This window comes from Lichenostomus cassidix, chromosome 2 (assembly GCF_008360975.1).
Source record: "Lichenostomus cassidix isolate B80296 chromosome 2, HeHo_3.0, whole genome shotgun sequence".
Taxonomy (NCBI): Eukaryota; Metazoa; Chordata; class Aves; order Passeriformes; family Meliphagidae; genus Lichenostomus; species Lichenostomus cassidix.
The window spans coordinates 126,409,054-126,697,411 of record NC_139482.1 but is presented as its reverse complement, the minus strand read 5'-3'; the positions used below and the strand labels follow the sequence as shown (position 1 = coordinate 126,697,411).

Below are 288,358 nucleotides of genomic sequence, written 5' to 3'. Positions count from 1 at the left end.
ACCATATGTGAGACCAATTCAGATACATTATAAAACCAAACTGGGAGAGAGGGCATAAATTGTTGGAAGCAAACATTTATCTGAAGATAAACAAAAGGCAAAATGGCACTGAATGGAAAACATTACCATTTGATTTCTCTTGGAAAATGAAGGAGCTATGCTTTTCTGGCCTGGGTGATCACCAGTATCTTCAGCTTTCTGAGTATCAACAGGAAGACAGTTTTTATGAAAACTCAGTGTATTTGTCTCACGTCTGTAATGCCAACTTCCATCATGCAATTACTTGATTATCAGATGTTCTTTTGTGTGTTCCCCATGCTGCATTTCACACCTGTGAAGGTTCTCCATGAGCATCCCAAAAGCTTGAACATGAGAGGGTCAAGCAGTTTGCCTGACTGACATGAGAGAAGTGACCTTGGCATCCTCTTCACTTTGTTGCAAGAAATGCCTGAATGGATAAATTGTTATTTTCTGCAGATAAGCAGGTCTTTTTGTTGTCTGGCTGTAAGCACAGGTTTTTAATAGATGGCCAATATTATCATCCTCCTTCCAACTTGATCAGATGAAATATAAAGCTATTGTGATCCTGACATCATTCCCTCCCTCCTTCTCCACTAAGAAAGGGCTGATGTCCCACTGTTACTTATGAACCCACAGAGGCACCCGCTGGGCTGGGAGCCCTTGGCTCACTGGGCTGTTTGGAGACTCTCTGTAGGCCTCTGCCAGGTAAAATGTTTCTTTTTTAGTTTGCTATATATAGTCTGATAAACTGTGCAGAAATGTCAGATGCCAGCATGTGCACATGCCTCCTGACACTTTTTCAACATATTGAAAAAGTCCTTTAGTGAAAATGTCAACACACCTTATGTGAAGGAACAGGAGGGATTTTTTTTTCTTTTCTTTCGGTAAAGTTTGAAAAAAGATTTTACAAAAGTGGAAATTAGTGGTGTGGGACAATATCAAAGTAAAACAAATTACAAAAGCATTTATAAAATATTTGAGTCAATGGGAAGTGGGGCCTAATTTGGATTTGAAAGTGGAAAATGCAATAGGAAAACAGTCTGTCTGCTTTGCAATATCTAAATAATCTATCACATGTCTTCAGACAATTGGATGTCCTAACATACTAGTTGAGAGTTACATGGCAAACAAAATGTCATTGGGTCAGAGCATGTAAAAGTAGTTAATGAACTTGTTAACACAGATAAATCAAAATCAAGTCTCTCATTGAAAAATGAGTTTGATAACTAAAAAGATGTGTTACTCACTTTACAGCTGGGAACTATTTAGAGCTCTTCATCAAGAAGATGGTGTGGGCTAAGAAATGGCTATTAAGTAAGAGATATTTTGCCCCAAAAATACTACCCTAGCCTAAAATGAAGATCAATTCTTTGCTTTGGGAGGTGTGAAATACATGAGCAGGAAGGCAGAGCAAGGGCTGCTAAGGCAATTGCCCCTCAGCCACCCTTCCTACCACACCCCTGAAACTACAAGGGAGTCCTGAGCTTTTGTGCTTACTTGAAGGGAGAGACAGCCTCTTCATAATAGTGGGAATAAGGGTATACTTGGGGCTAATCCTGATGTCATTGCCAGGAAAGCTGACCATGCTCCTCTGCAGCAGGAGTGGATGCCAACCAAGCCTTCCTCATGTGAGACAATCCTTGAAATATTTGTGCAAACTAACTTGTGGGATAAAACAGATTTCATCTTCGTACCTTTCCTTTGTGGAACAGTTCTTGTAGTGTTTCTCAAAATAAGAGGGATTGCACATAACAGGAAGCCTTGCAGAAATTTCTTAGCCCCAGACACTGTGAAAAATAACAATCCATCTCAATAAATTTCTTATTTTTTTAATTATAAATTATTCTCAGAAATTGCTGATTATCTAGAAATGCTTGTAGTGCTTTTATTTATTTAATAGATTCTCTGGATTTTTGGTCATATCATTATGTATTGCTTGTCATCAGAATACTTTAAATGAAGGCAATGTTAGTTCTTAAAAATATGGTTCTAGAGTCCAACAAAAGTGTTCCTTGCCCTGATGCACTGCTTAATCATACTTGCATAAAAAGCTTAGATGGAAATTAAAGAATGCAAGTGCTTTCTGAGTGGGATGTTGACTAACAATACAAGAACCTCAACCTTTCCAGGTCACTGACATCCTCGATTTAGGGGACTGTCACTATAAATTCCTTAATTGTGTCAGGTCCACTAAATGAGTGAGGAGATGAGATTTTGCTATATTAACTCCTTTGGACAAGGACTTACACTACACCTACACTTTGCCTAAATTTGGCACAATTTAAGAAACTCTGAAAGGCTAGGGAGCAGGGAACGTTCCTCTTTCACAGCAGAACGTGACTCACAAGAGTCCTGAAAGTCTCTAGGCACCTCTAAAGTCATCCCAGATTCATCTCAGTCCCTGGTACCTTAGGTACTTCCCATATGTTTTAGAAGCTCCTTGGAAGCTTGAAGATCTATAAATTTTCTTCTTCCTAAGCATCATTGAAAGTCAAAGGTTATTCAGAGAGATGATTACATTTAATGCAGTAAAAATTATTTAAGCATACTTAAATTTTTCTGATACGGTTATTTAAAGATTTACAAGAGCAGGCCCAATATATCTTTTACCAGGTTTCCAAATGGCTAGAATACTTGTCTTAGCCTGAAGAAATACAGTTTGTGTTTTCCCTGGCTGAGGCATTTATTTGAATCCAAAGCATCCACATGACCACAGTCACTGCAAGAGGCACCTTCTGTAGTATTCCTTGAAGCTGAACCACTGCACAGCTAGGAAAATTGGAGAAACTAAGTGTGGCTGTGTTATCTAGTGAGGAAGTATTCATCCAAGATGATACAGTCCAAAGATCTCTTCCTCCTGGATTTTTCTGTATACATTGTACTAGATAATCACTGGATTAAATTGTAGTAGCAGTATATGAAACATTTTACATTGTTATCTGACACTGCTTTGCTGAAATCTCACTATCTTGATCATTAGTTTCTGCTGCAAGGTAAGCTGTATGAAATGACATATTTTAAGAGGTGTTCATATTTGCTTCCATCATGTTAAATTGTTGCTTGTCCTCTTCTTCCAGTGTATTTGAGTGCTCAGTCTCTGTCCCAGCATCTCACAGGGAGCCCACAGGGATATATGCATGATGCTTGATAGCCCTGGTCAGGATGTACAAGAAAACTTTGTAATCTGCTGCAACAATGAGGGAACTTAATAAATTTTTCATGTAGAGTTAAATCTTATGCTAAACTGAGTGATGCTTAATTCAAAAGAAAATACCCCAGGCTCTCTAGCCTTCTAGTCTGGGGGAAGGCAGAACAAATGCTCTCTTTAATATTTAGACATTCATAAAAAAAGGGAAATATTTCAAAACCAAAACCACTGGGATCTGTGACACGTACATGAAGATTAAGAACCATATCTGGAAGCGGACAATAAAAATATAACAATATTTTCAGTTCAGGTGTAGAAATTTATGAACACCTGTCAAGGAGATTAAATTGTGATTCTAGTGAAACCCCCATCCTAGTTCTTCTGATGAAGTGAAGTTCTGAGAAGCTAATTCTGCCTGTATAGTTTATTGTGAAGACCTGACCCCTAATTAAGCAGCTTCAGTAACAAGACACACAGAATTACACAAGTGGTCAGATGTGCTCTTTTAACAGACACACCATAGGAGGTAAAAGACTGAAAGGAAGGGCAGCCATGAGCATCCCAGTCCAATTAGCAGGATGAGAACTGAAATGTTATTATTAATCATGTTGTCATCTTAAGACTGAAAACAAATAATTGAGCAAGGCACACTCAGGGTGCTTACCTAATCTCAGCAGCATTGTATCAAGATGTGCCAAGAGCTTCTCAGCATTTTCTATTTAAACACAAGGATAATTCAGACACCAAGATACCACAAATAGGAATAGGGGATCTACTGGAGGTCATTGGAGAGTTGGGCCAATGTCCAGCATTAAGAAACCTGGCAATGAAGTGAATCAATGAAACTAGGTAAGGGACATTTGTCTACCTGTATATATACAACGAGAAAAGATTTATAGGAACATTAAAAGTTAAATACATATTGAGGAACATCTACCTAAGAGGTTGGGAGAAGTCAGAAAGGCTTTTAAAAATAACACACAGAGACATTTTAACTATCATAAAAGCTTACAGGTAAATAAGAAGATAAAATTGATGGCAACCTGGATGCTGATATTTAAAGACAGCAGTTTGATAAATTGTCAAGCATTAAAGGCTTGGTCAAACCAGATATTGGTAAAACGAAGTCTAGATGTCATCAGTGGAATAAATATGAAGAGAAAAATATCTGAATGTGTAGTGGATATTAGAAACGATAAACAGCATAATTAGATGTTGAACAGCTGGTGGTTTAAGTCTGTTACAAAATTAGTAGGCTCTGCAAAGATAGGAGATGAAGTAGGTAGACTTTAATTACCCATTTGCTATAGAATCCAATGAATACATGAAAATATATTAAAAAACAATTGGATAAAAGAATTGCCAAATAATCTGAAGGATGAATAATGCGGTGATAAATGGCAGCTGACTAGCAGGAGAAATACTTGCTTTGCTTAAGACTACTATCAACAACTTGACCCCTTCTTTTGAGAAGAGCTTGTGAGGAAAAGCCTCTATTTCAGGATTACTCCAAAATCAGATGACATAGACTAAAGGTGATTCTGTGCCACATGTAAGTAGTCTGAAATATAAGTTGCAATATGAATGGATCAGTGTTCAGTGCAGATTGATGAAAGCAAGTCTGTGCTCATTCATGGGCAGCAAAGTGCTTCATTTGCTGTGCCAGTAGACAGCACATCATTCACTGACACAGCAGTCTGCACAGACTGATTATGATCCAGATTTGGCATAACAGAGAAGTGATGGCTAAGAAGATCAGCAGAGGCAGAGAATAATGAGAATAGCAATCCAGGTGACTGGCAAACTTATTACACTGAAAGCAAGTCAAAAGTGCATGAAATGGATTAAGAATTTATTAGGAGATCCATAAAAATGCTGCTCTGCACAGGATTTAGGTGTGCTGCACAATGTGAACACTTCTGAGTAGAGGTATATAAAGTCTACCATAAGGTTCCTAGGGGAACAAGCCTGAAAGTATCCTTGAAAATTTACTGTCTGGTTGGGGTTCCTTCACTGTGGCTTTCGAGAGAAATATCTCCACAGGGTTCCATGCTTTGGTTTTTCTTGTTTTCCCTCTTCATATTTTCATGATCTTATGCAAATTTAGCCGCTCTGTCCATTGACATAATTTATAGATCCAATGCTTTAATGTCCATCAGTTGAAAAATTCACCTATGTCTCTGGCATGTCTTTCATGGTATCACGAGGTCTTGTCACAGCTAGAAATGCTGCAAGAGACCTTTGATTTTCCTTTCCCCATTTTATTTTTCCTATTTTCTTGTAGGATCCCTACAGACACCACCACTCACCTGTTTCTTACATACCAGTAAGAAATTTCCATGGCCCTGGCTTAACTCTCCTGTTTAGCCTGTACCCAAAGTTCTTTCTCCATAGCTTTCAGTCTTAGCTCAGCATCTTTTTCTCTCTTGCTACACTGGCAGAGGAAATCCCAGGGTGCTCACAGCTGCTGCCTGTGACCACCATCCTAGCCTGATGCTTTGACTGTAACTTTCTTCTGCAGAAGAACACTGTTGTTGCTCTGCAGCTCCATTTCCTGATCCTCACACATCAGCAATCAACTTACAAAAAAGGCAGAGTGTGATCTTGTCAAGTCTCCCTCTCATGGTACCCATAAATAAATTGGATTAACTTAATTTTCCTCATTCTTATGTCTCTTGTAAGTTCTTCTTTGAATTGATTTTTCCAAAGAAAACAAAGTGCTTGACAAGAATGAAGATTTTTGCCTCTTATTCTGTCAAATACTCTCGCTATTCCCATATACTTCCCTGTGTGTACTCTTAATGTAAAAATTACCTATTGTGTAATTTCTGAGTTGCAGTCTCTTTTGGGGATATGTGGTTTTTGTAGCACTTTTCACAAGGAGCTCTCCCCACTTGTTTCTAAATTCCGCAGGGGAAAACCTACCCAGTGGGAACTGATCCAGCAGGACAGCAGATAGCAGTCTGTATTTCTGGAACAACCACATGCACCACAATACAAAATAGCATTAAATTTCTCAGTCTGTCGGTCTAGGGTTTTGATCTCCCCTCTTCACCACAAAAATAAAAAATGTGTACCTATTGTACATGCCAGCAGCTCCTGAAGACACTGTATGACAACAGTCAGTGAGACCCACAGGACAGTAGCAGTCCTAAAATATGGCTTGAACATGTTTCTCTTTACTATGTGAGAAATAACTTTGATGGCTGCTGTCAAAGTTATAGACATACCATCAGACTTAATTTTTTCCTTTCAGTAATTGACCATCAGGGTGCTCCCTAATTAAATTTCCCGTCCTGCAACTATATGTAAAAGGCATACATTAACCATTTTCTCAGGAATGCCTGCACCACACTGTGTTTGCATTTGCTCTTGGTTTTCTTTTCAGAAGAAAACAAATAGAACTGCTCTAAAACCAGGATGGAACTCTTTATCATTTGTGTATGTAAAATCTACAGTCCAAGCTTGAAAGGGATAATTGTAAAGCAGTAATTCTCACTGATGCTACTGAGAATGTACTTTCCCTGGCACATAATTTTAAAAGGTTGCCCTAGTGCATGTCTATTTTAAACACAGATATGCAAATAAATCATCCTTGTTTTCCCCCTAATACCTGAACAACAAAAGCTGATTTTCTGACATGCAAACCTACTGCAGCTGTCTGATCTTTTAATCTCTTACATATGCTTCGTCTGATGCTCTCCCTGTAGGAGAGCACAAAACTGTTGTAGACATCATTACACTTCTTGATCTGCAAATTCAAGACCTGTGCCCTTTTATGCTCCCAAAGTGCGTGAGGGATCTTAGTCAAAGCTGCTTAGTCACTGGAGGATTTAGAAAATATACTGTGCACGCTCCCCTGGCCACTGAGCTGTAGGATTTTGGAAGCAGCTCTCTCTTTCTCCACTTATCATTTTAATCAATTAAAAGGGTTGTCCATACTGTTCTAATCTCCCTTCAACTCTTACTAGATCAAAAGACTCCAGCTGATTATTGTTGCAGATTAACAGGATATCAGACAAATGTTAATTTAGATGTTACAAAGTCAGTGTCAGCATTCACTGAACATCTCTAAGGTCTGCCAAGCAGAGATGAATATGATTAAGAAAGGAAAAGGAAGAAAGTTTTACATATGGCTATTTTTGTCTTCTCCAAATTCCAGAAAGACATGAAAGACTGTCCCAGCAGCTCTGCTCAATAACAGAGATTGGAAAAAAGTGTTTACATTTTACTTGTTTAGATCCTGACAACACAAGAAAACACAATCCAACCCCTTTTTTTTTTCTCTTTTCCTATCACACATAATCTAGGAGTCAAAAAATACCTCTGATACCTACAACCTAGTAGGTGAAAGGTTAGACAAGAGGATAGAGCAGGAGCAAGTCTGGGTGATCTTGTAGAGTGCCTCACAGCCTAGTTAGAGAACATATTATTTGCATAAATTCAGAACATATGTTTTAGGGAAAGAAGCCCCCAGCATGGTTCCACAGAGAGTGGGAATAAAAAATTCTCCTGTCATGCCAAACTACATAGTGGCTTGGGGGTGCAGGTGTTCACCTGAGCATTGGTAGCTGATGGGTACAACAGAAAAACTGAACTCAAATGATACAATCTAATCTTGAAAATACTTAATAAGCAATAATGTCAGCTTGCCATTAGCCCTGTTTCCATTCCCACCTGTACAGCTTTAGCTCTGCCTGATTATGATGTTTGTGGACACCACTTGAACATGAGCTCCCCATGCAAGTCTTGAGTTAAGAAAAACTTGACTTTACCAGCAGGAAAATCTCTTAGAAGACTGTGGGGATGATTTCTTGTTTGTGCAATGCAAGTGACCAGAAAAACACTGATGTGGTGTCCACTTGTGTGGACCCTAAATTGTCAAGATCGTAATGAAAATTGAAAGTGTTTAAAAAAGAGTTGCAGAATTATTTCCCATGTGGCACTCATGCTTGAGAGATGGAGAGACTTGTAATGTTTTTTCAGGAGAAATTAATTACTTGCTTGCTGTCTGCAGATATTTATCTGGGGAATAGATCTTTGGTAGTAAACAGGTCTTCTGTTTAGAAAAATAAAGCACAGTGAGATTCAGTGATCAAAAGTAAAATAAAAATGAAGGAAGTCCAGAAACAAAGTATTTATTTTTCTACCTATGATGACAACCAACAGATGGTGTGTTCTCCATCCCTGAAAGGCTTAATTCAGGATTAAGTTATGCCATGGTTCTTTCAATAACTCACTATGAGTTTGATGCTGAGATTTGTGCACTGTTATGGGATATGGATTTTTAACAAGTATTAAGATGCTTCACATCAAAAATATGTCCTTGCTTTAAACCTGTTATTCAAATGTAAGATCTAGAGGGTATATAGCTGCTTACCATAATGTACTTATGTTTGCATTGAGAATTTCTAGCCCATGACTTGTGTACAATATATAAATACACCATGCTTTTGATAACTAAATATAATCATATTTGTTTCTTTCTCACTAGATGTTACACAGCTCAAAGCCGAATTTTGATGAAATATTGTTTTATTCCTCCCAAAGCACTAAAGCAATGCAGGCTGCACAAGGATCCTTGTTCTGATCATTGTCCACAAGAACCATGTTGATACTATGGCAGAAAATATGCCATACAAAAAAGAGAATCTTAATACTGGAGACAATAATATATAAATTATCTTGAGAATACTTTGAGTGTTTCTTTTTTACCCATCTCTTTGCAATATCCAAGGCACGACTTTTTTGCAGAATTTAACATTTTAGCACTATTTTTGCACATCAGCAGAATATGTAAGGTAGAGTGATCCTCAGCCAGGCACAAGATCTAGAAAGACCAGATTTTTGCATCTGACAGCAGCCACTACTGTGGAGTTTACTTTTCAGTGTTCAAAACATCAAAGGGGGTATGTATGAGGAAACCTGAATCCTTGGCTCTCATCTTACCTAACTTGTGACAAGCTTTGTTGTAGACAAGTATGTGTACAAAGACATTTTGTAGTATATGTTATACATTCTATAATGTGTATATATGTATATATGTATATATATATGTATACTCTATAATATATAACAGACCATTCTATAAAGTTTATAGTTTATACATATGTTTATATTATTATTGATAACATTTATGCATATATATACACACACACATATATATATTCCCTATATATTTTAAACATGCTCTTCTTGCAACTTAATGAAGTGTCTTTGAGATCTTCATGCAATGAGACAGGAATGAAAGAATTTTCTACTCTTCTCCCTAAGCTATTCATTATGCACATAAAGTTGTAACATTAGGGTGCAAGGTTTGAAATAGGAAAAAGCTCTCTGCAATTCCACCATGAGCACATTCTTTCAACAGATGTCAGATCAGTGCAAAAAGAGATAATCAATAGACATATCAGCTGACATGTCTTTATCTCTATTTATCTAATGAGCTCTGAAAATTCTTTATTTTGTACTGGCTTGCAATGAAGGCGTTGCCAACAAGTACACAGTCCTCAAAAAGTGATCAGGGGTAGTGGGCATCGTACTGTCCTACTGTTTGGTGAACTTTTTAATTCCTTTAATGATGGATTATGAAAGTCAGGGTCATCTGCCTTTCTTGAAACAAATTCTAGTTTTCCCATGTGGTGACATGACTTCAGTTGGTACAGAAACAGGGCCCATGTATTTGTGCAATTCCCAAGCACACCTTTGTAACACAAAGAATGTTTCTCTCAGAAGTGCATGCCCATTTGAGTGCAGATGGTTCAGTGAAGTGACTGACAGAAATACTTAGATCTTTTTGGAAACAGCAGCAGATGCAGTCCTGTGCTGCTCAGATCCTGTAACCCTGACAAACCTCTATCAAATGCTGGGGCAGAGAGACTGTCCCCTAGCCCTGATACACCAGAATGCATTGTGTATCTTAAAACGGCACCAAACTTTCTGTGATCAGGCTAGAAATGAAGATATCTTACAAGAATATGTGAAGATGTGAGAGACAGCTGTCCTGGCAGGAGGATGTTGCCTTGCCCATCTGTGGCACACATGAAGGGCAGCAGTGTCCCAGCAGTGCATTTCGTGCTCATCCTGCCTGTGGGGCCACACACATCTCTCCCTATTCTGTTTTGTCTGAATTTCCAGCCCATAGGGAGTAAGGAGGATGATTTGGAGAGTTCAGGGCATGTCCAGGTTTACTTCTACACAGTGCCAAGACATGGCTGGGGGAAAAAATGAGGCAGGATGAGATCTTCCTGAGTCCTTCAGGTTAGGCATACCTTGAAAAGCAGGAAATGAAAATTTAGATCTCCTTTCCACCAGGCCCAGGTGGCTTCTAGGATTTTTTGGCTGAAGTTATCAATGTTTGTTCTAATCCCATTTTTGCTATTGTGCTAAGGCCTTTAATACTTTAATTATCCAGCTGTGATTTTCCCTTTCACAATCCCTGGAAGAGACTGACCTAGACTGAAAAGACTAACGCTATGGTAAGAGAGATGAGCTTTAAGGCTTGCTAAGCTATGTCAAAGCTTCAGAGCATTTAAGTCTGCATTAAAACCAAATCGCTTACCAAGTGAGCTGTCAAGCCAAAGAATGATTCAATTTCATTTTTCATTTATAGCACAACAGATTCTCCAACCTGAAATGCATACTGCTCCTACATATCTAATTGCTAATAATGTTAATTTTTCTGCAAAAGTCAAAATGCTTGTCTTGGATTGATGTTATGATAATCCTTTATCCCCTATCGTTGGCTTATATGCCCAAGAAAGAAAAAATGTGTAAAAATGTGTGGTCCTGTCTCTTTAACTGCACCCAGCCGCAGAGAGAAACGCGGGTTGTTTTGAAAACATTTTCTCCAAGCCTTGCTCCGGGGGAGGATTCGTCGCCCGGCAGAGACTGCGTGCTGGACGGGGGTCGGAGTGAGCTCTGTTCCCGTTTTTTCCCCATTTTTTCTTTTTCCTCGTTTGGACTCCTTCTCTTCGATCTGCTTTGCCACCCGGAGACCCAGGAGGGCCAGAGGACAGCAGAGCTCTCCAGGGAGCTCCACCCGGCCCCGGGTGGGCGAGGAGGAGAGGGACTGCGTCTGAGAAAAGGACTTTTTAATCAGGTTGAATAACTCCTTTTCACCTTGGTTTTCCCCTTCCCCTGTGCCTTGCAGGGCACTCTGCGTGGTTTTGTCAAATAAATAGTTTTTTCTTCACTTCCATCTAAGAGGCTCTGTTGCGGGTGGGGGAGGGGGTGTCGGGGCCCTTCGCTCTCGGAGGAGGGAGAGTTTTATCATTAACCCGGGACAATGCTAAAAATTCAAAACTAAGCTAACAAAGCATCTCCTTATATAAATTCAGTCACAAGATACTATTTGACATACATTCTTGAGAGATACTGATTTTCTGTAAACTCACAAATATCTATCAATCAACACCTGTTGATAACAATACATCATCGGGTGAAACACTTACTGTCCTTCCTCTTTATTCCTTCCAAAAGAAACAGGTTCCAAGAGACTACAGTCACAGCCTTCTCTGTACATTGAGGCCATCATTCTCATTAAAGTTCTGACAAAATTTCTCAGCCCAAATGATGAGCTGGAGCAGGCTTGGCACTGCCTCTTTTCTGAGACCACATATCCATATACCCCTGGAGACAGGTGCCTTGTAGCAGCACACTTGCAAATATTTTCTTTTTCATTTTTCTTCTTCCTCATTTCACCTCTTTTTCTCCATGACAGGAGTCTGGTTCTTTCAGTAAGCCCACCAAGTGACTTGGGATGTAACCAGGAGAGATGTCACTAAAATCTTTAACTGAAATAGAAGTTTTCCTTCTTCTGTGTTTCTTTTTGCTTGAATTTGTTGAATTTGTGTTAACTCTAGCAGAGGAGGGACAGTCTCTTCACATGCATTTCAGAAATGTAGGCATTCACCTGGAAGTGAGTAATGTGTTATCTCAAGGTTAAAGATATTGAGGCTGCTGCAATTCAACAGAAGCTTCCAAACACACAGCAGTCATGTAACTTATCATGACCTCCTTTAACACAGATGAGGGGCTGCAAATTCTAGTACCTTCTTTTGACTGCTCTGGGGAAAAATTTTCTTAGTCTGACACCAGAAACAGAAATAATTCCAAAATCAACTTCTTTCAGAAGCCAAGATTCACAAACTGTCTGCTTCTGAATTCAAACAGGCCTCCTTATGTTTTTCAATAATTTTTCCCTACATCTTTTACTACCTAAATCAGCAGTTAAGCAGAAGAAGTACACCACCTATAATTGTACACTACACTGCTCAGCATTTACTGTTATTTGAAAACTATAATAGAATTACAGTTAACATCTATAGTGAATCATTCAGTAGAGTTTCATTTTGTGAAAAGTCACCAAAACACACAAGCAGGAGTGTAATTATTACTTACACGTGGTGGGTTTTGCTCTTCTGGTAAGTGATGCAGGAGTTCAGGCTGGGGAACAGGAGAGGACCTAGTGGCTTAGAATAAAGTACTTTAATGCAGCAGGGACAGCTGTGATAATCTCAGTGAGCTTCTGTATCACAGGCCACAGATTTCCCCACACTGATTCCAAGGCAGTGCTTCCTCCCAGCCAGCAAGGATTTGGAGTGAGAAAAGGCAGTGAGGTGCAGTGGGAGCAGCTGTGCTGTGGCAATGTGTGCTTCCCAGAGCAGCAGGACACTGGTGTCCCAGACTGTGGACACCATGGTGTGTGCCTGCATGCAAGTGCCCTGCACAGGCTGGCCCTAATGCAGCTCACTTCTTCATTTCAGAATATCAGCTTTTCCATTCCAAACTCCCCTGCATCCTCTGTAAGTTCTTCATAACAGTACAAACCAGGGATTTGAAAACATTGCCAGTCTGCTCTTTGCCTGTGGTGTCCTAGGCAATCCTCACATCCACTGAGGCCTGGAATGGTGTTGGGGCAGCATGTCATCAGTTCCAAGCAGTAAAGTAAAGGGGTAGCTGTGGTTGCTTCTGTCTGCTGCAAGAACTGGTGGAGATTTTTAGCACTAAGTACCTAATCCATCATTAGGCTGCTTAGTAACTGACTGATTTTAGCATGTCTAATATTCTGGGAAGAGTCATCCAGAATTGTTATGACAGAGGAGAGATTTGTGATTCCTCAAGGCTAAGGTGATATGTTGCAAACATGATAAACTGGCAGGAGCTCCTGTCCAGCACAAGCCAGAGACCTTGTTGAAGTGCAGAACAACAGAGAGTGAACACCCAAGTGCCTCTGCAAACCACTGTGTGATGTCTGCTCCTGGCCAGTAGCTTCCCGTGGAGTCACAGCATCTATGAAGGACTTCCTATCCAAGTGTGATGCATTTGAACATGATAGCAAACCCAAGACCCACCTCAGTCAGCTGTTCCAGTGTTTAAATTACTTTCCTTAATAGCATGCTCCTTATTTTCTGGTCTGAATGCTTCAATCCACCAAGTCTGCATTTTTTTCTGCTTTCTTATTTCAGTTTGTTTCCTGGATCTGACATAGGCTTTCCTAAATAATCTTGAGCTACTCACTTAGTCTCTTCTTGCATTAATTCATTGTTGTAAGGGGGAGTTTACAACATTTCCCTTCTCTAACCTCTCTTTCATGTCAAGATCAAAGACTCCCTAGGGCATTGATCTTTTCTGCATCTTGACACACTTTCTCAAGTGAAAGAACCATTATTTCTGCTATGGCTTGTACAGTCGTGCTACACTAGATCCTAACAAAAGTTGCTTTTTGCATTAAACATGTCAGCATTTTCGCAGATTTCATGTTATTTATATTGCAAGTTAAGAAACAGGGTAGGTAGCTGCACAAAGTCTTGATTATTGAAATAACTTTCCTTTCCCCAGCACACACCACAGCACTCACCCAGCTGCCTAAAGAAGCTTCACATCCTGAAAAATTAATATGTTACCATCTTCCTCCACATCATGTCTGTGCAGCTGCTTGGATTTGAGTCTTGAAGAAAACCATCCTTTCCAGGAGAGGCAATGGAGCAACTTAAAGGGCTGTACCCTCCCAGTTAATCTCATCTGGTGTTGGGTTCCTGCTTTCTGCTGTGATCAAAGGACCAGAAAACCCATCATTTCACCTCACAAGGCAGCAGGATCCTATCGCAAATACTGAAATAACTTTTGAGGAAGTCAAGTACATAAACAGTCAGATTATCTCTGTTGACTGTCTGGGACCTTTGCCATCACTTAGTTCCTGAATGTCCCCACTAGATCTTATTTTATTGTTTTTCTACATGTATGGCCAGTAACACAAACTTCTACCAAAATCCCCTTGGGCTTTTTTGATCTATCAGATGTGTTAATCAAAGCACAGTTTTATTACAGAGACAGGATTGAAAAGGAAAAAAAAGCAAATTACGAGTAGCAAACAATGCCATCATTAATTATGCCACTAAAGAACTACAGAGTTCTTTACAGGACTTCACAGAGGTTTTGTCAGGCTGTTGGGACTAAGTGGTATTTTATGTCTTTTTAGGCCATCCTACAGAGCTGGAAACCAGATCGGCTTTTGGGGACACAAGCCATGATGTGTTTTATCCTACATCCGCTGTGGGTCTGGTCACTTTAGGTTGAGTAGTGCCGAAGTAGTTTACCCCTAGATGGCACTGCCTGGCAGCCTGGCTCCAGCTCCATCCTTTTCTTGGCTTCACAGCCAAGGTTTCGACTTCACTCAAGGTTGGGTGGAGAATAGGACAATGAGATGAGGGAATTAAATTTCTGCCACTCTCGGCTGAAGCTGAAAATATTCCCTTGTCTCATACTTGCAAGTAAAAGAGGAAATAAGTTTTCAATCAAAGTATTATAAGGCATTTGAACAGCATCTATTTTCTTTGTGCATGAAGCAGATATTTATTCTGACAGGGCTTCCTGCTGTTAAAACTAATGTTCCAGAGGCATCAAGATGGGAAGGTGCATTGTTATAAACTTCTGATGTATTTGATTCTACTGCAATCTTAGGGAATAATGGTTGATGTGACACATTTTTCCAAATTACCCACCTTTCCCTTATTAACATCATGCAGCTTGCAATTTGCTTTTGTGTGCTTTAAATTATTTATCAATATTTTAGAGCATTTTACACAAGATCAGAAATTCCTTTTGAAACCTGACAGCAAAGTGATATCTGAATATTTAGGCTGTTTGGATTTGTTAACTGTATGGATTTCTCATGAGATGATCACAGTTCTTCAAGCCCACATGAGTAGGTGGATCAAGTTTTGAAGTCTAACAATAATTCTAAGCAATTTTCTATTTTTAATTTTCTGTAATTATTTCAGCTTTAATTTGTTTGCTTGTGCATTTACAGAAAAAAATACAGCAAAAGAGGAAAATATATTTTTTTGAGGGCTAACACCAGATATTGCCCAGCCACCAGTAATATTTGCTATTATCCTTTCCCAGCCTATCCTGAGGTTTCCTTTCTAGCCCACAGAATACATTTGGGAGAGTACATGTAGGCAGGTGTGATTGCATCCTTTGCACCTTGCAGGAGGTAGTCAGTCATTCCTCCTCATGGTTACAAATAGTAGCAGAAGGTCCACCATGATCACATTTTTTAAAAATAATAATAAAAAACGCTGTGATTTTTCTTAGAAAATGCATCAGTCTGGGCTGATTGGCTGGCTTAGAGGTAGTGCTGAGTTAGCTCACTGTGCCAGCAATTTAACTTTCTCTAGTAGCTCAGCCTGTGACAATCCACTCTAAAGTACTGAGCCCACACCAATAATTCAGTTACAGGAATGGTCTTTGGGGGTGTTAAAGGACTTCTATTGTCATTTTTTTGCTACCAAAAGGGTAGTAGATTGCATGTAAATTGTGGGATAGACTTCCACCCTTTTCCAGCTCCTCTCACACAAGTTTTGATCACTGAACACAGGCAAAAGGGCACCCAGGAGCCCCCTGAGCCCAATCAATGAACTACTGAAGAGTCCACAGAGCCCCATGTGTCTATGCCAGTCAAGGTAATTATTAATGAATGAATAAGAATAGATTATTAAAAGAGTCCTATTATCAAATTGTGAAAATCCAAATCTGCCTTTAAAACATTTGGGCAGCAATCTTTGATTTTAATTCAGTTCAGACAGCTCAGACATAGCATGATAGGAAAGAGCTAGGAAAGTGTCTGTGTTGATACTGATAAATGCACAGATTCTCACATCTTCCAAAATGCAGCTCTACTCCTTGTATATCGACCTACTTGGTAATCTTTCACACTTGGCAATCTTTTTCAACCTTCATTATAGAAGTTCAATGTGATACCAAATATAGACTTGTAACACTTGGATATGGGCTGGAGTTCTTCCATAATCTTCTTTGGCAATGAAAGGCAAGTTAAAAGATTATAAGGCTTAGTAAATAAAGCAGCAGTCTTTCACCTGCCAGACAGATTTCTGTCTTAGTTTAACCTTGATTTATGAGATGACTTTGGTTTTAGTATGTTTTTAAGCAGATATGAATTTGTGTAACCTGAAACTCTTGTACTACATCCTGGATAAAGGGAGAAGCTTGGTTCTGGAGCCTGAGAATTCAGGCCAAGATTTAAAACATACATTCCTAAAGACTAGATCTATACATGTAGGACTGGGTTCACGCAGGCACTGAGGTGCATGTCAGATACATCTTCTAAGGAAGCTATGCTATTTGTATATATCAAAAATGAATTTGAAGTATTAAGTTCAGGAAATGTTTTTAAGCTCTGAATACCACTTTCTCAGAAATTCCTTGCCCAGTGTTGCACTGAGATACTTGAGTACCTCCCTATCATACCTCAGGGATGGCATCCACTACTCAGTGCTGCCATCCCAGTCTTAGGATCACACAACCTCTCAGTTACAGGGGTCTAAGCACCTATGAATTTGTTTATGAATCTTAGTCTTAGTGTCTTCAACTGCTTCTGGATTGAATGATACAACTTTGAGGTCATGATGTTTGCCCACAGGACCATTCATATGCTGAATTTCTCTTGATTCTGTGACGTGGAGGACTTGATGACTGCTGCCAGGTGGGTTTCTAACCTAAGGAATGAGCATCACACAACCAGCATTGTACCAGAGCATACTCACCTTTTTATTGTTTGGTTGGTTTAATTCAGTGTGCATTAAAAAGTATTAAAAATAGTGGAGTAGTTCTGAGATTTCTAATTAAAAGTATAAAAAGGTGCTACTGATTGAAATTCTCATGTCTATTAATGAGTGTAGTTTGTTATGGTAACTCTTCAGGCACTCTCCTTTTACCTGGCCAGTAAATACCCCACAGCAGTACTTGAGAACAGCAACAGTACTGGGATCCTGGGACATGAAACTGCCTTTCTGTGACAAGGACAGAGCTACACTTCTCATGCTAAACACCTGTGGACAAACCTGTCATGTGAGAAACTTTCCAGCATTGCCTGGGGAGGGCAGTGAAGCCTCCCAGCTGCAGCACTGGTACCCACCCTGTCTGGTGCTACTGGAGACAGACCTTACATTCAGAAATAACTGGCTTATTTTGTCTTCAGCACACCAATTTCAGCCAGTGCCATAGCATCCCTGAAGGAGAATTAACCTGAATATTACTTTGGCCAGCCTCTCCCATTTTACCTTCAAAATTAAATCTACTTGCTGAATAAGACAGAATGTAAAGTTGTTTAGTGCTGTTCAGTATCAGAGAGGGACTTTTTTCATGTGAATTTGGTGGAGCTTTACAACATAATTTTGCAACATATGTACTTAATATTTTGGTGGTTAGAGGACACAATATATAAATTTCTGGCAATGTATATTTCAACAATTTGAATATTTTTAGAGCTTGTGTTTAATAACACCTTGCTAACCACAGGCCCACTGTTTGAGAGAAAAAAATTAATTAAGTATTTTTTAAGTCCTCTTCCTGTTCCACAGGCATCTCCAGGCCTCCTAAAGTAATCTGAGGTACATCTAGAAGTGAAATGCAAGAGTTCAGTCAGTGAGCACTCAGATGCACTTCAGCTTACGGAGCTGAGCTGGGTGGCAGTGCCATCCCCCCAGCTGCTCTGTGCCAAGCTCCTCCTGCTGAGCCCACCTGCACTGCCTGCTGCCAACTGTGGCACTTTCTTCTGCTGCAAAGTCTAATCCAACTGTGTCTGAGGCCTCTGCAAGCAGCTTGACCTCTGCTCTGAAGCTTTAAATAAAGCTGGAATACTTCCCTTTAAGAGGAGAAAGGAAACAGAAGAAAATAGAATTGAATGGAGTTTTTAAGAAATTATGGGAATGCAGTAAAAAGTAACTTCGAAAGTATGATGCTGTTAAGAGGCACGTAAGATGGCACTTATGGATTACTTTGTGTCTAGTTATCCATCAGACTTGCAGTAAGTCCAGTATAAAGAATCTGACAGAACTATACTTTAATGGCTGATATTTAATAGCTCATTTCTATCTGGCATCTGCAGAATGCTTATGGGGATAATAGCTATTTAATAGAACTGATGACAGTAGTCAAAAATAAAATAAAGGCAGGCAGAGTACCAGAGGCAGAGAAAATATTTCTATAGTTTTGCGTCGCCTTTTTAAGAACACAAAATTGCAGAAATATCTTCATGTTTTCTCTTAGGACTGGTCCTGTCCTGATGCCAAATCCAGGCTGAGGAGGTGTTCCAGAAAGTGCTGGTTGGCCCAGACCAAAGTCATGCTGACGGCCAGGGCAAATATTAGTGGCCTCAGAGCACTTCCACTGCTAGTTAATTCATTAATATAGACACAGCCTTCGTGCCAGTTCTCTTCTCTAGTCAAAACAACATCAGGGAAAGACCTGATGCTGGGTTTACCATAATACGATTAAAGAAAGCTCCTCTCAGAGACAGTGCAACAGAAAAAGCTTCTGTATCAGCTTCTAGTTCCCTGATGTTACTACCTTGATTTGCAGCCCTCTTCTAATATTTGGAAATTTTTAGTTGTCATGAGGCAGCAGTTTCTGTCAGGAGCTCAGTCAAGAGGCAGCCCTGCTTCAGCTTCTCTTACAGCCTCATTTTGTTCCTCCATTCCAGGTGCTAATTTGCTTAAACTTTCCATGGAACCCATGATGGGAGAAATGTCCTTACATCCTCCATAGATGTCTTGGTCTCCAAAGTCCCCTTCAATACCTCCACCACCTCCTTCTCCCCACATTTGCATCCCTACCTGTCACAGAAAAAGCTTGCTAATTTACTTACAGGAACAGAGGCTGCACAAAGGAGCACCAGCAGAGGACATATAATGGAAAAATATCAACCTCCATCACATAAATGCCTAGGACCAGCTTAACACTGGGCATTCAAGAAATTGTTACAATGGCAATTATTCTCTCTTTTTTTATTTTTTATAATTCCAGATATAATTCATCCAGAATCTAGATCTTCAAAATATTTTGTCCCAGAAATTAGAATTCTGCAAAAGTATTGTTCCTGCTTAAAACTAACACCTTGTGAAATATCAAGAGCACTAAACCAATTTGTGAATTTTCTTTTTTAAATTGTTTGAACGTTCAGTGTTTAGCTTTAAAATCTTTGAAATTCTTATTTAAGACTTGCAAGGTCTCTGGTAGATCAACCTCTAACAAACAATCAAAAGCAAAGGAAGTTTATCAGTATTTCTCTGAACACTTTTGTGGAAACCTTTGTTGTTTATAACTCATAGTTCAAGCTATGTGAGCATCTGGGGACTACCTCTTCCACGGCTCTTTTGAATGGTCAGGGGAATACTCAGGGCTTGGGGATGTGTGGAAGGGTCACAGCTCAAACCATTTATCCCTGCAGGAACTCTGTGAGTCTGCCTTCAAGTCTTAGAGTCTGTCAGATGCCTGACACAGGCAGCACAGCAGCTGACTCTGACCTTCGGTGTGCCTGTCTGTGAGTATTTTCAGGTATTAATTCTTAAGACCTATGGGATTAGAAGGACAGTTTTCACATTTTCTCTGAGAAAGATATAAGGGGATGTTAGCAGCATCCAGGGTTTCATTTTAAATTATTTTGCTTGTAAAGAGGCAAAGTACCTTGCTGAGAGAGGTACAGCTCAATGCAGAATTTTTTTGTTTTCAATACAAAATTATCTGCCTATAAGCTCAACATAAGCGTTGTATGTATCATACATATCAGATTTGAAATGTATTTCATACAACAGTTTATATGCATGTACAGAATGCCTATAAATACTCACATGCCAAATGTATTCAATAAATATGCAAGAATACAGGCCAAGTCTTTAGAAAAATTCTTATTCATCTCTCATGAAAGAGGGACTTGGTTTTTTATAAATATCTAAAATACTTTTTAATGTTCTCATGGCAAGAGGCAGAGAATCAGTAATTTGCTGGTGACAATTTTGCAAGTCTATTTGTTCATGGCTATTTATACACTTCTACTAAACAGAGCTATAGGGAGCTAAGCAACCAAAAGTTACACCACTGTGTTACGCTGCGGTCTTTCAGACAGCCAGAGTCAAATTCTAGTTCACATCATAAAAATAGTGCCAGCAAGGGTTGCATAACCCTGTAATCTGCAGCCACAATACCAACCTGTGCTGGCACCTGTGCAGTGGAGCTTTACCTGCTTCAGACATAATCCGGAAACACACACTAGGTGGAGATTTGCAGTGCCAGGTCACTGACGGATCTCTTGCTTTTCCTGCCTTGGAAAGTCATCAGCCTAATGCGTAACTGCACCTGCTCTTCTCATCACTGTTCCCCAAGGAAGATGTGTGGCAGCGGCTGCAGCAACTATTGGAATTTGGTGGTCACCAAAATGCTCCCCCAGAAAAACATGAACCCCACAGAACCTTCTTTTTCAACTGGTTTGTGTATCCCAAATAACTATGGATTAATATCAATTTAGCTGAAGTCTCAGGGTAAGTAATGTTTGTGAGAAAAGCCAGAAGGGACACTATTCTTCAAAGAGAGCTGGAGAAACAGATCCTCACCCCACCTGCCAGTGTCTCAGAGGTCCCAGCACTCCCAGGGCACAGCAGAAGGGTACAAGGTTTGATTCCTTCCCATCATTTGTCACCTCACAATATGTACCCTGGGTGGGAGGCATGACACTGGAAGCCAGAGTGCTGCTCTTGTTGGTCCCTTATGCAACTGCTCTGCACAGTGCAGGTAGTCACACATTCTGAAGAATAAAGGCCATCAAGTCAGTAACCTGTATCAAGGGAGGCGTTGCACCTAGCAGGGAAATCGATGGCTCTTAGGCAGCTGGAGGGAAGCATGAACATTGGGCAGGCACTGAAACCAGGCTAGAGCCCAATATGGTTTTATTCCTGAATGTTTTTGAAAGACCAGAGCTACATACACATGCAGATGTTTTATAATTTTAGTTGTTAAAAATAAATATGCTACTTTATAAAATTAAACTAAATAAAATAATTTTTAATGGTTGAAAAAGAGCAGAAGATAATGTTCTTTGTGAAAGCATATGGCATGACTCTACTGCTTACATTTGCAAAGCCAGTGTATTTATAGAAGCCTAAGACGAAATAGAAAGTTAAGTCCAGGACTGATTCCTTGATCTGAACTTTGAAACTGAGGTCAGAAAATTGCAGTGTCAGTCATGGGGGATGTCTGCAGGTGACCAGCAGCAGCACTCACACAGCTCCCCTCTTCAGGGGTGAGCTGTTTTCGGTCCTCAAGATCTCACAGACTGCTGAGCTCTCTCATCACCAAACTTTTAATTGAAAATGTGATAAGCTACTCCCACTCTTTAGGAAGCTACAGCACTTAGATCACCTGGGTAGAGCACCTGTCTCTGGGGATTGCTGTGCACTGTATGAGGCTTTCCTTGAGTGAGAGCCACAGTTAATGCTAGAGCCCCTCTTCCTGCAAACAGCAAACGCCTGCAGATGAGGATAAAAGAATGAATCATCTGTGGCCTGGGAGAAGTTAACTACTCAATCTCAGGATAAAAACTGAGGCCAGTGTAATGAGGAGAATAAAAATAAATTTTTGCAATAACTTCCATGTTGCAGTCTGTGGCTGAGACTTTCTGATCCATCAAGATTTTTAATCATCATACAGGATGTTGACGTTTATAGATCTGAAAAAAATGTCCATGGCTGAGCAAAGAAGTAAACTGATTATGGTCCAGGATTAATTTCGGGCTGGGAATTTTTATGAATATATAAAGTGGGTATTCAGAAGGCTTGACATAATTCTTTTTCTTTTGAAAAATCAGTGATTTTAGCAGGAGTTTTAGAACACTAACAGAAATAAGTCATGATAAGTCTTCTACAGAAACATTTTTAAAAAAAGACAGGAAGGTTTAGTGGCAAGTGGTCCTCAATCTTCATATTTAATGAGGAGCAGGAGTGTCAAGAAGCAAATATTAGCATGAAGGGATAAGGGCAGCAGCTGTTTAAATACAATGGTGAATATAGTCAAAATAGTGACGCGCTATTAACCAAATGCTGCTATGTTTCTAGGAAGAATAATCTGCACAAGGGTGTGTTATTGCTTGTGTGTAAAACCACCTTTAAATAACTTTTCACTGAACACCTGGAATAACAGCATGTGAAGTCACTTGCCATCCAGTCAGTGCTAGACCCACTGATTATCCTGATCCCAGAAATGTTGCATGGATTTTTACCATTTTTCATTATAAAAACCTTGCCACAACCTTTTCTCAGATGCGTCCTCTACAGTTTGGTTCTCTGCACGCACCTTAAAACATGAGAATACTTGATCTGGGTTCAGACAAGGAGTGTATACCTGGGTTCTAAGTACAGGTTATTTACTGAGTATAAGAAGAAGAGAAGCAATATTTCTTTAGTTGTCTGCTCTGCTCACAAAGAGCTTTAGAGCAGAGAATTCCTGAGCAAGACAATGGCACCTGCAGCTTTGGAGCTTTACTGGACACTTTTTTCTATTTTCATTGAATCTGCTGTCAAACTTATTTGTACTTTTGTATCTAAGATATTTTTTGGCAATAAGTTTATTTGATGTACAGTTGGCAAAGCTCGACATGTTTGTTTTAAACCTGTTGCAAACTAACTACATTTAGTGTGCTCTGGTTTAAGTTCATCTTGCTTGAAAGACACACCTTACCTCTGATCATTCTCCTTGCTCATCTGTGTCTGTATCTTGGAGGTGAGATAAACGAAACCCAGAATGCAGCAATATGATCAAGTTTATTTGCTAAAACAATGACATTTAAGAGCTAGATCTCTATTCCTTGTCTGATAGTATTTAACCTTGTGTTTTCATTTTAAATTATAGGGAGTACTGAGATGACATTTTCATAAAACAACCCACAATAAATCTAAGATCCATCTTTTGACTGAGTAATAGTTAATGTCAGATATTTTTTGTAAGTGCATTTCTTTGCAGCTGTCAACAGTTATTCAGTTCAATATAATCTGCAGCTCTTTGTGATCAGTTTTATTTTAAACCATTCTAAATAATTTTATAAAGTCATAAAACTTACACATATTATGTTTTGAGATCAATTTATGTAACCCCTTTTCTGGCTTATGTATGAAAGGATATCCATCAGTAGAAGTCCCAACACAACACTTTTGAAACCCATCATTTCTTCCTGTCCTCTTTCCTATCTTCTAGGTTGCTATTACTCTTGCAGAGGGCCTTCCCTTTTACCCCACAGCCACCTAATTTCCCTAAAATCTTTTTGGATAGGTATATAATCAAAAGTCTTTCTGAAATCCAAGCCTGGTAAATAAACCACCTCAATATTGATAAGCAATAGTTTAATGAGTTCTCCAGGTACTGAAACAAGCTTGAGACCCATTACCTCTTCCTGCAAAACCTATGCTAATTCTGCACTTTAAATCATGTTAATTAATGTATACTGCTAGTAATGTTATTTCTTATAGTTTCTACTAATCTCCCTGGTTCAAAAGTACAACTTCCTAGTCCACAATTACTAAGATTCCCCAGGAGTTCTTATTAAAAACTAGCCTTGTATGCGCTATCTTCCTTTCCTTTTGCACTGAGGCCAATTTAAGTGACAGGTTATCCACCACAACTGAGAGCATGAACATTTCAAATCTGAATTATCTAAGACTCATTGGGCAAATGCTATCAGCTCTGGCAGTTCTCTATTGATTTTTTAAAAATTGTCCTGAAACATCTTTTGCTGACAATTCTGACTGAGATGGTTTCCCTGCTCTTTCTCCTGTAAAGAAAGACTGTGGGAGTAAGACCAGACTCAGACCTTGACAAACTGACTGCTGATGGAAATATTGCACTTTTCTGCTTTTCTGCTGCTTCTTTGTCTTCCTGGAGCAATCCTTTTACAATTCAGTTATCTTTGGGTCCTGCAAGTTTTCTAAAAGACATGCCATTTCTGATATGGCTGTAAATGTTTGTTATTAACATTCATATAACAAAACAAGCAATTGGCTGTTCGTTGAACTTGTTTTGAATTGTCTTGAAGTATTTTTACATTCAGCATGCCAGAATATCTGATTTTTCAAGTCTTCTAGTTTGAAGATTGTTTCCAGATCCCTGAAAAGACAGAAATGTCTTTTTTTCTGCTATATGACCACAGTCTCTCATGACTGTTTAAACTTTGTTTGGATAGGAGTGTATATGTGAGCTTCTAATCTAATGCTTTTATGTAATGTCCCTGCCACACATAATGGTTTCATTCTCTTACCAGGACTTTTTCATTTCCTTTTATGAAACTGTATCATCTTCATGCAGTTTCCAGTTTTGAAGCTAAGAGATACCAGGGTGTGGGGCTAGGAGTTTTTTCCTGTCTTTTGGGAGTTTCCTTCAGTTCTACATGGCTTCTGGGTATAAGTATATTGAAGTCATCATTACAAGAGTGTTGTTTAATAATGCTTCAGACTAGGACCTGTAAGATGATCCCATGAGGACTACATCAAATCATGTTTCTCTGCTTATGAGTTTTCTAACCAGCTACTCTGAAAGATAGTAACTTTAAAATACCTACTATGTCCAAAAATGTAGCTCCTTTATAATGCCCCATCAGGGACAGTGATGCCAGAGGAAGTGGGGTGAAATGAGCTTTGTCTTTATTAACATGTTTTCTGATTTTTGGATTCTCTATTAACTCCCTCAGCAGTCACAATCCAGATGGTCTCTGCCCTGGGTGATTATAGGACATTTTCATACTGTCGGTCTAAATTTGCAGTTGCTGGGGATCCTTTGCAGTTGCCATGAATACACTGACAAATAATGTTGTGCATTGATCAAACTCACTCATTTTCTTCCATAATTTTCTTAATGTATAGCTTCTCATCCCTGCTGGAACAATCCGTTTTTAAATTCCTATTCTCTCCTATGTAATTTATACACTGTTATCTAAATTCTCCAAGATTATCTTTCTTCTATGGGGTTTCTGCAGTGTCCATGTAATAATAGCCAAACATCCTTGATATCTCTTTGAGTTATATACCCCCTCTTTGAGGGGTCTATTGATCCCCTTTGTACACAGATTTGTTTATGCACTTCAACAAGCTTGGGTCTGCTCAGTGGACCACAGTGCTGTTTGGAGCTGGGATATGCCAGCAGCAGGTCTTAATTGTTTCTCCCACAAGACAGTTCAGTGCCAGTGGTGTTCCCCACTGCATATGCAGAAATGCCTGCTCAACTATACAGACAATAGCTTTCCTTTTAATGAAAAAACACACCCTTGTGTACTCAGCATGTACCCAGTTCCAAAAGGTTCTATCCTGTGGGACAAAGGATAGTCTACTGCCTCAGCTTCTAACCTGTGTCATTCCTCTCCTCTATACCACTGTGTCTTTTAAAATGGTTTCAAGAAAATCAATTTTAGTCAAAACATTCAGGGGAGAAGGTGGCACTACTGCATCCCAACAAAACCAAACAAACAGGAAACACATCACAGGAAGCAGGAAGTGGGCCTTTGAATTCAAGGGAGAAAGATTTCTCAGTGAGTTAGAAACTGAGTTGTTGGCATAAGAGATATTAATATTGTCTTGATAGGTGTGAGATGGATGGACAAGTAAAGGTGAGAGAAGAAAGTGAGAGCTAATTGAGGTGTAGAAATGTCACCCCAGAATGCTGAAGGATGAGGAACTGCAGAAGGTCTCAGAAGTAGCATGAGGAATACCAGTACTACTTAAAGAGCAAAGGAGTTCAAAAGATTTTGTTTTAGAAAGGAAGAGGTAGATAGCCCAGAAACAGCTAAAGTAAATATTTGCATCTGTCTTCTATTTTTTATTAGCAACATCCACTAGAAAGCATGGCATGAGAAACACAGCTTTCACGTTAGAAGGTACTCAACTACCCCATGAAAACCAGAATGACTAAAGCACATAGGAAAGGTTGTTTCACAGAGATCATATGAAAGATACTGGCTATTTGGTGGAGGAGTAGCTTCCAGTAGGAGGCATAAAAGAGAAGGATCATGGAACAAGGAAGGTGCAGTCTCTGCTGTTTTGAAGATGGCAAGAAAATATGAGAAGAGTTGTACACAGATGTGAAATTAAAGGGTGGACTTTCAAGTATGACAAGTCAGATTTGAACCTGATGGGGAAAGTGAGAAGACATTAGCAGAGATAGGTCAGAAGGAAAATAGTTTAGTCTGAGTGGATACAAGGTGGTGTTTTGTAGCGTTTGGAAGGAAGCTATGCTCAGCTGCTAGCTAGAAAGCAGAGCTATGCTCATGATGATGAGCAACCTTTTTGGGGAGTGGCTGCAACCACGGGTATGGGCATACTGAAAATGTAGGAGGAAAAGAAGTGCCTATGTTTTCTGATGGAATACAATATATATCCATACATCCCTTTGCACATGCTTCTGTGTTGCAACTCCAGTAGCAACCTGGATCTCCAGGTTACCAGCAAAAGGCTTGGTGGTGATAGAGGGGGAGCTCTTCTCATGGCCACCTTTCAGCATGCACAGCAGTGCCTCAAAGGGAGGCTCTCACCCCGTTTCTTTCACTACCACAGCTTTCCAGAGATCTTCTGGATCAGCTGCTGGGCTGACATGAACTCAGTGGCTTGCTGGGGGCCAGCAGTGCCTCCCCTGTCACCAGCCCCTGCTCAGGTGGAGCAAGGGGAGCTGTCAGACTGACTCTGTTACAAATTGCCAATCGAGAAAGGAACAAGCTCTCATTCCGATGAGTGGAGGTGAGAAATCAGCCAGGGGAAATACAAAATTAATGTACTAGTTTTTGCTCTGTGGTGTCCAAAAGCAAGAAAATGGTCCAAAACTGCACCCTGCAACGGATGCTGTCTATTATTTAAGGGACGTATAAAACTCTGTTATGTACATCACAAAGGAAGATTAAGACTTTTTTTTTCCTCAGAAGTAATTATTTTCCAGCTTGTCATTTTTTTTAATCTATATATTACTAGTTCTATGAATGTTGTACATTCAGCAGTATGTCAGTACATGTCAGATATGTCAGTATCTTTTTGCATATTACTGACGCTCTAATTTTGAGTGGATAAAACAAAGGTAATGCTTGGAAGTGTCTTAAGTAATGCATGTTTATTTTTAGGTTTATGTTTATCTATTTAAGGCAGAAAATACTTGTTTTGCAAACATTCACTTAAGAATCTCAACAGGCTGCTTCTAAAGGCTTGATAAAAATGATGAAACCTATTAGTCTAACTCAGTCATACTTTCTAATATGCCAAAACTGTTGCTTTCTGACAGATTTCATGCCAGAATTTAAGAATTTTTTAATATCACAACTTTCACTGGAGGGCACTGGCCACTCCAGAATCCCACCAACTATGACAGGGTGCACCTTCCAGGAGAACCTTGGTGCCAATGTGCAAAAGGAAGGCTGATCCTGATGGAAAGGGACAATTCAAGGCAGAATTCTGCAGCTAGACAAAACAAGACCAGAAAAACAAAACCTCAAAAAAACAAGCAAGAAACCCACCACTAACAAAATCTCCTGAAAATAGATGACTAGCTGCTGGATTATGAAATCTGAAGTTAGAGAAAAAATTACTTGTCTCATATTCCAGCAAAAAGATTAGCTGGCCTATCAGCACTGAGGAAAGAAAACACAATAAAACCCTCTTATCTTACTCATTTCCACTGAGAGCTGTCTGGTTAGGGGTGACAAATAGGCAGCAGAGTTTGTCTAACACTGTTGTTAGGAATTAGAAGTAGGAAGGTGCCCCCTAATGCCATCAATTTATTTCATAATATAAAGATGGAGGCTGGAAGGAAGAATGTTTTTGTCAAAAAAAAACCAGCTCATATAATGCCTACCATGGTTATAGTTGTTGTCTGCTCTTAAGTCAGAGGGAGCCTGTTACATGCCTTTACACAATTTCTGCTTCCATGCAACCATTTTCAGAAGAAGACCTGATGTTGTAGATTTTAGCTAGCAAAGGCAGTGGAAACTTGACATAATAAAAGTCTAGTTGTAATTTTCCACTGTACCCATAGCTAGTGCTCACTGGATTTGAATGTGCTAGTTCTCTTTCACTGAAAGCAGCTCAGAATATTTCATTTCAGTTTCTCCAGTCTGAAATCTATCTAATGGAAAGGATTTATTTCTGAATCAATACTTTGTTTAGTCTTTTTTTGCAAGCATAGAATATATGCTAATAAGAAAAGAGAAACTTTGAATGTTACATCAAATAGTCTGGATATAAAAAGTAAATATCACCAACATTCTGTTTTGACTTTCGAATTCAGAATGAATTATTATATTGTTAAAAAAGTTCTGTCTGCAAAGCAGGCTCATCTGAGGCATGTCCTCAGTGAGCCATGGTGACATACATCATCAATGACAGCAGAGGAGAAAGGGAAAGTTTTTGTCCAGCCAGCCCTACATAAGATCTTTTTCTGTGAAGGACATAATCACCATCAGGTGAGGAGAAGAACCATGAGCAAGGACTGCAGGGAAGTCTCTGGGAAGTGGGATCAGTGGTTTCCTCTACTGCAGCTACTAATATGGGTACCCCTTGACAAATTACTTACCTTCTCTTGGCTCTGGCTTCCTCCACTAAAAAATAAAGATAATAACCTTTCCATATTTCACAGGAATGTTTTGAAGTTTAGAATACAATAGGCCATGTATACATGCTGAGTGCATAAGATAGATGCTACAGCAATCAATATTTTCAGCCCTGTGAGTTACCATCATTGTGCTGACAATAAAACAACTGACCTCCTCAACAGCAGGAGAGACAGTGCTATCAGTACATCTGTTGTTTTCCTGCTGAAATAAGAATATAAATCTCTCAAATCAGAGTATGTTCAGGCTGGGTTTGAAACTGAAACAGCAGATAGCAGCATCTAGGGTGAAATGCAGGAGGTTCCCCGTTGAGCATCAAGAAGCACTTTTTTACTGTGAGGGTAACTGAGCACTGGAACAGGTTGTTCAGGGAGCCTGTGGAGTCTCCATCCTTGGAGTTGTAAAAAAATTGTCTGGACATGCTACTGCACAAACAGCTTTGGATGGCCCTGCTTGAGCAGTGGTGTTGGGCCAGATGACCTACTGATGTCCCTCCCAATCTCAGCCATTTTGGAATTCTGTGGGATTTCTGTAGCAGATGTCAGATCCAGAAAAGACAGCAGCAGGTTTCCAGCACTCTTCAGTTAATGAATTTAACTAATGGAAAAAATTGTATGTAGCTTTTCTTCAGGCAAAAATCATTTGGGGAGATGTGGTGTGGTATTGGCAGGAGAATCCTAGGAATTCTGATATCAGAAGTGGGATTTTAAAAGGTTGTTCTACATTTACTAAGAAAGAATTGTAAACTTAACTGGGATATACAGATTTAGGAGGTTTTATGACTCTTCTGCAATCACTGTACTCTAAAAGCAGGTGAACATTTCATACCCTTAGGAACTGTACTACTGGTCTCATTATCGTTGCAAAGCTAATCACCATTCCCATTTATCTGAACAGAAATCTTTTCTAGGAAAAAAATATAATATTTTCTGATCTGAATTATTTAGAATTCTGAGAAAAGGCTTTGCTTGGATTTGTTTTGTTTGAAAACTTTCTGTTATCATTGCAAGTTTCAGAATGCATTGCTTGTAGGTGTAAATAATTGAAGAGTTATATGCCCATATGGAAAGGAGAGCTTTTTCTGCTCCTGAGTGTCACACTTTTATATAAACATGGCCTTTTTAAAAGCAAAAAATAAAATTATGCAAAGCCTAAATTTAATCTTTGCTTAGTGATTGAAAATAATATGATATTGACACTTAACAATAAGCTAGGTATCCTATGTAATGGATAAATGGGATTAAAATGTTGGTAGTACTGAACAAATCCCACAGAAAAAAAAATGGAAAAATACAGACAATAAAACATCCACCTGACTAATTATTCTAGATTTAACAGTGAAAAAAAATACAAGAGCCAAAAAATAAGTCTGTGATTTACCAGCAGAAATGCTATTCCCTCACTGTATGAGAAGTCAAATAGGATACAGTACTTTCTGGGAAAGCACTTATTAGCTTGTCCTAGATTTTGGGGTAATTTTACAATACTTAGTTGAGGAATTTTTTTTGTTTGTTTGTTTGTTTGTTTGTTTTAGTACTTTCCATTGTCTGGCATGTCCATGAGGACACATTACTTTTTTTTGCAAAAAACCTATTTTATGGTGCAGCATGCACATTGCATTATTGCAGTGTGGCAATCCAGAGCTGAGGCTGCCAGAGCCCCTGATTGTCCACACTCACTGGACATGAGTTCCCTCCCTGGCTTTCTTTTGGAGAGAGCAAAGTATGGGGGCAGCTGAGGTGTGGTGCACCCTGTAGTTGTGCTTTGCCCCACAATATATGTCCATCTCACTCCAGAGCACACCAGATATATCATGGAAGACACAGCACAGTGCAAAGCCCAGCTACTTATTTCAAAGACCAATGAAATATCTCCATTGAACTGATTTCTTGGAACCCTTGTATTATTAAAAATTACACAGGTGACTGGAGGCAGCTAGGGAAGCCATGGCAGGACACACAGTGCACCATGAGTCTGGCACATCTGCTGTTGGATGATGAGCAGATGTGTCCTGTGCACCACATCCCAAGAAAGAGGAAAGGGGGCCTCCCCACATGCAGGTAATGTTTCCAAATACACCTCATGGAGATGTGCAGAGCAGCTTAAAAGAGAGGAAGGGACTTTATTATTTCCAGGTGTGTAGGAAGGGATTTCTCCACTTAGTGGGGAAGGTGTTTTGTGTCCTGTAGCATGAGAAAAGCTGTGGCACTGTGTCCTGGCATGGATAGCCTCACCAAAAACTGTGCAAGAGAACTCTTTGAGGAGAGGTCTGATGTGAGAGCTCGGGCTCACCAAAACTGCCTCAAAGTTTAGTGGCTTAGGATACTGAGGCCTACTGAAAGTCAATATACTTGAGCTCTTAAGATGACTGTGTTCTATTGCCCTGCTCTGCAGAGAGCAGATTGCTCAGTACAATCTTCTGAAGTTAGTTCTGCTTACTAGCACACATTGCAACCTCACATCATAACTAAAGAGTCTATTTTTATTGTTAAAAGACACTTGAAAATAATCAGTGCCAGATCAGATGCAAGGACTTCCCGGACTGTAAACAGACAGCAATACCCTACTTTGACTCTGGTTTTTTTAATCTTAGCACTTCATAGAGAATAGGTTGCTCTTACATTTGGTGACTGTCCAGGGGCCAGGCTATCTATATATATAACACACCTAATTCATAACCATGCAGCTAATATGTACTTGTTATCTAGGGGATTGAATTTATGCACCTCTTTGTAACTCTAATTGCTCTGTTGTAGGTTGCAAGGTAGGTCCTCTGTGCATAGGGGAGAAAAAAGCTTTCTCACTACCCGAAAATGTCGAACACAAGATTAAATTTATGCAGAGAAAAACACTTTCTTGATCATATAGGGCTAAAATATAACTTCAAGGCTCAGTTTGAAGAGAGGGTAATGCAGAGCAATATGTCCCAGAGGAAGCACTGTGAGGCATTCTGCTTCTTGGAAATTCTTGGAAGCATTTCAATGCCTGCAACTCTCACTATACAAGGAGTATACCTGCATATAGAAGGCAGACAGCCTGTGTCTTAGTACCTAAAATCTTTGTTTGGTAACCTGGAAAATGTGATTAAAGAGAGCCTGTGTCCCCTCAGGCCATACTGACATCTTGGCGAATTTCACCCATAGGGTGTTATGGGACAGAACAGGAATGGTATCTTTCTTCAACCTCAGTTTCTTGGGTCAAAGGTTCACTTTTGCAAAGCCCTCAGAAACAGAGAGAAGGTAGTCTCTCCCATTGCATCCTCATATTTCCCATCCTTTCCTCTCCACCTCTGCATCCCCATGTAAGAATCAGGAAGACTTCAGCTTACAGGGATTTCTCATGTAGTCACTGACTTCTTAAACAGGAGCAATAAAAGAAGTGGCCCCTAACACAGCAAAATCAGAGTAATGGAGTTGACAGAAATTAGAACATAACCCACATTTCACTTGGACCATTTTGGGACCCTTGGTTTCTTTGTTTCTTTCACATCACATCCACTCTCTTTTTAGAGAGAGAAAAACGGACAGTAAATAACAGAGGCACTCTTTCTTCCTTCATTCCTTTTAATTTCATACTGTGCTACATTGACTCAGAACTAAAGCCAAAATCCTAATTTTTAATTTTGATTTTAGGATGCAAAAATATAGATATACTTAATGAATATAATTTTTTGCAGGAAGTTAGAAAAGAAGAACGTTTTGAGACAATTCAACATCCACTGCTTCATGTAAGGAGTTACTGCAAGTCAATTAAAAGAATCAGTTAAAAATAGCTTTCCCTTGATAAAGGAGAAATTTGTCTCATTAGGACACCACATTGCTACGTTCTATAACCTTACAGGGAAACAGCATTATCAGCTAAACTGCCCCGGTTTACTTTCTTTTGTCTAATTCTGTAACACCCACGTGCCTTACACAGGAATCAGTTATGGTAGGTGTGGTGGAGTGTTTTACCAGTATTTGTCCTGGGACCTGATGTAGATGAAAATAAAGAAAATGTATCCAAACTCAGGGGAAATGAGCAAATTATCTGTTTAGAAAAAAACGCTTATACAGTTCTAGGACAAAAATCAAAAGAGTTTAATTTTGCAGAAGGAGGGAGAGAGACCATGCAAAGCAGCAGAATTTGGAGAAAGTTACCTGTATATACCAATATAGTTACATGGAAACTTGGAGAGCAATGGCCCTCGAGAATGATCCTTGGGCTACATCCCTAGAGAGGCATCCTGAAGGCTTCTGAAGAACAGGAGCCCTGCATTGAGAATGTCTCCAGGATGCATGGATGACACAGGGATATAGGCACAGAGCCCTTGCATTATCAGATCCACTTACCTGCTCCTGCAGACTAGCAGGTTGTACCACTCTCTCCATCAGTTAATAAAATCCATTTTACAGCTAATCAAGCTGCTGGATCCTGCTACTGGGTCTGAGATTTGTGTGCAGAAATGCTGCACAGAGCAATGGCCAGGTGTGGTACCTGCTGCTCTGCAGGTACCTCTACCCTGTGCCTTCGTACAGCTGCTGAGAACTCTCTCCCATTGGGCTGCAGATGGAGAAGATACTCCTGCTCACAGAGTTTGGGCTCAGTAATCAGGATACCTGAAGCTGTAATGTATTTTTTGTAACAGTAAAATCTGCTAGTGAACTAATTTATTTTCCAGTAAAAATGCAAATAGAATGGCAGGTTTTGCCGGTGTTCAGGTATTTCTGTCTAAAACTGAAATCTAAGATTTCATTCATAACATTTTGGTTTAGCAGGTAATGTAGAAGCCATCTTCATAGTAGCTTTGCTGCTGCTTCTGCAGCAGAAAGAGAAGTCTGAAATGTGCAACACTCAAGAAGAGCTGCAACACTCATAGGCTTTCTGATAGAGCTTTGAGTCCTGTGGGGGCTTGACATCTTTTTCTTACAATCTCAGAACAAGCAAGTACATTGAAATGAGCACCCGTGAGAAGCCCAGGGAAGATGCTTTTGATGCCATGCTGCAATCACCTGTACCTGCTCCATCTGCAGAGCCTTGCTCCACCCAGCTCCATCACAAAATTTTTAGCTATAGGGTCTCAGTGGTTTCTCAGCCAAGCCCATCCTCCCTCTTAACTGGTGCAGGGCACACACAGTTATCACTGCTGGTGTGAGAGGATGTAGCAAATGCAAAACCAAGATTTAAGTTTGCCATTTACAGAGCATCTCAGCTCAAGCTGAAAAATCCCAGTACCATTCTGGTAACATTTAGCACTGAGTTATTTATTCCTCAGGCTACCCAGGCAGAGCTTGCAGGTGGACAGATGCTCCAAGATGGGTATGCAGAAGGAGCTCTCCCGTGCTCTGCTGCAGATCCTCCCAAGCTGTCCCCCTGTCCAGACTCTCTACAGACTGTGGGATCTACTCTTCCTGCACTATGCACACTGGAATTGCCTTTAGGAAAGGAGTGGGGAAGCATGATCATCAACCAGCAGAAGGGACTGGACTAGGAGCAGACCATGGACCCCATCTGCACACATTCTGCACACATTCTTGCCCATGGCTGGCAGAGAATTTCAGCTGTGTCACATAAACAAGATGCCTCTTTGACCCACACAGATTTTCTGTCTTGTTCTGCATGCATGGAGACTTTGCTGTAGAGAACATGAAAAAGCATTGTACTTCTACCCATAAAGCAACCAAGAGCCAACAACTGCCTTTCCTCTTGTTACAGAATATTGCCACGGTTTCATGAAAGAAAACAAATATATATTTCATTGTCTGAAAAATATAATGATTTTACGTTTCCCCAGTTTCTCCTTATACAGTTCTTGTCAGACACTTGAGCACACTTATTTATTTCCCGTCTGTGTTTACAAAGTCTTGCAAAGAGTCACATAAGATTTTTGTCACCTAGAATTATGATTCCAGGGCCAGGATATTTTTCCCTGCTCCAGCAACACACAGCACCTGTAAAACTGCCTTCATTACCCTGCTCTTGGGGATTTCTCTTACACGAACTCACAGTTTGATAATTGTTGTGGATAGTAAAGCATGCTGATTCCCAAAGAACCAGTTCTTGCAGCCTCACTCCAAAAGTGTGCCATATCATTTAATTATGTTTCCCATAGTTTCCAGTGCTGAATATTGCAGCAGCTTTGTACCAGAATTTAGGTTTTGGAGAATATCTGCAACTAACTGAATTCTCCTTCCAACAGCAGAAGATGTCAGCTTGCATAGTAGTTCACTGAGCAAACTATAATAAATTATTTCCAGGGCAATCCTTTTGGGTCAGCAGTTTGCAAACAAATTTTCAGACACAATTAAAATGTTTTATTTCACAGGTGTGAGGATAATAAATTTAAGAACTCCTGTACTCAGTATGTCTCTCCTTAAGAAATTCTCCATATTCCTTGGGATCTGGTCTAAGATATTTTCTTTAAAGTTTAGTATGGACATTTTGCTTTTAAATGTTTTAAAGAACCATTTAGTTCATGCACTCATTAAGTTAGATGAAATTTGGTCTTAGAAAGGTAGGGATTATGCCTGACAGAAAATCCACGAATGAATAAATTCTTGCAAAGAATACAAGTTCAGATGCTGTTTCTGTAAATAAGGGAGCAAGGTCCAGTTTTTTGAGGTTATTTGAACTAAGACTGAGCTCAAGGAAATTAAGACCCCTGATGCTAAAAGCCATTTAAATAGAGGCCTTTTGAGGAAACAGCTACAATGACTATTGTCTGTTTCCCACAATGTTCTGGTAACAGCAGATCTGCTAAAATGCCTTTAAACTTTAAAGAGTAAGGTATTAAAATGAATAAAACACCACAGAATCCCAGGTGCCCAGCTAAGACTCCATGCAGCAGAAAAAGACCCAAACAGAGCTGATGTTTTTGTACCTTTGATGTGAGAAAAGGCATAATGAGCTCAACAGTATTAGTTTCTGAGGAGAGACATGCAGAAATTAGCTGCATTTTGCTTAATAAACTGTTAAACAAAAGTGGTTTTGATGTTACACTTGGTGAAGATGAGATTTTAAATCTTTTTATTCTTCTGCTCTCTGGGATGTTCTTAGTTGTACAAAATAAAAATCATCTCTCTAAATTAATCTGACTCTTCATTTCAGGATCTTACTTTGTAAAGTGTGTATTAGATCTAGTCAACATCTGTTAAATTAAAATGGCTATTAAATTACAATTAAAATTTTTCGAGCAATTTTTCATTTTGGTCAGTGTTATAGTCTGGTGCAGACAAGTAGATAAAGTGACTAAGAGAAATTCATGCTATCTTCATATAAAATGTCATTTTCTGGATCTTGTTAAAACTTTGGATTTGGGGAGTTCGTTAGCAATATTTTCACAGTGAACCTTACCCTTTTTAAACAAATCTTTGTGGGTTTTGGCATCATTTTATCATGTAGAATCTAAATCTTTGGAAAGCTAAAAAAAGAAAGAAATCAAGTGGCATTTAAGCAGCTTAAATACTTACTGCTCCAAACTTAAAAAGTGAAGGAGGTATTTCTGCACTCAGACTTTTTTTCAAGAATAGAAAACTGGAGCCACTTCCATGGTGAAGACAATCCTGCACAGCAGATGCCCACTCTTTCCTGCAGGATGTGCAGGGCATCAAGGCCAGGGGCGGTGATGAGTCTCTCCTTGGGACACAGGGTCGCCCATCATCCCCATTCCCAATGGCAAAGAATGGCACTCTGTCCACAGACCTGCTTTTAGCACTGTCCTTTAGCCACAGTGAGGGGATTTAATGAAGAACAGCTCAGGTGTCTCAGCACAACACTGACATGGCAGTGTTGGCACACTCTGCATCCTTCCAGAAATTTCTGCAGCATTTTGAAGTACCTAAAGTTCAAGTAACTAACACAGCAATTGTCAAGGCCAGCTGTACATGATGTATAGTTATAGTAACTGGATATTCAGTTGTAAAGGTTAGTTTCCCTAGTGTGTTCCATTTCTAATGCCTGTTTAGTCATCAGGGTACATTGATTATTTGCTGACATGTTAAATATTCATTTCTGTGAGAAAATAGGTTCATTTAGGACATATCCACACTTGCATGCCTTTCCATAGATGCATGCTAACTATATACTTACCATTGAACTAAACACTGAGGGGGTGCAAAGGAACCTGTACTCTGGTATGATGCATTAAGAATTTTTAGGTTCTATTCCTCATGTATCTGTATCTTTGGTGTGTAGTTCTAGGCGTCATAAAGTGCTAAAAACCTCTGTTCCCCGCGTTTTAGACAAAACATTGCTCTCAATCAGAAAAACCAAGGACACTTCACTGCCTCAGAGCCCCAAAATATGTTAACAACAGTGAACTGGGGGGAGCAAGCTTGGGGTGGTTGACATCATCACCTGAAGGTGTAATTGGAGAATTAAGGCCTGATATGTTAATAAGACAGAACTTATAAAAGGTGAAGATCTCATGACCCAGTGTCCATTTTGGGTGTAGCCTCACGAGTAGGCTCTGTCTCCCCTGAATGTACTTAAAGGCCTTTAATAAATTGTCCACTTTTTATTCTCCTAACTCTGTCTGGTCTCTGTTTCAGCTAAGCCCAGTTAAAGCATCAGTTCCAGCAATAACTTCTGCATGGAGCTGCCCAGAGAAATTTGCCCTGAATCCCTGGGGGTGTTAAGCACACCAGGCAGCCTGTGGTAGAGCTGTAACACAGCAAAGAATTTTCACAGACACCAAACCACATCTGGCATTGCAGCTGGTATCTTGCTGATAGGGCCTGATGCTTTACTCAGCATTTACCCCTTTCTGGAGCTGGAGGAAATGCTAAAAGCAGAGATCTTAAACTCATCAACCAAAGTTTCAAACAGCAGATATCTCCAAGGTTTCTTCAGTTCCTTCTGAAATATGTAATTCTAAGTCTAATGCCACTGTCATTCTCATTTTTCTTCAAAAATAAATAAATAAATAAACAAACAACCTTTAGACCCACGCAATAACAAGTGATATCTTTTCTTTTAATGACTACATTTTTCCAACTCAGTGGAAGAAAATTTGCTGTGTTCTAGTCTCTCTGGCTCATTAACTCCAGAAATCTGATAACGGTTTTAATGTAAAAGAATAATGTTAGGTTTTAAATGGGAACAAAATAAAACATGCACAGGAATATATTAACCTGTTACATCCCCCAAATGATTACTTGCACTGACCTGGAATTTGCATAGACAGGTGCCTTACAGACAAGTACACAAACTCATGGTTCAACTCTGAATATTGAAAATTAATGGGAAATTCTCTCCCTACACATAGACCCTATGTCAGGTGTCTCCTGACCTTGTTCTTTGTCATAGTGTCCCCAGATACAGAACAGTGCACAGCAGGAACAACAGGGTAGAATAAGGCTCAGCAAAGCACAAAAGCACATCTGTTTCTCAGAGCAACAATGCAAAAGCAAGCAGCATTAAGGCTTTTCTTAAATCAGAACAGTCTCAGATGTTATTTCCATTCCAACTACTGGTCACTATTAGTCAAGAAATCTCGCATTCTAACATGTGCTTAGGGCTCCAGTTTGGGTGTAAACATGTGTTAGAAGAACAATCTCTTGGTTGAAAGCTGGTAGTCCTTAAATGTGATGGAAGTTGAGAACTGCCAAATTTTTATCTTCAGAATTAGCTTCGAAGAAGCTTCAGCCACAAGGAGAGTGGATTAAGGAGAGCCATGGAAGATTACATGAAGTTTTTCAGAAACCAAGACCAAAACCACTCTGGGCATCATGTAAGGAACTTGACAGTTTGAACTGCAGAAGTAAAGAGGTGATGGGCACAAACTGAAACACAGGACCTTCCCTCTGAGCATCAGAAAGCACTTTTTCACTGGCAGGATGACTGAGCATTGGCACAGGTTGCCCAGACAGACTGTGGAGACTTCACCCTTGAAAATGTTCAGAGGTTTATGTACTGGTCCTGGGCAAGTGGCTCTAGGTGGCCCTGCTTGAGCAGGGGGGTTAAACAAGATGACCTCCAGGAGTTCCTTCCAACCTCAACCGTTGTGTGGTTCTGAGAGATCAGAGGAACTAGAAAGGAGCTAATGTAATGATTACTAGGTAACACTACCTAATAGGTATGCATTTGCAATGCACATGAGGAATTTTCCCACTGACCTTCAAGGGTAACCTCAGCCAGAGGATAACTATAGGTCAGCAGCAGAACCTCAAAATCAGAAAGTTACAAGTTATGTGGAAAAAGGGGGAATTTAAGAGAAACTGTCTACCGAGAAAACAACTGGAAACAGATCTGCTGGACCCTCAGGAAAAACCCCCAGAAATCATTAGCCAATTAAGGTTTTATTCAAAACACAGTTCTTACTGAAGACTGGGGAAACAAATTTATTTCCACTGCTCAAACTTGGTAAAACTGTCAGCTCTGCATGAAGAGCATGGCTGTCCAAATACCTTCAAAACATTTCTGTTAGAAACTTTCAGTCATAATGAGCAAGAGAAAGAAATTATGAATGAAAATTTGTATTTGAGAGAAGAGTAATTCTCTGAAAGTCTGAGCAAGGCTCAAACAAAGCAGTTAATCTGTTCATCTACGCTCCATCTTTGGCAAAGTCTAAGCATACTTCACAGGGCAATGTGTTCCTGCAGGATATATGGGCAGCAGCAGAATATTTTCCACTCCTAGGGAAAGGAACAATGCTACTGTAGTTATTTGTTTTCCTCAGGATACTACTGACAACTTCAGAGGACATTTCACCAGAAATATTTCAGAAGAAAGAAAAAGGCAGTTGGAGGGGTGGGGTTTTTTGTTTGGCTTTTTTTTGTTTTGTTTTTTTTCCCCAGGTGGAAGTATATGACATACTCCATTACGCTGAAGGCACTGTTTGGCAGTGGAAGGAGGAATTATTCTGTAAATCTGGTCTGAAAAAGAGTGCATGTGTTGATGAGGTCCACGTAGTGGAAACTTGCTGTGGAGTAGGACCTCTGCAGGCACCAGGGAACCAGCCAAAATCACAGGCTGGGTTCAAATGAGCCTAAGGAACAGGGAGGAAGACAGCAGCTGTTGAGCTGTTGAGCAAATGTTGAGTTTGCCAGCTGGAATCTTAGGCACGTAGGTGGGATACACATCTGTGTTTCTGAATGCCTATCATCATCACATGCTTTGTCCTGAAAGATTTCCAGTTGTTCCAAAGTGTTCCAGAGAATGAGTAATCTCCAACCCAAGTTCCCAAGTCTGCAGTGAGCAACTTTATGCCTCTCTTTCCTTAAAGGAAGCAAGCAGGACTAGCTTTAGAGACTGGGTCCACCCCTTCCTGCTGGTGTAATGGGATCTTTAGCCTATATCTGAGGCACCCATCACTGCAATGTAATCCCTTGGGATATGTAAATCCTTATACAGGGAAACACTTCTCATTTTAGGAGTATCCTAGTCCACCAGGCTCATTCTCTGCCTTCACAGGGGTGGGAATTCCAAGTCCATCCCCTGAAGAAACACCCTGTTCTGAAGCAGGACACTGATGTGGTGACAAAGCATAAGGCAACTGTGAAAAGGCAACACGATGCCATGACATGTGATGCCTGTATCCCCTATCTGCAAGAACAGGAACACCATCACTTGCAGAGGTGTCAGATTCTTCATCAGTTAGAAGTGCAGGGTTTTAAATATGCTGCTAGTTCTGTGTCAACAGACCAGCTTTTGGAATTGAGACGTGCACATCCCTGGTATGGGCTAAATCAGGTTTCCTGTTGGTCTAGCAGCTAAGCAGTGCCTGTCTCGGCTCTTTTCAGAAGTGTATCAATGACTTTTGGGGAATCTGAATTTAAAAGAAACAAATCCATGTCCTGTCTATCATGCAACTGCCCAACACAGGCTTGGTTTGAAGGAACAGCACTTCTGAAGATAACACCTGTGGATAATTCAGAGGTTAGTATGTCCTAGAGACCACTCCTAATTAATAATACACCCCTTTCAGCTTAGTGGGAGATTTTGCCAACACACATATTATTTCCTGGAAAGGCACAGCTTGACTCCAAGCTGTGGAAAATATCCTTGGTTCTTGATTCAGGTGGGCAGATGCTTCTTAAACAACAATCAAATTCCTCTAGCTTACCATACCACAGTAAATACCACAGCCCCTCAGGGAAATCCTGCTGGCAGCAAAAGTTATATAAGGCTTGTTAAAACCCTGACTAAGAAACCTTCCCCCTTTCCTTTTCAGATCAGGTGGTGATGTCTTCCACTCATGAAAAGTGGTCTATGGGTAACTAATTCCTCTACCTTTTCAGCAAAGAAGTCAGTTGTATATTGGATTTATAATTCTTTAATTCCTTAGTGTGGCCATGGGCAGAGAGAGCTGCACAGCCAGGAGAGGACAGTCTGTATCCTAAACATAGATTCTGCCCTTTCTCTACCTTGCTGTTGGTTCAGAAACCAGCTGAGTGTTTGGACCCATCATAGCAGGAAGCCACAAACCACAAGGACAAGGCATAGCTCCTTTGGCATGCACTCAAACTTTGTAGAAGAGGAAAAGCTAGATCTAGAATCATGTCCAGTATGGTTCCTTCCAAGTGTTGGAGGCTTCAGAGGATACACAGAGCAGAGGTACTACCTTCAAATCTGGCTCTTTCTAGTTACCCAAAATAGAAGGTACTGCTGAACCAACCTGCATGAGACATAACTGCGCAGGGCCACATACCCATCCTAGCTCGGAAATTTAACTCAGGCTCTGCCTGGAGAGCTTTCTGTCTTACTGTGACCCTGGCCAATACTGAGAAGTAATACTTCTCACCTGTCTTCAGAAATATTCAACACCCACTTATAAGTCATGATGTTAAAAGTAAACCCAAGATTATTAAAAGTGGTTACTGACACTGTTCATGTGTTTTTGAGCAACTATCCTAAGGTGACTGAAAGAATTTTATTTCTTTAGAAAAAGAGGAACAAAACCAAAAGTTTGTTAGTTTGTTTGTCTGTTTGTTTTAATGCACAGAAATAACAATTAGAAAACTAAGCTTTAAGATTGCTAAAGATTTTCAATTAAGTAAAACAAAAGAAAAAAGAACAAACAAACTTCTTTTTGGGAATATATATTTTCTTAAGCATTTGGGTAAATAAAAAAAGGGAAGAGGTCCTTTCAGCCAGGTCACTGAAAGGAGCTAACTCATACAAACAGAGATATCCTCCTGCTGCTGGTTTATTTTTCTGCTAAAAGAGGCATACAGAGAAGGATAGGATGACAAAAACCTGCTTCATCACTCTACAAAAAAAAAACCAACAAACCACTTGCTGTGTTCTGGAAAGTGGGATGGGTCAGTGGTGAACGAAGGACAAAGGGGACTTCTGAAAGCCTCATTTTCCCAGTCAGCATGTGGCAGACCTTCCTGGAGGCTTCTCTTCTCAGTTTACCATGGCAAAGGAAAGAATATTTCAGCAGCTTCTGAATGCTCTGGCAAAGCAGGCAAGTGTAGTGACCAAAGGTGGAGGGAATTGTGAGTTATTTATGAGACAGTTCTGTACAAACCTCTATTTTACTAGCACATGATATCCCAAATTAGACGTATCCTAGAGGTAGCCAGGCACTAAATTAGAAAGAGGATCAATTTTGTACAATGCACCTTGTTCAAGTTGTATGGCAGTAGCCATAGTAGTAGGCAATCAGTAGCTCCCTGGAAAGGTGCCTCCTTTTTTACAGAGAATGGGTATGAGATACTTTTTTTAAAAATTGCTTCAGGTTTTCAGAAAATTGTGGTGTTATCAAGCAGCATGCTGAAGAATCAAAGAAGTTGTCTTTCACATGGGGTATAGTTCAAAGGTGGAATTCAGCCACAGAGCGTTTGGAAGACAAAAATATCAGTACATTCACCAACTCAACAGATTCCTGGAGAATTTATATACCATAATACAGATGCAACTTTCTACCCCACAGATCTCTAAATAGCTTTCTTTTCTTTTCTTTTCTTTTCTTTTCTTTTCTTTTCTTTTCTTTTCTTTTCTTTCCTTTCCTTTCCTTTCCTTTCCTTTCCTTTCCTTTCCTTTCCTTTCCTTTTCTTTTTTCTCTTCTCTTCTCTTCTCTTCTCTTCTCTTCTCTTCTCTTCTCTTCTCTTCTCTTCTCTTCTCTTCTCTTTTCTCTTCTTTTCTCTTTTCTCTTTTCTCTTTTCTCTTTTCTCTTTTCTCTTTTCTCTTTTCTCTTTTCTCTTTTTTCTCTTTTCTCTTTTCTCTTTTCTCTTTTCTCTTGTTTTCTTTCTTTTTTCTTCTTTTCTTTTTTTTCTTTTTTTTTTTTTCTTGCCAGTCGACAAATTACGATAGACAGAATAAACTAAGGAGCAATATCCAGGAAGACATACAAAAAGAAGTATCAGCCAATCATATCTGGTTTTAACACATCATCTTCAAGCTTTGCATTACTGGATGCTGCTGGAGACACAGATCTCCGGATAGTTTTTTCATTTTTTTTCATTCATCCTTCACTTTATTTATTTTTATTGTGACAAATATTACTATTAGATACTTATGTGAATATAAGATACCACCTATGCTGATTGTTTCCTAAGGCTCAGCCACCAATGGCTCAGCTCACTTCCAACCAGAGGCAAGAGCAAGAAGGAGAACATCATAGACATCACTACTAGGGCAATGTTGATAGCCAGACGTGAAGACCACATTTCCACTATTAAAGGCCCCTATCTATAAAGTAAGCAAGTTTACCCTTCATTTCTGCAGTCTCTTGAGGTTTACATAGCTTCATGAAGTTTAGACTTGGTGAGAGGGCATTTTAGGTACTTGTTATTATAGTCATGAGGTTTCCTAGCAAAATTCCAGGATTAAGTTTATCAAAGTTCCACAGCTACCTCGTTAGGTTTTGATATTACTTGGCTCAAGAAATGAGAAGATTTACTGAATCATTCAAGGCCTTCATATTGAAATCATTCCCCCACCAAAAAAAAAATCCCCAGAGAAGGTGAAATTGCATACAGCAAGTCAGCAGGTTTGCTGTTTGTGTTTGTGCTTTCTTAATTGAAGCTAACAGCTCTGCCTGAAAAAAGTCAGCTGACAGAGATCCAGTTCTGCACAATTCACAGTTTGTGGACGTACAGATTAGAGCTGACTGCAGAGTATGCACAAGCATTATTTTTTGTGAAACCATTTGCCTGACAGCTGCCTTCTCAAGAGGAACAAGATACAAGCTCGTTCCGGTTTACAATTGATGGAGGAAACAAGAAATCCTTTCTGGTGTTTGGGTGGAAGCCAGGCATGAATGAATGAAAATGTAGATCTACATTTTTCTTACACTGACAAAGGATGTATGCCTTTTTCTCTACTTTGGTGCAGGGAACAGCATGTCGTCAGCTCTTTGAAAATCAAAACAGATTTTTGAAGGAAGCTTACCAATTATTGATTTAAGAAGTGCACTAAAATCCTACCATCTGTACAAGAGTTGAGGAATCTTCCCTCAAAAATCTTCTGAAAATTTAAGAAAAGAACCTGGGAAACAGATGAACCATTCCCCTAATGAATGATTGTTCAAATTACAGTGAAATAAGAGTTAGTGGGCAAATAAATAAAGCCATTCCCACCATTTCAGAACTCCCATTTTGCTAATTATGGATGTTTCAGCTTCTGTACTAAATTTAGGAGCTCTGCATGAAATCTTGGCTCTATTGAAGTTAATGGGAGTTTCTGTCATTTTGAGGAGGTTCTAAATTTAGCGAAATGAATTTTCTCCTCAGTAGTTCAGTGCCTTCTCATGGTTTTGCTGACACTAGCCAAACTTACACGTCCTTGCATTGAATACTAACAGCAAGTGTTTTGTTATTTCACATTAAATGCTTGTTTGAGCCAATATTTAGTTATTGTTTCCCACACTCTACTTTGTTTCCATATATCTGACAGATGCCTTCACAGTCTGAAAACTCTGAATATGTTCCCACAAAACTGAGTGAAGATAGTCAGTGTTGAATGCATAAAAGTCTCAGTCATAAAAGAGTTTAGAGCCTCACAAAGTACAGTGATCTGTAAATTATAAAACTGTGTAGTTTTGACTGTCCTATAGTAAGATAATCTGTCTACTGGTAGTCTGAATAGTCTTTCAAAGTCTCCTAATCAGTTTTTATGCATGTTAGACCCTTCTATTCTTGTGACATGGGAGATCTTCAGAGATGGAAGAAGTTTGGCAATTGGCTTATTTTGCATTTCCTTCTGAATTAGGCTTGATGAAAATTGTAAGTTGAGTCACAAGCTGCTATGTGTAAAAAAATCCTTCCCTGATCCTTAGAATTTCCACTGGTGGAGTTGGGTCTAAATCAGGTAACAGAAAGCAAAGACTCGGGGATGTCCCCAAGTAACCTGCACAAAAATAGATAAGTAAGACACAGCGGTAATGACCAAACTGTAATATTTTATTATGCAGAGGTAAAGAACCAGACATAGTGTGGACAGCCTCAAGTGAATTTTGTTCATCTTTATAATGTATTATTTCTCCAACAGGAAAAGGCAGTACAAACAGTCAACATTTTAATACCTAGACAGCTAGCATTGATGAAGCACATGTCCAGGACAACTTGTGAGAAAATGAAAATGCAAGAGGGATTTCCTGTTTTTTTTTTAAAGCTTCAGAGAATCATGAGGTTTCTCGGCATGATACAAGGAATAATTGTGCAGAATATCTCAAATCATCTCTAAATGAGATAGCAAAAGAGTCTAAGTCCTTTAGGAGGTAAATCAATTAATGACACAAATGCATCTGTAATGCTGCTGGGATTCAATCTGGTACCTTTTTAATTTGGCTTTAGATTTAGGATTTCCATTCTTTCCCTGCCTGTCACTGAAACAGCTGTGTGCCCTTCTGGTGGTATTCTCTCTCCCCATAGCACTACAGGTATAAAAGGTTATATCAACTTCTGTCCTTTGCAGACAGTACGTTTAGGATGACGCACTTAGGAACTCAGTTTTTAGTGATATTTCTAAATTTGTGTGTTAATGGCTGCCCCAGGAAAACATGGAAAACTGATTGAAGTATTGAAAACCTGTCTTGCTGTGCAGCCAGAAGACACCAATGGACTCCAACATCCCAACAGGCCCCATATTCCCAAACACATGCCCTGCACTCAGGCAGGCTGTCTTCAAGGCAGCTCCATGTATGGGTGTGCGGGAGGCAGGTCACTGTCTCTGTCTGGTACCATGGACAGAGCCGTTTGCTTCAATGGGAGTTGTATGGGTCGGTGCTTTTGAATTATTTCCCTCTGAGAATGACCTGCAGGCTGTTCCTGATGCCTAGTAAAAAGACAGAAGCAGGCTCCAAAATTTAGGCTCTATTTTCATACAAGATAGGCTTATGGATCATAAAAGAGGAACCCACTGGAAGTACTTAAATAACTTGGTTCAGGAAGTACTTGAGTCTCAAATTTCAGAAATGAAGAAATCGTAGAGGACATGATACTCCTGTCCCTTCTATATACTTCTCCCAATGTTGGTTATCATCAGGGAGGGATGATAGGCCACATAGATCTGCAATGTGACTCAGATCCTGGTATTGTCTGCAGATTTCTTGACCAAATACAAGACGGAGGAGCACAGAGCCTGGTGGTGATCAAATCTGGGCTTTGGCAGCATTATCCAAACTGGCATTTGGAGAGGAGTCAGTAATAATATAATCTGTATGTCTTTTACAGATGGGCAGCAAAGGTGAGGGTGGTTCCTAAAGTAGCTGCATAGGAGAAGTTTGGTAAATACAAAATACAGAGGTGCAGTTAAGGAACTTGAATTAATCTAAGATTGATGATTATTGATCCAAGCTCACTACTGTGCAGGGCTATCATTACTGGATGTCCTGCACCTTCCATTAAGGGATCTAGTTGTCAAAACACACTGATCTAAAGTGAGTGTCCCACCATCTTGTCTTGAAAGACTTCATAAGAGTCAGAGTCTGTCAGCTTGGAGAGTGAAATTGATTGTTCCTCATTCTCTGTAACTAGAATTAAGTCCTATCAGTTTTCTAGTTAGCAGTTTTACCCAAAAATATTTTATTTATCTTGGCAGTCAAATTCCACACAATCACAGAATGAACTAGGTTGGAAAAGACCTCTGAGATCATCAAGTCCAACCTATGACCTAACGCCACCTTGTCAACTAGACCATGGCCCTGAGTGCTACATCCAATCTTTTTTAAAACACATCCAGGGATAGTGACTGCACCACCTCCCTGGGCAGACAATTCCATTGCCCAAACACTCTTTAAATAAAGATTTTTTTTTTGTGATGTCTAACCTAAATTTCCCCTGGGACAGCTTAAGACTGTGTCCTCTTGTTCTGTCAGTGGTTGCCTGGCAGAAGAGACCAACCCCCACCCGGCTACAACTTCCTTTCAGGCTGTTGTAGAGAGTGATAAGGTCTCCCCTGAGCCTCCTTTCTTTCCAGGCTAAACAACCCCAGCTCCCTCAGCCAGTCTTCACAGGGCTTGTGTTCCAGGCCCTTCTCCAGACTTGTTGCCCTCCTCTGGACTCATTTGAGCATCTGAATATCCTTCCTAAATTGAGGAGCCCAGAACTGGACACAGTACTTGAGGTGTGGCTTCACCAGTGCCAAGTACAGGGGAAGAATGACTTCTCTGGTCCTGCTGGCCAAACTATTCCTGATACAAGCCAAGATGCCATTGGCCTTTTTGGCCACTTGGACACACATTCTCTTTCCCTACTGACCCATCATGCAAGGAGCAAATCTTGACATCCTACCTTATCTTAAATGTCTTTATCACATATACGTCATATCAGAGAAAATGTAAGGGCTAGAGTGAGTGAAGGCTAAAGGCATTTAAGTACTTAGAGTCTCTTTGAGGAGACATTGATCTTTTTATACATTGAGTCTCTTGCAAATTCAGTTTATTGACTTATCAACTGATGCAATATGCAATAGGGATTTTCCTGCTACAAGTTTTATTTAGAACTGGCAGATCCCAGCAAAACCAATTTTGGCTTAATTCTGTTCATACAGATGTAACATTGAAAATCTGTTGAGATGCTCAATTGAGCTTCATGTTCAGCAACAGCTTCATTTCACAGTGGAGTTTGATGGTACTAACACCAAGCCTCATCCAATAAGAACCTTTAAAGACACAAGGTGTGGGTTTGCATTCAAACCTTAGGTCTTGGCCTATCACTCATTAAAAAATACTGGATATTACTTAAAAACTCACTGTGGTGAATGTGTTAGACCTGATAATACAGAGCTAGCTGAACTTTTTAGGTGAACAATTTATTCACTCAAATACACAGGATTTTCTGGCTTGAATTCCTAAAGAATTTTTTAAAAATTATATATAGATATAGATATAGATTATATATATATATAGAGATAGATAGACAGATATAGATATAGGTATAGATGCTAAATTTAAAAGGAAAAATAAAAGCTAAATTTATAAAGGAAATTTAAAGCCTGTTTGTCAATGAACCCTCCCAACACAAAGACTGGGTAGATCATTCTGAAACCACTTAAATTTTGGAAATTCATACCAAAATTTATGTATTTTTAACTTTATTTCAATATGTCAGAAAATATAAAACAGATCCTGAATAAATTTAAATTATTCTACTGTTTTGCCATGGAAACAAAAGGGATTATTGTGTATCATTAATGAAATTTGATTCTTTGTTGTAAACATAATAATTCCATCTGAAATTATTACTGTTTATAAAACTGAAATCAGCTTTCTAAGCACAATCTGGAAAAGCTATAAAAACTCCTGGTGGGAAACAGCTTCACTAGAGCAGATATAATCTTAGCTGTTGGAGCATACTGTAAAAGGCCTAGGTCTTTGTGGCTAGCACAGGTCTTTCTCGTGAGAACATTCTGCTGTGTTTTATAAACAAAGATAAAGTTTGGGTGTTTTTCAAACAGTGTCTCGAGATTTGGACAGTTCAGGCCTGGCCAATCAGGCCTAAGGAGAGGTTTCTGGCTGACCAATATGGGCGAACTCTGAAAAGTCTATATATATATGGAAATCAAAATAATAAACACTCTTTCTTGCCACACTGAGAACTTGGGTCCTTTTCTCTGCTAGCGGCTCAACAGCGACAGGTCTTAGGTCCCCATACATCTGAAAAGAGACTTTTAAACTTGTGTTTGGCCTTTCTACTCTATATTTTATCTTGTTGTTGTCATAGGCAGGGACCATTGTGAACATCACTGAAAAGACTGAACTGTAAGAGCCTCTGCCCCTCTGCTGAGAAACATTTTCAACCTTGCAAGGCTGGGATGTAAACAGACTCACACTTTTTCTTATTGAAGCTTTAACTGGACATGGAAGACAAGATTTCAGCATAGAACTGAGGTGTGGTTTTTTATAGCGTGTCTGTGTTAAATACAGAACCCCAAACCAAACTTACTGCATTAAAACAAGCATCCATGACATTAAATACAGTTGTTAAAGACTCGTCTTAAGTTGGGAGTGAAAGGCTTCAGCTGGATCTCATGCAAAGAAAAGAGATTTTCTGCATATCCTGTTGAATCTCTTTAATAGGATCGAAGTTGAAGACACACTGAATTTCCAAAAATTGCACAGATTTTGGTAAGTGTTGTGAATGCTCAATATACTCCTTGATGAGCCCTGAGCTATGATGGTTGAAATAATGCAAAAAACAGAGAGCAAAAACACCAAACAGAAAAAATCAGTATTGCTATTGTGCCTGTTTATTGTTTGGAGCAAGAATTTGAAAAGTTAATCTTATTCCTTTTAACTGTGAATGACTCACTTTTTGTCAAAGAACAGCAGTTTTGAGCCATTTTAAACAGCTGATGTCATCTTTATCTTGATAAATCCGGAAGCATGAAAAGAGATAAAAATCAAGCTCTCCAGAGAGAGATATTAGGCAAAGAATGACACCCACTCCCCTGAATTTGTCATACTCCACAGTCATACACAAACATGGGCAATAACACTGTTTGCGTATGGACTGAAAGAGATGGATTTTAGGATGCTCTAAGGGAAATGCTTTCATTCCTGACTTCTATTAACGTCACGTATACTGAAATTGCAAAGACAAAGCAACAGACTTGGACCCTGTAAAAATGGGATTAACAATGAATTGGATTAATAACTTCCTAGGAACAGAGACCATTTTCTCTAAGCAATTTAGGGCTGCCCAACATTCAGTGTTATATCACTTAGATGTAGTTTCCTGACCTGGCAGATTTATTCAGAACCCAGGGTTGACAAACTTCATGATGATGGTCAAAAGGCTGAAGTTATAAACTAAGTTAAACTTATACTGAACGATGAGGTGATCTTCAGTAAACACCCTTTTCATTGAGGTGGATGCACAGCAGTCATTTCTTCTCTGGTAAGAGTCACTTGAAGCCAAGCACAGCAGCAACAAGGACCTGAATCAGAGTGTCTCAACTGCTGGCAAAGAGGCAAACTCCATTTCAGGGTGATGTGACTATGTGACACCCAGCTTGGCAGTCTGTACTGTCAGAAACAACACAATTACTTTATTTTGATCACCCTGATCACTGTCATGACTGCCTAGGGAGCCCCATGACTCCGTAGGGAGCTCTGTTGCTGCAAGGCAGTGGTAAGCTCTCCATATCATGCTAAACACTTATATTACATAGCTGTAGAGGGCAGCCTGAATCCAGCTCCCATTTCTCTTCATTGCATAAAGAAATCAGGTCTGCTAGTCATGACTGTCAGGTGTGCTTCCCTTGAATACAAGACACTGCCTGGACACCTAAATCTTCATCTGAGCAAAAACCCTAATTTGCCTCATCTGGAAAGCCCTGGGCTAACCACAGATCCAATAAATAAGCAGATCACTGCTGCTAAGAATCTGGTCTCTAATTCTTTCTGATTTGGGTCTTTCAATGTTGAAGCTGTCAACAAAAGAACTAATAATAATGTCAGATATTTTTGTGCCGAGACACTCTGTGTCAGGAAGGAAATAAAGAGTATTTAACATTCTTCTGTAGACAACTTCTAGAAGATAGAAATATCTGATTGTGGCCAGTCTGGATCACATTTTATTTACTTGCTTTAAAAGAAAAGCATTCAGAGTCCTAATTTCAAGACACAGCCTGCATGGAAGCCAGGTCCATATGACACTAGCAGGTTTGTCTGGAGCATTGCAAAAGTGCAAACAAAGGTGAAAGGTTTGAAAATCAAAGTAACAGTAGAGATCACATGTACAAAGAAAGACAAGAGAGACATTGGATAAAATAAATAAAATTAAAATATCCAAAATCAAAACAAACCAGAATTCTGTTTAATTTTTCCTATTTTAAATACCTCTTATTTATTGATTAAAACTGAAAGGGCATTGAAAAAAAATTAAAGAAAAAGAAAGGACTTTTCATTCTAAATGAGAAATAGAGGCAATCCTGATTATCTCCTGTTCTTGTACCTTCCAGAAAAATATTGGCTTTACCATAATGTGTGATATCTGCTCTTGTTTATAAAAGGGCTTCACGCTGTGCATATCAACATAATATCAGGGTCAACCAGGGCAGGAGCCAATTTGATTTGCAAACTCTGCTCCTGCTAAGCTAGGACTTAGAGCAAGTGGGCTTTGTCCTGCAGGTTCAAGAGCAGAGTCCTTGTCTCCCATAAGCTTCAGCTTACCGTAAATCTTATCAGTTCAGCTGTGCAGCAGTTTTGTGAGATCCCATACAGACCTGGAAAACTATACATATAATCTCAGGATTCAGGCTGGAAGACTTGAAGTAACCTAAATGAGAAAGACAGAGGAAGTCTTTTGCTTTAACCCCCACCCAAAAGTTTTCACCATACTCTAGACAAATTTCTTCATCCTTTTTGGCAAGGAAGCAGGCAAGAAAGAAAGACCCACAGATTTGGTATCCAAAAAACTCCTTGAAGAAGTTGCATTATTTTAGTAAAGAACAGGAGCTCAAGTTAATTGCCTCCTTTGCACTCCTACTTTGGGGAAAAAATACTTAAAATCCCACACGGCACTTGGAGATTATAATCAAAGATTTTCATAATTAAAAAAAAAAAAGAACTGGACTAATTAACTAGGAAAAGAAACAATATAGCTTTGGCTGCTGACCAAAATGCCTTCTTGTGTTGCACTACCTTGCATATGTAATGCCTCTCCCCTACTCTTTTCACATCCCATGACTCTGATGATGGTGCTAACCTAAACTTTGGATATAATGCTATGCCTGCAGTCTCTGTAACTTCTCTGTTAATACTGCAGCTGGTTTTTCCCCCTCAAAAGAGACATCAGGGTGGGGAGACAAAGTGCAAACACATCAGTTTCCTGTACATAAACCTTGAAAACTTTTTTAGCAGTGCAGCATGAAACTTTGTGTTAGAAGGTGAGATGGAAATCAGGCTTAGCTGCGAAGATTAAAAGCAATCAGGGAGTTATCTCTTCCAACAGCTGTTGGACTCCCAAAATCTTATATCAAGAAGGGGCATAAATAACTTGGTACTCAGCTTTCCTATATCATTGTGCTGATTTACTTTCAGGATGTAACAATTATTTTACGCTGAGTGAATGTGTGCAGATTGTGGAAGTATTTCACTCACAAATCCCTTAATAAGACATTGCATTCCCCAGCGCATTGCCTCACCCTGCATCCTATCCTGACTGCACGTGTTTCAGCTTGAGAACAAAGCTGGAGCCAAAAAAGGGAGCTCAAGCTTGTATTTTTCTCATTGATACTGTGTTTAAAACAGTCATCCCTTTCAGTGTGAAACTTCTGCTGAAAAGAGACTAATGAGAGGGTAAGGAACAGAGATCTAGTTACTGGCTGGATGCATAAATTCATGTTCTTTGCTCTAGACACATTTCATTTGTTGATTCAGCTCCTATTCTATTATTCCAAAGTGATGTCAGTCACCTTATGATTTATTACTTAATATGAATTTAGGAAGTCATGTATCATTTACACCCTGTGTAAGATTCTACATAAGATTCTAAACATTCTAAGCAAGGGCCTAGCTGTGTTCCTTAATGCCTTGCAAGTGTTTTGCTGCCCAGGATCAAGGTCTGCCTGTGTTAACATCAGTGTGGAAAACTCCTGATTAGAAGGGTAGCCTCCCATGCACTCCTTGGTCCCTGTGGGTCACACAGATGACATGGCTGATGAGCTAATCACAAGTCCTATTGTACTTGCTATTTCAGCAAAGCCAGATGTCCCTGTACTTTCAACCACTTTCTGGCCTCCTGCTTACCCTCTCTGGTATCAGCCTTCATCTTTTTTCCTGAAGGAATTCTTCCAACTTTATCCTATATGTTTGGGATAACAGTCTCCATTTCTCATCCGCACATATCCTCTGGACAGCTGAATTTTAACACCCATAAAGTGCTCCACAAAACTGCTCCCAGTGACAAACTCAGAACTTCAACTTCTCTTCCCAAAATCAAACCACTGCTTCTTCAGAAACAGGAACACAATTTTTATTACACCAGGAACAGAGCACATCTTATTTAAAGTTTTACTACTCATCTTCCTATAGAGACTGAGGGATGCATTGCTCTACAGCCAGCTGGGTTTACACTAGAGTTATGCCATTTCTCCATCACCAAACAGACTGTAGCCATGGTGTTAAACTTAGCAACCAAGACAAACTGTGTATGAGCAATAGTCCCTAGCTTGCACTGGCCCTCAGATTTCTTGGAAATTGTGTGGAAGAGCATCAGCTAGCCTGGACTGCAATGGGGACAGTTTTAACAGTCTAGCATAGCATATAGTAAGAATTTACTGTCCAGTGAGGTTCCCTGACACCATTTGACAGAACAGAGAGTGCAGGGAGCTCTATTAGCTGCTGGCCAGTGGAGGAACCCTTCTCTAGAGGTCCATGGAGAGCATGTGTGACTTCAGTGTGTCAGTGTTCCAGCTATAAAGCTGGGGATTCTTCCTTTCATGGTGAAATTCTTCCTGTTTTCCTCTCTCTTTCCTTCAAGAGACTGTGTGGAGAGACAATCTGGATTTAAACAACTAGGCTTGGAAATCATTCAACCCTATACATCCATTAGAACAAGAGGAATAATTGTCTTGTACCTTCATCCCTGCTGCTAAGGAATCCTTCTCCATGGTCTCATAAGGTATTCATGAATGTATGAATGAAGAACGAAAGATAGTACTTGAAGGAAGCCAGCTGCAATTTACTCAGGCAAGGTGTGTGTTTCCCTACTAAATGTTCCCATGGAACTGGGCCATGTCAGATTTGCACAATGAATATGAAAAAGGTGTACATTTAAGATCATGAGTTCTCTGCCTTGCAAGAAGTTTGATAAAAAGCCCCATGTGCTGCTCCCTCCCACCACACACTTGTGGGGGTCTTATACCTGTAAAAATCTGTTTCTATTAACCTGTTACATATGGCACTTCCTCACACCATCCCACAGACAGGCAGCAGAAAATTCTGCAGAGCTGAGGATACAAGACAGTTGGTCCTCTAAGAGACTTTTCAGAATTTCAAGGAAATTTAACACACATAGGGAAATGGTAGAGATGACCAGCATCTTGAACTTAACCTCTGAATATTAATTTCATGGTCAGTGCCCATATAGGCAGACCCACCAGTTCCCATAAACCCTGATGCAGAAAGAGCCACCTCTGAGCTAAAAGATTTGGTTACAGCTCTGGACTTCAGCTGAGACTGGCAGATTTGGGGCCAGCTATGGTCATGGAATTTGTAATGTCATTCTCCATCCACATGGAAGGGAACATCTCACAGAAGTAAAAATCCAAGCATTATCTTGTGCCAGTACTGCTAGCAAGAACTAGATGTGAACCAGTTATTAAGGGACAAAGGGTTAGTTATATACATATCTATATGTTTAAAGGGGAAGAAAAACATTGGTTGATTCTGCTTATCTGATTTCCACCCGACTTCCTTGAATTTTTCACATGGTGGTGTTGAAGCAAGAATTTGCTGTCAATCCTCATTGGGAGGCTGCACCAGCTAGTACATGGAAGGCAAATAGTTGTCTGTAGTACACTCACTCTTGCTCCTTCTCTGCAACCAGATTGCTAATGAACTTACTGCTTATTCAGTTACAGAGCTCCTCACGGAAAGCTGGGAGGTGTTTATGGCTCCAAAGGCTCATAAATGAGAATGGTAAAATTATTCCTGCTGACTGCGCAGCAGAGCACTGAGAATACAACTAGCTCTAATAATACTGCCCAGACACCTCACGCTTCCAAGTTAAAGAGCAAACTACCTAATTGCAGCAATACACATGCCCAAGATAAAGCATAATATCCCTTAAAAAGGATTTTTCAGCAACTTGCGTCCTCAGCAAGAAGTAATTTACATGCACTCATATTTCTACTGTGCTGCCTTTTTTTAAAGCAGATCACTGCTTTTTTATTAGCTCTTGTTCTGCTTGATGATGGCATCTCTACTGTCCCAATTCTACTTTTTGGGAGTGAAGTGGAGGGATCTTTGGCTCTTTAAATGTCTAACTTTTCTGAAACAGGATGCCTAATGAATCAAGATTGAGACATGAATTTCTGAATGTCACTTCCTTGACTGAGGGTTTTGCAGATACACTGCAGATACAGAGTTAACTGCAGTTTTGCTTTAAAATTTAAGAGCCCAATTTTCATGTAGAGCAGTGTTCTGGACTTACACTATGTTTTCTTAAAGGAAGACAAATACAGTGGTAGAGCACAAATGAAAACTACTCTCACTATTCACTTGAAGAGACTGAAGACCATTAATTAAAAATCATGCAGAACTGATTAATGTTTCACACCACTGAAGCTGCTGCAATGTAAAAAATATTACCGTATTTTTCAAACCTTTCTGGAGCTAAACAAGATCAATTACATTATGAGGCAGCAAAATGTATTTAAAGCTCTGAAGTGCCTTAAACTTACTTGTAATACCTCAAGGGGGTAATAAACAGAATTGGCTGCCCAGAAGTCTTTGAATCATAGATTCATCAAATACTTTGGATTGGACAGGGCTGGCCAACCTTATCTTGAATGTTTCCAGTGACTGGGCATCTACCACCCATCTGGGCAATCTTTTTTAGTGGCTCACCACCCTCATTGTAAAAAAATACTTCTTTATCCAGTTTAAATATACCCTCTTTTAGATTAAACCCATTACTCCTTGTCCTATATCAACAGGTCCTACTAAAATGTTTGTCCCCATCTTTCTTATAGGCTCCCTTTAAATATCTGACAGACACAATACAGTTTCCCCAATGCCTTCCCTTTCCAGGCTGTACAGTCCTGACTCTCTCGCAGGAAAGGTGCTTCCCTCTGATCTACTTCATGGCCCTCCTCTGCTCTCACTCCATTAAGTCTGTGACTTTCCTGTGCTGAGGATCACCAGGCTGGACACAGTAATCCAAGTGGGCACAAGGGCAGAGTAGAGGCAGAATCATGGCCCTCAACCTGCAGCCCACCCTTATTTTGATGCAGCCCAGGACATGATTGGCTTTCTGGGCTGTGAGTGCACACTGCCAACTCATATCCAGCTTTCCCTTAATCAGTATACCCAAGTTCTTCTTGAAATTCCTTCATCCCCCAGCCTGTATTATACCAAAGGTTGCCCTTACCCAGGTGCAGAACCTTGCAATTTGCCTTGTTAAACCTCATGAGTTTCACAAGAGCCTTGTTCTCAACCTTGCCCAGATCCCTCAGGATGGTACCCTGTCTTTCAGGTGTGTTGACCACAACACTCAGGTTGGTGTCATCTGCAAACTTGCTGAAGGTGAACACAATCCCACTGTGTGTGCCATTGATGAAGATAGATATTAAATTGTCCTGGTCTGGTCCCAGTAAAAAGCCCTGAGGTATGTAAGATGTCACTGATGTTCATCTGGACACCGAGTCATTGGCCACTAGTGGCTGGTGACCATCTAACCAGTTCTTAATCCAACAAACAGTCCACCAAAAAAATCCATCTCTCTTCATTTAAGAGAGAAGGATGTTGTAAGGACAATATAAAATGCCTTGCAAAAGTCCAGATAGATGATATCTGTAGTTCTTCCCTTGTCCACTGATGTAATCACTCCATTATTGAAGGCCACTAGGTTGCTCAGGCAGGATTTATCCTTGGTGAAGCCATGCTTTGGCTAGCATTTTGTTCATAATCTGTTCTTTGTAATTAAGAAGATCCTGTTGCTATAGAGAAGGTAAAAAATATTGTTCTGTCAATCTGTTACTCATCTTCCAACTGCAGTCCTTTAAACTATTTCTCATGGAAGAGGTGACTCTGTACAGCATTTTACCTCTCTTTAGTCTACTGATTAACCAGATGTTTGCTAGAAGCATAGAGTGAGTCTGTTGGGGAGGGAGTGAACAGAGCTGGTTATAATTCTCATTAAATTATTTTTGGTTTGTATATGTATATATATATATACAGTAGTTTTGCAACTGGCACTGGGATCTTCCACTTTGATGTTGCATTAGTCATTAGACAAGGTCATGCTGACATTGAGTTCAGCGGCTGGAGAGGATATATATTTTTGTGACTACCTTCATTGAAGTAGTGTGACTTACAAACTGTAATGTACAGGTACATTATACATTGTAAGGGGCATTGTGGTTTTCCCATCCTTGGGAATGTTCAAGGCCAGGTTGGGTGGGGCAGTGAGCAACCTAGTCTGGTGGAAGGTGTCCTTGCCCATGGCAGGGAGGTTGGAACTGGATGATTTTTAAGTCCCTTCCAACCAAGCTTTTTTATGATTCAATGTATATGTATGATTTAAAAATCACTCCTGTTGCACAGGGCATCTGGAATAGAGCACAGGTCCAGAATTCAGCAAGCTGATGGAATAGATCCTCATCCAGAATATGGAGGTTACACACATAAAACCTTATTAAAAGACCCATTTATACAATATTAGCCACCAAAAGAGGAGATTTGGAAAACAGTTTTTGCATTACTGAAAGCCTTTTTAAGAGTGTTAGAAACTCTGGACTTCATTTTTCCAAACAACTTGGGCAAAACCTCCAAATCCTGCATTCCAAGCCACACAACAGCACCTCAAGGACTTCCCTCAGCATGGCTTTTCCTTGTATCAAAGTGTCCCATTCATCAGCAATATGCCTCAAAATTATTGCTTTCAGGTATTTTTTTTTAATAGCTTCAGGGTGTCTAAAAGTTTTGGGTTTTTTCTTATGTCACAGTAGGATGTTTGGATATGGTAAATTAACTTCTGCTTCTCGTCCTCTGTTGCCCCTCTCTTGTGCCTAAAATATGCAATGTATGCTGCTGGTGCTTGACTGCTGTTGTAGATCATTCAGTTGTTTTCCTTCTTCACTTCAAGTTACTTGTAAAGGATGAACCAAACCCAGCTGTTACTGAATACCTTGCAACTAAAAGAGGAAATCTGTGAGAGAGTGACTGACACAATGGCTGACATACAGGCTGGGGTATGTTCTGGAACCTTCTTACCTGTGTTTTGGATGTCATCCATTGAGGTGATCCTCTAAATCCAGCAAAGAATAATGCAAAAACAACACAGGGCTGAAAAAGATCTCCTGGACACTGAATCCTTCCCCTTTTAATTTCAGGCATGGTGCCACATGAACTCTTTACTGCCCTACAAAGACTTGCACCTGCTCTATTGCACCATGGTCAGATGTCAGGCAGTATCTCATAGAGCCACCATTTCTCCCTTGCAATACAGTAAATGCCAAGTTTGAAGTTCATAGGGATGGGAAGATAATTTCTCAGCAAACTAAAAAATTACAAAGGCATTGTGTTGCTTTTGTGACTCAAAGAGTTCACCAGGCTAATAAAGAAACCTAGTGCATTAACTTCCCCTCAAAATAAAAGTAGCAAACTGAAGGAAGAAATAAGTGTATTAATGAGGCCAGCAACAGCTTGATACCCAGAGCAGAAAAAATCCGAGGGAGGCAGTAGCACTGCTGAAGAAGAGGATTGAATTTCCACCACCTAAGATGGTGTATTCCGTGGGTGCCTGCTTGCTGGAGAAATGCAGATACCTCTGTGCTGGATCTGCTGTCACTTGGGACAGCCTTGGCCAGGGAGGATCTGAAAGAGCTCTTCCACCTGACTTCTGCTAAGTGTCCTACAGCAGATGTGCAGTCAAAACACACATGGGCTCCAACCACTGCTGCTAGACAATTAAAAACTGACTCTCCATTCAAATTTATTTGAGGATCTGCTCAGCCAGATGTATCAAAATCTTCTGAGGTTTCTATTAATTAGCATTATGAATAGAAAAACACCTGCAAATGTTTGCAGACACAGAGTCAAAGTGTGGTCTTTCACACAGCTCCCAGCAAATCAGGGTCTGCTCAGCGCTGGGGACATCAGGCACTGCCCACAGGAGTGGCAGGGCAGGCCAGGCAGCCCTCAACCATCCCAGTGCCCCAGCCAGGGAGCTGAGCAGCTGGGGCAGCCCCACACCCAGACACCAGACACCTCCCTGGGCATGGGCACAGCCTAACATGTCCTCCAGCAACATTTGGGAAGTCACCACAAAAACAAAGGGGTCTGTGGGCTCTGACTTCACCTTCCCTTTTCCTCCGTTCCTTTCCAAACGGCCAGGCCAAGCCCTGACTGAAGCTTCCCGGGCTGGCAAACCCTCTGAGAGGAAACACGCAGGAAACCAGTCGGCTGAGAGAAGGTGGGATGGAAAGCATCACTCAGTGGATTCTACCTTCAAGTCCTCCTTTCTCAGCCTCTTCATGCAGCTGAATCGCTGTGGAGCAGCAGCTCACAGCTGGATTGAGAAACCTCCCTGAGGACCCGAGACAGGCAAAGAGACCTTCACAAAGCTGCTCTTTGCAGAGCTAAACTGGGGAGAGGGTGGGGTCGATGTCTAAAGTGGAGTGATAAGAGACACTCATTGGTGAAGAGGAAAGATGCTAAATTGCTTATTTACAACATCATTTCCTCTTGACTTGCAGATGCTATCAATATTTGTGCATGTGTGATATGCTTCTCCTTTTCCCTCCAATTATGTCCATTTTCCATGCCTTAATAAACAGATTTCCTACAATTAGAGAGAGTTAGCAGGAGGATGATCTGCCTGCACAGGACACTGTTCTCTGATTTGGGACTGAACATTTCTCAATCCCTTGTAAAGAGCAGCCCTAGATATACTGAACCTGGCCCTTTTAGCTGCTATTAGTTACCTGGCAGAGAATTTAGAGCTGTCCTGGTATATTTGTCCTGACCAAGTGTGGTTCTGGACACCCCTGTGAACTCTGGTAATCTAGTATTCAAAAGAGTATCGAAGACAGTAATTGATTCTGCTATGGAGCTGCCCCAATCCTTTTTTTCTGCTCTTAGACCAGCAGTAGTAAAAGCAAGATTTGCTGCAGGGATAATAGGAATTTTAGCAAGCAATCTTACTGAATCTTTTAAGGAAAGACAAAGTAGCAGAACACGATGGAATGGCCTAATTAACCTCAGCATAATATCTTCTATTGGCAATATAAAAAGCAAATGCTGGAAGATCCTCATCCAAGATCATTCAATCTTCTGTCATGATTACTTATATTTTACAGATGACCGGAGCTGAGATGCAGTATAGATACTATTTTATGGAGGCTTTTTTTCTGGCAAAATAACAGTGGCAGAAAAAAATGCAATTTAAAACTAGCCCTCAGTCTAGGAGAAATTCAACTTTTGGATATAAATAGCAGCAACACCTGCCTAACCTAAATGCTCATTTTACTTTAAACTAGTTTAATTTAAGCAATAGAAGTTACACTTACTTTTAATGGGCAGCAGCTGTTCATTAAATTTATAATGACATTTGGGTACCCTGGTGGTAGACATTCAGAAATATCATATACGTAGAGACAGAAATTCATTAGTAGCACTACTGAGATGGCTTGGAAGTGAAATTAACTTGAAAAGAGACACTTGTTTCACTCCATCTGCAGTTTGAAAACCTAGACTGTTATCTAAGGCATATAAATGCATCACAGAGTGGTATTAGCCTAAGCCCATCCTATAAAATGTCTGAAGAATTTTCATTGTGAAGACATACACACACTTAGGATTTTGCTAAAAAAATATCATGGTACTACTACCAGTGAAATATACAATGGTTTCACTTTATATACAGAGGTATACACATCTAACATTGAGATTTATATTATTACCACCAAGGCAGAGGTGAGTGCATTAGAGTTCATGCATGTGATGGTATTTGCACATCAGGGAACTGCTCATTTCTCATGGTCCTTCTGATGCCAGGTGAATTATTTTTAACAGGTTCAGTAGACAAAAGGGTTGACCCACACATTATGAACTAACACAGAAAATAATTACAGAACTCTAGTAACCAAACAGCTTTAGTCTTTTACGAATGCTGTCTCTTGGTCCATTGGTACATTAAAATCAATCTCCAGTCTTAGCTTGGGCCTCCTCATGTCAACTTCATTACTCCTCTCTAAAATCAGTACTGCTAGGTTCTTCCTGTACCATCTTACCTATACATATAAGGTACATGCTTTGCAGTCTGGAGAACTCAGCAGGGGATCAGGACTAAAAATATTCCTACTTGCATGTCACCAGCATTGATAAGGTAGCTGATTGTAAGGACTCTATGGCATTTCAAATAGCCTGCAATGACACCTTTGAAACCTTTTTTACTTCAATGGGATAGCCAAATGTTATCCTTTGCATTTCATTACTCAAGTCTGTTCATTAAACATAGGAATGGTTTAGAGCATAACTGGATTAGAAGAAAAGGTGTAAAGTGACACACAAAACCAAACAGCAGCTTTGTTAGTTTGGTTCAGTGAGAACAGAAGAACACATCATCATTCCCTTTAGTAGATATAGCCTTGTTGATACAACCTCCATCTCTTTTATCTAGTTGTGTAGATCAGTAGGAGCAGATTTATAAAGGGAGAACCAACATCCACACAGCACCTGTCACAGGGGTTTGTTTTGCATTTTTCTCCGGAGCAGCTCTAGTCCAGTCCCACAGAACTGTTTGGGGTTGCAATGCATTAGCTACACTACCAGTGAGCATTTTCTCCTCTAGTTTCATGGAAAAGGAATCCAGTTCATATCTTAAAAACTGTTCCACAACAGGAACCAAAGCATGGTAGTCATGAATAGACACATTTGGTTCAAAACACACTTCTGATCCAAAATAGTGTATCAAAGTAGATAAAAAGCATATAAAGCAGATTCTTTTATGTATAGAAGAGACAGCTTGGACTGGAGCTGCTCTGAGGACTGCATTTGAATAGCTCTGATAATTTATAAGCATTATACCCTCACATAATTCTCTCTGTGCATCTCTCAGTTTTTCTGTTGAATAAGTCCTCAGGTGGCAGGAAACTCATTAGCAAATTCTTCACTGAAAGTAATGCTTATATAAATTGAAGACAAGCACATTATCAGAAGAATGTTTTGATTAATTTTCTGTTCATTACATGATACACCTCTTTGGCTGTAGAGTAAGTTTTCCTTTGAAGACAACTATAAAAATTATACACAGCTGAATTTTTTGAGAATCTAGTGTTCTGAGAACATTTAATCACTTCTAACAAACGTTTTATATTTGTTTATTTCAGGTCCTCATTTAAACTCTGTAGCACACAGTTGCAGCAGGACTGGCAATCTGAGGTCCCAGAGGGCTTCTTCCAAGAAAGCTATAATTGCAGAGCCATAAAAAGTTTTCCTGGTGTTAAAAGGTGACCGAGTTTATATGCCCTGTCACCCATGAATCAGAGGTAGAGCACATATATCAGCTTTTCCATGGGAAACTTATGGGAACTTTTCCAGCAGGTCAACTTGGACGCTTGCTAAGATGTATCTTAATCTGGATCATGCTTGCTTTGCATCCAATGTCATTGCAAATCCAAAACTTTGACCTTATTTCCTTAACTGATATGCATTGTTTGGTGAGCTTTGTTAGAGTACCCAGCTTATGTGATTGCTACACAGGAAAAATCTTTCTTTTATCATATTAACAATTAGTATTTATTGTGATGAAAAACCAAAAATTGAGTAGCTTTGCAATTTTTTTCCTGGGAAAAGAAAGAGTTTAAGTGAGGGCTTTATTTCTGCACTGCATCTGTGCACTTCTCCATTTTAAGGGGTATTGTGGTGATGAAGACATCATCAGTGTTTTGACAACATATACTTGCTACAGGTGTTATATCACTCTCAGTAAAAATAGCTGCCCTAGTAACAACACTATGCCAAGGTGGTACTAGGTAGATATATTTGGCCAACAGAACCTGCTACTAGATGGGGTGTTCTTCACTGCGGTGCTACCATGTGTGGTAATAGAAAAGCCTCCTTCATTCACCCATGGTTTCTAGGGGTGAAACGAAACAGTCCTCATACACTGCATGAATTTCTAGGTTTCTAAAGAGCTTTATGATACTTAGGATGAGAACATGTCTATAAATATAAGTAAGTATATTCTCATTTTCTCCACAGTGTGTCATCTGCTTAGTTTTTTTCTGTAGGTTTGCCCAGAACATTATTTTCCTATCACTTGGTTTCATCTAAGCCTGGTCTGCTCAAAAAGCTGCTCACAAGTTTCACTCAGCTGCTGAGCAAAGATTGGCTGGAGTGACTTACCGGTTAATAATTGATTAAAAGAAAATGGCTCTTCCTCCCAGACTTCTTCTCACTTTGCCAGCCTGTAACATCAGACAAGTGGGAGTTGCAGTGGTCTGCTGCCACTGCTTCTGTTCCTGTTTCTGCTGGAGCAAAGAGAGCAGAGAGTACTGACCAACAAAAAGATATCAGAAACACAGCATGGTATTAACAGCTCTTGATCATTAAGGAGAACAAAGGACCATATTTCAGGCTAACCGCACAACATCTGCCAAAAATCTGCACAGAGCAGTTATAAACACAAATGAGTACTTTGTGAGTATGCTTCAACCAAATAACTTGAGTGAGTAGGTAGTTTTCCAAACACCTTCCTAGCTTTAATCCCAAGGCAGAATGCTGTGTACAAATCAAGCAGCTCAATAGCATTACCCTATGGAAATGTGTCCCCAGAGTCCAATGTTCTCTCTTCCTTATCTAGTACCCCCAAAATGACTCCTGTTAAAACTAGAAATTGTTGCAGAGATAAAAAGAGCTTGAGGATTTTTGTCCTTACATTTTCACCAAATAAGAGGGAAGAAATTTAAAAGCATGATGCACCGAGAAAGTCAATAGGAACATCATGGAGCTCTGTAAAGCATTCCTTCCTGCCCTGCTGTTAAATCAAGTCAAATATTTGTTTCATTTCTTTCTCTATAGACAGAAAATATTTGAATGCCTTCAGTTTTGAACTATTGTTATTAATACTAAAAAAGGGTTAGATACACAAGGGATCTTAGACTGCTGTCCTCTAGCCCTACGAGGTATGGCCCTGGGAGGGAACCTGCCTGGCTTACACAGGCTGGAAATAAAGCAGCATTTCTAGAGAGATAGGCAAGACTGGTAACCCAGGGGAAAACCAGTCAGCAAAACAGAAAAGCCCCAGAAAGGTGTCTTAAAATCCTCCCTTTTTGCAACTCTTAGCTCAAAATCTCTTCCCATACAGATAAGCACTGAGGTCCTCAGGGAACTGGAGGTGGCCTGTCAGGAATGAGTGTCATACCAGGCAATCTTCTTCTGACTGTAGAGTTACCCTGGGTGCTGGTTAATGCTGAACTGGTACCACAGTACTTGTGAATGTTGCTCGAAGTTTGTTTCTTTTCTAAACTGATCATGACAGAACCGTTTCATTCAAACCTTTGATGGGGATCTGCTTCCCCTGTTGGTGTCTGCAGCTATCTGAGATGCAGAGACCTGCATTTAGCTTCTGCTTTTGTCCTAACAAGGTTGAACTCTGAGCATGAGTGCTCTTTCTGAGCAACTATCACCATGCTTCTTTGTGGGTTGCAAAAGAGGCATCTCCTCCCTGCCATAAAAGCCATTCATTTCTGCACAGAAGAGAGGAAAAACCATTTTCTCTGTCAAACGGTTGAGGATGTTTATACAAGAAATAAGACACCTAAGAGCTACTATGGGGTTTCTATCAAGTAATTTTCAAGAAAAGATTACCACAGATAATCTGAGGAGTTCATTTTTATAGCTGTTCAGGAACTAAAATGGGTTGCTTAAAATGTTTCACCTTTGGTAGCTACTGCAAATAGAACCATTTTGCCTCACCAGGGCCATGCCAGCACTTCACACTAGCTGCCACAGCTTTCCCAACTTCTGTGGTCCCGGCTGGAGCCACAGGAATTGTTCAGGCTTCTCTGTATGGCACTGAACTGTGTGGCATTGAACTGTCCATTACTTCTGTGTAAAAGGGACTTGTTCAGGCTGGTTTTGTTTCCCACCTGAGCCATCTCACTGACTCCAATAAAGTCCTGAGAGTTGGCATCCCCTGTCCTTGCAATGAAAAGCAGGTATGCTTCAGCAGGAGTGGGACCCAAATTCAGAGTATTTTTCTTCTGAGCAAATATTACAGAAATAGTCATGAGTCTTTTTGACTCTGCAGCCTGCAGTCAGACAAGTTCATTACCTTAAATACATATCATAATTTCCAGAAGAATGCAGTGCAATTTTCCAGAGGTCTCAAGAATTATTAGGGACTGTGCAGTTTTGAAACAGACTTTGTGCTTTCAAATAAGGTTTCTTAGAGCCTTCCATATTACAGATCTAGCTTATCATGTAATGGAAAAACAAGATGGGCTTTAACAAAAAGGCCTTGTCAGCCCTTCCAGTTTTCCCACTACATTTCTTTATTCCATTCAGAAGAGACTGACCTTTTTTCTTTTGTATTGGTCTTCTATTCTCACCATATTGCACAACTGAAAATCTGACATCCTTAGCTTCTCAGGTATTCATTTTCACCATACTACTCTAAGAAAGAAAATTCATGAATGGGAAATTGAAGCACCAGAGATCCAAAGAGCTCCCAGAGCCATTCAGAGAGTCAGTTCAGGGAGCACTGAGTCCAGACCTCCTAAGTCTAACAGCAGGACCTCAGCTATTCAATCATCCTTCCTTTCAATTGCACCATTTACCTGGCCAGAGATCACTTTCACATGATAAGTCTTTTTAATTTAAAAAATACTTATATTTTCAATGTCTGTTGATTCACAACAAGAAAACCATAATATTTTTACTGTTATTTCATTGTCTACCAGTTATTTATGAATACCAGCACTGTCTCTCCTTATCCAATAAAACAGGTATGTATTAATTTAAATTAATGCAAATAAGGATCATTGATTCCTCTGACCCCTTTAATTCATTAGCCAGGCTGATTAGTTTTTTAGATAAAGTTGAAGGGAAAAAATATACCCAAGGTGAATTTTGAAACAACTGTGTCAAACTGAAACTGATCCTGGGGTGATCCTTATCTGCAAACTACAGGATATTTGTTCCACTGAACGTCAGAAGGATAAAATCTGTCTAAAGTCTCATGTTAGCAATGGACAGCCACTTAAGAGCCCTGCACCTGAGAACAGGCTTTACTTTATTGACCATAAAAGTAAGCAATGTGTCTTATCATGCTCCTACTTAGGCAGCAAAATACTCTGAGGAGGCAAATTTCTAAGATTTCCATGCTGTAAATATACAGTTTTTAATGGGCCAGTGGTTTATTGAAGGAGAGTCCTCAGCACAGACCTTGTAAAACCCAGCCATTGTACCAGTAAATATTCTGGCCACGTATTCTGATCTTTGCCTCAAGAGCTGGGAGCTGGACGAAGGCAGAGACGAAGATTCTTACAAACCAAGTGGAAATTTCCAAAGTGCTCAGTCTGGTAGGGGCCACCCCAGCCCCAAGGGTATTACTGACAGCCTCTAAATGCTGGCTGTACGATGTGTTAATGCGGCATTTTAAAGCATTTCTCATCGGAATAGGTATGTCTCCTTTTACAATATAAAGAACACTTAAAAATGGGGCAGCCACAAAACTGACTTTTTCAAATAAGCCCGAAAAGTTTGTAAAGGATTATTGTAACACAACGCAGGCCAGGCAGTGACTTCAGCAAAAGGGAAGCTTCCACACCCCAGTCTTTAACCAATGAAACTGAGCAAAGTGTTCAGGGGGTCTGGGGGATGGGATTACACCCTCCTGCTCTGCCCATAAGAACTTGAACTCATGGTGCCTTACACTTTTCAGGGGAGGAAAACTCTCACATTTAGGTTATCACATATTCTTGTAGGTAAGGAGGAGGAAAAATTCCCATTTGCAATTTTTCCTGTTGGAGCTGCTCATTTTATAGAAGATGATTAAATATCAATTGGCCAGAAGATAAGCATTACTCTCTCTAGATGTTTCTTTGGGCAAGGGGATGTTCATAATTCTATCCTGCCTTCTGTTAAAGCCTGCATAGAGACAGGAAAGCAGGTGTCTCTCCTCCTTTAGCTCAGGAGAGTGCCCAGCGGCTGGGATGGTGCTCCTTCTCTTGGGACAAAGGAACATTCAGCCACACCATTCAGTGTCAAACAGCAGCAAGGGGAGGATGGGAGAGAACCCCAGCCTGAGGTACCACACCATGTGCTGACTCACAGCCAAAAAGGAGAGGGCAAACCTGATTTTTGGACTTTCAGAGATGCAGGAAAAAACAAAAAAGGAGAGGCTCAAATCCTGAAGAAACATAGATACTCCACCAGGGTCCACAAAAATTGGGGTCTGCTGAAATCCAGAGCAACTCTGGTTCTGTGAATGATTCTCCTCTCCTCAGCATAAGATAGCCCTCACCAAAGAAAGAGGGATTTGAGTGAGACAGAAATAAAAAAAGGTGACATCTAGGGCTGCACTAGCAGGTGTCATGAGCCTGGGACAAGCAGCACTAGGGCCTGAGATCTGGAATGCAAGAGAAAACCTGACAGCCTCTGAAGAAAGAGTCTTGAGGCAGAGGACCCATGTGCCCCAGCTTGATGGTTGCCTTATGGTCGACTCCACATATCAGTAAAGGCACTGCTTGTATTCCCTGCTTATTTAGACCTGAATCACCCATGAAAATGGGGAAATACTCCTTGAAAAATGAATCTGTGCTCTTTATATACTTATTTTCAAATGTGAGTCACAGACTCAAGTGTCTTCCAGATTCTTAGGCTATGCTGAAGAAATGAAAGACAGGAGATTCCTGTGGATGAAGAGAATTTGTCACATCTATGCCATACCAACAAGCCCTGGTAAAACGGTTATGAGCAAGTAAAACCAGCATGGAAAGAGTTCTGTGTCCTTCATCAGATGCAGATCACCAACCAGAAGTTCACTTATACAAGAAAAATTTAATTCAAACCTGTATTAAACAAACTGGAACTTTTCGTATTTACTATGTAAATAATGAACTTTATGTCAATTATCTTAGAAGAGAAGACTGATTAATCCTTTCTTGTATTTCTTATTACCCAAGTGAACTAGAAATGAAAAAGTGTCTTGGATGGCTTTAAGAGATACCTTTAGAAACACTGGGACTAATCTGCACACCACTCCTTTCAATACAAATTCATTTCAGGCTTCACTCAAATCCCTCTGGAGAAAATATGAATCTTTCCTTCCTGGTCTGACTCTTGCTCTGAAGGCAACAGTTGTAGTGACACCTTGTAAAATAAAGTATTTCTAAGCTTTGCCTACATACAAATGAAGAAAAGTAGAATACATCAATTTTGGAGGCATATTTACCACAGGTGCAAAAATCTTGAATACTGACCCTACAGGTCTTGAATCTGTAAATGTCAAGAAAATACAAATAATAACAACTAACACAGAAGTTATTCCCACTTATCTCTATTTCTGAATTCCCTTCCTTTATTAGATAATTATCTCTATTCCTCAAGAGTTGTTTTTCCCTTCCAGAACCACTTTTTTTAAGCACAAGAGGGAACAAGAAATTACCAGACTCATTTACAAGGGTAGTCACTAACCCAACAGCAAATATGGACTACCATGGAATAAAAATATTTAGGTTTCAATGCATTAACACAACTATATAAGATTAACACAGAGACCTGTGGCACCTGCTCATCACTTTAATGAGGAGGCACTTAGTTGGTTTTTTGTGCCCCCTGACCTGGTGTTCACCCTCTTCCTAGCCCCCCCTACAAGTCCTGGCCTGGTCATAGAGAGGCTGAAGAATTTCTCTAATTACTGAGAGTCATTTTCTCACCTACCCCAGCCACCTTGGGACACAGAGGTGCCATGGCAGTTGTCAAACTGATTTTCTCAGTCCCAAGGGTCTCCCAAGCTGGGGATCATCTAGAGGCCACTTAATCTGGTGCTAGGGCTGCTTTGTGTGGATGATACAAAGCTGAGCTGGGGAAGTGTTTTGGGTAAGAGTATTTGGGACTCCTTCCAGTGGCATGAGTTTTCTTGGGCATGGTGACCTGGTACTGATAACAACACACCTTACTGAGCCAAGATTGCAGGAGATGGTAAAACAAGGGTATTTCCTGCTAAAAGCTTAAAGGACCTCTCTCCTTACCTCCTCCTAAATTAAACTCTGAGGAAAAAAAGAAATTAAAAAAGGAGCAACTAGTTTTCTTGTTTTCAAACACCACAGAAACACATTTAAAAATTTTTGTTGGCATTTTTTCTTTTTGCCACAAACAAACAAAATAAAAAAGACTACAGAGTATTCTGAATAATACACAAATGCAAAAATGTTTGCTTAGAAAAGAATTCAAGGCCAAAGGGAGATGGGAAAAAAATTAAAAAACCCCAAACCAGAAAAGCTGGTAGTGGAGAGTGAAGCCAAGGTACATCTCCCAGACTAGCACTCCCTGACAGCTAACAGCATTTGCATAAGAAGTTATTTAAATCATATTTTTATAAATGTCACATGCTTAAAGTCATTAGAAAGACTTCAACATCTTCAAGGAGACCTATTAAAACAATTGCACCAAATTCCCTTTGATGGTTCCAAATACTTTTATTTGTCAAAGTAAAATGTTTACAAGTGACCACTTGATAGCTGCTTTTTCTCTGCTTTAAAGAAATTGACTGTGTAAAAACCATACATACAACTAAGAGAAGGAATGAGAAATTTTACCTGGTAAGGGTAACACCTTCTAACAAAAATAGAAACCTATATTTAGGTTCTGTTACTTCATGCCTGGTTAATCTGGAGAGTATGTCCGGGAGAGCAACTGGTGTTAACCAGTCTGATAGTGTGATGCCTGCAGCGATACAAACTTGTTAATCTTAAGTTTAAAATAGATCTTCACAAGCAATTCAAGTTAACTATATCTGATCCAACTAGTTTTATCTTAGACTAGTCACTTAACTTCATCTCCTCTCTTTTGGTGCTGGAAAAATTTTATATATCTTCATCATTATGTAGCCTGCATTAAATGGTAAATACAGGAAATTTGTGGACTTTCCAAACTTAGAGCTGGAGCTCCCTGGAGTTAAATGAAACATCAGACACCTAAATATGAAGACCATTCAGTCACAGTTATGTGTGTTTCAGTGGTCCTCGCAGTTGTAATCATAAATCAGCTATGGTCCTGATAAAATAAAATATTTTATTCCATTTAGGAAGTTTAGGAAGAAATTTACTTGCTTTCACCTTGAGCTACAGTACACACCACAAAAGGTCCTAAAAGTGATGAGGATTATAATCTTTTCTGCCTTCAGGAAAAAAACTTCATGAAATGAGGGTGAATATCTGCTGCTTCCACTGCTTTAATAAGACCTGTGTGCATTTGAGTTTTGGAAAGTCATACAGTGTGCTCACAGGCGCCTAGATATAGAATTTGGAGCCAGACATAAATCTCTAAACTGTATTGCCTTTATCAGGCAATCTGACTAAACAATACATATTATCCTTTTGCCAAACTTTCCTCCTCTTAGGAGAAAGATCCGCTTGAAAAACTGAGCTGCGAAGTGTTACATTTTTACTTGTTTTCTAGCATTTGTTAACAATTCTGGTTCAAAGAACAGGAAATTACATTGGGCGTTCACTTAGCTCCGTGCAAAAATCCTGCTTGAACTCAGGCTGCTCCATGGGGGTCACATCTGGTGGGATTTCCTGGGCCATGTCTTCAATATGCAAGTTCCAGATGCTTTCTGTTTGCCACTAGTTTAGGAGCACTCTATTGCTGCTTGCTCATGCCTTATTGTCTTTCAGTGATGTGGAGAAAGGAGATCATGGATCGCAATTACCGGTGTCCTCCCCATGAAGTGACCATGAAGAAAGCTTCCGCCGCCTTTGTCTCCTAAAGAATCCAGCCTGCCCACCATGCCTCCTGTGAAATCAAAGCCTCCTCCCACTTTCTTGAATTGTATCTGCTTTGGACATTAGTTTTTGGAACAGACGACCTTGAAGCTGTATGTGTAGCAAGAGTGAAGAATATGTGTCCAGTGTAAGAAACTGGAGAAGTGTTAGGGCTTTTATATCAACATGCAAAGCATCAACAAGCCAGATGTACACATGTGCATTGTGAGCTAAAAATGTCCTGCCCTGGCATCCAGGGAAGACATGCAGCTTGCAGCATTTAAAAGTACATCTTCAGGTTACTTGAAACATTAATTATAAAGATTAAAGATTATTATCACTCTATGGACTTGGCTTGTCAATGGAAAATATCTGGTGAAAGAGATTGGTCTAAGACTTTAGAAACAGTACTGGAAAGGCTCACTGATGTTAGCAAACTTCTCAAAGATGAAGGCTCTATGTGTTTCAGAATCTGAAGAGCAGCCATGCAAAACACTCCTAATTCCTCCACTTATTTGTACCCCAGAGAATATCACAGAGAGAAAGAAAAGTGTCAGCCCAAAAGGCATAAAGGATACTCAGGAAATAATGGGAACAATCGAGTTTTGAACAGAAAATCAGAATCAGTCTGCTCTAAATTATGTGAGGTACCCACCGTGCAAGATTTTGGTCAGTCTAGCAAAAGCTCCATAGGGTAAATGCAGGACTTGAAAAGAGCTCAGCACCAGAATAAATATTTACTTTCTGGTGCATCTGTCCTTTAGTCATCAGAACGACTTCAAGAGAAGCTATTGGAGCTGTCTGAACCAGAGCAGGAATATTCATTTTCGTACATATGGCTGGATAAAGTCACCCCCCATACAGGAGGAGGAGGAAGAATAATTCCTCCTTTGGTCCTCTTTTGGGTCTAACTCAGGCTCTGTCAGGCTGCAGTGATACTGGTGTTCAAGCACACAAGTTTCACTACTTCTCAGTTGGTTTATTCAGTTTTTTGTGGCTTTCTGGGATATTTTCCTCTGTCCATTCTGGCCACAGGTTCATATATTGCTTCAGGTTGCAGAGGATCTCATTTTGAGAGCACAGCTTTCATCTGTCACTTTTGCTTTTCCACGGCACAGAGCCAAGGACTTCCTTACCTTCCTCCAGGCTGTGGGAAGAGTAGGGATGTGGTGAAAAGCAGAGGCAAAGTCATTTCAAAAGAGTCATTCTGAAACTGAGTGACTGATACAACCATCTAGAAGTTGCTGAAAAACTGTGGGAAATCTCTGACTATTATTCTCATTTCCAGCAAGTCCGGGGTAGATTCACTGCAGACAAACTGCCATCCAAGACCTAGCCCAAGCACCTGAATATGTGGGATTCCCATGCTTCAGGGGAAGAGCCCTACCACAACTAATGATGGATCACAAAGAAAACCTGTGTAAAAATCCTGCTGGGTTTTTTCCTCTAACAGATGTGGGACTAGAAACCTGCAGCTGAGGTCAGTCTTGTGTTGCAATTGGTGAGACCAAGCTAAAAACAGCTGGGCAAGTAAGTTTGTGCCCTGAAGGTACAGAGACCATTTGCAGTATGAATAACACATTTTTCCTGTATGGCTGAGAGCAAAGCCTAATCAGTTGGTATGTCCATAACAAGTATTTTTTCATATCATTGTTTTGCTTAGTTCAGAGCTATTCAAATATAGGATGAACTTTTCCTGATTTATGTTGCTTCCACTTAGTCAAACTGGCAGCCCTGTTGGTGGCCACAGCGAGTCCTTAGTTGAGAAGAGAAAGCAAGCTCCTCAAAATCTTTTCATGGCAGGTACTCAATATGCAGCAGGTTGGTTTGCACAGCCCTTACCCTTCTGCTGGCTCCCACACCAGCAGTGCCGCACGAGGCACGATGGGAATGGCCGTGCAATCCAGGTCGATCTCAATCAGAAAGTAACAAAGATCTTTGTGAGTTTGGAAAGAGGACTGTGAGGCTGAAGTTGTAAACTGATAACAGGTTGGACACACTGCACTGTTGTGTTGTGAAAGCCTAACGTTTAGCTTCTGTTTGCTTTAACTTGCTAACATTTTCCATTCTCTGGCTGTTGTAAATGTCATTTCTTTCCACAGTCATGAGGTGAGGCCCTGATCTTTGCTCAGAAAAGGGTCCAGCTTTTATATCAAACTTTCTAATCATAATTTTACTGGAAACACTGGACAATTTTGATAAGTGGTTATGTTATGAATTGTTGGAAGGAAAGCTGTTAATCTTGAACTTGAGTGCAGGCATGTAGAATGGATCAAATTTTGAAATAAAACAAAATAAATGCTTTTTAATGTGTCATTTACAAGGTTCCAAGAAGCCGCTGTGCTTATCAGATGCTGCAATCATTTCCAGGAGCTACTTAGAAGAAGCTGTCAATTCTCTTCAGAAGTAATGTGCCTAAGAGAATTTTTAAAAAGACTCCTTACTAAATGTCTCTTTTCTAATCTTGAACTCATCAACAAAGCAAATTATGTAAATTTCTGAGGAACATCAATTTATTTTTTTTAATAGATCAGGAGGATGGAAAACTGTTCTAAAGTCTTTCACAGTGAAAGGTTCTATATTCTTGATAAGTCATGCATATATTTTAATCAGTGGAAAAGAAGGAAGATAAGACAGTGGAAATATAAAAAGTAGAAAAAAATTAAAAATAGAAAAATGCAACAGTTTATGTAAAAAGAGCTCATATAATTTGGGAGATAAACAGCATATAGAAGAGTTATTTTCCCTTTGATATGCAGGATTACCAACCACTGATCTTCACTGAGAGCTGTGCATAAGAATGGACATTACAGCTGAGCTACAGTTCTGGTATTTGCTTGGAAAAAGTAAACAGAGTTACATGCCTGCTTCTGTAGACTTCTAGTTGCAGTAATAATTGATCTCACAGATTTTTTCCATACCAAGAACTCGTAATGCTGTGCAGCAGCATACAGTGACTGAAATTTTTATTACAATGGCACTTACGTCATTTTTGCTGAGCTAGTTTTGAGTTCAGCGCAGTTGGAAGATGAACCTGTTCACCTTATAATATTGTTTGCTTTATTTATTGTTTTTTCCATATTACCCTTTGAGACTCTCACCGTGTAATTTTACGACTTTGAAGTTGTGTGGGTTGACCTATAACTGTAATAAAAGAATTTGGAATGAGATAACACAGGTTTTTCCATTACTTACAAAAGGTTGAAGCTACTTATTAAACAACTTCATATTCCCTAACTTTGCTAAAATGAATACTTTTCCAAGCAACTGTTATATTGTGGTAGACCCTTGCAACACACAGATTGAATAGGATAGGCCTGTGCTGTGAACCTAAACAAGAAAAAACTGTGGTTTAAGTTTTTAATTCAACTTTTATGAAGAATACTGCATTTCCTAGTTACAAATTAACAGTATGTGATCATCCTACATTACTCTGTCCTTTGGGACACAGGTTATGTTTCTCATGATTCATGCTCTTCTTAAAGAGCACTGAGTTCAGTTAAGAGGGTGCAAAGAAAACAGAGAAGAGGATTTGTCTCTCATTCTGTTTACAGGGGATTGACCCAACAAACCACTTAACATGGATTTCATCACATCTAACATACCGCTGAGATGCACCCCCAAGTTTTGGTCACACAATCAGCTTTTCCTCCAAGTAGAATAGTGCCCTATGGATGTGCCTGGACTGCAGAGCAGGTGTGCCCCAGGGTGCACCCCACAGCCCTGCTCCCCCACTCTCCAGGACAGTGGGACCTGTGGGCGTGCTATTTTTCCTTTCAGCTGTCAGCTCAAGTTCCTTTGCAAAAAAAAGAAGTCAGTGCTCAGGAAGTGAGGACTCTGGGAACTGGGACCACTGACACACACCCAGCTCTCCTCCCATTGTGGAGCTAGTGCTTGGCCAAAGCATGCATACTGCCCTGTAAACCAGACACAGTCTGAGTTCCCCTGGATGTAAAGTGAAAGTCTCCTAAATACTCAAAAGGAGCTCTAAAATCCTCCAAAGAGACAGGCAAACCTTCTAAATTAGCATCCTAAATTTTCAGCTGTCTTCCAGTAAAATGTCTTATAAGGCTGGTCTCTGAAAGCTTTAGTAAGTACTACCACTATTAGTAACACTAACATCCCAGATAAGTACTTGTTAGACAATAAAACTCTGCTGAATTTTCTTGGAATTGCATGCAAATATACATTATCCAAACAGTGGAACAGGAGGAAAATACAAACAGAAAGAAAACAAAAATCCAATCTGTCATATAGCAATATAAGCCTCTAAAATGCCACTGAAACTCACTGAAGATCAAGGATGAGCACTGATGTTAGTAAACCCTGGATCAGGCTCTCAGAGGTAGCTCCGGGTCCAGTGATCTGTAGCCCATCCCCAGCCAGTCTGTGCCATGGGGAGAGCTCAAGGCAACAGCTGAAGGTCTCCTTGTGTCAGGGTAGCTTTGACTGTAGCAGTAACTGCACAGCACTTCACATGGCACCACTGTGAAGCTGTTATGGGATTGCAGCAGGTGGGCAAGAGGAGCTGCTTTTCCTGGCAGGAGTTAGGTCATCCCCAAGCTGCTTTCTACTAGTATGAGTTAGGTCATCACAAAGGCTCTTTAAAATCTCATAGTTAGGCAGGTATTTGCCAGTAAAATATAAGAGAATACACAGTTAGGCATTATCTTGGGAAATCTGGAGCTAAATACAAAAATGCTACATGATTTTGCTTGTTTTCATCTTGCCTATAGTTGCTCTATAATATCAAACAGATCATAAAACAGATCCCATCCACATTAGGTGCTATTTCTGGTGGTACTTATACACTGACAACCCAGCACAACCTTTCGTGCACATGTAGCATGAACATGGTGGTGTATTCCTTCAAACAAAAAAGCTGTTTCCCCATGTCTGGAGCTGTCATGTTCCCAGCCCTCGGGAATGGCTGGGTTGGAGTCTGGCCAGTGCCACTCCTGAGGTCTATGCTAGGCATCCATTTAGTTTTTGAAGGTTGGGAGCTGCAAAGTAAAGAATGAAATATTCTGATTGCTCTGAGGATCTTACAGGGTGGGAAGAAGGCAAAGCATAGTTGTATAGATTATGGGCCTTCTAATGCTAACAAAACGGTTGGTGAGCATTGCCTTGTCATTATGCTGCTTCTTGGAAAGCAACAGATGAGACTGTAAATGCATAAAGTAGATTAGAAAGGGATGAATTAGGCCCTAGCTTCACCTCTCAGAAGGCTAAGGCTTGGATTATGCTGCAATCTGCATTCACAAGTGACTCATCAATTTGCAGTTTCTATTAAAATATATTTTAAGTCCTCAAAATTATTTTGAACAATTCTGTCTTGTGCATGAAATCTATATTTCTGTATGATACTGTCTGTGAAAAACAGTAAAGGCTCATGTACATCACTATTTACATAATATATTTCCTGTGCCAATAGTGGTTTACCATAATTACTGTATAATCCAAGGGCAGCTTAAGATAGAGAGTGCATTTCAATGTTGCATTTTCTTTTTTGATTTTTAAAGAATACAACTACTGATTGAAATGTAGATAAAGAAAAGGTAAGCAATAAATTATTCTGCACTATTAGCTAAATATCCTGAAAGACATGTTCTTCCACCCACAAGCAGCCATAGTTGGTGGCAGTTGCACACATCTTCCATGTGCATTCTAGAGCCCAACACTACTGCAAATTCTGCCACAGCCCAAACAGGTACCAACACTCTTTCAGCTTCACTGCCTGGTTTATGTGTGCAGAGTAAGCTTGGAGAGCACCTGGATCAAAGATTAAAACCAAAAATGTCTTCCTAAGGTTTTGGGTTCCTAGGATCAATTTATAAAGCACTAGCCCTTCCCTATTATCTGGCTTGTACATCTGTCACCACCAAGACTAAAAATAGCAGGATATACTCTACTATACTCTACTTTACTCTACTCTACTCTACTCTACTATACTATGCTATACTGTACTATACTATGCTATACTATACTATACTATACTATACTATGCTATGCTATACTATACTATAATATACTATGCTATACTATGCTATGCTATACTCTGTATAGGTACAGCTGTTTGCCCTTATTAACATAATCATCACACTTTTTCTCTTATGAAAGACTTCCAGTTATGATACTTTTCAGATATGTATTTAAATGTAAGAGTGTAGAAGAGTAAGAGAGATGTTCTCTATATCATGAAAAGATTATAACTACAATTGAGGGAGTCACTTTCTTCAAAAATTCTTCTTACTCTTGTGATTACCTGTAGAAAAGTAGAAGCATACTACTTTTGGTTCAGCCAGCCAAAGACCAAAATTTCCTTCCACATCTTTCAGGAATGACTGTGCTGCTAATAATCACTAAGGATCTGATAGGAAAGAAGAAATCCATAAGGCAAATCCAGTCACACCTCTGTATCACACAAGAATTTGGTCTTTCAGAAGAGAGGTGACACAACGATCTCTGCCTTTGACATAACTTCTGACGTTGGACTGCGAATAGCTAAATAAACAACTTCTATGGTCCTTGTGGAGCTTTTGCGCCATTTGTGTAGGACATGTTCATTTGGAAGTTCTTACATTTGTGTCTCTTTTGATCTCTGCTCAAAAAATCAAATTTGTGATACTTCACATGACGCTTAAATATTTGTGTTTTCTGACTGTGAATTACTTGCCCTGTTATTTATCTGGGGGCTATTCCAGGTTATAATTGGCATGTTTGATTTCCACACATCTTGAGAAACCCTTGGAAACCCTATTACCATTAGGTGATTTCCTGAGAGTGAAGACAGAAGTCGTGGTAGTCAGAGCTAAGGAGTATCAGAAAAAAACCACTAAAAAACCAAACCAAACCAAACGAAACAAAAAAACCACAAAACCCAAAAAACCCAAAACTAACCAAAAAACATTTGAACAACAAATGTTTTCAAAGAAAATCATTGTCATTTAGATACTGGCTAAAATTCCCAGCTGGATTCACCATAGCTTTTCTGATTTCTGCCAGATATGGATCTGGTTCATGTAGCTCTCGTTAAAATGAATGACAAGGCTTAGGCTTCTCAATAAAGTAATTCATTCATCAATGTGTATATATGCTTATCATCATACATATAATTTCTGAAAATAGGAAGAATTTTGTCCTTGCATAAAGCCCTTAAAATCACTGGGAAGGTTTGCATGGACTTCATTGGGTTATGGATCACATCCTGTATATATCTACATTTTTAAATCTTTGCCAGTGCTTCCTCTTTCAATGGAAATTAATAGCTTCTTGAATTGAAATGACCAGTTTCCGATTTAGTTTTGCATAAGCAGAGTCCAGTGGGATTAAATATGAATGCTGGCTTGGTTATTCATTAATCATAAAAATATGGTGTGCAGTTAGTTACATAAGTGATTATTTTTGCACAGAAATGTCTGCTACTTTTATGCCTGTGCAGAAGGATCATGTCAAGTGCAGCAGTGAGAACTCAGAAACCCACTCACCTTGATCTACTGTTTTAGAAAGAACACACAAAGATGCATAAATGCTCTGTAGCCAATACTGATTTTGTAGATGTTAGCATAGTGAGAGGTCAACATGTCAAATCGTCTGCATTCAGTTATACAATTATGGGGAGAAGCAGCAAAAGTTCATGTGAGACTTCTTTTAAATCCTCCTGGCCACATATGACCTATGTAAAATATTTTATTCTGAGAACTTTTGAAAATGCAAACACTGCAGCTCCTGTTCGTTTAAAAGTCTGAACAATCAGATGAACAACGTTGATCTGGCCCCAAAACACGTAAATTCTTCGCTCCTATTCAGATCCAGTCTTCTGGGTCAGGGAAGAGGAACAAGAACAAGATGTGATGTGCCATTGGAAAATGGTAAGCAGCAAGGAGCAAATCAACATCAGATGCAAGTCAGAGGTCTGTTGAAACAGGTTCATTACTTGGTTTCTTTTCCTGCAGGCTTGCTGGAAGCTGAAATTCTGCACTGGACAGGGTAATTCAATACGCTTGGCGTGTAAGAAGTTGCCTCACTGGCACAGACATCTTCTATCTAAAAATGAAGGAAATGCTAGTTCCACCTTTGTCTCCTTCCAGTGTCCTTGCGTCACTGGCACCCCATTGTTTTTTCCAAGTACAAAGAATAATCCCAGGCTCAATTCACTGTGCTTCCATTTGTCAAGGCCAGAGCTGTTCCATGTCCTTGCTCCTTGTAAAAATAAGCCTCCTGAATTTTCTCTTTTTTGGTCATTATTGTTACTTTATGGAAATGTCTTAGGTTCAGATTTTTGTTTTCAAGACAAGATGTAGGCAGATTACAAAAATTTCAGGATATGGCTCCCACTGAAGTCTCCTTCTCTGAGAAAGCCATGCCTGCAAAATGGTTTCTAGATGGGAAATTGGCCCAGTCATGATTTTTTGCTTCTTTTTCACATGGTGAAACACAGAGCTTGATTGTAAGGAAATATTAAAATTTCTTCAGTCCTTTTGCAAGCATATAGGTATTTGTGGCAGCAAAGCTATTCTAAACATTTTTCACTAATAAAAATATTTTGAACTGAAGAGATTAATTATCAGATTCTTGTGTCTTTTCTCTTAGCTGCTGCTTTGCTCAGCAGCTAAAAAAACACAAGCCAACCTGGTGCATCTCTTGAAGAACTCACAGCCAAACAGCAGCGGCAGAAGGAGAGATGGCTGCACATAACAGGTGGAGAAACAAGAGAATGGAAAGATGGATGGAATCAAGTATAAGGTCTCATGATTACTTAATCACTATGCCCACATCTTGTTCCATAATGCATACAAGATTTCAGCCACCCAATCTCCTGAAATCCCTCTCACAACATGTCAGCCTTTAACTAAACATCCCCCTCTCGTCGTGTTGGGTTATCCATCCCCACTGGCATTTTGCTGTCTTCTGCATTATCCCATTATTTTTTATGCTCACGCTATGGGAGGCCTAACATACTATTGTCCTACTGGTACTCATGCCGATCACATAACACATGGAGATTCCTGGGTTTCCCAGCTGTTTACATCTCTCATCCTTACCATACTACCTACTGTATTTGGCAATGTCGTGTCAGCCAGCTTGACCATGAAACCATCGTAATTTACTGTAGTATCTGAGGAATGCTGCTGGAAGGCAGTTTCAGTGCTTCAGAGTACCAAGGTAGCCCTAATGACTAAAATGAGTCATCCCAGAAGGGACTTAGTCAGCATTACCAGTAGAGAACCCACTACAGAAGGAAGATTTTTGTAAGCTTCTCTGTCCCCTCCCTCCAACTCTCTGCCATAGGGGGGCAAGTCTCCAAAGCTGTTCCACCAAAATAAAGCTCTTGCTCAGTCAGAGCAGACTGTGGTACTATCCCTCATGCCTCTGCACTGTTTCTATACTGTCTCAATATGGATGTCTCAATATCCCATCGTATCTCAGAGGGAATATCAGGTTAAAGGGTTGCAGAGCTCTTCAGAGTTCAGCTCTGTGCAAAACCGTCTGCAGGTTTGGATTGGGGACGGAGCAGTGACAAACGAGTTCCTTGCACCTCACATGGTGCCCCAAGTGTTTATTTTCTTGTACCGGGACATCCTGAGCTGCTACAAGTCACGCTCTAAAACTCAGGACCTCTACCACATGGAAACCCCACGGCTAAACAGGGAGGCTGTGCTCGCCATCCATCGCCGCTCTCACGGGCACGCTCACGGCGGAAAGCGATGCGCAGTAACTCCCGGGTCGCTCAGCGCTGCTCTCTGCTCGGGGCTCCCCGCCCGGCACCCACACACCCTCCCCATCCCTCGCTGCCTCCCACGTCGAGGGGTGTCTGTTCCCGAGGGCTCCGCCGCCGGGCTGGCCGCAGCCGCCGTGCCGCCGTCGGGAGACCCCTGCCCCCCCGCGCAGGGCGGGGAGGGCGCGAAGGGCCCGCGGAGAGGGAGGGCAGCGCCGGGGGGAGTGGCCCGGCCGGGACGGCCTCATAAATAGCCCTCGGCGGGGCGGCGGCGGGAGGAGCCGTCGGAGCCGCCGCCGTTGTCGCCGCGCCGGCCGCGGTCAGAGTCAAGTCAGGACCGCGGACAGCGCCCTCCCCCCGCCGCCTCCCGCGCCCACCATGACGGCGGAGACCCACCTGCAGGGCGTGGAGATCTCGGCCGCCCAGTTCTTCGAGATCTGGCACCACTACGACTCCGACGGTGACTCCTTTCCCTCGGGGCGGCGGGGCGCGGGGGGCGAGGGGGGCGAGCCTTGGGAGGCTGGGGGGACCGCGCCGCTCCCCGCCCGGCCCGGCCCGGCCCGTCCCGTCCCCACCCGCAGCCCCGGGCAAAGCCCCGGAGCCGTCAGGGCTGGGGTCGGTGCAGGGAGAGGCGCGGGGAGCCGCTCGCCGGGAGGGAGCAGCCGGGGCGGAGACCCTCCTGCCGGCGCTGGAGAGCGGAGAGAGTCAGGAGGGAGCGATGACGGCGAGCGTAACTCTTTCTGTTGTAGGCAATGGGTTCATGGACGGGAAGGAGCTACAAAACTTCATCCAGGAGCTGCAGCAGGCACGGAAGAAGGCAGGCTTGGTAGGTTAATGTTTTGCCCCACTTTTCCATCTTCTCCGGGAAAGAAGAGTTCTCTTGAGCAAACTCCAGTGCCCCCCTTCCTTCTATTCTCTCTTGCCATCACGCTGTTCATACACCTGCCACAGCGGGAAAAGGGAAGTTGCTTGGTTAGAAATGAGCAGATTGTAAATCAGATAAATCATCCGCTTTGGAAAGGTGAAACCAGAGTCCTCCTCCCTGCAGAGCAGGTCCCGTTCATACCTCGCCAGGCTACAGGCTGATACTTCTGACAGTACTTAAAAAGAAAAGAAATGTGTGGATGCTGTCTTTTCCTCTTGGATGGGACCTTACCCCATTGCAATTAATCTTATCTGATCCAGATATGCACTCTTACAAAAACTGGAGGGAAAAAAAAAGAAAAGAGGAAAAAAAAAAAGAGGAAAAGAAAAAAGATGAAAAAAAAAAAGAGGAAAAGAAAAAACCCAACACCTCAGGGTAGTTGGACTCTGTTTTTATTTCGCACCTAATGGGCAGCACGGGCTGAAATGCGTTTCTGCCCCTTGGTGGTCACTAAATAGATCTGCAGACGACTCCTAAACCCTTTTTGCTCTTCATTGGGAGTATGAGTACCAAATCCTGGCTGTTTCAATGGCTCAGAGAGACAGCAAAGTTTTTGAAAGTGTTTTCAAATGCTTCTGTGTGTGAGTTATCGAAACATTAATTATTAATTTCCTCCAAACTATTCTTATGTGGGGAGACTAAAAGGGGGAGAAAGGAAGGAATTAAAGATTCCTCACAAAGACATAGCCACTTTTAGCATCAAACCCCAATATATGACTAAATGGAATCTGTCTAAATGAATAATTGCTAAAAGACTCCTGAAGAAACAGAAAAAAATTATAATTTAACTGTAAGTTATGTGCATGGAGGAAATAGATTTATGCCTCATAATAACAATGCCTGCAAACTGAGAAATAGCTTTTCAATATTTAACTTTAAAAGTTCTTGTATATTTTAGAACTAAATGCAGAAAAAAACAATTGTTATGAATCTTAATTTTTTTCGGTGGAAAAATGTATCTTGTTAATTGTATGAGTACAAGCTTTACACACATGAAAATCTGTCTCCCAGCAATGCCTCTAACGTTATTGCAGTCTAGGTACCAGTTAATTCTTGTTAGAGAGAGTGGTGTAGGCTCTCATTGTCATGAGTTTAAGTTCAAACTAAAATTAAAAAAAAAATAAAGCAAAACTAGAGTTAAAAACCAAAACAAAACAGAAAATTGGGAAAGAAATGTGGGTTTTTTAGAGGGAAAAAGTCTACTTCTTTCACAGAAAAGATTAAACACAACTCCAATACATTTCAAGTACTGCAACAGAACAAATCTCTCTTCTATACTAAAACTTCAGTATGCCCAGTAAAAAGAATATATTAAAGCCTCTTTATATTTAGTATGAATGACATTGTTGGTAGAAATGCTAATATATTATTCAGTAGTTAAAAAATTAATTAAAACCTCAAGGACAAAAATATTTATCATTTTAAGGTCAGGATCTTTCCTCTCTCAAAGCAAGCGTGCATTTCTTAAAAACATAGCCTACTCAAAACGACACATAAAGCCTTGCAGGATTAATCTTATCTGCTACAAATTTTATAATATATGTGGGGGTTTTTAAATAGCCCTGCCATTATCTCACAGTGCATTTTAAAAATGCTCAGGTGTTTAAGTTTTTTCATCCCATTTCTCTGATTCAAACCTAGCTTTGGAATGTTCTGCTGAAAAGAGCAATCTACAGCAGCAACACCAAATTCAGCACTTGGTCTGTGGGCTCTGGAGTACTGCTATATGTCACCTTAGGTTTCAAATCTAGCCTGATTCTTGCATTTAAAGGCTCATTTACTGAACAAGCATCTCATTAGTTCATTTCTTTTCTCACGGCATATTAATACAGTACCTTTGAATGTCTATTCTTTTGCCAGAAGGGACACATTGAGAAACTAGAGTGGGTTATATGTCTTTTCCTTGTCTGTCCTTCTTTTAACACCCCAAAGCTTCTTTGTCATCATTAACTTCTGCATTTCAGGTCACTCTCCAGCTCACTATTTTTGAAATATTCAATTATGCATTCTTTGTAGCAGGATTTTACATCAGTCATGCCATATGCATTAAAGAATCACATTGATTCTGTCATCAAATAGGATGGTTTAATGTTTCCCAGTATTCTTCCCAACTACAGAAATGTTATAATTATGTTCTAATGCTAATCCTTGTATTAATCCACTCAATAAGCCTGTACTTTCACAGCTGCTTTTTCTCAGACAGAGCGGTAGCATGCAACTTGATTCAGGCTAGCCCACCTGAAAGGGGAAAAAGTCTACTCAGAAGTTTTAGCACTTGGGCTTTGGTAACAATTAGGCCTTTTTGCTTCATGCAGTATGGTAGATTGTGAATTGATCTGGTGTAATTGCAGCCATGTTAAAAGAACTGCCTCTTTTCTAAAGGTAAAAGCTAGAAAAGTATATAAACACTATATATAAACTTCCATTTATTGTGACCTCTGTTTATGCAGTGTATTCTCTATTTGGGTGTACCAATTGCCAAAAGAAACTCTGGGGTATAAGTGACTAATGCCAAGGTTGATAAAGTGTCAATATGTGGATCTTGGCTGAGCCATTCCACATCTGTTTCTCATTTTCCCTGCATGTATAGATAATGACAATATTTCTCCACAGAGATATGTGATTTAGCTTACAGTCATATAAGCGTTTCTTTAGTGTCAACTATCCTTATATTTTCAAATCATATAAAAAAACCCTATTTTTTTCCACTTGTTGGACAAATGTCTTTTCTGAGGTGTCTGGCTGAGGTGTGAGGGGACAGTTTCTTCATTTCAAAAACTGAGTACTGGATCTGTATCAGGCTTAGGACTAGACTTGGTTAAATTTAGGCAAGCTTTTTTGACCAAAAATATTTATTTGAATAACATAACTCAAATAACTCCTCAAGCATCTCATGACCAGGTGAAGTCATGAGAAGACCAAAAACTTGCCATCACTTCTGAATTATTAACTAGAAGACAAGTTTCCTGTTTTGTTTAACCTGTAATCAACTGTGCCTCCTTCAATGGCTGGACACTGTCTGGCACTGCAGAGCTGCTATTAGAAAGATTAGTAAAATATTTAACCAGGACTAATTAAAATCCAAGCGTCTAATTCTCCATTCTATCTGCTAAGCAAACTTGTCCCCACTTTGGGATCATTAGATGAAAGGTGACTTTGAAGTCCATTATATTAATAACCACATCTCTAATTAAAGCCATGGCAAATTACTAACCTGCCATGGATGACTTTCACAGAAATAGGATACTAGGCCGTGACTGTATCAGCTACAAGGAACTGACATTTTAGTTAGCTTTGGCAGGTGAAATTTGGGACAAGCTACAACAGACTTTGTAGAGCTGAGATTCCCTGTGTCTCCAGTGAGAAAATCACTTAGGTCCTATATAATCAGATCTATTATAACAACCAAACCTTTAATTTCCAAAGTCTGATGTATTTTCTTCTATAACTGTGGAATTGTCCATTGTTTTAATATAACCATAACCCTATTCTTGCTGCATGATTTCATTCACTTCCACCTATAAGAGATACAATGAAAATTAAAAGTGTAATTAGTATTGAAGATTAATTGCAACTCATATCAATGCAAGGCAGGTCAAGTTGAAGTATGAAAACAAATATTTAGATATTTATTCCAAGGCTGGCACCTTTTACCACAGTGTAGAATAAGGATAGTCTTTAGAGAACAGATGTATAGCAAGGACCACAATTTATAGGAATAAGAATGATGGCTTTATTCTGTCAGATTTAAGGTACTGCTTAAAGTTTTGTCTCTCCTAAATCTCCCTCTACATTTAAACTGTGACATTTTGACTCTGTTTCCATGATAACCAAATACTAAACAGTGAAAAACATGATATTGTGATGAGTTCTTTTAAGACTAAAATAGCATCCATTGTTCAGGAAAAATCCACTCAAAGACATGAAAAGACTATTTTGGTGTTCAGATGTATTATATTGATTTTTTTCCTTATTTTGAAAGATTCCTCACTGCCTTCAAGTTACTAATTTAAAAATGAAAACTGAGAAAATGGACTAATAATTGCTTATGAACTTCACTGTCACCCTCTTAAAAAAAGGAGCTGTTAGACACATCTTCCAACACATCTGTCTTTATAATTTTTTCTCTCTGTAAACCAAAATAGAGTTCCAAGTATTTAGATCCAAATCATTCACACTGGCTATAATACCCTAGGAAGTAAAATTTATCACGATGACATTACTTATAAAAAAAACCAATGCTCGTTTTCATTAAACTTCACTGCAATGTGTGAGTGTTGATTCATTAAATATAGTATATTATTTTGCAACTAATTGATTATTCAAGTAAGTTTGCATATGTTGTTTGTATTTTAAAGTAATGATTCTATCATTGTAACTTTGTAGGATTTAACACCTGAAATGAAAGCTTTTGTGGACCAATACGGGAAATCTACTGATGGAAAAATAGGAATAGTCGAGGTAAGACAGTTACTTTGTAACTTTACTTGAAGAAAATATGTTTAGCACAGAACAATGAGAGCATATGTCAACACCTTGGATTTTTAGATACACAGAATATTTTTTCCTGTCTCTTAAGATCTTTTTTTTTTCACTAAAGGAGTTCTTTCATTAACAAAAAGTAATGTATTCCTTACTGCTCTTCAGACATTTCACCACAAGTAAATTAACTTCTCTCTCTTTATTCAGTACAAATAAGCATCAACAGTAATTTAGTTTTCTACAAAGCAGGTAAGAGTTCTATTTTAGGAAGTTAAATTGCAAAAAGTAACATGATGTAGTGCTACCTGTGATTTTGAACTAGTAATCTGTCACCATTCCTAATAGTGATGGTAACATTCGAGTGAACTCAATTGTGCAGTCACTGTATGTAGCCTATCCTAATAAAACCCATATATGGTAAGTCAGCATTTTAATCATGTTAGATGTAAACAAAATTTTAATAGTAATTGTGATCCAAAGGAAGATTAGAATTTCTTAAGATTTCCTTGCTGGTACTTTGAAACAATCCCAGGCAGAAAATTCTCACATTCCTTACTCCCACTTTCTGAAGAGGCTGAAGATAACCAACATCTCCTTGTACAACTGCTCAACAGCTGTATAATTTAGACAATTTTGCTAGGAAGGGGGAAACCATTGTGTTTGCTCTCACTTTCACTCTTCAGCACTGCAAGTGAAAAAGGAGAGTTTGGGGGGTTGTGGGGTTACAGTTTGAGAAGTCGTTTCTCTGAGCTTAAATCATCATCTCATTTATGTCACTCTGAGTGCAGTGAGACTGCAGTTTTATTACCAAATTATATTTTTTCCTGATAATAAGAAATCTGACCTAGAGAGCTAATTAAGAAACAGCTGGAAACAAGCCAGGCCTGCAAAATTTCTACAGTGACCAGCTTTGGGTCAGTATCTAATTTAAAAATAGAGGACTGAATAGAATCTGTAAAAGTCAATAGAAAGTATCACCTCTGATACAATAGATCAAGATACCTTTTTTCCTTTGTCATATGTCTGAATTTTATATACTTGTTTAAAGGCATATGCAATTATGACTAAGCTATCATAGAAATATGAGCAGTTTGTTTCACTTGCAGCTACAACTGGTTTTTAAAAGTGCATCTTTTGACAATACTTAGCATTGATCAAATAGCTTTGCATCTAGAAAGAAGTAGTGTCTATTTGGTATAACAAATTGTTTGGTTTTGGACTAAAAAATGCTTATTTATTTGTTATTGAAGAATTCCATTTAATATAGTATTTTTGAATGTGTGTATAGCAAGCACTGGATGCAAGTAGAATGTGTGAACAGTGTCTGAAAAAGACTGCTTCTTCACTTAGAAAAAAGAACTGGAAATTTTACCTATCGAATTCTAAATCTGATTCTGATATTGCCTTAATGAGTAAAGATGAGCAAATCCAATAGGGTCTGATATGGCTCACCACCCCCAGTGAAGTGCCAAGCATGCTCAGCATCCACGGAAGCAATTGAATAGTGATAGTACGGAGTCCAGTGACTGAAGGGACTTTCTCCCTTAATATAGCAGTTTCCAAACTCAATAGCTATATTTTATTTCACCTACATCAGCATGAAGCTTGATTTGGAAACTGCTGATGGGACTCATGAAATGTGTTGTACGTGCAGAGCCGTGTGATATTAAAGATGGTATTTGGACTTGATTCTCCTTCCTTATTAAAAAAAAAAAAAATTTATCCAGTAATTCCAGATTGCTCCCATTTACATAGCACGTCAATATTTTTTCTGAAAATTGTGTGAATGCTGTTTAAAATAACTTATGTAAAGCCATTCAGACTCCCAGCCCTCATAATGAACACCCAGCATCTGACGAAGAATGTGCTAGAGAATAATGAGTTTTCAGGAAAGGTCTGTTGACTGAGATAAAGAGGACGCTTGGGTGGCTTCACAGAGGAGGGAGTGGATTTTCAGCTCAGATTAAGTGTTGATTCTGTCTTTGCAAGCACTCTGCAGTTAGTTCACTGGCTATTATCCAGTGTCCTCCAGCTAAAGGCAGAGCCTGACCTGCCCACTTTCGTTCCATTGTGTAAGAGACCTTTAATTCACCTTTTGTACTCATTCAGACCAATGCTTTCACTAAAACGTGGCTGTGAAACCCAAGGCTTCAAAACTCAGAGCTGCGGTAATTCCACATTCAAATAATTTGAAGATTACTGCTGCCATAAAAATGACTACTTATTAGCCTAAAATATTCTTTGTACTCCCATGCTCTATTACAGGATTTTAAAGAGCAAATTCACTGTATTAGGTGAAAGGAATTTTAAACAGCATTAAATATCAACTGAATTTACTTAGAGAAAGATGTCTAGAAAATAGTCCTGATACTGTTTTAGGTACTGAGAGTATTTTTTCTGCTAGGTAATGTATAAAGACACACCTCAGCCTGCAGCTGAGCAAAGAGGAGTCAAACCAGTCTCAGGCTTTGCAGTTGTCCCCTATTATTTGTGATCCACAGATAACAAACCTTCTCCATAAAAGCAACGAAGCTCACTAAATTACTATTGCTGCCACACACGGATTCACAGTGGTCTGCACTCTTACTCAAACATGCTAACAAAGGCCCCCTATGCCTATCCCCACAAGGAAGTCATCACTTAAATTAGCACCAGGTTTCCATCTTTCTTCTTGGTAGTGGTATAAAACTGGGACTGTGATGTTGAACCAGTTTCCATACAATCTCCTCATCCCCTAATACTGCAGAGTTTTCCACAAAAAGCAATTTAATACTTTCCCCTGAGACTTACAAAGGGTGAGAGGTATAGCTTAAAATAAGGTAATTTTCTTCCAGAGGTAATATATGCTGTATCTCAAATACAGTTTGGTACTGTTAATAAGCTGCTAATGATCCTTTGGACAGTTACTATTTTACAGTGCCCTTGCAAAATCCACGGGAGTTAGCCATGTCATTGAATGACATCTTATTTATATTTTCCACACAAGCAAACCCTTTGCCATGGTCATAATTAGTCCCTTCTCCCAAGCTCTGCTTTTTATTCTAAACAGTTCTTCCATTCAACGTTTGCTGTTTAATAGGAATGTACCCTAAAAATCAACGCTCTTCTGTCATGAGAGAAATAAAGACTTTTTCATAAAACAGGACTAAGTTACACACATTTAGCTATTGTGTACACATAAATATACACTTACCCACATGTCTATAAGCTATTTATAATGGAGTAGGTTTTGAAAGCTGCTGACAAAAATGCATTTCTTGAGTTGATTTTGGTTTCGTGTTCAGCCACTTAGCAAAAGCACTCAGAAGGCTCTGATGGGCCTGACAGCCTGTCATCAGCTGAGCCATTTCTGTAAGGAGAGTGCTCTGATGTATCTTTTCAGCTGTACCAACACTAAAAGAATTTAACTGATTCCTTGCATATATAATTTTAGACAAACAAGAGATATGTCTCCATAACTTTGTTGTGTCTGTGGGGTGAGAGCTGAACTCACGGCTCTGCTGGATCGCAATAAAAAAGCCTCAGCAATTAGGCAACAGCACTGAAATATGCAGAACAAAAGATTTGAGGGTGTGAAATGGAAGCAGAAAAACAAAAATTTGAATCAAAATTTTAAGATGGGACTCCAGAAAGTCTGCAGATGTCATTTTACATAAAAGAGTGCAGCTAAGAAAACTGTCTTTCTCCATTTTCTTTTCCTAGTAAGCACAGCTGGTCTTTTCTTCAAGCAAAAAGTTTTTTTTTTTTAATCAAAACACATTTTGTACATTTTGAGGACAGAAAAAAATATTGGGTCTTTGTTAAAAACAAATCATGATTTTACATTAAATTATACAGCATACTCTCCATCTTCTATATTTGTCACATGCCAAAATTGAGTTATAGTAAATGAACATTTTTAATAATCAGTACAATAATGTCTGATTTTAAAAAAGCCTTTTGTAGAGAAGAGGCATTGGAAGAACCATCCCCGGTTTTGCAGGGCTAAAAGCCCTCTTGATTTCTTTCTGGTATTTATAGCTCTTTTTGAACACATCTCTGTGACTGACAAATGAGAACAGTCATCCCTTACCCTCCCTGTTTTCTTTTTTTTCTCCTGACTTTTCCTTATATTTAACCATTTACATTACACACACATTCCTCATGTCAGTGCTCCTCTCTTTCTTCCTCTTCCTTGGTATCTTAATATTTCTCACTTTCTTAATTTGTTGTCCTGTGCACTTATCCTCCATAAATACTTGTGTTATACTTTCCCTTCTTGCTGATTCAATGGATTGTAATACAGATTCTAATTCTGCATGGGTGACTTTTTCCCCTTTCCCCAGCTACCCTTTTGGTAAAGTGCTGCCTCATTCCCTTCTCTCAGGCCTCAGTTCTGTTTGACCTTGATGAATATGGCAAAGCTGCAAGCCAGAAGCCTTTCAGAGGCATCTTCCAAACACTTCAGCTAGCAGGATGAAGCTTCCAAGGGGACCACAATATGGCATTATGAGCACAAACAATTTAATACTGTTTTAAAAAAGCTTCATGTTCTATTACAAGCTCAGCTGGCCTAAAGAAGACCCAAAATTTAATCTTTCTTAAATCCTGTTACAGCTTGCTCAGGTATTGCCAACGGAAGAGAATTTCCTGTTGTTCTTCAGATGCCAGCAGCTAAAGTCAAGTGAAGATTTCATGCAGGTGCAGTATGAAAAGTGCCTGTTGTAAAACCATCCAAGATCTGCTTGCCATAAACATGCCATTAAAGCATTCACATTCTGATTGCAGACATGGAGGAAATATGACAGCGACCACAGTGGCTTCATTGATTCAGAGGAACTTAAGGTAAACCAGTATCTATGAGCATGAATGACATGAGAACAGGTGTTGGATTGCAGTCTGTGCTGCTATCTCTTTCTTCAGATATCCACTTGTGCATGTTTTTGCATTTCAAGCACAACAAAAAATGCAATACAATTAGCTGATGTTTTTATTGCCAGTAAATTATTTAAAGTGAAACTCTGATCTGATCAATGTTTTTTTAAACCATGTTTTAATTCAGATCCATGTTGGTCTCAAGTGTCTCAGGGTACAGGTAGCTTAAAAGTAAGAAAGATTAAGAAAGCAAGATGAGCCTCGGACAGCCACGCTGGTTATTTTTTGGTCTCTTAGGGAGAAGAGCTATTTTGTTGTGTTTTTTCTTAAGAGCATTACTACTATTAATCACTGTGCTGTTGGAATTATTATGCTGTCTCAAGTACCATGTGACCCTACAATTTCCACTGTAATACTGTTAGACTAACACAAGTGGAATTGTGCTGCCTCTGCTTGGTTAACCTAGTAGGATTTTGGTATCAGCTTTAATATGCACAAATAAGGGCAGAATCAAGATTATACCATTAGCCATCTCAGCCTTGCACATTTAAGAAATCTTAAAACTGGAGTGATTTTATTTCTCTAGTCACACAACCAACATTTGGCAATTTGTCAACGCTGAGTTAGTCTCACAGAAACACAGAGTGGTTGTTAGGACCACTGGAGGTCATATGGTCCAACCCCTCTGCTCGAGCAAGACCACCCAGAGCCAGTTGCCCAGGATCTTGTTCAGATGGCTTTTGAATGTCTCCAAGAAAGAAGACCACGCAGCCTCCATGGGCAACCTGTGCCAGTGCTGTGTCATCCTTGCAGTGAAAATGTGTTTCCTGATGCTCAGAGGGAACATTTTGTGTTTCACTTTTGTGTGACCATTGCCTCCGGTCCTGTCCATAGCCTAGCTCCATCCTCTTTGCATCCTCCCTTGAAGTATTTATATACTTTGATGATGTTCTACTGAAGCTCCTCATCTCCAAGCTGAAGTGTCCCAATTTTCTCCACCTTTCTTCATAGGAGAGATGCTCATATACAAGAGCTTTCTGAGTAGAAAGGTGCAATTTTCCACAGTTCTATTGCATTTGATTCATTGTTGTAGCTTTATATTCAAAGGAATCAAAGCAATTCATAGCAAGAGAATGACCTAGCAGTGTTTTTCCATCTAATTTGGACTATTTTGCCCATACGTGGTATAAAGAAGAATTATGTAAGCTTTAAATAAAGCATCAGGAGATCAAACTGTCCAAAATCTTTACAACTCTTCTGTTCAGAAAATGAATTCATGACAAAAAATTCACATTTTTTTCCTTTTCACTTTCTCTTTTGAGTTTGGTCTCTGTGTGACATTTGCTAAGGATTTAACCTTAGGTTAACCCTCAAGCAGATGAGCCCATTCTTCTCCTGAGTGGTTGCACCAGGTTGGTGTATTTGAAGCTGGTAGGATCAGGAAGAGTTAGATCTTGAGAACTCTCCAGCTGTTAGACGATGCCTGCTGACTGCTGTATTTTAAAATAGATTTTAAAAGGCAGGGCTGATTGAGGGCCAGCTGAAGAAGACATTTTAACTGAATCTCTAATGGTTCATCTCTCTTGTGCTGTGAGGTTTCATTTGCCTCAGAGAAAGAGGCCGTTTTAACACTGAAAATAAGACATAAATTCGAGTTTTATTTTTAGATCACTATTTCTTGGCAAGCCCAAACATTTTAAAGGATTTGCTATGGGAGGAGTACACCCACTTACAACTTTGTAAGTGAAATTTAAGCTGGAAATCAGGAAAACTTTCTAACAATAGTAATGGCAGTAGAATATGTAGTCTAAGGGGGAGGCAGACTCTTCATCACTGCCTGTATTTAGGAAAGGTTTGGAAATAGCTCAGATCCTTTCTTGAGACATGGACTGAATAGACTTTTAATTTCCCTTCCAGTTCTATTTTCCTTTGAAGCACATGAGATTAAACATGCTTCTGTAACACCCATTCACGACATTTCAGTTGTGTTCCTCATTATACAAGCTACCAGGAAGGGCCTCCAGCATGGAGGGGAACAGACCAAAAGAACTATAGTTGGTGTTAGTCATATGACTATTGATGTGGCTGCATTCAGGTTCAGGAGTACAAGTATATTTTCTTAAAAGCTCCCCCATTTTCTATCTTGAAATGTGGCTAAAAATTCCACAAAGATAATGACACTCCAACTGATGACAGGAATTAGGTGCTTCACCAGGTCTTGTAATGCCCTTGCTATAAAATTTGGTATCTTTCCTTTTTTAATGTCACAGATCTAGCACAGGACTTAAAACACTGAATGGGTGGAAACCATTTTATTCCTTAAAGTAAAAATGGCTGATGTTTCAAGTCATGTGACATCAAATTCTATTAAAATGCAATGAAATTGGCTGCACACATTTAAAATACAAGGTAGGAAGAAGCAGTGTTCACTTCTAGCATCAGGTACTGCCATAGGCAAGGACAAAACTTGATTAATCATTGATCCTTTCTGTAAAATTGTTCCTATGTTGCAAAAAGTGATTAGGCATCCAAGTTTTCAAGGAGACCCAAGGTTAATTAGTTGAGTTTACTGACAGAGATAATTAAGAAGCAGTATACTTGAAAGCCAAACATTTTCCAAATTTGCAAAACAACAAATGACATATAATGCAGGAAGTTTTATTAATTACTTTTTCCAAATAAAATACAATATACTTGAACTTATCGAAAGAAGCATATATTCCTAGCTGTTAATAACTATTGTTTCCTACTTATTTGGAACTTCTGTAGTAAATACTAAAGCGGAAGTAAAATATTGTTCCCCATTACTTTAATCTGAAGCTAGCAAGTCAAACATTTTATACTGTGGAAAAATATTCACTTATTACTCTATTTATTTTAACAGAGCTTCTTGAAAGATTTATTACAGAAAGCAAATAAGCAGATTGAAGACTCAAAGCTATCGGAATACACAGAAATAATGGTAAGGTTATATACAAACGTAGTGGGTTAATCCAAACTCTGTTGATCTTTAGCCACTGAAAGGCTCCAAATGACTTGGAGACCCAGCAGGTCCCAGTCAGACTATGACACTGCAAGAGAGACACAACTGTGGCATCCAGCACTGCAAGCACTTCTGCAGCTACAGAGCTTTAATGGGAAGTTTTCAGTACTGCTTAAAAAGACCAGGAATTTTTAACCTTCTTAGTATTTATATAATATCACACCATGCCGTAGTATTTTCTCTGTTTTGCTTCTCTGTGCCACTAGTTGTAAACCCAAAGTCTTCACAGCTCACAGGAGAAAATTTTGTAACAATTATATTATTATATTTAGATCACATTAATTTGGCATTACTTTCTATGTTTTGCCTTCTTACAGTGCTGTGGTGTCTGTCTCTTGTCTTAAATGCCACCACTGTATGGTGGCTTCTTTAGATTTACAAACATCTCACACATTCCTTCTCCCCTTGCTTCAAGAAAGACAAATTGATGTTTTAGATAAATGCTGTAGGAAAACTCTTGCTTCCCAGGTCTTAAATCAGCCTATCCTTGGGACAATCTGTCCATCCTATCACTATGGTACTCCATGGTAAAGACCAGTACTGGCTTCTGCATGGGCTTTTCAAGAAAAAAAAAGACAGAATTCAGGTCTTCAGGAAATGTGTAACACTACATTTTTTGTTTTACCTGCTTGTTTTTGTCCTTAAATACTTCTAAAAATCAGAACTGTGCTAGGTAGATGTACTAGCCCTCCAACTGGCTTGAGAATGGCTGAACAAAACTTGTGTTTCTCCTGGAAAAGGTCTGCTGGTTCATTCTACCAGTATAAACCATTTACACAGAATTGTCACTGTTCATTCACTGGTGAAGATAACATTTTCATTCATGAAGCTTTTTGACCTTCATCCTAAAGAGAACTGTAAATTCCAGCCTCTGCAGAGACACACAGTGACCAAGAATTTAGTTTTTAAGAAAAAAATATAAGCCCAGCTCTCCAATAATCTCCTCAGAAAACAGAAGGGTAATACAAAGCACACAGTCCTGAGCAGCTGCTGGCAGGCACAGCCAGCCACTAACAACCCATCAAAATACAAAATAAGTTCACTTCACGCTGCCCCTGCTTACCTCCCCCAAATGCAAATCTGCATTCATGGGAAATGCATGCAAGGCAAATGCTTTTATGCAAAGGATGGAAGTGTTAAAAGGAATCAAGGTGTTGTGTAGAAATAAACATTTTGTAGAATTGGTCACTTTTTTCTGGTATCCTTTGTCATTTGTTGTGTATTAACAAAGTGAAATTAGGTATTTTTTTCATTGCATTGCATTAGTTTTCTCTTTAAAAAGATATAGATTTATGTATATGTGACAGTAGAGGATGTTGCTTTTCCTCTTATCCATAAATTACATCTAAAACTACTGTGATTTCAGGTGATGGGATGGAGTGTGGATAGTGGTGCTTTCAATACAATGTTTTGTAGTCTGCTGCTTTTATGACTTTTTTATACAGCAAGAGCAATATGATGTTTGGAAGTAGAAAAATGGGACTATACCGACATAAATAATGAGAAAGTCCTCTCATAATAAAGAGAAAGTCCTATGCAGGAGCACCACTCCATCTACTTCCAATAGCTATTATAAGCTGGTTTTGCCTCTCAAGTACCAGGAGTTCTTCCTTTCAAGGCCTCAAAGGAAAACACTTTAATAGTAGAGTTATTGAAAAATATTAGAAAGAGTAATCACCTATTTTGTGGAATTATATTAACATAATTATTCCTATAATTTAATTATGCTTATTTGGAGAGATTTATTTTCCCATTTTCATACCATCAAGAAAATATGATCATCTGCAACATCTATTTTTTTTTTTAATATTTTACAGTAAGAGAACATTGTCTTTACTTAAATACTTAGACCTAGTCAATTGAATGAAATGTCTATTATTTTCTGTCTAGGGAATTGAATGCCTTGGTTTCTATTGCACTTTACCCAACAGTTTTTTCATCTTTATGAATAGAGAACAATGATTCTTTTATCCCACCATGACATGAAATCAAAAGGAAAATGTTATCACATCAACACTCCTCTTATTTATAAATAATTACATGGACATTTCTCATACAGGACATTCATCAGTGTAGGCAGGTTAAGACCTACCTCACCATAGGTTAATCAGAATTGTTCATCTGGTTTCTTATCAACCTTTTGCAGTAGAACTAGTTACTATAAATTACTTAGTCACTACTTACAATAGGTTTTTCACTGCGTACATGACCTGGGGACATAATTTCAGGATAAAGTTAATTGAATTTAAGTTTTCCAAATAAATATTTTCTTCATTAGGTTGATTAATTTTGATTAACAATGTAAAATTATATATTCTTTCAGCTCAGGATGTTTGATGCAAACAATGATGGAAAGTTGGAGCTTACTGAACTGGCCAGGTATGTCTTCTGTTTCTTTTCACAACAAATATCATGTAACAAGTGCCATAATGGGAACAGTTAAATATTTTGATCTTTGTGTTTTTTCTCTCCAAAGACTACTCCCTGTACAGGAAAATTTTCTTATTAAATTTCAGGTATGAATATTCACATTCTTCAGGTAACCTGTCACCATCATATATAACTGGTGTTATTAATGGATTTGTTTTCCTTTTGGCATTTAGGGTGTCAAAATGTGTGCAAAAGAATTCAATAATGCCTTTGAGATGTATGATCAAGTAAGTATTAAAAAAATGCTTTTATTAACTGCGTAGTTTGATGGCACTTATTTTCTGAATTTGTGGAAAACTAGCCATAACCTCTGGAATTAAAAATAAATGTTTAAAATTATCTTTAATGGTATTTTTCAGGATGGCAATGGCTACATAGATGAAAATGAACTCGATGCCCTACTGAAGGATCTCTGTGAAAAGAACAAAAAGGTAATCCTAGAGGGCTGCTTTCCCCTTAGAGATTAGATTTAATTTGGATTTTAAGGACACTTTAATCCACCCTAATAAGATAAATATAGAGCTTCTAAGTCATAATTCCTGAAGTCAAAGTACAACTAAAAATTGTGGTGGAAATAATAGCAGTGCAAATCCTGAACTGGGGGGTTGTGATCACACAGTGACACTGTCAAGAGCTTGCTTGCTTCTGAGACACCAGCTAGCAGCAAGCTGACACGTGGCTATCATATGGATAAAAAGCTAATATATAAAAACATTTTAGTGTTAGTGTTGCACAGGCTGAGAATACCTGGGTTTTTTCTCATTTCCTGCCATTGGAAGTAAACTTGTTCATGCTGATAATTAAACAGGATTATAAAGCATTATCTGTTCTTTAAATAGGAATTAGACATTACCAACCTCGCAACGTACAAGAAAAGCATCATGGCCTTGTCTGATGGAGGAAAGCTTTACCGAGCAGAATTGGCTCTTATTCTCTGTGCTGAGGAAAACTAGAGCTCTTCTATCATGTCCACTTAACTAGTGATGTACTCTACACAATAACTGTGCACTATAAGGGAGTAGGCTGTATTTTTAAACTGCATATAGAAAATTAGCCAGGATGTGTGGCACATTCCTTTCAGTTTGTTTCTATACTGTTTGTAATGTACAGTTTTTGTAACAATAAGATTGATAAAGAGAATGTTTGGGCCAGTCTGTATATTCAAAAAGAAACTAAATATGTCAGGGTTGGTTTTGGTTGGGTTTTTGCTTTCATAAACATGGCTGGAGAAAAATTAAACCTGCTGACATTGCTGTGGTCATCATATCCTTTGACACTTGCAACATTTCTTGTTGAACAACATAACAAAAAATCTACACATATCTTTCCCATGACAAATAAATGTGGGGTTTTTAAATATAAAACATTAATTCAGATTAAACATTATCTAGGTCTGAAATAGGAAAGATACAGTGGTATGTCTGATTTCAAAAATTTAATAAGGCACTAAGAAATATTTTCAGTTGTCAAACCACCCACTTACAGGTCTGTACTCTCTGAAGTCTTACAATTACTCTTCTCATTATGAATTCATAGCATATAGACAAAGCATTTATCTGGAATAGATCTCCATGCAGTAGTTGATAAAAATATAGTGTTTTCAATCTAGCTGTTTTACTGAATTTAAACATAGGCACTTCAGAAATAAATGCCTTTAATCTGTCTTGAAATCCTGGCTAAATGACAGGTAGTATAGTTAACACACAGATTAACATATGATATTATAAGTGTACCTTTCATGACTATTGCTGTGTCAGAGAATATGACAATCCATTTTCTAAACTATTTTCACATTTTGCAGGTTATAATTATTCTAGTAAATTGCTGTTTTTACATCATATTCTGTGTAATCTATAATTAAATTTAATATCCTAAGATTATTGGTGTCTAGTTTGTGTATCTCCTGGATTCTTATTTCTGTACCATGTAGAGGACAAACTGGCTATTTTAAAAAAAAATGTGCCTCCTTGAATCTCACAGTGAATTACTAGTCTGTATCACTAGCATTAAAATTTGACACTAAATGAAGAAAAAATAATAGTGCAGATTTTATAACAATTTAGTAACTCAGTTTACATGGTGGGCTCAGCTTTTTATTATATTAGAGATGTATTTTTAAAATGAAAACTATACTATGAAGCAGTCCTAGCTTCTTGCTTCTTTTTTTTGGCCTGGCTCCCTTTTTACTTTACACCAATTTTATGCCAGACAATTTCATGAATGTCCAGGCCATTGCTCCCAGTAGGTACAGGAGAGGGAAGGAAATTGGGTTTTGTCCTAAAGCAAATAAACCACTGCTGCCTCCGTGAACAACTGCTTTGGAAGCAATTCTAGGTTAGCAGATTAGCTATATACAACTTCTCAGATGCATTTCTGTGTTTAACAAATGGAAGCAAATGTATTTTATTTGCAATATGCCTCAAACCATGAGGTTCAATCCTTCAAGGTTATAGTCAATTAACTCCCACTGAAAGAATCCTTGAATTCCTCAGATGAACTCAAGCAAATAAATGCCATTTCAGGAATGGCCTAATGGCCTTGGGCTCTTTCCAGGCTGAGCCTTGGAAAGTTAAGGAGTAGGTGGCTCTGGATGGGGTCTTGCTGGGAAAAAAACCCACACAAACTAAAATAAGGTTAAGCTAGCTCATTCTCACTGTTTTACTCCCACTCCATGCACAGTGATTTAACTTCTCACCTGCTTGTCTCCTCTTTTCTCTATGCAATGTGAAATACAATTGTGTACATTAAGTGAAGGAACAGTGAATCTGCCTATCAATACAATAAATGATTGATATTGTTCTTATTGTGCACTTGAAACCCTGGATTTTGCCTTATTTTAACACTTTAAAACACCCAAACCTTGTGTGTGAAAATATGATGTTTGTCAAATCATTACAGTGAAAGATAAAGCATTTAAAGTGTTTTGACAGTCACCACAGAAACTGAAATCCGTCTTCCTGAACATAAGTAAACTGTCACAGATCTCTTCTGAAGTCACCCTTCTGCCACTGCTGCTCCCTACCAGCTGGCTCTGCTGCAGGGCACAGAGGTCTCAGTCACCCACAGGCAGGATGTTTCCTGCAGTTATTTCTCTTAAATAAAGCTTGGGTTAAAAGAGAGCAATTCAAAATCCCATTTCTAGCAAAGGTGCCTACTGCCAGTGCAAAGCAAATTGTGACAAGTATACATAAGTCAAAACTGCTGTAAAACCTCCAGGTTTTCAACTCTCTAAATCACTCCTGGGCTGACTGATTTTAAAATGTCAGGGCTGGGGCAGAACGAGGCATAGAATAATAAAAGAGGTGATGATAGAGAAGACTTCTTTCTTCTGGTAGACATCTGGTGACCAAAGAAAGGTAAAATCATAGCATGCACAAAGATTAATTACACAATATAGTACAGGTATGCCATATTCCAGCTAAACACAGAAACTGAGACAGAATTACTTGGGATCCCCTCTACTGAAACTATTAACCATTTTGCTGCATATAAATAAATAATTTATTAAAATAAACATGCAAAGAAGCACTCAAGCTAACAAATACTGAAACCCACTGTCCTACAAATTACAGTATGCTATAAAATATTTTAGCCCATTCTACTTTAATTCTGTACAGATACAAACTTAACATGGCACTAGGTATTCAAATCAAAGAAGGTGATCTTCTAGTAATTTTAAAGCCCAAACCAGCAAACGGAAAGAATAATAACAATAATAACTATTAGGCCCTTCATAAACCGTTGGCTATATAAATGCAGTTTGCTGAGACAAGTAAACCAGGTCAGGCAGAGTGCTCACTTCCAGCTGGGCCCACACCACCGTCCATCAGGGCACCTCAGGGGCCACTAACACTGCCCAGCTGACCATTATGGAGAACATCATGTGAATTTCCACCAATGACTTAATCAGGATTGAACACAGCCCTTGAAGCAAGCAATTTGGCTTTCGTTTGTTCACTGCTGCACTGTTCTATCTTCAACAGTTCATGCACAGTATCATAGCACTGATCTAATCCTCCCTGTTGACAACTTAGTTATCCATCTTTGAAAAGATTATCCATACAAGCTGATAAATTTCTAAACACCATATTCCATGGGCAAGTGTCAAATACAGCCCAGGGTGCTGACAGCCAGCAGTGCTTTTATGCAAAATGAACTTCATAAATGAACAAAATACACACACTGCTGCTAAACTCCACTTAAACCTCACTTAAGGCTTTGTTTCATTACACAAGGTTTGCTTTTTCTGATTTATACTAAGCCCTCATCATAATCATAGTTATAGCCACTGGTTATGGAGAGAAACTGAAATCCAGTACTACTTGCTGTGTCTGTGAGATACAGAACACATATTTAGGCACCCAAATATACATGGCCTGATTTTCTGAAGTGCTGAGCACCTTCAATTCCCTCTGAAATCAACTGGAGTTGTTCTACAGCAACTAAAAGCAGGTCAGTGCACTCAAATCCCAAAGACTATTTAATTTGCTTGCATATTAAATGATCACATTACAGACCGTGGGGTTACCTTGGTTCAAGTGGGTTTACTTTTATTTAGCAGTTATAATACAAGAGGCTTAATGGAGTTAGACAAAGGTACAAACTTTCTTGCAATTCAGTGTCTTTAGTTACACATTGTCAGTATGGGAAAAAAAGTAAATATAAATGAGCAGTTCAGTGCCAATGAAGTAGTAAGCCAGTATGGACAGGTAGGAAGTCACAGTTCCCTCAAATAGTGTCATCTTCTGTTTGTAAAGCAAATTCTCAATCTGGGAAATATAAGCAATATTCCCAGCAGTAATTAAAATATTCAAGAGGAGAGAATTCCCAGAAGTAGGAGATCTAATGACTGACAGCAGTTCTAGTATCAAAGTGAAGAGGTAACACAACAGATCTCTCTCATTTGCAACCTTAAATGATTTTCATAACTTGTTGATAAGTCCCTCCTACAGCACAATACCACTTCTGCAGCACTGAATTAATCTAATAAATTTTAACAGGTTCAGAGACAGAAAATCACCAGCAGAAATAAAAAAGGGAATTTCAAGATTTAATTAAGCAGACAAGATGTGCTTTTCAGTTGAAAACAGAAAATCAATCTCCTTTGTGGGTGTCTCCAAGCTGAGTTCGTGAAAGTGATAACACCTTTGACTGATGGGTCACGCAATAGTTATTTTTAAAAAAGGTACTTGGATTTTAGGGAAGTTTCCTTGTATTTCGTGAAAATTAAACTGCCTCTGCAACCCAACTGACTCCTGTTGCAATCTCCAATGTACACCATCACCTTTTCTGACTCATTCCTCCACCCTCCTGTCCCTCCAACTTCATAAAATTATTTTGCTACAAAGCAGTACTATTTTCATCCTTCCCTTTACATTGTGGCTCACTGGCAATCTCAGATAGGGTGAGGAATGTAATAATCTCAGGGCAAATATGCCAGCCTAAGACAATTAGGACACTATCTCCTGCCAGTTTAGTTATGTTTGGAATGAAGTAGCTGTGATGACTGCTTTATGTCAGTCTGTGTGTAATACAATGCTGTGGAGCATGCTTATGGATTGGACACCTCTTGGTTTTAGCAATATTTTATGATTTTTTCAGGACAGTCTAATCATCATCAGCATTTATGAACAGCTTCTTTTGGAATTTCCAAACCAGACGCTGCCCGGGTTTGGTAGCAGTTACAAAGCTTCTCTTATTCTTTTCCTGAGTTCAGATATCATGTGTTGCTACTTCAGTAACAATTACATTGTAGTTAAAATATAAACTTTATTAAAAAATAAACTTGAGATGTTTAGGATTCATGCCTTCATAGTAATGTTCCTTTCCTGTTCCTACCAAGTCTAACAACTCTTATTACAGGAAGATGTCCCAGTCAGACTACTCCATGCTCCTGCAGCAGTGGATGACAAGATCAGTTATGTTTTTTGCTATATATTAGCAAATATTTTGTAAATTAAGAAACATATAACCCTTAAAACATTATATGCCATTTCTAAAGCCTGCATCAACATATTGCATATATCTTATCAAGACAAAATGTTCAGCACCTAAAAGCAACTAACGTGTAGTTTGAAATGGATGTCACTGGCATAGGCAAGATAGTATTCTTACTATGGATGCTCATTAAAACTTAAAATGTGCTTTCTGGTTCCATCACTGAATAACATATGCTTTAAAAATGGGGGCTGTTTGTAACCTTACAATTTATAATTAATTTAGCTATGAACAGTAAACAGGTAGATGATACTTCAGAAGCAGTACCCATTTCTGCAAATGACAAACATTCTGTTATTAAATAAATCCCCAGTATGTCTTTACAAGACAGTCTTTAAGAAGCCTCCCTTCAGTATTTTGACGTTATCAGATGAAGCAAAATCTGCCATCCTATGTTACTACTCTTTTATACACAGGAAAGAGAGCTATATGACAGGCAGAAGTACTTCCTAGCCCCCAAAACCAAGTATAAACTAGATCCCAACTTCATGTTGAGACTTGGAATATGCCTCTTTTATCTTTTCCACCTGCGCCCCATACAGGATCTAGGTTTTGTGAGCTAAAAGGAACATACCAGTCTTCTTGCTTCAGATGACCAGCTCCTGAGAGATTGCTGCAAGGTGCACCTGTCCTGGTCACAGGCAACACAAATGACTTCAGGTCACACGAAGTCTCTGACAATTTCAGAGACTGGGCACAGACATCTCCCATCTCAGTCCAGCACTTCAACCACATGGCACACTTACCTATAGTATATCACAGAAACCCACAGATGCAAGAGACTGATAGGAACTTATTTTTATTGACAGTCTGTCTCCAGAGGATAACCTACTAAACACTGCAGAAAAATACTTGATGTTACCAAGTCACAAACACATATTTGAATACTTTTTCTGAATCACTTTTTTTTTTCCAAGGGTCAGCAACTGTGTCCCATACAAAGAGAGACTACAAACGTATGTGAAGGATGACAAGCAAAAACCAGTATATATGGGCCTAACTTCTCAATTAAATCACTTTTTGGGGGAAAGACATGGTTATGATGCCAGATTTTATCTTGACGACAGGCGTGCCAAACCCAAGTTACCATGTAAAAGCTTTACATTATGCTCAAACAACTTGAAGGCTGCTATGATAAACGCAGTTACTTCGTTTTATCTTCAGTGGCTATTCAATCCTGCACAGGACCATCACTCACAGGAGAAAGGCACGTGGAAGCCTTTGCTAATACATTCCACACTTTCAGCAGAACATATCTTAGTTTGCCTCAGATTTGTAATAAGGCAATCAAGTGACTTCATAGTCAAATGTTGGCATTAGTTAAATATGCCCGATTGTGTGAAAAAATACGACTGTCACCAGCACCTGAAGGAAGACATCTTTGAATTAATTCTATTATCCTGACTCCTAAATCACTGTACCAGTCTCAAAGCACATAAAACTATGTACGTGCTTGAATGTGGGAACAGACTGGATCTCTGGTTAAACACCAAAGTAAAAAAAAAAAGGTATTGATTTCAGGCTCTAAAGGTCAGAGTCTGATAATTTATTTGAAGAATTCCAGCCATTGTCTGAGGCAAGACAGACAAAAACTACCAACTCTCTAAATTTGGATGAAAGCAATTTTTTTTATCACCTGCTTATTTGGGATGGATAAACTGACTAGATTCAGAGGTAGTACCATCTTAAAGTTTTGTTAGCACTAGCCTGTGAATGCAAATGAAACCTAGGGATTTTTTTAAATCTAACCAAATGAGGTTTCAACACTTTCAGTCCCAATTTACCAACATCGTTTAACAGCTTTATATAAACTACCTTTCATGGAGAGGGTCCCATAGTCACACATATGTTAATAACAAATGATTTTCAGTTTCTCATTTTCAAGAACATTAACTTCATCACGACAAAGAGCAAGCTCCTTAGAACGGCACTGCAGTCCGTAAATGCCATTTTTAAAGTTCAGAATAAGATAATTAACAGACTGCAAATGTCACAGAAGATGAGACCAAGATGGTTTTGCAATTCAAGATTTCCCAAGTAACCACAGGAGTTACACCCTTTCTCAGTGTATGCAGTCTAGCTAATAACTTGAAACTGTATTTGCAAGTTTAGAACTTTTTATTGGAGTGTGAAGATTAGGACTTAATATTTTGTTTCTCTCTTCAGATCAATGATTACATTCAGTTATGCTAGCACTGAAATGCTATTGGAATTACAATATTATGAGACAGTTGCATATATCTGAGGAGAAAAAAAAACCCTCAGAAAGATTAGGAAAAAAAAAAAAAGCGCTGATTGTAGACCATGGCATGGCTCTGTTAAGACAATGTAAACAATAAAATTCTAGTGACCAACTATTGTCCCCTATTGGCAACAGAATAGATTTTAGACTGGAAAAATATACCAACTGTATTTAAAATACAACAAGTTCAAAGTATTTTATTGAAATTAGCATACAAAAGATTGTGAAGGCTATTTCTCAATTCGTTATTTCTAAATATTAATGAAAAAGTAGTGATTCATTTCCAAGAATCTCCACCATAAAGTTTTGTACTTTAGGAGCCTTTTGTTTTTCTAATCATTGCTTCCATCATATCCCACTGCTCTTTGGTAACCTAACAGAAGAAAAGAGAATTTTATTGGAATTTCATATAATAATTACACATCAAAGTGTCTGAATGTAAAATAGCAAGCAAGGAAATTAATACCTTTTTCAAGTCATTGAATTCTCCTGCCATAGAAACATATTCTCCACCATCCATTCTAATAACCTAGAAAAAGCATAAACAGTGTATTTAGTAATAGTGGGATTTCTGTAGTATTCCCTTGTTAGGAACTGTGAAAGCAATTTTTACTGATTTGGGTGAGAAATGCCTATACTCAAAATAATGCAATTCAATCACTTCTAAAAGCTCTTTTTAAAGATGCTAACAACCATGCACTACACTTGAAAGGTGAATAATACTTGTAAGGAATTTTAAGGTGAAATGTTTTGTTTCATTTCTCAAACCTGGGCTTTAAAAAAGTATCAGCAATACTCACACCATCATTAGGTTAATTGTATAAACAAGATCAACCAAAACTCACTGCTCCATTAACCCAGCTTGCATAGTCACTGCAGAAATAGGCAGCAAGATTTGCAATTTCTTCTACAGTTCCCAGACGACCACAGGGAATCCTCTCAATCATCATCTTCTCAAATGCGCCTGTTGGGTCAAGGCGGCTAAAAGCACCCTGAGAATTTAAAGAAACAAAAAAAAGTTATAACTACATCAGAAAATAAAATCCAACAGGATTTGACTCCACACACACAATATGGAAGTTAGTATTTGTGAGTAAGCTGTCTACACCCTCACTATCATGAAAAAGAAGGAAGTAGAAAAGAAAAAATATTTTATCCCTGTTGCACTGATATGCATCTACTGATAAGTTGGAATTTAACACATTGGGGATAGTCACCCACCATCTATCTGTGAAACACAAAAGGGGTTAATTATCTTTTTTCCTCAAACACCCTTGATAAACATTTGAGGAAATAATGAAGACTCAAAATTGCTGCATGGGCAAAAGAGAGGAACAAGGGGAGAAGAGGAACAGGTAAGTGACAAAAAATAAATTATACATGACAGAGTAAATAAAATGGAAAAGAAAAAAAAAATCAAGTTTAGTTAAATTGCAGCAACTGCTAAAGCTAAAGGAAGCCACTGGAAGCTTAAGTACTTGAATAGCATAAAATTGTCTAGGAAATAAAGGGCGTTTTTGCTCCCTGGCTCCTCCACAAGGAAATAATCTCACTCAAAATCATATATGTATCAGTTACATTTATGTTAAGTTACTGAAATAACGACTTAAAGCATTATACTTCATGTAATCATAGCTGTAATCATGCCATTTACATCTTCTACTGATATGTTTTTAATTGCTAGTTTATAAGCCTAACGGCGCTGTACTTGTATGCCTTTTTATTCTCCCATCCTGATTTACAACAGTATGTTTTAAAGACATGGATATTGCCCCTAGGGCAGAAAACCTTGATTTTGCTGTCTGCCTTTTTATTCTTTCAGGGAAATTTTAAGTTGGAACCACACACCAAATGTACCATTAGAGAACACACAGTATCTCCATCCACTATTAGTGCAAAATAGGAACATTAACGGAAGGTAGCAATATTGACATTTAAATCCCTTCATTTGCCAAATGTTTTTCTTCTATTCTTACTTTAAAATACACAAGATACAAACCCTGGAGAACTTTTGGTCTGATCCCCTAATGCTATTTCAACATTCTTATAATCCTGCCACTTACTTTTCTTTACAGTGGAAAGAGTTAAAACTAAGTTTTCCAGTGTAGCATCTAAAACTGACAAAAGGGAAAAAGGAAATAAATAGTAAGCTAACAAACAAAAAAAGTAAAAAAGAAACAACACTTGCAATCCTGTTCCCAAAACAACAGCAAAAACAACTGTGAAATATTTTACAGGAAGAAGTAATACCATTATTAGTTGTTAGTGCTCATAATCATAATAATTTGGTTCAATGGGAAATGGATACTCCTTTCTCTTCTTGCAGGAATGTTTTCTTTATTCTTCCTGTTCCAGCTGCTCTGGATTACTTCCTTCAAACCCTCCAGTGCTCCTTCTCACTCACTTCCAAGCTTCTCATTTCCTTGCCAACTTAGTTTTTCTCTTTCTAGTTTTGAGATTTTCAACAAAACTAGTGAGATTCTGTTCTCATATACCTAAAAGAGATTCTAAGATTTTGGAACTGATGAGATGTTTTGTTTAAAAATTAGGGGTACAGGCAGAAACAAGTGTTAGAAACTTACTCCAACAAGTGTAAGAATTCACTCACAAGTGTAAGAATGTTTGACAAACTAGCTACACAGAGATAAGAATCAGCATTTAAGCACTTTGATATATCAATTCTTTGAAACACTAAAACAAGGTTCAGTTTATATCAAGTGTAGTAGAGAGGACAGTGACAGGTCTCAGAAGTTCAAGAAAACCTATTTTGCAAAAAGACTAAGAAGGAAGTGTGTTCAATATTCCAGCACAGTCTTGCCTACCAAATAAATCATACTAGAATTTAAAGCTCCAGAAAGGTTAGACTGTTGTAAAGGTAAGTGTACTACAAAGCATATTCAAGGCTGTGTTTCACTTCATGCCATGTACCTTTGTTTTTATTGGACCTGGTTGAATCACATTGAATCTCATGCCATATCTACCCCATTCAGCCGCAAGCGACCTAAAAATTCATTAACAGAATGCATCAATATTTTAAATACAGTATTTTAATCCTATTCAGAAAAAAAAAATTAAATTTAATCAAATGTATAAATACTAGAACATTCCTGAAGCAGATGTTTCTACTTAAGGGGTTCTTTTGTACTTATCAAAATAATTTCAGGGAAGCAAAAAAAATCTTCACAAACAGAGGAATATTGATTTAATAGATGAATCTAGATAAAGCAGCAGGAAGGAACAATTCTTTCGGCCCTGCAAATCATGGATGGTGTTGGCACTTGAATTCCTTAACAAACAACTGTTAGGCCATCATGTCTCTCTGGAAACATAACTCTCACATTACACGTTTTAAAATAACAAAAACCAGAGGGTACATTCTAAAATGGGACCACTGGAATAATTTTGTTTTATGGCATTTTCTCTGCGTAATGAGTACTTTGGATCTGCTAGGGTGAATGAATTAGCTGAGTCACAAAGTCTCTGAAAAGCACACATTTCTGTAGAAATCAAGACCATTACTCAGTCCCTCATTTTTCTGTGGATACAGAATTCTAGCTACTAAAAGGCTGCCAAACTATTCAATTCTTTCTGCAGAAGTGCAGAGGAAGATTTATGTGCTACAAAGGACTAGCCTGAAGTTAAAAATGAGAGATAGCCTTTTGATTGCTGAGTGACATGGGTACATCAACACGGCACTGCTCTGACCTGAGTAGAACTGCAGACCTTAATTTTAAATAGTGATAGGAAACAGAACTGAAGCCACAGTATACTGCACCCAAATAACATGCACATCTTTTCCTCAAACAGAAGAATGTGGATGTTGCTAAAGATCTCTAACAGTTCCCCTAATAACTGTCTTTACGTGCTGGTTCACCTATGATAATGCCAGAGAATCTGATCATCAGAACTCTTTGAATGAACTTTAGGACTTGCAATTGCCAAAATAGTTCTGCTTATTCTTATCTTGGTCTTGTGATAAAAACAGTAACAGTTAATAATTCCCTCTGTAAGAAGCTTTCAGCATACTATTTTCCTGCCAGGATACTGCAGCCTGGATCAAACTCTTATGGTAGGGTGGAATAGGTGGACTGTACCAACTAGCTCCATTTTTATAGACCAATTACCCCATTTTAAGGATGTGAAAACCAAAGCACACATTTTGCTGTATTACTCACTTGCTCATCGCTTCTACACCAGCTTTGGCAGATGCACTTGGTAACACAAATCCTGAACCACTCTCTGCATAAATTGTTGTAATAGCCAGGAATGCTGCTCCTAGAAGTTGCAAAAACATTTAAAAAACAAACCACACCAAACAAACAAAAAAACCATGCAGATCAAACTCTGAACTTAAGGTAAAAGCAAGCTAAATGGTACAGAAGTTTGCAGCTCACGTTTTAGGGATGGCATTTCACTCTGTGTAGTGAGAAGGCATTTTAAAAATATAGTCTTTGACACTTTCTTTTCAAGCTTTTCTATTTCAGTTCCCTCTTTTGCATGACTGTTAAGAGTTGTTCCAGGTAAGTGCAAATAGCTATTTGATTAGGTTCCGAAGGTCTAAGCCCTCAGACTTCTACTAATAATGAACTCAATGCATAAATCAGTCTAACTGGAGTGAAGGCCAAAGATCTTCCAGTGTTTTTCAGAAGCTGCCCTAGTCTAGTTGTCACTAACCACATATTTCGCCCTAAATCCATCAATTCCTGAGGGGCGGGGGGGTGGGGGGGGGGAAACAAGTTAAAAAATCAGCTTTAACAGTTAGGTTTGGCATAATCTGAAAATAACACTTGAGGGCTAGAGTTAAAGTTTACGCAGAAAAATAAAGATTTTTAAGAAATTTTCAGAAGCTTTTTTTGCGATAGAGCCTATTACAGAGTTAACCGGCTTAACTTTTTCAATTATTATCACAACAAACGATTATAAAAGAACTACTTTCTTTTATATTCTATATTTTATAACAGATTTAGCAAAAAACATTCTGGAAAATAATAGAAACCACAACTGCTCATTTAATCTTTCTTTAATAGAATCCTGCAAATTCTAACTGTCTGATCAATGACTGGCATGAGCTTACTGTAGCTGGGAAATGAAGGACAAGGGATGACAGGTCACTGCTTATGTCATAGTAACCAAAATAACTGTTCTACTTACTGTATTTTAAAAAGAATTTAATTAGAATAGCTGCCATGGGGATATTTCTAAAACTATATACATTACCAGTAGATTGTATGTAAGCAGAAATTTAGGTAAAAAATGACAGTAATATTACACACGAGAAACCAAAGAGAACCATAAACAAACACTAATTGAAATGCCAGCAAATATCCAGAAAACATGGGCCCTGTTTATAAAAAAGGACTCTACACTGAGAGACTTTGAAAGGAAAAATCAACACACAGAACAACTCTGAAGTTATCTAGAGATGGTTCTTAATTATACATTTTGTAGAATTAAAACACTCATTTTTTAAAAATACAGGTTAAATAGAGGCAAGCTAGGTGAACAGAACACAGAAGCAACAAAATTTACAGCTCTGGTATTTAAAGTACGCTTCAGCTCATACACAACTTTTATTTCTAAAGCCTATATTCATAAAATGGACAATAACTGACCAATTAACTCCTCGCACTTTGTAAAAATAAGTAACACGCTAGCAGATAACAAATTCCTTTTAAATACCCAACACAAACTTGCAGTCTAAAAGCAGAGAACTTTTATTATTTACATTAGACTTAATGTAGGTCATGCTGCAGACCTAAAGGATGTCCCAGTGTTCTAGAAACTGTCAGATTTGTAGTATCCTCATAGACTGCTCTAAAACATTTGCACTAGGTAGCATCACTTTAGAAACTAAGGTATCTGCTCAAACTAAAAAAAACAATCAAGTAAAAAGAAAATGAATGTGAGACAACAAACAGTTACACTTGACTTGCAAGAACATGTCTTGAAGAAAGCCTTAAATAAAAAGTCTTACTTACAGGTGGAATCCTCTAGAAAGAAGACATGCAAGTAATAGCAAAAGAAATTCACATGTTTGGGAAGCTTAGAAGTGAAAGGAAGAGAGACAACGTGAAGGTGAATGACTTCTGGATTTTACCAAATTTAAGGATGGATGTAAGGAAAGTAGCTTTTCATTCAACAACAACAAAAACAAAAGCATGCTTGAATTCGTATCTCACATTACTATATGAGCACACTACATGCACCTGGAAGACCATAAGGCAAACTATTTCAATGGTCTGCTGTAATGATATAGTAAGTAATAGTGGGATGAGTTTTTAATGTGGGAATATCAGCACTAGAATGGTGGAAATTATTTTTTCATGTGCTGCTAAAACATGGAGGACAATACCTGTACACTAACAAAAACTGTTACAGGCCTACTGAAACAACTTTAACTTTATATTGTTATAATTAAACAGTATAAGATCATGGAGTACTTTTTGGAGAGGAGATTTGAAGAAATTCAGCTAAGTCAGAGATTAGAGAAATACAGTGCAAATACAAAAGTATTATTTCAACACAGTGGCCATACCTAGAAAACAGGATTCAGAAGTGAGGGCACACGGAAAACCAAATTATATCTCCCTACTTTTAAAGGAATTTGACACTATATCATTCTGATCAAAAAATAAACTCATTGTTTTTGAATTTACAACTGGAATGTAAAATAAAAGCAGCTCCTTGTATATAATCTATGATATAACATAGAAGGGCAAGTCTTTACTTTTGAAACAATAATCTGGCTAAATAAATCTTTGGCTAAATAGTATATAAAAGAATCGTCCTATTTTTAAGGTAAAGCTGTGATATTGGATTAAACTTCTAGGTAGTCTAGAACTAAGAATTAAACCTGGGACAATAAAATCTAATACTGATTTAAATTTCAAAATTATTTTTCAAATTATCTCAAAGGTAATATTCTCTAGTACTATTTGTCAAATAGCACAGCTGTAAATTTTATTTTACTGTAGGAGGAAAATTCACGGATATCCTGAGTTGTTGTTCATTTAAATAAATATCTCTTGTTTAGTTCAATGAAATTAACATACACAGAGAATACACAGAACAAAAACCAGCTTTTTTCTTTTTTTAACACGAGGCCTTATTTTTTTGATTTTAAAAATGTTTTACAACTAGAACTCTGCAATCAGATTTTTATATTAAACCTCAGTTGGACTCTGGGTCCAATTCTAAGGCCTAATGCCACAATGAAGTAATTGTTAGCCAGATCTACAAGTACAGCTTTCAACGAAAAATTAATTCACTGAAAAATTCTTTAAAAATGTTACAAATTGTATTTCTCTTCAAACTTTTAAAACTGGCTATAATAATAGTAAGGCAAGGAAAGCAAGTAATAGTATTTCACAATGCTTTAGATACCTTTTTGTACTTTAATGAGCTCCTTTCCAATTTCCAGAGTTACAAAAGCAGTACCATTAAGTACAATATCAGTTATTGTTTTCCAGGCATTAGCAGAAAGTCGTTCAGAAGGGGAAATAAAGTTTCCAGCTGCGTTGTTAATCACAACCTGGAACACATGAAGGAAAAGAGTTCACTAAAAATAACTTTTCCTGAGGCAAAAGTAAAGAATTTACAAGGAACTTTCTAGTGTTTCCAGGGACAAAAGTAAAAATAGACTCATCAAATGAGGTACGGGGGTAGGAGAAGACAGAGAATAATCCTTCAGAAATTTTAACATCTGTAGCACAGATACAGTATCAGTAACAAAAAATAAGCTGTGTCTCCAAACTACTGTAGGTCCTATTCTAGTACTGAGGAACTGTTAAATGCAGAGGGTGAATAAGTCACTGTTTTCCATAGTGTCTCACGTACATCCTTACATGAAAAGTTTGTCCCTATCGAACTCCAACATCATATGTATTTAATACAATGGATGCATGGGAACAAAAGCAAAAGAAGTTCAGGCAACCTGATAACTAAAGCCTGGATGAAGTGACTGTTGCATAACAGGAAGTCAAATCAGTCATGATGAGAATATTATGATACAGTGTGCTGCAAACAACTACTACAAAACTTCTGTTGAACAGATGTACATCCATCACTTCCCACGAACAATAATCAGGCAGAGGATACTTTATCATTTGCTTAGCCCTTCAAGCCAGTAAATTAGACACATTTTCTTAAGGGGACTAAGCATCACATAAGCAGTATTTGAACCAAAAACTATGTAGCCAGATCTAGGGTATTTAATAATATAATGTGCTGAAGCAATAAAATGGTGTTCTGTTTATGGAATGGCACCTCGATTTACGTAGGTTTGTACGTACTCTTTGTCCTGAAGAACTTCTGGTCTAAATTCTAATGAAGATATTAGAATTTTCAATAACAAAACAGGGGACATTACATATTACATGAATGTAAAACTAATAATATACTACCGGCGTAAGTTATACATAGGGACAGCAAATTCAATTTAAAGGCCTCCCTGAAATCTGAAGGAAAAAAAAAACCAAAAACCTTGAGATAACGAGGAGGTTACTTGAATTACTGAATAAATACAGGAAAGACACAATAATAAAAATAGTGAACTGAAGACTGCACAATATGATCTTTGAGGTTATGTAGGACTACCGAAAGAATCCATGACAAAAGAATGATTGCTTTCTAACTGGGAGTAACCCTCTTGGGAACTGAATGAACAAAACAAAGCCTGAAGGACTTTCAAGTCACTGCCATTAACTTCTATATTTGAGATCTTCACCACAGATGCAGGGTGGCAGTGAGTGATACCCAGGATTCACAAGCTTCTCATGTCTGCACCTAAGAGAAAAACTGGACAAACAGACTGAGCATTCAATTTACTCTGCAGTCTATCTTAAATACACAGAATATGTGAAATTAAAGAGAAGGTAAATGCTTGTAAAGAACAAGTTATGGGAAGCATTTATTCAGAAAATTACTGGTGTTCTAAAAAAAACTACACAGGAAAAAATCTCCTCCCCCTCTGCACACACTTAAAACGTGAAGATCGTGATTTTGACTTTGGCTAAAAACTGCATGAACTAATAGTCAAAATAATACCCAGAGAATCTTGTCTACAGATCAGGACAGTGAGTTGCCTTATTTCTAGCACTGCTATAGCATACAGCTATACAGCTACATAGCATACAATTTCTCCACTTTTTACGGTATTTAAAATTCAGTAGGTTCTCCACCATATCTGTAGGAAGCTCCTGGTAAGTGCAAATTGTCTACAATACAACAGTTTTAAATTTACAGTAAACAGTTTTAAATCTGACTGTCCTTTACCACAATGCTACATCATCACATCTTCTATCAGCTAGCAAAATCCAAGTTGTTATCGCACAATCAAATCAGAATTTGGTGACTATCATCCTTCAGACTCAACCAGATCACCCTCCTCAAATTCTGATGTAAAGAGCTCTGTTGTTTTGTGCCAAACTATTAAAAACCAAATGCTTGGCTTGACTGAAGACCTTTTTCTTGATTTTATGAGAATTTAATCTTCAATTTGGAACCTTCTTTGTGTATATTAATAAGCTAAGCAAGCACCAAAGAAGATATTTATGATTACTTCCATTCCTAATTTGTGAGGCACAGTGTTAATGAGCAAGAGATGTAAATCAGCAAACACAAGTAGGTCCCCTTTCCAGGAAGATTTAAGGGCAATATCCACCCCTTTAAGTCAAAGAATCCCTCCAGAATTGTCCCACAATTTAAAAGAAGATGTTAGTCCTCAGAGTAAGGATAAAAATGTTTTGTCTACTTGGCCACTATTTTAAGAACCACAGGAACAGAGTAACCAGTCTAACTATGAGTGTTAGCATTACCTTGAAGTACTGCCACTCTTCTGTATAGTGCCTTTTTACATTCCATTAACTTTTTATCTTAGTAACTTCCTTCATACATATTGTGCAAAGTATTTTCAGTAAGAAACAGTGAGTTCTTTCCTTTCCCTAGAAGACTTACATCAGGATGTCCTGCCACTTGGATTGTTTCAGCAACAGCATTCTTAACTGAAACTGGATCTCTCACATCACACTGGATGGCATGAACCTAAATAATAATGGAAAGACAGTTGTAAGACTTAAAAACTATATCACTCATAAATTAAATAAGCCCACAGAAGCACATAAATACAAAATAAAATCCAATATAGAGAATAACATGTAATATGTTCACGATTGGGCAAAAATTTACCTTATTCCCTGTTTTAGAAGAAATTTCATCTGCTGTTCCTTTCAAAACATCCAGCTTCCTAGAAATAAGTATTAACATCCCTTATGTCAGTTAAACGCAATTACAATTCAGATTACTAAAATGTCTTTTTTCTGAGCAAATATGAACTAAAACTTAAAGCATGTGCATGTACACATGCATGTTGCTGATCTTCATGAAAACTGAGCTTTAAGATTAAAATTATGTTTAACCACTAACTTTCTGAAAGAAAACTTTTAAGTGATGCCTGATGGGTTTTTTGTCCTTTTTTCATTATACTTTTACACTTTTTTTATATATCTTTTTACCCTTCCCCATTCCTGTACTTTTTAATCCCTGTATCTCAACCCTGCATGTTTATAACCCTTGTAGCCTTGCCCTGCCCAGAATTCTTTGGGGAAGACGAAACATCCCCACAATCTCAAGAGCATGAGGCACCAACCTTGAACAGATCCCCATCACTGAGATGTGTTTTTTTAAACTGAGTTGTAACCTTTTTGGGGGGAGGTAATTTTAATAAGGGGGCAATTACTTCATTTGTTAGACTTCTCATTGGAGACTTCTAGATAAGTATGCTAATCTAGGGGGTCCATAAATTGTATACGGGGGATATCGCTGGGGCTCGAGTCGTTGTGGTGCACCTGGAATCCTGTTAAACCAAGGTAATACCCTTTTCCTATACTGTGTGTCTGTGTCTCAAATTTTTATCAGCACTTGAGGCATCATAAGTAATTTATGGTTAATGTTACTTTAAAGCAACTCAGAAGTGACTATGGAAGAAGACTGTGAAGATAAATCATATGTGATAAGCCAGAAAAAAAGCACATGATCATAACAAAATTAGTTTTAAATTCTACTTTACTAGCATTAATAAGAGACACACACATTCACATTTAAAATTAAAAAACCAAATTATGGTTTGGATGAATGTCACACTTCTGTTTATTTTGATTTAAAATGAGATTGTTTTTCTTTTGACTTTCTAGTATTGTTTTTGAAGTGCTTCTAGACTCTACTGTAACGGTTAAGACAGCTATAGAAAGGTCATTATTAAGGGAAAATCAGAGCTTTTGTTATTCAGAATTCATATATAAATAGAATATAAAAATTCAGAATAGGAATGGATTTAACTATTTACTGAAATTCAAATGTGTGCAAAGAACACCTGTAATAACATATTAATAATGTTCAATGAACACTGCAAGTTTTTTCCTCTTTAAGGTTTTTGTTGAATTTATGCGTACTATCTGAAGTCATTTATTTTGCTGCCACATTTCATGAAAATGTGCTTAGTTTATTTCTTCCTACTGGTTTTTATACCACTAAACATTTCCAGATAAATCTGCAGGTTTCTAGAATCCACAATATGACATATTAATTTAAAAGTGTACAGCAACCGAATAAACAGAATAAATTTTTCAGATTTATAAAGAAGAAAACAGATCTATTCAGCAGTCAGTACTAAATGAAAGTTCTAAAACATCTCTATTAATATTTACCGGCTTGCTATAACACACTTGGCACCTAAACTGGACAAAGCTGTTGTCATCCCTTTGCCAAGCCCAGTACCTCCACCAGTTATAAAGGCCACTTTCCCTTGGAAGCTATTTGGTGGCAGCATCACTTTTTGAAGAGGTGAGAAGAACGCAGCTTGTGGTGCACTGCTCTCTTGATGCAGCACATTCGGCCCACGGCTGAAAAACTGAATGAAAGAAACCAGAAAAGTTAGGGTTTTTTCTCCTTTCTGTATGCAGGGCTGTTATGCAAGATCAGATTTTCCTGACAGTAGAGGTAACAATCATAACTACCTTACTATAATATATATAAGAATGACTAGATTGCATTACAGCAACACATGGGCCTTTACTTAAATGCTAACAGTAGACTAGGAAAGCACTTGAGTTATATTCAGATATTCTATTGCAACTAGAGAACTACCGAAAAAATATTTTAGTAATGATTCTTGGTACTTTGTGAATTTTTTCTATCACTTTTACTAAAGCATGGGGAAAACCATTACCAACTAATCACAGCAGGACTTGGGCTTCAGAGTCATATATGCACTGTATTTTATGCATAAACAAATCTATGGGATTTTAAGGTTACATATGTATTTACAAGTTTAAAACCTTCAGTAATAGAGTCAAGATTTTGATCCTTTACTACTGCATCCAACCAAACCTTCTTTACTGGAGAGCAGGACAGAATCAAACCTCATAAGACCTGCCCTAATGGCTACTGGAGCTGCTAAGGAAGCCAATCCATTTCCCAGACAAAACTGGGAAAGGTTAGGTTATCAGCATCACACCCTGTCCCAGCAGAAATACCATCTACAGCAAACTAGCCTCTGAAGGATTGGTCCCTGCAAAAAGACACACAGTTGGAACGTGTTTAAAAACACACATGAACAAAGAAGAAAATTCAGTATTACATCTAGCAAACTATGCTAATAAGAAAACATCCCACTAATGTAATGTGAAATTTGTGATGTCACCAAGAAAGCTGCAGCAAAAATAGCCAAGAGGATATTTCTAGCATCCTAATACACTAAACTAATTCAAGACCTAATCTAAATAGTGAATTAAATGGCTTGGGACAGCAGCATTACAGTAATAATTCAGAAATTCCCTTACAATTTAAAACAGAAAAATGACCTTAACCCAAAGCTGCAAATGTTTCCAAGTATGACAAAACAAAATTTGCTGTATTTTTGACGTGAAAAAAAAAAATAGAAAATGCTAAGTTATACTTATTTTCTCTGATTTGAACTTGTACTTCAGCCTTCAATGTGTTTAATAAAAAAAAATCTAATACAATTTTGTGAAAGAATACTGAATGGTTACTCTTGTATGATGCTGTTAATAAAACCCTGCAATTGTTCAATAGACTGACATGAAGAAGAAAGGTAGTTTTAAAATAGCAAAAATACTACCACTTATTGTTCTGTTTATTAATTCACATTTTGAACACTAAAATTAAGATACAACATTTTTGTCATAGATGATCAATCTGCACATCCCATGGTTACAATGCATTGGGGGTTTCACAGAGCCTAAAGTTGGCCTGCAGAGGTGAGCAGGTGAATCTTTCTGTGTGGTAATACACTTGCATAAGTAATTCAGGTGAAAGAAGAGAGAACAATCCTAGAATTACACTGACAACGTAATACAGCTTAAAGCATGGTGCTAATACCACCAGAGTCACAGGCTCAATCCCTGCATGGGGAATTCACTTAGGAGCTGGACTTGATAATCCCTGTAGGTCCCCTCCAACTCAGCGTTCTGTGAAACACTAGAAGTGAAGAAGAGGTGTGGGCACTGCATAGAACAAAATTCAGAGAGAAAAGCTTGAACTAAAGCTAGAATTATCACAAAAATAAAGCAGCACAGCAAGTCCTACAGAATTTATATCAAATGTGCACTTTAGGGATTCCTTCTGGAATTTGGACTCTTCAGCAATGTGCAAGAGCTTCTCACAAAAAAAAAACCCCAAAAAAAAATTAGACACTAAAGGTGGTTCTAAGGAACGCAAGCTGACCAAACAGAAAATCTGAGGAACATCACATTTTTTTCTGAAACAATACAATTCTTAAGATTGGATCCGTCTTTAAACACTTGCAAAACACTGGTGTTCATTAATTCTCCCTGTGAAAATAAAATTTGCATACTTTCAGAGTACCAGAATACTACTAAGCCTCCATGAAATGGGACTGCGAAGGTTTTCTTCTGGGACTTTCTTAGTAGTACCCTACTCATCTCTCTTCAGGAGGTAAGCTCTCTCTGGAGAATTTCAGCTGACAGCACAGACTGTAAATCAAGACTGCACTTGGACTCCCCCTTCCTTCAGGATATGGAGATTACCCCTATGAGTACTGAGACTCCCTGATCAGGTGCTCTGTTTAGTGACAGACACAGCCCAGTCTTGCTCTCCACGAAAGATACATTGCAAACAGCTTTCCTTCTGTTCGAGGGGGGAAGATTAGGACATGCCATAGCAGAGAAAAGCAGAAGGCTGCACCAAGACTAATAAAGTACTGTAATGATATCCAGCCCGTGAAGTTGTTATAATTGAGCAATCTTTTAGTCAGACTGCTATTGTCTCCTTAATGGCTTGCACAAGAGTCTTCTATGGCAGCATCCATGCAATTTAATCATTCCACTGCTTAAGGCTGGGGTTTTTAATTAAATCTCAGGTGTAAGCACGCACAGATATAAAGAAGCCAGTAAACAGCTTAGAAAAAAAACCCAATCAAACAACAAACACCCAAATCACTGACAAACCAAAAACAAGCCTCACCCAGGGGATGGAAGTAATTGTGAAATCACTGGAGAAAGCCGTCTCAGAAACACACAAGTCAGTCACCGGCAAGAAGCACCGTGCTCGGGGAAAACTCACTAGAAATGGCCTCCAGCAACACCCACACAGTCACAGAATCATAGAGTAATTTGGATTGGAAAGCATCTTAAAGATCATCTCGTTCCAAACCCCCTGCCATGGCCAGGAACACCTTCCACTAGAACAGGCTGCCCAGAGCGCCATCCAACCTGGCCTTGATCACCTCCAGGGACGGGGCATCAACAGCTTCTTCGGGCAACATGTCCATACCTAATCTAAACCTACTCTCAGTCTGAACTCTTTCCCCCTTGGCCTGTCACTACACGCCCTTGCAAAAAGTTCATCTCTGGCTTTCTTGTAGGCTCCCTTCAGGTACTGGAAGGCTGCAGTAAGATTAACTCGGTCACAAGTCAGCTACGCCACTGCTTGGGCAGCAACATTCCAGCCATGTACCTAAATGGCCTTGCACAGCTGCGCTATCGGGGCCAAAGGGCGACACCGCTCCGGTGGGAGGCACGGCAGCGCCCGGCGATGGGAGGGAGGCCTGTCCCGGGAGCTCAGCCCGCACCTCTGCGGGGCTCCTCGGCCGACAGCGCCGGGAGCAGAGGAGAGCCGAGCGTGTCCCCTTCCTGGCTGTTTCCCCAAGGCCGGCAGCCGGAGCGCTGGACACCCACCGTGCTCTCCCTCTGACGGGACAACGGCGCCCGGGCAGAGCCGGGGCGGTGGGGCAGGAGGTGGCGGAGCAGTCCCGCGGCACTGTCCGTCCGCCCTCAGCCCCGGCAGCGCAGAGAGCGCCTTACCCGCCCGGCGCCGGACACACAGGGGCCGCGCACCCCGCGCCACCACAGCCGCACCGCCGCCGCCATCTTCCCCCGCCGGGCTCTGCGCCTGCTCCGCGGGGGAGGCGCTGCGGCCGCCGGACGGCACCGGGCGGGCTCCGGCACTGGGCGGGGCTCCGGCACCGCCCCGGCACCGCCCCGGCACCGCCCCCTGCACCGGCAACGCCCCGGCACCGCCCCGGCACCGCCCCCTGCACCGGCACCGCGCCGGCACCGACCCCTGCCCCGCCACCGCCCCCTGCCCCGCCACCGCCCCCTGCCCCGCCACCGCCCCCTGCCCCGCCACAGCTCCGGCACCGCCCCGCCCCGCCACCGCCCCCTGCCCCGCCACCGCCCCCTGCCCCGCCACAGCCCCGGCACCGCCCAGGCACCGCACCGCCCCGGCACCGCCCCCTGCCCCGGCACCGCCCCGGCACCGCCCCCTGCACCGGCACCGCCCAGGCACCGCACCGCCCCGGCACCGCCCCCTGCCCCGGCACCGCCCCGGCACCGCCCCCTGCACCGGCACCGCCCAGGCACCGCACCGCCCCGGCACCGCCCCGCCCCGCTGCAGCCGCGGGGATCGGGGAACCGGCCAGACCGTTGCAAAGTGTAGACTATGCGAATATTTAGAAAGGACGTTCTTTGAAAATTTATCTTTGTATACTTTCAAGCCTAATCAACAAGAAAGGAGCAGATATGCTCTACGCCATGTCCAGGTGAGAGAGGAATTATTTGTCGGTGGAATTGCTTTGTTAAGGTTTAGGGCTTGACATGTTTGAATGGTCTCAGACCTAGAGGGAGATTAACGAAACTTGGGAAGGATGAACCACCGACAGTGGACACAAAGAATGCAGAATTTACGGGCCACAAGGGCATTTAGCAGAATCCCCAAGACAAGGAAAAAGCTAATAAAGACAACTCAGCAACTTTGCTCAAGTCAGCTCTGACTGGGTAAAAGTTAATTCTGCTGGGGCAGATTGCCCACAGACCCAAAAAAAGAGAAAGACTGAGCATATGGATTAAACAGCATAAGTGAGAGCATCATTAACCAACAGAAGATAGAATACTAATTAATAAGAGAACTAGGTGACTGGTAGCCAATGGACATGAATGTCGTTTTTTGCTAAAGTGTTTAAATAGTGAAAAGCTTTGGTAGTCCTTGTGCTGGCTTTGTGGATTTGTCACCCAACATGCCTTTCTGCACAAAACCGTAAATGAATCAAATGTGGATTGGCCTCTTGCACACCAAGCGAAATAACCTCTTTTGGGACAACACAGGGGCACCTTCTTGGCCACTGCCACCACCCTGGTACCTCCAGTTCCAGCTGTGAGGGTTGGAGCACACTTGGTTCAGTCTATCTACTTCACTGGGCTGGAATTCTATTATTGCAAATGATTTGCTCAGTGCTATTTAAAGGACACTAAATATCTTCTTTGGTGGAGTTGGCTTTTTTGTTTGTTTGCTTGCTTGCTTTCCTTGTGGTACCTAAACCCAGGAATTGCCGTGCCCTTTACCCATAGCAAGGCGGCCAGTTCTTAGCACTTGTTTTGGGGGGAGAGGAGTTGTTTGTTTAAGAAATATGAGAAAAGGAGTGGCTGAGAAAAATTAGCTGTCTACTAATTAGGAGTTCAAATGGAGTGGGTAACGCAGGGCCTGATTTGAGGTGAAATTGTGTATTCACAGATCATTTCTCGGCAGCAGACAGAGGCTCCATGGTGGCTGCACCATACACACCAACACTGTCTGACTGCAGTGAAATGAGGTTCATCAGAAAGATCAAGAGTCCTCATTTCAAATTCAGCACTGTCGATGGAGTTCAGAAATGGCCTGACCTGAGCATCAGACCATATTCACCTGCAAGGGATTATGTTGAGATAACAAGATACTTGATTTATCTGTGTTGGGCACAGAGACTGGCTGATGGCAAAGGTAATGACTGATTGATACCCACCCATTTGCACAGCCTTGGTAATAAGGCAAAGAAACCTGCACAGTCATATCTGCTCATATGGGAGAGGGTAAGGGAGTCGGGGAGTAGCATGGTAGCTGTAAGAACTTACAGATTTAATAAAGCTGCAGGTTTTGAGGCGAGGACATCACACTTGAATCTATACAGTTACAAAATAGCATGAAATGCAAAAAATCTATCTGAGTCTATACTAATCAATTTTTGAATTAAGAATTCTAGGCAAACTGACTACACACCACTGTAGGAGTTCAGAGGAAGCAGAAATAAAATCCTATGGCTTAGTCATCATTGCCTTGTATAAAAGATGTCCAAACAGCCATTTTCTCTAAATATTCAACATTTAGGAAAAAAAAAAAGTTGATACTCTGTTGGTACCGTAAGCTTTTGAGTAGGTAAAATCTTTGTATGTTCTGCACACTTTCTGGCAGGCACTGAAGTAATAGAGCCACACTGCTGGGCATTAGTTGCCACATTTGTCATTAAAGCAGCATGTGGAATATCTGGTAGGTATTAAAGAGTTGCTCTAAAATTTACATAGTGACATTCCATTACAATCAGTTAATTCAAACACACTGAGTCTCAAGAGATATGTAATCAGTGAACAGAAAAACAAAACAACCCACAACAACAACAAACAAACAAAAAAACCCGAAATAAACCACCAAAAACAAAAAAAAAGAAAGTTGGAGAAACATAGTGTATATATTTTAAGAAAAGCTTTTAAATTGCCAAATGCTACAGAATTTAGAAAGCTTCACTGGAACAATGCCAACATGAGGAAACAAACTACAAACTACACGTTGGAAAATACAAATGTGCCAAACAGCTACCTCTAAAATAATCACTGTATTTCCATGGTGAAAGTGAACAAGATTATATGACTGGACTAAATTTCAGAAAATGTTTTCCAGCAGCTTTCACTTATGAGGTGCCATTCCCATCTCACACTTCTTATTTTTTAGTAATATGAAAAAAGTGGTCTCCAAGACTAGAAGGTGGACAAATTTTTAAAACTGCAATAACACTTTAACGCCATACAATCTAAAAATATTATTAAAGGCAGACACATTTTACCCTTCTTTTACAAGGAAAATAAATTGGCTTAATAGGCTATTACTCCACTTTATAAAATTCTACTTCAGTTTGGGTGATGCATATTTACAAGCTTAGGGGGAGTTTAAAAGCAGCCTAACTGAAATATTGAAGCACCCAATCTCTAGTTCAAGGTATGTCAGGAGGTTTAAAGTGCAGAAAATATCTGGTTTTTTTTTTTTTAATCTTTCAGGATAGCATGAGAAATTATAAGACTGTAAATGTGATATCTGCGGAGGAAAAAGTAATTAAAAAATGAAACACGTAGAAAAGGTGAAAAGATATGAAAATGTCTGTCTAGAGCTACTCTTCTGTGAAGGTAATGATGTCTTAATTATCTCTTACAGCAATGCCTAAGAGATAATAACTATATAAGAGCTGCCAGGTATGATTTTACTTTCAAGGACTTAGTGGGGTGGTATAGCATAGAGCTCAACCTGAGTCTTCATCATAAACTTGCATGCCAATGCTGTTTGATGCCAATGCTGCTGATGATAAAGTTTAAAAACAATTCAGGAGAGTTTTGATACAAAAGAATATTAAGACAAAAATATCCTAGGTCGGGAATAAAATATGGACATAATGCACACATAAATTTCTGTTAAGAGGAAAAGTTTAATGATGGAACACCTTGATATTCTGTTTAGATACTGTTCTGACAGTCTCTTTCAGACTCTGATGAACCATTTATTTCTGAACTGAAAAAAAGAACAAGTAGAAAACCAACAAATATTAAAGGACAGACAGCTGGGTCAGTCAGGATCAGAGAGACAGCAAGTACTCACAAAGTCTAGAAGGTAGATAAACGCAAAACCACGATAACAGAAAAATAAAATAAAATTTGATAAATGCAAGAAAATTTACAATATAAACATTATAAAGAGGTTTTTATGATTTATACAGTTTCTTATGATTATGATTTGTCATCTGAGTTGATCACACATGTCAAGCCAGCAGGATAAATAAGACAGAATAGTGACAACAATTCAGAGAATATTTAAGTACAGGCATATAAAGCAGAGAAGTAGTCTCATTTAAGGTAAGCTGTATATTTCTGGTCACCTTAGCTCAAAATTGAAATGACAGAACTATGAGGGACTAAAAAAAACAAGCAAAGAAGATGGATAATTCTTTTCAGAAGAAAAGAGATTAAGGAGACTGTGACCAGTTATCTTAGAAGCATAGGAATGAAAATATAGAAAGGTATCTAATTGAAAAGTTAAGGAAGTCATAACACATGGAGATGAAACAGATTATGATCCTACAGAAAGAACATTTCTGACAGCTCATATTTAAATTTCTGTATGTTTTAGATTGTTATTTTCTATTGGAAAAATATTAACCTGAGTTTTCCCAGCCCATTTCAACTCCACACGTTTTCTGATGCTAACACTTTTTAACTGTGGACATAACTCCAAAAGATTTCACTATTCACTATTTTGCAAAGTTAAGGGGCAAACAATTACCAGTATTCATTACTTGAGAAGTAAGCTGACTGCATGGTAGGAAGAAGTTTGCTGTCCAGCTGCAGATGATGTGATCACCGACATAAGGAATCTGACCCCCTGCTTCCTGTGGGCTGCCTAGCACAAAGAGAAATGGGTGTTTTGAGCCATACCTCAGATGTGTGTGAATGCAGCCACGCACGTATGGCATCCCCATACCTGTCCTCTGCTGTTCCTTTCCAGAACACTCAGCGTAAGACAAGTCTCTGGCAAGCTGCCGAATGGCCTCCGAACTCCCAGGTGTTTATTCTTTTATTTAAAATCCTATTTATTTCTTCTTTTTATCCAAAAGTTGCTTTCAGTAAAGAGATGAACGTCTAGAGCATTTCCTGTTCCTGCAATGCATTTTGTTAGGGATGTTAGCGCACTGAGAAGGGCAAAACAGAGGGACACAACTTATCTGGAGCCCGCAGCTGCCCCCGGGGCGGGAGATGCCTGCCCCGACCCACGCTAACACGGCCTGGAGGTAACCGGCTGGGACAGGGCCGGAGGGGCGAGCCGCGGGAGCGCCCCACCTCGGCCCTTCCCGGCCCCGCCTCGGCCCTTCCCGGCCCCGCCTCGTTCCCTCCCGGCCCCGCTCCGTTCCCTCCCGGCCCCGCCCCTTTCCCCCCCGGCCCCGCCCCTTTCCCCCCCGGCCCCGCCCCGGCCCCGCCTCTGCCCTTCCGTGTCTCTGCGCCCCTCCTGCGCACGCGTCCCGCTCCTCCCCTGCAGAGGCAGCGCGAGGCCAGTAGGGGGTGCCCACCATCGCGTCCCTCCCCTCAGCCCGGCCCGGCGCGCGGGATCGCGGCGGCAGTGGGGGCGGTGGCTCCTCCCGGGGTTTTCTCTCCCCGGTTCGGCCTCGTCCCCGCTCGCCGGGGGCTGCCTGGCGGAGCTCCAGGATGTGGAAGTTGGTGCCCGCCTCGGGAAAAGGTGAGGGAGGGCCAGACGCCGCCGTCGCTCCGGCGGGCTGGGCCCGGGCACCGCGGGCTCCCTCCCCGCCCCGAACGGCGCCTGCGCGGGTCCCGGGGCGGCGTGAGGCTGGAGCCCGCCGGCCCGGGCGGTGTCCTCGGCTGCCGGTTGTGCTGGCTTGTTGGCTTCCACAGGGCCGGCTCCAGCCGGGCTTGCGTGCCCATGCTTCTCGGGCCGAGCTGCCTCGAGCCAGTGATGATCCAAGGGCTCGTTGCTGAGGGCCCTTGACCACGTTTTTGCCTGAATCACTGCAGACCACAGCTACTGTTAAATGTAACAGGGCTTCTTTTCGAACCTGTGCGGAATGTCTTTGGGTGCTGCAGGTTACAGTGTCCTGCTTTGAAGTACCTGGAGTGGAGTTGAGGTCTGAGGCAGCAGTCAACCTCAGGTGTCTCTCAAAAACGATGTTTAACTATTGATGTTTCAAGGACCAAGTGTTGAATTTTATGCTGTTTCGTGGATTCAGAGTTTTGAACCTGAATCGCCTCTATACTTTTCTTCACTTTGTCCATAGGAACTTTAGTAATAGGTATCATAAAATACATACATTTTGTCCTAAGTGTTTATAAGGAACAGACCTAACACAACTAACTTCATGTTTCTATTTCCTGGTTCACTGGGAGGAAACTTTGGATATTTGATTTATTTCCTAGAGGCAATAGCACCTGATCCTGTTGAAGTGAGCTGATTTACCTCTTACTCTCAGAGAGCTGTTGAGTGAATCAAAACACTCCTCATTCTATTCAGAATGATAATTTCTGCACAGTTCGTATTTGGAAAGTTATTTGCCCAGGGTTGATAACTAGAATTTAATGTGTACTTAACTCTTTTCATCAAGAAACATTTCTGTTTCTCTTGACCACGTTTGAGATGGAGTCAAGCCATTCACTGGGAAGCCACTGTGGGGTCTAGGTGACAGGTACAAAGCATAAGCTAAAGCGTAAGCATTGGTCAGAGGCTGAACTTACTAAGTATCAATTTGATTTACACTGCAGATCTCTTTACATTCATTAGGAGGACATTTTTCTCTGAACCTTGTAATCAGTTGTGTGAATAAATAATATAACTTCAAAAAATTACATACTTCTATAAAGTACGTAATTAGTGTTTTAGAAAACCCACCTTATGTTGTGATTTTTTTTTCTTCTAAATATTACACCTAATCTTTAAGAAAGTATTGATAAAAGTATATCATTCTTGAAAAAACTGTGCTATCACTTTTGAAACTGCTTAGTTTATTGTAAAATGTGTCCTTTTGTAATGAACAGAGCAAGGGAGCAAGAAAGAAAGAGGTCAAACTTCTCAATGTCTCTCCTGTGTGCTTCAGGTATTTTGGTGGTTTTTGTAAATTGATATTTTTCTGTCTATTGTTTATTTACAGGAGAGCCACATCGGCTTTTAAGCGGTATAGAATATGTTGTTGGACGCAAAAACTGCACAATTTTAATTCAGGATGATCAGTCCATCAGTCGAAGTCATGCAGTTCTGACCGTAAATCAGCCTGAAACAAGCTCTGTAAGTAGCTGGCATTTTACTGCATTATCAGTACAGTGTGGGCATAATTCAGTCTGCCATGAGCATGCATAGTCTCATTTTGGTCTCACCAGTTTTATGCTTAGAGTAGATCTTGAGTTAGAGTGGAATTGATCACCTGTCCTTTTTTATTAATCTTGAATTTTTTTTCTTTAGGTTTGTTTGCCTCTGTTGAGGAATCTAGTGGCACAGTTTTAGTGGTCCAAGCTTCCTTTTATCCCAGAGCAGCATCACTAGGAATTTGTATTAAAATAATCATAGCAGGAAAATGGTACAATTAAGTTCCATTATGTAGACAAACTTTAGGTTCTGGGAAGTGCTTCAGTTGTTTTATTGTGGACTTAGTTTCTATTTCATTTCCTATCATTAATCCTGTATTTGCTTCGAGCACGGAAAAGAAAAATGTAGCAGGGAGAATTAGCCATCAGGAATTTACTATAACTAAGGGTTGTGACTTTTATGGATGTTTTGAAGCCAGTTGGCAGGAATTACATTTATGTAACCTTATGTAACCTTTTTGTGTTTAAAATTAAATACATGAAGTATATTTGTCCTTTTAATGCTGCAAATATTGAGTGAGTCCAGTGGAGGGCAATGAAGATGATGAGGGGACTGGATCACCTTAGTTGTGAGGAAAGACTGAGGGATCTGGGCCTGTTCAGCCTCGAGAAGAGACAGCTGAGAGAGGACCTCATCAGTCTGCAAGGAGGGTGTCAAGAGGTTGGAGTCAGGCTCTTGGTGGTGCCAAACAGTGGGACAAGAGGCAATGATGGAAACTGGAACACAGGAAGTTCCACCTGAACATGAAGGAGAGCTTCACTGTGAGGGTGACTCAGCACTGGAAAAGATTGCCCAGAGAGGTTGTGGAGTCTCTATCACTTTCTCTTATTTGTTCACAGTGAAAAGCAGAAGATGAATAATTACACATACCAAGCCTCATTGCCCAAAGTCTTTACTTAAGGTGGTATTTTGTGGGCTGCTTCGTATTTATCTGTTGCATTGATCCACAATGATAGTAACTTGTTTCTGATAAAGCTATCTCATTCTGATAAACTGCAATGTTTAATAAACTTAGTTATGTTTATTTTCAGAGTCAGTCTTTCTCAATCCCTGTATTAACAGTAAGAGATACATCTAAGTATGGTACCTTTGTTAATGGAGCAAACCTCAACGGTACTTCAGTGTCTTTGCAGTCTGGTGACAGAATCAATTTCGGAGTCTTTGAGAGCAAGTTTAGGTAAGTGTTTTGATTATAAAATATCAAGTAAAAAAATCAGTTTTTGAGAAGAGTATTTTCACATCATACAACTTTGGAAGTGATACAGCAATTACAAATTTTTAGAAAGAAACATAATACAGGAATCATACCATGAGACCATGACTGTTGTACTAGAAAGTCTGCAAAGTAGAAAGAAGATTAAATAACTTAAAAATGAAATAATGAAATTTGATATGTTTTTAATTTGATATGGAAGATCTAAAATATATATGAAGGCTGATGGTCAGGAATAATGGCAATGTTAGGAGAATGCTACTTGAAATTGCATTCTATATGACACTTGTATTTTTTAAGTACTAATGTGTTGGTGAGCTGTCCTGTTGAGTAGCCTTTTGCTTTTGGAGACACAAACTAAAATTTCTTTTGATATTCCCAGACCTTGCACTATTCTTGAAGCACTAATTCTGTGTGATGTCTGTGAAAGACTCACAAGTCCATAGGAACATTTCAAACATCAGGTCAAATTGTCATTAATTTTTCTGAATTAAAATTAGTATTTAATTCCTTCAGGAATTTTTAAATCAGGAAGATTTTACTTTGATCTAGGTAAGAGTATGGGTCTTTTAATTTTTTTCCTTCAGATTTCCCTGCAGTACAAACATGATAGTTAAGTCAGCTCTGTTCATCATAATGATTGGCTATATTAACTCAAGCAATTCTCTTTTACCTGTTCTTTGCAGAGTGGAGTATGAACCTTTGGTTGTCTGCTCCTCGTGTTTAGATGCAGCTCAAAAAACTGATTTAAATAGAGCCATCCAGCAGCTTGGAGGCCTTGTAGTGAATGAATGGACTAAAGATTGTACCCACCTTGTAATGGTATCAGTAAAAGTTACTGTTAAGGTATGTTGAGCTCTTGCCTGTTGATAACATTGCTCTGCAGTCTTCCCACAAATGCTAATTAAATTCTAGGTATGTTCAAGATTTTTCTCTACAGAACTGTAGTCAACTCTTCTTTTTCCAAGTTTAGAAGATGTGTATGTCAAGAAGAGGTTGAAGGGAAAGAAAACAAAAAAAGCCAGTTTTGGAGACCTACTGATTTTCATCAGTTGCCTTCTACATTTTCATAACTATAGTCAAAACATCATTTAGAGTGTTCCAGGCTATTATAAGCAAAATTATCCCAGAAGCAAAATCAGTATTGTTTTATTATTGTTTGGGTGAGATTTTCCACATATTAGATCTTAAAAAGCTAACGTCAGTTGAACTGTGTTTTATATAAATTTTTTCCATGCAGTAAATTTATATTTTCTGACTTTTCAGACTATATGTGCTTTGATTTGTGCTCGACCAATTATAAAACCAGCGTTTTTTTCTGAATTAATCAGAGCTATTCAGTCCAGGCAGCAGCTGCCAAATCATGAAAGGTAAGTTGCCAAATCACCATGTTTACTGTGTTGCAGAATGGAATTCATAGGAGTTAGATTATCAAATAACTAGACATTTATCTGATAATTTTTGACATAATACATGATTCATTGTAATTGTATTTGTGGAATAATGCTTAATACAATTAACATTTTAATGTTCCAGCAATTTTCTTGTTCTCATCCCTAGAGTTATAAAATGAGCTCTTGGAATTGGCTGTATGCTTAGACATGTTACTGTCTCTAACTTATTTTGTTGGTATTGAATGTTGCTTCAAACAATTCTGAGAATTAATACATAAAAATAAAGAAATTATACTTTATAAAAGAAATTGCATCAAGTTTATTTTGTTATGTAGACATATTTTCCCAGTGTGCTGTTAGTTACTGAATTTACTGTAAACTTTGGTCAGAACAGTTATCCTGACCATTGAATTCCCTGAAATAGCAGAGGTTTTTAATTATCTGTTAAGAGATGAAGTGAGACTAATGTGCTTTGGCCTTCACTAAATGAGAATAAAATACTCATTGTTTTCATGGTTGAATTAACTTCAAAAGGGAATTCTTAATTTGGAATAAGTAAATACCGCAGAATAGCTTTTCTGGTTATTTTCTCGATGTGAGAAAGTGTAAAATTGTCCTAATATTGTATGTGACAATTTCATCCGAGCTCATATTGCTTCTTATTTTACCTTGAAAAAGGAGACAGTTGTGTTTGGTTTGGGGGTTGTGGTTGTTGGTTTTCTATTGTATGAACGCATGAAATTCGTGAGAAACTTCCACTCTGTATATACATTCATATGTTCATAAATAGGCATATATGTTAGGAAATGGTAATTTATTTACTTTAGTGGTGTCTTGGTTTGAAAGACAGGTGTCTGCTAAGAGAGATTGAACCCTCTCTTGGGTCAGAGAATGTGATTTCCCCTCCCTCTGAATTATTTTAATTTTGAAATCAAAGGCTTTCAGGCAAAGGTATGGGAAAAGGAATATCAGTTCTTTACTAGTATCTATAAACAAGCAGTAACAATAATAGCAACCACAACTAGAACCAGAAAACCAATAGCAGATGACGTTTCAGCTGCCGAGCCTTTTCCCCTGTGGTGTAATCACGGTCGCAAGCAGCAGGGGCGCTGTTGAGCTCCTGGCCGGGCAGGGCAGGTGCGATGACTGCCGAGCGGCTGCAGGTGGCGCTGTTGAGCTCCTGGCCGGGCAGGGCAGGTGCGATGACTGCCGAGCGGCTGCAGGTGGTGCTGTGGCACAGGGTCAGGTCAGCCTCAGGCAGCTGGTGATGGTGGAAAAGGCTGAGAAGCAGGCAGGCAGGCAGGCAGCTCAGAGCGACAAGCAGGGCGGCAGGGGGCAAGGGCTGGCTTTCCCCGGCTAGCCAGCGAGGTTGCAAGGATTCCGCAGTCACAGCAGACGCCGTGGTCTCGTGTGGCAAAGTGGGGAGGGTGGCAGGGACAGCCGGACTCCCCGCCAGCTGCTGCGAGAAACACAGCCGGGGAAAATGTGCACTCCCAATGGGAAAGAGGTTAAATCAAAGCTCACCCAGCCAAGAGGAGAAAGGCAGAGCACAGTTGGATTTCCTGCGGTCGCAGCCAGAAGCAAAGAGCAGCCTCTCCTCCCAGTGTCCGACAACGAGAGAATGCCAGTCTCCAAAGGCCAGCTCTTTCCTTCCCCTGCCCCTCCTAGCATACCCTTTTGTCTCTTATGAAGGAGTTGATGGCGCTAATCACCCACCTATTTGTGGCTTAGTAACAGGGATGGAGAAAAAATTCCAAAACCCCCCAAACCTCCAACAAGTGGGTATGATGCTAGCCATTGGTAGAAAAGATTGGGGACTGAGGCTGGGGAGATGCCAAACAAACTTCTGCTGCACACATGGAAATAGAAACAAAACTGGAGAGGATTTATAATAAGCTGTGCTTGGTATGTAGTAAAATACATTTCAAAGAACATGGTAATACTTTGGTAGAGCAGTACAGATGCCAATCTGGAGCACTTGATAGGACATACTCTTTAGTTTCTAGATGCTGGCTTGCTTTTGCAGGGTTTATGTATTATCACAAATCAGTCATCTGTGAGTGGTTTAAAGCTCATTTGTTCTTCAGTTTCAGAAGAAATGGAGAATCTGAATGAATTGTCACTTTCCTTTCTACATAAACTTGTGCATTGTTTCCTAAGGATGTAAGAAAATTAAACAAACTATTTAGTACTCTCTGAAATAATTTTCTGGCAGTTTTTTTTTTCTTTTGTAGCACAGGTCATACAAGCCATCAAAAGTTAGTGATTGGTTGTGCAACCTGAAACTTGTTTGGTCCAATATTACCTAGTTGTGATGCTGCCATTCCTGTCTCTTACAGGAACAAGTAAACCATGTCTTTGTCTTCTGAAACCAGGGGGTGTGTCCATTTAATACTGAAGTGACAGTATAATTGAGTTTTTAAGTGCTCCCTAAAAAAGAAGCAGATGGTTATGTTTACCTTTCTGAAGTATTTTTGCTAACCTTTGAGACCCTGAGAGGAACTGAACAGGCTAAAAGTTAGTGACACTAGCAGTATATACCTAATGTAGCTTTAAAAGAGAGTTCTGCATCAAGCTAAATGGAGCAGCTGATGTAATACACAGATCTATGTTTAAAATAGTGCTGTATTTTAAATAGGTAATATTTGTGAGAAGTTGCTTGTGGGAAGATACTGAAAATTTACTTAGCAGCTGTTTTCATTAAGTTTCTAAAAGTACTCCTGACTTTGACAGGGAATCTCTACATTGTGCATTGTAGGTAGAGCTGACCTGAGCTGGTATATATCCACAGGACACCAGACAGCTTGGGGCAGTACTAGCTGGGTGTGAAATGGGAAAAATATATTGAGATGGCAATACCAGCTGACAATGTTAATTGAATCTTTACTATTATTATAGAGCTGGTCTCTCCCAAGAAATATAGGGAAACATTATCTTAGAGTTAAATAAAATAAGTATTAAAGCATCTTTTTGTTTATATTAAGACTTCATGTAATTGCAAACCTGCAGTTCCCATATGAATATGGGGTTTCTTACTTGAGGTTTTTTATGGTGTTACCCCAGTCCTCTGGTACTCTCTGACAACCTATGCAAGGAAGAACAATAACTGAAGATTTCACAAATGACTGCATAAGTGCAGCCTTGCAGGAAAGAATGTATTTTATTACTTCAGTACAGTGTCAATAGTGCAGGGCTTTGAAAAAGAAGGAAAGTAACAGAGTTTTTAACAGAAACTCACCAAGAATCAAAATCTATTTATTGAGAGATTCAAGGTTGTAGAGGATCTTTTCTGGATAATGGTGTTACTGTTTAAAGCTTATTGAGGTCAGAGTAAGAGGAGCACTTCAGAATCCTGACTGAAAAAGACTGTTGTCTTTTGAGCTTAGATCAGGGTAAGAGTGTACAAGGAAAATCAAAGGTTGGGTTTTTGTGGGTTGATTTTTTTTGTTTGTTTTTTGGTGGGTTTTTTGGTTTTTGGTTTTGTGGGGGTTTTTTTTGTTTGATTTTGGGGTTTTTTTTTGGTTTTGGTTTGGTTTGGTTTTGGAGACAATCATCAGTTTAAGCTGTTTGTTGAAATTTAAAAAAGGAGATTTTAATATATATTTATAAAGAAACTATAGTCCAGCTTCAAACTAGTGAAAACTGCTGTTTTCCCATTTTTACTCATCCTCTCATCTTTAAAGATGACTTTGTCCCTTGTATTTATTTTAGGTTAATAACTGTCTCTATGGGACCTGGTATTTAAGTCTTCTGGCTTAATAACGAAAGTCTGAATTGGCCTATTTCTACCTTAAATTATTAGTCTTTATCATATCTATTCAATTTCAGTGCAACAATATTTTTGTAAACTGACTTGAATAGGCTGCTGAAACTGATCAAATACTCATCTTTCAAAATCTGGTGGATTTAGGTTGCTTAATTTTCATTGTGTGCATAAAGCTTCCAGTATTGATTTTCAAGAACACATAAGAATGTAGGTTATTTAAAAGCACATATAGCTATATAGCACATTTTAGCCTATCCTAATTGAACTGTGTATTTGGATGAAGTATATGTTCAAAATTTATGTTCTAATTCTTGTGTTCATCTTGAAGTATATGAATGTTCATAGTGTTTGAGGAATGTTTTTCTGTTTACAGTTGCTCGATTTTTTTCAGAAACTTCAATATTTCAGCATTTCATGGAATATGTTTCTTGCTTAGAATCTGCCAATCTTTGCTGCTAAAAACAGAGTTTTGTTGATGTGTTTCAGCATCTTTTTTTTTCCTGCATAGTAGTATGAGAAGGAGGCATAATCAGCGGTCAGAACAAAGATAAGTAGTTCTGTGATCAGCCAAACTATGTACATAAACACCTATTTGGGTACAGATATGGTATACTTTAGTTCAAATTGACCTATAGTTTCCCTTCTTTCTGATATGTGCCTTCATCTTGCTCTGTCAGAACTGCTGTAGTAGGGAATATGTGGCTCAAAGATCCTGAAATACCCTGAAATTATCAATTAGATGCATGTCCTAATTCTAGAGGCTTTTTGTGCTGTGGGCATGCCATCATCAACTGGAGCTCAGGTCACCGGCTGTGGCAAAATTCAGTTTCAGGATAGAATTTTATTTTTGTGTAATATGTTTCCCAGCTAAACTCCTGGTCACTGTGCCTGTATTGGACAAAAACAAGACAGAATCTGCAGGGTGAATTCCTTCAGTTCTCTATCCCACCAGCAAGAAAAGTGTACTTGTTTGCTGTCATGCTATAGGCTGTTCTGGAGTTTGGTGGTTTTGATGTCAATTTCTTGACACAGTAGAAGAGGATGAGGGGTAGTTGTCCCACGTGGAAGGTAGAGGAAACAAGATGACTTATTTTGTGTGAAGTTTTACTATTACCCAGAGTAAGTGCAGAATGAAGTTGCAGTCTTATTTGTCAGTATTGTTAGTAAATGTGGATTGGTTGAAGGCATTCCTAAAAGTGTTGTTTTCTTAGTTACTGAAGTAGAAAGTCTTGGTCTTATTTTTGATGTTGAGAAATTAGGGGTTCTGCTTCTTCTTCACAATCTCTTGAAAACTATTCATGTAAGTAGTTTTAACAGAGAAATGCAGTATTGTAACTTCAGAACTTTAAAATGGAAAGGACTATGAGTCAATATTGATAAGCGATTCTGAATTTTGTAACTTTCATTTTCTGTTCTTGCAGCTTTTATCCTCCAGTTGATGAGCCTTCCATTGGCACTGAAAAACTGGATTTATCTGAGCATCATGAAAGGAAAAAAATATTCAGTGGAAAAACTTTTGTATTTCTTACTGACAAGCAGGTAATCAGGCTTTACATTGCAAAAATCCTGCAGGAGTAGCTCAGCATGGATTTGTTCTCTCTGAAATCACACTCATTCTGGGTTCATCAGGAAAGAAGGATTTCTATGTATTTATCCTGCAGTGTATTTATCACTACAGTGGCCTAAGGAAGATAAAATATAGAAGAGAAACAGAACACATTACATCTGCAGTAGTGCATCATTGAGAAGCACTGCACTGATAGTTCTGTATTCTGATATCTCTAAACTGACTGCATTCTAAGATTTTTTTTTTTATTTGCATTCTCTGTTTAGCACAAGAAACTGGGTCCAGCAATTGTTCTTGGAGGAGGGGAAGTAAAGTTGATGACAGAAGGAAGAAAAGAAATGCCTTCACTACTTTCTCCTGAAGTTTGTGTAGTTGATGTGGGTTTGACAGACTCTCAGATCTCAGGATCTGACTCTATGAGAAACAGGACTGATTCCATTCTGACTGTCTTGGAAAGGTGCAGCATTGTTCTCTTGTACAGCGGTGGGGTAATTTCAGAACTTCTGCAGAGACTTGGTCATGGTGTTTGCATACATATTTAAGCAGGAGGTTGCTTATAAAGGGGTCTTTTTTTCATTGTTTTAAGTATTTAGCAAAGTAACTAAAACTTCTTGAAGCACGAAAGAAAGGATTTAGTAGTTCCATGAGGATTTGATGGAATTTATTTTTCTTTTTATTTTCTTTTTATTATTTTTTGTACAAAAATTTTTCTACAAAAATTCATTGTAATGAAGCTGCCTTAAGATTACAGACAAGTAGTTTCTCTTCTACTATTTAAAAGAAATTAAAATTAATGTGTTCTAAGCATGAAAAATAAATAATTCATGTTATTTCATTAAATACATGTATTTAATCAAAAAGAGATGAGATGGCACCTTGAGGTCATGTGGTTCATTGTTGGGTATTTATTTGTATACAGTGTTTTTGGAGAACAGCTTCTGTTTAATGAAAATCAGTTTTTGTTTTGGTGGTAGGTTTTGTTTGAGAGGGCAGACTGCATATATTATAGATGTTAGGATTGTTATTATGCCATTTTATTAAAACAATGAAACAAAATCTCAATCCTTAGCACATAAACTTAGTTCCTCTAAATATTCCTGTTAGGTAGAGAAGACAGCACTCAATCTCTACTCATGGCTGGAGTACAGAAGAAGGGGGGGTGTGTGTGCCTGACTTGTAAGATGTGGTCAGATCTTTCAAGTCTCTTTTCACAGATTTTCGAATGAGAGGTAGAGCATAATTGGTTAAATGCCCCAAAATCAGGGAAGGAGAGGTGTATTGGTCAGATTACTGGAGTTGGACAGTGGCTACGGCAGCGGGAAATATGGGTGTTCATACATATAGGACATGGCTATAATGAAGGATAATTGTGCTGACTTACTGTATTGGGAAAAACTGTAGTGTTGGCTTATGGTTTTTTGGAGGAGGAGTGGAACATTTTGTGCTTTGCCACAGCTGTGCTCATTTGCCCATTTGTCTTTAAATCTGTACTGAAAAACTTTTTATTGTTTTTATTTGTATATTAACAGCAAGAATCTTAGGGCTATTCCAGAGGCAGAAATTGGATTGGCAGTTCTCTTCATGTCTACAGAAAAATACTGCAATCCTCAAAAGCAGCCTGCTTCCAAAGGTAGTAAGTTAACAGCCTTAAAGAGGCATTATTTCTTTTTATTTAGGGGCATTAATTACTGGTGTTCAAGTTGTTTTGTTTTGCAAGACCACTAAAAAGGAGTGACACTCAATGAAAAAATGTTTACGATTCCAAAGAGATAATTGGTTTCTAATGGTCTCACAGTAAATTGGAATGAAAATTATGTGGCTCTTAGATGTAAATAATAAAGTAGATCTAAAAGTAGCCTAAAATGCAGACACATGGAACAGTGATCTTGAAAGGAAAGGTCGTTTGAAAACATCTTCTGAAGTTCTTATTTTTAGTGACTGCTGAATTCATATGTATGTGGTAGTTTGAATTCCATGCTATTCTGTCTTTTCATAAAAGACTGGGCTAATAGTAAATTAAAAGATAGATGTTAGAAAGTGAGAGAATAAGAACGGAATTAATTTGTTAAGGCTTGATTTTTTTTATCCTTTGCACAAAATGGAATTTGCTTTAGGAAAATACAGTCACCTCCCACACAGTTCAAGACTAAAAATAATCTTTCTGTTAGAAGTTAAAACAATGAGACATGATTACCACATTTGCTAAAATAGTAGTTTGGAGGTGAACTTTCCAAGTCTTGGCTTGAAGCTTGTATTTGCTAATGCAGTAGTAATAAAAGTCTTTGAGAGACAGAAAGAGGTTTTGTTTGTCTAACTCTGTTTTCGTGTCTATTCATGTTAGTCTATATTTTGTTGCTACAAAATTTTCAGAATTATGTTTTATAGATTCTGTTTTGTTCTACAAAGTATTGTATCAGGTAGAAAACCCTACCGTTATTTTAAAAATTTAAAAATAAAAAAATAAGTATTTTGAATAGAGAAAGACATACATGCAGTACTGACAGAGCTCTGAAAAATATTTTGGTTGACTGATATCCTTGTATGAATAACTTGTGTATGATCTATTGTCTGTCCAGCTAGTTTAGAAAATATCACAATATTAAGTCTCAGATTCAGTTTTAAGGTCTGGTAGTAATGTGTGATAACATGCAAAGAGATACAGATTTGATATTAACCTTCTAATTCTTCTCTTGTGTTGGTCTTGCAGCTGTATCTGAAAGTTCTCCTGCATCAGCTGTCGTAGGCCGAGCCATTTCCCAGAGTTTGGCTGTGGAGGAAACCATAATGCCAACTGCTGCAGATAGCAGCACATTTTACATAGCTGATACAGAAGAGCAGACATGGTAAAGTATTTCTGGACATTTCTAATCTAATACTTTCAAATAAAGTAATCTTTTTTGGCAGAGGAACTGTGTCATTGCCATGGGCAAAGATATACAGTGTTAGATATGGCATTTACTTAAATCGCTGTCAGTTGTCTGTGGTGAGATAATTTCTGCTTTTGAGTGCTAGATTACAGAAACCATCCCATAGGGTTTGGATGACTCTTTCAGATGCAAATGGAGGTACTGCGTGTCTCTCTTGACTGTCTGAACTATTACAAATTTTCAAGCCATTTCACAATTAGAAGAATAGACTGATCATGGCAGATTCTACAGTTTGTTTTTAGCACATTGTTTATAAGTTGATTCAATGTAGAGGTATAGCTTTTTAAAAAGTGGTATTTTCAGTGTTTCTCTGGTAACTTCCCTTGTGTCATTTAGTATTTTTTTTCTCTCTAATCTAGTATGGAGATAGAACATACTGCCCAGATGCATAGACAAGGGAAAATGGCTTTCCGGGATACAGCTGCCGTAAAGAAAACCATTAGCACAAGTGACAGTGTAAATGCAGGAACATCAGTACCTAGAGGGAACAGAATGTCTGGGTTAAGTCAAAGAAGTCAGCCTGTTTCACCACCTAAACTTTCAGAAGCTGGCAAACCTCGTGAGAGTGCTTCACGTCACCAGTCAAACTCAATTACAAATTACTTCCAGGTAGCTAGAAAGAGGTATGTTGAAATGGTCTTGACATTACTTCCCTTATTGATATGTTGGTGCTGTTTCTCAAAAATTTTAACTCAAGCAATGTACTTTTGACACATACTTAAAAAGGTAATTTTTAGATCAAATTCTTAGAATGGAAAGCTTTTCCTCAAGGGTGCTTTAAATTTCACAATGCAGTCAGTAAAACCCCAGAGGCTGTTATGTTGTGGGTACAGCTAATCATACTTAAAAATACTTTCGTAATTTATTTCTGGCTAAGGGAAAGAGCTGAAGAAGAAGATGAAACATCTGTACCCAAACTAGCAAAACTGGAAGAACGACCATTGCCTCTTTCCAAGTGCACTGAATCCACAACTTCACTGATCTGCAACAGTGAAGCAAAACAGCATCAAAAGAAAAATAACATTCTGGACCCAAACCCAAATTTTGCAGTAGAAGACATGGATATAAAGCTTATGAGGGAAAGTGTCAAGCTAACAAGTGATAGAACAGACACTAAAAGCACTTCTAGTGAAAATCATGCACCAAAAAAGAGAAAGGAATTAGATGATTTATCTGAAGATGCAGAAGCACTAGAAATTGTGTTTGGAAGTGGAGACTGGGAAGATCACATGGCAGATCATGACCAGGAAGCTCAAGGAAACACACGAAAAAAACAATGTTTGGAAGCCAAAGAAAGCAGGATTCAAGAAGTAAAAGTAAATCAGAGAGAGGAGAATAAAGTAAGTTTTATATTCTTTTCATGTGCCTAATTTTGAAATTTGCATCTCTATTACAAGGGTGCAGTTAACTCCTTTAAGGAGGAAGCTTGCCTGCATACAGAAAATGGCTTTGTAAAATTTGTTTGCTTAAATCTCATACATCAATTTTTAGTTCAGCATGTTACATGTGAACATCTGTTACATTTGAACATTTCAGTTTTACCCTACCTAGATGTTTTTTCATTCTTCTGCGCATTTTTTCTTTGTAAATTGAAAGCTCTGTGTATTCTGAAAGTGCTCTTCTTTTTTTTTACTTTATATACTGTAAACAGAACAGCAGAATGTATCCCTGGTCCAAGAAAAACTCATACTGCTTGTTGCTGTGTTACTTAAAATGTTGTTATACTAAGATAGTACTCAATTATTTGCATGTAATTAATTTTCTAGAGAAACTTCTAGTTGAGCTCTTCTGTTGAATACCACAGTAGTGTCTTTTAAGTCAGAATGTTTTGATATTGTGTGAAAGAGTATTAAAATTCCTGTATTAGAATTTTTTAGACAAAACCAACAAAAACAACAGCAAAACCAAAACGCAGCTTGTGTTTTCATGAGTATTTTTCTGGTTTTGTTTTTTACACTAAGAGAGTTTTCTAAGACATATATACCTTGAGCGGTCACTTCGTTGAAAAAAAAAGCAGGTTTGTAAAAGAAAACAATGTTGAGAGGTCTAGACTATTAATAAATGCAATAGGAATAAGAGAACAAGTTTATTTAAAATGCATATATTAAAGCTTACTGTCCAGTCCATTTATAGTGTAGGCAGCGTTTAGGTGTTTAAAAGTTTGAATGCATGATTAACTGGAATTTGCAAGATTCCTTGGACCACATAAGAGCTAGTAATTGTCTGTGCATCGTTAGCTCTGACCAGCTTGACACTGTTGATACTTCACTGGAGCTTGCTTATGGAAAAGTGTGAACTTTCACTTCATTATAATGCTCCATTTTTGTGTGTGTTACTAACAGGCAAATTTTAAAAGACAAGTCCTATAATTTAGAGAATTTTGTGTCTTGCTTTTTATACTATCAGAGAGTAGGTACTTTAAATTAGGTGTGGCCATACAGACTAAAATTGGTGCTTGGAATTATCTATTGAATTTTGTTGAGGCTTGGAACATTTTTCTATTCTAACTTCTTGTCAGGATTCTGAAGGAAAAAAAAAAGTCTTACGTGCAGCTAAACTGGTACGTTAGCAGATACGCACGTGAAGATTAAAAGACTTCAGATCTGCTGAAGTCTTTTAATAGTTCAGTAATGACCTACTTTATTAATGTAAAATATATTTCCAGTGCACTATGAAGGAGATTTCATGATAAAGCTCCACAGGCAAATTTGATAACTGTTTTCTCTAAGTACAGATGTACATTGTGTATTTGGCAAGACAAAGAATGTGAGTAATTGACTCAAAACCTACAGGGTGCGTAAAGCTGATTTGGTATTTTATCAGCCATTGAAAATAATTTATGTAATGCAAATCTGGTTTTAAACCATAGGACATAATCAACCTGCAGAATACTTTCTTGTTCTAGTAATGAAATGTCCTTTCTGCACATATGTAAACTTCAAATATCAAATAGAAAATGCTACCCTTTATATTCAAAAGCTTTTACAATTTTCCAGAATCTGTCAGGACTTTGAAGATTGTACAGATGGACAAAACTTCCTAGTGTATAAGAAAGAAAGGAAAAAAAAGTGAGCAAATAACAATGATTTTTTAATAGAGAAAATCTCTAATAATTGTTACAGTGGACATAAAATCATTAAAAAATTAAAGTACAGGCAGTTTCTCTTGTTTTAATATTTACATTGATTTGAATATGTTTTTCTACTGTAAAGAGCAGAAAACAATTCTGTGTAATTAAATTTCAATTTCATTTCAGTTTTATATTTAAAATAATTTTTACTCAAATAGAAAGAAGAGGAACTTGGATCAGTTCTCACTTCAGAAATGAAAAGTAGTATCAAGCAAGAGTCACCAGTCTTGGTAAGGAGCCAGCTAATTGTAAGTTTGAACAGCAAATTTTAAGAGGCATTACAATAACACATCAAAATTTTGCTTTTAAGAACATAGTATTTTTGGATCCTATTTCAGGATAAAGGAGATTTGGAAGATTGTACTCCTTAACGTAATCATATGTAAATTTGAATAGTGCAGTCCAGCTTATAGACTGTGAAAAAAAGAGCACCTGTAGTTCATCTGTGTGCTTCTGTAATGGCATTTGGGTGGATACTTGAGGTGACTGCAACTACATATAATTGTATTAAGCCTTCAATGTGGGTAATACTCATACTGATGTTTTTCTTAGATTACCACTTAAAGACGTGCCAAGGATGTAATCTTGTCTACTCTAAGGAGATCACAACTAGAATAGAAAAGATGGACTGTTGAGCAAATGGGTGTAATATATAGTGATTAATAGTAGATAGCATGCTAACTTGTAGGTGAGATGAAGGAAGGAAGGAGCAGAGAATTGCTTGAAGTGGCAGTGAAGCAGAGGAAGAGGAGACTAGGCTGAATGAAACTGAAATTAAAAAAATTTGAAGAGATAGAGTATAGCCAGTCAACAAGGGGCAGAATGATCTTTTCACCTACATGTGAAAAACAGCCCAAGAAGAGGGAATACTGAGCAGGTGTACTAAAGTGCAGGATCAGCTCAGATTAAAGGACTTTTAGTTACATTTTTGTGTTAGTTTGAAAACAAACCAGTGGGAGATTGCAAGTCAGGATTATAAATTTAATAGGAAAATTTAAAAAAAGTGCAATTATACAAGAAAAATAAACCACTGACAGAGTCGATACAACCTGACACCCTGTTAGTCAGGATGGTGGTAGCAGTGCAAGTGAAATAGGTTGAAGCAGTGATCCTGTGAAGGTCTGGTCTCCACCTGAAGGTTCAGTGGTAGCTCTTGTCCTTTGGGAATCCAGTAGACAGTGCTGCCTTGGGCATTTCCAAGGCCAGGTTATATCCAGGTGGGAATGCTTGGCTCCTCCCTCCTGGGTGGAGCATCTCACAATAGGATGAGATAATTCCATGAGTCCTGCTGTGGGGTCTTGACAGTCCATTGATTGTTATCAGGGGTGAGTCATAGCAGAAGATAACAGCCAGTGCCCCCCACAGCTTGTGGTAATAGAATACTAAATACATCTGTATTGTAACCTAGGACAACTTTGCTGTAAAACAACTGTGCTGTATCTAGGCTGGAGTTGTCCTTGAACACAGTTTAATGTTACTTCTTGTTCTGCACCCAGACTTCCTTTTGAATCCAGATAGATGTAGCCCCAGGCAGCAAAGTGTGCATGCAAACTTGCTGGCATATGAGCATTCTCATGTACAAGAAAATTTGTTTCATTGATCAAAATCAGCACCCAGCCCTAGAGCTGGCCAAAAATCTATAGGCTAGAATTGAGCTGAAGGTGTTAAAATTTGTCTTCCTTGGAGTATTTAAATATGTAGCTAAATACAAGAGAAACACATTTACTCTACTTATGGTATAAAAGGAGTCTGAGAAGTTCATACATCTTCTTAACTTCTGGTACTGCTGCTGCTTCCCCTCACTGTATTGTAATTCTAATTTTGCTCAGCTCTGCTCATGATAATTTCTCTACAGTTTACATTGTTAGATATGTTGTATGTCTGTTCACACACTTGAATGCTTCTTCCTTTTTCTTCCCACATAAGAACCACAGCAAACTGCAAGATGACTCCAGCAATCTTCCTAGCAGGCTTCTGTTGACTGAATTTAGATCGCTGGTTGTCAGCTGTCCAAGACAGAACAGTCGTCTTACTGCAAATACCAGCTATGGAGGAAAGAAAAATTTCAAAATGTTCAAAAAGGTTAGTGTGTATTTTAAATGGCCACAAGATGGCACTATTTAAAAATACTAAAAAGTGTTGCCTTCAGATTGTAGAAATAGAAACTGAAGATTTTTATAAAATGATAATAACTAAAGAAAGAAACAATTTAACTACCATATTATAGTGTGAACAGATGTTTTTTTAATTGACTGAAGAAGAGCCAGGCTGACAAAGGCTAACCTCGTGCTAGATTATTTAGATACTTGTACTCACTATTCCAAGCTGTTACTTGGAATAGTGTAACAAAGTCATCAAGTGATGGCTACCATAACTCCTGGTTGTGTCTCCAAAAGCTAGCAATTCCACTTCTCTAAACACCTTTCTATACAACATAGGCTGATTCAGAATCTTCCATTTAAATTAATTAATCTTGAATTTCTATATAGAGCTAAATAAAAAAGTAAGATAATTGCTTGCTTGGGTCCTGAAGGTCATTTCAAAATGATTCTTCATGTTCAGTGTAAAAGTACCACTTCAGCTTATATTAAAAATAAAAATGAAAATCATATCATATAAGATGACTAGAAATGCAAATGTGTATACAATGTGATCACATACTGCTACTTCCTAGGAGTATGCTCTCATATTTAGATAATGTTTTAATTTTCTGATAATATTTTCTTTTCCACCATTTTGTAACAGGTGCTTATGCAGTCTGACAATAAGATATAAACTGATTTTTATTGATATTTTAAACTCCATTTAATGCACTATCAAATTTATTTGGCATATTTAACTTATCAGATGTATTTTTGTTTATTTCTTTTGGTAAAAGGAGGGAGTTAACAGCTTTCTGCAAATGTATTTTTAACTTCAGTCACTTTTAAATATAATCTTTGAATGTTATTCAAAGAAAGACTGGCTGACTTTCTTCTGTGATATCTGAATAGACTTTCTAAATTTGTTAAAATAGATCTTTTACTTGCACTATGTTTGCCTTGCAGTGTTAAGTATTTGTTGTCCAACAGGTAGCTTACCCGGGAGCAGGACAACTTCCACACATTATTGGAGGATCAGATTTGATTGCTCACCATGCTAAAAAGAATTCAGAGCTAGAAGACTGGTTAAGGCAAGAAATGGAGGTAAGATATTATTTTTTAAAAATGGTCAAATAAAAACTTGACTCATGTAAGTGGTCATACCAGCCTGTGATCATTACTGAAATACTTCAGGATTTTACTTCTTAAATAAAATCTCAGCCAGTTAGTTGTCTGCACATGCTCATAGGAGCATGTACCGTAGTAAAGTTACTGAAAGTCAGAGGTGATACTCATCTTTTAATGATTATTTGAATTCATTTTGCATGCAACACTCATATTAATCAGAAATATTTATATTAAGCAAAATCAATAACCTAAAAGAAAATGATCTTTGATGAGTAAAATAAGCACGTGTGACTTGTAAAAATGTCACAGTGAGCTGAAAGAATTTCTGTATGGTTAACTGTGTTCAAATAGTTCTACAGTACAGTTAATATTATACTCTTGAACGGAACAGAAAAAAATGAGTAAAATTCTGTTGGAATATACTGAGAAGATGTAGCAAGAATAATATTTTTTCTATTGTGCAAATCTTCACCTGTGTTTATGAAAGTCCTAAAAAAATCATTTATCATGGTAGTTCTCTTGCACTTTCATTGTTCAAGTTTCCTTAAAAATACTTGCTGATGAGTCATATTGTTTCCACAGCCTGATTGAGATCCAGTTGCATCAACAGTCCTTATCTCATTTTTTTTCAAACCCTGAGTATAGATAATGCTAATTAAAATGTCCTTTATACATGAATAATCAGTTAAAAATTCCTCTATTTCTTTAATCGTGCTTAAAAACCAAAAAAACCTATTCCTGACCAAAATGTACATCTTTCACAAACTATTCCATTTCATTAGTTGGTAGCAGTAGCTAAATTAGAGTAGTGAAATAACTTATCTAATGTGAATATGCACTAAGTGGAGTACTTAGAGAAAACTTACTTCTTGGGGGAAAACTGTGTCAGTGCAGCAATACCGTTTTTCTAGATTGTTCATTAGCATTATCCTTGCCAATCAAATACTAAGTAAACTTACTCTTTCAGGAACAGAACCGATATGCAAGAGAAGAATCACTTGCTGATGATCTCTTTAGGTAAGAGTTTTGTGTTTGTACTTAGAAAAATGTGTATTTTTTGCATCACATCTTTTTTTTGACAAATACTGATTTTGGAAAAGACTACTTTTACTATTCTTTTCAAAATTTCATGTATTCCCATATAGTATATAGTCAAACAATTGATTCAACAATTTCTCTGGAAAACAAACACCATCCAGGCTTCATTTAACATGGAAAATGGGGGGAGGTGAGGTGGAGGAGATAACATGCAAAGATGTTAATGACTGTCTATGTCAGCATCTCTGTAGCCAGTCACAGACAGGGTTGAAGCTGCTATTGTTTTGATGTGAGATTTCCATCATGTGTTATCCCCTACTCCTATCTATAGCTTGTCTCTCCACTCCTCCCCTGCACCCTCTTCCATAGAATTTGCTGTCCAGGACACACTTAAACATTAGAACAAATGTGTTACAATGCTATAACAATAAAATCAAATCAATGTTTTGAGAGTTTAATATAAGGACCTCATTTTGTTTAGCAAAAAATTCATTACTTTCTATGTTTTTTATGTGAAGAAACAAGTGACCAGGGTTTGAATTCTCACCTGTCATTAATTTGACTATCACTACAAATTGTGCGTTTAGGTAGAAAAATGTATACAGAGAAGAAGGATTTTTTTTTTCCCAAAACACTATCGAACAAACATGATATTACATACCAGTAGATGTAAGAGCCATTCAGAAAAATCTTGCTGCATTAACAACTTGCTCTGGTAATTAACAGTTAGTAATGGAACATTTCTTTCAAAGGGTATACATTTCATTTTTGAAGCCTGAGTTGTATAGTAATTACAGTGCTTGAGGTCTGAGTTGTATAGCAACAACAGTGACTTCTAATACCTTTTTAGCTACATGGTGATGTAATTTGGCTCACAAGTTGTCATATTTTCCTGTCTAAGCAAAAAGTCTTGATGAATGAGAGCAGAATTAGTGGAAGTAAAACTGCCTGATCATTCAGTGTGTCCGTAAGTTATTCATACAAGAATACAAGAAACATAAGAATTTTAAAGAAGTCACAGGCTTTTGGGAGATGAAGCACAGATGGAGAAGGCCAAGGGATTGCAGTGCAAGTAGAGTCAAATTATTAAGTGTATTGCAGTAAGTCAAGCAACTATTTAGGATATCCAGAAAGTAGCTCTAAATTTCTAACAGTCTATCAGAGGCTGTATAAAAGGGAAGGTAGGGCAAGGATCTGCTTTATGTATCAGTAGAAAGCAGCAGAAATGAGTTGTGGACAAATGTACATCGATATAAATATGCAGGATCCCTTTCCCCTCCCTCCTCTTTAGATTTTTTTTTTGTGTCCTTTTCCACTAAGGAACTTAGTGTTGGGACATTAAAGGCTTGGAGTAGCTTGTCCATGCATCAGATTTGAAGGTTGCAAGTAATTAGGAAATCTGAAAATTTTATTAAAGGTTGTCTCTGATTTGTATATAGATTCTACCTTCAGTCAAATTATAGTAACTGTAGTTAATCATAGGACTCTAGTCAGGGAAAGGACTGAACATTGACCATTCCGTTGTTATGAATGTATAATAAAGCTATTTACATTACACTGTACATCCATATCTATAAAATCTTTGAATATCATCATTTTACTTACTTGTGACAAATTTTATTTTTTTGTTGCAGATATGATCCTAACGTGAAAAGAAGAAGATAAATTATGAGCTGGATTTCCAGTGTTTCTCTAGCAAAACCTGCTTTCTGTTCATTAGGTTTCCTGGTTACAGTGTGTATGATGTTCCTATATATGACCATTTGAGCTATCTATTATTATTAGCCATGTTTTCTAAGTCTTCCTTTTATTAAAAAAAGAAAAAAAGTTCCTTTCACTGCTTGGTACGTACAAATTGCACATTTTCAAGACCTGCCCATTATTCACTTCAGATAATGCTCAGTAAAATACTGTAGATACTTAGGATTTCATTTTAGGCTATTTTTTATGTTTGGTTATCAGTACAACTTTGGGGAAAAAAAAGAACGTTAGCATCTGGCTAGTTTTTCTTTTTTCAGAAAGGCTGTGTTAAGTAGGTATTTTCAAGGGTATTATCTTAAGAATTGAAAATCTGTTGAGAGAGGCTGAGACGCAAGTGGTATTTGATCATGATATGATGTGATCATGATATGATTGACAATGAGCCATTTCTCTGTGTTTCATTATGTAGATCATATACTATTGTTACTATTACAGAAGATCTTGGAACTGAGAAAAACAGCTTATTATTCTCTTGCTTAAACTTATGTTTTCAGCTACACATTTAAAACAGTGTGGTTGAATGTTCATTTGTTAAAACCTATTTCCAAGCCAAACAAAGTCTTAAAGAGCTGTTGCACTCCAATTTGGGATTTCAAATTATCTGACCCATTTCTTTCTCTTGTGCCTTTATTTTTTGCAATCACTGTGTAGAAAATATGACCTTCAAAATAGTTCTGTTAACAGGGAAAGCTATGAAACAATTACCTGTTTGTACATTAGGAGAGTTCATCTTAATGATCTGAGAACTTGCAATTTGTGAGATTCGTCTGGAAGTACAGTGAGAAAAACTTCCCAGACTTCCTGCTCAGCTGTATGAAGTCATCACATACAGATAAAGATGGACAATAGCTCTATTGCATCCTATTTCAAGAGAGAGGATCTCCCTCCTCGTATGAGAATATAATTTGGTTGATGTAACTGAATTGACACAAACAAAATTACTTCATCTGCCAAGAGCTCTGAGCATGAGCAAGATGAGCTGTGCTGTTTGAAGCCACTCCATTGTGTATTGGATCTGGAGAACAACATTGCAATATCTTGTGATATCAAGATAGCAGTTGTGTGGCAATCAATGTGGTTGCAACATGCAGAAAATACTTGGTCTTCCAAAGCCAGTGTTGTCTCAGATCTGTCTTGGCATCTTCTTGCTGATCAGCAATGTACAGAGTGATACGCAAAGTGCAGCTGTGAGAGTGTTTGGGTATAGTAACTTGCATCAGGTTACATCAAAACTTATCCGCCAAATAACCTTTAAAAAGGCTGTTCTTAAGCAGTAGAAATTCTTTCTGGAGGAGATGTAATGACTGTTGCACCCTCAGATGAGTTTTTCTACTATTACTGTGGGAATTTCCAGGTTTTCTGGCTGAAGACCTACTGGTCCAACAGAGCTCTCTCCAACCTTGTGCTGAGGTTTTTGATTGTTGTTACTAAATTCAGCAAACAGCTTGGATAGCAGAGTATCAATGGACAAGATTCTTAAGAAATGTATTTACAGTTGTGAAAAAAATACCCCTGGAATTTCTGAGGGGAACAACAAAACATGCAATGTATAGGAGCCTTCTACAAGAAAGTAAAGGCTAAGTCCTTTGCTGCTCAGACTGCCATCTGCTAGGGCTCAGGCAGCCCTGGTGGCATAGCTGAGAGCGCTCTTCTGTTTACATTTTATGATTTAGGATTCTTCAAATCCAGTTTCCCAGACAGCTGAATTGAGCAGCTTTGATACTTAAAAAAAAATTATTTAGTATTTAAGAGAAGTGGGTCCCTTTCAGCTCAGAATATTCTGTGATTCCAACTTAAGGGTGCCTAGTAGGTGATATAGTTTGGTTTGTTACCCAGTTTCATCTGCTGTCCAGTTGATGAAAAGCCTGCACATTAGTGCACCCGAGCTTCTGCTATTTCATTATGAAGATTTGCTTTCATTAAAAACTTTAGACATACAAACCTCTTAGCCATGGCTTAAAATTTAACACCAGATTATTGTAACAAATCCTATTCATAATTCGGAAGTCTTCCTTCCATTTTAACTTGTTTTTGTCAGGATTTTCAGCTCAAGACATTAGGGGAGGCATGATTCTTGGCTCACTGGTTTGACCTTCTGTTACTGAAGTTCCAGAAGTAGATGATAAAGGACACGATTACATGATCCAAGTCCTGGGAGCATGAACATCCAATAAATTATGTCATTATTTGTCTTATCCCTGGAGCTAGTGCATGAACTTCACTTGGTATTTCCTTCATTGCATAAAACATACTGTAGGCTAACCCCAGTAGACAGCTAAGCCCCATGTACCCACATTCTCCAGTAGGAAAGGAGAATCATTGAATCAGAAAAGAGAGAGACGGGGGATGCTCATAGGTTGAGGCATTTTTATAGGTAAAGCAAAAGGTGTGAGCACAAACAAGGGTAATCAGCTTTGCACTCTGCAGTTCAGAAATTTTACTGTGTGGTCCATTTTCACTCTGGAGCTTGTGCTCTGTGGTTTCAACAGTCAGTTCAATTTCTGTGAGAACGTGTGTAGTGCTGATTTTCTTTAGAAGGTTAGAAGTCCAGTAAATCAGAGATGATTATCTAAGGTTTCTTTCAACTGCCACAACCACAGTCTGCAAGTATACCTACCTTTTTGACACAATTATGCTGTTCAACTTAAAAACACATCTAAGCAGACACTTCAGATCTTGTTTCTTATATTTTTGTGTGTAATGCAGTTTGAGGCTTTGTCTGGGATGCTTTTTTTTTTTACGTTTGCTATCTTTGTTCACACTGCTTACAGGAAGGAGATGCACACAATATACAAACTAAATACACTTTTTATTAGCACGGCTCTTGACATACAGTCTTGCATTCAGCAGCTTAGCTGATGAAAACAGTTTAAAGCAGATTGAATTACTCTATATACTACTAAAACTGTGGATAGGGGTTGTATCCCTGGAGGAACAACATGCTTAATTTTCAGTTTAACTCACACCAGTTTCAGCTGACTTGCTATTTTCTACATCAGCTGGGGAAGCCACAGGGTTTTTTTGGGAAAACTACCAAGATATTCTCACTGTTGAAGTGTGATTTCTATTTCTGTCCATTCACATCTGTGAGTCTGTCCTTTTTTCTCCTACCCTTATTCCCCATCTTCTCCCAGAATGGTGGGGGTTGTGCGTCAGGGCTGGCCTCTCCTCTGTCACTGCGCCAGTTCCTATATGCAGAAAGTGTGTTTGCAGTCAGCTTCAATTCCTCCATCCAGTCACCTCCCCATCAACTTCCTGTGAAATGCCAAGTCCCCTTCATTGCCCTCATTCCTAATGTATGATAGGCTCTATTCCACGTTAATTTCTAACTGAAACAGTAGCTGAAGCTTCTACTGTAGACCTACCTCTAACCTCCTCTCCCTACTTAATACAGTCCATGTTACACAAATGATTTCTCAGTCCATATTTTTCCTGTTTGCACCCTCTTCTCTTGCTCTTTTCCATATCTTTAATCAATCCTTAGTCACATTTGGCTGTATCTGGTTTGACTCACAAATTTACAAACTGATTTTTGTTTGATTTCCAAATTCCAATTGTGTTCTGGTTGTTCTGGTATCTTCTTAGAATTCAAGCCAAATGTGGCAAAAAATGAACCCTCTTCATTACCATTATTCCTGCCTCTTCCTCTTGCAATTTTTCATCACCATCACCACATGCCTGTGAGACAGTTACAAAAATTCTACAGAATACCTGATATCTCTGACTAGCAGCTCTCTCTGCCACTTGCTTTAGCGCTCTGCCCTGTATTGCTCTGCTGCAGCTTTTACTACTGGGATCTCTGTCAGTCACTGGTTTCAGCACCAGATCCAAGCCAAATAACACCTTCTCCCTCATTCTGAACACTGCAGCTCTCTGAATGCCTTTTCCTCCTCAGTTTGATCTTTCATTTGACTTGAGTTCCCTGCTTCTCAAAATAACTGACTTCTAGGTGACACTATTTTAGCTTTTTGCCTTCAGTCTATGATCAGTTTTCACACATTAAGATAAAACAAGCTTAGCATGCAAACCTTAGGAGTATTTATCATCTAACCAAAACCAAGGTTTTGCTCACAAGTTGCTTACAGGAAATGTTCTGTACATGTTTACATTGCTCATCTTGAAGTATGACCCAAGCATACTCCAGCAAAAGATGAAAACAGACACTGCCACATACAAAGAAATGACATTTACACAGTATCTCCACATCCAGGTGCATTGTGTGTGAATAAACATATAGGGAGATGAATATAGTCCTTTATCCCATTTCCAACCGGAATTCCAGCATACAACCAGCATATCAGGTCTAACAGAGAAATGGGCAAAGTCTAAGTATTGACTCAGTAAATTATGCCAGGCAGGATCAGTTCTTGAACAATAGCTTACTGTTCACACAGAAGCTGCTCCTAGCATTCTAACTGATAAAAAATATTTATATATCTAGTTAAAAAATAACCTAAAAATGTCAGGATTCTGTAGTATTTTGTGATAAATAGCAAACCTAGTTGGTTGTTTTCTTTATGCTGGCATACAAGTCTACAGAGGGTGTCTAGGGACATAAAGCTGAATTTCAGTTTATTGAAGCACCCACTGTAGGCTGGTACTTACACATTGCCAGTGATCTCAGAGTAGAGATGGAGGAGGAAAGTGCAAATTAGAGTTAATTAGTCTCCACAGCAAGTTGTTTCCTGGTTTTGATGACTACTGATCACCACTAGATTTTAAATGTTGATTTATTAGGCCCTGGAAGTACAAGATTATCCGTTAGAAAATGAGCTAACATGCAGACAGGTATAATGTGAACTCAAGTTCAAAGTTTGCTTGAGCTGAAATGTTCTAATGTCTACAAAGACAAAACCGTCTTGAAAACAGCACTTAGCTTCACAATAGCTACTAAATAATATTAGCAATGCTTTTTTCCCTGCCCATAATCCTTGTTCCTTATACCAAATTCATCCTTGACCACAAAATTCTCTGTGTAAATCAAGCTTCAAAAATTAACTAAACTGAAATTCCCAGTGTCCTGTATTCGCAAAAATTACACTGTTTCAGAAAAAGAGCTGTTTATACTTCAACATCCTCACTTCAGATTTGTATCCCTAATGTCACCAAAGCCCCTCTTTTTCTGTCAAAGATGCTTAAAGTTCTGTTTTTTGTGCTAAGTAGAATTAACTTACAGTTATTTCAAACAAAGCAAAACTTTTCTCTCAGGTTGAGCAAGAGGAAATGGTGGAAATGTTTGTACAAGAAGTTCTCTCATCTGTTGAGCGCTCCCGTCTCACTCTCACCTTAAAATAAGAATCCAAAATTATGACAGAACATAGTTATTGTAAAGTTCTAATGCATTATCTAAATTAAGATGTAACAGTATAAACTTTCTGGCATTTTTGGTTTCATAACTTACTCAAAATTAAATTACTATATGGATGATAATAAAATGGAGTAATCAGCTGCCTTTAAGGCATATGTTTCTGTTTAAAAATGTTTGGAAGCACTGTACAGCCCAGATCCTGCTGTTACAGGAAGATATCTGCTTGCTTTTCTGAAGTAGAAAATATGGTAGCAGAGCAGTAAAGCCTTATCTCTTGGCACACCACAAGTGCTACAGTTTGTTCAGCAAAGACAGTTGCTTGAACATGTTGCATTCAGTGCACTTGACTTAACAGCCAGTTACAAATACACAGCAGTGTGTTAGGGAGCAGCTCTGGGGCAGAGCTCTCATCACAGACCCATATCTCGACCCAAGAGGATGGGACACCCCTGGCCTATTGATGCTGCACAGAGGCACTTCAGCACCTGTACATTTGCACTTCATATTGCACACGTTCTTCAGCTTTCCTCCCATCATTCCTCACTGGTCATCACTTGTCACTACTGTAGACTCACAAAAAGTCTGCAACTTTTACTCCCTTTCATTCTCTTTCAAGAGCTTTTGGTCTAAAAGTGGCCTTTTCTTTCAACTGGGTATGCAGGTCAGGCCTGTCTCAAAGTTTTTTTAGGTTTTAGTTTGATTTCCTCCAGCTCTGAGTAAATAGCCTGGATTTCTGGCTCTAGCCTTTTCAGTTTTTGACCTTTCAAAAACTGAGAGAAAGAAGCTACAGCCACCTCCTTCAACAAAATTAGTATTTTTCATTATGCAAACATCACTCTATGAAATTAATTTGCAAAAAAAAAAAAAAGTTGCATACACCCACCAGGCCAGATGTAAAATACAAGAATACCCCAACAGCTCCCTAAGTGCAAAGGACTAGGCACCTGGAGCTGTGGGATGTACTTTGGTGTCCCTTTCTTAGTGTATAACCACTGTACCTGGAACCCATATCCTTTCCACGCAGTCCGTGGCAAGCCCAGGCTGCTAGTCCAAGACAAAACCTTTTCCTGAGAGAGAGAAGAATCTGGTCTTGTCACCACTCTCTCTGGATTACTTGCAGAAAGGATTTCTGCATTTACTCACTTGAGTGGAACTTAGGCTTACTCCTTTGTGGAAAAAGTTTTAAGCACAATTCAATCAGAAGAGGCACTGGAAAGGAGGAAGATTATTAGGGAAATCTACCAGAAATCTTACTCCCAGTTCAGCATCTGGATACTACTTAAAATACTCTTAGCAATGATTTAACTAGGAGACACATTCACAGCATTCAGAACCAAATCCAAATGAAAAATATGTTTTTCCACTAGCATATTAGAAAACACACAGTATGGGTTAACACAGCTTTACAAATTCTGTAAATCCAAATAAAATTACTTCAGCCAAAATTTATGTTCTTCCTGTCTGTATTTTAGTAATAAGTAGTAAGTATCCTTTTAAAATCAATGATGCTTAATAGTTTATCTTCTCAATTAAAGAGCTGAAAGAAGCAGTCTCCCTTCTGCAACTTATTGTATTACATGGGAAGTTCAAATGTTTGGGCTTTTTCCCCAAGGTGCTTCCCCAAAAGACAACTATTCAGTGCCAACATCTAATTCACAATAAATGCTGTAAATAATTCACAGTAAGTGCTGTAGGTAAAAATATCTTAAGGCAAAGTCTGAATTTTTCTATCACCTAGTTCCTCAAAATACTGAAGAGGAGAGAATCAGAAAAGTGAAAATTAAAAACTCCAGCTACAACTTTAAATCTAGCAATTCCGAGAAGACAAAAGATGATCTTTTAGCAAAGCTTTGGTTGTAAAAAGTATTTTTATACTGGCATAATAAACACGACCACTGAGATTTCTCTGCACAACAAAGGGGTCTCACATGCAAATTTTTATCTCAAAAATACTGGTGAGACTGATGAAGAAAAAAAAAGCAGCAGTTAAACCTCAAAGAGCTGTAAGATTGCAGTGCAAGATGTGGAATAATAATAGGTAAAAGATCTCAGCTACAAAATTTACACTACAACACTCAGCTTCTGAGCAGCTGCAGCAGCTGAGGCTAGAAATGGGGCTGTTTGGAGGTTCTTTCCCCTTTTTGCAAAATAATTGGTAAGTAAATCTTTGTTTTTCTGGCATTTTAAATGTCTTGTGACAAATGAAAAAGCAGCAACATGCCATATGTTGTATTTGGACATTTATATTGATACAAAACTGAAGGAATTTAATCACAGTGCAGATGTATTCCCAATAACTTAACTGCAATAAAGTTCTACAATCAAGTAATTAGCACTTATAACAGTTAAAATTATTAGGTATCACAGGTTCAGAATTGGTTTCTATATACACAGTTTCTGCCAGAGAAGGCAAATTGTAGAATCTCAATTAAAATAAGCAAAAAATAAGCCTAGACTTTAGTGGAATTAAAATCAGCTCAGTATCAGTACAAAAAAGTATCTCAACTAGTACTGACAATGCATGGTTAAAGCCAAGCATGTGGGCAATGCAGAATTTGATAGAAATGCTCTTTTGCTTGTGTTTATGCTGTTAAGTGGCTCTAGACTAAAGTTTATTAGTAATAGTAGCATAATTTCATAAATTACTTTGGACTTCCACTGAAAATAGTAATTTTAATCCTCGCATACTTTACCTTTTCAATTTCTATGTCCAAAGCCTGAGTAATTTACTCAGATACATGAAGACCTGCAGTAGCCACAGAACCCTGTAATTCACTAGGCACAGAACACAGGCATTTATTGAATATAGGTATCTACAACCTAGGAAAGTTAAGACAGCTGGGAAACCAGCAAGCACTAGCATTTTCACAAAGCCTAAATCTAACCTTTTTAAAATCCACCGAAGTTCTAAAATGGAGATATTTAATCATGCAAACACAATACTTAAACTAACATGACGTTCTTTAACACAAAAAAGCCCCAAACAGAAAATTAAAATCTATTCCATCACACTGGACCTGAATTAAAACATTTGGTAAAAAAACCTGTTAAACCAAGCACTTTCATCTTGTTGAGAGTTCTGGGAGTTCACTTTCCTAACTTAACCTCACCATGGTATTTAACCTATGAGTGTGTTTAGTTAAATTAAACACAGTAGTTACTGTAAAACCCAGCAAATGAAATCTAGGTCTTACATTATGGAGCAGAAAGTTGAAACTTGGATTCAGAGGTAGGTACAAGTTAAAGTCTTTATGTTTCATAAGAAGCTTTAGGATTTAAAGAAACTATTGCATGTTTGTTTTGAGATTGGTTTAGTTGTTAGCTGGCTGTGAGATATAACCCTTTCTTAAGTTTCAAAAACTGCAGGCTAAAATATTTTACTGTTGTGCTGCTCTAGAAAAAAAAGGAGAATAAAACAATTTTTGGTCAAATGGGAGATAAGAATATCTATCACCCTCCCCACCTTCATCAGCCAAGTGATCCCATTCAGTCTTCCTGAGCTTGGAAGCAATCTTCTCATGTATCTAATTTTTCAGTAATACACTAGATATTCATTATATTGACACTGTAATAAGAGCACTTACATCAGTACTTTATTGTTTATGTTAATGCGTATTCTCAGAAATGTACATATCACTGTAGGGGAATATCTCATGTTAGTCTTTGTGCACTCATCCAACTCTAGGCATAGTGTGAAGAAACATTAATGGATTGTGTCAAATCATTGTTAAAGATTAAATGGGAATGCTTATTCTTTTATTCCAATTACCAGGATAATTTAAAACTGTTGAGGAATACTTCTTGCTTACAGAAGTCCTTCTTGTAGTAGAAACCATTTTACTATGTGCTCATTCCAACTATTACTGTGGCAAATAAATAAAATCCTTGTTTAAAGCAGAAGGCTCCAAATTTGCCTTGGGACAAAAAATTACTTTGTACTAAACAAGCCTTCTGCTTTTAGTAGTTATTTCAATTTCATGGTAATAGGATTTTTGTCACATTTGACACTAAAAGGTAAAGCCACTCTGGTAGGCATTGCTTTTCACAGACGAAGTCTGCTCATGTAGTTGAGCAAGAGATGACAGACAGGCAGGCCAAGATAAGTTAGTCTCATTTTCTGTTTATCTGGAAGCAATTCCAGTTGAGATCAGTTGAAATAGCAGATCAATTTTTTGTATTGTTATGGAGTGAAGTATTGTAGTATCAGCATCCTTTACCAAGTAATACAAGCGCAAGTTACTTGCACACAACAGAAATGTGACTGCTATCAACTTTCGCTGCCAGTGAGTTTTCTGTTAAGACTACATCTGTAATCCTGGATGTAAGAAATTCTAATGTCTCGTTTATGGTACCCCATCACCTCCTCCATCCCCACTTTCAATCAATTCATGTTTCTTCTTTTGTCTTATTGCCAAGCATCGTGCAATGCCCAGTGCACCTCCTTTTAAAAACCGTACAAAGTTGTCTCCCACCAGAGGACCTAAAGCAAAGAGGTTGGCTTCTTTAGTGCATTCGTAAGTGTATGGATCAATCTCTATAGGATTCCCCTTGCATGTGATGGGCTGGTTAGAGTGATGACCTATGCTATGTCCTTGGTCCTTTAAAAAGAAAAGATTTGGGTGAGAACCTATCAGAACTAAGGCTACAGAAAACTTCAAAATTTTCTTCAGTCCGGAGGCACTCTGAAGAACACATTTCATTTCAGGCTTGAAGGAAAGTACATTGTGTTCAGGGAAACTAGTGTAAGCAGAATGCTGATTAGAGTCCACATTGTGAGACTGAGTACACATCATATGATAGACCTTATGGTATTCAGGGTAAAGCTTTTTAGGTAACTGTTTGAAAATTAGGCTCGTATCGGTAACTCTTCTACGAAACACATGGACTATTGGGATGTTGTTGTTATAGGCACATAGCACTGCATCAGCTGCTGTTAGTCCAGCACCCACAATCAACACAGGGTCTGCCTTCCCACGTAACTTTCCTTTGTTAATTGCAGCTCCAAAGTCAGACATGGAATGGAGGACAAAAGGAAAGTCTTCTCCTTCAACTTGCAGTCGGCCAGGAGAGTCAAAGGTTCCAGTGGCAAGAGCCACATTCTCAGCAAAGAGGCAGAAGGGCACATGAGAACCATCTGTTGCTCTCTGATAACCTCTGACTTCCCAGTTTCTCTTAGTAAGTGATTTCTGTTCATTGTCCATTTCCAAATGCCGTGTTGAAATGTCTTCATTTTGTTGACTTCTACCTTCATCATCCTTTTCTCGGTAAAGCCTGGACACTGATGTTATATAAACATTGTCTCTGAAATTCTTTTGGAGGCCCATGACTTTAACATAGTGTTTATAGTAACAAGCTATTTCCTCTGGCATTACTCGATCACTCTTTATATTTCTGAAAAAAATTGAATGGTTTCAGTTAATAAATAGACCTTATTGGTAATTTTAATATCAGCTATGACAGACCACATGACAGATTGAATTTATGAGGACTGAATCTGCTCAGTGTGACTGACACTGGGTTCAGCATCTTTAAAGGCACTTGACTTATTTGTTCTCTTGCTTCCTGATACACAAGACAAGCTAACTATTTTAATATAGTTTTAAGCTTTATACAATATAGAGTGCTATGGTGACTAAAAAATTAGGTGTAACAAAGCTCTGGAGTATCATGGCAGCTCCATTTGGAAGTGTTTTACAAAGTCTAACATCACAACTATCAACCATACAATATTGGCTAAACTTGTACTCGGTGAGGATACACTTACTTACGATCCAATTAATTAAATGTCATAGTTAAAAGTGCTAATTTTGAAAAAGTGCTAATTTTGAAACCCTAGGTTCAATATGTTACTGGAACCAAGTATTCATTATACTTTACAAAAGACTTCTCCCTTGGGTTACAGCTAAGTTCACTAAGTATCAAATGAAGTAGTTCCATGTCACATGAAAGAGCACAGAGTGGTAATGCAGCTATGCAAGCGGGATTGTTCAAGTGTCCAATAAAAAACATTTTTGCACTGCAACCCTGCTATTACATCTGCGCTTTTCTCATTATTATTGCAGTCTCATTTATAAGCAAAATAATTGACAGTGTAATTATTTGGAGCAGTTGCATGAATTTTGCTGCTTCTTTAGAAATAAGCTCTAGGAAGAAGGCAAAATAAACAGAAGTGAACATCAGGATTGCCACTGAACTACACTTAAAATCATATTTACAAGTAATCAAGCTACTCATTCTCTTAGATTAACAAGATAATAGCATATGTACTTTTAAATGCTCAGGTTACTACTCTGAAAATCCTCATGAGATATTTATTAGAAGAGGATAATGCGACAGTGTGACACCTCTTACAAGGAAATTAAAGAAACTATTTTACGTGACTAGAAGTTTACATTATCATCAATGCTTTTAAATATGCTTGTTCAATTGTAGTAAACAGGTCACCATTTCTGGTTTTAGCATGTTGAAAACTGTAATATATAGCTTCAGAAAATAAGCAGCTTATGGGATTTAAGTTAATAAGGGGGCAAGATTGTTGTGGTTATCTAAGAATGATTAAAGAACAAGCTACAGTTTCTTCACTTCAAGGGTTGTCCTGAAATGAGTAACAGTCTGCCCTTAAAGACATATGCTCAAGTAACTCTACTTCGTCTTTGCCCATACATGGTACAAGAACAATTTCCTTTAATTTTGCTAGAACAAAGTCAGAAAAATTAAAATTTTAGAAAAAGCTCATGTAGAGTGTTTCTAGGTTCATCTGCTGGCACAGGCCTTTAAGAACAGAAGTACAACCAGTGAGCTTGCACAAGAGTAACTTTTCTTCTCAAGTTTCTTCAAGAAACTTACTGCTTCAAATAAACAGTGAAATACTGAATTATCCTCTTAAAATTAAAATTCATAGATAACATTTCAGATGCTGCAGCTTTGCTTGTAAAAGCAAATACTGAAATATATAACTTCCTGAATTAAAAGAAAGCTGGTGTGCACAACAACTTCAGTTACATCTGTGTTGAAAGAGGAAGTTTCAGTACTTTGGTGGATTTGAAATTCCTTCCCCCATCTTCCCTCATATCTGATGAGAACTGCTTTCAGTAAGTGCCTCTTTTTGAAATGCTGCTGGAACACACCACTGCCTGTACATTTGCTTTCTGTGCACTCATGAGCAGTTATTCTGCTTGGCAATATAATAACCAAAAGAAGAAGCCCTCCTGTAACAGGGAAATTTGAATATTTTCCAGTTATCTGGATTTTTATAGCCACTAGGTTTCCCAAATAGATTATGCAGTATCTTTACCTGCGTTTGCTAGCTGCCCACTCCTTAAAGGTGAGGCCAGGCAATTCCATCCAGTCTCCAAAACTGATGGTTAGCATAGAGCCTTCCATGGACTATGGAGAAAACATGAAGATGCATGACCAGACACATTTCAAATCTATATAAAAACCACTGAAACTTTTCTCATAGTACTCATTTAGAGCAACAAAACACCAGAACACAACATAAGACCAGGATCTTTCATAAAGAACCAATGAACTATTTTTGAGTTACACTTGGATAATATGCAACCAGATGAGCTAATAAAGAAGGTGAAGACAGGGCATGTGAAAGGGAAACTAAAAGCCAGTTATTTAAAATACAAAAGAGGAAGAAAAACATGTGAAAGCAGCATATAAAGACAACAAGTTTTAAGATTTTGTATAAAAGCATCTGGAAACAATGCAGACAAGAGGAAAGTTATAGAAAATACTCTTCATTATAATTCATTAAATTTAAACTAATAAAAAACCTGGTAATATGAGACAGCAGTCATGGTCACAAATACCCAAATAATAGGCAATTTTTTCCTTCCTTTCTCATATCCCCCACTTATCTGGGCTTTGGTTAACAAGCAGCTGAAACTGCAACTGGCATTACCATCTAAAACAGCCTTAGGTAGTAAGAAAAATCCCAAAACACAGAGTTATCAAGTTAGCCTAGGAGTGAGATGAAATTTTTACTCACATGCCAAGCCCCGCCAGGTGGTCCTTTTCCAAGCACTATGTGGGGAATATAATTATGCTGTTCTAACTTCCAGTGCAGAACAGGTGGGTAGTCATAGCCAAAGTCAGCATCAGGGTGAAGCAACGTATCAAAAAGCACTGCAACTGGGTTTGAGGAGCGTCCTTCAAGGCCTTCTGACAGGTACTCCAGATCCTGAAGGATGAAACATTTTGAAAAATGTTCATGCAACTTTTAATGTTCATCATGCTATTCAGATGTACAGAAGTTGAATTGCAAGAGAAAACACAATTAATTCAAGTTGCATTTTAGGTAAAGGTATTTAATGTAGAGATTCAATCAAAACACTTTTCAGAAATAACTGCTATGATTCAGTTCTTTGTAACTCTGAATAATAGATCTCACTGATTTAAAAATCACATGTTAGAAACAGTAATTCTGGGGCAAGTCAGGATTTGAAATTACTTGTAGAACAAGTATGTGGACAAACAGTCAAGAGATCAGAGCAACTTAGTAACTTCTATATTTATAGACAGCAGATAGCTTTTAACAAAGGACTGCTAATATTTCTAGGAGCGCCATTTTGATAAAGCAAAATTGGCATCTAAAAACATTAAGCTTTAAACATCTTTAAGCTTTAAACATCAAGAAAAGGCTCTTCTGACAGCTCTTAGCTAGTTCCAACCCTAACTACATTGTATCTTGAAATAATAGAGATATTATAAGCATTATTTTTAAGAATTAAAACTAGGACTATTTTACACAGCAGTTAATGTTGAGAAAAATTTCAAGAATATTGTAAAATGTTCACATTTCAGCATCTATTAACCAGCCTTGTTCTAAAAATTGCAGTATTTGCAAAAATGATGCAATAGCTAATACCTGAAGAAGAAATAGAGATTTGAAGAATGAATTGGGTATAAGGCAAATTTTTGCTGACAAAGACAGTACAGTTTAGCTTCCTAATTAGGCAAAATATCAGGGGGTCAGGGGATGATGAAGTATATTAAACATTTGTGGCCAAAATTTAGGCAACTTAGTCTCCTGCAAAACAAAAAGACCTTGAGACTTAGGGTAAACATTACATGCAAATAACAGAGCACTGAAACAAAAACACCCTCCAGAATCCAAAGCCAAACAAACACCTAACTTACCCCCTACAAACATAAATCCATGTTTGTATTTCAAATAAATTAGTCACAAAGGCAATACAGTGATAGCATTGTCAGTAATCCATCAGGAGTTCTTTGTGGTGAGTGGAAAATAGTGTTAACATGGCAAACAAATGGACAAGTGGAAAGAAAAATACTGAAGATTTTGCTAATCGAATCAGTCAGAAAATTGGATGTATCAATGGGTAAAAACTACAGTACAAGAGCAGCTGTGAACACAACACAAACACTGAAGGATGCATAGTGTTCCAAAAAGAAAAATGGATTGTGTTTATAGAGGATGTATGTCCCCAGTATAAGTAGAAGTGAACTCTTACTAAGAATTGTAGTATTTCCAAATATTTTAACTTGAACTATATGTACTTTAAGTATGTTAGTAGCACATGGTCCTTGGTGATGGTGCCCAAACAACCCAGGACACGACATCTGGAATTCCTGCATCAGCCGCTGACCAAGTGATGCTTTAGACACTCCTGGCAAGTAGTAAGAATGCAACAAACAGCAGACTGTAAAACCAAAAACACTACAAACAAAAAGCCCTTAAGAACCACAAAAAACACCACACACTCCAGGTTTGGATCTAATGGTCATGGGTCGATTCTATTTAAATTAAAAGAATAACAAAATAACTTAGTAATGCATTCATGCCTGGAGTAGGAAAAGAGCTAGACAAGATGGCAACGAAAGCTTACTTGATCAACAATGGAAAGATGTCGAGCTTCTTCTAATTTTGTATGTAGAATGGGGTTTGGGTGTATAGCTTCAGGAGACAAATATGGCCTGTATCCAGAGAGCAGGTAAGAAAGGCAAATTCCTGAAGGTCCATTTCCTATTAAAGAAAAGAATTACTGCTTTAGTAAAAATGTTTATAACCTACAGTTTGTTAATCACTAAACATACAGCAACAAAATAATACTAAGGTAGTATAATGCCAGACTGTCTTGACTCAAAGCAGCTTATAAACTTTGCAGTAAAATAGAGCTTTTTATAGGACCATCCTCCAAATAAATAGAGCAAAATATTTTTCAGGTAAAAAGAAACAAATGTATGACTTTTACACCATGAAACAAAATGCATATAAAGAAGTTCCCTAATTGAGTATGTCAAATTCACTATTCTTGAGTGAAAATGGCCTGACAAATAATGGTCTGCCTGTCAGTCACAGTGATATCTGAATATTATTGCCATCTTACAACTCTGCATTCCCACAGGCACTGTACAACACAGAGCAGAAAGACAATCTAGAGCATATGCTCTTCAGGTGTGTCCATAGAATAAAAGAAAGAAAGAGACAAGCAGAAAGCTTAAGACTGAAAGTCAGATGAGAAGTTACAGACACAGTGAAACAGCAATATAAAAGCTAAGTGAACACAGACCTCCCATAGTAAATGGTAAAGTAGAAGAAACTCATGTAAGACCACATTCATTGCTTAGCAAGAGTATCAACACTAACACCTTTATTGTTTGACTTGATTTGACTACTATTGGGTTTATAGCATTTTCTAATTTTTATATGTGTATTGCTGCAATTTTAATAGACACTTATTTTTAAAATGTTATTAAAGGTATGAGATAGATGGGACCAAAACATTACTGTAAGCTAAATGTCTCTATTTATTGACTAGTATTAAACAAAGTAGGGGACCATATTTATCATATGCAAATACAGTAGTAATATTCACATTGCAAAGTCAGACATCAAAAGCTATGGAAAGCTAAATCAGAAAAGTATGTGCTATGATACAGAATTTAAATATATGGCTATGTATTGTTATTTTTATAGCTCCTCTTCCTCATTAACTGAATGAAAAGGACAGTGTTCTCCTAATGAGACTCTTGTCAGTACTTTGCCTTTGTTTGCACACATGGTATTTAGTACACACTATCCAAATTCTGGGGTTAAGTTACTAATTTATACATACTTTTATATAGCACTCATTGTTGGATGTTAGCTCTTACTTCTAACCATTTCAGCTCTTGATGTCAAGAGTTCACAGGTCATTTCCCCATCACCTTTGCACACAGTATTTTGATCACCTGTTAACAATCTGACTTCTCCAATGCCTGTCTCTTCTCCGTTTTCTGATTCCTCAGTCCCTAAATCCCCCATTACTTTGCTGAGACCCTGTTCATTCCCAGTCTGTTCATACATTCTTCATACATTTTTCATACATTCTTTTTCCTCCTTCACCAGGCAATATTCACCTGATCCCCAGTGGCAAAATATCCCATACTTTATTACAAGGCTGTGCACAGAGACTGGTCACAGACATAGATTACAAGAAAATCATCTAAAGAATCTAAACACAGTGAAAAAGTTTTTCCTTACTCTCACTGTTCTGCCCTCCCACGTACAATCAACATACAACATCTGGATGTGCTTCAGACCAGGAATTTAAAGCTTAAAGAAGATGCAAGCCCCTCTTGTCACCCATTTGCCATGACATGGATGTGAGAAAAATGCAGCAATTAACTACCCATAACAAAATCAAATGAAATTATGAAAACACTTTAATCATACCAATAGTTCACAAGCATTCTCAGGGCTGAGTAAATTCTTAACTTTTTCGAATTATAACTTGAACACAGTTAAGAATTTACTATCTTTTTACAAATGCATAGCTAGCTTTTTTTGCTGCTGGGGTATAAACAAAGCTAGTCCGCAACGGAAAGAGGAAAATGCGTACCATATCCAGCGATGCCATGCTAAAGATTATTCCCACTGGATAAGGCTAAAAGAACTAAATGGGTAACAAATGTCGCCCAAACAAAGGCTGGCAAGGACCAAGGAGATTACTGAGGATGGAATTATGTTAAGGTGTATTACTGTCACTGAGCTCCCTGAACTTCTCTTGGACCGTCCAGAGAGCTGATCCAAACCCAGTTTCCATTCTTTAAGCAGATTGAGTCCAAGGGAAAGGAATTCCCTTGAGGATATGCTGTCAATAACAGCATATGCTGTCAAGATGAAGGCTCAGCCACAAGGTCTGCAATTAGACTTGCTATGATTTTCTCAGAAAATTCTTGGGAACAAGAGGAAAAAATCTTTTCAAAATGAGAAATTAATACCTGAGGGGTTTGTTCTTTATTTACACACAGTGCCTCCACTAACAGCTCTAACTGCAATTAAGAGATATTACTATTATACAAACTTGAGTTGTACAATCAATATAATTGAAAACTGTTCATTTAAGAAGCAGTCAGAAGTATGTTTGAATATCAGCAAAATCTTCTGATCAACAGCAAACTAGAATACAATCATCTTTATGTGTCTAAATTTAAAGCAAATATTCAACTTAAAGTATCATAACAGCGTTGTTATCTGGATGAGAAGTGACAACACTGTGTTTACATAGTAATGATCAAAACTAGTGAAGAAGACAAAAATGTTTAGCACAGAACATGCTCTAAACTGAAGAGTTTCAGAATGAAGTTGCTCAACCCCAACACACTCAAATGAAATGTATCAGTTTCTTCCCAACACAGGTACTACACAGAAGTTATCAAACCAGTAGACAGTGTGTTTAAATATGGGGAGGTGATGACAACTATTTTCATACTCTTCCACTACATTATCAAATCATTTTAGATCCCTTCGAAGGCTCTTCTGTGACAACAGGCTGCCAGTGGAGAAGATCAGCTTGCAAGGTGTCTCAAATGTGAAAAAAATTGTGATATGTGAAAAAGCATCTGGAGGATGGGGAAGTGGTCAAGGCAGCTGTGTTTGGTGTCAGCACGTGAAAGGGTGCTCTAGACAAAGTAAGTATTGAGCACAGGTATTTGCAAAACACATATTTGCAAAACTAAACAGTGAAAAGTGAGTCATTAACCATATGGCAAACCTATACAAAGGCTGACAAAATGCCAGGAAACCGTTCACTTCAGCTGTGAGGCAGAACTTATGAAGTGATTCATGTCTGTCACATACACACAAGTCTATTACATGAGCAGTATTTTAAACTATCATAGAGAGAGCTTTGAGAACAGGCAGTGTACAAAAAACAGTCTTTCAAAATTGTGGAGACTTACTGTGAACACAATTATGTTGCATTATCAACCTCCACAATCTCTGCTCGTTTGCAGGTACTTGCTCTAGTCCCAACAGCTTTGGACTAGATTATTGAAAACCTTCTTTACTCCAGATCTTTCCTTTATCTCCTCATGAAGTCATGGCAATAATGAGCTGATGACCAGCTGTTGCTGAAAAACCTTGGCCCAATACACATCATCCTGGCACTCTCAATTAAGTTGTGTACCTATGGAACCTCCTCCCTCTGTTATCCTGTCATTCAGCAACATTTTACAAGCCTTCAGGTGTTCGATCAAGACTACAATTTATTGTTTTAAACTACCTGAATTGACTTGGATTCATTTTGGAAAAGATAGGAGAATATTTAGACATTAGTGATGGATGCAACAGAGAAAAAGGCAATTTATTAAGAGGTTAGCACCTAACCAACATACAGCACACACTTCACATTATGCTTTTCAGTCTCCCATGTGACCCCACAGATTTCTACTGGTGTGTACAATCGACAACTTCCATGCATCCTGAAATAGACATATCACATTAATCAAACCCTATGTTATCAATACTAGAATCAATACAGTTCTTCCATTAATACTCCCATATCTGCTGCCAAATAACACAGCTCATTTTCTCAAAGCACAATTTGAATTCAAATATACTCCAGCAAGTCCCTTAATATAATTTTATGCTACTGTTGTTAATTATAACAACTGTATTACTCTAAAAAACATCTTCACTGTAAGGGTTCTAAGCACTAGTTATTTAATGATAAATTATCTCATGCAGCAGGTCTGTAAAGGCAATGGCAGTGACAGTAAATTTTTAAAAAAGGGGGAAAACTCACCTATTATTACTACAGGCAGAGTAAGAAGGGAGTCCCCAGGCAGAACAGTTTCTTCAATTAAAGGCATTCTTTTAATCTTCCTCCCAAGGCTGTCACCAAAGTACTGAACAAAGGAATTCAAAAGCTGTCCTTCGGTTTCAGTGCCGCTGTAAGTTCTAATTAAGAAGACAGATGGGAGAAAACTAAAATGAAACAGTGAACTGTTGTCAGAAAAGTCTCTTCAAAAATAAAGTCACTTCTGATGTTTTACTTTAAGAGCTAGGAATCTGGCAAAATCAATACCAAAACAGCTATGTTTTATCCAATCTACACAATTTTCAGCACAGCTTTCCTAACAGAAGACTTTAAAAAAGTCCACTTTGTCCTACCAAGTCTACAGAAGGATAACAAAAAGGCACAGATGGCTCTGCAGAAATGTAGATTTTTAATCTCAGTTTATACAAAGCCAAAGTATAACCACAAGCATTATTTTAATCCCACACACAGTAGAACTCATTCCTCATTATCTTTATCAAATGAGGAGATACACACTGCCTAGCCAATTAACAACATTAAGGCCCGACAAAGCCTGAAGGAGCAGCTAAAGTACAACAGCAGCGTTCACATACGTTCCTGCTGGCTGAGCAGCACACTGGACTTCACCTCAACAAACTTTCACTGAGAAGGAAGGCTGGTGAAAGCTGGTGGTGGTGTGAGGATGGATACTTGTGAAGTGATCTCTTTAGGTCCCAGGCATAACCCATCCTACCACTGTTAAATGTTTTTACAGAAGAATTGCCATGCAGTCAGGTCAGTTCCTGCACAGCAGACTGCTTTCACCACTAGCCATTTTCCTAGATTTCTCAGTTCTTTCTCTGCAAAATCTATTTAAGTTTCTCTTGTAACTCTTCACCGTCTAGATGTGCTTCTAGACGGCAAAGACTTGTCTTATAATGTTTTCTGCTTAATTATTTAGAAGCCCTTTCCAAAACCTTTCCAGGTCATTGAAGAAGCACACAGTATCAGTCTAGCTAGAAAGACTGAGTCAAATTAAAACCAGTCTGTTACTGCAGTTATTTTGTCAAGTCTTCAAAGTAAGGACAATCAATTTTTAATTAAAAATACACCTATCAACAGTTCTAAAAATGTTTCTCTTTACAAATACGTTAATTATTAACAATAAATAGAAGTACTCATATCTATTTCTTAAGAACTTGCACATCTGAAAGCTATTCTAGTGTTTCAGCAATTATTTTCTACACAGGACCAAAACTGTAAGACACTGATCCAATTCCCAGGGTCTTCAAGAAGCCACATACACTACGTACTGCCTCAACTCCCACAGCACCCAAGTTTCTGTTTCAAAAGCTTTTGTCAATGGGGAAGTCTGAAGTAAACTGGAGACAGAGCTGTGCAGTAAGAACAGCATTAGCACACTCTGTAACACATTTCTCTGATGGCATTGTTAAAAAGGGTGGGGAGCTATTCTGAGGTTGCATTTATTTTGGAAAGTGCATGATATCAGTATTCCCTGCAGTACAACAAAAAATGTTGCAAACTACAAGCTTACTGTTTGATTACAGCTGCGTATTTGCCCTTGCAGACACCCAACACACAAACAGCATGAGCTGGATGAAGACAAGGCGTCAGAGCAGGGATATCTAATTATCATACTGATTTTTTCACCTCTGCTTTTAGAAAGGAACAGGTAGACTATTTTATTTTCCAGCCTTTGCTCAAAGTTGACTTCGACAATAATACCTTATACTTTGCAAAAGACAGGCTTAAAGGGAGCATGGATGCTTCAGTTTGGTTTTATTAAACTTGCTGAGCTTGATGGTACATAAAACCGATAGAAACATTTCAAAACCTCCTTTAAGGGATATATGCACAATGCTGTAGGCTACAAAAGAATCTTTTAACAATAAAAACGTTGCTTCTGTGTAGTTTAGTGTATCACGAACTACCAAACTGGTAATTTTGCACAGGAACATCTGCACACAATGTGCAGTTTCTCGTTCATTGCACAGGAACATCTGCACGCAAAGTGCAGTGCATACGAAGGACTGCTGTCAGGAGCAGGTTCTTCCTTTGCAAGAACATCATACCGGAACCCAGCAAGATCTAAAGTTAGGGGCCACCACCTTCCTAACCTCTGAACAACACTGAAAGCCACCAGGTATCACAAGTTTTTATCTTGATAAATGGTAGACAGCTTTGCAGTGGTGGTGATTTGGCACAATTACCTATGGCTCTAGCACTGCAGACATGCAAGCGGGCACAAGATGAGTCAGTTCCAGCACTAGTGCTTAGTTTATCTTATGCTGGTCACACCAAATAACCTCGAGAATTACATTCTGTCAACCTCCCAGATTTTAAACATGTGCAAACGTGCACCATTGTTTTTGCTTTTTTTTTAACGTAAAAAACCCATTAAGAGAAAAAAACCACAACATAGACATAGTTTTTTTCCCATTTGAAACAGATAATAATAATTATTTGATAATAACTCCTAATTTGCTGCAGGTTATTAAAATAAACGCTGCAGGGTATTAATAATACCTTTTCCAAGTATCAGCTTGGAAAGATCCTAGAATACACTACGTACTTGCAGGGGGAAAAAACCCCAAAAAACAGAAAGAAACCGACTGTGGTGGGCGGTTAACAGAAAACTCGTTATATAAAAGGAATCTGAATTTGGTCTCAAGCTGACACTTCGAGAAGCGAATTTAGCGCTGCCGGACTGCTGGATTTCCTGCAGGTACGCGGGCGAAGCGGTGCCCATCAGGGCCGGCATCCCGGGCGGTGCGGCGCTGCGAGCCCCGCAGCGAAAGCGAGCATCAGTGGCTCGGGCTGCCCGCGGCTCGGCTGCGCCTCGGCGCTGCCCAAGGTCACGGCGCGCCCGCCCGGGCCCCGCCGCCGCCCTCCCTTCCGTTCCCTTCCCCGCCGGGGCCGTGCGGAGCCGGGCAGCGCCGCGCTCGCCGCCGCAGCCCCGCGGAGGCCGCAGCCCCGCCGATGTCCCCGTCCTGCCCGCACCGCCCCCGCCCGCTGCCCGGCTCCCGCGCCGTCCCTCCGCTCCCCGCCGCCGCCTCACCTGAAGTGACCGGCCAGGGAGCAGCGGCAGCACCACACGGGCATGGGGAGCGCCGGCGGGGCCCAGCGATGAGGCTGCGGGGGGACACCGCACGCCAGCTCCCGCTCCTCCTCCTGCCGCCGCCACAGTGGGGCCCGCGCGGCGCGGTCCCTCCTCCCCGCTCACATGCGGCACCGGGTCACACGCGGGAGGAGGAGCCGCCGCCAGCACCGGGAGGGAGGAGGGACGAGCGGGGTGAGCAGAGAGGAGGAGAGGGAGAGGAACGGAGGGGAGAGTGCCGCTTCCTCCTGCCGGCGCTGCCGCGGCTCCGCTCCCTCTCCCGCTCCCGCAGGAGGATGCGGGATGCACCGCCTCCCCGGGGAGAGCGGGGAGGGAGGGAGCGGAGCGCCGGCCTGGCACGCGCGGAGGATGAGCGGGAACTCGGCGCAGCGGCGCGAGGCCCCCTGCCCGGTGAGGGGCTGCCGTTCCTCAGGGCAATCACAGCCCGGCCCGGTGAGGGGCCGCCGTTCCTCAGGGCGCTCACAGCCCTGCCCGGTGAGGGGCTGCCGTTCCTCAGGGCAATCACAGCCCTGCCCCGTGAGGGGCCGCCGTTCCTCAGGGCGCTCACAGCCCTGCCCCGTGAGGGGCTGCCGTTCCTCAGGGCGCTCACAGCCCTGCCCGGTGAGGGGCTGCCGTTCCTCAGGGCGCTCACAGCCCTGCCCGGTGAGGGGCTGCCGTTCCTCAGGGCGCTCACAGCCCTGCCCGGTGAGGGGCTGCCGTTCCTCAGGGCAATCACATCCCGGCCCGGTGAGGGGCTGCCGTTCCTCAGGGCGCTCACAGCCCGGCCCGGTGAGGGGCTGCCGTTCCCCAGGGCATTCACGCCAGGCTGAGGGGGCTGTCACGGGAGGCTCCCGGCCCGCAGCATCCCGATGTGCCCCATTTGGTTTCTCGTGAGATGCACATGAAGTTGACAGAAATCAATTACAAATTTTTCGACGCACCTTCTGACTAACAGCACCCTATTCTGGGTTAGTTGCCTTGAATTGTGTCTCATCATAAATATTTTGCGGCGGCGCTTATTTAGGGAGAAAGCATTGCTTCCCCAGTCGCTCCCATCTCAGTGGCTGTGGTTGGCAGGACCTCAGGAGGTCATCCAGTCCACCCCCCTGCCCAAGCAGGACCGCCCTGAGCCAGCTGTCCAAACGCAGGGCCAGGTGAGTTTAGAGTATCCCCAAGGATGGAGACTTCATGACCTCCCTGAGCAACCTGCTCAGATGTTTGACTACTCTAACAATGAAAACGTGTTTCCTTATGTTCTTGTGGATTTTCTTGTCTTTCAGTTTGTGCCCATTGACTCTCATCCTTTCCCGGGGACCCAGTGAGTTCGCTCCCATCTTCTGATGAAGTCTTCTTCATCCCCTTCCATTAGGTATTTATGGATTAAGATTCCTCCAACCCTTCTCTTCCACAGGCTGAACAGTTCCAGCTTTTCAGCCTCTGCTTATAGTCTACTGAGACATCCATGGCTTACACTACTTTTCTCTGTCAAAGTCTACCAAACAGTAAGTGTGAATGCCAATAAAATCTATGACTATGTATTAAACAATTGCAGCCTTTCACACAGAGTTAAACTTGACAATTAGAAATGTCTTCTCTGTGAATCTGTTCTATAAATCCACAATACCAAGATCTTATGTCTGAACTGGCTATTGGTAGCTGACAGTCTAGTTCACCTCAAGGTTGTTCATTCAACAGACTGTTATGTCTGTAGTCAGCAAATAATTACTGTTTAATAGATCTGGTCTGGTTTCAGTAGAAAGGATGACTTTATATTTATTAGATATGTGCCCTATAAAAGCTTAAGGCAAAAAACCACAGGAGCTGAGTTGTACCACTGAGGAAATACAGAATATTGATATAAAATCTGTATTTTGAAAGAATGAAACACATTCAGTTAAACACATTGTTCTTGAAGTGCAGCACCAGGTCTAATATGTCTTTAGACCAGAATTAACAAGCTGAAGCTGCATTTAGCTTTCTCTGTCCTCAAAAATACTGCCTTTAGCCCAGGAAACTATGTGAATTATTTTTATGTTGACCAGATAACTCATTCAAATAGCAATTTAAATATTCATACTGTTTTACTAAAACTGTGTTCTGTTTTTCACTGAGTTGCAGAAAACTAAACAGATGTTGGAAGAAAATATTATTTTTTTTCACATAGTAGTTTGTACATAGTCAGGGCAACCTCCTCCCAGATACAAAACTCCAGGTCTGCAGGACTTCACACTTCAAAGAAAATAGCTATAACCAAGCATAAGTTCTGGGGGTTTCACCAGCTACTTGGTGGCAGTGTCAGATGACATTGACTTCAAAATCTACATATTAAGGGCATATTTGACTTTAAGTACCACCCTTATTTCCTCCCATAAGTGAATCTGGCTATCTAGAATATAGCACAGATCCTCAGCTATACTGGTACTATTATTAGTTTGTGCTCTTATCTTTATATACACTTGAGAAGAAAAGCAAACACACCTGTGTCCACATCCAGTATTGGGACATGTCTTTCCCCAGCATGTTTTCACATTTAAAATTAAAAAATTATATTGGACGTTACGTTTGTGATATAAAAAGGTAGTTTGGAAAAGGGACAAATGGGGCTTCTCTGGAAATTAAATTCTGTATAGGTGTCCTGATTTACAATTAATTATAAGTTTCTCCCAGAAGTAAAATTTCTGTTCCCTTTAAATTCTGTGTGTTAGCCTGGATTTTTCAAATATCTTTTTTTTTTTTTTTTTTTTTTGGGTGGGGGGGATTTATTTGAAATCCATGTCTCAGAATAGAATGTATTTTCTTTAGATGCACCTTTGTATTAGTTGTTTATCACTAAGGTTGGAACAAATGGGAACTGACTAAAACACACCAAGCCACAGCAAACATTTCCTCATGTTTTAAAGGGATCTATTTTTCCTGTTGAGTTCATTTCTCTTAACAGATTCAGGCAGTTATTACCTGTCATGTATATTCCAAATCTTTAAATTTTAAATCATGCTAGCCAATAAGCTAATTTAAACCTCCTTTCTTGGCTAACACTTACTATAATAATTTAGATAATAATATGGTGCTTTTTTTCAATAATTATCTTTTTTCAAAATCAATTTCATTTGAAAATATTTCTTCCCTGAGTATTCAGCAAGTCATTATCTCAACCAATAATGTTAGAAAATGCATTAAACAGCTTTTTGTTAAGCACAGGGTATTTTTAACAAAATTTGTAGCTTCTCTTGATCAGCTGACTGGTAACTAAATATGTTTAGTACCAACTTGACACTGTAGAATTCTTAAAAATCCTGCATGAGGTGGGAGCATCAGAACAGGAGGCTATTGTCTCAAACCAGAATACATAGCATGGAAAAAAGGGCTTCATCCTCTTCTGTAAAGTGGCATGGTCAGTGAGTAACTGAAGAGTGACACCAGCTATGAGCTGAACAAAACATGCACCTTGTAGTACAGCATGGGAAACAAGGCAAGTGGCTGCAACATTCTGGTAAGATTTCCATGCCCCCACCCACTGCAATACGAGATTCAAGTACAAACTAAGTAGAAAATAGACCTGCAAGGCTTCAAATGTCACTGCAGGAATATGATCAACTCTGTGTGAATGAATAATGCAGTGTCTCAGTTCTGGAGCTTACCCAGGACAGATGTCTCATCAAGAGCAAACTTGTTTCACGTATCATTAAATGATTCCAAAAGATGTGTGAACTGCAAGGCCCAGCAAGTGACAGTGTAGTGAAACATTTTCTGAGATGAGTAAATAGAAAGTTTGCCACAAGCCTGTGGCACTCAGCCCGAAGCACGAGGTGCTGAAGAAAGGCCAGGACAGATTAGGAAGGCTTGAGTTTATTTGCTCTCAATACTGTTAAGCAAGATGGCAACGAGCTAATCTAGCTGCAAAACAACTTTCTGCCTGGCCAAGTTAAAAAGACCAAATTGTAAAGATGGGGGGATCTCAGTGAAGAAGTTCTGTTGCAGTTGTAACAAATCCTGCCAGAAAGTCAAGCTACTTGTCAAGAGGGACCAAGAAAAGGTAGTTATAAAACAAGCTCTAAGGAACAAGTCTGTAAGGTTCCTGGTATCTTTTCATCATCTGTGCATAGAATTATTTTCAGTGGTTCTTTCAGATGTAACTAAGTTCTAATGAAACAATACTTGCTTGAGAATAACAATGCAACAATTTCTGTGTCAAGGAATTATCTTAGTAGTATAGGAGATTTGACAGGAGGGTTTTATGGGCCTTTTGCACCTGAGGGAGCAATTTGCCCAAACATCTCAAAAGGTGTCTACCTAGTATTCTGTGATTAAAGAAGAGACAAAGAAATCTGCCATTGGTTTAACTTGGTCTGGAAGCTAAAACACCCCACAACCACTTGCTCACTGCCCCCAGTGGAATGGGAGAGAAAATCAGCAAAAAGGTAAAACAGGTTGAGGTAAGTACACTTGCACAGGACAGAAAACAAGAGGAAAATAATAATTATAAAAGAACATGCAAAAGCGATGCACAATGCAGTTGCTCACCATCTGCTCTCCAATGCCAAGCCAGTTTCCAGCAGTGGCCTCCCATTCCTTGGCCAACTACCCCAACTTTGTGTGCCAAGCATGACACTGACACCATGGCATATCCCTTTGGTCAGTTGGGGTCAGCTGTCCCAGCTGTGTCTGCCCCAGCTTCTTGTGCACCCCACCAGCCTCCTTGCTGACAGGGCAGTAGGTGAAGTTGAAATGTAAGCCCTTCTCAGCAACAACTAAAATGTCTGGGTGTTTTTGACGTTGTTTTCATCCCAAATCCAAAACAAACTACTGCAGCAGTGACTAGAAGAAAAATTAATGCTATCCCGGCCCAAACCAGGACAATATGGTGAGAGAAGAATTATGCTGATGTAAGTCAATATTTCAAGCCAGTGGAAAACTGCATAGCTGTAATAGCATCACTACCATGTGGAAGGAACTGGGCTGCTTCAACAGATCAAATTGGATAAAGCCTGAAAGATCAGGGTGTCATGGGTAGGCACAGGCATAAAATGATCTCTGGAAAACAGTGCACATGGAAGGGATCAATCACCTGCAGTTTGCTGTGCAGTTTTCTGGACATTTAGGATAAGAGTTTATAGATCCAACCATCCTTGGGAACAGTTAATGTGTGTTTCTATGTATAAGTGGAAACAACTCAATCATGATTGTCTTTTGTAAGGTAGAGGAAGAAAATTCTAAGTAGACATTAGATGATGACCAGGTAATTGGGAGTTTTGTGTTACCTGACCCTAGAAGAAAGAGGTGTAATGCTGAACTTTCTTGAAGTTGCTTGAGTGCCAGAGTGTGAGGACATCAGTTTTCAGAACCATTTGAATATGAATACTAACCTACTAGTAGAGACACTTGTAAAAATCTCTTAAGATATAAAAAATTTCCTATTACAAATACCTAGGGAGAATGATGATTAAAAATGCAGTGAGAGCACTTCAATGTTAATATAATTCCAGATTTTCCAATTACAGATGGTACAATTTAGTCTCCTTTTGTGCTTAACCGAATGGCAGCTGTCACCTTCTAATGCCACTGTGGAATGCGTGGGGGGAGCTGCTGCCAGGGTACTGAGTGGAGTGGTGAGGAGTGGGTCCACTCCAGCCTGTCAAATCACCCACAATCAGGCACTGCAGTAGTGATGACGGAAAGATGGATATTCTTTGTCATCATTGAGCATTCCAAGGTTTTTGTTGTTTTGACACAATGGGAAATATGCCTCGACTGAGTTTGAAAGCTGACATTGCTGGGGAAGAGAATAGTTAACTGGGATCTAGTTACTGTTAAGAGAGATTAGGAAGGAAGGGATAGAAAAGAGGCTGTAAAGGAGCAAGTGACTTCCCTCCTGAGAAGTGTTAGGAACAGAAGTTACAGGCTCAGGGAATGGGTGAATTTGATTGTTCCAACAAATGTGTGAAATCAGCATGTTGCAAGGCAGGAAAAAAACTTTATAACGTTCCTGAGGAAGCCAAAGCATTCAAAATTGCCATAGATTTGTTTGCAAGGGTACCTATGTGTGTAGAAAGACCTGTGAGAAGATGTATTCTATAGCCTATACTAGATCTGTTCTGTAAACTTAATCAGTGTAATCCCTGAAGCACCTCTTTCAATAGTAGAAAAAGAGAATCTTTTGGATGTTTTTTATTTAACTTTGGATTTGTGAATTGCTCTGGTATTAGTGTACAAAACTATCCATGGTAAGTAAAATGAGCAAGAATCAGTGTTAAAGAAGTAAAGATAGTATTCTGACGTGTCTTTAATAGTGCATTCATTTAATTAGCTGCAGCTTGTAATGAATTTGTGTTTTTAAGAGTTCTATCACAAATCCAGGCCTAGTTGGCTAAAAAAAAGTGTTAGTAGAAAACATTCAATATACAGATTATTTTTCTCATACAAGCACACTTGTAGGCACTGAGACAGGTCTGAATCTTTCCTAGATGTAATTGTAACTTTAGTTGCCTTTGGTAATGAGCACAAGATACTTTCTGTTTGCAAGAAAAATGTCAGTCATGCCAGTGCTTACATACCCAGATGAACATTTGCACTTCCAACTCTACATTATTTTTGTCTTATATTAAGGAAAAATAACAAAGATAAAACATTCTGCGCAGAGACATGAATTGTTTAAAAACAGTCTGATCTGAAATATAAAGTGTTGCAGTACAGAAGCAGGTTCAAAAACAATGAAGAAGAGTGAAAATGGTTGCAGATTCCTGTTATTTGAAACTTGGACTGGTGATTTGCTTTTAAACAATGTGCTCTGAAACAATCTTTACAACATATATGCTGCTGTGCTTCTAGACCACTAAAACAGGTGAATCAAGCCTCTTACGGCATCATCCCACTGGTAAGTTTCCTGTAGTGTGTTTCAAATAGCTCTTATAGATAGTATATATTTGGTCTTCATTTGGTAAATAACTCTTCATCTTGTATTTTTGCACAGTAGTTTTTACTTTGTTCCAAGAGCAACATGATGCCAAATGACTGTTGTGTAAAAACTAGATAGTCCATGAAAAACCAAATTATTTAGAAAACCCTCAGTACTAGTTCCCCTCACTAAACCAGCCAAAGCCCTGTGCTGGGGTAGTGTCTTTGTGCTGGTCTGTGGTGGCACTGGGATGGATGGAGCTCAGTACTCAACCTGAGAAGAATGAAAGCAAACTTAGAGCGTGTGGCAAAATTCCTGTAAAAATGTCCTCCACATGCAACTAATAGTTCTAATCCTGTTTATTTGAAATGTATTATTCTGTAAATAATCCCATCTAAGATCACTAATCATATTGAAGCTAACAAATAATAATGCGACTTTATATCACATGTAACTATCAAGAAGCACATTCATTTCTGGGAAAGCAGTTCTACAATTTTTAATTAGAAAAGGCTTCCTATTTCCTCAGAGTTTTTCTCTTTATACATATAAAAAGTATTTTTTTTTAAAGAATAGAACTTTCCCTTCCTCAGTAGTACCAGATCTTTCACTGTCCTTGTTATTTTACTAAAGTCCAGATCCTAGAGATAAATTATTACATAGGCTGCATCTAATCCTCTATGCCCCAAAACTGTGCAAAAGTGTCTCAATATTCTTCTGATTATGCAAAAACCTCCTCAAAAGTAACTCCTTAACTATACATTAATATCAACTCCATATGTTTTTTAAGTCTGATTTATAATTTTCTATATAGGTGGGCCTATCTATATTGTGTTGCTTTGATTTCTTTTAAATGTAGAGCTGTGATACCAACAGCATTTTTATAATGTGAGAATGTACAGCTTGTTCCTGACAGTATCCAGTGGATGCATCATGCTGCCTTCTCAACCAGTGGGGCACACTGTGTAAAGGACTGAGACGTCATAGGAGACGTTGGAAAAAAGGGTAACATAATTCTAAAAATGTCAAAATTGCAATTGTATTCATGTTAATTTCATGTTTCTCTGTTCTTCTGTTTTGAAACACAGATTGTTCCCAGCCACTGCCAAAGCTGTTATGAAAGTCAGGTTACATCTCTTAGATCCCCATGGTGCCAAATCCATGGGGAAACTTTGTGTACTTGCGTGGATGTTTGAAAAGTACGAGGAGAAGATTGTGTGTCAGGCAAACTGGTCAAGGCTGGCATATATTAAGGCCCAACGTGTTTGAAGAATAATATAAAGAATGATAACAATAGTATTTAAAATAAGGACAAAACCCCAGGGGTCAAAAGAGCTGAAATGATTCAGTTACTATAGGTTGAAGTTTATTGCACTGTAACCTACTGAGGTTTTTTTGTTGTGGCTTCTGCGTTCCTCCCTCCTTTAATCCATTGAAAGTCCAGCTGTGATAAACATCCTGTTGCTTTTGCTACTTCACACATTTCTTTAAATCACACTTGGGTTGTATTGCCCAAGTGGGGACTGAAGGAGAGTATGGCAGAGGATATCAAGCAGTGAAAGATGGAGCATTCAAAACCAGCTCTTAAAGATATTTACTTAAAAAAGGAAAATAAAAGCTTTCATTCACTGAACTGGACAATGTAATTGCTTGCTGGGTCTTAGAATAACAGTGGGTTTTTTTTTCCCCTGTTTTTCCTGTTATCTGCCATGTCTATTTGTAGTGTTTTATTTTTGATAGTGTTCTTAGGAAAGCGATGTGTGTTTGGGTGGGCACTGCTGTCCTGGAGCCCTGTTTCTGATTAGCTCTTTCAACTTGTGCAGTAAACCAAATTCAGTAGTTGAGAATGAAAAAAAAAAAACCCAAACCCAAATCATAAAATTAGGAGATGATGAAAATATTGTGGTGAAAATTACAGTTACTGCTGATTTGGAATTTCACTAAACCTTATGTAGCAGTCAGTCTCACTCTTAGTGTAGTTAAGATCGTCAATACTTTTTTGATTCTGCTGCAAGATGATCAAAATGCTAGTGTCTGTTTTTATTCTAATACTCTTATTTCTTAAAGTTGACTAATAATAATTAAAAGTTACAAATTTTGGATTTTTTTTCCTCTATTTACTATACTATAGGCAATACTATAGGCCTATACTATACAAATCACTGTTTGTAGCTTTGTCATAGAATGCAAGATGCAATTGCTGAAAATTAAGGGAAGTCACTTCTCACAGTATCCAACACCCACCATATACTTATTTCAAACTTTCTCCCTTTCCTTCCATTAGGTACCAAAGGGAACAAAAAAGAGCCTACACCAATTTTTTTTTTTAAATGCTAGATTTCTGTATTCTAAGAGCCCAGTACCCACTGACAGCTTGGTTATAGCTGCACCTCCATAGCAACAGCACTTCAACCACACTTTGCAGTTCATATGAACGTACCTCATTATTTTAAGTCACACTATTTTAATCCTCACATCTATTAACTGCTTCCTGTCCATACAAGGCATAAGACTGCACAGACCTTGGAATTTAAAGAGTGAAATAAGGTGTGACCAGTTGGTAATGGGGTAAGTAGGTGGAAAGCAGAGACTGCAGGTTACTGGAGAGGGAACCAAAAGGGTTCTCACATCATCCATGTGCCTCTCTGTGTGTTTTAACTACACATAGGTGTCCTAAAAGAATAACAAATTCCAGTCCAAAAAGCAAACCAGCCCATCAACAAGTATTGCAGAAAGCTCTAGAAACAACAACAGGATTTTCTGCTCTGTGCCAAATATATTGTCAAGCCTCTTATAAGCCTGCCTAACCATAACTTTCCTCACTCTTTTGTAACATGGTCTTTTGTTTTGCATTGTCTTGTTTTTGCAGACCACAGGAATGGTGTGCAACTTGCATTTGGTTTTACATGTGTTTGAGGATAGAATGGCATTTGTCTTGGGTGGTGACTTGCCAAAATTTTTGGAAGCATTTGCCAGTAATAACTGTTCTCATAGCTTGTTTGTTTTTCTAAAGAAAGTATGTAGTGTACTAGATGGGCATTTTTAAGGACCAATTTGAGGAAAAGTATAGCTAAAGGCACATAAGTAAATAAGTACTTACTATATGTTTTCCTATCTGAGTGTAAATAGATTATTCCACAATTTTTTTTAAGTCTCTCTGATTTTCTTGTACATGGGTGAAAAGATAATTTGCCTGAATGAGTGATTATTCCTCTCTCATTGCTGTAAATTCAGCAGCAGTTTGCATAAGATGTGATGGATTCCAGTATGGTTGTTCCTCTTTATGTTAGAGAAAATGCAGAATGTATTACAACTCCAAGAATACATTTTGAGAGTAAACACAGACATTTTAGTGTGATATGCGAAGAGTCACTTTTTTTTTCATGCGGTTTTTCTCCTTAGGAAATACCAGAATTTTGATCCAAATATTGTCAGTTTCCCTTTTTAGATTTACATAGTCAAATTTTCCATCACAATTTCTGAAAGAGAAGTCATATATATATATATATATATATATATATATATATATATATATAAAATCTATATATATTATATATATATTTATATATATATATAAATATCCATATATATATAGATTTTTATATATATATATATAAATATCTATATATATATAGATATTTATATCTGTATCTATGTGTGTGTGTGTAAGTTATGAGTGCATCTGATGTACTCAGATATGTTTTTGAAACATTTTAATTTAATTTTATAATTTTTTATTTTTAAAATTTATTTTTAAGTCTTCATATTTTCAAACAGCTGTTAAAACCCAAGCAAATTACCTGACCCAATATTGTTATAAAATGTTTTTTATTCCAAAGGGCATTTAATCCAAAGTGAGGAGTGGCAAATACATTTAAACTAGAGACGCCACATGACAAAGACAAAAACATAGAATATATTGAGTTGGAAGCTGGATATAATAGAATAATAGGAAAGATTTGCTAAGATCACCTGTTTCTGAAACAGAAGACTGACCATGTCACAGACCACCTGTAACAGCTGCGATGAATTAAAAAAAAAAGCATAGAAAAAACTGCTCATTAGATACTTTAAGGCCAGTATTATATAAGGACATTAATTGCTTGAAGAGCATTTCAGTCTGTCAAAATTAGCAGCTTCACCACTGCAAAACTCTTTTTTCCTCCAGCAAGCTGTAAAACAGAATTAAACATTTGGCCACCTCCTACATGTTTTAAGACTGAAATGTGTGTACTTTGTGTGGCTTTAGAGAGTCTTCAACTGTGGAAGTGCAAATCACTTTCAAAGAAGTGAAAGAGGTATAAACAGCCCCACCCTGAACAGCTATCTGATTTTTTTCGTTAAATCTGTATGAGTAACAGTGATGGTGAAATTAGATAAGAAAATCCAAACCATCAAAGTGAACTGTGACGCATTACCTGCACCCAACAGTAAGACTTGCTTCACCTTAGCTATGTCTGAAGGAAAACAATAGCAATTACTTGATAAGAAAAGCAGAGAAATAAAATCTAAGGGTTATTTAATAATAATGCTTTAAAATACTTATGACTGATAAGTGCTTGTAGGATGATCTTCATTACTCTGTCCTTTGTTTTGTCACTTCAGTACTGAATTCTACAGAATCTTAGAGAAAAGTAATGTTTTTTTTCTTTGTTTCTACAGCATGCAGTGCTGTTATACTGTAGACTGGATTGTAATCATTGGGAATACTACAATATAAAGGCATATTTATAATTATATTTTAAATGAATAAGCAGTGTTCAGTACCAGGTAAAAGCAGATGCTATTATACCCCCCTGAAGTATTTATCTCAGTAGTCAATTATTCTTTCCTGGTGACTAGATGTACTGATTTGCATCTTCAAGGAGTACTTTTTGATGAATGCCTGACAGAAATAAAGTCATCTAATTCCTCACTGGGATTGCATGAAAATCTATGGGGACAAGTTGCTGTGAATAATTGACATAGAAGCAGACAAGACCCTTAATTTCACATGTTCTTAAGTGGCTTTGTGTTTCTGGTACCTTTGTTTTGGGCTCAGCCTCAGTAATGCACAAAGGTCTCTGCATTTGCTTTAAAAGCCCCATGCTATACTCCTGAAACAACAGATGGAAGTCGCACTGATAATAGCTTTACTCAGCCTTGCTGAAAATGTTAAGTCTAGTAACAATAAAGGCTTAACTGTTCTACATGCCAACCAACTGGCCCTTGTGTATTACAGAAAACAATTGCAAGCATTTAGCATTTCAGGACACATCCAGCCAAACTACTTGGGAATGTGGCGTCTGAATACTTAGTCCTGATGCATTTATACTGCCGAAAAATCTGTATCAGGCACCTCATCTTTGGAAAACTGTCTGTTACATATATTTCAATTTTGCTGTCACATATTCAGATGAAAGTGAAGACATTGTTTTAAATTTTCTGAAACTCCAGGGACTCTAAGGCAGAATTTAGTCTTGCTAATTTTACACTGATCTGGCAGGGTAAGGAAGGTATGAGACTGCAGCTCCAGTAACCCATCTGGAATTGGAATCAGGAATGGTTTCTAAGTGCTGCCTGCAGAGCCCAGTTAGGTGCAGTCTGCATCAGTGGAGCTGGAGCCAGTCAGGTCTGCTTACCACAGCTCTATCAGATGGTTTAGGCAAAAGCATCATTCAAAACATGTGTTTTGAATTTAATTTTTGTGATTTTTTTTTATGAGTCACTAATTACAATTAAAATTATTCCTCTTGATAATTTTTAGTATGAAAACCAAATTTTTTTGTTGCCTTTAGTCTCTTGATTGCATGGTTATTATAGGATTATATGATTTTGCTTTTTCTGATTGCACTAATTTATTTTCACCCTTAAGTTATGTTCTTTATTAAAAAAAATAGAAAATTCCATTTAGACTCAACTGTTCTTGACTTTGGTTTAAATACTTGAAGATACTTATGACACTGTTTTTGTTTTAGATGTCAGATGTACTTTCCTTCTTTTGCTTTAAAACTATTTTAATTTCTCCAAACCCTTTCTCCGACCTTTCTTCCCTCAGACCACCAGCATATGAACATCAGTGTTCAGGTTGCTTCTATTAAACTTTTACTTACAGGACTTTTCTTTGTGCTAACACCTTTCCTTTATTGCTTTTATTTGTTGTGGTTTATCTAACATATAGTTTAAAAATGCTTCAGCTGAGAACAGCAAAACTTCATCACTTTAAGAAATTATATTAACAGAATATATATAATTTTAAATCACTTCAACTACAATCAAAACATACAGGACTCTTAATTTGTGCTTAGACTCTTTCTGGGAAGTTTAAAATCAATCCTTGGAGATCCACCAGCCAAAGTTTTACGTTTTCTAGTGTGGTGTTACTTATGGCAGCAGTGGGTTGCTATGCTCAGTATGAAACAACAACAGAAAGGTCTCATCTCAGGAGCTGACAGATCATGACAGAGGTTTTTGAATGAAAGATCACCAGAGCTTTTAATACATTAAAAGCAATGTATTTTCATAATCTTCCTCTCAGAAATTGCTGAGCTATAGTCTAGGCGTCTTGTCCTGGCATTCACTTACAAAATCTACTGACTTCATAGTCACAGGCTAAAGCCCTGTGGCTTTGGCTATCTATTCTTTCCACAGTGCCTGATACCAGCCCCCTGGAAGTCAGAGCACTGTGTTCATAGTATTCCTGGTATGTTCAGACTAGCAATTCTGAAGTAATTTTAACAAATGCTTTTCAGTTGTGATACAAGGATAATGTTATGCCAGCAAGTAGCTTCTCTTACTGCTTTTTAAACTTGCAGTAACAACCTCTTTTTGGAACACGTGGTTCCTGGTTTTCTCTGAGTAATAAGAGTTGTCTGCTGCGTATTTAGCGTACTAGTTTAAGGTCATTGGAGTTTTTTATTTGGTTTGATGTCTGAGCTTTTGCTTTGAGAAAACCAAGAGGGCTCCTGTTACTGGCTTGTGTCATGTTTCTGATTAAAAGCTTTCCATTATGTGAGAGAAAAAGTATTGCAGATGCCCAGGCTGGATTCATCTAATCTCCTAGGAAAAATCACTCCATGGCTGTATCCCGAAGAGAAAGAATGCTTTGCTGAGGCTGGGATCACATGCTCTGTACTGCCAGTGTCCTAATCCAAGGCAAACTGCAATGTTTCATAGCATCCATAAAAGACATCACAGTGCTTGGGGCAACGGGGCATTCAGCCAATGCCTCTAGAATCACTTTTTCTACTGCAATCTCTTGGTTTTAGAATAAAAGCATTTCCACTTTTAGAGGGGTATGGAAACATTTTCAAAGATGTCCTTGTTAACTTTACTTTTGAAAAATTATCTGCAAGCAGAAACAGTGAGTCCAGCAACAGTGTACCCTTAAACATTGCCATGTATTCGTGGCGTTCGGGACACATCCTGAACAGCTCAGCTGCCTTGTCACATCAAATGATTGGAAGGCATTTTGACATCATTTGGCCTCTGACCTTAAATTTCACTCTCAATAAGCAGAAACCAAAACATACCCCACAAAACACTGAGAAAATAGAAACTGCGACTGTGTCATTCCAAAATGAATCCCTATCACTGCAGATGAGACATTTCCCCGCTTTCACACAATAGATGCTTTTATTTATTACTATCAAGACTGGAGCCAAATTGAACAATCTCTCTTTGTATACAGATACTTCTTTTAATTTGTTAGTGAGTTGATCCTTTTAAAATTGCTAATTAGCTGAGCTGTTACTAATGTGACTCAAATAACTGGAAAATCTCTGATCTTATGATCACAGGGCTATTCAACTAATGGGTCCACAAGTACCACTCATTCACCTTGTAAGTAAAGTAGTGTTTATCCCAGAAAGAAAAAAACAAAGTAATACATACTGTTCAAATTGCCAATAAAAAGAGTGTTCTTAATATAATATTTAAACCCTTCACATACTTGATTAAATGCTCAGTTAATTTCTTTAACACTTAATGCAAAAATAAGATATAATTTTTAAGCAAAGGACACTGTTAATGTCCAAGGTTTTTGGGACATACTGAAGCATTTGACTTACAGTGGAGTTGTTACTGCAGAACATACATCCTCATCTGCATTATGTGTACTTTTTATTACACTGTTAAGTGCTTCAGTTTCCTGGTGTCAATCAGCACACCTGTATATTCAATGTCTAGACATCGTTATTAAATCTAGGTTCACACTACTTTTGTCTGTAGTGATTTACAAATAGATTGTAGCATACTTTGCTCCAATCATTATTCCTCTGTATGTTAAATTTCAGGGGTTTTTTTTTGAAGTCTTATGCCAAAATGTCTTTTAATTCTTTCTCATTTTACTTCCCTTTCCCTCCTCTAGAGAACCATTTACCAAACCATTGACCCTACTTTAGTTGCTAACAGCCAGCTGGGGAGCAGGGAGCTGTGAGAATTCTTTCTTTCCTGTAAATCAATTTGTTCGTTCATCCAAGTCAACTGAGCTCAGCTTAAATTACCAGATCTGGCGTTGGTAGTAACTGGCATTTAGCAAACCCTTTTCTTTTGCCTTGAATCCAGACCTTCTTTTGGTAGAAACAGTTGGACTCTGGTTGTTTTCTGAAAAAAAGCCATCTGCTGAGAAGAGCTATGAAATTGGAGCAGCGGCCAATGGGAAAAAATTACATTCAGCTCAGTTTAGTGGTAAATTATAGCTTCATACCAAAACTTACTACCACTAATAATATAGCTTAAACCGTTTATTCAATCAGATGGTAAGTGTATGTGACACAAAGTGTGAGCAGAAGGGGAAAAGTCACCCTTGGCTAGGTGAAAAATATTGCCAAAACTTCATTTATTTGTGTAAAACTGAGCAGGGTTATAAAACTATGTCCATATCAGATTTGCTAGTCTAAGCAACTACATTTTTGCAAGAATTCTCTGTCTTGTCAGCCTTATCGTCCTCATGAGTCTTACCTTTTATTCTGCTTGCACAAGATGTCCTTATTGAAGTTACAATTTTATTTTACTATTTTACTGAAATTTTACTATTATACTTACAATATTATTTTACTGATTCTCAGTTTTAATGCTTTGCCAAATATGTGGGGAAAAAAATCCCAAACGTGAATATTGAATAAGGCATTTCCTGTCACTGTAGAAAAATAAAAAGGTGTCTCCAGATAGGCAGGTGGTAAACAGTGTGTGTTTGCTCTGCTCATAGTCTGTGTGGCCAGATTTTAATTCTGCTCTGGTCTGAAAGCAGAACAGTTGGATAAATGACTGTGTCTAAGCACTGCTCTCCAGAAGCCATTATTAGGAGAAGCACTACACTCCTTCAGTGAAAAGACACACACAGCCCAGTAGGAACCTAATAGCGGTGAATTGTCTGCATCCATCAACAGAGCCTAATCATAAGTTATATTTCACATAAGAAATATCATCTAATTGGTGAATGCATTATTGCAAGGTTTGCTTATGGTTAGAAACATGAATGGGATGGCAACTGTGCAAATGTCGATATCTAAATGTGCTATTGGTGCGTTTTCAGATTTTAGTTCACAAGTCTTATTTATGTAAGACTCCTGTTCATACCAAAAAATTCATCAAAATGAAGGCAGAAGAGCTGTAACTTAAAAGTCTCTTCTGCAAATATCGCTAGTAATTCAGTTTAGAACAGAAAGTGCTGAACTTTGAGGTCGAGGCCATAATCCACTGCAGGCTACTTTTTTTTTATTTCTTGTATTTGCAATAGGTTTCCACTGCAAATCACAGACTTAGTTTAATGGTCTTTTCATCAGGGGCCACGTTATGACTGTTCAAACAGACACTACTTGAAAAAAACCCTGAAACCTACATCTGTTCTTTTGGTAAAAACAGGGAATTCATTACTGGGGCTTGATTACCTAAGCATTGTAGTATTATTACAAACATGCATTTCAATGAGCAAGGAGAAATTCTCTTGTACATTAATTGCTTTAATATGTGTCAATCAAGAAAGAGCTCATGTATAAACAGATTTTAGTTAATAAAGGATTTTACCATGTTTCCTGACCCGAATTATTTAGGTCATATGTCACAGTTTAAAGATGTAAGTGATCATAAAAATAAATATTGCACATTACAAAGTTTACTATATTGGCAGAACTATAAAATTTCATTTCTATAAATATTAAATTATAAGACTGCTCAGCATGTAGGTATTTAGCATTAACAGAGATACTGAAAAGAAAAAAATTGATATTTTATTTGCTTTTTCTTTTTGAGAGTACTTAAAATGAAAGCCTCGTACAAAAATGCCTGAATTTGAATACAAAATTTACCAAAATAGTTTTGTTTCAAATTGACATAATGCAATCAGACTTCCCATTTCCATAATAAGCTGATATGATTGCTGAATTGCAGAAGGAATTTTGAATACAAGGTCTGGAATTTTAATACAGCATTTTTTAAGCTTTGTTGCTAAGTGGACATATTTCAGATTACAAGTGAACTCAGCTGACACTTCATTCTTGAGAAGGAAAGCTGTTGCCCAACTAATTCATTAATATGATTACATGAACAGAAAATTACAAGCAAGACCAAAAAATCCAACAGGAATTTTTATGGAAAATACTCACATAAGCAGAGTATCAGTAGAGAAATAGACCTGAATGCAAGAAATAGCAGCATTATTCTAGGTAAATTAGGTGTTTTTCTGTGGCATGCCTGTGTCTTTAGTAATTGTTGAGCCTCGTGAAAAAAAAAAAGCCCGGAGTGGTTTGTACTAACCCACTGGTGTGGTTAGCTCAATTCTGTACATTTCAGCAGGCCCTGTCCTGATCCATGCCCTGGGGGAATTGGACTCGTGACATGAAGGATGAGGTATTTTGTATGTTTTTATGTGGTGGTTCTTTTTTTTAACAGGAAAAATGTAAATGTCTAAAAAGTAAATGGGATGCAAGAGAGTTACTAAGTAGGGTTTGTGTTTTGAAATACAAATGAGAAATGAAAATGAGCTCCTGGTAGTGCATAGTGAAATGTGAGAAGGAGCAAGATCAAAGACAAAGGTACTGTACCTGAAACATGAAAAAAAGAAAAAAACAACAGGGCAGCTGAGGAGCATTATCTTGCTGAGGAAAACTAATGCAGAAAATTTCGTTGCCATACTCTGTTCTCACTGCTCATTTCAGTGTCTTTTTCAAAACACCCTCCCTGCTGCTCAGATGGTGTTGGGGAGCTCAGGACTTATGTCTCAAATACCCTGAGGAAGAGCACAAACTGGATACAATAGGTAATGCACATCTCAATGCAATGCACTCCATATGGAGTGGAGCACTGTAACAGGCATTCTTAATTTATCCCCACATTTTATAACACTGACAATTGAGTACAATTGCACCTGGGTAGAAGATGCTGCTCAGTAGAGATACATTCTCATGCTGAAATTCAGATGTCTGGCTGTTATGATTGTCCTTAGAGAAGGCTGAAGAATGATTGTATGACTAAAACTGATGGATCCAAGCTGGAAGTCTGAAAATATCTGTGAATATCACCCCACGCCTTTCTTTAAATAGGCATCTTTTTCAAGGAAATAGATATTTGGGAGAGAGGTTGCTGTTACTCCCTGAAAGCAATACAGTAGTCAATGAAAGAAGTTTGATGTAACAATGTTTGGTTTACCTTTAGGAGATCAGGCATTTAATAAAGTAAACTAATCTGAATATTTGAAACAGTTATCAGTTTTAGAAGCAACTGAGGTTTATGCTAAGTGCTGTAGTTTGAGATTGAATTTTAACATTTTATAATAGAGATTATGTGAAAACAGTGGACAAAAATCAGATTTCTTAAATTTCTGTTTCTGAGTCATAATTAGTAAAACTATTGGTTCTATTTCTTTTTGCTGATTCATTCTGTTTCTTTTTGCTGTTCGGTTGTTTCTTTTTTGCTATATAGTCTTGCATGGAGGTTACATTGCTGCCACAGGAATCATCTTCCTCTCTTATTGATCAAGCTGTGTGTCATTCCCCTCTGTCTCTTCACAGGTACCTTTCATCTACATCATGTTTCTAAGAGTCACCATTTTTTTTGGTCTTTTTGGACATCTAGTAAAAATATTTGCATGTCTTTTATTTCCTCCATTTTCCTTTTCCTCAGTTTGCTTATTCAAACACTCATGACAAGCTGCCTCTCTTGGCAGCCTTGTTTTGTTTACGCGCTTTTTCACTCTATGCTTGTATTCAGCCCTGTATTTGTTTGGCAAATGATCTCCTTCTCTTGTTACATCTTTGCTTTCTCTTCTGTTTCTCCTCAAAAAACACTCCTGATAGGTGTGAGCCTTTAAAAGGTGTAGAAAGAAACTTGGAAGCAAAAGTATTAAACACCAATGCTTGATTAAGAATAATGTTCGGTTTAATTCAACATTATAAGTTTCTCACAAATAATACTGATTTAATTAATGACCTTTAGGTGTCATTGGTTGAACATATCTATCTGTTATCACCTTACTGTGGTTCTAAATTTAATTTTTTAAATTTAGGTGTCTGTATATGTCTTCTGAAACCACAAGTTCCCTCACCCCTGCCCCTTCCTTTCTGTCTGAATTATGGCTCTGCTGGTTGGAGTACTATTTGTAGTGCTCTCTCCTTCTCTCTCTGAGCCATCAGTCTAAAAAAACCCCAGTGCCTGGTTTATTTTAGCTTTATGGATCACTAGACAAAAAATATCTACTGATCGACTCTGTCACATGAAGAATAATGGTGGTGCTGTTGTTATGACAGCCTAAAGACATAATCAAGACAGTTTCTGTTGGTGGAAGCAGTATCTTTTATTAGACCAGCTTGTATCACTGGCAAAATTAGACAAGTTTTTGGGCATGTGAGTAATTTTTCAGGTCTGAAATAGAAGCAGAAGACTTCAAAGCTAAGTACAAGTTGAGTGCATTGTCTTGTCACATTAGTTGTGCTCAGACCATCTCAAAGGGAAAGTTAGTGAAAGTAACAGTGAGAGAAGGAGGAGTCTGAGGAAGAGATACATCAAGGGGGTGCCAGGAGGTTTTTCTCTCACAAAAGCACTGTCCTGAATTCATGGGTTTTGGTATCCAGCAGATTTGTGAAAGCACCCAAGTTTTTCTTTGGAAATTGTGGGAATCCTCGAGAGTCTGGCCTAAGATTTTCAAAGTGCAGTGATTGTTTTCTGAGAATTACACTCTTCCTGATAACTGGGAAACTTCTGTCTTTCACCTGTATATGTTCATTCTTTCTGGTGCCCAGTAGTTGCTTAGTTTCACCTGCAGTTACCCTGAGAGCACTCAATGCACCTGATAAAAGGTCCCCAGAATTACAGGCATAAGACCTGATTGTTCTGTGTTAAGGCATATTTATTGTGCTAATAGTGGAGAGATGTTGGTTATGTTTTGTGCTTGTGAAGGGCCTAAATACATTTAGTTTGTTTTGGCCACAGGCAACTTGCCTCGCCTAGTGGGTTTAGTGAGGTTGAGACCTGTGTAATTAGAAGGGAGGATCTGGAGAGCTCTATTTCAAAACAGCATTGTTTTCTAATAAATCTTTCAATGCCCGCATGTGTTTTTCAGCACATGAAATTGTAAGTGGGAAGGATGTACAAGGGCTTGATGATCTGCTACCACTGTGCTATTTCAACATCATGCATATCCAACAGTTTGACCTGTTTTTCTACTTGTAGCAGTCAGTCTGATAAAATAGATTATTAATACATAGAAACCTAAAGAATACAGCCTTGCTTTTGAAAAAAACAGGTCCTAACATCAAGAAAAGAGGATAAATGATGTTAAGATTAGCTTTTGTACAGTCTGCGTCACCATGTGTCAAGAATGTTGATTGCGCTGAAGTTAAAACAACATTTATGAATCACTCTGTGGGGGAGGATTTGCTACTAGTGTTGCATTTAACCTTTTCCCTAAATCTTTTTGTTTAGGTAGGAGCCCAAGATGATGATCAGTGTATGAGCATTGTTAACGTTTGTTAACCTCATCTTCATTGATGTTTTTCACTTCTGCTACCAATGGTCTTTCTTGGTGACTACTGGCAATGCTGTAATACTGTGTCCATACTGTCCAAGTGAACAGCCTACACTGTCCTGTTCACTGTAGGGAATCCCATCCGTGTCTAAATAACCAGAAAACTGTGCCTCCTCTATTTGGGTAATGATTTATAGTCCACTTCTCTCTGGTTTCCCATAAAGCTGTCTCACGATATCTTCTCTTTCAGCCAAATGTTTTTCTCAAATCCATGTTCCCCGAATCTCCAGGTGTCTATTCTGTCCTTACATGACCAAGTATTCCACAAGAGTTGTCTCTCAAGTTTCATCAAGTGCATAGTACAGGTGGATAATTGGCTTTTGTGATGCTTGTAACATGAGTATTACATTGATTAATCAGCAATATTTTTTGGTATTAAACCTTGGAAGATGTACTGAAGTGGTGCTATGGGCACTTGTAATTCTTCAGGGTTTGGAGATGACCATGCTTCACAGGAGAACTTCCACAAAGCATCGTATTCCTTGGTAGAGCACAAGAGAATAGAGCTTGTAGTTATTTGGCAAAGGGCAGTAAAAATGGTCTCACTGTGTCTCATCTGAGAGAAGGATCCCAGGAATTTCCAGTTGGGGCAGAACTTCTGAGGGTTCGCTGGTTTAAAAAGAGTGGAAAGGAAGGAGGACATTCAGGCAGACCATGGATTTTGAGAAGATAGCACTTCTCAGTGAGAAAATAAAATAATAATAGTAAAAAAGTAGTATGGGGCGTTGCAGCAGTTCTTGATCTCCAGTGCTTCCTGAACTTGAAGTTGTTTCTCTTTCTACTTCTCACTAGAAGCCAGACATATCCAAAGCAATTCATACTGTGTAACTTCCTTATTTGCAGCTAGAACAATATGTTTCCAAAATGTCTTTCCTTTTTTTACAAGATCACAAGAAACATGGAAAAGCCTGACGTTTTAATAACGGCATAGTGTGCTGGTGTTCTCAAAATTAAGAGAATACTCATTCAAGAATAAAGGCTCTTGTGACCTGTACTTTATGGTCTCATTTCAAAATACTGAGCAGAAATGTTTTGTTTTAAAATTATATCTTTTATCATGACAAAACTTCCCAAAGTATTTTCTATGCTTTCCATCTGGCTCTACCAGAATTGTTTCATTCTTTCCCAGCAGAGACATATATTGTGGAGAGTCTTTTGTAAAGCTAATGGTGTATGTTTAATACAAAATATAACATGAGATAAATTCTTGGTGCTTTTTGGAAAATGAAGCCTCTGAAGACAAGCAGTCCCCAAGAGCATACCTGCAGGGGCTCTCAGTCCCAGGGTGACACCTTTGAGGGTCCTCTCACACTAGCCCCCAGTCACCACTGTGCTTAGAAGCTTGGAAATGGCTCTTCCCACGGCAACATGGGGCTGTTTCTGCCAAGAATTTGGCCGAGAGTGGAGGAACAGCTTCCCTTGCAAGCTGTGGCCTGCAGTTGTCAGCGGCCCTAGAGTGCCAGTGAGGCTCCGTCTCACACTGATATGATGAAATAGCTGGGATAACCACATTGCCCAGGGACTCAGCCTCTTTGACAACCCTGGGCTGGCTGATGCAGCTGTACTGATGTTTTCTGTCTGGGGTTATGAGTAGAAAACACTTTGTAAGGAAAATAAAAGCTAATATAGGCATTTTTATGTTACCTCCAGCTTTTAAAATCTATGTTTTCAGGTAGAGCTTTTGAAATAATATATAAGAAAATACAAATGTTTGGCTGAAGAAACACTTCATCTTGTTCTTTTGAGAGCAATTTATCTAACACATAATTTAACTTAACAAAAAAGTACATGTACTATTCATTTAGGTGTTTTTTTTTCCATCCTCTCCCTGAGTGATATTTCTCTTTGGTCTATGAAATCATCATTCAGAATATGAAATCATGATTCAGAATATGTCTGGATGATTATATCCTACATGAGATATAGAAAAATGGTTTAATTCCAGATGACCCCATATAAGGTTAGGATTAACCTTATTAGAATTTGTCATCTGGAAAAGAGCTTTTTTTCTTATTAAGAAAACAACAGAAAACATAGTTTTGTTATTAGCTGGGAGTACTGTGCAATTCTCCAGTAAAGCAACTATTAAAAATTTATTTTCCATAGAAGTGCAACTTCTAGCACTTTGCCAGTATTAATTAATAAAAATTAATTCTAATGTAGAAAATGAGGTATTAATCTCCAATCTTTAAAGAGGTGTTGTACATTATAGACATACAGCCTTTCAAAAATAAGGGAAGATTTCTTTACTATTTTGTTTTTTGTATTTGCAGCTGTGGACTACATGTATTCAAAATAGGTGAAACAAACTGCAAAACATCCTTGGTGACAAGATAACAGGGTAAGGTTTTCACCTTAACAAACTGAAAAACAAATTTTTCAAATGTTTTCAGACCTAGTTTAATCTTCAGTGAAAGAATGTGGAGGAGGTAGAGGGCATAAACTCTAATGTACCATTTCTATTTTATGTAGCTACACTCAGCTCTAACAGGGATTAATTTATTTCAATCAGCATGAATCTTGGCAGTTGTATTTAGTATATGTGGCTCAGAATAAGCTCTTTAAAGGCAGAAATCCTGACGTGCACTGCAGCCACACTGTACTGTGAACTGATTACCTGAAGAACAAAAAGCTGTTCAGACCTTTAAAGACATAGAAAGCCATGGAAAACTTATTTCATCACTGTGCTTTAGGGGAAGCTGATGACTCTGTACTTGATTTATAAAAGTGTTCATATATAGTCCTCCACACCTCTGTGTGCAATTTCTTCACTCACTTTGCTTGTTTAATCAAGCAAATCTATATTACCCACACACAACAGTATTACTGCCGTGTATCTCAGTCATGGGTTTTCAGAATGCTTTTGCAGCTTGTGCGTATACAGCTTAAGATCTCCTGCAACACAAAGTCTTGAGGGTGCTTAACCAGTCACCCTGTTTATGCTCACACATTGCTCAGACTAATGTCAGTGACTGAATAGATACAAATGATACTTTTTTTTATCAGACACTTTATTTTTCAAAGGCTAAGAAGTTAGCTTCTGTGTGTGTGACAAGCAGGAAGTTCTTGCCTTCACATTTACAACCTGGCAAAGAAAGTCGAACACATCAAGTCTCTTGTCAAGGACGCACCAGATGAGAGTGAGGTAGCTGGGAAGAGCTATTTTCTGCTATTGAGTCCCTGTGCTTTAACCTCAAATGAACGCAGGAAGAAGCCTGACCTGAAAATAGCAGATTTTCAGTTAAGATCACTAATGAGGATTTTAATTAGTTGAGTAAGCCAGCATCAATACAATCAGTAAGCCAGTAGCTACCCTTACATGCCTGTCATATAGACTAGTAACAGCCCATAAAGTTATTAAGGACACCAGGCACTGATTGAGTGTTAATTATGTTCATCCCTGGATAGGACCCAGCTGCTCTAGGCACCTCTCTTGGATCTGTGCTGTAGGGATCTCGTGCAAACTATTCTTATACACTGATGACTTCCCTCTCCAGTATGGACTATGTACCTCTGAAAGCCTCCAGAAAGATGCACTGAGTACTTGAGTTTACACTTGTATTGAACTGATGGATTTCAGGAGCACCTGGCATCCAAAAGGCTACATCTGTAAAAGCAAGTAGTAGCTCAAAAGAATCAGGTCTGTAGAGTGAAGAAAATGCTGTGAAGATTCATGACCACACTATGTGCTCTTCTCAAGGGTTTTCTCTGGACTAGCTCTGGTTGGTCCCAAGAAATGACCACCCTTTGTTGAAGCACAGCAATTACATCCCTAGAGGCCACTTTTCTGTTTAGCTCCATCTGGGAAGGGTCTGATTTGTGCTGCCACTGCTCTTGTGCTGCCAAGGGGGAATAACAGGGAGCATTTAAAACACGCCTAACATTTAAAAGCACACTCCTGAGCTGCACCAGAATGCTAATGCACTCAGAGACATCTTTGTTATTCAGGTACAGGCCTTTGGCTCTTTGTGTAGGATGACAAGCTCAATATGCCCTAAACTGGGCAGAAAGGAACCTGCTTGTCTTTACCAGGGTGCACAGTGCCAGCAAATCTTACCCATGTGCATTCTCTGGTGAGCCTTCTGGTGGGAACTATTTGTGTACACTTTGTTGCATCCCTCAAAGTCACGCAGATGGATGCACTGCTTCCTGGAGTCTGGAGACTCAGACCTCCTCTGACGCCTTGTGCTCTCAATACTGAATGGTGAAATTGAATTGAAAAACAGAACAGAAGCAGAAAAATTAAGCAAGAGCATGGTGTATATCCCAGGCCCCCAAAAATTAGCTGTAACAGAAGTGACCATGCCAGAAGTGACGTAAACAATGAATTAACTATATTCCTTCCTACAAATTTGATAGATTTAATGCTTGAACTAGAGCATGTTTTGCAGCATGAAATAATTGAAGTGTTGAAAAAGAAGTGCATATTACCCAAAAACCCACCATGATCCTTGAAATACATCTCCAATAGTGAAGCAGCCTGACTGTGTTTGAGCTCTGTTTCTATTTGACTTGTGAGGTACAAGCTCACTGAACTGTTTTCTAAACAAGTTTATGTATTGCCTCCATAACTTCTCTTTGACAAGTTTAAATAGATAAAAAGCCTGAAACCTTTTATGAAAAAGTGTTTACTGTACCCAGATCTGAACTACAGATCCTCGCATTTGCCCAAGCACCTGTTATTTGCTTGAATACAGACTGCTAACAGATCCTGATCAGCCCTGCAGCAGCAATTTTTCCATTTTCTTATTTAACAATTCTCAGTCTATCACGTGCAAGCCAAGAAATTTTATTTCCTTTCAGACCACCAATAAATGAAGTTTATTAGAACAAGGCCAAAGAACAATCCCCACAGAAACACACAAATGCTTATCAAAGATACTCCATTTTCAGCCATGTCCTATGGCCTATCAGTTATCCCAATTTTAAGCAATTAAAGATGTAACATTGAAGTCATGTTTCTTCAGTTTCTAAGTACTGAAGTACTAAGTGTGTGCTGAACCTAATACTTGAAGAAAGCCTTGCTACAACATTGCAATTGGCTTGGTTAGATAAACTATTGTCAAGTTGCAAGACCAAGATCCAAACCTTCATTGACTGTCAGTAATTATAATACCCAGCCATAAATCATTATTAACTGATCATCTCATGAACCTCAGCACGATTATGTTGCACAGCAATCATGTTCACCCACAGCTACACCAGCCTGTTTAGCTAAATACTAGAACCATTCTGGCCTTCATCAGGTTTCTAGGACTTCCCAGATTTATTGACATTCAAGGTAAATGGGCCACAGATTAATTAGCCTGCTTTTTAAGACTCTTAAGATCAATGTGAACGAAAAGCATGAACCTTTGGGGAAGCTATGCTACTAAGACAGGCATTTGAAAGGAGCACTGATATTGATGCATCTGCTGGGAAGCTCCTTTTTAACACTGACCTGCAACCTCCTGTTAGAGGAGCTCCTGTACAGCTGTAGCTGTTACACCATGCACTGAACTCCTAGAGCTTTCCAGAACTTGCTAAGGACTATTTATGTGGGGTTAAAAGTTTGCATAAAGCATCTCATATCATTAGCATGTGATTTCACAGATGTTCTAATTTCTGCATACAAATGTCTAAGCCTTGAATTAGCAGTAGTCTGAGTTACACATTTTTATTTTTGTTCAAGTATTTTCACAGTACAATCCTAATTGAAAGCACTAGTAGGGAAAAAAAAGTGCTTTTTTTCTGAATAGTACTCTTTTTCTCTTAACATATATTCATATTTCACCTTGAGTCAAGAGATTCTCCAGATTAATTACTTTTGCCTATAATACCATGCATGCAAACAGATGCACATAGAATTTCTGAAATGGAGAAAGAAGTGGACAAGAGGGCTGTAGTATCGACATTAGCTTGCAAAAAGTTGTCCCCAGTTGAGTAAGACGCATTAGCACTTTAACTATATGACTTGAATACAGATGTGTAGCTCTCACAGAAATGGCTTAGGAATTGCATTTAAGCATGTGCGTTTCAGAACAAATAAAAACCTTGGGTTAGATGTTTCACTGAGAATGGTTTCACTACTCCAGTTGTTTTTTTTGGATTTTTTTTAACTTCCCATGAGCTAACATGTAAAGCAAACATTAAAGCTCAACAGTGAACATACAAAATCCAGTGCTCAAAACCAGAAAATCTTTATCTTTGAAAATAAATATTTGTGCATCATTTTTGCTGCATGTAACTTGTGAGCTGTCTTAAAAGCCTTTTTCATAACAGAGTGTTCAGATCCTGGAAGTACAGCTCATTTAAATGGAAGGAGGATCAAGATTAAAATGCTGCTGCAATTTCCAGCCCTGAGACAACATGAACCTTGAGAAGAGCCAGCACCTCATGAAAGCTATTTGTCACATACAAGAAAGTGGTCTCATTGCTAGGAACTGCTCCATACTTTATACATGTATATTTATACAGAAGAGGGTGGCACACGATCAATGCTGCTGCTTCTTAACTGGATTGCTCCCTCTTTCTGAAAAGTGTAGGACCCTACATATTCCACATGAGGGAGAATAACTGAATAAGCCACAGAAGGTGACAAGTATTGTCACCATCCCCCGAGAGCTTTACTGGCATTGCTTGCTCAGCACAATGAGGAGAAAAGCTACTGTCAGCTAGAACCAGCAAATGTCATCTCATGCCTTCCCTTCTCAGCCATTCAGGATAAATGACTAACCAGCAGAGGAGACTCACATGGCAAGTGAGAGCATATGCCCAAGGTGGTTTTCCTCTGCCACTTCAACTCTTGTGGAGCAGGGGGACCACCACTGCAGACATTCTCACTGGTGGAAAAGGAGGCAGAATCTACCTGATATCACCAGCTTTGTTTTAGCATTGCAAAAGTTGTGTCTTTTTTTTTTTCTTTTTTTTTTTCTTTTTTTTTCCTTTTTTTTTTTTAAATCGGGATATCACCAAAGGCCCTAAAAAAGCACAAAGCGCTTTTTTGAATTTCCTCAGGTTAGTCCCTCTCATGGTAACTTCCAGATGATTTGCTAATGTTCTTTCCCTTTTCCATGCAAGCAGTAAAGGGACACCTTCTTCTTTCTCAAGCAATTTCTACAAAATGCCCTCACTGACCAGGCAGACAAGGAAAGTCCTCTAAACCCCAACTTCTGCTGAATGTGATCTGCACTGCATGAGACAGGGATTATAACAACCCTGGTTGAAGGATGATTTTTCCTTTCTACAAATGCTGCCCATGACTTCTGAGCTGTTTTGCCTCTGTTCTATGCAGACTGTGAATAGCCCTTGGTATTGGAATACACACCAGCTAAAATTTTTTAATATAATTTTAGTATGGGATTTTGGTTTGCCTTTGCCTTGGAGAAAAGAATTTTAAGTGTTTTCTTTTTTTTAGGAGATGAGCTTAACATTTCAACAGACTGGGAATAGTCCAAAAGATACCCAAAAGATAATGTCTGTAAGCAAACATCAACAAACATCTACCCCAGATGGCACCCCCTGACGTGGTCTGAGGCACCTAGTCTGGGAAAACAAAGATAAGAAAGAGGATCTAATTAGCATTGGAGGCGAAGAAATCCAGGTCCAATAGGAAACCAAATACTAAAGACTACACAACTTTGGACCAATGCACATTAAACCAATGAAGTTCTATGGGTTTTGTCTGTATAAAATCTAGAGAAAATCTTGTAAAATTCATGTGTCATGGAATGATTTTCTCTGCACACCTGGGCTGTGTGTGGATGAAATGGTTTCTGTGGCACATTCTGGCCAGAACAACATCCTGGCCAGAAAATAAAGTAATGCCTTGACTCTCTAACATTAAAAATATTGTTGTTTTTCTCGCAGTTTCAGTGACAACACCAAGGCAATCCTGTAAGGAAAGAGGAATATTTGAACTTTACCCTCATCTTCATTGGCATTTGCAGCAGGTTGTTGTACATACTTATTCAGAGTATGTAGCTGACAATTTTCACTGGAGTTAAGCCTGTTCTTCTCAGGACTTTTGCTGTGGGCAGGAATATACGCATCTCTCTGATTCTACCGCTCCGAGCAGGAGGTCTAAAATCAGCAGGCTCTTTTTCCTGAGCGCATCAGGTGGAGGAGCTCTCCCCCTTGTGGAGTCAAATGTAACTCCTCTGGAAACTTCTGCTTCCGTGATCACCCACTCTCTGAGACAGACAGCACCTAAGTCCTTAGCAAGAGAAAGGTGAATGTAATTCGCAGGTTTCCTCATATGATGGCACGATATGGGCAAGAGCAATGTCTAATCAGAAATAAGGTAATACCACTATGAAGACCATGTTTTGACCCAAACACACATTGTGCATTGCAATCATTCTGAAATTCTTTCATACATCAGGCATCTTGTTCAGCAGTTTGTCCTTGAACTTATGGTCATTACTGTCAAATTTGCCTTTCTTCTGTTTCTAAATGACTCTTTGCACTCCTATATAGAGGAAGGATTTTTTTACCACCTCTGGTCTCTGTAGGTAGAATGTTCTCAAACATCACCAAGCAGGTTTTCTTCCAGTGTAAACTATTTTTGCCCTCCCTCCATCCAGCAGGTGTGGCTCACAGTTGTTCTTGGCTCTGGGAAATGAACATTTCTGAGCATTATGTAAATATATTGCTGAATTGATCCTTTTTTCTCTGTGTATGCTGAACTGTATTCAGTTCTATTACTTCACAGACAGATGAACTTTTGGATGAACTGCTATTTAAACACCTACTAATTTCTACTGGGTTTTTTTATTGAATTGTAATACAAATCAATACATTCTCATGTATTGTTCCCAAGATCAACTCTTGATCATTTGCTTTAATGTTGACCTCTCATGTTTCAAAGCCTGGTCATGTAACTGAAATGCCACTCCATTCCTTTGACTCTAATACTGACCTTTCAAGGTAGCTAATAACCAGATGTTTCAGTGGCCCACTTATCTTTTATGTTTTTCAGTAACATGCATTACATCAAATGTGTGGTCCTAGATAAGTACTTATAACTTTTTTTGTGGTAATAATCTAGGCTCTTGATGTACAAGACAAAGGAGTTAATTTCCCCCTTACTGTGTGGCATCTTATTTAGGTTTGCATTTTATTTTCCTTATTCACACTTTTTTTCTTTTAATTTTAGAGCTTTCAAGTCACTTGCAAAATTTTAGAACTTCACATAGTTGCTTGGCTGCTACTCCTCATAAGTCAAAATATCAATCTTGCAGAAAAAAATGGGAAGATTTACAAAATGTGATAGCTTATCAGAACAGGGAGTTGACAAAGTTCGTACTAAAGATTGAAAGATTGCGCAATAATACCTAAGTTCCTGTTACATAATGAAGGTAAATTTCAAGAAATGTTTTAGGAAGTGTCTTGAGTTTCAAGTCTCACTTGTAAGGAAGGCCTTTCATCTTGATGTATAACAGAGCTGTGACCTGTCCCAGTATCAGGTTGTGCAACTCTTGGGTAGTTTCACACTTCTATCCCTGCTCTGCATGTGGGCCATTCACCAGAGTCTCTTGTCCCTGCAGCCTGTCAGGCTCCTGTTATTCCTGGCAGTGCAGCCTTTACCTCCAGGGGCTGCATCCTCCAGAGGGTTCCAGCACTGTCCACATCCCAGTCCCTTCCACCAGAGAGATGCCAGCTGGCAAACTAGATGTCAAGCAGCCTCCTCCTAACATTTTGATATCTAATGATGAGATACTTAGCCTAGGTGCCAAGACTGTCTCTGAAAAAAGTAGACCTATTTATTGTCTTAGTGTGTAATTGAGCATCAGAGAATAATGTAGGAATAAAAAAAATTACCTTTTACAGCAAGATAGTGCTTGAATTGCTTTTATGTCCCATCTGAGAGCAACTAGAAATTTTTCCTTCCATAAACACTTATTTTATTGAGTTATAGAGAACACAAATAAGAGTTAGTCTCACCGCTCTCCTGGCAACCCAATTGGTGAGATCTAAAGTAAGGCAAATTTCTCGCACAGTACTATTTTTATGCTTTAAAGCCACACAGCTATAGCATTTGCCAATAATCGAAGGTTTATTTGTTTAAACACTAGCAGCATCCAAGACTTGCTTTAGATATTTATTAATAACTTACATGTATTATTTGCAAGGAGTGAAAAATCAATAAACACATTAACATTTCTGAGATTCCAACGTCCATAGAGAATTGCAGTACCTTTATTTACATTTATAACCTTGTACCTGACTACTACTTTTCTTCTGTCCAGAAAGAAATGAAGGCTTATGCACCATGCTTGGAAAGTCAAGAGGCTGTGCTGGGTTGACCTTTGCTAGATGCCCAGTGCCCACTAAGCTGCTCTATCACTCCCCCTTCTCAGTGGGACAGGAGAGAGAAAATAAGATGGAAAACAACTTGTAGGTTGGAATAATGCAGTTTGCTAAAGCAAAAGTTTGTGTGTGCACAACCAAAGAGGGAAAAAATAATTTTATTCTCTACTTTCCATCAGTAAGTGATGTCTGACCATGTCCCAGGAAGCAGGACTTCAGCAGAGGTAGTGATTGCTCTGGAAGGCAAACTTTGCAATTAACAAATGCCCCACCTTCCTCAAACTTTGCTTAACTTTTATAGCTGAGCTGATGTCATAGGGTATGGAAAATCCCTTTGGTCAGTTTGGGTCAGCTATCCCAGGATCTTACCATACTACTGCTTAGGAGTGGAATGTTGGGGAGACAGTGCTGATGCTATGCCAGCACTGCTCAGCAGTAGCCAAAATATTGGTGTGTTATTAACACCTTTCCAGCTACCAAGGCATGGCACAGCACTGTGAGGGCTACTGCGGGGAAAATGAACTCTATCTTAGCCAGACCAAATACACAGATTCCTGCAAAAAATATTTTGGCAAAGAACAGACAACAAAAGAAGTTTCTCAGCTTGGAATTTTGTATGGATATGGTCTTATTTTGTAGCTCTTATTACAGTACCTGTACTGCCTCCTGTTACTACCTGAGATGTTATCTCAAGTGTTTCAAATAATTTAGAAACTTTGGTCCTGCAGTGAAAAATTTCAGAGGATGGTACAGCACTGTCTTGGTGTGACACATGGCTCAGCACCAAGCAGGACTTTGAACTCTGTGGAGGCAAAGACTGTCATGTTTAGTTTGCTGCCAACTTGGAGGGTTTGTACTCTGTGCCCAGAAACAGGCTGGGACCACAGCTCTGTCACTAACCATGGCTTTGTAAGAGAGGAGGTGAAAACGTAGAATTTCTGTACAATCATGAGGCAGGATCACAGTGGTGCTATACTGTAACAGAGGCATGTGTTGTGTGTGAAGAGTACATGGGGATGGTCTGAGCTGGGCAAACTAAACTACACCCTACATGCATAAAATTACAGTCCTTCAAATGGCTTTGCAGTGTGGGGAGGGAATGAAATGAGGCTTAAGTAGTAACAATTGCCTATTCCATTGCTCTTTCTCTCAGCAGACATCAATAAAACACAACAATTCTGGAAGCTACAAGGACTTGTATAAGATTAAATTACTTTAGTCAAGGTTAATTGAAGAGGTATTGTGCTGGTATTGTGCAACAAGCACCTACGTGGTGTGAAGACCTGGATCTGGAGGCTCTCTGTGTGCTCAGTAGGAGATCTGCAGGGACCTTGCCAGCAGAAACTGGTAGGCAGAACTGGTAGGCAGGAGCTCAAGGAATTTTGAAAAATGTCAATTTTAAATTTGTCCTTGTGAATTTCTTAACTAAATCCACTGTAGAAAAAGTTAGTATGATTCATGGGGTCACACTTTTGATACTTCTAGGCAAGCAAAGGACACTCTGAGAAGGTGAAGTGTTTTCCCTGAATATACAATAGCTGGAATGTGACCCAGTACCTTGAAGTGCTCCACGGCAGACTGTTCTGGTGGCAAGCAAAAGTACTTCAGTACAATGGTACCATTTGTTTGTTGGAAATACATTTTCTACAAAAGGGTAATGACTGTGGACCATCGTCAAGCAAGAATTTCTCACAGAACTTAAATGACCAAACCCTTTGGTTTTCTGCTTTTGGTAAACTATGTATGCCAGGAATTATGCATTAGAATAATTTAACACTAATATTACATCGACTCAAAGCATGCTAATCAGCAAGAATTATATATTTTTTTACTTTGGCTAAGGATTTAGTAATATTTTTAGAAGAATACTGTGGTTTCAACTTTCCAACTCAAATTTCAAATCTTGTAAAGGTCTGATCTAGTATTTTTTACTTGTCTTTTGCCTTTAATCTATTATTTAGCACTTATCTACTAATAAATGTTTGTTCATTAAGTGCTTTTTAGTTTCAAAATGTTACATCATAACTCACTATTATCAAGCAGAATTTTAAAAAGAAATCCTGGAAAACAGTGCGTTTTATAAAACCACCACAACTTAACTGACATCAAACTGATGCACAGTACAGTGGTTAGTGCTTTTGTATAACTGAACATCTGGGGAGAACTTCAGATGATAAAAATTAGTCCAGATAGGAGATGTCAAAGCACAATTCTCAATGTTGAGGCAACTCTATTTACTCTTAGCTGCTGTAGGTTCCACGTCTATGTCCAGGTCTGACAAAGCACAGTAGAAGAGCATCTGAACATATTTTGTTGTTGTATCTGTAATAGAAAAAATGTGTGAGATAAAGTTGTACTATATCTTAGACACACATCTGGATTGTGAGGTTTTGAAACCCTACACAGACATTAGGAAAACCTTAAAATACCTTAAGCAATTGAATTAGGCATATTTTATAAATATCTAAAGGCAAAAGAAGTCAATTTCAGTAGTCAACTGAAATTCTTGCTTAATCAGATTTTCATCAACATTTTCATTTAATTGTCCAATTGATAGCTGAGTTCAAAGTGAATAAAAATATTAAATTTTTGTTTTTCAAGACTGCCTGACTTTGATGACTGGCAACTACCCTTCAAGCCAATAATTAAATATTTCATTGTTTCTGAAAATACGTGGATTCCTCTGATTTGGATACTTCATTCCTTAGATGGAAAGTGAAGCAAAGATATTCTGGTATTTCTGCCTTCCAGGGTATTAAAAATTATTCTCTCTTTCTTCTGACCAAGATTTTGGTATAGTAACTAGGACATGATGTTGCTTACCAGAGAGCCAATGTAGACATTTAGGTCGTTTTTCAACTGGTAGATAGACTCCCAAATAATATGCAGGAATGCCTGAGAGGGCAATTCCAACACCAATAAGGGAATTGATTGTGTCACTGTAGAGAGGCACTATGACCAGGAAAAGGGAGCACAAACAATACACTACAGGGAAGAAGAGGCTAAGCTGTGGAGACAAAAACAAATTTAAAAATACAGCATTTGTTAAAAGATGCAACAAATACTCTATTGTAAAAATTCAAGCTTTGCAGATTAAAGTTAATCATGTCAGTAATAAAAGTATGTACTGAATCTTTTGACTGCTTACAGTCAGCATAATTTGTTAGTTTCTATGTGAGCTGCTGAGAACCTCTTATTTGGTACACATCTGAGCATCTGACTATTTTATTTTTTTCAGGCCTGCATAAACTTAGTTTCTTTACAATAAGTAAAAGATCAACCTTTGAAAGAAGTACTTTAAATCTGAGCAGTAATGGGTAGCTTTCTGTCCAACTTCAGTTCTGAATTTTTAAGTGTAATTTTGATTGGTAACTAACTTACTAGACCTTCAATTACCATCTTGATGTTGTAGAACCAATGTACTGATTTACAACCATTTGTGTGGGCACTTAACAAATCATACCACAAATAAGGAAAGTTGGGTCATATGAAGCTGATAAGAGCACTGGAGCACCTTCCCTGTGACAACAGGCTGAGAAAGTTAGGGATGTTCAGCCGAGAGAAGAAAAGGATGCATGGAGAGCTCATTGCAATCTTTCAGTGTCTTAAGAGAGCCTACAGGGAAGCTGGAGAGGGATTCTTCATCAGGAATTGCAGTGATAGCACAAGTAGTAATGGGTACAAACTGAAAGAGGGGAAATTTAGGTTAGGTATTAGGAAGATATTCCCTACTTGGAAAGTGGTGAGACACTGGAACAGGTTTTCCAGGGAGGTTGTGGACGCCCCAGCCCTGGTAGTGGGTCAAAGCCATGTTGGATAAATCCTTGAGCAACCTGGTCTAGTGGGAATTGTCCCTGACTTTGGCAGGGATGGTTGGAACTAGATGGTCTTTATGATCCCATCCAACCCTTAACATTTCATGATTCTATGATTCTGTGAAAGTTTCAATTACCTCTTTATGAATTTATTTTTCACTAATTTTTTTTTTACTGTCTGCAGTGGTGAGCCTTCTCAAGGGTCCAGGAGTTGACATTTGAATACTAGCTGAAACTCCTGAGAGTTTAGTGGTACAAATACTTTTTTCCTTCTAAAGGTTAAAAATGTAAGTTGATGAAAACCAACTGCTACATTTCAGAAAGGAAATGGTGTATGTGGATTTGTGGTGTTAACTAAGCTGGCAAATGCTGACAGGAATTAAACAGTCATTATCTATAATCTGACTGTAATCCTTGTTGTAGTAGAGTCAAAGGCAAAACTGCCAATACAGCATGATTTAATCTTTATCTTCCACATATTTTGTGGGAGAGTTTGGAAATTAATTGTGGACATGCTTCAGGAAAATTTGGTTTGCTATGGGAAATTAGGAAGTTTTCTAGCAGGAGGCGCTTAGGATATTTTATGCCTTTGTTTGAACCTTTTTTTTTTTAATTAATCAGAATGTTACACTTAAATGGGAAAAAAAAGTTTGTAAAAACGATGCAGGAGTTTATAAAAATGATACAGTGTTTGTAAAAATGATGCAGGAGTTTAGGAAGAAAGATTGACAAAGAAGAAATATTTTGTTGGATGTTAATTTGCAATTCTCTTAATTTTTACTGCATCACTGCAGAGCCAATATGCAGGTCATGGAGCCGATAAATAGGAGCCAGTGCATGGTTTTGTGTGCCTGCTGTGTGTTTCCATCCTTGCTTCCTGGACAATCATTGGATTAAAACTAGAAACAGGTTTTAGGCACACTTTGTTTCTGTGCAGTCTCCCTTGCCTAACTGATAGTCAAATGCCCTTCTAATTCAATCATTTAACTTGCATTTTACTGTCTATGACCACTATGCAGTGGGAGGGAACATTCAAAATATATTTGATTATTAAGGTATTGAACTCCTGCATGAGCAGAATTGTGGAATTTATGGGCTCTGGAGGGATTTTGCTGTGTTTGTTAAATCATGTAGGTTTGATCAGTGTTAACCTCTCTGGAGCCTCCATTACCAGCTCTACTGGGGTTTGCTATTCTTCCAGGATGGGCTAAGAACCCCAGAAATTTATTTATTCCTCATTTATTTTGAAACAAAAATTACTATAAGTCTGAATGAAAGAAAAATAAGTGGGATATATAATTTAAACCTCACAGCAAAACTACCAGAACAGATGTTCTTTTGGAATTGAATGGGTTTTGCTCCTTCGTCTTCTATTTTGAAAGAATTTCTATGGCTAACAAATAGTCTATAACTTAACGGTACTGTTATGGTTGTGGTATTAAAGATCACATAAACACATGCATTAGCTGGCTTTTAGAGCTTTCTTCCTCTCTTGTTTACTTACTTTAACAGGCCGTGGTCTGTGTGGCTGAGTGTATCTCAAATATATTAGTCCTGCAATAGATAGACCCACAAAGAGCCAGTAGTTGAAGCAGTAGTAATTAATAAGGAGGAAAACATCTTCCACAAGGAGATAAAGCAAAGTCATTAAGCCCTGGAGATAATAAACACAAAGATATATTTTTTAATGTGAAAAGAAAGACAGAGTAAAATTATAAACTGGCCTGTTTTCAACATATTTGTGTAGACTTAGGAGATCAGGTTCTTGAAAGAAGGACCCAGTCCACTCAAACCGAGGTCATTAATTTTGTGGCCTGCAGGTGTGCTATACTGCCTGCACAGAAGGACCTATACCACTAGGAATTCAATGTCTATTTTAAGAGATAAGCAGAAAAAACTTCCACTTTCCATATGAAAAATGTGAATGGTGGTATATTAAAAGAGAATAGATCATCTTACTAGTGCAAACAGAATCCCTGTGAGAAGATTTTTTATAATGAGATTATAACTTCTAGTAAATTATTTGATGTCAAACAGGATCAGTATGATAATCTATTCATACATGATATGTAACGCAGGGCAATGGCAGACACAAAATAAAATGCATGCTCCAATACATTAATTATTTATGAAAATCATTTCCACTAATTCTATAACTTTCAGATCCACAATTTTGTGTCACAAAATCTCATTTGTATAGTGACAGCAAAAAAAGTCAATGTAGCTATAGGTATCCAGTGGCAGAAATTTAATTTTAAGAGCTTTGTCACTCCTGCTATAACTAGAGTTGCAGAACAGCAGCCTATGGCAGGGTCTAAGAGATGCTCCTGACATATTCTCCTCCAGCGACACTCTAAAAGCTCACATTAAAGACTTAAACAGCCTCTATCTATACCATGACATATTCAGCCATTCTCTGTTTTCTCAGCAATGCTATTGTACTTCTCACTAATATTGTTTGAAGAGCATATGAATGCAAATCAAGCCATTCTTTTTCCACTGCAAAAAAATAACTCTATCAAACAAAATAACACTATTCCTACCCCTCAATGAGTTTTAGAAGTTGTGGGCATTTGCAGAATATGTCTCCAGGGCAGGAGAAGCCTGTGAGAAACCCAGGGCAGAGCAGAGGTGTTTTCCCCAAGGTCTAAACCCCAACTGCTCCAGCTAGGCATGAGGCTGGGGTATCACTTACGTTGAACAGGAGAGCAGGGACTGGTGTGAAGCGCTTTATGTGAATCAAGCTCAGACTGACAGGGAGGTGTCCTTCCCTGGCTCCAACATAGAAAAGCCTAAAAAAAGACTAAGGAAACTCAACCAGACAGCCAAGGAATAGCTTGTTGCTTCCTGACAAAGCAAAGCAATAATTCTTTTATTACTCTGTTGTAAGTTCTGCTCTTGTCTCAAGTGGCTTTAGTTTATCAAATGGTGCTGATGACGAGAAGGCATGTCTGATTGTAACAATCCCTCCATCATAAATTAACAACTTAACATGGCAAAAATTGACTGTGTCACTTTTACCAAGTGTAAAAAAGCAGTAGTAAAGAATGTAGATTAGCAATAAATTCCATTTCAGTTATTTAAAATAAATCTTATATTTCATACCGAGATGCTGCAATAATTGATGAGTTCAACCCACTATAGCAAGACATGGCCACTGCTATAGGAATTATCCACTTGGCATGACTAAGGGTTTCACCTGCAAATGTCTGTAACAGAAAAAAGAACCAATGGTGAGGGCCACCATGTTAAGCATATGGATGATCCTGAGAAACTCATGAAAACACATAATCCCAAATGTAGTGTCATAGCCCATGCTTTCTTATGACATCCAATAATGACTTGAGAAATTAGAATTTGGAAAAGATGATCAGCATCAAAATTAAAATGGCACATATATTAAAAAACATTAAAAAAATTCTAAGCCTAGATTAAGTCAATGATGGAAAAGAAGATGATGGAAAAGAAGATGGCTTTAAAGTATTCTGACAAATCCCAGCTGTAGTAATCCATGAATGATCATTTTGCTTCTATATAAAATATTGATAAGGTTTTAAAAAACATTTGAGTGCACACTTTTTCATTGAAAATATTGCTGTGGTCCTGCAGCGTTAAACATTACACACTGTTCATTAGAATAATAACAAAAAATCCTGGTTCTCCAACCACCCAGACTTTCTATAGCTCTTTCATCCTGGCAAAAACATCTTTCCAATGCTGTAATATTAAGAGCAGGATTTACACAGTAAATAAGAGGATTTTTCAAGAGCAGATTTATCGGATACATTCTTGATATATGCACCTTCTAATATACTGGTACTCTTATATGAAAAAAAGTGTTTTAAGCAGCCTTTAGCATGACAGTATTTCAGCTGTTTGCCAAGCATGCTACCTGAAATTTTCCTGTAGTGTCTTTTGTTGGGTTATGTTCCGCAACTTACCACAGCCACTGCATCACTCGTGAGGAGAGCTGACATGTCCAACACTACATAGTATGCTATATTAGTCAACAAGTAAATAATAGCTACGATAGGCATTGAAATCGAAATAGAAAGAGGTAGATTCCTGCAAAAGGAAAATGGAAAAATTATTTCCTGTTCTTTAAATGAGAAATATTAAATAAAAGATTGTTCCTAGATTCAAACATTTGTGAATGGATACCTCCATCACATCTTGTAATCCATCATTTTGAATCATGGGGTTACAAAGTAACATGCAGCCATGTGTGAAATAATTCCATAAAAGCTTAGTTTGTTGCTCGTGTGTCTGTCATAAGTTTTAAAAAAAGCCCTTAAAAATTTGTACATGTAAATTTAAAATACTGTCTTTTGTATGAAGCAATCTAAGAGAGCACTCAAACAAGATTTAAGTGCACCCTTAGGTATTTTCTTGATTGTGGCATTTTTTTCCTGACTCATAACCTATGCATGTGCCAAGACAAGGTGGACTGTGTCATTTGAGTAGCTGATGCACACAACTCCCATAGGGCTGACATCCCTACAGAAGGGAGGAGATGGTATTTGCCCACAATAATCTTCAGTAATGCTGAAGATCACATCATGAAAGTCATAAATCTGACACAGTGTTACTCTACTGATGGCAAAAAATGCCCTGGAAAAAAATTCTGTCCAACTGAAAAAATGTAGGGAATTTTAGAGGCCCAGGTGGACTTTTGCTTTTCCTTGTTTACAGCAGGGATTTGTTCTCCTTCTTTAAAAATTGCAGTCTGAAGGGTAAGATGTACAATACATGTATACAGGCAAATGATTCATTAGTGTGATACAACTGATGAATGAGCACAATAATCAGAAAGAGTTCTCCTGCTGACTCCTTCATTTGAAAAGAAAAAGGTTTTTGCAGAGATAAATAATTTGACTAATTTCCAATCAGAAACAAATACAGAGTAGCTTGTCCTGCCATCACCTGTCAGTAATTCAAAGGAAAAGCATGTGTGTACCTCTCAGGATTCTGCATTTCCTCGGTGACATAGTTGAGCGTGTCCCATCCTGAGTAGGAGAAGAGGGCAGAGTAGAGAGCCAGGGCGATCATCCCTGGGTCTGTTGCCGAGCCCTCGAATGGAGCTCTCAGGTTTTCTGTTTCTCCTGTACAAATGGCAGGTGCCAATTGCCTGTTACATTTCAAGGATTACAACTTAGAAGGACACTACCACCAAAATGTCAGCTAACTGGAAGGAAATAAACCCCTCTGCATCCAGGTCTCATTACTGTACCTGAAGGTGCACAGATTACATTTTTGCTTAACAAACAGGAGAGTTTCAGCCAGCTGTTCAGACAGCTACACTTGCTCAGGCAGAAAACAGAACACATTTCCCCCTGTCTGTTATTTGGATGTGACTTTTGTAATTGTGCCAGAATCCACGGAGTCCTCTTCTGGCATTACTGCCAAGCCTACCGAAGAAGGAAGCCATGCCAAGGGCATGCAGTACCTTGTCAGCCAGGCTGAGGTACTTTGGAAACCCAGTTTCAGTTCCTGAATCTGTCTTATATTTCTCCCTAAAAATCTGTGCTTTTAGTTTCACCAGGTGAATTAGTGGCCACTAGAGGGGGACCTCCTGCAGGCATGGTTTTCAGCTGGGTGGTTTGACCCACAAGGGTGTTCTCCAAAACTGAGACGAGACTTAAAAGCTTTTTCTTTCACAATTCTGCTCTAGTTTAGCACCATCAGTTGAGACGACAACCTGCAGAATGATGCAAAATAAGTGAAATGCTAATGAAACTGTATAAGCCTTCACTGCCATCCTAGAAAACGGAACAAAATCCTTACTGAGTTTGAAGCAGCAAAGTCCACTATGTAATGCAAACGGCAGTGGGTTAAGTACTAAGGGAAGATAGAAACATGCTGAAACCGCAACCAGGAAGGAAAGCAATGTCTTTGTTGTAAAATGAAAGCACTGATTCAACTAAGGAGTTTATAGATTCTACAAAAGCAATTCTGTCACTGAAGAGAAGGAGACTGTTCGAACCAAAGAAGGGAAGCTACAAGATGTACACATACTTCAGAGAAGAAAACGGTTTGAAGGAAAAAGAAAGAAAAGTCCAAAATGATCAAGAATTTTTTTCTCTAAAGACAGCTCATATTCAAAATCAGAGGTGTATGCAAGCACATCAGAAGGAATATGACAGGGCTAAGCCTTCATAAGTGCTCTTTTCATTAAAACAGCTGCTGAATTTAAAAGAGTCATTACCTGGTAACAGCTTCCTTCACAAGTCTGCACCATTTCTCCTCCTAGTCTTTCCTGTATTTAAGTGATCAGTTCTGCTTAAACAAAGCAGAGACTACCAGTAAAAGCTCTCAGCATTGTGCATTCCTCACCATAATGCACCTCCGTGCTTTAACCCTCCCTGGCTCCCCAGAGCAATGCAGAGGAAACAAAGTGAGCTGTGTGTGGGACAAGAGGGAGAAGCCCCTGGGTCCAAAAGCACACCAGTGAGCAGGACAGGAGTTTTGGAGGCAATTTGAAAGCAGGGGCAACACTGCTCAGTGATATCACAGAATTACACCTTTGCAAAACTGCAGCAGTTTTATGAGGGGAACTCCTCCTTCATGCAACTGTGACCCTTAAGCAATGATGCTTCCCTGAATCCCCATGTTCCTGCCCTTAGGACTGGGTTTGGTTGTTCAGGTTTCTTTAGACTTTAACCAACTGGTGACATGCACAGGCAATGGCTAAACAAAAAAGCTTTCTTAAAGTCTGGTGTAGCTTTATAGCGTAACAGCTGATGCAACTGAAAGGAGGAGGCCAGCAAACATGGAAAAGCAAGAATGCTTGTTAGGTTTTATAAGCAAATTTAGCAGGAAAAAAGTAATTCCTAAACTGAAGAGGGGAAACCATCTTTATTTTAACTGAATAAAGATAAAATGGCTATACAATTTTAGAACTCCAAAGGAAATGAAAATGTGAAAACCTTGGAAATTCAAACAGCAGAGCTAGAACTGGAAGAGATTTAATTGTTTCAGAGGCCCAAATTAATAAAATCAAATCTATTGCCATATGTAAAGATCAGAGGTCACACCAGAATTACTCTCCAGCTTTTCAGTGTGTTTAATTCAGTCCAGTTATTGCTGAGAGGAGGTGGCTCATCTGTCCTGTGATGCTTTACAGTAACACCATACCATAGTGATTCACGGAACTGCACTTTTACAGTCTTCTCCTTTGTTTCTAGGAACACAAATCTCACCGATGATTTACCCTCTCTGATCCTCCCTCTGGACAGAGTGCTGTGAGTGGGCTGAGGTGGGGGGAGAATAGTAGTGGGGGGAACTGTGAGGAGCAATGCAATTTCTGTTTCACTGTCCTGTTATAGGACAGGTAGTAATGCATGAGTCAGACACCGAGGCTGACTTTAAATTCGTCAGCAGTAAAGGGATGTTAATTCAACTGCTGTTTGCTGTTCAGACCAAGAAACACAGGACTTAGGCTGAATAATTAACTCCTTATTGCTTAACAAGACATACAATTCATGTGACCATCCTATGGCAGATTTTTTTTACCCAGAATAAACAACACTTCATATGTAAGTCTTAAGAATCTCTCTGCATGGATTTTGAAACTAATTTTAAAATGGAAACTCATGGTTCATTTCATAGAATTTAAGTAAATGAAAATTATTCTTACCTTTACCAATTTTGTAAAGGCCGACAGATATCACCAAGATAAGAGCCATAACTTTTGCATATGTGAAAACATCCTGTACACGGGTACCCCACTTCACATTAACACAATTAATAAATGTTAAGGAACCTGAAGAAAAAGAATATGCGTGAAAGTAGCACTAGACGTTTAACATCACTTAAGCCATATTTTAAATCCATCTTTCCAGATAGCAGCCCTTTTTCCAGCAGTAAAACTGAATCAAATTTCACCACTTCAGGACCACCCAGATTTATTAGGTTGAAATACCGGGTTTAAAATTTACACACTGGTTTTCTGAAGAATACTGTTTTCATGACAGTAGGTAAGACAAACCACATTAGTTTCTGAATTTTAGGACCAACTCCTTCTCCTTTAAAATAATATATAAACTTTATTAAACTCAACAGTTTGCTCACACGTAAATGATAACATTTCTTTACATCCTGTATATCACAAATTTCTTCATGATGAGTTAAGCTGTAGACTAGGTCCAGAATAAGGACAACTTCTGCACAAAAATAGTGTGGATGTTGTGGACAAGATACTGAACTGAGCCAGGCCAGCATGCTGTTACTCTGTGCCCATGGCTTCGAAACTGTTATTCACACTTTGGCCCTGAGTCTGAAGATTGAATAGCACGTACTTACAGAGCCCTCCCAAGTCCCAGTTTTGACAGAACCTAACAAAAATAACACAGTAGTTGGTTGCAGAGAGCAGGTGGGATCACCTTGTTTGCATTTCTCCTTCTGCCATATTCTCTGCAGTCAGTTTTGTCCCTTGGCTGGCAGCAGGTCCAGCCAGGGGCTGAGCCACGTGCCCATCTGCCCTCGCTCTAGCACACACACATGGCATCACAACCAAATTCTCCCTCTTGCAACCCCATGATCCAAAGCAGAGACAGATGAGGAAGCTATGGGTATGCATTGGCAACAGGTATGAAGCCCAGCTGCTGGAGAGGAGAGCAGGACAAATGTAGCATGATGACCTAGAGAGCTCTCAAGCATGGATCAAAGTGGGTTATTTCTTACTGAAAAGTCTTGTTGGTCTTTGCTTCTGTTTCCTTGACCTGCCCATAATCTACACTTCAGTTTTGAAGGGAAGAAAAAGGGTTTTGTAATGCTCAAAATGAAAATAATTTAGAAATAATTCTATATAGTAAGGACACTAGCATGCAACCACACATGCTCAAAGAACTTCTTGCCTTGATCTTTATAAATGAATCAATGTATTTGACAGTGTCCTGTGAGCCAATTAGGCCAGTGAACCATAGACATACATGTATCTTTAGTCAGCAGTCACAATTCCTTCCTGCCAAATTGTTGTAATTCTTCTCTCCCCTCTAATAACCCCAGACCCAAACACAATACATCTGAATAAAAGACTATCAGTTCCTATGAACATGTTTTAGATAGGTAATAATTATTTTCACAGAATGAAAAGAAATTGAAATTTAGAAAACCCTCCTCTGGCCACGTACAATTACAGTTCTTAACTTCTAGCAATCAGTACTTACATATACACGCAGCTGCAATCAACCTGACTGCATCATATGGTGGTTCACAATGAGGAAAAATTGGCTGAACAATATAGTTCGCAAATGTGATGGCTATCACTGCCTGAGTTGTTGGTTCGATAATTAGCAAGGAAGACCAGAGTCTGATGAAGGCCACAAAGGCCCCAAATGCCTCCAGGATATAGGCATAACTGCCTCCAGATTTCATGATGGATGTTCCCAGTTCAGCATAACACAAAGCTCCAAACAGGGAAAAAATCCCACCAAGTGCCCAGATGACCAGTGAGAGTCCATAGGAAGCACTGTACATTAAAACACCTCTGGGTGACACAAATATCCCAGAGCCAATCATGTTCCCTACAATTAAAGTAACTCCATTTAGCAATGTGATCTCTTTTTTCATCTGCATTTTTTCACTTGTCTCTGCCATATTGTCAGTTTCAGCTTTTGCATTCTTAGTTCTGGATTTTTTTTTGGAGCATATTTGCCAAGGGGTTGGCATCTTCAAATCACATTACCTGAAAACAAGAGGAGAAAACATCTTTTGTAATGCACATGGCATCAGAGACATGGATTAGATAATTAACATACAAGGCATAAATGACACAAAGAACAACTATTTTGCCTGCTTTTATTTGCACTCCAGGAAATGCACACTGGTGAGTTTTCTTAACTTTCACAGTTCTATAACTTTTCAATGGATAAATATGAGGCCACTGTCCTTGGTTATAGATTCTGAAGCTTTTGTTAACTCTGAGTTTGCTATTATTATTTGTCTCGAATTGTAATTATACGTTATATTATTGAAAATATTTTAGGAAAGAAGGAGACATTTTACCCCTGGAAACATACAGCTGGAGTGTCCTCTACAAGAATACCTCTTCCTCAATTTTGCTCTTATCCCAGAAAGAATTTTATTTCATTATTATTTGTTTAATCAAAAAGCATTTGTCTGAAAACTGTTCTGCTGGGGAACACCAGAGAAAAGAGAGAAAAAGATCCTCAAAATCTCTAACCTCACGAGGTAAATGTTAATATGAGAATAAAAAAAGAGTTTTAGCTGCTCCTAGGGATGAGATTGCTGCTGCAGTGAATAGTGCTGCTTGGTTAGCTATTAACCTCACTTGACTTTTCAGGAGAAGCCACTAACATTCATAGGGATTGAGTCTGGAACACTCTGTCCCTGGAATGCTTCTGTATAAGAGAGTCCAACAAAACATGCCTGTAAAAGCATCTCCCTCTGGTGCTTGCAGGACAAGATCCAAGTTGCTGGGAGCTGGGAAAAAGGACCTAAGTGCATAGCTGCATGGATCAGTCAACCCTGTGCACACAGGCACAGCTCTGGGGCTGAGCTCCCTGGGGATGAGGAACCCAGGACTGCAGTGACTGTCTCAGTTCTTGGGTCCTGCGGATGTATAATGCTAATTAATTTTTGGTGACTGTCTCAAAAGACATTTGTTTTTCCTTCCCTTTCCCCCTCCACACACACTCTAAAGCACTTTCAAAGATAGCTTCCTCAAAATTCTATGACCTAGATGCAAGTTCCCTGAGTAGAACAAAACTCATCCATGCAACACTGGCAAAACCCATTTGATTACAAATGTTTACATATTACATTTACACATTGCATATGATTCACAAATTTATGTTGTTAAAACATGGGTCAATGGTAAGTTTAAAAAAACCTGCCCTTCCCAAACTTCCAGAAAAGTTTGCTTTCCTTTGTAAAGTATGACTGTTTTAGCAGCCCTGAATATACTATAATTCTGTGTGTTCCTTCCCAGCTTTTTTCACGCAAGTCACTTTCCTAATTGATCAAATAACAAACGGGGCCTGATGAGTATTAAAAATTAAAAGATGCCAAACTATCTTTAAAGATTAAATGCTTTTCTCATCCTAATGGCACTTTCTCTAACCCCTGGAACACTGCTGGAACAGTGGAATAAAGTTAATATTTAATATTTAACTCTTGCCAAGCATGACTGCAGCCTCCCACTTTTTTTGCTGACCACCTCCTCACACACAGGTGACTCCTCTTACTTCTCATATCATTCCTCTATGAATAAAAAACATCATCCTGGTTTGCAGGGAGCAATTTCATGCATCCAATACACCATTTATGTATCTTCCTTTAAATTCCTGATAAGCCTTACCAGTTTCCTTCTATGTGACAGAAAGAAGGGAAAAGTCACTGTCCCCACCCCAAAACACAACTCAATACTTCCAGACTTCCTGTCTGCATTTTTGTTCTCAATGGCTACGTGAAATGTTGGCAGACACTCCTCCCATGATGGCAGCTGTCTGGAGAGCTCATCATTATAGCAGCATGCTGAAAATCTGGGCAGAATTCTGTATTAATACTACTTTGTCAGCATAGCTGGTTTAAAATCATCTCGTGCTTCTTATGCCTGATCCAAGATTCTTTTAAAATTTTTTTTTCAGATTTTTAAATATGAGCTCTGGCTGTGAGCTGAAATGCACAAATGTTTCATGCGGTACAGCTCAAAGAGTGTGAGAATATAAATGCAGTTGTTTCCCAGGTGATGTGAATGTGGAGCTATGAAAGTAGTGATCAAACCCAGTGGCTACCAGTTTTCCTGAAATGAAGTCTCACTGATAAGTAAGATACAGTTATTTTCCTGTAAAAAAAACACATATCAAGTAACTTGCATACCTGGTATCAAACCTGAACTTGGATATCTGGTACAGATGGCCTGGTAGCTAAAGGGAATTTGAGCATTTAAACTGGCAATGCTACTGAAATATAGCAGCTTTTTTACAATCTGCAGCTTTCATGAGAGCAGTGGGGTAAAGATTGAATTATTTTCTTAAGTAACACAATGTTTTGCATATTTTATCTCTTGTGCTACCAAAAGATTATTTCAGATTTCTAAAAATGTGTAACTGGAGCTGGGTAGGGAAGTATTTCTTTAATAAAAAAGTGACTGCAGATGAAACCATTTTGAAAGAAAAACGTCTAGAAGAGACAGTTCAAAATTCAGTACTTGAAGAGATGTCACATTAGCAAAGCTTTTACCCAGACTCTGAAATAAATCCACAAATAGGTATGGCCTGAGAATCAAAGGGTAAGAGATTTAGTTTCCATTACCAAGATGTGTAACTTCACTGTAATTAGTTTATATCACCTGAAAGTAGAAATTTTTGAACAAAATATTTTAAACAGCTTCTGCCTGTCCCTCTCCACCAAGCCAACAGCAGTATTTCCAGTAGCTTTGACAGTGCACTAATTCATTCCCTGCCATCAAAATGCTGAAGCAGTTACCGATTTCTTTATTCAGGACTATATCTTTATTAAATAAACAAGATTTGACTGAGTCACGACTCATGCTAGTTCTCAGCAAAGTCGTCGTGGTATTAAGAAAATTAGTGGAATACAGGAAATAGTCTCCTATACAGATCTCCCTGTACAACTGCAAAAGAACAATTTTTTTGTCAAGTGTATAAAGAGTTTACTGCTCTTACATTCTAGGCCATGATGAAAAGTATTTGAGGATATGCCCAATGTCTGTTGACTAATTCTTTATCTCATTTATAGATTCTGCTATTTTGTTCCTACTGAACCTCGCCAATATTCCTGCCCTACTGTTGTCACTGTCACTTCATCCTCATGCCATCATCTGCCTTTTCTGGGACCATCACTGCTGCTTCTGCCTCAAACTGGTGTGCCATGAAGCTTATGCTGAGAAGCTTAGATGTTCAAGAAAGCTTCAACAGCTCTTCTCTATTATTTGGACGTTTAGGTCACATTTTGAGGGTGCACATAAACCAAGTGAGAGCCAGCAAAAGCTACTAACTGAGAGAGCTTACTGGGGGCAACCATAAGATTCTGTGATTATAAACATATTTAATGTGAATCATTGCTTCACATGCTCTGAATGCATTACTATGGTCATAGAGTGGCTTTCCTATAGGAGGGAATTGCTCTGCCCCCAGCACTGCATTCCCACCCCGAAGAAAATCACAGAGGAGATTTGAGAGAAAAGCTACCATAGCCCAAATCTAAGGAAGGTATTAAAAAGAGAAGTTAGCAGCTTGCTTCCTTTAGCAGAAAGGCTGCTGTAATAGAACAGCGACTTTCAGGCTGCTGCTCTAAATAAACACAGCTGTTTCAGCAGGACGGGTAAGTTAACACTTATGAATAGTCTTTTCTCTCACCCTCTGTTTTGCCTTGCCTTACCTGCTATTTTTATTAGAGTAGCATGAATGTTAAAATCAATGAGAGCTTTCTCAGACTCTCCTGGAATGTGGTTTCTCCAAACAGCCTCAACTGAGGTCTCTGTTCCTTAGAAAATTGTGATAGAATAAAATAAAAGGAAAGTTGGGGAAAAAAGAATCCTTCATCCATGTATCACTGAAACCATAAATAAATAATGCAGTCTAATTCCTTCTTGCTGATTTAGAAAGCAACAATGAGATTTTTACTAACACTACATGATTCTGGTGGGATAACTTGCCAAGTCAGAAAGACTTTCAGAAGGTGTAGACTCGCAAAGAGTGGTAGTTAACCGAAAATCATAGGCATTTAATTTCCAAAACTGGAATGTTTTTGTGGATTTTTTCTTAATATTTTCTTCTATGTGTTGTTAAATATTTGCCAAGTCAATTATTTTTCTTAATTTCAGAATTATAGACCTGTGGCTTTTATAATAATTTATTACATGATGCATGAGACACAACGCAGGTTGATTCGGTGTTAAGATCTTATTTTAATTAAATAAGCTTTAAAAAAATCTAAGATAAAAATAAGCAAAGAAAGAAATTGTTTACCCAGTGTATTCACTTAGTCTTCTGAAGTAACAGATTGTCCTATGACTTTAGCAAAGCCGGTATGGTATACAGCATAATATCTACTGAAACAAGTAAACGCCCAGAAAATAACGTCTTCTGGGCAGAGCACCAGAGCACGTTAATGAATGCAAGAGTGCTAACTTGGGAATTTTTTTCTGTGAAGAATGAGTTAGAAAAAAAAATTGTACTCACAAGACCAAAGGGCATCTGGAAGGAGCTGATCCAGCAGATCAAGAGTCTTGTCACTGGAGTTGAGGCACCAGGTAACAGGATTTCCTCAGAATGGAGCACTAATCCACACAGGAGAGTAAAATATTTGAATCTACGCACAGATATCCCTCCAATAAGCAGTCAACTAGAAAACAAGCAGGAATGTGGCATCATATTGCACGTTCCGTTCTGTAACCCATGGTGATCCAAAGGAATAATAAAAACAACACAGATCTTTTGTAAGCCAGTTCTCCTCCTATTTCTTCATTTTATAGTAACAACTTGAATAAACATGCTTTTTATGATAGATTGAGACAGGTATAGAGTTAACGTTTAGGCAGAAATGGCTGTGCTTTTTTAAAACCCTATTCAAAGCAGGTATAGGATAAATTCTTTGAATAAAGAGCTTCCAAGCTGCTTTATCTGTGAAGGATGAGAGCTCTCTTAAGTCTGTCTGAAAAGATTGCACAATTCAAGCTGCCTGCAAGTTTGTGGTTATGTACATTATAATGTAGCAAGAAGCACTTTGGCAACAGGACATTTTTAAAGGGATGTTGTTCCTTGCTGGACAAACGGAGGGGCTGAGCACCATGTTCCTTAACTGGGGCCTCTGTCATCCTAAAGTCTTTTTCTTCTGCCAGCGCAATGTTAACAAACTATAGCACAAATGTAACAAACTATAGCATAAACCTGCATATTTACAAGAATGCATAATTACTTTCACTCTGAAATTTGAACTTGAGTTGCCCTGTTTCTGATTTGGGGCACCAAACTGGTTTTCTGATTGTGTGTTGTACTGGGGGACTCTGCTATCAGACAACCTTTATATTGTCCGTATATCCTGCTCCTGAGCCAGCCTCAGCCTTTTGCTTCAAATCTGTAGAAGCTGCATGTTGGAACATGAAACTGACTGTTTTTCCATTAATGTCCCACATTTCTATTGGTCTGACCCTCATGGTTACATGCTACTGGACATCTGCCATAGATTTACAGGAACAGCAAATAAATCAACATTGAGCAATCGTAAAGCAGGTACTGTGCATGAAAAGGATTTTTTTGGAACATTTATTCTGTAAATATAAAATCTAGTTTCTTTGCCAAGGAAGATTACACTTAATCTTGCATTTTAAGTAAGCAGGATGGAAAATGTAAAGAAGTGAATGTGACTGCCTTTGTAGCAGGTTTTTCTTATTCACTTTTACAGTATTGGAGGATTTGAAAGAATATGTGCAGTGAGGCTTCTCCTGTACCTTCACAGGAATACTTCTGGGTGTCTTAGATATATGTAAACATCCATTTGCTTATGGAACAGCAAAGTAAGCCACACTTGCTTGAATAAACTTGTGACATTTTCTGGTTTCTTGCCCACACTACCATTACTGCTCAGGAAGGCTTTTCATACTCTGCACTGGAAACAAGACTAGTTCAATTATTTCCAGAGCCCTCTTCATTCATACCATTGCTCAGCTGCAGCAAACAGCTCAGCTGTACCTCTGCCAAGTCCTCTGCTTCCTCCTGTTCCCTAACTCTGCCCTCTGTGCGTCAGTGCTCAGCCAGCACAGGATTCTACAGTCCTCATCCACAACAGATGCACTTACACTGAACCCTGACTGAAAACACACTGCCAAACACCCTCTCCCATTAGCTGCAAGAGTCTGGATGACAAAAAAAGGCTACCATTTGTGTCAGCTTGGTAAAATTAGATCTTTACTTACTTTGCCACGAAGCTGATGCAGGACAGAAGACATCTTACAGACCAACAAACTTCAACCAACCATGTTAACCCCAGACAGAGGAGAAGAACATGAGGAGCAGCCACTGCTAAGTGACTAGGTGGTAAAATACCATGCAAAAGCTAATGCCAATAAATGCAAAATAGATTGTGTAGTCCGATGTTTGTATTTTCTCCTGTGTACATGTGAAAAGACATTTCTACACGCACACGTTGAAAGGCTTTCAATGAGCTGTTATGACTCAGAGAAAAGCTTTTACTGTCCATCTGAAACATCAGCAGTATTTTTCCTTGGAGTGAAAAAGTAGAATTATCTGTTAGGATTTGCTATGAAGAAGTGAGGAATGTACAAAATACTGTTAAAACAACCGTAAAACAACAGATGTGTCAGACTTTGGCTCATATTGACTCTCATGTCTGTCACCTCCACATGTCCTTCACTCACTGTGTGGTCAGGAACACAACCTCCGTCTCCTTTTCCCCATGCCTACCCCAAATCATTCTCCTTATGCCTTTGTCTGTATCCCTCAAACCTCGACCTCGCCCCTTTCTCTCAAGAAAATCTGTGTGTGCTTAAACCCATTGGAGAGAGCAGACTGATGTTGCCCAGAGTGGTGGTGTCTGATGCCCAGAAAACATTCAAGGTCAGACTGGACAGGGCTCTGAGCAAGCTGTTCTAGCTGAAGATGTCCCTGACCATGGCAAAAGGGTTTAGAGGTCCCTTTAAAGGTCCCTTCCAACTTGATCTATTCCATGCTTGTACTCTGTCATGAAGGGAGGCTCACGGTCCAAGGAAAGAAGAGGGAGATTGGCCAGAGTTTTTCTACTGAGTGGCCTCAGGATCTCCTTGGTAGGCTGGGCTTTGGCTAGAATGCTCATGGCCTTACAGATGTGGGCATACCCAGGCCTGGGGGGTAGACTATTACTTTTCCTGCAGCTGTGCCACCTCTGGGTGAAGGCACATGAAGAGGAGCAGCCCACAGTGATTGCAGCAGTGTGACAGCACCACTCCTGACTGTGACTCCACAGGCCACATTTATATTGTAATTAAGGGACTCCAAGCTGGTTCTGTACCGACTGAAGAGTCAGCAGGGAGACTTTGAAAGCAGCAGGATGCTCTTTCCCCTCACGGAGGTGTCTTACAGTGGCTCCTCAAGAAAGTATCAAAAACATGATGAATTTTAGAGACAGACTGAAGAAATGTTAGTTTGCTGCCTTGCATGACACATTTTTTTTTTTAAGCACCAATAATAATGGACAAATGTGGCTTAAAATGTGATGTGCAGTGAAATACACAGCTCTGGCACCAAACTCCCACTGGCACGGCTGGCAGCTTTCCTCAGACCTCTCCCTGCTAGACATCATTAGGTCTGCTCTAGAAAAAGCATAGCCATTCACTGCACCATGGTCCTGGTTTCAGGTCTCTAGCTTGAATTTTACAGCCTCCAGCAACAAGCAGGATAAAAGGCAAGTAACCAGTTTATGTCAAAAACTTACTTTATTAAAAAGAATTTTAAACCCCTCCTATCTAATAAACTGTACAGTATATTCTTGTGATTCAGTTCACAAAATCATAAAGGTACTGAAAAAAGTAAGCTGTTGGCAATTAGTTATGACCACACTGACACTTGAATCATTGAAATGGGGCAGATCTCACATCTCCATAGGTTTTGAAACACCCATCACTCAGGATTTTTCATTTATCTGCTCCTTTTATATGGTAATTTAGGTAGATTTCAGTATTCTTAAATGTGGATTTTGAGTTTCCCCAAATTTTAGATAGTGTGAGCAGAAATTGTAACTATTTATTAGCGCTTGCAAAAATAATCTGCCTGTGCTGTGTTCTGACAAATTAAAACCAGTAATTTTTTACTAGTTTTGAAGTCACCTTAAGTCCCTAAGGTTTTGTAAAATTAACTGAAAAAACTACCACATACCTTTTCCTCTCAAGTGGCCCCATTTGTGCCTCAACATGTTAGCACCATCCTTCAGACAAAAAAAGGACAGCAGAGATGTTATCTGGAGAAGGTTAAGGCAGGTCATGGCAGGAGACCCCTGCACATGGCCTTCTGCATGGCAGGGCAGGGCATGACTGATCTTTGTACACTCCCAACTACTGTTCATTATGTAAATGCCAAAAATAAAATTGAGTCAGAAGTTTGATCCAGCAACATGACATGAGAAGTATTTATGGCAGCTGACAAAGGCAAGGGATGGTAAGATGGCAGATGACAAAGGCAAGGCAGACGACCAAGGAAGGTTAAAGAGGTATTTACTGAGGATGCCCTTAACTTAAGCTCCATCTTGATCTCACCCTACCATGATTTCAAGAATAGCTGAAGTGGTTTAACCAAATAATGCAAAAAGTTGTAGCTGCAGCCTTTTCACTGTATCAGTTCTGAGCAGAAAAAGATGACAAGCACAACGTCCTCCTTGCCCCTGGGCTCCTCTTTGGACTAATATTCTTCTTATGCAGTGGTCTGAGGCACTTGGTCTGGCAACAAAATAGGGAAAAAACCCCAAAACAATAAAATAACCTGTAAAAACACAATGTAAACTTCTCCCACCTACCACTCTTCTCCTGTATGTACATCAGCATGGCTTAAGGAAGAAAGTTTACTACACACACAGCTAAACAGCCCTGAAATAGAGCAGCCAGATTTTTTTTACCTCCTCTGTGGGAAAGAGTAGATGGAAGGAGGAAAACAAACATGCCATGTTAAGATGAGTTGTCTCAATCCTGTGAGGTGAAAGGATGTGTACAAAGAGCAAATACATAAAATAGAGAACCTTTAATGTTTTTGTCATGTATAAACAAAATACTTTTACAAACTGAGTCAACATTTGTCAAGTGTTTGGCTTTATGATTGCACTCCAACTCACTAACTGGTCATTTACCAAATGTAAGCTAGATGAACTCAGGGTCATTTCTGAGATTCTAGAAAAGCACAGTAAAGACAAAGCTGCACATATATAAAATACTATATAGAAACAAGAATCATGTAAGAAATATTCACATGGTTTCAAAAAGAAAGAATAAATTTAAACATGCAGTCTTTGAGAATTAGATACAATGTCTGGGTAAGGTTGAAGTCCTAGCTGTTTGTTATCTTTCAACTTTTGTACTATAATTCTGGCAAATTCCTCTCCTTGGCTGTCTGAAGTATCAAGCAGTTGTCGTACTTTTGATGTCCTTGTAGGTTTGGTGCTTATAAGTTCATAATCTTCTTTCATGAGTAAAAATCTTGATAGAAGAGCATCCAGTGATTGATTCAAACATGCTTCAGTCATCTGATCAATAATTTCTTCTCTTTTACTTTGGATCCACTGATGAGCTACATTCTGATGTATGGTTTCCAATACAAAATCTGAGATTGGAAAGGATTAGAAAAAAGGAAGGGATTGTAACTGTCTGTCAATAAATATTGCCACAGAACAAAGAACAAGCTGAGAAAAAGCTGTTAAAATGTTCCAATTTGACAAATTTGGTGGTTAGAGTACTTATTCTATCTGAATCACAGAATAATTTAGGTTGGAAGGGACCCTCAAGGAGGTCATCTGGTGTAATGGCCTGCTCAAAGCTGGGCCAACTTCAAGGATAACTCAGGTTGCTCAGGACCTTGTCCAGCTGAATTTTGAGCATCTCCAAATGATGGTACTTCTGCAGCCTCCAAGGGCAACCTGTTCCAGTGTTCAACCCGACCTGGTACTAAAAAGAGACAGGTGGTAAATTCACTTTCCAGGGGGATTTTTATTGAAGTTTACTGAAAATATCCCTGTAGTTTCCTGGTATTTTTCCCAAAAGGAGGATTCACACAGTGAAAAGGTGTTGATTCTTGTATTTCCAGAAGAGGGATGATGCAGTAGACAAAAGTAGATAAAGTTGCATGTTATTGTGTGGCCCCTCAAAAAAAAATAAATCTGAATAATTCATCATTGAAGTTTCTTTTTGTTAAATTTTGCGTTAACTTTTACCAGTTATTTGATGGATAAGACTATAATGTAGCAGGCTCTCAACTAACACAGAGGATCATTAAAGGTGAGATGCTGACACAGCTGCTGCTTCTCTCTGCCCCACCCTTATTAAATGGAAGACTGAAAAGCCTAAAAAGTGAGAAGTGACAGGCAAAAGGTGACTAAGTTTGAGCTAAGTTTTTCTCCCATTCTGCTAGACTGTAGCACTGCTACAGAAGTAGAAGATAGGAGAAATAATATGCAGATAGGGAATGGGACAAAGAAGACTCGTGGCAGCTGGGATTTGATGAAGAGGAAAAAAAGCCAGTAGCTGCAGATACCTGTACTTGGTCCCATTTTACACTGGTTTTGCTTACCTTGTAATATAAATCTACAAGGATAGAGTTACTTGCATTCTTAATTTGCAGATGTTTTGTTTTCATTTTGCAGATGAATAACAGCTCCAGTTTCCATTTCATACACACATATATTTGATGTTAGAACACTTACTGTGAGTCTTGGAATGAAATAAAATTAAATTTGCTGTACCTGAAGGAATCGGTGATGACCGCAGCACACAGGATGCAGAACCTGAGGCATCTGAAATACTCTTGATAGATGAGAGAACATTACTGTATGGATGCACAAGGACTTTGGCACTCTGAGTTACAGAGAGATTTCCATCCATGCTCTGGCTGCTGAGAGAGTGTAGACACCCAGAATTTCCATCTTAGAAAAAAAAAAGGAGGAGAAAAAAGAAAAAGAACAAACTGTACTATTTCTGTGTTGAAATAAAATACAGCCATCAGAGACTATTTAGAGCAATTCCATAAAAGAAGACATAAACTAACTACTTTCACATGATATACAACAAATTGGTCCTTATACTCAAGTTCTGAGAACATTTATGTCCATTATATTTTACTAGGGCCTGACCATGGTTTTGGGGATCCTGCTTTATTTTAAAGTAAAAATCTGGTAGATATGAACTTTAATGAAAAAGCTCTGTTTGACAGAAAATTTTTGTAGGGACCAGAAAAACAAAATAAACCCTTTGGGTATTTGGAAAGGTAACTGGAAGTCAGCATGAAAGCAGACTAATTTATTTTGATGAAGTTTGGCAGCGTAACAAAGGTGAAAATATTAAAGATTCAGGTGGGGGAAAAGCACATGAAGAGCAGTGTTAACATTCAGTGAGAGGCCTATGGGAGCTTTTTGTAGTCCATCAAAACAGGATATGACTTCATGAAAGGTTCATGTAAACTTTTGCAAAGAAAAGTAAAAAGGATATCTATCAGGTGGGAAGTATAACAATATCTAGTTTTAGGATTTTTATAGTAGAAAAGAATAACAAATACGAAAGCAGCAATAGGAATGTCTCAAGAAAGAGATGACAAACAGCTGATGAGAAATGAACCACAGGACATGTGCCTAACTCTGTAAATAGCTTTGATTACAGACTTTCACAGTGTCATTTGATAAAGACACTTTAAGTATGATGTTAACTGAGAACCAGAGATGCAGATGCAAGAATTCAGATGAGCATCTAAAGACAAAATGAGGTAGCCCCATGGACAACTCAAGATTACCTGTCCAATGGGGAAATCTCAAGGTGTATTCCCAGCTCATTGTTGACCTGTAGAAGAATATGTCTGTAAGTACATGGAGCAGAAATAGGAAAATGTGGAAGAAACTTCATTCTCATTATTTTAAAAATGATGGACTAGAATTCATAGTAACTAGTATTTTATTTCATGAACAAGAGAGCAAGTTGGGCAGAGCTATGTAGTGTGAAGCAGCAGGTATCATCTAGAGCATGAATGAAAAGGGATTAGGAGACAACCACTGTGAGTGAAAGATCATGTCAGGAAAGTATTTCAAGCAGCTCTGCTGGGATAGATTGTTATAGATCTTTAGGTGCACATATTTAATTTAATAACATAAAGACAAAACTACTTGGGTTGTACTGATATGAGACAATGATCTTGACCAGTGACCATGGCATAAAAAATGCAATCATAAAATCACACAGTCGTTTAGGTTGGAAAGACCCTTGAGATCATTGAGTCCAGCACTGCCGAGTCCACCACCACACCATGTCCTGAAGTGCCATGTCTTTTAAATACCTCCAGGGCTGGTAACTCAACCACTTCCCTGGGCAGCCTTTTCCAGTGCTTGACAACTCCTGCCATGAAGAAAATTTTCTGAATATCCAATCTGAACCTTCCCTGGCACAACTCAAGGCCATTTCCTCTCATCCTATTGCTTGCTACTATTGCTTGTCAGTTAAGAGGCCCTACCTGGCCACAACCTCCTCACAGGTAGTTGTAGAGAGCAATAAGCTCTCCTCTGAGCCTCCTTTTCTCCAGGCTGAACAACCCCAGTTCCCTCAAAAAAATCCCCAAAAACAAAAAAACCAAAAAACTAATAGGAGTTATTCAGGTATTATTCAGAAAAAAACCAGGTTGACTCAAGTTACTCAAAAAGAACCTAGGTGACCTAGAAGACTGGAGTAACAGAAGTGGAAATTCAGAATTAAAAATATGAGATCAAGACTTTCTGTTTCATGCTGGGGCTAATGACTGGAAGTGAAATGAGGAAAAAACCAATCCTTAAGTAGATTATTCTGTAACGAAGGACCTTGTGAGAAAGAAAAATAAAATTTTGAGGTATACTAAGTAAAGGGGATTTTTTAGACAAAAAAACATTTTTCATGTCTTTCATAATACTAAGTAGCCTTAGTTCAATGACTTCAGTTAGAACATGCACCAGGATGACTAGTTAGGATACCAGAAGTTTATTTTACAAAAGGATTTCAAAAGAGTGCATCCTGTTCAGCTAGCAAAACAAAGTATATAAAACGATTACTCTGTATCAGAAATTATATAGGAAGAGGGAAAAGAGCTGTTAAAGAAATACCCTAGAAAAACTCACTAGGGAAGAGAAAAAAAAAAGGAAAGATTAAAAGAAAGGCTAAAGGCTAGAAGACAAGTCTTCACTCTGAAGAAGTAATTTTCTGAAAAAGTATTCTAATGGTACTGGTGGAAAAAAACAAACCTCAGCTAAAATCTACAGTCATTATCTTCTGCCTTGGTGCCATGCCAAACTCCTCTCTTGCTAACAGCTACCTGGGAATAGATTTTTTACCTGAAACAATTGCATTTCAGTATGAAAACTGAGAAATGTCAGTCCTGCTTTCCATTACAACACTACCTGAGGCAGCTATTGGCAAAGTAATAACAAACACTTCTGCAGTTCATAGGGTTTTGTAGGCACTATTTTCACAAGCTTTACAATATCTCTACATAAACACAATAAAGTCTAAGCAATGACTCCATAAAATGACCACCAGCTGATCAATCAGATTAATTGTACCAACAAATTTTCATTGTTGACCTTCAGAAGCAGACACAGCAATTTTTATCAGGAACCAGCAGAAAGAAAGGCTGGTATTTATCATTTAATCGCATGTGATTACACTTACAGTCCACACTCATGTTCAAATTAATATTCCATGTTCTAAAATTCATCAAAACATACTTATTAGGCTGGGAAAACATGAGTTATTCTTTATCTCTGAGATTTTTATGCTAGGAGTATAGGTAAATGCTTCAGCTGAGGTACAGCCAGAGTATCCTGGCATTTGCTTTCTGCCATTTTCTCCAGCAACTGAAATTCCTTAAGCCTCCCATAATGTCTTTTCCCAAATTCCTCCTGTATTTGTATCTTTCTAGTACACTGAGTTCAAAATTATGTCTGTGTTCAAACAGGAGCTGGAAAAGAAACTGCCTGGGTCGTCCTATCTCTACCAGAGCATCTCTGGTTTTGGAGCACCTCAGAATACTTTTTGATGCCCTTATTTTGTAGCAGTGAAGTCAATAGTCTTGTCTTCCTTCATACTCCTGGTCCCTGCAATGCCAAAGGACACTCCATTCTTTTGAAATATGTTTGCATTCCACCAAGTGAAGAAACTTAAATGCAGCTTTAGTTTCACAATTTATTGTTATTACACCTGGGACCCACTGCATTTTTCTGGCTTCTGAACCTCAAACCTCAAAACTGAGTTTTCAGGAGGAATTTTGCCAACCTTTATTCATAAAAGGGCACAAAAGGTCTGTGCAGATACTTTTGCAAAGCAGTCTATTAACGCTACTCTTATTTATTGAATACAAAATGACCTAGAGGTTGGGCTGTACTGGAAAGTTTGAGTTTACTCTGCATCTAAGAATGCCTCAAAATGTGTAGTCTTTTTATATTCAGAAGTGGTTCACAAATTAAAAAAAAAGGGACAAGTAAATGTTGCCTCTGTACTCAAAACTCTGAGCAGGAAAACTGAACCTGTGAGCTCTAGAGATTTCTCAAGTGACAGGAACAGAAAATCAGAGCTTAAAAACTCTCTTTTTTACCCAAAGCACAAAGGTTACAAAAGACATTTTTTTCTGACATAGAGAGACCCAACTTTCTACTACCCAAATGCAATGTCACAATGGGAGTGTAAAGCTGCAATGACAACTTAAATTTTCACAAAATCAGGAGTATCTCACCTGATGAGAGGATATTACACTGAGGAATAGACTGGAGTTTTGATGTATCTGGAGAGATGCTCCGAAGGGGAAGTGCATCACATGGTATGGAGCTAGAATTTGTTGGCTGAAAGAAATCCAGGTTGAACATGCACATTAATTAAACTGAACAGGCACATTAAACAAATATGAATTTCCAATTTTTTACAGAGAACCTTCCCATCACTGTTTTCCCTGCTATCTAAATGCTCAACAGATGGCCAAATTAAAATATGGTAAATCAGAAGAAATTATAAAATCCCAATACTTGTGTTTTTCCAAAGCTGATGGCAATTTTGTACACAAGTTTAACTACTAGTGAGAACCAAAAGTAACAAGATTAAGAATAAAAAGATAAATACAAATCAATATGACTCTATAGAAGCAAGGTCTGTAGAGGTGCAAGTGAGCAGTAGACAACCTCTTACTATTGGCAGGCACTGTGTGCTGCATTCCTCCTTGAGGGGATCACAGACTCACAGAATATGCTGAGTGGGACAGGACCCACAAGGATCATCAAGTCCAACTGCTGGCCCTGCACAGGACCATCCCCAAGAGTCACACCACATGCCTGAGAGGATGGTTCAGACACTTAAACTCTGCCAGGCTTGGTGCTGTAACTATTTCCCTGGGCAGCCTGGTTGCAGAGCCCAACCACCCACTGGGGGAAGAACATTTTCCTGATATCCAGTCTAAACCTCTCATGGCACAGCTTCATGCCATATTTAGAACTTTCTTGTATTTAGCTGCCCTTCTAATTTCTGCATATTCATCTTTTACTATTTTCACATATATGGCTTTGCATTTGTTACACACTGGCTCAAGCATTTTATGCCTTTCCTGACCACAAAGGAAAGTAAAGTCCAGAACAACTCCCCTTAACAAGTTAACCTTCCTTTAAGCTCTCAGGATGCTGACATACCAAATGCAGTATGTAAAGTATTTACCTTTTCAGGATTCAGAGGTATATTTAGAGATACCTGCTCCACATTTGCTTTCTTTCCACTCCTGTAAATACATCGTGATTCATATAGTGACTGCAAGAGAAATATTTACCTGTATCAAATTTCTGCTATCAGACAAGATGACAGCTCTGCACAAACATATATTTCAACCAGATACAAGGTTAGACAAAGGAGACTGAGGAGAAATGACAAAGGAGATTACACTTCTTTTAGAAGGTGAAAGTTACCAACTTATTTGACCAACTCATGACTGTAACAAAAGCTACGTACCTTTGATCTCTTCAACAGAATTACTGCTTCCAGCATAGCTATTTCATCAAATGTTCGTAGAACTGGCTCCAGGTCTATTAAACATTCTAAATAAAGGAAGAATATTTTATGAATGGTTTGAAGTAGAAATCAAGTTGTCCTTTTACTGAAGTGTGTTTTCTTACATTTATAAAAATAATTTGTCTATTGACATGTATCAAACCCCTTATGCTGCTAAAACAGAAGCTGCTTGCTTCCAGCCGTTAGAACAGTTCACACCACCAAAATAAACCCTGTACTGACCTGGCCACCTCATCACTCTGTATCAAAAGAGATCCAGGACTGTGCTGGACCACAAGTCTCACATTCATGGAACAGAGAGATTGGTAAGTTTGCTTACCAATTTTAAGGTAGACCCATCCAGCCTGATTAGCTGAACAGGACCGAACACCGTAAGACCTCAGAGTGGGTTGCTGTCTTCCCACTCCAGAAGAGGTGTTAAAGATTTATACCAGAAAAATAAACAAACACACCCCCAACACAGCAATATCCAGAATACATGCTTAAGGCATGAGGCAGGGCCAGAGAAGATGGGATAGTCAAGGCATGACGATCACATCCAGTGAAACCAAGTGACACTGGTCTCACTCCCACCAAATGCAGCAGCTCAGAGAAGTTAAAATCACTGCACATACAGGGAGGCACACGAAAGTCCAATAAGCCAACAACTACCTGTGCTATGCTTTCTTGTTTTCCAGTGCTTAGAAGTTTACAATACTAAATATTTCACATTTTGAGATAACAATGTTATAAAAATGCCTTTGAAACTGTGCTCAAATACAACAAAACCTCAGGAAAGGATGACAGCATATCACAATTGTACTGCTTTTTTGTGAACTCCACTGATTCAGCAAAACTAATTTACCATACTAGCGACTCATCACATGGCATCCTTATTAATATATTTTTATTTTACTATAATCTTACCACTATTCTTCCATATGAACTTTTTCTTACACTAGCATCGTCAAGACATACATTCAACACTGGGAGTTATACAGATTTGGCAGGCCATTTTCCACACTGAAATACTACCATTGTTAACTTTTGTTGACTATAAATTGTAGGTAGACACTCCAAGTACATGCAGAAAGATGGTGATAAGCAGTCTTTATAGTTTCTTTATAAGAGGAATAGACAGGCTAGCCGAGCTTTTCTATTTAAGGTTTATTTAATAGAAAGGGGGTTTGGATGTTTTTGTATTTGTGTGTCTGCGTCCCTGTGCTATGATATTGCTTAAGTTCCCCATCAGTGAGCTTTACTTCCCTTAATTTTGCAATAGTTTTGCAACTTCTTCTTTCTATGACAATGGAGTAGAGGTAAAAGCAGTGCATTTTTTTTTCAAAGACCATCTTACTACAGACATGGCACTAAGATGGATCCAAGTTAGCTCACACTGTAGAACCAGAGAATTTTCCCTTCAGTGTGACCATAGACTTAAATTGCTATTTTTTTGTTTTTGTTAATTGGCATAGGAAAACAAGAATCCATTGGGAAATACCATGATGTGTCTTTTCTTTTTGATTTTAGAAAATATTGTATTTAGATATATTTCCATGCTTGGAAAAAAAATCCAGTTCTTGCTTGATAAAGGAGATGGAACAATAAAAGATAAAGTGTCAGTGAAAGATTTATACTGAGATGCAAACATAAGTTGAAGCCACTACAACATATCTGATGTGCAATGGTTTGATGGTGTTAGTTGTGTGCTCATAAACCCCACAGTACTCATTTTATACTTCTCCCACCCTGCTTAAAAACACCAAATTATCTTCAACAATAAACAAAAAACTCCAAACACAAGTAGTTAAACAAAACATGCTGCTTTTTTACAGGTAAAGTAAGAGAGGGTAAAAGCAAAAAACTCCACCAACCAACCTGGTTTCATGGCACACACATAATTCTATTCATAAAAGTTTGTTTACGGACATGGAGGAAGCAGCCAAGCACCTTATCATAAACAAGACTGAGCACATGTATCTCCTGACATCTTTAACACTTCCCTTTCACGACTGTAACCTTGCTCTGTAAGTATCATGGTCAACAGAAATCTGGCCGTTTAAAAATCTTCCCATTATACAAGGTAAACTCACTTAAGAACGATGGTCTTTCATCTGGATTTTGTGCCCATCCACTTTCCATCAATCTTATGATAAGCCCTCGATGAGGAATGTCCATTGACAGACTTTCTTCACCCAAGTCTAGTCGCTGTCCTTGTGACACACTATACATTATCTGCAAGGGGTTTATAACTTCTGTCAAAACAGACATTGTTAAGTCATTAGAAACATATGCAATATAAAGAGCTTACTATATGGGAGGAGTAAATTGGTTTGCAGACATAGAATTTATCAAAATAAGGTTATGTTTCTTTTTTAATTTGCAAAAAAGTATTTTTAATTCATGAAATAACACTGTAATTAGAAAAGATACTAAAAAAGAGTCTAATTTGGAAAGCATTTCAAAGCATTCTTCAACAAGCTTACAAGTTGAATTATTACAAAGTAATCCCTAAAATGAAGTCCCCAGGTTTCAGGTTTAACCTCTAGGTATGGCAGGAAAAATAAATTACCTTCAAATGGCTGCTTCCTTGACATCACTTCCCACATGATAATTGCATAACTGTTCAAAGTATAAAAAGTACAGAAGATGTTATTTTGGACTACCAACACTCACTAATACAATATGATTAGATTTACATTTTATTTAAAACATTTTGGTAACATGGTCCTGCAAGCACATGTGGGACTGACAGTAGCTAACAAAAACGATGACATGAATATTTGAAAATTAGCAGGAATCTCAACCAGTGACTTCAGCTAGAACTAGTTAATACTACTAAGTACAGAGAAGATCCATGGCATATAAACTCCTATTCCAAATCTGTATTAACTTGGCTATATTAATACGTTGTGAATTATGTACAAGGAGTTTAAACCTTAGCAGGGAGGCTCCCAGGGAGCCAACTGCTCTGTCCTATCTGCAATACTCCGGCACCTTCCCAGTACGGATTTACACTCTCTGACATTCCCAGGGGAAGCTGGGTATTAGCAGGCAGGATAGCTTTGATCCACACCTCTATCCCCACACAGTGCCACAGAGAGAGGTAAGATACAAACTTGCACTTGGGGTGCACACTCCAGCTACCCCCACCCCACAGATATGCTTTCAACATATGCAATCTTCTCCATAGGGAGAGACGTCACACACAGCATTCACTTTCCAAAAGGGAAGACTACCCTGAACGAATTCCAGGAAATCGAACACATGCGCTCACTCAAACCAGTGACCTTTTCCATTCCCACCAACATGAATGGCAAATCATTCAGTGAGTACAAACTTGCCCCATCTTTAGTAAACTAGTCACTCTCTTCAGCCATCAGGATATATTAAAAAAGGTAACTTTAAACAACATTATCATTTAAGTAAGTTGGGATGGTTTCATTTAAAAGCAGCATTGAATTCTGAGTCCTTCTCTCCAATTTTTCCTTGGCATATTCTACCACATCTAAATGAAGCTTTATTCCATGACTTATCCCAAAAGATCCTAACATTATTCCCACAACAGTACTGAAGTATCCAGTTCCACTACGCAGATTTAGAAAAGATCCAGGCTAAAGCCTCAGTGCTTCCATAACTTCAGAATTCATGCAAGGTGCTGATAAGTGAATATTTCCATGCTGCCAGTCCAAGTCTTTATAAGCATTGTGACGGTGTTATTCCAGAAAATAATCACTATGATCAATTGCTCTTAAGGGTTTCTCCTCATCCTTGGTGTGAATGTGCTGAGCTTCCTTCCTGCATCACTAAGAAGTACCAAATTTTGCATACAGGTACACTTAATTGCATTGTATTATCTGACAGCTATCAATTAAGAAGAATTCAAAAAAATGAAGTAAGAAACAAGTAAGTGCATAAAATCAATAATATAAACTGAGTTTTCTGAATTATTCTGTTTACATTTTAACATTTACGAATGATAAAATTTATCCATGTAACGTTTAATAAAAACAGTCCTCCCTGTCAGAAAGTCTAGTTTTGATAAATTCCTGATAAATCTATGCAGGTGGATTCTTTTGGTAAAGCAAATCATCCCTTTTGTAGAAGTTAATGCTGCTTAATTTTTGTTTAAACCATTTCTTTAAGAAAGATCCTTCTTCACAAATTAGCTTCAATATCTCAACAACACCCAGCTGTGGTCAATTAATTAGACATCCAGAAAATAACCAAGTATTTAATAATATCTTTCATTCCGTTTGGAATCTCTCTACAGTGAAAGATTATTTTCTCAGTTCTACAACACTGCAGCATTCCCCTTTATAATATTCCTGTTCTCCTTTCTTATTTCTGCTTTTTAGCATCTCCTGATCGAGAGAACAGATCCTCCTGTGTGGCCTTTCTGGTGGTCCTTCACTGTCTCTCCACATTCATGTCTTCCTGCCTTGAACATTCCTCTTTCCAGTGTTGTCTCGGCTTCTCTTCTACCTTCTCAAATAATCTCTTTCCTTCCCAGTTTTCTACACCCTTCTACTTTTCAGTTTTCTACACCCTTCTACTGATGTATTCTATTATTTTCTCCCACCTGATTGTTATTCCTCTGAACAAATTTTTTTCTTTCCAACAAACATCTGTCTTCTTCATCTCCACCCATTCATTAAGCCACCAGTCACCCTTTCCCCATAATATGCTGCTTTTTCTTTTCAATGTTTTCCTAACCCATATTATCTCATCAAAGGGTAAGAAGAGCAGGTATGTTGTCACCTGTACTCTTTGGACAGGAATGTCAAGGAACTTCATGCACCCCTTAAGGGTAAGGGAAAGTCAAGAGAAATAGTGGTCTCCCTGGAAGTCAGCAGGACCCTCTGAGACTGAGTCATTTCTCACCAAGATACATCTGTGTCAGAGACTGGGGGAAGGTAAAGGTGGTAGACTGCACCAGAAAGATGGACTTTGTCACAGTGATTGGCCAGTTTGTGCTTCCTCAATTTTCATTCACACGTGACAATTCCTCCCAAAATCTTTCAAGTAATCTCTGAGCTCTCCAAACCATTTCAGACCAGCCAATTGTAACTCCAATATCCTTGGAGTGATTGCCTTTTGTTATATGGGTCACTACCACTCTATTTACTATATGATTATTTGTACTCAGGACTGCCCAACACAAACCTACCACAACTTTCATAAAGCAAATTATTCCCTAAGGAGATCCCTATAACTACTTTCTCCAACCCCACTATCCTGTTTTTTCCTACCTCCTTTCTAAAAATATGTTTTCATCTTTCACCCAAGTACATTCTGCAAATTATGTTAATTGATTACACAAATTATAAGAGTATGTGCATTGAGTTAATACTGTGAATGGCCTTCTTCTTTCCCTACACATTGCCTGCTCATTTACAGAAACCAATCTCCTCTGTTTGTGTAGTCGGCTAAATATTTGGAGCATTACACTTCTCACAGCATAAAACAAATGAGTCATTAAATCTATTATCACTCAATTCTTTACTTCCCAATTCATTTTGCCTATACAGCTATGATACCACCACTGAAAATTATAAAATTGCTGAGAATATGTTAAAATCTAAGTTCAGTAAATCAGATTTGAGTTCAAATTTCAAAGCCCCTTGAGAACAATGTGAGTTACCTGTAGATATCATGTTTCACACTTGCCCGGGTTTTCTGGCTGGGGTTGTAATCCTCAGGTGGCATGTAGATAATTGTCCCTCCTTCCGGTAAAGAGGATTCACTTCGTGATTGTGACATGGATATGACACGCCATTTGGACATGCCAAAATCTGCAATCTGGAAAGGTAAAATCAGTTGTTCTGAGAAGAAAACCTGGATTTATGTGCTGACAGTTCTTTGAAATTCCTGAAATACACCCAGAAGAATACACCCAGAAGGGATCACCCAAAGCTCTTAACCTGACACACAAAAAGTATGTGGTTCTCCTAGCAACAGGAGGCATCAACTCCAGTCCATAAAGCATTCCCAGGTCATCACTCATGCTATCCCTACAGCACTGCCCTATCCTGTTCTTGTAAGGACGGACTCATGTACTCTATGGCTGAGGAATCTGCTGTAGATAGCTGTGCTGTATGAATAGCTGTGCAATTTTTGTGTCAAAAATAGCCAACAAAAGATCATTGATTACCTGTAGCTTCTCTGGCTGTGAAGAAAGCACGAGTTTAGTATAAATCATAGTAGCTGTACATAACTCAGCTTGGCAATATCCTCAGGCAGCTCATCTCACTGAAAAATTTTAGGGCACTTCACCTCACCCAAAACTATGACGTATTAATCTGGAATTAATAAATTTGATATTCTGAAATTATGTGCTGCAAGAAGTTGCTGAATATTTTCTTTACTGTGCACTCTGGAGCTTTGCCCCTTTCTACAGGTTACAGTGTATCTACATGAAGAAGTAACTGACTTCAGTTTACATCCTCATACTTTCACAAGCCAGGGTGCTAGATGTCAGATTAGGTTATGAGTAGGGAAAAAAAATTTAGCAGAATACACCTGCTGGATGAGCTGCAGTGCCTGGCACACATGGGAGAGAGTAAAGCAGCCAGCTGCCAGCTCTGCACTTGTCCAGAATTTGCATATTAGCAAAGATATTTTCAACAAAGATGTTTGTGCAACCACTGTGGCAACTATGATAACAGAAACAAGCTTTGTGAAGAGTGTACACCAAAATCCACAAATACAAAGTAACCTTTCTTGTCTACAACTTACTTTCATCAAGCCTTCCTCATTGTAATTGGTCTCAACTCTTTCTCACTCACTAGACCAGGGACAGTCAGAAGCACTCCATGAGAGATGTTACTTTTATACATATGCAGTATTTCTTCTATCTGGCATGCATGATAACCTTCCTTGAATTTCCTGTCAGCTGCCCTAATTTAGAGAATCTTGCTTCATTTAAAACCTCAAGGACTCTCCTTGCAGGATGCACAGCAGATATGCAAGAGTTAACCTACTCCCTTCAATGGCTCCAGCAAAGAAACTGTTCAGATCTGATCAGGCAGAACACCAGGCCACACCAAAGCTGTTAGGGATTAAAAAGACAGTGGATAAAAAAATGACTTGGACCAGTTCCCTGATCAGGTTTATCAGGAAGTTTGAGAGATCCGGCACAACTGAGTGGGAGGAGGTATGACCTGCTGAGGGTGTGAGTGAAGACAAAGCCGCGTGAGGAACCTTGCTGCCAAGAAAAAATTCTGTGCAATAGAGACAGAAGAAATCAGCAGCAGATTTTTGCTCAAAGGACTCACAAAGAGATTCATCTCATGGTAACAACTGAAACATTCACTTTTCAAGTATGAATTCAGTGCAGAATATCTCTTATTTCCATTTACTTGAATAACGTATTATATCAATTATAAAAACAGAGAATATTTAAAAAAAAACAAACAAACAAGAAACAACAAACCCAACTCTTGCAATTACGGAAGAACCTAACATTTAGTCAGAAGTACTTTTAGTTTCTTTTTCAGATATTGGCAATGATATTTTAAAAGGCAGAATTAAAGTTTCAAACTACTGATACTTTTCCGTATAGGTTTGCATGTTCTAAGGAGCTTTACAAAAAATATCTTCCAATATGTTCAGACTTTGCAGTCATGTTTTACATGTTCTTATACTATACCAACAGAATAGATAGGTCCATATTGCATGGTAAGTATCAAATGAAGCACTAACATTTGAATTTGACCTACTGCCGATCAGGAGTAACTTGTAAGAGCACCTTGGTGTTCCTGCCCAAGGTGTAGCTACCCTTGGAAGGCTGACAAACAAGAGTGTAACCACTATTGAGTATCAGCTACTGCTACAGCAGAAACAGCTCAAATTCTATCTTTCTGGTCTTTTCAGAGAGAGAAAACCCACAAATGAGAAATGCAGAGTTTTTTGAAGAAAAACTCCAAAGTTGTGTCTGCAAGGATAGAAAAAAGTCCAGCATACAATTACATCCTCTGTATGGCCACAACCTTACCCTTCCTACTCTACAATAATTAAAACACTTTCACTCATTCTGGATGCTGAGGAACATAAGAATTAAATAACTCTACCTTGACATGAAACTCATCATCCAGCAAAATGTTCTGCGTTTTCAAGTCATGGTGCAGCAATGGAGGATTCATGTTGTGCAAATAGTTTACTCCCAAAGCAATTTCGTAAAGAATGCGGAATCTCAGGCACCAGGGAATATCAGGATATTCATCTTTCTGCCAAGATAAAACCACAAAACCAGAATATAATCCTCTGTCCTGATCTAACAGCACACACAAAGACTTATTTACGAAGAAGAAGAAAGTGACTTTGGCAAGCACTAATCTTTTAAAACATACATGACACAAACTCCTTAAAAATTGTAAGGGAGCATTAATACTCATTAGCTGTACAAACAAATATTGCTAAAATATTATTGATTGTAAATAATCATGCAGTGCTATGTTTCCGTCCCCTAGAATTCACATAGTAATTCATGACTGCTACACATGATGTAGAACATTTACCACATTAGTAATTCACGTGCAAATATGAATTACAGATGAACTTCTGCATGAAACTTGAAACCCACAATTTATGAGTCCTACATGAAGAATGGCAAAAATCATATCTTCAAATGACATTGTGGGAAAAGAAAGAGCTGTATTGAAACTATGCACAAAATACTACCTTTATAAATGTTAACACAGCAAGAAAAATGCAGTAAATTAACTGAAATCTTAAAACTTATTTTTACACTAACACCTTTATGGAAAACACACAGATGTGCTCTCTACAGCACGAGATATATATTGATTAAAGGTGGAGAAGAAACTTCACTGCTATTGAGACACAACTGCAGTAGCTTTACAGTAGCAACATTGTATGTTCAGGGCAAGCAGATGGGAGCAACTGAGAGTTCAGCACAGGAGAGCTTACTCAGAGAGTAAGATCTGGTAGAAATATTCATACCTGTTTATATTAGCAATATTTGGCCTCTATAAATTAAATCAAAATCTTAAATTGATTTTTTAAAATATTCAAATGAATGAAAAAAATCAGTATCTGTATTGACAGTAATTCAGAAACCCAGGCTGAAGCAACTGTAAGTATTTCAGAATCTAATTAGAGAACAACAGAGATATTTGTAGCGACTGTATGTAATAATTCAACATAAAGCTAGTTATAGGTCACAATATTAAAGGAAAAGGATTAATAAAACTTAAGTCAGCTGAGTTTAGTTATCTTTTTGAGATACAGAAGACCTATCTGAGCACCAAGAAACTACTAGGGATAATGACTGTCTTTTAACGTGAAACAATATAAGTAAAACACTTTACTAATTAAGTATGGAAATTGCAATCTACTTGAAGCAGCCAGGTATCTTATTTAAAGACTGTAAGTACACTTACCCCATGCAACAGCTGGTTTAATGACCCATTGGTCATGTATTCTGTTACTATCCCCAGAAATTCAGGCTCGTTGCAAATTCCCAAAATTGGCAGAATATAACTAAACCTTGCTTTGTGTAATATCTCTGCTTCTTTTAGAAGGTGGTTTCTATCACTTAAAGAGAAAAAGCAAACAAATAGAAAGCATTACCATACCAGTACTAGGAAACTCAAAGCAAATGCTGTGTTCACTGTTTTCACTGTCAATTATGCCCCTGTATGCATTACCATCACCTTTTTACCGTTTGATTTCTACCATGCTGTTTTGAGAACAAGACAAATGTCTTGTAAGACAAACTAGAATCTGCAATTGCAAAGACAAGACAGCTTCCCTGGTTTTGCTGTACTACACAATCCCTCTATTTCCATCACACATTTCATCCATGTTTCCAGTAAATAAGGATCCAGTCAGAACTTCCAACTTCCACCATTCTTTGTAACCATAATGGTAACAACCAGCTACATTTGTCCTACTTTACTGAACATCTTCAAACCCTGAGTATTCACTCTGGCCCAATATTTATCTCCTAGATAGTGGAGATTTTAATACTCATGGTTCTCCAACCATTTAAATTTAGGGGGCTCTGATATACACTAAAATAATAGAGGCTAAAGGAATGCACTTTTGACTTCTGAAGGAAAAGAAACAATTAACTATGCTTCACTTTAGCATAAATCATTCCTTCAAACTGAGCCCCTGCTTTGAATCACTCTCTGGAAAAAACATTCCCCAGTTGCACAGGAAGCAGGAACAGACCAACCTCATCGTGTTTGGATGCCTGAATTTGACCATGTGGATCCTCTCTGTTACCTCAAAACTCCTCATTAATGTGGGTTTGACAAATTACAAATTCACACCTTGCAGCACGTGGATTTGAGAAGATCAAGTTTTATGTAAGATTGAGTATGCTTCTATCCCTAAAAGCAGAAACTATTTGGTATGCCTTACATCTCAAAGAGTCTTGAAAAAAATGGGTTTGTTATCAATGAGGATAGTTGGACTATGAAGGATAATTCCATGAAAAAAAAGATTTAGATTTTATACCAGCAGAGACTGGTACAGGTACAAGTACATGGCTAGGATATCCAAATGCAAGACATTTACAGCACATTTAAGATTGATCCTTTGGATGAGAGCCAGTCTGACTCAGAAGCAAGAGGGCTGTGCTGGACCAGGGCTATGCCCACTACAATTTGCTCAGCACAGCACTGTGTTACGTGCACAGCACAGCTCCTGGGTGAGAGACAGTTTGTGCCCACCGAGCCCAGGGCACACCCTGAAGCACTCTGGATCCATCGAGGTGGATTTATCCCTCACAAAGAAAAGGTCCGCATGGTGTAGTGGGGAAAAGAGGAAGCCATGTGAACTAAAGCCTGTGGCTCTTAACAGCAGGAATCTTTGAATTTTGATGGATATGAAATTAAAGCCCTTTTATCTATGTGATGGAAAAAGACTTATAGGAAACTCTAAGAAATTATAAAAGTAAAAAGACAGCCTTTGAGAAAAGTATGGGAAGCATGACACAACTCTATCCCTTCCTCCCTCTCTCCAAAAATGACTAGGTTTGAGGAAGCTAGGGGTTTTCCCAGACAGTTGGGCATATTGGCATGGGATTCAGCTGTAGTTGGGAAAAAAATTGCAACATACTGAAGTTATTCCTGTGTCTGTCAGTCACTTTGTCTGCTCCATACCAGAAGGGCACTGAGTAATGCCTAAATGAGTGCATTCCCACATCAGCTTCCCAATTGGCTTTGCTCTTTGGCTGGTCAGATGCCATATTCTGGGATGCACAGCCCACAGTACCCACTTGGGCAATTAACCATGACCTCATCCCTTTTCTTGACAACACTTACAGGCTGGCATTTCATATTGCCTACTATACAACCAACAAAGCACTTGCTGCAGAAATTCAGCTATAACAGATTTTTTACAGCTTTCAGTCTTCTGATAGCATTTCTGGGCTTTGTGTGATATATGGTAGGTGACTGAATTATTTTGATTACCTCACCTGCCCTTTTAATTATAATTTCACAGGTTAATCCAAATTCTTGTTTTCTCCCAACTGAGTTCTGAGGATAAATGTTGTATTTCCAATTAGCAGGGATTTAAGCAGACATTTATATTAAAAAAAATCCAAACAAAAAGAAGCCCACAACACAACCTCCCCCACCTCCCAACTTATCAGAGAACACAACATACCTGAGATTCCATCTCTGGCAAGATTTCAGAGATAAAGCCTTTGTATACACACAGGGGGCTAATAAGAGGTGAAAGAGCTTAGAACAACTTGTTTTAAATTCTGGTATTTTGGATCATGAGATTAGAAGCCTTTCTGAGTGAAGCTATCCTATCTAAAGACCTAATACTAGACCAAAGAAACCTGAGGCAATAAAGCTTGAAGACACCAAGATAACACTCAGAGGCAGGTTTACAATCAGTTAGGCTTCAAACAGCAAATTTACATTGACATGTTAAAAAATTGGAACTATAGGGATTGAACGAGACAGAGATGAATGAAAAAGTACAACTTGCTGCCCCCTTATATGGAGTGACAGCTACTGTAATAAACATGATGCCACTTGAGTCCCTGGAAAATGGGGAACATGACTGTTACATGGAAAATACCAGTTCAGCAGGGGGGCCTACAAGCCCATTATTTTAAATCAGCTTCTCTCAGTACTGTGAGATCTGGGGAAAAAACAGTAATTGTGCATTGTCTTGGAGATGCTTGATCTAGAAGCTAGAAGAAATCTCTAGTGGATACAACAGTATATTCCCCATATTCTCTCTCTAAACACCAAATCTGTAGTAATCCCTGTACTGTAATATCCTGCTGATACCTCAGCAAAATGGTTAGCAACCAACAGACCAGCAAGAAGCCAAACTTTGTCACTCCCACCTTGAGGAGGAATCAAGATGCACAGTGAAGAAAACTCCAAAAGAAACAACTCAGTGTCTCACAGACCGAGATCGAAACCACCCATTTACAAAAATCGAAAGAGAGGAAGCTCCTGGGCCGGTACGCGCTTTCTTTCGGCTCAAGCTGAATCACTTCGTGGAATCCCCTTTCCCCGTGGAATCAGAGCAAGGGTGCCTACCAAAACACCAGGTTCTGACCCACCGACCTCACAAACCCACGCCGGCGTGCTGGACCGGCACTCGAGCCCATTCTGGGGCTGGTTTAGGGCAAGGTGGGCCCAGCGCGGCCCTCCTCCCGGCGCTGCCCGGCCGGCCGCCCCCTGCCCACCGTTACCTGTCCAGCAGCGGCCCCTGCAGGCACTTGAGGGCCACCGGGACCCTCCAGTCGGCGTGCCGGGCGGCCGACACCGTCCCGTAAGCGCCGCGGCTGATAAAGCGCAGATCCGGGAGTTTGCTGGAGGGGATGGAGGGGAGAGGGTAGCTGAGGGCTCCCGGCCGGCCCCCGCCGCCATCCCCGCCGCTCATGCTCGCACTCCGCCGGGCGCAGCGAGGCCCGCGGCGCCGCTCCTCTCGCCCGCTCCCTCGCCTCCCCTCGCACCGCCCTGCCCCGCCTCCTCTCCGGTTCGCCGGCGGTTCTCTCCTCCTTCAACCCCACCGAGGAGCCAGTTCCTCACGGAAAAAAGGCGGAGCAGCCGCGGTGGGAGGAGCGAGCTGAGGGAGCGCCGTGCCCGCCGTGCCCCGGAGAGCTGTGGCGGGACGGGAGCCGCGGGGGAGCTGTGGCGGGAGGCATTCCCCGGGCCGTGGATGGAGCATCCCTCGGGCCGTGGATGGAGCATCCCTCGGGCCGTGGATGGAGCATCCCTCGGGCCGTGGATGGAGCATCCCTCGGGCCATGGATGGAGCATCCCCCGGGCCGTGGATGGAGCATCCCTCGGGCCGTGGACGGAGCATCCCCCGGGCCATGGATGGGGCATTCCCCGGGCCGTGGATGGAGCATCCCCCACCCCGGCCGGAGCGCGTCCTGCCGGGGAGCATCCCCTGGGCCGGAGAGGAGGAGGCATCGCTCTCCATCCGGGGTGTGTGAGTTCTGTTCTCGAAAGATGATGCAGGATGCCAGAACCAAACGCAGAGCGCCGCAGTGAATTGTCCACTGTGTAGAATCATAGAACGGTGTGAGTTGGAAGGGACCTGAAAGATCATCTCGTCCCAACTCCTCTGCAGGGACAGGACGCACTTCCACTCGACCAGGTTGCTCAGAGCCTCATCCGGTGAATTTTCATTGCTCAGGAGAAGTGAGGAAAGTGTTGTCTCATGCACTCGCTTATCCTCCTCCGTGTTTGTCCAAGGAAGATTTTTCAGGATAGCGGCATTTCAAAATGGTAATTTCGTAATTTCCAGTAAGTGCAAGTTCACCCTTGCCCTGCCCATAGCGAGCCGCATGATACGCTGATGTGTTTATGAGATCTTTATGTGAGGGTTTCACAGCAAGTTTTTGTAAGGCCTGTTCACCAAGCCAAGTTCTCACAGACTAGCAAAATAAATTAATTTAATGGTAGAGGTTTGTAGCTTTCCACAAGGAGTGACAGTTCCACAGGATGAAATAAAGGTAAATAGAGCAAATCACTCACCCTTCCACCCTGACATGTGTGGGTCAGGGGCTAAGCACCTGTGGCTTTTCACCTCTCCTTTTTTCCTCCCAGTAATGGTTATGGAGCAGAGAATGAGGAAAAAGAGCTAAGTTTTCAAACTACATTATGTTCAATATTTTACAGCATTCATTTTAAGTCATGACAACAACTTTCAGTTCTGTCTAGGTTCTAGCACTTTCGTAGCTTAGCAGCTTTTCCAGTTTTCTTGTATCTTGGATGAGTTATATCTTCCAAATGCTGCAGCATTATGAACAAATGAGTAACTATAGAAAGCAAATGGTTACTTATTCTACTTTCAGTTTGAGTTAGTTTGTTTCCTTTAGACACACTAGGTGGTTTCCCAAAAGTGTAATTTTGAGGCGATGTTTGCAATACGCAAGTTTTGGGTGTCTGTTTATGCATATCCCTCTCTTGTGTTTACCATGTTGGTACTACCATTAGTCATACAATTTTAAATTTGATATATAAGGAAGATTTTAATTCCTAAAGAAAATAATATAAAATGGGTAATAACCATGAGCATGCATTACAAAACCACTGTGTAAATACATACCAACAGTCTTTCCCATTAAGATGTCAGTATACTGAAAAATTATTTGTGCATCTTGTTATTGTGTGCTGTGTTGATTTAATGTATGTTTATAGTGTTAAGTATACTGACTTAAACCCTAGAAAAATTATTGTGCTTCTAAAAGTGGATGTGGAGGCAGCACTGTTGGAGCTGTAGGCTGCTTCCCTTGTCATGCCTTTTCCAAGTGTTCCAGGAGCATTAGTTCTTGTGACAACCCCAGCCCTAACCCTAATGGCAGCTTGGAGGTGAGGCTGAGATCCTAAGGTAGATTAAACTTCTGATAAAACTGAATTTTTTGTTAAATACTGCTTCTAAGTGATGGAAACAGTATTTATATCATGTGGCAGATAAATAGACACATCGTTTTCTTCTTTGAAATTTTAAATTGTGAGATTTCCCACATGATCCTTTTCATTCTGAAGTCTTTGGTCTGACTCTTCCTTTCACGTGGAAATTTTCTGAAGATCCACACTGATAATGAGGTAAGCAAAGTCCACAGCAAAGAGGATACTTTGTGTGTGTGTGGTGTTCCTAGAGGCTTGATTAGTGTTGCAATGACTGCAATTTTCTTGAATTTAAAATGGAAAAAATGCTTAAAGTGTGAAAAATATGACAATGGGCTTAGTTTTCCTTCAGCTTGCAAAATCTAGAAGGGCGGCTACTGTGCGATCAGTACATCATTATACAGACTTGTAAAATGCTTTTCATTCTTTGTATCTCTGTAAAAGATTAAGACAACAACTAAAATTAAAGATGCTTTCCAGAATGGTGGTATTTGCTTTCTGACATTCTTCCCTGTGGGCAGCATAGCCTGGAAAGAGATTTTAGGTTTCTGCTGTAAACAGGTGTTCACAATGATGTTGCGAAAAGGGTACAAAATACATATCTTTTCCTGTGCATCTCCATGTGAAAACCAGGCTTCTGATACACAGATATTCACGCAGCCTATTATATTAATGTATGTTTTTAAAAATTCACACTACCTGCATGTTTTTACTAATATAAAGTGTGGCATTGGGGCTTCGGCTGCTTATCACTTAGCCCCAATGCCCCAGTAAAGACTCTTTTTTTTTTTACAATTTGTTTCAGTCTTGTCCCTCCAAAATATTTTAGTACCTTCATTTTTATGGATTTTAAATACTGAATCCAGTTGTGTTTCTCTGCAATTCACCAGATTGACTGTGTTTCCACAATAGCAGGAATCTGTTGTTGAGACAAGATGTTCAGAATGAAAGAAGCTACGATTTCATGATAATGATTTTATATCTCAAACAATTTTATTTTATTTTTGCTGTTGGACTTAAGCATGATGGACTCTGCCATCTATTAAATATACTGAAAAATTTGGGGAAAATGCATTTTTTTCTCTTATCACTTGATAGTCTCTGAATTGGAGTTGTATCTTTGAAATTGCATGGAAGACCCTGTTTTAGAAAAGGAGGGTAATCACAATTCAATAATCACAATGCCTTTGTCCCTGCTTTTTATTTTATAGATTTTCCAAGCTTTTCAATAAAGAGATAATAGGTATTTGGTATATAATAGCCGTTTAAAAAGGACTATTTTGTCTGAATATTTTGTAACATCCACATTGCAGGAATGAAGGATTTTGGTAGTCACTTCCTCAACTGTGTTTGTTCTTACTGACCAAATGTTTTTTTCTGAACTAATACATGTGATGTTTGGATTCTGGCTGAGATCCTGTTTTGCCTGCTGTCACACTGGCAATATAATGATACACTTGCTCAGTTCTATTAGCAATGAGTGCTACAACCATGGAAACCAATACCCTTTGCAATCATCTGTGAATTCTACCAGCCTCAACCAAACTTTCCTTGTTAGCATGTGCCACACTCTAGGTGGGCCATTCCTGATCATCTGAACTCTTTTGGGAGTTGTTACCTATGGTTTTAGATGTCTGTTGACAAAATTTTGTATTGAGGGATCTGCATGAAAGTACTTGTATCCAGCTATTACAACATGTTGACACTACCCAGCTGACTGAATCAAGGGGCAGAGCTGCTGGGAGCTTTTCTAGCAGTTTGGAGGGACAGAAGGAGGGAGTGCTTGCAGTATGATGCTTCTGAGTCACCTGGATTTTTATTTCCATATTGTGCTACTGTTGGTGTCCATGTTGTGATGACAAGTCATGAGCATAATTTCTGGTGCTCTTTTGAAGATAAATGACATTTCCTTTCAGCACTAGAAGTTTCACAAAACCACCCCACACCTGAACCATTTCAATGTTTATTTGCTATTTTTACTGAGCTTTCTCTTTTCTCTTCTTTCTTGTGGGACCTGAGCAACTTCATGAAGGTAGTTCTCTTAGCCCCTGGCTTTGCATGAACCCAGTAAAGCTTTCTGTGTGGAAGTAATGCAGAGCAAAAGCTTGGCAGAGGAGGAAGGAAAAGAGGGGGTGATTTTAAAAATTCATCTTAGACACAATAACATTATGGTACTTTTCTGTACCTTTCTAAACATGTGCTGACATGGATTCGCTGGGGCCAGGTGAAGCCCAGGTCCATCCTACATGCTGAATTCAGTAAAAATGTGTTGGATTATTTCTTAGCAACAAAGACAGCTAGCATGGGATGAGTGTTATCCATCCAAAACAGAGAATCTGCGTCAGAAATGCCTGTTAACGAATAGTTCCTAGCTAATTCCTGAACCATGGAGATTATTAGGAGAGCAGTATTTCTCATGAGCCAAAAGGGATTATTCTAATAGAATTCTGACAGAACTATCTTCTGTTGGAAGATGAGTGCCAGGCCTAGGAGCATTCCCTGACGCCTCTGACTTTACAAGCACAAGTAGTATACGGTATTCAGTGCTCTGCTATGTTCAGGATTAGGCTATGTGCATTTTGTAGGCTGTGTATTTCCTCGAATGCTTCATCTTCCCCTTTCCCCCTGTTTCTAGGTTTTAACCTTTATTTTCATTTCCAGTCTGAAATGCTGGTGTTCTTGGTGTTTCCTGTGAAATTAGTTCAACTGAGAGCCTAAAAGGAGTGTACAAGAAAGATGGAGATGGACTTTTTATAAGAGCATGTAGTAACAGGACAAGGGGAAATGGAATCAAACTGAAAGAAAGTAGGTTTAGATTACATACTAGAAAAAGTTCTTTTCTTTGAGTGTGGGGAGGCACTGGAACAGGTTGCCCAGAGAAACTGTGGATGCCCCATTCCTGAAAGTGTTCAAGGCCAGGTTGGATGGAGTTCTGAGCCAGCTGATCTAGTGGAAGGTGCCCCACCCTGGCAGGGTGGTTGGAACTGGATGATCTTTAAGGTCCCTTCCAACTCAAACCATTCTGTGATTTTATGATTCAAGGCACCTCCTAGACCATGACAAATCTGCTAGGTCTGTAATTTCAGTTCCCAGAAATACATAATCCGTTGGAGCTCTGTCCTCTAGCTTGAATAGCTACAATTCTTTCCGAATAGCTGTCAAGCTGTCAGTCATGACAGAGTCATAAAGGATAACAACATTTATTACGTAACTACAAGACTGCAACACAAGGTTTTTGTGGTTTGTGTTGGCACTTCAACTAGGGAAAAATTGGCATGTTTATTTGCAACACCTATGTGCTTTGAAATCAAATTAAGATGCAGCCTATCTGTAAATGAAATGAGGAGTTAAGATTTGAAAGAACTTAGCATACTTAGTAGTGTATAGGACTGAATTCATAATAGGAAAAATAGACCCAGTTTCTAGCTCCAGGTTTGAAAACCTTCCAAGGTCAAATTTTGCCTAGATTTTTTGATCCTGATAGTCCAAATGTCAGTAATATTTTTAGTAAGTGCAATTACTTCTTGTCATTTAGGAGCAGGTAATTCCTAATGAGTAATTTTTTTAGTAAGTGGAATTATTTCTTGTCGTTTAGGAGCAGGTAATTCCTAATGAGTATTCAGTTGAAAGCCTATGATTTTTAGTAACAGAGCTTAGGTTTCAAGGAATTTATAGTAAGCCAAAATGAATCAACCTATTAATCATTTTTTCAGGCATAGACACGTGGTCCTCTTCCTGCTTGTGCAAACCATTAGCATGTGTCATCTGACAATAATGCAAGGCATATTTTCATCACAAATGTGTTGGTTTGCAAAAGGGGAAATTCTAGAATATACCTTAAAAAAAAAAAAAGGCAGAGAAACTACTAAGTGGAACAAAACAAAAATGGAAACAGAAATGAAGGTGGAATATTTTCATGAACAATATATATACAAAACCTATATGAAGTGACGCCTGTTTACCAACCCTCCTACACAGGGTACAACACTCGTACAGGTTCAATTTGTCTGAATAGGCATTAGCAGGTCATTAACATGACCCTTTCCCAGGTGTTTAGACTGGAGCAGATGGATCTTTTCAGTGGATGTCTTCCATGAACTCATTGACATTTGGTTAGTCTATGAAATGCCTGTAAAGATTTAACTGGCCTGGAGTTACCACAACTTACCGTCATACGTCAAGGACATCTGGTAGAAATGCATACAACTTTTTTACTGCATTTTTTCAAGTGTGTTGTCAGTATTATCATATGTTTCACATGCCACCTGGTGGTCTTCGAAGAAAAAGAGAAATTTTGTATGATTTGGTAAACTGGAAGTACATTTCTGTGTAAATATTTTCAATACGTGAAAATTTCTAGTTCAGATTAATATCTCAGCAAATTTATTGAAGCTAAATTTTCAAAAGTTTTTTAAAGAGTACCTTTTAAGAGCATCAAATACAAATTAGTTTAGAACATGGCCTTCATGAAGGTATTTGTATTGTAGTAGTTGTGCAGTACACAAGAAATATGCAGGATGTGAACCCTTTTAATCTCTAGCATCCAAGCATGGGCAAGGAAACAACTGTGATTTAGTCAGGAGTACTGACTTTCCAGGAACTGCTATCATGAGAAATGGATTCTGGAAAATATATCAAGTTGTTATGATTGTAGAAGATTTTTACTGCATAAAAAAGAATCATATTTTCAAATTAGAAAACGTTGTAGTTTTAAAACAATTAAGAAGTTTGTTTTCCTGTTGCAGCTTTCTTGAATGTCAAAAAGGGAAGTTAATCTCATTCAATTAAATGAGAATCTCTGAGACAAGTAGAGATTAGAAATTGTGTTCTAACCTGTTTCTGTAAATCTGGAGGACCAGAAAGTTCTTGCAGGAAAATACTCACTAATTTTTTTAAATTTATTATTTCTTTAGGACTCAAAGGCTTAAACTTGGGTTAGAAATATTTGTACTTTAAATAACACAAACAAACCAAAAGATATATTCTGTTTTCTTAAATATTGTCTAAATTGATTAAAGATAATTGTAGACTACAAGGAATAGATGGGTAAGAGCGAGAAAATAACAAGGACAGGTAAGATGTGTTTTATGCATCTGATATTAAAAAAATCAGTGTTCTGATTATTCATTTATTATGCAACTGCCTAATTTTTTTTTTAATCAGACCATCAACTTGGACTGACAGGAAGGAGATAATAGCTTTAGGTTGGCTTATGTAAGGTGTTAAACTCACTGCAAAATTCTTTGCTTATGAATTTATATCATCATATGTTGCTCTTCTAAAAGTGTCTGCTTTTTATGTGCCATATCTGCCTGACAATTAAAAAAGAATTGTCAGCCTTTTCTGGTGTCTAAATGTCGCATATTTCTTTGAAAAATATGGTCATTGTAAATTTTGGAGTACCAATTGAGATTTTTTTTTTATCCTGTTATTAAGTAGATGTCTGCTTCTAAGCTTTTGGATACTTTTGCAGCAGTCTTATTTTGGTGTCAGACAAATAATGCAGATGATTAATTGCTTTATTGATGGAAATGGCCAGAACACCTAGAAAGGCACATATAGAAAAATAAATTAGGCTGTAATTGGGCTGCAACCTTTCAGAAGTACTTTTGTGTAATGTTCTCTTAGGGAAGAGCTGCCTGGGAAGAGCTGATTTTGCTCTGTGTAAAGCTGAGATGGGATGACTTTGTCTCCTGGTGACCACCCAGCTGCTCTATCACTGCCCTGCTCAGCAGGACCTGAAGGAGCAATATAGGATGAAAAAGAGTTCATAGGCCAAGATACACTTAGTTTAATAAAGAAAAAGCAAAGGCTGCACACAGAAGCAAAGGGTAACAAAAAGATCTATTCTCTACTTCCCATCAGCAGGTGATATCCAGCCAATGCCTGGGAAACAGGGCCTTGGTATGCATAGTGGATGTTCTAGAAGACAAATGTGTAAATGACAAGTACCCCTCTTCCTTATTCTCCTTTCTCTTGTTTTTATAAACTTTCATTTAGTTTTATTGCTGAGTACAATGTTTGGTATGGAACATCTCCTTGGTCAATTTGAGTCAGTTGTCCTGGCTTTGTCCTCTCCCAGCCTCCCTCCCACCCCCAGCCTCTTGGCCTTTAAGGATGAGGGGATGTTGGAGAGACAGCCTTGGTGCTGTGGGAGCAGTGCTCAGCAGTAGCCAAAACATGTGTGTGTGACATTGACACCTTCCCAGTTACAGGCACAAAGCACAGCACTGTGGGATCTGCTCTGGGCAGGTTGACTCCATCCCAGCCACACTCAATACAATCACCATGCCTTGTTCCATAACATTTGCATCATGCTGGTGTCCCACATAATTTAATGCAATTATACAACTTCTAACCATCCTTTTGCATGTAAATCTCATTACTGGAATCTCTTCTTAGCAACACACCTTATACTATGTGTTTAAATGATCTTTATACCCAATTTACAGATTTATTCATTCTCATTAATTATTATCCCAGGTCCCTTAACAGATATTTACTTTCCCATTCCATGGGCCTCCTTAGACTCCTCCAAATATTTATAAAAACAGGCTATGTTTTGGGCCCATCTGCCATCCTTTTACATCCACGTACATTTTTTGGGAGCTTGAGAGCCATCTTCCCTCTCTCACATGCTGGGTATCTCCGTCAGTGCACTGAGGTGCTCCAGGAAAGGTCTGTGCTACAATCATCTCAACTGCAGAAGCTCATCTGGTACCTCAGCCTCCTGTGTACCTATCAAAGTCTGCTTAAGCTCCGTTGTACATGTCCATTAGTCTAGTACTCTCAATTAGTTTTCTTACAGAGATGCTATTAAAATAATTTCATTCTGATGTAGCACATCAGTGAATAAGGACTTGGGGAGATCAGAACAAGAAAACAACAAGCAAATGAAACAGGACATTTTGTGCATATCATATGAATTTGAGAAGGGGGTTGCTTATCCATATTATTATAATGATAAAAAGGTTTTCCTTTTCTGCATCTTTCTGCAGTTCTTCCAAAGTCTCACACCATGTTCAGAATCTGTTACACGTCATACAGGGAAGAGACCACTCCCTCCTTGAAATCTGAAGATTTCAGTTTTTGCACTGGTTTTGCACTGGACTCTTAGAATGTTCCCTCAGTATAGCTCTAGGTACTAATGAGAGCCTTCTGTTGAAGGCACAGGCTGCAGATGCAGGGCATGATATGGAAGTGTGTTTGAGCAGAGAATGTACTATTGAGATGTGCTCTGAATGAGAGCTGCACTTCTGCACCAAAATCAGAGAAGGGTTCCAGTGATTTCTGAAGTTGTCACTATGAGGAAGTGTCAGCCCTCACAGTGGAGGCTACATAAAGCCTTAACATGTTAGCAGCATGGAACAGTAAGGACGAAATGGTGCTTTTAAATGTAAGGACGAATCACACTAATAACAAAATAGAGAAGTAAAAAAGATGGGGAATTTTAGTACAAGTCCTGTATAACTGTGCAATGGGCACTGGGAAGTGAGTGAAGGAAGAATCAACATATTAGGAGCATGATTCAATGAGCACCAAAACATGAACATTTATTGAATCCCTGACTGCTGAGTGATATTTCCTCTTCTGCTGTCCAGTGAAGCCTTCTCAGCCATCCAAAAAGGCAAACGTTTTGACTCCCTCCAGCTGAGTGCATATGTGCATGAAGAATTACGCAGCTTGTCTTGGTGACCTCATCTGCTGCACTAGGGTTAGCTTCTGAGGCATGAGGGCATCACCTCTGTGCAGAGTCTCTGATTATCTGAGCAAAGGAACTGGCTGGAGGGTGTGCTTTAACACACACACAAATAGCTGTGCACAGGTATGAAGTATTCAAGGAGTAAGCGCATATGGGTGCAAGTGGGATTCCCATCAGCACGGGGATGAGTAAGAGCCAGAGCCAGCACCAGGACCGAGGGGTGGGGAAGCACTTCTGGAGACAGAAATTATCCACAGAATTTGGTGCTGCTCAAATACCTGCAGTTCTGTGTGAGTGCTTATATGGTTCAGACCATCTTTGTCAGGCCTTTGATGCCAGCCTTTTAAAGGTGCAGCCCATCCTGTGGTGGATGCTCTGCCTTTGTATCCTGCTCCTACTTTTGTCACTACATGATGGACTGCTGCGTTGTACACGGGATTCTGTTCAAGACTTTTGCCTGTGAACCCAAACTGCACACTGACAATCTGTAATGGATTCACCTCTGTAGTCGCTGTACAAGCAGTACGAGCTGATTTAGCACTGTGTGCTGCTCACAGTGTCTACACATTGGCATTACCATCAGAGCAGAGGTTTCATGGCAATGCACAGCAGCACTTATTGACAACGACCACTCGATGTCACTATTGTCATTCAGATACCTACTTGAAAAGACTTTAGTTTTTTGATATTCATGAGAATGTGAATGTGACATTTCAGATGAGCAGCTTGACACATCTTTTCAAATATCTGTATAAATAATCAGCTTTATTAAAACACGCTTGAGGATAGATTTTTCTTCTGTGTGTTCCTCCAGTACTTGTAGAACATAAGTATAAAAATGTTGTGATCTGCAATTCTTATTTTCCATAGAATCTCTTTAAAATATACACAGGCTAATTTTAGGTGCCATCTGTATTACAAATCTATGGGTAGATTTTCCATGTCAGTATATTTTTAGTGATTATCCTTCATAACCACATCCCTTGAAGTAAGCACATTTCAAGAAATCTTTCAGTATTTTAATTTTTTATAGAGCTGTTTATTTGACACAGTTTTAAGTTTTCATGTACATCTCATAGTGCAAGAGAAGAACCTGTGACTTTTTGGTAGAACAACAGGACAAAATCATTTTCACCTTAAGTAACTCTTTGACAAAAATTGCTATCAATTATTGTATTAGAGTTAGAAGATGTGAAAAGTATTTTATTTAAAAGTATTTAAAAGACATTATTTCCCTCCTGGTATATTATCTAATTTGCATTTGAAAGGAAAATCAAAGTATATGCTGATCAGCTTTCGCATTATTTGGCCATATTCTGTATTTCTTAACTTCAGGCCAGCACAGAGCGTTTAGGGGGGCATGAAAGAGATTAAAGAACTTCAGTGTACTCATGAATTCAAACCTGGGGAAGAAGTGCCAGAAAGACAGAGCTCTTTAGGTATGACTGCCTAAATCCCTGAAGAACTTTACAATGGGTGAAGAAATTTCAGACATACGCACATTTCTCTGAGTCAGGTATTTCTTTTATGGCCTCTACAGAAAATGGGTGAAGTCTTGAAGACTAGTCACTTGTTGGCACATATTTTTCTTTCCTAGCATAGCTTGAGCTCCTGGGAACCTTATTTAGCTGTGGAAAAAATGGCTCTGTCCTTCCCTTCCCCTTGGTGCCAAAGCTTGTATGAGAGAGTTTGTGCTGCCTTTGCCAAAGAAGCTGTGTCCTGAAGAGGGGGATATTTTTCTGTGTGTTTTCCATCATACTTGATCACTTGTAGACCAACTTGAAAGCCACAGAGTGTTGCAAAACAAGGACAACCACCAAGGGAAATGTGCTAAGTGCTGTGGCAGTTTGATGAAACACTTGTCTTGAAAGATATCTTGGAAATAAATTTTTAGTTGTATTCCGTAACAGAATTAATGAAGGGAACATGCTGAACTTTCTAGGCATCTGAAAGTGTGCATTTAAGGAAGGTGTTCAAAACATGAATATGCTGCTCTGATTATTTTGTCTCAGTTACAGAAGTTTTAATACCGTTAATAAATGCTTTCAAAAATAAGGTTTGAAATTCCTTCCATGCCTTTTGTTAGTAGAGGTGGAAAAACAGAGAATAACTTGGAAGTACACAACTTGAGAAATCTGATTTAAATTAATTGAAAATAAAATTAAAAACCAAAAAGCCAACACTTGCCTGCTGAGCCATGCCTGCTCCCCCTGTAGCAGCTATAAAGACTCAAATTAAAAGACAGCAAAACACGTAAATACAAACCAAAAAGCCTTGGGGGTGGTGAATCTCACCACTTTCTAATTGGTTTATCTTACATTTTTTTCTTGGAGTTTAAACTCTAGGAGGTGTTTCTTAAAGAAAGTCTTTTATTTTGCCATACTATGAAAATCTAACTTTTTAAGGCCAAGAAGATAACTTTTCATGGCTTGTCTTATTCAGATGAGTATTAAGTTTAATTCAGGTACTCACCTTTTTGGTATAAAATACAAAAAAAACGGTGTGGCCTTACATCTGAAATATCTTTATTCCCTATGCTTTAGGTAAAAGCATTGTTTAATAACAATACAGAGAAATTTTCAAAATTATGTGGCTTACCTGTGCTGGAAGAAGACTTTTTTTGGGAGTCTTAGTTATGAAGCTGAATCTCCTGCATCAAAAAACAATGCAGGTGAGGTTTTATTATTCAAATAAAACTTTGCTACCCTAGGTTAACAGCTAATACAGTATTTGATTTGGTCGTAATTTTCTGTCATTTTTTAAAGTGCTTGCATTAACCTGTTCATGTGCTTGCAATTGCATCAATTGGCTAAAATTTTCTCATTAGTTTAAGCTCAGCATCCATTGGAAGTGCTGCCTGCAGCTTCACCACCTAAGCCTTGACAGCTGACAGAAGCATAAAACAGCTGGAGGAGCAGGAAAGAGGAGACTTTGCATGAGCTTAGGCTTTACTTAAGGGACATGACTTGTAGATTTGTCACTGACAGATGTTTCAGAACATTTATGAATCCTGTTGGCCCAGAGGAGGTAAATGAATGTTGCTCTACAAAGCCATTCTAGCTCTGTGTGTTCACAGTGTCTCTGTGTGTATGTTTCTCGGTGTTTGTGTGCTCTTTCTAGGAAGGTTTATCTTTGGTTTTAGGACTGTACTTTTCTGATTTTCCAAGGAGCAGGAAGTGAATTTTGCTTTTCTTTTTGTCCACTCAAATGCCTGTTATTTAAGTATTCATTTAATGCCTTTTGTTCCATCTAAAAATCTTGAAAACTTGAGAATATTTCAGTTGGAAGAGACTTACAAGGATCATCTAGTCCAAGTGCCAGTGACAACAAATGCCAGTACAGTTTGCCCATGAGAAGGCTTGGATATGTAGGCATATTACAGCACTGAAAAGCAGGGAAATCTCTTTCTTTATAATGATAAACTGTACCTATATGCTGTTTTCATAAGGCCTAAAGCTCTTTAACTGACTGTCAATAGTTTTTGTGACAACAGGAGTAGACACAGCAGTTTGTTGTTCTATTCTCAGTTTTATCTGGGGCTTTCCTCAGTATAAGATCAAACATAAGGGCTATGTGGTGTTTTGTTGCTTATTTGTTTGGTTTTGCTTGTTTCTTTTTTTTTTTTGGTTTGCTTTTTAATTTTTGTTTCATTTTGTTTCTCTTTTCTTTCTTTTTTGCTTTTTTTTTTGCTCCTATACACTTCTCATTTAATTTATTCAATACATCTAAGCCAGGGGCACATCAAAGTCACCTGAAGTTTTAAGATTTTTGCCTTTCAGCAAAGTCCAATTCTCCTAAGTATCCGCTGATTTTTTATTTCTTTTCTTGTAGAGTCTGATATGTGAATAACCTAAACAAATACAGATGTCTTCATCAAAACTAGTCATTAGATTCCTTTTATGGTCTGAGTAGAGAAATTGTCACTTCTGTATCCAGTTTTCTTATTCTAGAGTAGATATCTAGGACAGGTGCTTCAAAATTTATGTAGTCTTTTTCTTGCTTCCAACAGCAAAAACAATCTCAGGTATCCTTGCTGTGATTTTCTGAAAGGACATGAAATGAATCCCATTTCGGGTGCCTGTTGCCTTCTCTGCCCCACACATGCTTCTGACCTTCCTGCTTCTTTTTTCCCCTTCTTCTGGTTTGTCTCTTCAAAGCCAGCCATAATGACCCTTATATTTTCAAGAAACTAAGGGGTTAATTTCTGCATATTTTGATTAATACATGAATGTTTTGATTTTTAAGGAGTCTTTTATTTGACTTTTTGGATATAATTAATTTTGGTAGCTATTGCATCAAATGTCTGAGCACAAATATTTCATTTGTATGCACCTGATCATAATGCTCCTATTAAACAGCCCATGGACCTCTTGGCAGTTCTCTCCAAGATTTTACCAGTACCAAGCTGCAAGGGATTCTATAAAGCATGGCGACCTAATCTGTAGCAATGCTTTAGAAGTACAATCCAGATTAAAGTCCTGGAGGTGAGGATGTGTTTTTATCCCTAAAATTTTAAAACCTGATAAATGCCATCTTTAGACAGTAGACATGGGATTAGATTATTTTAAACACCCACAGAGCATTTGTTGCAGGTTTGTAAATGTAGCGTTAAATAAACTGGGCATGGAAGCTTTTGTTTTAATAATTAACATTTATGTTGTTATGCTGAAAATATTCACTGAGATAACCTTCCAGAACCTACCTATTAAAAAAAACCAAGATCATTTTAAGTAAAAGAAAGAGTTTCATTGTCTGGTAGAAAACAGTTCTGGCTGTAAAATTTCAGATTGTCTCCTCAGGCACAGAGCTTGTGCTTTGAGAGATACTGCATATTCCACAGCAAGGCATGAAATGGATGAAGATTTTGAACAATGCTGCCAAGAAATTAAAGAATCTTGTAAATAAAGAGGTACATTTTTTTGACGCTGAGGATGTTAAGATTTGTTTCACTATTTGTAACCAACCACACAAAATACAACTTTTTGCCCTCTCTTCTTTATTTCAAGGCTATAGCCCTTCAGGCTATGATACCTCTTACATGTGTGTAATGCCAAAGGAAGACTCTGTTCCTGGGTGGAAGGAAACATATCCTAGTGTAATGAAAAGCCAAAGATGCCAGCAGTGCCTGTGGGTGCCATTCCACTCTGCTCTAAGGGCAAGTTGTGTTTTATTGATTTTCTTGGAGAAGGTGCTTAAGTCACTGCTGCCTTCTATGTCCCTGTGACCCAATAGATTGTTGTGATGCCTGGTTCTTCATGTCAGAGGAATTAATTTTTTTTTAATATGCTTCAAAATGTGGGATAAATCCAGGTGTCATTCATTCAGAATGGGTACAGAGTTCAAGTGCAGTGTTTGCTTGACATTATAAGACCCTGACTTTGATGACCCAGATGACATTTAATAGCTCCTCTTGAAGTCCAAAATACTGTACATGGCAGTTTATGAATGTTCAGCTAGCTTTTGGTTATATGAAAGTGTTTTCCCCTTTCCTGCCTACAATATATCTAAGAGTATATTGGCCTTCTTAACTTGCAACTTTTTCTCTAGACATATGTAAGGAAATGGACAATGGTACTTGAGCTCCTGTGGTCATTTTTCTTGCTAGTCAAGTAGGATGAGGATGCTGCATTTTGAAGGAAGAATTGTTTTGGTGATGTTCTGGATTGTATTTTCTTGTATCTCTTTGTAGATAAGCCAAAAAGAAAATGCAAAAAAGAACAAAGACTCTTCAGGTATCACAGCAACGAAGAGGAATGTTCAGTTTTCATCCTCCCAGGATACTCCTGTGGAAGAACATGAAAATATATTTCAAGAAAGACAGAAAAAATGGGACAGAAAATGGAAGACAGAAAGCAAACCTTGTGACTAAATCTCCTTCTGGAAAGAAGAGTGTAATGCTTCCTGAATAGTCAAACCTAGGAGAGAAAGGTGAAATGCCATACTGCCAAAGAGTCAGAACACAGAGGTTCAAATGATTAAAGGTAAAACAAGTAATTTAGCTCCTTTTTCTTCCTGAGAAGGTCTGCACTGCTTCTTAGGTTTCAGCCTTCTTAAATCCATTCTATTAACTACTGCTGTGTCTCTCTCAAATCAGTACACAGTATTTTTTGCATAAAGGTGCTGCCCCTCTAGTTATGCTGGCCAAACTCATGTTTTTATGCAGCTGCTGGTTTTTTGATTCTGAAGTTTGTTTTTCAAATGGTGCCTAACTGAAAAACAATCCCTGACTTTCTTTTCTTGTCTCATATCTTCCCAGTAAAATAAGTTAAAAAGCTCTACTTTAAGTAGTGTAGACCCAGAGTGATGTGTGGAATAGAACTATATCCTAATGTTTGGTATGCAAAATGTGTTTTCTAACCTGAATTACTTTAGTGTTTTACCATGCAGTGCTATAATGGCAACATGACTGCTTTTTTCCCCCCAGTTTTATCCTGTGATTTTTTCCAGTGGTTTTTATTTGTGTGTCTTAACTTCTAATTTCTAGCAGTGACTTTTGCCCAAAAGAAAGTAAAAGTCAAGAATTCCTCAGTGAAAGAATGGCAATAGTTCTCTCTGTTTTTCCAGCAAAGTACCTGTCACAGGTACGGGATACTTCACCAACACTGTATTCCAGATAAAGAGAAATCCTGACTGAAGAGATTTGTGTCATTCCAGATTTTTGGATACACTCTATGACTCATGTGAGATGTTCTCTGGTGGTGAAAAACCAGGAGTAGGTGATGGGAAAGCAATGAAAATTCATACACGAGGAGTGTTTCTGGATTACTCTGGGCTCAAAGTAAGTTTAATTGCAATTTTGTTAATACTGAAGTGGGACATTTTCTTGCTGCATGTACAGTTGTAAATTCAATTGGTTGTTAACCAATGCCAATTCAAACAATTTATGGGAGGGATGTTTAGTTTGTGAAATAATTCAACCTGCAATGGACTATGACTGTTGTTTCCACAGCTGGTGTAAACTGCTGCTCTTGCTTTTGGTAAACTAAATTTTTGGAGACTGGGTTTTCTTCCTAATTTTTAATCTAAAAGGGCTTGTTAAATTTTAAAAGAGCTCACTGACAACCTGCTAGTACTGTTGATGCTTAATGTCTTAGCAGTATCTGGAAGATCTGTAGCCTGGTTTTCAAAGACACATTTTCCAGGGCCCTGTATTGCATTTCCAATGAAATGCAGCAGTGCCTTTGCTGTGGCAGCTACTCTATGGCAAAGGGGATTGTGTTGTTCCCTGCTGTTCTGGAAGCAGTTGATTAGCAATTATGATTGCTGATGTCCTTGATTGATGAATAAGAAAATATCTTTTGAAATTTAAACTTTCCTTTTCTCTGAAGTATGAAAAAATAACTCATTTCTCCAGTTAAATCTTGTAAGATGTTTAATCAGTTGTCTGAAGCAGCACTTTTATTTAACAATATAAGAATGTAGGATGTATCTTATGCTATTGTGAACTGTAGTTTCCATTTTGTCTCAGGATACTTTGTGACAACTCCACCATTAATGCACTTTGCCACCAGAAGAGTGCTGAGTAAGCTTATGCTGCATCAGTGTCTTATTGTCACACACTATTCCACATCTGTCAGGCAGAAGAAAATAACTAAGCGACTGACAGAGTGCTCAGGCAAGCAGCTTTTTACGAGCGAAGCACTCATGATGATTTAATAAGGAGTTATATTCCTTGCTTTGAAATTCTATCTTTGCATGTAAAAATCACATTTAAATTATGCCATACTCCTCCAGGCGAACATCAGAATACCCCTTTGGAGGCCAATTTTTAAATGAGATCTCAATTTTATTTCTCTATCCTGTATGTCAATAAAGCAGCAGAATTCCCTGAATATTACAGGTAAGTGCTATTGTGAGTTAAATGCTGAATCAACCGTTTTGGAGACCATGTCTGACCTGATTTTAAATACATTGTTAATAGAAATTGATGAAAGTTTGCCATTATTGATAAAAAGCTACAGTGTGGGGGAACTGTCCCTACTATATAATTTTATTAGGTACCACATTTTCTAAGAAGCCATAAAAGGTTTGTTCATGAAAATCAGTAAGATTTTCCCTTCACTGCAAAGGAAATGTCTCTATTCATAACAGAGACTCTCTTCCAGTGATTTTATAGCACCAAAACCATTAATGCACTGGCACTAGGCCTTCAAAAGTACTCCTCTATGAAATGGTTCTTTTGGGAATCACGTCTATGCTAATTGTATAATAAATTCAGGAGTATTTTTAGGAGCTGCTATCATGAGCAGTTATTACCATGACAGCATGCTCTTAAATATTTTTAAATTTTGCAGAATATAAAATTACTAATGATTTCTTATTATCTCTTCAGCAGCCAAATGGTCTTAAGAGGGTCAAATAAATCTGTGCAGAGGCTGAGCTGGTATATAGCATATGTGTAGAATCTGGAGATGTAGATTTTTCCAGTTCAGACACTGTGGAGTGCAAGCAATCAGCTTAATTCTTCTGCTTGCATGTAAAAGAATTTTAAGATAGGTATTCATATCAGAATATTCTGAGTTAGAAGGGACCTACAAGGATCATCATATGTAAAATGATGTGGCCCACATATAAAATATTGTTTTGGCAAACTGTAAATAACACAAAATAGCTGAAGGCAGAAAACATTCATGTCATAAAACTGAAGAATTGAAAGACCGGGGAAGATTTTTTCCTTTTTTTTTTTTTTTCTTTTTCAGTAATATGAAGGCAGGTATTACTGGAAGGGAGATCATGGCACTTGTCGAATTGCCAGTTTCAGTGTCACTGCTGCCTGCATCAGTGAAGGGAAAGGCTGGCATGTGCTGGAGCACTCACAGGGCTGGGCCAGCTCAAGTGAGCCCAACACACCTCGCTCCCCAGTCTGGCACAGCCACATTGCCAGCTGCCAGCTCATCCCTGTCCATTAGCAAAGCAGCTGAGCAAGCTTTCAACAGCGCTGTGAGGAGCCTGTCAGCAGAGAGAATGGGGCATGCTTCTAGCCTGGCAGGATTTGGCTGCTGCAGCAAGAGGCAGGGCTGGAAGCTGCTTACCTTGCACTGGGCAAGATGAGCCCATCAGCTGTGCCTCTGCAGGGACATTCCCCGAGGGGCAGCATCTCCCTGCGGCTGCCTCAGCCTGCAGTGAGCTCCTGTCAGTCAGCAGAGATGCATGACCCAAAGGGACACTTCTGATGGAGCACCACCCAGAACTGGAGTGCAGCTACCTCATAAAGAGGATTTAGTGACAGCTATGAGCTCCATTATAAAGTAAACTTCATAGGTAACAGGATAAAAAATACAGATTCATAGACGGATTCACTCCTTTGCTAACGTTTTATACTTCATAGAAATTGTTGCATTGTAATGACACTGAGGTTAAATATATCCTGCCGGAAAAACAGTGTGTCATTGATTAAAGCTAGGTATATCTAGCTTTATAGATAACATCTTTCAATAAAATAAAATTAAGCAATTATAACTTCAAGTTATTAGTGTTCATAACAGAAAAAGTATTGTAAGCAAACATACAGACACAGACCTGCATACATATGCTTTCTCAGAAGATACTGCAATAAGTACATGTAAACTAAAAATTCTTACAGATAACTTTTAAATCAACATTGAAATAGATGTACTTCTGTAAAAAGATTAGAAAGAGAGCTTTTCCTGCATTCCTCTAATCACTGAGTAACACCATGGGGGGGGGGGGGCACTGATTGAGGCATCTCCTGGGCTGCACATGAACCTGACAGTACTGATCATGTGCCACCAGGAGAGCCCATGAAGTGATCCTGTGCTAACTGGAACTATAGCACTACCTATGTTGTCCTTTTGAGAAAACCTGGTCTATTAAAACAGAAACTTCTTCATGCTACCAGTTCCTATTTTGTTTTGACTTTGAAGAAAACATTGTCTTCCAGTTAAATTTTAAATGCTAACATCTTCTGTACCACAAATAAATTGGGGCAGTACATACTGTCTCAATATTTTTGTGAAGTACTTTTACCTCTTTATCACTATTTTTTTTCCTTGGCCTTTGTATTTTTACTCCCATCTCCTTGCTTTAATAACAGTCCTGTGGAGTTTTTCCTTAACTCTTCAAGTATTACAATCTATTGTAAAGTTTCCATACTGCACAGTATTTCTTCTAATTTATATTTTGTTGACTTAGCTATATATACTACATTTCAGACATATTTTTTAATTGTTGCTCTTAAACATAGACACCTAGGAAAGCTGATCACATATACTTTCATAATTTAGTATCTCTTTCAAGGTATTTGTACTTTGTTTTAAATCTAGCATTTCATAAATGTGTTTTTCTTATTTATAGACTTATTTATATCAAACTTCAGTTCAAATGATTTGTATCAGCTGAACATGTTTTTGGTCAGAACTATCACCAGATCACTAAAATTGCAACTGCAATTAGCAAAAAGCTAATGAATATATCCCTCTCACTTTGATGGCTTGCTTTACAGCACTGTATTTAAAAGAAGCATAAACCCTTAGGCAAACTCCGTAGAAGGAAAAAGATCACTTATTAATGCGGTGCTCTTTTTTTATTGAGATGTTCAGATATCCCAAAAGAAAATGTGGTTGTATTGTTCTACACAAATACAAATGTGGGGAAAAAAGGATTTATGCTCTGAGAAGTACAACTGCTGTAGCAATTAGTTTCAAAATCTGTATAGACTCTGTTGCTTTTCTCACATGTATTTTCTATAGTTGTTTCTAGAGGAAAATGCAACCTCAATTATACCTCTTTCTAACTCAAAAAATCATTTTAGGTATACATACACAAATTCAGTGGTAAAGTTGAAAATACAACAGTTAACGTAAAGTTTTATCATAAAAGTAAGAAATAACAGCAAAAAAAGTCAAGCTAATAGATGTTGGGCACACTGGGACCTTTTGCTTTGCTATTATATATTTTTCCACAATACATCACAGCAGAGAAAATGCAGTATGTAGTCAGAGCAACTGTGCAAGGAATGAAGGCCTTGCCATGCTTTTTCTGAAAACGATAAGATTTCTGCCTGACTGGTAGTCATGCTGTGAAGCTTAATTAAAGTTTATGAAGCACATCAAGGTCTTTGGATAAAAGGCATGGTACTATGAACTTCATAATTTGTTATTTGCAGCACTAAAGAGTGGAAGACTAAAATAAAAATGCTTTTATCTTGACATGCCACCTTTGGTTTGGTTAGCATTAATTCTGCAGATGGATTTAACCACAAGGAAATACAAAGGGACTTGTAATTTTTGCCTTTATTACCATTTATGTAGGAGTGTTTGTAGTGGTCTGAAATATTGTAGTAACCTTCTCTTGGAGTTTAAAATATTAATATTAATAGTTTTCTTACTCCCTTCAAAGTTTGTCCTTGAAACAAATGATCAGTATCATTAAACGAACAGTATTTGTGTTAGACTAGAGCAAGCTCTCAGTCGTAGTTCTTCAGTCATTTTAAATATTGCCTTTTTTTTTCTGGATATATTTTCAAAGGCTAATGTTGCAGGAAAGTTGTAAGAATTACACATGGCCATAACTGAATCCATGTTTGTTTATATACTTATTAGCAAATCATACAACTCAGAGTGTAAGCAAGTAGTCCCATGTACATTAATCTGATTGTGCAAACTCAGCAGATGACAAAAAGTTTTCTGTGGTAAAGAATCCTGTGGCTGAGTATTAATTTTATATGACTCATTCCTTACGCAAACTTGTAAATTCTTAGTCTTGGAAATCACTCTCTTCAATGAAGCCCATATTTCATTATTGGTTTGGGTGAAAAAAATCCTTGTGATTAAGGCAACCTGGACAGGGCTGAAATCAATGCAATTTGATGTTATATGCATCTCTAAAGCAATTATAGATAATTTTTTTTCTAAGTAAAAGGTAAATCAGCACAAAAGATAATATCTTTAAATGCACTAGTTTAACAAATTTTATAAAATTCAGTGAAATGAAGTTGAATGTTCAGTAATCTCTTGATCTATTACACCTGATGCCATCGTGATATTAGAGTCCATGACTGTGGCAATACAACCTACAAACTTCTCTTGGTGGTGTGTTGACTCAGGAAGAAATGATATTTGTGAAAATCAAGCACAAATCAATAAATATAAGGAAGATGAATTATCATTGTAGTCTTCTCACTTGTAGTTTTCTTACTTATTCAACTATCATAATTTGAGTGTTTGTCTTGATGAGAGTTTTATTGTTTTATCCACTTTTATCTTTATGCTGATGTAAGTCAACCTACTGCCTTTTCCTTAAGATCTCCAATACTTTCACGTTCATGTATTAGTTTCACTCTAGTAAGGTTTTTCATAAATGTGTTGGTGTAGCTACTTCTAAGCATTTTCAGTTTTTCTGTATCTTCCCTTTGTTCCACCTAAAGTCAGCTCATAGAGAGTGTCCAGGCAAGTGTGACTCAGAGCAGATGCCTGATGAAGCTCCCTTAGGTTAGGCTTAGTAAATAGTGCTCTTAATTACTAATCTATTTCCTCCTAGACTGTGCTCTCTTAGCAGATCTCAGCCTCAGAAGTTCTCTCCCAGTTAGAGAACCTCAAGGTGAGTTCCTAAGTAATATAAATCAGAAACTCATCTAAGTGCACTCATATACATCTCAGCTGAGACTGAGATGTGGTCTTTCATCTTTGTCTTCATGGTCTCTTTCGTTTTTCTTTAGAATCAGTAAATGAGCTTGGAGAAATTTCTGCTTTGCTTAGCAAGTGTACTTTCTGCAAGTCATTAAGACTAATCAAGGTGTAAATCAAAGTCTGAATAGCCACATTAAAACAATGGCCAAAGATCTTAAAAAAATTCTGCAGTCCTGAAAACAGTGTCTGAGTGTAGTTCTATATGCCAGGAAATAGAGTATACTGAAGTTCTACCACCACAACAGAGAAAAAAAAGGACAAAGAGGCCATCAATGACAAATCTGATGCTTCTGATCTAAGTGAGTCTTTTGATCTCTTATTTGTACTGTGCCTTAATTTAGCATCTTCCCTAAAGCTTTGCTTGTTTCAGTATTTTTGTCTTACCCTTTCAAGAATCCTTAGGATCAATGATGCCATTAGTCCTATATTTGTTTTCATTCTCTTATTTTATTGTGTTTTCTTCCAAGCATTTGTCTTGTTGTATTATTTGCCATTTCCAGCATTTGCATTATTTTACTATCTGTCGTTTGTTAGGCAGCTCATATTTCCAGTACTTATCATTTCCCTTTGCATTTAATTTCAATATTTGTGACATGCCTTTTTTTTCTTCTCATGACTCATAGCTCATTTGCTCCCACTGCTTCTCCAAATGGCTATAGGGTAGAGTCATAGATCATATGGAAGCTTGCAAAGTCCAGAGACTTATTAACATAATCGTAACTAAGGAAAGGACACATTTGTAAATAATTTCTCCATTGGGCTTATTTCCACACAGAGTTCTGCTTAAGTACATTAGATTTTCTGTTGATTTGAGAAGGAAAATGAGGAGATCCTTATGTATAAATAAATTTTGAGGGTATTACTCTACATTTTGTTGCTTCAAAGGCATGTTTGACAATGAGTGTAGTATATGTTATATGCTTCATCTTATGAATTTGCAGTTAAACCCCCAAAGAAAAATCACGGAAGGAGAGAATTTGCGGTGAAAAATAGCTATATGAGTATCTTATAATAACCCTTAGCTCTTATATAGGATTTTCTAAAGTGCCTGCTATCTATTTGAGAGGTAGAAGCAGAACAAGGGCTATGTTAGTGAGGAGAAGGTAGATGTAGCCATTCCCTCAGTGGTGTTGAGGACTCTTGGTGTTTGTACTCTTGGAGGGTACAAACAGTAATCAGCTGTGCACTGCTCAAAGAAAGCAGGAGATGGGGTTTGGATGTTCGAGGGTGGTCTGTGCAGGATTTCAGCTCCTTAGCTAACCACTGTGCTGGTTTCACTTTATTGGTGTTTCATTTCAGTCTCAGGGAGGAGATGTCTGACAGCTCAAGCCATTAGCCCACTGCTGCCTCTGCCAGTGCTGCTGCTTCTATAGACCCCTCAGCATTCTTCAGTTCTTGTCTCTGTTGCAGTCTTTCCCTTTCTTTTGTTCACTTTGGAATAGAAAGTGAGCAGTGGTCCCCTCCTCCTGCATCAGGTGATCTAGTTCCTTTGCCTTTTAAAGTATTAGAATTTGCTCTCACTCCATTTGAACCATTTATTCTGACATCAAGAAACATGAGGATCCTTGCGAGGATGCATGCTTGAACTCTGGAAAATCTGCTTTTTTCTGTCTTACCTTAGAACTAAAATGTCAAGCTGCTGGGCCCCATATCTAGCATAATTTTGATTTTTTTCTTACTTCATGTCCAGAAAATTTTCTGACTACCAGTAGATGTCACTGCAGTCAAAAGAAACTTGCCAGGGCATTTTTGAATGAGTAAAATTGTTTTTCTAACAAAATACAAATGATAAAACATTGTTATTTCTAGGTCCAGGTTATTAACTTATTCTGAAAGAAAAGTGGTTAGAAATTTCTCAGCAAAGTGTGTTTTCATTGGGAAAAAAAAGTGATTCATTGAAATAGTTTGTTGAAGTGTGATGCTCTAATGAAAAGGTTTTTGTAAAAAAATCCACCATAATTTCTCTCTAGTGTACAGTACAGTCTGTTCAACACTGGGAAAGGAGATCCAAGGCCAAAATACTTCAAACTCCTTTGTTTATGGATATGCTTTAAATACAGAGGACTGGATGATTCTGCCTTCCCTTATAGACAGTACTTGAACCCATTTATTGGAACAAGAGAAAAGGAGAAAATTCAGGATAGATGAGGTGAAAGAGCATCTTTCCCTTCAACTGACTGTGATACCTTTAGAAGAAAGAACACTTTCTAGGAAAGGATAATATCATAGGTAAGGCTCAGAGCTATATGTTTAGATTCTTTTTTCAGTTCTCCCAATGGATTTGGGAGAACTTGTTACCTTGATACTATATTTTTCTGAAAATGAGGCTAATACCTACCTCAAGGAATCAAGGAAGATGAATTTATTAACTCCATAAAAAATAATATAAGTTTTCAAAGGATCACATGAGTACAAAGCAGTACTGATTCTCCCACTCTTGTGTCACAGACAGTTGTGTTAAACTCAGTAAAAAATCTTTTCCATCTTACATGGTGATTTTTTTCAGATTTAATGTTTTGAGGTGTGTATGGATATTATACATTGAAATGGCATCAGGACATTTCAAAGTTACCAGTTAAAAAAGGCAGTCCCTATTATGTGTAATATCTTGACAACTAGCATTCTAGAGAGCTCTGTTAGAGGCTCTGTTCTGTCCAAATATGCCAAAGGACTGGACCTTCCTCCCTTCCTTCCTTCCTTCCTTCCTTCCTTCCTTCCTTCCTTCCTTCCTTCCTTCCTTCCTTCCTTCCTTCCTTCCTTCCTTCCTTCCATCCATCCATCCATCCATCCTGAATTGGTGGATTTTAATCAAATGCCTGAATCCTGGCATTGAGTAAATCCCTGTGCTTCAGTCATTCCTGGAGATACTCCACTTCACATGGATAACTGTGTTATCTCTATGGAGAGAGCATAAGGGAAGATGACTTAATAGTCCAGAGAACAGAAAACCTGCTGGGTATGTGGGTGTGTGAGTTTCGGATCCACGGACAGACATCCGCAAAGCAAGAACGTCACGGTTGGATTCTTACTCCCACGTGCTTGCCTGAAACTCTTTTAAGGTCAGTGAACATCTGTCTTCCGTCTGAATTTGACTAGTCCAGCTTTGTCCTTTAAAAGTAGAGTGAGTACTTCTCAGTAATACTTTTCTATTTGGACACATCAACAATTTCTGAAAAACAATTATTTAATCACAAAATTATTTTCCAGCTTTACTTCAAACAAACCTGATCTGTAATAAAAAAATCTCAGTGGTAGAACATATAGGGAATGACTTGCTGAATGAAAAATAAATTTATTTAACTGATTCTCTCTGTTGCCCTATATCATCTAGGTTAAGAGTTCCTGCTGTGTGGGCTGAGGGTCATCATGGAATCACATTAAACATTAAAACCAAAGAACACATCATTTTTGCCTGATGGTGTATTTTCGTGTGCTGCAGGCACTTTCCTCTAGGGACCTGCATTTCAGTTAGAGGAAATGAGCCATACCCACTGCAGCAGAGAAACTGCTGAGTGAAAAGGGATGTGTTCCATGGACAGACATGTGGCTTTTGCTGGCTCTACTGTACTGTGTTTCATGCCTCATGATGCAATGGGGTAAGAATATAGTCACAGAGGGAAGCAGAGCATTAGACAGACCAACATGGATCAGTTCTGGGTTTCATACAAGTGAATATTTTACTATTTCTTAGATGTAAATAGTATTATAGTGGCTGAGAAATTACATTGTTGTCAGGCCTTGGGCTAATTGAGGAAAAAGAACAATGAAAAATACACCCAGTCATGGCAAAAGTGATAAAAAAAGATGTTACTGGAGAGAGCAGTAGATGTAAAAACTGATACAGTGCTTAAGGTCAGACTTTGCTGCAACAGCTGCCAAGGTCTTGGTGTTGGAAGGTGTTGGAAAAGTGCTGGAACTACAGAAACTGTAGTTGGCTCTGTACTATCTCCTGTCTTCTCAGCACAAGGAATTTCTGCTCCTGCCAATACAAAATAGGTCCTGCACTGATTCTGAGACAAAGCAGCACTACTGAATAACAGTTGAATTCACTCAAAAACTCAATTCAAAGCAACTGAGTTAGTAGTTTACCTGGAGGCTGTTCCACAATTGCTTGAAGTCACCAGAAAGACTTTCACACCAGTTCAGCAGGTGTTCAATGAGGCCCTTAGCAGAGAGGAAGATATGACTGTTTTATGGGCTACCATAAAATCAGAGCCAGAGAATGTAAGAGCTATTGGGTCATAATAACTTAATAATGGTGTATTTGCAATTGAAGGAGCCTGGGAATGTAGTCTCACAAGTGTGAATGCCCTGAAGACACAGCTGGGTAGACACTATAGATATAAGGCAGACACATCTATAGACCTTGTTCTTCTAGTTTGGATAAGGAACAAGAGTGTGAATTCCCTTGATGATCTCAGAGTTCACAATTGGGTAATGCAGACTGGATTTCTTTGTTTCTGAAACTAAACTGGTAGAAATGTTTCAGGAAGATACCTGCCCTCCAGCAGCTAATGGGTGTTGAATGAGTGGGATCAGACTAGATCTTGTTTACAGAAAAACATTCAAAACTGAATGTGTACACCATATCCTTGTCACCAACTCTTCTGCTTTCCAGATTCTCTTCTTTTGAAATGCACTAGCATTGAGGTTTGCTTATATGGCTCAAATTCAGTAATTTGTCTCTGATCCAAGAGATCTGACCTGAACACCTATGCATGCAGTAAGGTCTGTGAGATGACAGCCTTCATTAAAACTGAACTTTCCCTTTGCATTTGTATATCTGGTCTTTATTTGTGGCATGTGGAAGCAAGCAAACATCTTTATCACCTCTTATTTTTCTCTGTGCTTACTTTTGCTGCTATAAATATAAACCTAATATGCTTTCGTAGAATGAGGAGAGCTGGATGCTGCTTCAGGCTAGAACACTGTGTTTTCTGTCATGCCATTTCCATGCATTGCATGGGTACATCCAGCCACTTCCCTCTTTGTCTGGTGAGTACTGCTTTTGCTGCTGTGAGATTCATTCATTAAGAACAATTTAATGACTAACACCTGCTAACTTCAGTGGTTCATCATCATTTGTCCTCAATAACTCTGCCTTTCAGAAGTCAGCCTTTTATTTCCTAGGCTGATTCATGCAACCATCAGCTGGCAAAGCAGTAAGGCCAGTGACATAGGTCTGAGGAAAGTGGTGCCACAAAATAAAAATTAAAGTAGAAGATAACCGTGGCATTTGAGAAAATAAGGCTGGTGAGATGATATCTGTATAAGTAGCCTGCTAGTCATTGTTCTGAAAATGGAATAAAAAATTCCTAATTTTTATTTCTTTTTAAATCACAATTGATTGTGATTTTTTATTGAGGGATAAAATGCATTTGTGACATATGATGGCTAATATGACTATTAAGACATTTAACTACAAGCAGTTAATTCAAGAGTACAAATTCTTTAACTTTCAAAGATGCTTTGCTTTGCATTTGATCCCCCTTTTGTTTAACACAGTGTTGTCGGGTCCTGAGTTACAGCTTGTTTTCTTTGCCTGTTTCCAAATTCAAGTTATAAAACTCCAACTTCACCAATTCATAGAAAAGACCATACAAGTCTCTCTACTGCTTTAGCTGATAAAGGAACAGTAATCTGACACATACTGTGCCCTTCTTTTATATGAGATTTTAGTGGTTATCCTTTTGAATAGTCCCACTGTTGTAGGATAGTAACAATCATTAAGCACGGCTCTGGGGTGACAGGGTGAACTTCCTTGGAGAATAAAAGAGAAGAAAAAAAATTCAAACTGTGGAAAAAACAGAATGAGCTAACTGATAGACTAGGCCAGGAACAAAGATCCTACATGTGATTTGATTCCCATTTTCCCAGATGTGACAAAAGAGGAACATCTCTAGAAATTCAGATTAGAATCCAGAAGTCTATTTCTATCTCCAGCCTATGTTTACTTAACTCTGCTTTTTGTTTCTGTATTCCTGAAGGGATGGGAACTCTTCTATTCGACCTCTTTTCACCAGAACACGATGCAAAGCAGCACCTGATAGCAGTGCATTGGTGAACCGAATGCACTAAATGCATTAAAAATGCTAGTTAGGTTGATTCTGGAGTTAGATGTGGTTTTCTTAACCTTTTACATTCTCAGGACATACAAAGTATTTTTCTGGAGAAGATCTATAATAACAAAAGCTCTAATTAGATTTGGAAACAATGCTAAAGACAAGCTCCTTTAAAATTGATATCACTGTCGTGAAGAAAATAGCAGAAGGAGGTGTCACCAGCTTCCTTGAGGAGGCACCAAAGCTTAAATAAAAAGAATGAATCCATTTAAAAAATGAATTAGCTTTGTAAGCAGAAATGTTACCAGTCTATTGCTAAGACAAAGCTAGAAGGGCTTTTGAAATAAAGTATATAATCTTTCCATACCACTCTCTGATCTGAATGCGATTCTAGAAAAGGTTACTTGCCTGGAATTGAATCCAGTGCCTCTTACACTTTTAAAAGAGACTTGGGATATCAGATGCCTGTGTGCTAAGCTGGGTTTGCTTCAGCAAGCCTGAAAAATGTTCTCTACCTGCTGTTCTGCTTTTGGGAGCTGTGAGCATGAATAGACTCAACAGCCTTCTCAAGGTCCTGTTCACAGTAACACTGCATGAGATAAGAAAACAGCAATAAAATGACCCACAGTCTATACACTCCCACATTCCTACAAACAGTTGAGCACCGTCCAGCTGTTAGCCAAGCACAATAGTCTTCTTCAGACTTCATCTGTCCTACCCCTGTATCAGAGGAAGTTGCAATACTTTTATGAATGAATTTTACCCCTGAGTTCAGTCATGAGAGTACCTGCTAACATGGTAAGTTTGTATCCAGGTTTGGCATGTCAACGACTGCAAATCTCAGACTTACGGTTTTAGTCAGGATCTCCATCTGAACTTGGCACCAATAAGCAAGAACCTGAGGTCTTCTGGACCTTAATGAGCACTTCTAACCCATTTCAGGTCAGGATCAAGAGAACTTTTGAGTACACCTGAAAGTGGCTTAAAACGCAGCAGAGCAGAAAGAAAATTGTGGCTCCTCAATTCAGGAAGGACATTGAGGTGCTGGAGCATGTTCAGAGGAGGGCAGTGGAGCTGGAGAAGGGTCTGGAACACAAGGCCTGTGAGGAGCAGCTGAGGGAGCTGGGGGTGTTTAGCCTGGAGAAGAGGAGCCTCAGGGGGAACCTTATTGCTCTCTACAAGTACCTGAAAGGAGGTTGTAGTGAGGAGGGATTCAGCCTCTTCTCCCAGGCAACCACTGACAGGACAAGAGGACATAATATAAGTGTATGTCAGGGGAGGTTTGGGTTGGACATTAGGGGGAATTTCTTCACAGAAAGGGTGATTAGGCATTGGATTGGACTCCCCAGTGAGGTGGTAGAATCACTGTCCCTAGAGGTATTTAAGGAAAGATTGGACACGGCATTTAGTGCCAGGGTGTGGTTGACATGGTAATGTTTGGTCATAGGTTGGACTCAATGATCTCAGAGGTATTTTTCAACCTAACTGATTCTTTGATTCAGTGACTCTGTGATTTGTACCTGTGTACTGTGGCTTCAGCTACAGCAGCCTCTATTCCCAGTCACAGGGCAATAAACTAAAATATAAGAAGTGATACCTAGTGTAATTCCTGCTTCCTGTAATATATTCCTACATTCTGTGATTGTAGCTAGTGTGTTGATTTTGGCCTGGAGTCAGCTGCCAGGTCTCAGGTGACAGCTGTGACTAATGACCGAGATACTGGAAAGAGTAACTACAGCTCTCTGCACCAGGATCCTGATTTGCTTCCTCATGCTCAGGTGAGGAGGGTGGTGGATCAGTGTCACAGTTTACATGCTGGCTCACTTTCCCTGCTAAACTCACATGCATCCTAAACTGGGGCATTTTCCACATGAACACTCTGACTCAGCATTGCATTCCTGTGACAGCTCACATTCTCACACAGCCCTCTCCTGAAGCAGCTGCTCTCTTAGGAGGTAGTTTTGTCATTTTTCTCCCAAAAACTCTTGACAGGGGGCTTTTGAATATAAGGACCGAGTTCTTGAGACACCAGTTTTTATTTTCTTGGGAGAAAGAAGTCACTTAAATGTTTTTCCATTAATCTCCCAGCTATTATGTTGAAGGTTTTTCTTACAGCCACACTGTATCTCTAAATGTTTTATTTCTTGCTTGTAATTTCTACCTGGCCATTTTTACTCACCTCCTCAAAGCCACATATCAGCCTCAGGTGAAACAACTGAACACTCAGATGGTATGTACAATGCCCACAGCTTAATATAGCATAGGTTATGTTCTCTGTGCATAATGCTATTTTATACTTACAGTTGTGTGGGTACTTTCAAATATGTAACTGTAGCAACACATCTTCCTGAGAATTTTTCAAGTATATCCAATATGTATGAGACTTTACTTAAAAAACCCACAAAACAAGATAACATATATATGTATATCTATATCTAAAAATCCATTGAGATGAGTCCAGAAAAGAGCCAGACTACAGGAAAGACACTGAACATCTAAAATAAAATAGCATCTATTTATTCTGACACATGGAAAAACATGTCCAGGAACTAGCAAATCAGTGTAAAAATACAGACTGCTAGCCTTCAATGAAAATTCAGGGCAGCATAATGCAAGTTCTCCTAGAATTCAGTACTGACTATTATGCTAATATGGCCATAAAAATAGGAGGAAATGGCTGGAAGAGACAGTCTAGGACATGGTCTAATAGACAGTCTGGTTCATGGAGGTTAAAACACCCAGAGCTGGGGGCAACCAAGAAAAACCTCTAGTTCCAAAGGCTGTAGAGACTCCACAAGTAATTAATACCCCAGACTGCAAAGCATTTCCATCACCTTGTACTGAATTTATGGTTTTACACAGGCTAAGTGTCACAGCTGTGACATGGGAAGCATGAGTGAGAAACTGAGAATATCTCTGTACTAGCATAATATATGTTAAACAAAACTCACTCAAGGACTAACTACTTTCTTCTCTATAGAGAAAGGCAAGAGAAAAAAGTAGTTTTAAGTAAAGCTTGGGAGAAAACCTCCTCTCTTGATCAATAACTCCTTTAACCTTAGCATCAGCTTGAAGCTATGTAATGCACTATGACTCTAAAATCTATTTTGTAAACTTCCTCCTTGCAGTTAATGGTGAACACTTTTCAGCTTCAAAACTGAAAGCAAAACCTGCCTCCCCTAGAAACTAAAGCATGGGGAAATCCTCCCTGGCCTCCATATGTGACAAGTAGAATGTCTTGAGAACACATTATAAATTCAATACAAGCTTGTGAAGCTCCAGGTACTCAGGGTATGTCTCTGCCTGTGACATATCTGAAGTCTGATTGCCAATGCCCACAGCCTGATTCGGAAGCTTAAAAAGGGTTACTTCATGCCATTTGAGACACAATCACTTAGCTGAAAAATCTACATAGGTCTGGCAAATATTACTCAGATTTGTAGAACTTTTCTGGCCTGGCAGCTGGAGGCCAGGAGCAGTGTCTGAGGACATGGCACTAGCTGCTGCTGTCTAGGGGACTGAAGTGAGCCACCAACATCCTAGTCCCAGACATGTTCTTACTCTGTTATACATCTCTCCCTATATATCTACTGAAGTGCATCTTAAAACAAATATATCTTCACTTTTTCCCATAGGCCGTGTGGATACTCCTAAATTTTTGCTCCTCAGATACGAGGAATTTCCAGAATAGATTTATTCATGATCAATTTACAGCAATTTGATTTTATGTTAGTGCATGTATTTAGCTTAAGCCATTCTATTCCTCCAAAGACATATTTCTAGAGTCCTCATTTATCTTCTTCCATTTCTTTTTTTTTCTTGTCTAAACAACCTCTGCATGGTCTCATTGTAAGTTTTTCTCTTTACTTAATCATTTCTATAAATTTTTTCTGCTTCTCTTCCAGTTCAGTTTTATCTTTTTTGAACACAGATGACCAGCTCAGCATACAATATTCCAAACAACACCTGTAGCAATGCCTTGATGCAATGGAACTTCTGCAAATCCCTATCTCATATTAGCATTGTGCTATGAGCCTTTTAGCATAAATGACCACTCAATTCTCGAAACATTTTATAAATTTTAGGCACTTAAAACCAATAAATCTGAGGAATAAAATATTTAACTCACAATTTCTATAGAGCTAGGATGATTGATATAGGATTGTCATGCAGGCAGGAAGTTTAACATGGACTGTTTCTTTTGTGCTTTCACACAAATCACTTCCTCATTTCCTCACATGTTGCCAAAGAGATTTTCCATCAGCACTTTGCCAGCCTTTGGTTCTTCAGGTTCTCTGTATATAAGTAATCAAGGACACTCTTTTACCACTTTTTCTTTTCCTGTTAGTAAGAAAAGAAGATTTATCTTCGTCATGTATTTTTTATCCCTCATCTACAGTCAGAATCATTTGCTGGTACATGTCTCATGTAGGTCAATTGCCTAAAGGTACTGATGTCAAGGTCTGAGACCATTATCAAACTACCAGCAGACTCTTGAGAGAAAGAGCTGTCACAGTACGCCATAAACCTATGTGACTTTAAATGATGCATTCGTACATGGTATGTGATTTATGTTACAATGTGACAGAGACAGAAATCCCAGTTTGCAAAATGTAATCAAGATACCTACCTCACTTACAAAAACACAATGCTTCACCTCAGACTGTCAGGAAATAAAGTTTATCTTTATAAAACAGGGATGAACATACTTAAATTATATTATAATGGAAATGTTAAGTTTAGTTAAGATGCCTGACTAGAAGAATACATACAAACTCTTTCCTGTCACTAAATGCTCATAGAATCACTACCCATCATCTGAATTCTTAAGGGCTTGCTCCTTACACTATCTGCATTTAGGTCCTGGAATGTGAAATGGTTTTGCATTTCAAGTTAAATAAGCTACTTGCAGAGTGGATAAAGCAGAAATCAGTTCAAGCTAGTATAAATTGATGTCACCTATCTTTCTAAGCACGCAAACATGAAGTAGAGGAAAATAGGGAGGAATGTTAAATAGGAAATATAGGCAAACCCCTTGTTATCAGTGTTCCTGTGCTCCACCCTGCATGAGGATCACTGTTGTGCAAAGAATATTGGTGGAAGTTTTTACTCTTTTCTTCTTCTTTGTTGTATAAATATCCACATTCCTAATGCTCCATTTAGTGCCTACAACCTCTATTAATTTCTACCTTTTCTTTGTTGGCAGTAGCCTTGTTCTAGCCTCAGTTGTCCTATTTTCTCGACCAGCTCTGCAAAGTCTTTCATTAAAATCTGCCCCACATTAAGTTATGCAAAACTTTCATTTGGTAAGAGCACCCAAATGGGCTTTAGCTTCTTTGTTATCTTACCCCTCACTAACATAACATAGGCATATACATGAAGACTCCTTTATTTTTCTTCAAAGGTAAAAGACAAAACTCCAGAAGAAGTAATATTTGTGCTACTTGCATTACAGTGATGAACCCCAGCTTCTCTTTTAAACAGATAGTGTGAATATTTCTGTGGCAGATAAGAATCTGCTCTTCAGCCCAAGAAATTAAATAGTAAAGCCAGTACTAACAAACTGTTATGGTGACATAGCACATGAACAAGTCATGAATAATATATTTTTGTGTATCTAGTAATCAAGATATTGACAAAATGTCTCCAGTATTTCTGTCACTAAACAGTGTCCTTAGGCCACATTCAGTAATAGACTTCATCACACACTGTGGAAGTGCAAGGGACTGAAGCACATTTTCCCCATTCCTTAAACACTGCTTATGATATCCTTGTGGAGGTTCTCAAAAGCCTTCTCTTCTGTACTTGGCTGTTATAAGATTTGTCTGTGGATGGGTAACTTTCACCTCAACCCTTGACCCCTGTGAATTTGGCTTCCGGCTGGAATCCTGGCAGACAGCTACCTGTCAGCAGTTTAATGGAAGGATCCTGCTGTCATCTGTTTCAAGCTCTCTGAACAGGAAAACGAGAGGAGGGTTTTGTATTTCAAAGGACTACAGAGCTCAGGGATGGTTTTTCAAATTGAAATTCTGGCTGCGAGAGTCATCAAATATAGTTCTGCTTCTCTTCTAGACTGTGAGATCAAACAGCCCAGGCAACAGGAGGAATATTTGCTGACTTACGGTACATGTACAATTTTTGCAGATTGGTTGGCTTCATTCTGCAACTTGCTATGAAAAGGACATAAAAATGTCTTTGACATGTCTGGTTTTGTGCTGAAAAAATCCTGTGCTAAAACGTTTTTCCCAGTCTGTTTCTGAATTTTTTCTTCATGGATATTTATATTCTAGAACTTGTTTGCCTGGAGTCTGTTAATAGGTGTTTAAAGAGACTATGTGGTTTGAAAATTATCTCAGTTTCGACTTGCAGTATTTGATTTGAAGGACCTAGAGTGAAAATCATCATTTTTTACAATAATCCAATCTTGTAATGTGGAAAACATAAAAAGTTATGCATAATTTAGTAGTGTCCAAGACCATAATCCAGAAATCTTAGAACCAAAAGTTTCCCTAAATTCATCAGATCATTGTAGCATTGTCTTTCACCTTAGAATAGAAATCACATTAAAAAAACAAACAAAAAACCAAACAGACAAAAAAACCCCCCTCCCTATTCATGATCGATAAGAGGGATCCCCTTTATATCCAGTTTGTCACATTTCAGCTTCGTCCAACACTCAAAATATGGGAGCAGACAGCTAAGGCAGTAGAGTATCCCTAAATTGAAATTCAAGTTGTTTTTTTAGTATGCCTAATGGCTACTTAAGCAAAAGTCTGTTAATGGAGGTTAATGTTTTGCATCTAAAGAGTGCATTTCACAATTATACTGCTTACAAGTGGTTGGTAGCCAAAGAGGATTGTTAACTAATATAAAATATCAAAAGAATTTCTGTTACTTCCTAGGAATTAAGAACGTCTCTGAATAATCAGGATTTATAAATCTTTACACCATTGGTTTTTATTTTCAATAAAAATAAATTATTTATTTTGTTTTCAATAAAAATAAACCTCCAAATTAATGGAATGTTGGATGTTTTCTCCATAAATGATCTAAGGATTAATGAGTAAATATTAATAATATGCATCATTTACAGAAAGTATACCAAAAGAATCTGAAAATTTTTGAAACATGGAACTGTCAGGTGTGAAGGAAAATTTTGGGATATATCAAAATGGAGGAATCATAATAAATAAGTATGGGATCTGGTAAGACACATGCAGAATGAGGTTATCACAGCACAAACCCCAAGAGGCTGTTTACTGCACCACACAGAAAGAACCTTTGGGTCATGAGAATTCATCAGCAGAATGGTTTGGTGAATGGGCCATTGCAAGGACCCTTGCAAGAAAGATTTGTGGCACCATTTAGTCTGGATTGACTCTTTTTTGAGAGGTTTGATTCCCTGACTGCTACTCTATACAAAGACCCTACGAGTTTGTTTTCTAAGCAACATTGAGTGTTTGTGCAACATCTGACATGAAGGAAAAATGGATTTAAAATCTTAATGTAAATACTTCTAGCGTATTTATTCAACTCTTTAGGTGAAGCTGGTATTTTTGTGTTGCTAGTTCTTTGTGCCTCTTCACAAAGAAATAGACTCATGAAATCAGAGAATCAGAGAGTGGGTTGGGTTGGAAGGGACCTGAAACAGGCAGGAACACCTTCTGCTAGATCAGGTTGCTCAAAGCCTCATCCAACCTGACCTTGAACATTTCCAGGCACTGGACATTCACAGCTTGTCTGAGTAACTTGTTCCAGTGTCTCACCACACTCATTGTAAAGAATTTATTCCTTATATCCTTTTATATACCCTCTTCCAGTTTACTATTTTTGCCTCTTATATTGTCACTTCAGGACCTGATAAAATGTCTTTCTCCATCTTTTTCATAAGCCTCCTTCAAATATCGAAAGGCTGCATTAAGGTCTCCCCAGACACTTCTTTTCTCCCAGCTATACCTGGAAGCTAGAATACCTCTAGAAATGTCAAAAAAATTTCTGCTACTGTATTTCAGCAAAGACATGATAGAATAGCATGACTGTCTGCAATGCACAGAACCATGGGATGAACTTCATAGGAATTGCACGGATATACATGAGCAGGGACAGCAGTTCTGGCTCACTTGAAGCTCAGATGTGCCCTCAGAGCATGACTCCCTGAAGGGTAGGTAACCTTTAGTGAAGCAATTAAGTGAGGAGTTAAAACTCTGCAGTGGAAATGTACATGTAGAAGGAAACCTTCTGAAGGGAAGTGCAATACCGTAGCAGGGAAGCCCAATGATTTCAGGAACTGCACATAAGAAATTCAGTACTTCTACAGTGTCAGAGGTTTCCATCAAAAATTTAGAGCTTAGTAAATCCCAAGCCTGGTTTCTGATGTTGAACCCTCACATTCTTTTGGGCTCAAGGTCCACTTTGCCCTGAACCATTTCTGGAAGCTGAGTTTTGTCACCTCTAGGGCTTTAAAAATGGGCTTTTAAAAATGCTGAGCCACCTGCTAAGGAGTAGTGCGTAGATCTTATTGTTCTTTGCAGGCCTTTGTAAGTAATGCATAATGAGAACTCTCTTTCTGAGATTGTGTAGCAGCTGGATAGAAGATCAGAGCTGCTACTGGAGCAGTGCCATCTATACAGGGTGAGAAAGTAGACTTGGCAAAGTACTCTGGCTGTACCAAGTGGGTCCCACTGGCAGATGAAACTTTAGTGAGCTGTCTGAGTTATCTTATTATGCATCTGCTCCTTGTAGTTTATCAAGGCACCAAGGGCATTGGTTAGTCTGACAGAGCTGTGAGAATCAAGTTAAATTACACCCCATGCCAGCACTGTCTGTGCTGAAATAATAGTTCTTCTTTTGCTATTATGGGATTATTATGAGATTTAAATTTATGTGTTATTAGAATTTGCTTTTCAGATAATGTTGCTGTTTTAATGGGTTTACTGAGTAGTTTTCATGCACTTTCTAGTCTCAGATGTCTTTATACAGCATAAACAATAAGAATGGCATTGATAATGAAAGCTTTGCAGTAAAAATGTTTACATTTTCAGAGCATACATCTTCTAGTGAAATTTTCACAGTTTTTTTAATGTTCTTTCTGCATTTCAAAGCTTAATGGTTTTATTTTCTGAGCCAATAATCCACCTTTGCACTTCTTGTGAGGCTGTGTCATAAGCAAACCTATTTGCATTAAAGATGATGACATTTTAACAAAGTTTGGCTGTAAGATTTGTTCAGTATTTTTGCCAAGCAGCAGCATACATTGCTAGAAAAGTTCTTAAAAATACTTTGCAAAATTTTTCTTTCGGTGCCATGGACACTTCTCCAGCTCTTCTTTCCACTGTTCTCTTGCAGAGGGAAGCCTTGCTCTTTGTTTGCAGACTCGTTGCACTTATTGGAGAAATCAAGATATCCTTGCAGATATAGAATGGTCGTAGAAGTGAGGTGTGCATGCCTGACCACTGCTATTCCTTGTACCAGCCTAGTTCTTCAACACAGCAGTTATATCCCTTCACATCAATTATAGAGCATGTGAACTCCCTCAGTCCATCTAAACACATGCCTTTGCCATGGCCCCTCATACTGTGAAGCCCCTGGTGCTTCTTCCTCCTAAATGAGCAGCTTCTGTCATTCCAGTGCCCCTCACCATATGGCCCAATGTGCAATCCATTTTCTAAGCATCAACTCAGGCATGTTGCATGGGGTTTAAAACAATCAAGGGTGAATTCACTCCTGGCTGCTCTGCATATTGTTTTGGCTGTGGCTGAGATGATTTCTGGCCTCACTGTTTCCTGGGAGTGAGAGGGATTCACCAACGTGCATGTCAGTGGGAGCTGCCAAAAGAATGTTAACTGGTGTTGAAGTGGTGCCAGGGAGCATGGAAATGAGCCAGGGGGGTGGCAGCTGGCAAGTACTGGACCCTCCACATACAAAAAATAAAGACTTCTGTGTGTGCAAGCCTGAAATGGGAGTGTGAAGAGGTGAAGGAGACATTTATCAAACCAAGAACAGGCGAGAGTGCTCAGGGAAAATGGCATCAACAAAAGGGAGAAGCAGTCACTACACTTAAGATTTGTGTTAGAGAGGTCAGGAAGCAGTTGCTGTCTGAAAAGGAATCAGTCAACTCCATCATAACTCTGATGCATGGCAGGGTGTGCATGCAAAATAATCATAGTGTATGGGTGTCCAAGGATGGTTAATATGACCTCTTTTACTGACATGACCTAAGTTAAAATGACCAATTAAAATGTAAGTCACAACTTATTTCCTAGAGGTTGTCAGGAAAATGAGTCAGCTGTTTATGGGCATGATGACTTGTCCTCTTTGAGTGTAGATAGGATATATAGGATAGAAAGAGCTTTAACTGAAGACATGAATTAATCATTAAAATTTATTGATTTTTGACAGGACGTTGAAACCCTAAATTAAAATAATTTGATACTTGAAAGATCAAATATATAGAAAAGGAGAATTCCTAATTTTGTTAACACAAGGGGAGATGTTATTTGTGAATTTCTTAGATAAGACTTGTTAATGATTATACAACAGACCTCAGTTATGGGTCTGTGGATCCCTCTTTGAACAGTGACAGTCATGAGATCTGTCCATAACCAGCAAAGACCCCAGGCTAGATGAGGCAGGAACTATGGGGCAAGTCACCTCAGGCTAGGGCAAGGGGGCAATGCAAAGAAGCTGATGGTGGAAGATAAGCTGTCTGGATAATAGCCTGGTGAATGGATTTTTTTAGAGGGTACTGTGCCTCTTGATGGCTTATGAGGACAGAAGTTTTCCAGATGCTAGGGAGGTATGGTGGTGGCTGGCATCTGGGATGTGAGTAAGCGTGTAAAGATTTGTGAAGTCAGTTGCATTGAATAGATTGAGGACTAGCAACTGCAGGTGTATGATCTTATTGTGTGAATAGGACAATTTATGTTCTGAACTTTAGGGGAACTTTTATGGTAGGGCTCTGGATCTCACTGGATGAATAAAAACCACAAACAAAATTGCAGGAGTAAGCAGACACCCTACCAGGAACAGGAAAAATTTCTACTCAGCAATACAATTATGTTTAGAAGATCAAGTAATATGGGGGTAATGTGAGACATGCCAAAAACCTGTCTGAGCCAGACTTTGTGAAAGAAATTAAACAAATAGCAAAAGGTTATTCAGCTGTATAAATAAAAAAAAAAATCACAGGAAGGCGAGTCCACTACACAATAATGACAGAGCAGAGATTAAAGATAATCTTGCTATGTCCCCAAAAGTGAATGAACACAAAGCCCTCGGAGTCTAATAAGAGCCATTCCTTCTGTAGGCTGGTGTTCATTAGCTGTCATTGCTAGAAGAATAAAAAATCTGATGTTTTTGTCAGCACCAAGTCCATGCATGGACTCCATGCAACCATTGCATGGACTCCAATGAGTTGTTTATCAATCATTAGTAACTCCAATTTATCAGCATGTGTTATCAGCAACACATCATCAACTCTACATATAAATGGCTCAAATGCAATTGTGTGAAAAGACGAGAAACAGTAGGATTGAGGGGTATTGACTACATGTGCATCGTAGCTTCGGCAAAATCATGCAAACTACAGCTATTTTAGCAGTAAATGAATAAATAATCCCTAACAATGAACATAATACATACAATCTGAATTTGGATCTCTCTTTTCACCTGCGATTGCCTTTATCGACAATTTTTTTGTTACATCGCAGAGAGAGGTGCAAGCCTAGAAAAAGTGTTCTTATTTACTGAGTTTGCAAAGTTTTCAGAGGGTGACAGCATTGACTTTTCCAATATCCAGAGTCAAATAGGACTAGAATATCATGTTTCACTTAGATGGTGCTTTCTAATTCCCACCTGCAGTGTTTCAATTGCATAAATACTGAACTGACAGTACCAACTTTGCCTTCCTGTAGCACACCTTGTATAGCAGCAGATTTCCATGCTGAATCAAGTCCCTTTCATTTTCATAGTTTGAATGGCTTTGATATAACTGACATGGTGATTTCGGTTACCTAGATATAGGGAAACAACCATATTGGTGTAAGGAAGAAAGATAAAGAATACTTAGAAAATGTTTTTTGTATCTCTCTGTGAAGATGATTTACTGTCCTCAATGCATAAGCTTCTACCCATTGAATCAATATCCTGGCTTGATTGTCTCATACCCAAGAGTCAGTGTCTCAAAACCTGATGTAAAAAATGCTGAAGCAAATTAGAACATTTCTTCTATTTGCACCAGCTGTTTTTTTGGTCTTGTAAGAGTTTGGAACAGATCAGGCATATAAAGCGTGGGGGAGAGAAATAACAATTTCCAGTCCTCAGATGGAGTTAGTGGAGTTTAAGAGGTTAAGTATTTGCCTGAGGCTACACTATTAAGTTTGTTCTATTGAGGAGTCCAGTCCATGATCCTAAGCCCATGAGCACATCCCTTCACTCAAGTAACATGGTGTTTTTAACTCAAAATAGTTGACTCTTTCATAGTATAGGCTAATCACAAATGAAGCACTAACACAAGCACTGAAATGCCACTTTAATGCCTGTAGGCTTCAGTAAGAATCCAATACTTACAACAGCGGATTGTAGGAAGCGTAAAGAAAGACTCTACTAATCCTTTGGAAAACAATTCCTAGAATACTTCAGTTTAATATTGTGCAAAGGTAGCTGTCATTTGAGAAAGTCTATACTGAAACTAGTAAACTGAATAACTGATAAAATTTTGGTAAAGACCTATGCACCGGAGAGTCTGGGAATTGAACTCAGATTAAGATAAAGACTTAAATGCAATATTTTGTCCACAAGAAATGTCTCTTTCTAGGAATGGAAAATTCTAGTCTAGGATAGGAAAGGACTTACATGATAAAATGTCCAGCTAGGTGTTCACAGTAAAGCTTACACATCTAACATTAACTAATTATTTAAATTACCTCTGAAGATTTTACATCTCAATAGCATTATATATAAAATGTTGAGTCCTAAGAGATAATGATGCCCTAAACAGAATAAAAAGAAAGCATAGAAAGCAAGTTCATTCCAAATATGTCCTTTAGGGGGAAATAAGGCAGTTTATGTTACTCTGAATTTATTTAGGATGTTTTATTTTGTGGTCAGAGACTGTGTTTTTATGAATCTTCAAAGTTTCTGACAATAAAGACAAAGTCAAAACCTTTGGTAAAATTATGATTGTTCCATGGTGGCCATCTTGGTATAGGGTTTTTGTCCTAAGATGTGATCTAATATTGCTTACAGCTATGAATAGTTTTGTTTGGAAAAATAGCTGTTTTTAACTTGAATGAAAAGCTTGTTGATTTAAGACAGTGAGACACACATTTACTTGATTAACCTTATATCCATGCTTTTGAAGATAAATTTTCTTCCAATGGTATACAAATTAATTTATAAATCTTTTATAGAACCAAATAGTTCTAGAAACCTTGTACTTAATTTTTTTTTTTTATTTTTTATTTATGAGGCTCACTTTGTATTACTTCTTCATGCAGCTTGTTCCTTAGCTTAATGATCTCTGTCTTTTTTCACAATCCCTTTTATTCACTCCTGACTTTTGGAAGGTGTTCAGGGCTTACACAGCACCAAGGCCTTTTCTGTTTTTCACACCACCCCACCAATCAGAAGGCTGGGGGTGCACAGGGAGTTGGTGGGGACACAGATTACCCCAGCTGACCAAAGGGACCATAAAATGTCATGGTCAGTTGTCCTAGGTTACAATATAGATGTATTTAGTATTCTATTACCACCAGCTGTGGGGCACTGGTTGTTGTGTCCTGCTAATGACTCACCCCTGATAACAGACAATGGGCCATCAAGGACCCACCACACAGCTCACGAATTTATCTCATCCTATTGTGAGATGCGCCACTTTTAAAAAAACTTTTCTGATAAACAACCCTCCCTCTGTCTTCAGGTAAGTATTTCCTCATTCACTCCTCTTGGCTTCTATCACTACAGCTTCAAAAACTGAGATTCCTGAAATGAGGAATTTTGAAAAGCCAAAGTACTGAAGGACTGCTCTCTACCATACTGGATTGCAACTGGTAACAACAAACAAAGGCATGCTCCAAGACTTCCTTCAACTGAGCTTGGAAATGGAAAACTTCTTTACAGAAACATCTGCATCTGTACATCTCAGTGGTGAATTGTCCAGCCTGCCTCACCACAGACTTCAGGAGAATGTCTGCTCCAGTGTCTGGAGCACCTCCTCCCCCTCCTTCTTCACTGGTCTTGGTGTTTGCAGAGTTGTTGCCACATATTCTCACAATTGGCTGCAATTGTGCAGGTTATTTTCCTCCTCTTACATCTGTTATCCCGAGGGCATCACCATCATCACAGATGGGCTCAGCTTCGGCTTGGAGCTGACTCACATTAGCTCTGTTGAACATGGGTGAAGATTCTAGCTGGTAGAAGTTACCCCTGAAGAGCTCCACTTCCAAAATCTGGCATGAAAACCCAACTCAGGACTCCTAATCACAAGTTCAATTAATTATTCTTTGAAAGCTATGGAGCCAAAGTTAAAATCTAAGCACTTGAATTCAAATTTCTAGCCTTGCCAAAGATGAAGTTTTGATGTTTCTCCAAGCATTTTTTTTCTACTAAGCTTGATGTTTCAGGTGAAAAATGACATTAAGCCAGATGGCATAGCTGTAAAAATATGTGAGTAAAAAGAGAGCCCTAGAAAAAAAAGGAGATTTAAATGTTAAAGAATAAAAATACACAAAAAAAAAACCAAAAAAGCCCTAAACTGCACTATAGAAAGGTTTGAACAGTGCCTTAAGTAACAAGTAAAAGTAAAGCTAGTGGTAGAGAGGAACTAAGACTAAGCAAGAATGTGCAGGGGGTGGGCAGAAGAGGGTAAGGGATGCCACCATACTGTGGCTGGGGTAGAACATAGAACACTGAACACACGCCACTGAACATATTCCTGCACTCTAGGAATCTACCCACAGACAATAACTTAGGGGAGAAATTTTAACTATACAGGATATTACACTCTGGCAGGTGTATCACTTGATTGAAGCACTGCTTGTCTCTACAGTGACAGCAAATCATGAAAGCGAGATAAGTATGTGAGTTAGTTGTATTTTAGAAAGGTACTTCTAATTCCTCCCCTTGAAACACAGTTACAGGTGTTTGCTTTCTCAACACAAAATGCAATCACATCCCAAAACAAAGATGAATGTGTCTCCATATTTCTACCTTGCAGGTGCTGAAGTATTTCTTTCTCAGTTTAAACACACACAGTGCCTGAAGTACAGCTAGTTGCAGCAAGTTGATGGGCATCAAGCAACACAAAGCAGTGATTCGTCAGCACTGCTGAGCTTCAGACTCGAGGCAGAACAGCAGCTGCTAACAGGTGCCTTATATTATACACCATGATTTGTGTTCAACCTCTTCCCATTAATTGCTGAGGAATGGAAACTTTGATGTTACCACTCACTAAAGACTTTTCACACTTTAAGTCTCTATAACAGTTCCTTTACACTCAGTGTATGTTGGACCAGAAAGTACAACACAGAAGCACAGGTGTGGTATTTGCTGAAGTAAGACAAAAAGGACAGAAAGTTATACAAGCTGTGAGCTAGGGGTGGTTCATCTGTTGCAATGTGGAAAGGTCAATGTTTAACAGAAATAAAGAAAGTTTTGCTCTCACATGGCCAGAGATGACTCACTGTCTGAAAACACAGACCTTAATGGGGTTTTCTGTGAAAAGGAGCAGACATGAACCTGCTTTGACACTGGCTCTGCACTAAAAGCATGAGATGAAATGTAGACATTACCATACACTGCTGCAGGTTTCAGCAGGCCCATTCCTCTACAAATGAAATAGCAGCAACATTTTTTAATCAACACAACCTTATTTTTGACTTACAAATATTTGTCTCTGCAATGGTTTTGACTTTCAAATAAAAATAATATGAGAGAGTAAACATATCAAAGAACCAAGGAAGAGTATAACAAGAACATCATTTTATTGTGGGTTTCTTTGTAGTTTGGTTTGGGATTTTCTTTTTGTGGTTTCAGATAAGTTATTAAGCCTTCATTTTTGTCAAAGTGAAATACATTTTGTGCAAGCAAAAAAAGCAGTCACTAAGAAGCATTAGACTCTGATATACAAGCAAGAAAATCCCATGGCAAGCATAAAAGCCTGTCAATTCAGAGCTAAACAGCATTATCAGCTGTAAATTTGATCTGGCTTATTCCAAACAAATCTCATGTTGTCTCAAAATCTTGGTGCCCCATGTTGGGCACCAAGAGGATGGCCATGGTCTAACCTCAGCCAGTAACTAGCAGCCACTGGCTCACTCCCTCTGCTGTGGGACAGTGGACTGAATTGGAAGAACAAAAGTGAGAAAGTTGGTGGATTATGGTAAGGACAGTTTAATTGGTAAAGCAAATCAAAACAAGGAATTCATTTGCCGCTTCCCATGGGCAGGCAGGTGTGCAGCCATCTCTAGGAGAGCAGGGTTCCATCATGCCTAATGGTTACTTGAGAAGACAAAAGTCATCATTTCAAATGTTCCCCCCTTTCTTGTTCCTCAGCTTTATAGACTGATGTATTAGTTTGAAAACAAACCAGTGGGAGATCGCAAGTCAGGATTAAAATTTAATAGGAAAAT

General features: G+C 38.7%; 7 protein-coding genes and 3 long non-coding RNA genes across 26 annotated transcripts; 4 read left to right on the top strand and 6 right to left on the bottom strand.

The window, feature by feature from the left end:
- The first annotated feature begins 81,105 nt into the window (after positions 1 to 81,105).
- CALB1 (calbindin 1) lies at positions 81,106 to 98,450 on the top strand. Its single transcript, XM_085053168.1, has 11 exons — positions 81,106 to 81,301; positions 81,591 to 81,667; positions 86,153 to 86,227; positions 90,845 to 90,928; positions 91,016 to 91,072; positions 93,987 to 94,064; positions 96,469 to 96,524; positions 96,622 to 96,661; positions 96,749 to 96,802; positions 96,935 to 97,006; positions 97,415 to 98,450. Exons 1-11 carry the CDS (start codon positions 81,220 to 81,222, stop codon positions 97,526 to 97,528), a joined length of 789 nt encoding a protein of 262 aa, XP_084909294.1. The 5' UTR covers positions 81,106 to 81,219; the 3' UTR covers positions 97,529 to 98,450.
- Positions 98,451 to 104,984: 6,534 nt separating this feature from the next.
- Positions 104,985 to 120,295, bottom strand: DECR1 (2,4-dienoyl-CoA reductase 1). 2 transcript variants are annotated; one of them, XM_085053166.1, is made up of 10 exons: positions 120,153 to 120,295; positions 116,517 to 116,719; positions 115,000 to 115,057; positions 114,769 to 114,855; positions 112,198 to 112,345; positions 108,990 to 109,089; positions 107,743 to 107,815; positions 105,660 to 105,806; positions 105,281 to 105,343; positions 104,985 to 105,187 (listed from the first exon to the last, which is right to left on the bottom strand). In XM_085053166.1, the coding sequence occupies exons 1-10, from the start codon at positions 120,216 to 120,218 to the stop codon at positions 105,128 to 105,130; spliced, it is 1,005 nt and encodes a 334-aa protein (XP_084909292.1). In that variant the 5' UTR covers positions 120,219 to 120,295; the 3' UTR covers positions 104,985 to 105,127. The 2 variants fall into 2 exon arrangements, with proteins under 2 accessions (XP_084909292.1, XP_084909293.1); XM_085053167.1 differs by lacking the exon at positions 120,153 to 120,295 and adding an exon at positions 120,027 to 120,148.
- Positions 120,296 to 122,844: 2,549 nt separating this feature from the next.
- LOC146442211 (uncharacterized) lies at positions 122,845 to 125,612 on the bottom strand. Of its 2 annotated transcripts, XR_014850190.1 has the most exons (3): positions 125,483 to 125,612; positions 124,900 to 125,075; positions 122,845 to 124,818 (listed from the first exon to the last, which is right to left on the bottom strand). It is a non-coding gene; the product is annotated as an uncharacterized LOC146442211 (long non-coding RNA). The 2 variants fall into 2 exon arrangements; XR_014850189.1 differs by lacking the exon at positions 125,483 to 125,612 and having other exon boundaries at positions 124,900 to 125,268.
- Positions 125,514 to 153,345, top strand: NBN (nibrin). 3 transcript variants are annotated; one of them, XM_085053158.1, is made up of 16 exons: positions 125,514 to 125,649; positions 127,070 to 127,203; positions 128,313 to 128,458; positions 129,181 to 129,340; positions 129,761 to 129,864; positions 135,076 to 135,193; positions 135,488 to 135,678; positions 136,751 to 136,851; positions 137,929 to 138,064; positions 138,508 to 138,771; positions 139,032 to 139,488; positions 141,437 to 141,526; positions 143,205 to 143,360; positions 144,350 to 144,463; positions 145,455 to 145,504; positions 147,160 to 153,345. In XM_085053158.1, exons 1-16 carry the CDS (start codon positions 125,619 to 125,621, stop codon positions 147,188 to 147,190), a joined length of 2,283 nt encoding a protein of 760 aa, XP_084909284.1. In that variant the 5' UTR covers positions 125,514 to 125,618; the 3' UTR covers positions 147,191 to 153,345. The 3 variants fall into 3 exon arrangements, with proteins under 3 accessions (XP_084909284.1, XP_084909286.1, XP_084909283.1); XM_085053160.1 differs by having other exon boundaries at positions 139,026 to 139,488; positions 141,437 to 141,508; XM_085053157.1 differs by having other exon boundaries at positions 139,026 to 139,488.
- Positions 150,077 to 169,846, bottom strand: OSGIN2 (oxidative stress induced growth inhibitor family member 2). 4 transcript variants are annotated; one of them, XR_014850186.1, is made up of 7 exons: positions 169,710 to 169,846; positions 166,637 to 166,791; positions 162,455 to 162,591; positions 160,594 to 160,785; positions 159,889 to 159,980; positions 151,892 to 157,985; positions 150,077 to 150,474 (listed from the first exon to the last, which is right to left on the bottom strand). XR_014850186.1 is itself a non-coding variant. In XM_085053161.1 (6 exons), the coding sequence occupies exons 1-6, from the start codon at positions 169,751 to 169,753 to the stop codon at positions 156,938 to 156,940; spliced, it is 1,668 nt and encodes a 555-aa protein (XP_084909287.1). In that variant the 5' UTR covers positions 169,754 to 169,846; the 3' UTR covers positions 150,077 to 156,937. The 4 variants fall into 4 exon arrangements, 2 of the variants coding, with proteins under 2 accessions (XP_084909287.1, XP_084909288.1); XR_014850185.1 differs by having other exon boundaries at positions 150,077 to 153,331; positions 153,383 to 157,985; XM_085053161.1 differs by having other exon boundaries at positions 150,077 to 157,985.
- Positions 169,290 to 172,810, top strand: LOC146442208 (uncharacterized). Of its 3 annotated transcripts, none has more exons than XR_014850188.1 (4): positions 169,290 to 169,376; positions 170,773 to 170,902; positions 171,029 to 171,066; positions 171,160 to 172,810. XR_014850188.1 is itself a non-coding variant. In XM_085053164.1 (4 exons), exons 1-4 carry the CDS (start codon positions 169,631 to 169,633, stop codon positions 171,162 to 171,164), a joined length of 486 nt encoding a protein of 161 aa, XP_084909290.1. In that variant the 5' UTR covers positions 169,596 to 169,630; the 3' UTR covers positions 171,165 to 172,810. The 3 variants fall into 3 exon arrangements, 2 of the variants coding, with proteins under 2 accessions (XP_084909290.1, XP_084909289.1); XM_085053164.1 differs by lacking the exon at positions 169,290 to 169,376 and adding an exon at positions 169,596 to 169,943; XM_085053163.1 differs by lacking the exons at positions 169,290 to 169,376; positions 171,160 to 172,810 and adding an exon at positions 169,596 to 169,943 and having other exon boundaries at positions 171,029 to 171,139.
- Positions 172,811 to 189,384: 16,574 nt separating this feature from the next.
- LOC146442207 (uncharacterized) lies at positions 189,385 to 197,545 on the bottom strand. Its single transcript, XR_014850184.1, has 2 exons — positions 194,697 to 197,545; positions 189,385 to 193,859 (listed from the first exon to the last, which is right to left on the bottom strand). It is a non-coding gene; the product is annotated as an uncharacterized LOC146442207 (long non-coding RNA).
- Positions 197,546 to 202,574: 5,029 nt separating this feature from the next.
- LOC146442206 (Y+L amino acid transporter 2-like) lies at positions 202,575 to 219,375 on the bottom strand. 5 transcript variants are annotated; one of them, XM_085053154.1, is made up of 11 exons: positions 218,913 to 219,370; positions 218,110 to 218,214; positions 213,912 to 214,429; positions 212,381 to 212,506; positions 209,702 to 209,846; positions 208,686 to 208,809; positions 207,850 to 207,953; positions 207,440 to 207,536; positions 206,249 to 206,398; positions 203,753 to 203,936; positions 202,575 to 203,251 (listed from the first exon to the last, which is right to left on the bottom strand). In XM_085053154.1, exons 3-11 carry the CDS (start codon positions 214,411 to 214,413, stop codon positions 203,160 to 203,162), a joined length of 1,524 nt encoding a protein of 507 aa, XP_084909280.1. In that variant the 5' UTR covers positions 214,414 to 214,429; positions 218,110 to 218,214; positions 218,913 to 219,370; the 3' UTR covers positions 202,575 to 203,159. The 5 variants fall into 5 exon arrangements, with proteins under 5 accessions (XP_084909280.1, XP_084909281.1, XP_084909278.1 ...); XM_085053155.1 differs by lacking the exon at positions 218,913 to 219,370 and adding an exon at positions 218,700 to 218,848; XM_085053152.1 differs by lacking the exon at positions 218,110 to 218,214 and having other exon boundaries at positions 218,913 to 219,369.
- Positions 219,376 to 223,435: 4,060 nt separating this feature from the next.
- Positions 223,436 to 243,437, bottom strand: RIPK2 (receptor interacting serine/threonine kinase 2). Of its 4 annotated transcripts, none has more exons than XM_085053147.1 (12): positions 243,150 to 243,437; positions 239,857 to 240,010; positions 238,525 to 238,680; positions 236,097 to 236,254; positions 233,025 to 233,074; positions 232,546 to 232,707; positions 230,414 to 230,499; positions 230,126 to 230,215; positions 229,161 to 229,266; positions 225,166 to 225,345; positions 224,282 to 224,371; positions 223,436 to 224,030 (listed from the first exon to the last, which is right to left on the bottom strand). In XM_085053147.1, exons 1-12 carry the CDS (start codon positions 243,338 to 243,340, stop codon positions 223,705 to 223,707), a joined length of 1,749 nt encoding a protein of 582 aa, XP_084909273.1. In that variant the 5' UTR covers positions 243,341 to 243,437; the 3' UTR covers positions 223,436 to 223,704. The 4 variants fall into 4 exon arrangements, with proteins under 4 accessions (XP_084909273.1, XP_084909275.1, XP_084909274.1 ...); XM_085053149.1 differs by lacking the exon at positions 243,150 to 243,437 and adding an exon at positions 243,022 to 243,080; XM_085053148.1 differs by lacking the exon at positions 224,282 to 224,371 and having other exon boundaries at positions 243,150 to 243,435.
- Positions 243,438 to 255,858: 12,421 nt separating this feature from the next.
- On the top strand, positions 255,859 to 261,699 carry LOC146442204 (uncharacterized). Its single transcript, XR_014850183.1, has 5 exons — positions 255,859 to 256,048; positions 257,380 to 257,505; positions 258,028 to 258,176; positions 258,711 to 259,002; positions 259,586 to 261,699. It is a non-coding gene; the product is annotated as an uncharacterized LOC146442204 (long non-coding RNA).
- The last annotated feature ends 26,659 nt before the right edge of the window (positions 261,700 to 288,358 follow it).

What these genes read in the sequence shown, in the direction of transcription:
- CALB1 (XM_085053168.1), top strand. Translation starts at nt 81,220, where the DNA reads ATGACGGCGGAGACCCACCTGCAGGGCGTGGAGATCTCGGCCGCCCAG. An exon ending in TTGATTCAGAGGAACTTAAG is followed by an intron (nt 91,073 to 93,986) that starts GTAAACCAGTAT and finishes TTATTTTAACAG; the next exon opens with AGCTTCTTGAAAGATTTATT. An exon ending in TCTGTGAAAAGAACAAAAAG is followed by an intron (nt 97,007 to 97,414) that starts GTAATCCTAGAG and finishes TTCTTTAAATAG; the next exon opens with GAATTAGACATTACCAACCT.
- DECR1 (XM_085053166.1), bottom strand. Translation starts at nt 120,218, where the DNA reads ATGGCGGCGGCGGTGCGGCTGTGGTGGCGCGGGGTGCGCGGCCCCTGT. An exon ending in GTGTGTCCGGCGCCGGGCGG is followed by an intron (nt 116,720 to 120,152) that starts GTAAGGCGCTCT and finishes TCTTTCATTCAG; the next exon opens with TTTTTCAGCCGTGGGCCGAA. An exon ending in AAGTGGCAGGACATCCTGAT is followed by an intron (nt 112,346 to 114,768) that starts GTAAGTCTTCTA and finishes CATGTGTTCCAG; the next exon opens with GTTGTGATTAACAACGCAGC.
- NBN (XM_085053157.1), top strand. Translation starts at nt 125,619, where the DNA reads ATGTGGAAGTTGGTGCCCGCCTCGGGAAAAG. An exon ending in GATACAGAAGAGCAGACATG is followed by an intron (nt 138,065 to 138,507) that starts GTAAAGTATTTC and finishes TCTCTAATCTAG; the next exon opens with TATGGAGATAGAACATACTG. An exon ending in ATCAGAGAGAGGAGAATAAA is followed by an intron (nt 139,489 to 141,436) that starts GTAAGTTTTATA and finishes TTACTCAAATAG; the next exon opens with AAAGAAGAGGAACTTGGATC.
- LOC146442208 (XM_085053163.1), top strand. Translation starts at nt 169,631, where the DNA reads ATGTCCCCGTCCTGCCCGCACCGCCCCCGCCCGCTGCCCGGCTCCCGC. An exon ending in AGGGAGGAGGGACGAGCGGG is followed by an intron (nt 169,944 to 170,772) that starts GTGAGCAGAGAG and finishes GCGCTTATTTAG; the next exon opens with GGAGAAAGCATTGCTTCCCC. An exon ending in CTGTCCAAACGCAGGGCCAG is followed by an intron (nt 170,903 to 171,028) that starts GTGAGTTTAGAG and finishes CTTGTCTTTCAG; the next exon opens with TTTGTGCCCATTGACTCTCA.
- OSGIN2 (XM_085053161.1), bottom strand. Translation starts at nt 169,753, where the DNA reads ATGCCCGTGTGGTGCTGCCGCTGCTCCCTGGCCGGTCACTTCAG. An exon ending in TCTGCCTGTAGTAATAATAG is followed by an intron (nt 162,592 to 166,636) that starts GTGAGTTTTCCC and finishes TTTCTTTAATAG; the next exon opens with GAAATGGACCTTCAGGAATT. An exon ending in ATCTTTCCATTGTTGATCAA is followed by an intron (nt 160,786 to 162,454) that starts GTAAGCTTTCGT and finishes TTCATCCTTCAG; the next exon opens with GATCTGGAGTACCTGTCAGA.
- LOC146442206 (XM_085053154.1), bottom strand. Translation starts at nt 214,413, where the DNA reads ATGCCAACCCCTTGGCAAATATGCTCCAAAAAAAAATCCAGAACTAAG. An exon ending in GATTGCAGCTGCGTGTATAT is followed by an intron (nt 212,507 to 213,911) that starts GTAAGTACTGAT and finishes CTTTTTCTTCAG; the next exon opens with GTTCCTTAACATTTATTAAT. An exon ending in ACAGACCACGGCCTGTTAAA is followed by an intron (nt 203,937 to 206,248) that starts GTAAGTAAACAA and finishes TTGTCTCCACAG; the next exon opens with CTTAGCCTCTTCTTCCCTGT.
- RIPK2 (XM_085053147.1), bottom strand. Translation starts at nt 243,340, where the DNA reads ATGAGCGGCGGGGATGGCGGCGGGGGCCGGCCGGGAGCCCTCAGCTAC. An exon ending in GTGAAACATGATATCTACAG is followed by an intron (nt 233,075 to 236,096) that starts GTAACTCACATT and finishes TACTTTGAACAG; the next exon opens with TTATGCAATTATCATGTGGG. An exon ending in TACCTCTGAATCCTGAAAAG is followed by an intron (nt 229,267 to 230,125) that starts GTAAATACTTTA and finishes GATTTCTTTCAG; the next exon opens with CCAACAAATTCTAGCTCCAT.